This window comes from Podarcis cretensis (genome assembly GCF_951804945.1).
Source record: "Podarcis cretensis genome assembly, chromosome: 7".
NCBI lineage: Eukaryota > Metazoa > Chordata > Lepidosauria > Squamata > Lacertidae > Podarcis > Podarcis cretensis.
Window position 1 is genome coordinate 41,336,968 of NC_137176.1, and position 288,358 is coordinate 41,625,325.

General features: G+C 41.1%; 1 protein-coding gene across 4 annotated transcripts; it reads right to left on the reverse strand.

Moving 5' to 3' along the window:
- Positions 1-75,185: 75,185 nt before the first annotated feature.
- CDH7 (cadherin 7) lies at positions 75,186-193,724 on the reverse strand. 4 transcript variants are annotated; one of them, XM_079982928.1, is made up of 12 exons: positions 193,545-193,724; positions 182,218-182,442; positions 142,073-142,367; positions 117,005-117,124; positions 109,470-109,637; positions 107,197-107,384; positions 100,782-101,035; positions 94,887-95,023; positions 93,090-93,211; positions 91,893-92,010; positions 88,631-88,882; positions 75,186-76,620 (listed from the first exon to the last, which is right to left on the reverse strand). In XM_079982928.1, the coding sequence occupies exons 1-12, from the start codon at positions 193,668-193,670 to the stop codon at positions 76,127-76,129; spliced, it is 2,499 nt and encodes an 832-aa protein (XP_079839054.1). In that variant the 5' UTR covers positions 193,671-193,724; the 3' UTR covers positions 75,186-76,126. The 4 variants fall into 4 exon arrangements, with proteins under 4 accessions (XP_079839054.1, XP_079839055.1, XP_079839057.1 ...); XM_079982929.1 differs by having other exon boundaries at positions 182,218-182,631; positions 193,545-193,666; XM_079982931.1 differs by lacking the exon at positions 193,545-193,724 and adding an exon at positions 192,888-193,424 and having other exon boundaries at positions 182,218-182,631.
- Between the last annotated feature and the right edge of the window lie 94,634 nt (positions 193,725-288,358).

Sequence of the window (288,358 nt, forward strand, 5' to 3'; positions counted from 1 at the left end):
AGATCAATTCCAGCATATTGATTTTGATTTATTTATAGCATTCGAACTTCAATTTGATCACAGTTTATGTTATTTGGAAGATGAATTAGGAGAAGGAAGATCATCACTCTGTATCCTGCCCCCCCCCCCCGACTGTTGTGAGTCCCCATGAGCACCAGAAAGGTGCGGTGGAAGTATTTTAAATAACTAAAAAGTTTCATATTGGGGACAAAGGTATTTCCCACAAACTAAGAAGCTACTTGTATATAGTATAATAATTTGGTTGAACATGCTAATGATAGTATTCATCAGAGTGGAAGGAACGGAATATACAGCCTGTAAGAACATATTAAAATAAAAGGTTAATTATAGAGAAGAAAAGTATTTCTTCGGGGCTTTAGGGTAGACCACCAGTTAGCAGCTGCAACATTCAAAGACATATGGTTTTTAAAAAGTCGCTTCTGGTTTTACAGATACTGTCGGATGTATAGAAACATTATAATAAGATTTGTATAAAAATGCCCTATTGATTTCAATTTAAGATATGAGTGTGTACTATGAAGAACAACCGTATGCATGTTTTCTCAAAAATAAGTGCCCCTGAGCACAATAGGGCTTCCTTGAAGAATCTGTGAAAATTACAGTCTTAGCAAACTTGAATACAAATGAGATGGATCTACACCTCCTGGACTAACATGAAAATTGACACAGAATTATTAGGCACATGCACAGGCTCCAAGATTTGTTCTTGATCTATCTATATCTATCTATCATCTATCTACCATCTATCATTTTTATCTATCATCTATCTATCTATCATCTATCATCTATATCTATCTATCATCTATCTATCTATCTATCTATCTATCTATCTATCTATCATCATCTGTCTATCTATCATCTTATCATGTATCTAGTAAATCCGATCTGTTTCTGGGCTGTTCTGTGCTCTCTCTTTCAGTTTCTGCTTGTGGATCAGCACTGCTCTATAGTTCCCATTCACTATAGTGGGGAATTTAGAAACACCATTAAACCCCCCCACACACACACATTTTGGCCAACGTGGATGAGTGGGAGCCCCTCTAGAATGGGGTAAGTCAAAGTGATTCACTTTCCTCCATAAGCCCTCATGATGAGAAAGAGTAAGGGTCAGTCTCATGCATTTTCCTACCTTAAAATAACCAAGAACCCTGCTTGCAGACTTCTGGAGAGTTCAGGGTTATGTGTGCTTGTTAAAACAGCACTGTACATTTTTTAAAAAAAAGTAAATGAAGGGTTTAACTTAAAAACAACAACAACAACCCATCAGTGGGTATGCTTTAAAAATAAAAATCCAGAACTCTTTCACAGGTGGCAATTTGGACAGTCTCACTTCTTGCAAAGCCCATGCACCTAGAGCAGGCATCACCAAACTCTGCCTTCCAGCTATTTTGGGACTACAACTCCCATTATCCCTAGCTAACAGGACCAGTGGTCAGGGATGATGGGAAGTGTAGTCCCAAAACAGCTAGAGGGCCATGTTTGAGGGTGCCTCACCCAGAGAATCAGAGAGAGGGAGAGGGAGAGGAAGATACAGAGCTATGTGGTATGGAAAAATAGAATGGTAGAGTGACACATAGTTTTGAGAGGGCCTGATTAAACTCAGTATCATTATTGACCTTGCATTATTTGGGAGGACAGAAAGACCCCTGAATCACCCCAATTTGCATTGTTATTTGACTGCTGCATTGACACTCCAATGCCCATTATAAACCCTCAGATACACAACCCAAACTGTTATCCTTTGGTTTTTGCATTTGTCCAAGTTTTGTAATACAGTTCTTTACTGAAATGTGGTGCATATTTTAGGATATACTGTGTCTGCAAATGTGTACTTTGACAGAAGATACATATGCACATTTTTTTATATAGCAAAATGCTTTCAAAAAAAAAAATATTTTTATTTTTTAAAAATGTAGGTTTTTTAAAAGCACAAAAAACCAAAATGCAGAAATGGGACTGAACAAACAAAGGAATGCAAAAGTGACACAGGTCCAAAAAGATTAATTTGTACAATGATGTTATTAGTTACAATTTTTGCTCCTGTGAAAAACCATCCCTAGTTTGAAAATTTGAGATAAACATTTTTAGGATTGCAGTTAAATTTATTTCAAAGAAATCATTGAACCTTTAGAGTGTTCGTTGACTTGGAATTCATCAAGAAGTTCAATTTTCTCCATTTGGATCTGAACAGGAATAATGATTTCCTGTCCCATTATGGGTGTTAATTAACTCCACATTACCATGTTTATTGTTTTATCACTTCTCACTGTTGTTGCAAACAGTCAGTGTTCTTGTTTTGTATGCATCATGTTCTAATTTAATTGTCCCTGTCTGTGTCCTTTGCATTTAATTTCTCTTTGACTTCACTGCTTACACCTGTCAAGTCCCGTATATACTGGCAACTGAGAATTATACTTCATGCATCTGATAAAGTGGACTGTGGTTGATGAAAGCTTATGCTGTAGTACATCTGATAGCTTCTATGGTGCTATAGACTCTTTGATTCACTATAGTGGTGTGCCTGGACGCGGATGGCACTGTGGTCTAAACCACTGAGCTTCTTGGGCTTGTCGATCAGAAGGTTGGAGAAGGTTGGCAGGTCGAATCCCTGCAACCGAGTGAGCTCCCATTGCTCTGTCCCAGCTCCTGTCAACCTAGCAGTTCAAAAGCACGCCAGTGCAAGTAAATAAATAGGTACCGCTGTGTCACAGTCTTCTGTTGCAGCCGAAGCAGTTTAGTCATGCTGGCCACATGACCTGGAAAGCTGTCTATGGACAAACGTCGGCTCCCTCGGCCTGAAAGACAGATGAGTGCCGCAACCCCATAGTCGCCTTTGATTGGACTTAACTGTCCAGGGGACCTTTACCTTTACCTTACCTTATTTCTAAAATAAATAGCTATTTGGGAAGAAAACAATGTGCAGGGGCTTTATGATTTAAACAAAAGAGCATTTGGCTAGAAAGGAGGGTGTGGTTTAAATAGTAAAATGAACGCCCTTTTTTAGTTTTAACAATATTTCTCATAATCAGCCTATAACTGTTATCACAACCCTATTTGTTTTCTAACATTTATATCCTGGCTTTCTTCTGTCATGGAACCACAAGGTGGTATATATGCCTTAGCTTTCTGGTGGTCACACATCCAAGCACTGACCAAACCCAGACCACACATCCATGATGCAGATTTACAAAAGAAAAATATGCACGGGGAGTCATTCAGTTACAGTAAAGCTGAGTGGCTGCGTGAGGCCAATGGGTGCTGGGAAGGCCCACTGAGGCCCAAATTATATGTTTCATGGCATCCTGTCATTTCCAGGCAGCTGCATTTGAACAAAAGGGTGGCAGAAGAGGGATCTCTTCCCTAGATACCTTTTCACCCTCAGAGGAGAAAGACACAGGGAAGTTGTGAGGAGTCTATATATTTATCCCAGGTGAGATTGAGAGAGCAAGTTTTGTGATGACAAATGCCTGGAAAGAAGAGGATTAAGCATCCTCTTTCTAAGTGCTGTTCTTCTGCTCAGGCACAGCATGCCCAAGCCTGCTGTGGGGTGAAAAATGGAGGGAAGAATAATTTATAACCTGTACTTTGGTCCTGAACTGAGCCCTGAGACTGATTACTATATCTAAATTACCCTGTTCAGTGACAATAAGAAGAACCTTGTTGGATGAGACCAAAGGCCTACCTATTCCAGCATCCTGTTATCCATAGTAGCCTAGCAGATATCCATGAAAAGTCCTTAAGGAGGACCTGAGTCCAGGAGACCTATCCCAGTGTTGTTCCCCAAGCATGCCACCTCTGGTTCTGGATGTGGTTAACAGTAACCATGGCTAGTAGCATGAGTCATCATGAAAGGGGGCAACACTTACTTTCTCCTGTCACTGGTGTCATTGCACCTTGCTGGGAGAGAGAAGGGGATGGTGACTGGGAGGTCAGCATGGTGCAGGTGCACTGGCAGGAGTGCCATATTATTCAGCTGTTGTGTTTTCACCACTGTTGACTGGTTACTAGCCACAGATAGCCTTATTTTTCTTGAATTTATGTAATAGCTAGGGTGCAATACTTTCATCAAGCAGGAGGATGGAGCTATAGCAATCTCTCCAGGGATCTGTGATCCCATGAATACCAGAAACTGGCAGCGCTTAGTTATGCAGCCATTGGCTGTGATGGATGCAACATAAATCATCAGTCAGCATCCAAAACAAGAAAAGTATGGTGTGCAGTCTTGGAAGAATCATTCCTGATCAAGCTGAAACAAGAGGATTTCTTCTGAAAACAGATTTCCAATTCATTATTTCAATGTGTGTTTTCACAATACTTCTCATCATAAACCCAGGGACATTAATCCTTGAATTCTATGCCCAAATCCAGCTGTCTCATTTGGATGCTGTCAGCTATAATTCCTCCAGTTTTCTATGTTTTTCTCCCTCTCTATTTCTTGTCAAAAAGCAGCACAGTTCTACTGTGATTTTTTTAAAAGAAAAAAGATATCACAGACATTGAGAATCTTCAGAAAGAGGAGGAGTGGTGTCCCGTCCCATATGGATATCACAAATCTGGACTGAAGCTCGCTTCATGTTTGCAAAGCTCATTAAAAATTGTCAGTTAAAAGATACAAGAAAGCTGAAAGTGTCATTGTTATTAGTTGACGGATTTCAATTCCCACAAGATGAGAGGCACATTCTCATAGACTTTGCATTAGAACTTCTGATTCAGCTGAACCTTTGCTTGATGTTGAATTGCTCTTTCAGGTGGGCAATGTACCATATACAAGAAGGTAGTTATTGCATTGTAACAGGTAGGGATGGGGAGCCTCTGGTCCTCCAGGTGTTTCTGGACTAGAACTCCGAACAGTCAGCAAGGCAAATGTTCAGAGAACCTGGGAGTAGTAGCTTTAACAATATCTGAATGGCCACAGATAATAAGAGATCACTGGAATTAAAGTTCGGCTCAGTTTTTAGGGCTTTTCGCGGTTTAGGGTGTTTATCACCATTCCTAACTGCAGTCTCGTGGTATTCCTAACCCAGTAATGAGGAAGTTCATCTTCACATCAGCCCCAGGCAACCTGGCTGATGGTCAGGGATGAGGGCAACCTCTGTATGGGTTCCTCAGGTCTGCTCTACCCATTGACAATGTAGCTGTGATTATATTAGATTATTATAGCTGTTGTTGCTGCTGTTTTTTTTAATATGCTGCTTATTGCCAGGTATAAGCAGTTTGCAGGTATAAAAACCGATTACAGAAACATAAAGTATAAACCTCCATAATTAAAATACAGAATTAAAAAACACAACCCCATGAAAACATTAAAATACAAATACCCATGTTTTAAATATGCAATAAAAATATCCCATTAAATCAACACAGTCATTAAAGCAGGTGACTCAGGTCAAGAGATCAAAGGCATGCCTATGTAAACAGGTGCATGTTTAAAAGATGGTGGAGTACCAATACATATGGAACCTTTCATATTTCAGTAGGGAGCACCACATCACCACGTGTGATCCTGGTACATATTCACCCAAATGCAGTGACTGCATAGCATAGACCAAAAACAATGATATCAGAAGTGCTATTTTTCTAGAAGAAGAGATGTTGGAACTCACCCCTTTGTGAGCAGATTCAGATGTTTCAGTGCAAGAACTTCATTTGCCAGATGACACCATGTCTTGACTTTTGCATGCATGGAGTTTTGTATATCCCTTGCCTCCTGAAAAAAAGGACAATTTCACACAGTGGTAGCAGTCTAGCATAGCAGGGCAGGAGCTCAAAGAATTGGGATAGGAAAGTTACTACTGGCCTGCTGTGTCTCCTGATTAACTTCCAGTACCACATGGAAAGGTGCCAGTTCAACAGAAGGCACCTTGGCTGTTCCACTAGCAGCAGACATAGGAGGAACCAGGCCCCATGGTGAGAATTCATGAACATATGTTCCAGAATACATTTTCTATTAATAGGACATAAATATGTGTCACATTGAATCAAACCATGTCATTTTTGTTTATGTATATGAGAACCTCAAATAATTTGAAATCCCATGTTTGTAGTATAGCACAGAAAATACTAAGCTCCAGTCGAAACCCACACATTAGTAGGATTCATCAGTTCCTTGATTAGAAATGAGATTAATGACTAAGGCAGCATTCAAACAGCACTTTATTCATTTCCCCCAATATTTCCTTACCTGGAAATACTACATTTCTGAATTTTATGAGATCTTTCACTTGATACATAAGTCGCTTTTGGAAATCTAGTGGAATCTGGTGGACATTTAGCACTTGTTTCCATGTTAATTACTTCCAGGAAGGAAAAAAAGGGTTTGCAACCCCATTAACTCCTAGAAAATATTTGCAATTTTTTCATGTAGTTTAATTGGAACATGCCATGTGATAGAATTTGGGATTGTATTACAACATACAGTTCTTTCCCTATGTTTTCATGAGTCACATGATGGAATAACAGAAGCACACATGTGTACAAAGGATGGTGACATGCCTGGATATGTCTGCTGTTGTGAACACCCTCCCACTAGTGTGAATGAAATTTAGCATGGTATGGTGATATATTGATCAAAAAGTCACAGTTCCATAATGCAAAAAGTCATACAGTATAAAGGGAACCTTAGAAATGGGAGGTGCATTAAGATGTGGGAATATTGTGTTAGTTTTCCTGATTATACTGCTAGCACTTCTGCTAGATTTTCTAACATTCCTTTCATGTGGCAATGCCCGTTGTGTTATGGAACTGTGGCTGCTTGACCCATATACTTGCATGTCGCACTAAATTTCATTTGCACCAGTGTGTGTGATGTGACACAACAACAATCATCACCCTTTCTGAATGTATGTGCTTCTGTTCCCCTATGAAAAACTGCAGGAAAGAACTGTATGGTCGTATACTGCTCCAAATTTTGTCACTTTACCCCTGTGATTTTCCGGGTTAGGGGGCAGCAAATGGATTTTTTCTGGAATCAATTAACACGGAAATGAGCGCTAAGCTTGTGCTATATTCCATTAGATTTCTGGAAGTGGATTTTACATTGTGGGAAAGCTCAAATATAATTAGCAGTTAGGGAAATGTCTGGGAAATGGAATAAATTGCCATATGAAGGCAGCCTGGGACAGAAGTGCTAGCGTTGCTGTTGGCATCAATCTGACTCAAGAGACAATGGTGGAGTGTGCCTGGGGGTAAAGTCAAACTGTTGGATGGTTGCAGCACCTGCTGTGGCTGTAGAGACCAGTACAGGAAATATATGTTTTGTTGCAGCTGAGGCAGTTGCAGGCATCCAGTTGTACTGCTGTAGATGCACCATGGTGCTTTTGAAACAATATGCAAACCAAAACACAGCCATCCTTTGAGATTTACACATCTCTGAATTTTGCAAAGCCTTTCTTCAGCTAAGTAATGTGTACAGAAATGCATATAAAGGTGCATAAAAATGGTGCATAAAAGGGTGCATAAAAATACCTATGGAGACCAGGTGTCCACTGGCTGCTTCTCTGACTCACTCAAACACTTTAGCGAGGTGTACCGAAAGGATGTTTAATGAAGATCAGTCTTTTCAGATATTTAAAATTAAACATGTATTGGGAGTTCATCTGTTACTCTTTACCATATGGCTGTACTGTTGTTGTTGTGAACCATTTCAGGACAGGCTTTGACCAGTAATAGGTTGCAACCCCCCCCCCCAAATCTGCAGAGCTATTTACATTACATTACTTTTTTTTTCCTGGCTGACCCTACACAGTGATGGGTCATCTACTCCCAGTGAGATCAGTGCATTGATGCAGAAAGAGATTTATATGAATTACATCCCCCCCAAAAAACCCAGAATGCTGTGTGGTACTGGACCTATATTACACACACACACACACACACACACATTCCACCTTGAAGGTGTTTTCAGCCAGAACGATGAAGCCCTAAAATAAAAATGGCAGTGATTGTCATCTCACTTACAGAGGTATTTTTCTTCAAATGCACCAGTCAGCACAAAAATAAAGTTGCATGGCTGAATAATGAAAAAAAGCAGGAAGTGAAAATAAAGTCCAGAACAATTATATTTCTGTCTGTTCTGTAGTCCCACCTGTAATTTATCTTGGAAACTAATGCTGTTAAATCCAGTCATGAAATGAAATGGAGTCATGTTTATTAAAGATTAATAAGATCACTGTGTGTATTCCTGAAATGCTACTGAACCTTAAATATAGATTATAGGTCAGAACTCACTGACAAAGCTTCTCAGGGGGCAGCAAAATGAGCACAATATGTCTATTAACTGCTGAAGGAGTGACTGAAAGCCTGCATGCTGTCAGACTAAAGGTATCTATGATTAAAGTGGGTATATATTTGGTGATCATAGAAATATTGATGTTGAAATCATCCAGACATCTTGGAATCTCAAGGTGGTATTAAAATATGTCTTCTGCAGAGAAGACCCATAGAAATTAATTAACTTCAGTAAGTTCAGCCCATTAATTTCAGTGGGCGTACTCTGAGTGAAATGTAGTTGAGTACCACCCTAAGTTTCAGGAAACTTTCCTGGATCAACAGCTCTTTCCCCACCCCCCACCCCAATTAACATACACCCCCCACACACACCATTATGGATTAATCGCTTCACTTTCATTCTCAGAGATGTGGTTAAGACACAGTGGTTAAGAATACCATGAAGCAGCATCTCATGAGGGACTAATAGTGTCACTCGTGTCCTTCAGGTGCTGGCATTGGATTCATCAGGACAGGGATGGTGCGGGACGAGGCTGTATTGAGGTCGGGGGAGCTCTGGGTTGGCAGTGTTAGTGTGTCACAGGTACAGGGCCAACAACAACCACCTCACCTTGTCCCATCCCAGAGAACAGCGCCACCAGAAGGAAACCGCTGCCACTCCATCTCCTCATGCACCAGTGCTGAGCACCACTGCCAATGAACCAGAAGTCCTTGGTTCAGCTAAGCCATAAACTATAAGCATCACGAGCTTTTACATCTTCAGTCTTCACCTGTGAGTACCAAGAATGGAGGACTTACTTCGGCTTCCATGCCTCTATAGGTTCTGATCTCATATCACTACTCAGCAGAGACAGGTAGATTTATAAACATAAGAACTTCCTTGCAGCTAAGCAGAGCCGTTCATGCAGCCTTCCAACCATCCCAACATTCGTACAGAGACACAGAACAAATAAGAGGCCAGAATAAGAGGTGAAATAGACTGTTTCATGAATCCTATTGCATAGTTATTATGGGTTCACTTCAGTATCACACAGGGAAAAACCACCCTGGTCTACCATGAAATACTATTTTAAGGATCACTGTGATGTATGTATGGGGTCACCAATGCCTCTGGGCTCTACATGGGTGCAGATATGCTCTTCCTGGGAAAAGAAGGTGGTAAAGCAGATGGAAGTCCATTTCTGGTCTTCCAACCTCTTTCTAAAATCATTCAGAAAAGAAAAAGAACCCTGTCACTACCTGCTAGCTTTGGTAGATGGGGGAACAAAAGGGCATTTTCTTGAATTATTTGTTTTTAAATGTGTTGTCTGTTTTGGTTGGTTGGTTATGTGGTTGGTGAGGGGGTTTGCCTCTATTTTTCATTGGCCAATTAGTTGGAGTGAGGGGACTAAACCCCCATTAAGCTACATAGGCATAGCTTACATAGTATGACATGTATGCCATTCTGAGTTCCTTTAAGCATGAAAGTGATAAAAAAATGTATTAAAGATGGATATCAGGGGCCAGGGGAGGAGTAAATGTGAGCATATATATTTTTTTGCCTTTCACTCTGAAAATTCAGCTGGTGGTTCTTCCACTTGCCCTATTCACTATATCCACTGACCATACTATTGTAAATGTATGAGACTGATATTGATTATTAGCCTGAGCCACCAAAATCATGCTGGTTCTAGATTTCATTCATATTCCAAATATTCCCATTTATTTTTCTGTTATGTACCTTACATCATGCCTTTGTTTCTTGCTGCCCATAGCATTTTCTCTGCTGCTGAATACGACTTCTCTCTAACTCTTGCCCTTTGGCTTTCCATTTCCTTTCTCATATATTTCACTTTATACCACATATGTCAGTGACTAACATTTCCCTGCAGAGCAATGATGTGCAAGAATGCCTGCCTAAAAGAGACCCATAGAACTGCATATTCATTCTGTGTGTCTATGTTTCTTTTACAAAGCACCAGTGGTTGCTGAACCACCAAAAAGTGGTCATAGTCTCTTAGTTAATCAATAAATCACATTAGATTTATAAAGCATTCTTGATGTGAGTACTTCAGGACTAGCTACAGAAAGCCTAACACATATATCTTGGGGGGGAAAGGAGATTATTAATATCAGGCTGTTTTGGATACAGTTCTGAACAGAAGAGCAGGAATCTTGATACTGTGTTGGGATTTAGATTGGGCTAAATGACTTGTGGGATCCCTTCCAATCTCGTGATTACATATTTTCAAGATTGGGGACTGGAAAATAATTCTGCTAAAATGATCAAACCACCTTATTTTGTTGCATAAAAAGCCCTACCCACGTTTCTTAAGTATCTGCTTTGCAATGTAAACAAGGGACAATATGTTACCACAGGAACTGGATGTACTTTTGCCATTATGGTAGGAATAGCACAGGGGCACATTTTAGTATTTCAAATTTCAGTGGCACCTGTGCAAGGCCAAAATCTGGCACCCCTTTGCCTCTTGCCTTCCATTCTGCTCAATTCAATAGTTGAGATGCCCTGTGGTGCCCCCTAGACTCAGCACCCTGTGTGCTACCCTAAATCTGCTTCTGAATAGTGGAAGCAATGTCATTGGTGTGTGTGTGTCTCTGTGTTAAAGACAAAAATTGATTTGAAAGGTTTTTTGTGTTTTTTGAGAAACACAGAGAGATTGACTTTTATTTGCTGGAAGCTAATGAATATCCAGAGGACTCTGGCTGAGTCCTCCTAGCCATTGAACCTTGGAGTATCTGTTGATATTAAGTTGTATCTCCACCTATGCTCACATGCATATACTACCATACATCACATAATGCCACAAGTCTCCAATATTCTCATTCCAATAACCCCTAGAATTCTCAACAACTTGGAGAACCAGGGCACATGTAATAATGTATATTAAATAAATGTGTTTTCTCTCAGATCGGTTTTACGATCTGCTACCTTCACTCCAGCTGCTATATAGCACCGGAGGCAGAGTCTTCCACACACTGTTCTGTAGACACTTCCTTTCACAGGAAGGAGAGTTGAAGCAGCCTCCCACAAGTGGCAGCACCAAGAAGGAGGAGCCATTGGCCATTGAGCCACATGGCCAATACATTCAACTCTGCCCCTGGCTCTTCCCGATGTCCTGATGTCACGTGCAAAACATTGCCCCCCTCAATCGCCCCTGCAAGCTGGTGTCTCTGTTCCCAATCACGTGTTCCTGACCTGATCTCACAAACAAGGATTAATAGACACTGCTTCACAAAGGGTGATATTTGGTTTCTTCCATCTGAGCTGTTGTGGAAATAGCAGTTATTTCATAAAGAGTGTTATGTAGAATGAACAGCATTTCTGTTCCTAGTGGTCTACACAGTGCTGATATACTGAAGTCAGTACGGATGAATGACTGCACGTACCAAAGTAAATAGATCTCATTTTGGAAAATTCAGACTTCTACTGTTTGTAAATTGTTTTTGTTCTGCTTGACTACTGGTGAACTTTAAAATGTGAAATCAATTCGAGAATAAGAAAATCTCAGTGAAGTGAAAATGAAATATTATTTCCCCACCCCTTCTTAACCCCTAAAGATAGTTTGGGAAGAGAAGTTGATAACAGGCAAATTGAATGCAGAGCAAGGATTAAGCTATAATGGGAAAGAGACTTCATTCTCGATGCTTCAGCCACTGGGGTCTTAATTTTACACAGTACTTTCAGCAGTCTCTCTGTACCAACTTCAAACCACTGCAAGAAGACCTGTCTTCTTTCCTACATACTATATTATTAGGAACAGATTATTCAAGTTTCTCGGGTGGTATAAAAAGCAGCCTTTTCTATAAAAGAACTCATATGTTAGTAATCCAGGGCAAGGGTAGGAAAACTGCAACGCCATGCAGCTTGTTCTCTGGGTCCTTTTTGGATCAGTGTGTGTCAATATTTTCCAAACAAGTGTATTTTGCATCTAGCAAAACTTGTCTAGTTTTTGATCCTCCGGGGACAGAAAAAGGAGACCTTGATACTTGTGTCACAGCAGCAGTGTGGAAGCTGCAGCAGCATTGCTCATTCCCATGCCTGCAGGATAACAGGAGATGTTCTGGACCAGTCAGCTTGTTAAGACAGGGAAACAAAGGTTCAAAACATTTAGGTACAAAGTTTACTAAGTGATCTTTGGCTAGTCACTGTCACTCAGCGGAAGCCACCTCACCTGGATCATAGCGACGATCAAGGGAACTATATTATACTATCATGTACTGTCTGGAGAAAGGGTTTGGTGAGTAATTAACAGAGCATTAGCACAGTAGTTCTGTAACTCCAATATCTCTAAGGATATCAAATGTGTGTTTTATATTTCAGAGCTGCAAAAGTGTGTTTCAGGTTGTCTCATTGGATTAACAATGACATTGACTATAGTAAAGCAACATTACAGCACAACATAACAAATTACAATGTGCTTTCTCTCTCTCTCTCTCTCTCTCTGTGTGTGTGTGTGTGTGCGTGCGTGCGTGCACCCACACAAACACAAAATATGAAAGAGAAATAATTTGAAATTGGAATTTAGCTTCCCTACATGCCTTACAGATTAAGTATTCATGCCTCTGGAGTGGACATCAAACTTCAGGAATTTGGTTCATCTCTTTTGAAAAGAGCAGCTATTTAGTGCTGCTGAGATCAGCATCTGCATTATCTATCAGTCTTGTAAGTGCTGGTTGAATAAGTGAAAGTTGCCTAAGGATAACATTAACTTGTGGGTCTGCTTTTTTTTTTTAATGCCCCATTTTTTCATTCATAGCTTGCCATCCATTGCTCATTCAGGCTTGTGCTGGATCTTCCTTCATCATCTTTGGTGACTGCATATCATGCTCATTCATGCATAACGGTGATCTGGCATTGCCCTAAATATATAGATGAAAGTCAGTATTTGCCCCTATATAATCCATATAGAAATGCACTGTTTTCTTCCAATAGACAAGTTCAGAGGGCAAAACCTGAGTAATGTTCATCCAACTTTGGCTTAGTTTAAGCCCCTACATTTGAAAAGTTAACAAATTTTTAGCTGTGTTCTACCTTTATTCTTCACATTTGAACCTTGGATTTTGTTTAGCTAGCAAAGCAAATTTTCTAAAATCATTCTTCTATTATTCATAAAAGCTCTTAAAAAAAGCACTATACAGACCACTCCACTTAGAGAACACTGCTGACTTTTTCAGCTTACTTGAATTCAATAATATATTGTAGAGAATATTTGCATCTCCAACGGGGTGCATCAGTGCGATGCATTTATCCCATGCCCTGATCCTCCACCCAATGTGCTGCATTGCATTTACCATTTTTGAAAGGGTCTACATTTTCATGTGCAACTGATGGGGGAATCAGACATTTAAATGTTGCTGTGTTTAATGGTAGGACAGGTGGTTAATAGGTCCTTTTATTGATGAAAACGATGTTAGAACTGTACTTTGATTTTTAAATGCATTGTTAAGCACCCCCATGATAATTAATTAATTAATTATACATTTTAATATAATTGCATGTGAGAGTGTGTGTGCTCTTTAATTTTCTATGAATGGCAAATGATTCTGCTTCCCAGTGGAGACTTCGTTTATTCCATCTCCTTTTCTCTCATTCCACTTCAGAAATGGAAAGACACAGGGGAGAGTGGAAAACAATTGAAAAGAGCAAAATTATATATAAATATCTATTTAAAAACACAACTAGGCTAATGGTGGGAAGTATTGTTTTGTAGTTTGCCATAGTTCATATGCAACCTGCGTTCCCGTGTTTTGGTATTTTTTGACTCCAGGCTATTAAAGTTGAGACTCATGTTTTGGGGGAGTACAAGAGAGGCATGTGGAGAAAAGACCTGCATGTGGAGAAAAGACCTGCAGACTAATGGATAGCCAACATGGTGCCCTCTAGCAGGGCAGTCCAACTTTTCCTACCAAGAGTACCTTGACACACAACCTGTGGACCACACACTGCCTTGTCACACTGTAGTGGGGGGAGCAAGGACAAAACTTGACACACACACACACACAGAGAGAGAGAGAGAGAGAGAGAGAGAGAGAGAGAGAGAGAGCCCTCATGCTGCTTTCCCAAAGCCAACTAAATGAGGCAGTGACTTTGGGAAGAAGGTGCAAGGCTTTGTCAGTGCCCCAGTTTCTCCCCAAATCTGGGAAAGTACTAACTAGGCTTTGGGAAGGAGGCAGGAGGACTCTAGAACCCTGTCAGAAGCCTCACATCTCCTTCCCAAAGCCCAATACCTCCATACCCAGCTTTGGGAAGGCAGTGTGAGGGCCTGGGAGTTCATCAAATGTTGCTGAGGGTTGCCAAAAAGGCTTTGAAGGCCACATGCGGCCCTCAAATAGTGTTGAGCTACTGCTACTTGTCAGAAGTGATGGGATTTGTACAACTGCATCTAGATGGCGCCACATTAAACTATGCCTGCCATGAACAGGTCTGTTCCCTTTTAGACATGTCACAAAAACTACAACTCTCCACCCCCTTATTTTTTATTTTTTTACATCTATCCATATGAAGAAAGTTCATGTACTGGAGATTCTTCTCACTCGTTGATGGACTTTTTGGTCCTAATAAAGGCATTATAAAATCTTTGTTAGGTGGTTTTCTTTCACTCATAAGAGGATATATCCCACATGTAGGTATATTTCTCAATCGTCTAAAGTTAACTTGTCTAAAGTCTGACAAGTTTTTAAAGTCTAAAGTTCATCAGAGGAAATGAAATTCAGTTGTGTTATCTTTCCTTGCAGATTCCAAGACTTCCTTTGGTAACCCAACACAAAACACAGCATCGTGTTGTATATTTAAAGGCCTACACAATTTTTTAAACAAACTAAAAAGGAAAAGCTATTCATGATGTGGTTTTGGAGTTGTAACTGATCAGCAGTAACTTAAAGGGAATAAAAATGAGGTCAGGTTCATATTTGTAAGTACTCTAAATACCACATCATCTTCTTAAAATGTGGATCCTGCATATTACCTTCGAACAGCCTTTTTTCTTTTCTTTTTTTAATTGTGCCTTACCATCTGTCCTCAGCAATACTTCCCCACCCATTTGCTGTGCCAACTTTAGATACGAAGAAGAAAAGGTTAAATTCATTGGGAAGGATATTGGCTTGGATTTAATGTAGCACACAAATCTCCTTGGAGATGACTCATCAGTTAAAAAGAACACATTAGAACATATTCAGACATCAGAAAATGACTGATTTACTTTTCAGTACATTGGGTGATTCCCAAAATATATCACGGGATGACTAACTAGTTCCAGTTTGTGTCTCCATGATAAATGAGGATTTATCCATGTGATGTGAGCCAACTAGTTTGGGATACCCAGCTGCTATTATCCTTTAAAAGGTGATGATTCAAACACAGCTATATAGGTACCCTAAGGTGAAGAGAAATTGGCAGGAAATGGTTATGCAAATATAAACCTCAACAATATTTTGGCTAAGATGAAGTTGCAAATCCAGAAAAGAACAAAATTAAAGCCCACTTCAAGCACTGAACCTGGACATGTGATGCCGTTCAGTGACCCTGTCCCAAAAATCACTGGGCACAACCTCTTCATCTCCAACCTTCATGTGTTTAGTATGAAGTTCAGAACAGGGCATGTAAGTGCCTTTTAAGGACTCCCAATGGTGGCTTGCATGCCATCTCTAACACTGAGCGGTTTGAAATTCCAGTGGTTTCAGTCGTGCTTTAAACATACCCTTCAGCATTTCAGGGGGACACACCCACTCCACTATCCCATCTACCCACTCTTCTTCGCCCACCTGATCCACCACTTCTCTTGTGCCCTCACTCACCTGTTGCTTCTCCCCTCCTCCCGCCATGTGAAATCAGGGTGCCCCAGGATGATGGCAGAGCCTGGAGCACCTTGAGAGGGGACTGTCCTGCTTAAAACAGGGCACTTGACAGGTATGCTTTAACCCAGGGTTTGTGTTTTCCATGGGACAATAAGATACAGCAGAGACCATGATGTACAACCTGAAGCCTACAGTGGAGGAGGTTCAGCAGCATAAAACCTCTGAGTTTCTCCCGTCAGCTATTTTACACTGTTCTTCCTAAGCATTCATTGTGTGGTGTAGTGGTTAAGAGTGGGAGACTCGTAATCTGGTGAACCGGGTTCGCATCTCCGCTCCTCCACATGCAGCTGCTGGGTGACCTTGGGCTAGTCTCACTTCTCTTAAGTCTCTCAGCCCCACTCACCTCACAGAGTGTTTGTTGTGGAGGAGGAAGGGAAAGGAGAATGTTAGCCGCTTTGAGACTCCTCAAGAAGATTGATAAAGCGGGATATCAAATCCCAACTCTTCTTATCAGCCTTTTGTAACACAAGCAGCACATGAGTCTGGCTTGAATACACACTTAAATTCAAATAACTTGATCCAGAATTTAGGGTGTCTTGCACTGCCCCCTCCCTGATTCAAAGCGGTATGTTCAGGAAAACATACTTGCAATTTGCTTCAGATTTTCATCTGAGGCAGAGTGGGCTTTCCTGGTTCACACAAGGCACCATGTTCGTGACCCCTCCCTCCTTCTGCACACTTTTGTTTTCATGTGACCAGGCTGAACAGCTGAAGGGGACTAAAAGAAAAGAAAAGGGGATAAAGAAGAACCATTATTTTTTAGGATGAAACAATTAACAATATGACACCATTCTCCCCACCCCGGGCTGGATCCAGCTTTCATTCCATTGATTTCAATGGGAGTCAAGCATTACTTTCTTAGTATGAATCCAACAGATGGATTTCTGAATGAAACTACTGGCACACATGATTCTCTTACACAGGTATGGGAACAGAATATTATCAAAGTGATTGAACCCCCACTAACCCAAAATGGGATACAATTTGGGGATAAAAAGAGTTCATCCATGGCCAAATGCACGGATAATGCCTTCCAATTCATGCACAGATGGTGCCTAATCCCACTCCCAAACACACACTATGTGCAATCAGCCAAAGTAACAATCCAACTTGCTGGAGTTTCTTTGGCCTGGGCACAAAAGAGAAATGGGAAGTCCTGAGATAGGTGCAAAGAATCTTGGTCTGATTGTATGAGCAGGAAAGCATGACAGTGGAGAAAGGAAGGAGACATCCAGGTTCACAAGAAATTGAATTCTTCAGGAAAATTCTGTTGTTGTTATACCATTTTCAATCAAGTCTCTTCACGCTGTTTCAGAATGGGTAGCCTTTTGCTTTCCCCTCATTTTCTCTTACTATGGTCACCGGGAACATATATATAATTATTATTTTGGTAAACCATTTTGAGGATTGTTGTTATTGCTGAACCATCAAGCGGTGTCAAAACTGCCAGTGGAAAACTGTTCATGGAGATGTGTTGGGTCACACATCATATCCCATGCCATAGCATGGGCATGTACATCAGACACAGCACACCCAAATTCCAACCAGTATACAACAATGTGTTGCCCCAAATGTGTGAGTGGCTTTGAGTATTTTCTAATGGCCCAGTTGCACCAGTGCTATCAGAGTTCTGAAGCAGCTCTTCCTGTAGAAAGTTGTAATAACCCTACAATTTGCACAGGTACAAAAGGAAGCCATCTCACACTGTAAAATAAGCTTTTATCAAGTTTTATTACACTGTATTCTCCACTCGGCTCCATCCTGTGTATTCATTAGTGGTAAAGTACATGCCATACCTTTGGCATATTCTATTTTTAATGTAAAATTAGGAAGATAAATACTTAATTTAAACATTATTTACTAAATTAAATACAGGGTACTACAGTCATAGATATAGCCACAGGATCAGGGGAAAATGTGTTTGCAATATAATTAGCATAAGTACAGAGCTTCTGCCTCCAGAACCTTAAAAGCATACATAAAGTATTAATATACTTTACTTAAAATGGCATTAAAAATTAATGCATCTTCATTACAAGGGTTTGTTAATATCCTCAATTTATTCAAACTCTCCTACTTTTAGCCAACCTTTCAGTATTTTATTAAACCTAGCATTTCTTTCTTTTTTAAAAAAAACACATTGTGATAATTTAATGTTAATATCGGTGGAAGCTGCTTGGTAGAACAGTAGATTTGAAACTTACCCCTGTTGTTGCCTGGGCATGCTGCCTCCCTAAGATCCAGGCAGCTGCCCTCTGGAAAAGGGCATCACTGCTGCTTTCCTGGTTGGGGCTTAACAGCAATGCAGCCAAAATACCCTGCCCATATTACTGCCCAAGCAGTGATGGCTGTGTCAGGAGGGCAATTTCATCCCACCACATGCATGCACTGCTACAGGAAATTTCACTGCTGTCAGGGGCACTGCCCTGTCATGGCTTGGAAATGTCACGTCTCCATCTTTTAGATTTGATCGACCCCTCATGGTTCCTCCTACCTTTCTTCATTTGTCTCCAAAAGCTGACGACAGGTAACTTGCCATCACTTTCAGTTATATTCCCTCCTGATCTCTAGGCTTGTGGCTTTCAACTTCCTCCTCAGTCTGACACCTCTCTCTCTCTCCTGCATCTCAGTTCAGCCTCAGAGCTACCCTTGGCTTGTTGCTGCTTCGCCGATCTCCCTCTCGCTTTGCTTCCGTGACAGCCTTCACTAATGCAGCAGGGACTTTGATCTTAATACCTTCCAGAGCTTCAAACAAACAAACAAACAAAACCTGTATCTAGTCCCAAAATCTTGACTTGGTTCTCCTACTTGAAATTCACTCTGCAGACCAAAGACATAAACATGTCTCCTCAAAAGTAAGTCCTGCTGAACTCCAGAGGCCATATTCCCTAGTAACTAGAATTAGGACTGCAGCCTCAGTTACCCATACTGTGCTCCTATTTAGGGCAGGGCACTATTCCTTCTCACAAACCTTTCGCAGAGCTTTGGTTCCCACCCTCAAAGTTATCTTAAAGTCCCTGAAATTATCTCCCCAAGCCTTCAGTATGGGTTGGTGAGGAGGAGGAAGAGGAAGAGGTAGAGGAAGAGGAGGAGGAGGCAGTCACTACTCTGAGGGTATCCTTTGTTTGCTGCTGAGCATTTTGAAAATATTGCTGCAGGTTTCCCTTAAAAGTGTCACACAACAGTCCATAGCCTTGGCTTTATCAAAACAAAATTGCCAGGCAAACGAGAAACTCAGCATGTCAAAATCTCTAAGATGCTCCTGAGCAGGCTTAATGTCATTATTTGCCATTAAGTCACCCAGACCAAAGCTAGCAGCCATTGATAAAACAGAATCAAAGGGCCTGTCATGTATCTCACTGGAAATGCTGTGGAAGAATACCATCATTAGCAGGCAAATCTTAGGGCAAGGGCAAGAAAGATGAAGAGCAAGCCAATATTTGTGAAGAGGAGTGTTGTATTGTGTGGTTGGTTGGTTGTGGGAGTGAGGACAGCCACTCCTAATGGAGATAACCTTCAATTAGGCAAAGATAAGCAAATGTGGAGTCCTGAAACCCTCACCTCATAAATTTTCTTTTGCATTTGAACCACAATATAGCAATATATTCCAGCCCAAAGTTAGAAGGAAGGTTGTTTTAGCACTAATTGAAAGCCAATAGACAATAGCCTGCAGCTGTTATTAAAAACTTAATGATAATAATAATAATAATAATAATCTGCAGGTATCTGACAGGGTAAAATGAAACCATATGACAGAGAACTAGAAAAGTGTTTGAAATAGGAACCATTGCTAGCAGGTTATTCTGTTTACTACCAAAATGACTCAGTCCACCAATCGTTTCATTCTTTCCATTTCCCTTGAAGGCCCTATTTTCTACAGCTATAGCATGGAGTGCAATCATCACTGAAGCACTGTTTGGGTGTCCTTTTCCACGCATGTGTTGAAAAAATACATCTGCAGGCACAGATAGTTGTATGTGTAAAGGTTTCCCCGAAATCTGCAACTCAGAATGAACCCTGAATTATCAGGGTTGCATATGCCAAAGAGAGCTTCATACCTTGAACTATGCATACAAATACACACACACCATCTGTGTACACATATAAAATCTGTGGGAATAAGGGAAATTTCAATCCAGTTCATGTTTAAAGTGAACCCTATTGAAACACAACCATCCTTCGGAATTCAGACTTCTCTGAATTTTGCAGTACAGCCCCACAGCCAAGTAACATGCCTATACTAGGTGCATAAAGGTAAAGGTAAAGGTACCCCTGCCCGTACGGGCCAGTCTTGACAGACTCTGGGGCTGTGCGCCCATCTCACTTAAGAGGCCAGGGGCCAGCGCTGTCCGGAGACACTTCCGGGTCACGTGGCCAGCGTGACATCGCTGCTCTTGGCGAGCCAGAGCCGCACACGGAAACGCCGTTTACCTTCCCGCTGGTAAGCGGTCCCTATTTATCTACTTGCACCCGGAGGTGCTTTCGAACTGCTAGGTTGGCAGGCGCTGGGACCGAGCAGCGGGAGCGCACCCCACCGCAGGGATTCGAACTGCCAACCTTTCGATCGGCAAGTCCTAGGCGCTGAGGCTTTAACCCACAGCGCCACCTGCGTCCCTACTAGGTGCATAGAAATGCATAAATTCATGAAAATAACATGCAGAAATGCATTATATTAGGGGAGATCATTTTGCAAAATAATTGTGTACATTAGGCAAAAAAAATGCATACTAAAATTTGCATATTAGAAGACTTACACTAAAATGCTGGTGAATTGTCAGGAAAACATTCGTTTGTTTGTTTGCTTGCTTAAAATTGCAAGGTGGTTTGGAAATGTGGAGATCTGAACTTAAAATCTGAAAAATGAGAAACTGAGAGAAACCAGCATTGTCCAGGTTCAGCCATTTCTACAGATCATTGCCCTAAGCATGCAGATATCAGAGGAGGCGCATAGAGTGTCAGAACGCCATGTCCTGTGCAACACAGGAGTGAAGAGTATCCTGTTAGGACTTGAGAGGTCCTTCAATATAGACATCAACAGGAACCATAGAAATGGTGGCAGTTTCCCGTTATAATCCCAACATACTCCTCTCCCAGGTCTTCTGCTACATCAGATCTCACAGGGTTATAGGCATTTCTTCTTCTAAGGCAAATTCACTTCAATGAATCTACTCTGTGCAGTACTAGCACTGTATGAAATTCTTAGTTTTTAAAATGCTACAAGACTTTGTTGTCTTTCTTTCTACATTCTAACATTGTCCCCTTCTGGAAGTACTCCTATAGATATTTTCTTCTTCTTTTTCTTTTCTTGTCTACAATGTAGATAAATTTGTTTAAAACTCAGCCTCACTTTTACATCAGATTACCCAATCACTCATCTCATCACAGACTGCCCAGTAATCTTCCCATGCAACAAAGCAATCAGACAAGCTCTTTACCAGAGATTCAACAATCATTTCAAATTTCTTGCTCCATTGAAAATCCCAGGTGAAAATATATACATTTTGCAATGCCTACGGAGACCTGGGAAATCTTTTGGAATTTTGTAATTGAGATACTGTTGCGATGAGAGCCTGGGATGGATGGTTAGCTAAAAAACAAAAAAAATGTTATTAGTGAATTCTTTTTAGAACTTTCTTAGATGTATTTATAATCATGTTGCTTTGAAGGCCCTGTGACAGAAACATACCAATATACATTAAAGTATAAATATGAGCATTTAAATAGTGGGGTCCACATTTCACTATGCAAGAATGATGTGTGAATTTTCCCTGCCTTGTTATAGAATAGCAGCATGCCTTCCATTCATTAGTACTCCTATTTTGCTTGCAACACTCATTTGCAGCAGATTCAGTTCTGGACTTTCCCCCCAGCTTTGGATAACTTTGGTTTCATTATCCAAGTATTTTTCACATTTAGGTTTTCATCTTTTTAAGGATGGATTGCTATGGTGGAGGTGAGTTAGTAGCTCGGGGTGCGTGTATTTCTTTACCAGGTGATGTCTTTTTATTTAAAAAACACTGATCTACAATATGGGGTTTCTTGTTCCTACATTCCTTTATTGTTCAGTTACTAATCTATACCATGACAATATTTTTTTATAAAAAAATGGATTATATAAGTGGATATTTTTACAACCTTGCCACTGTTGCAGTGTTCCTGTGAGTTGAACAAAGCTATACAAATCTCTTTTCATATAGATTGCATCCAAATGCTAATCTTTACTCAATAGATTCATTTCATTTCTATTATTATTATTATTATTATTATTATTATTATTCAGTATCCTCCAAACCAAGGGATGTTTTCTCTAAAGGTAGTATGCAGTGTAGGAGACATCTAAGCATTTTCTTCCCACAAGCGTTCAAAAATAATGAAACAGCCTTCTGAAACCAAATGAAATTGGGATAAAATGATAATTTTTCAAGGACCAGAGGATCCTTTCTAACTACAGGATCTGAAATAATTTTAAACTCTGAATACCATCTAAAGGTCATTTGTTTTTCCTGTCAGAATCCCCAAGCTCAAAACAATTTCCTGCCCCTTCTGCTAGTGATTCTCCTGACAGTATGACAGCTCTATTCTAGGTGTTCCACCAAGATTCCTAGAGGCTCATCTGTTGCTGGGTTGACCTGCTGAGGAAGACAATTCGAGCAATTATTGCGTGATCTGGTGCCTTTGCTGTGTTGCGTTCCTGCAAAACATGGCTTTCAAATTGGGAGCAAACCTCCTCATGGTCCCTCCTACATCTATTTGAAGCAAAAATCCCTGCTCCCTTCCCTTCTCACCTCCATTGTCCACCCTTCACTATTCAATTTCAAGTCCTCCCTGCTTAGTTTCCAGGCTGAGTATCGTTACAGGTCTGCTGCTTCTGCCTCCTGGTTCTCACCATGTACTCATGAATTAACATCTGTTTTAGAGGTGGACCTGAAAGTCTTCACTGAGGGATATAGCCCTTAAATCAGGAATAGCTGACATGGTGTCCTCCAGATGTTGTTGGACTCCCAGCTCCTGTCAGTTCCCAGCTAGTTTGTCCAGTGGTCAAAGCTGATGGGAGTTGTACTCCAGCAACATCTGAATGGCTACTCCCTGTCTAAAGTGATTGCCATGTGTGTATGAACCAGCCTTAATCTTGTAATTCTAGATATGCATGTGGGATCATTCCTCTCCTGTTTTGCTACCTTATCTTTATTGCTCTGTATCCACATATACTGCAGCACCTCTCCATGCAAATTTCCCTGAGCCGCCCATTTGCCGATATGCATTCCCTTCCCTAGTGAAATACTTCATTTACCTTGAGCACTCTAATGATTAATTTATTTATATCAAAGTGGGAACGTTCTTTCTTCATCCTAAGAAAAGTTAATGGGGTACTTGACACCTTGACATCTTTGTCTTGAAACCCTCCCATACTCGACTACAATCGGTTTCTATTTGCATAACAGTGTTATCCATCAATTTACTGGCAGTTAAGTGACCACTCTTCTGATGTAATCACTTTCCTTTATTTAAAAAAAGATCTTTAGTTTGCAGCAGTTCTGTAATGGGAACTTGGTTAGAGCAAGGGCATATCCAAATGACCAGTGAATTGTATCCTTTAATCAAAATTCATTTTTCTTCTGTTATAGTTCTCCAAGTCCTGACTCAAGGAGAAATATGCATTATCTATAATGGGTGGACATACTGATATTTTCATTTTGGTTTTCAAAAAATAGGCTTCCACAGCTTTTCCTAAACTAAATAAAAAGGCAATTGCTTTTTAAAAGGAAGGGGGTGGGGTCTAGAACACATTATGATAGCATTTGCCATTTGGGCTTTTTATTTCTTTTCCTAAACAAAAACAAACACACAAACTGCCAAGATACCCTGCAAGCAGAAGACTAATACATAAGGAAAAACTTTCTAACTCAAGTCTCTCCTAGTTTGGGGGGGGGGTCAAGCTCATTTTAAAAAAAATAAAAAAAATAATGTTGATATATTATCAACATTCCTTCTTCCCACAGGATTTTACCACTTTGCTCAGTTACATGTATAGGCACATCTTGGGCCTGGTTCACAGATGTAACAGAATGGTAATGAGAAGAGTTCTGAGGTGGAGGGGCCACTAGGGGCGCATCGGAAGATGGCTGACAATAACATCTCTCCAACCCACACAAGGTAATTAGGAGGCTGTGATGGGAGTAAATAGCCTCCCTACCCGCCCAAGGTTGTGGGGGGGGGGGCTGCCCTTGCCTGCTGTGCCCTATACCACCCCTGAATTTGTGGGGATGGGGGCACTAGGCAGAATGCCCTCCTGTGGATCTCGGTGCTCCTGGACACTGTCTCTGATCTGCGCCTCTAGCTGCAAGAACTTCAAAAGAAACAATTAGGAGGAAGCGAATGCACATATTTCAAGGAAGGAGGGGGAGTAAAGACTGCTAACTGAAGAGATCTCTGATAAACAAGACGGGTCAGAGGAACAAGAATAAATCATGAGAAGATACGCCAAGTTTCAGTATGGCAAAGGGACTTGATGGGGGAGGGGAAAAAACTTTCCTTTCTTTCCTCTATGTGATTAAACAAGAATCCCGCCCCCCACAAGTCAGAAATGTCATTTTAATGACTTAAGCTGTGGATTTATGACTGTGTGGAGATAAATTTTCTAACCAAAGCATGTTTTAAGAAGATCGTGGAAAGTATAAGAGCTTTGGAATGGCGCAGTTAAAAATACCATAGCCATGTTGGCAAGCTCTGTTGGAAGACTTAAGTCGGGAGGAGGAATAGAGCTGTTTTTATATTGTGGGTGAGACTCCTCAGAGGGACTTAAGAGCGACAGATTGCAAGATTAATGATGGAAAGAGCGATGTTATTTATGAAAGCGATGATATATGGAAACCATCTCGATATGAGTATTGGATGAACGGAAAAATTCGCATAGGATTATAATTGGTGTTTATCTGCTTAAGGAGATTATCAGAAGAGATCATAAAGAAAAAAAGAAAATATATATACGAACAAGATGAGATGTGGAAACAGCAAGATAAGACTGGATAGAATTATGAACTTTATTTGGACTGATTTGGATATTAACGCAGTAGCAAGAAGATGATCGGAATCCCCCTTCGGAACTTGAAATATGGGTCCCCTCAACAAAAAATTAAAATTCGGCTTTGTAATTCGGAATTTATGTGATGTGATGTGATTTGATTGGTCGGTTAATAAAAATTATTTTTTTAAAAAAGAGAGAGAGAGAAGAGTTCTGAGGTAATAGAATGTGCTGCATTGTTTCAAACTGGAGTATCACTTTTAAATTATCCCCTACTTAAAGGATGTTCTGTAACCTGAAAATTAGCAGAACACAGAGAGGAGGCTAGGATCAAACCTTTCTCTCCAGTGCGTTAAATTAACAACTGTGTGTGTACAAAATCAAAACATCTGCATGCATGTGTGAGCCAGGCTTGCAATATAGCCTAGTGGGAGTCCTGCAAAGTAGACCATGCTACTTACACGTGCAGAAATGCATAATAACTGTCACAAGTAGAAGGAGGGCACAGTGGGGTGCCAGCTTAATGCCCTGGGGCAAGGCCAGTATGAAATAAGCCTTTCTGAAGAGCTGTTCACCCCTTGTGAAGGTAGCTGTAAAAAGAAAAGAAAGAAGGTAATTCTGTCATTGGTCCTATTGACTTTGACAATAAGGGACTTGGGATAATCCATGAGCTTGTAAGAATGAGCAAAATATCTCTCATTCAGCCTTGTATATGAACAGACAGACAAAAACTGTACTTTGAAAGCAAAACATTGCACTGGTCATAGGTTCAGGTTTTTATGTTCCTTTCTATTAAAAAGAGAAGTTAAGATGACAACAACAACAACAACAACAACAACAACAACAACAACAACAACAACAACAACAGATGTTCACTTTTTCAAACAAACAAACACAACTTTGAGAGTTGAATAAATAGAGGAAGGACAGCATCTTCTTAACTTCAGGTCAGCCTAAAATCCACACAGTCCTGAGAGGGGAAAATGCTTCTAGGATAAAGTAATGCAGTCTCCAAATAACAATAGTTTGTTCTCCAGGCAGAAGCCTGTCAAATGTCTGCCTAGATCAGCCTCTGCTGATTTCCTCCACTCATCCTCATCATCTGCAATCTGATTGATCTGAAATTTTGTTCTTTCACTTCTAGTGACTTCTGATGGCCGTGGGGAGGGGGTGAAGGTGAGATGTCAGGGCAGTAAACAGGAAATGACTTTAGTCTAAGGGCTGTCCCTTAAGAGGGAAAGTTCACTTCCAGCTTCAATCAATGAATCTGAAAGGTCTGCAATGCTGTAATTATGACATGGCTTCCAATCTCACCCCAATTATGACATGGTAGCACTTTGTTCTCTCATATAGTTAAGCAAGCTGTAAAAACCTCAGTTCAACAACAACAACAAAAAGTCTTTTGTTTTCTTCACCATCTATGAGGGAGGTCACACTTGTAATTTTTCCCTCCTAGTTTTAAACTCAGAGGTTAACATATGATGTTTGGAATGGTGATAGAGAGGTCTAAATGAATAAATTGGGGTCTTTGACCTCAATCTCTTTTTCCTAGTGGTGGTGGGGAATCACTCGCTGTTTATAAGTTGAATCAAAGTAACCTATGCCTGACAATGTAACCTATTAGGCTTTGAGCATTTGCACACCCACCCCAAACCCACTATATATATATAAATAAGATGCTTGTAATAAGTTACTTTACATAGACATGATTCTCATGTTGTTTGTGTGCTCATTTGAAATAGCAGTTGGGTCATACCTAATCAAATAGCCCCCATCCCCAATATCTTTGACTTTTGTCAGGGAGGTATGCTCAGGGGAAACTGCCCCTTTTACTTAATTGATGCTACCACCTTGACATTTCACTAGCTTAGAGGCTGAAGGCACACTGAGGTCCAGCTCTGAGGGCCTTCTGGCAGTTCCCTTACTGCAAGAAATGAGGTTACAGGCAACTAGGCAGAGGGCCTTCTCAGTAGTGGTGCCTGCCCTGTGGAATGCCCTCCCATCAGATGTCAAGGAAATAAACAACTATCTGACTTTTAGAAGACATCTGAAGGCAGCCCTCTTTAGGGAAGTTTTTTATGCCTGATGTTTTATTGTGTTTTTAATATTCTGTTAGGAGCCACCCAGATGGGTGGGGTACAGTGGTACCTCAGTTTATGAACTTAATCCACTCTGGAAGTCCGTTCTTAAACCAAAACCATTTTTAAACCGGGGTGCGCTTTCCCTGATGAGGCCTTCCACTGCCAGTGCCCTTCCACTGTTTGGATTCCATTCTTAGACCGAGGTAAAGTTCGCAAACCGGGACACTATTTCTGGTTTTGCGAAGTTCTTAAACCAAATCATTCATAAACAGGACTGTTCTTAAACTGAGGTACCATTGTATGTTGTTGTTGTTGTTATACCAAGTTATGGGGTTTCTCATGAGAAGGGAAATAATCTCAGCCCCACTGATCACCATCAGCTGGACTTAACCTACTGATTCCCATACGCATGCAAGTACAGTGGTACCTCTGGTTGCGTATCCCTCAAGATGTGAACGCAGCAAACCCGGAAGTATTTTTCCGGGTTTTGCCAAGCACACATGCGCAGAAGCGCTCCACTGCGCTGCACGTGTGCACAGAAGTTGTCCCTCCAGTTGCGGAAACCGGAGCGCTGGAATGGATCCCATCTGCAACTGGAGGTACCACTGCATATAATTTGGATTCAAGATGGCTAGAATGTAAGCCAAGAGCAAGCTCTTCATGAAGTTAGTCACCTTAAGACTCCTGGTTTAAAATGTTATTCAATAAATAATCCATGCAAAGGAGAAAGGAGAGAGAGAGAGAGAGAGAGAGAGAGAGAGAGAGAGAGAGAGAGAGAGAAATGAACCAGCTATTTCCTGGCTAACACTGTGTAGCACAAAGACACTGACTCACTGAAAGTCACTCAATAAGTTTTGTGTAGAAGAGGAATTTGAACCTGAGTCTTCCTGGTATCTATCCAGCACACTATTACACTACCCTGGCATAAATTTTGCTCTCTAATTTTTACCCTTCCTCTTTGAAAACATAGTCATGTCCTATTTAATTCAATAATGGAACTTTAAAATAATACATGCTAATTTTTTTTAAAAAAATTGACTGATGTCAAGTATAATTAGAAGTAAACTACAAGCAAATGTACGTACTGTGGCCTGATGTGTCATTAGTAATGTGATTCAACATTGTGGGAACTTATCTGTGAGCCTTGCAAAAAAGAAAGTCTGTGTGTAAGGTTTTTTTCTAAGTCAGGACAATGGAAAATATAAATATATGGCAATATCCACCCAAGGTTAAGCACTTGCATGTCCCATTTATTTCAGTTGGACATATTTAAGCTTGTGCTTCACTCTCCCATTGATTTGATTAGGTTCCTATTTAAAAAATAAATAAAAAATCCACACATTTAGTTTAACCAATTTGAATAGTTCACATATAATTGCTAAACCTTTGTAGTTGTTTTTTACTACTGAGCATCATAAGCAAGATACTTCCAATTGACAGTCTCCCAGGATGCATCACTGATGGATATCTGTTGTTGGCCTCGGTCTGTCTTGAGAGACAATGGAGTGTGCATCTGGAGGTGAAATCATACCACAGTGTTAACAGAAGCAAGGTGACCTCCTCAGGGTGCATGTCTGGGCAGTGTGTATGGAGGTCCTGGGCTGTCGAGATAACAAGACATACCTCTCGGTCTCCCTGCTGTGGTCCAAAGGAAAGCAGAGCAATACGTTTGGCATCAGCTTGGCTGCAGGAGTAAACCCTTTAAGGTGCCATCCAACCATCTTAGGGATGGTTTTTGGATCTGGATCATCTTTGCTATGATCCAGATTTGTATAGGGTTTACTCCTTAGGCTTTTCTGTTCCCAAAGATATCCCACAAAGCAGTGGAGGTTTGGGATCAGAGCTTTCCTTCTCCTAGTTGAGATATCTCCCAAGGTTGAATGAGCCCCATCTACCCCTCACTTCCCTCTACAGCAAGTGTAGAAATTGTCTTCTTGACGATTGGATCCACTGTTGGTCTCATCCATTCAATCCACCAGAGCCTGTTTTTCCTGCAGTGTGGCCACTGTCAGCTTCTAGGAGCCATGGGTGAGAGCTGAATGCAAGGTGGGGACCAAAGGTACACAAACTACCTCAGAAGGAGCATGACATGTCCCCCACCAGACCCCATACATCCCATTGATGGATATACAATACTAGATACACAAAGAATACACGAAGAAACCTTTCATTGCTAGCATATCCGGGTACGGCTGGCAGGGAACCCTGTTAGAAATCCCAGGGAGCTGTTCTCTGTCAGAGTAGACAATACTTAGCTTGATGGATCAATGGACTGACTCAATATACATCAGCTTCTTATGTTCCTAAATATAACAACCACAATTTGGGCATAGATCATATTATTATTTTATTTTATTTTATTTTTGCCCATTGTAAAAAAATACTTCCTCAATCTTGATACACATTCTTAAAACCTAGTGGTCCTGTTGCTAGGATATTTCATATATAAGCTGCATATTCTTGTCTTGATATGTCCAAAATCACTAGTCATTATAAATGAATGTATGAAGAATAGATGCAATTAGAATAACTTAAAAGTCCTGCCCAGGAGATATTGAAATGTGAACAAAACATAGGAAAAAAGATCTTTCTTTATTTTGCCTAATCAGTTTTAGTTAGATTCAGCAGAAACTGAGCTGCTCACATACCCTGAATATTCAATACGTCGTTCTCCTTTTGCTGAGTCCTAAGTGAAAAGAAGCCAGTGAGACAGAAAAAATATACATACACTGCACTGTGAAAACCATCTCTTTCTATTATTTCACTGATACATGCAGTTTTGACCAGGGCTTGGTCATGCTTTAGGGCTCATTGAGACAAAAGGGGAAGGGCAAGATATTATATTTCAGAAGCATCATATCTTTATCCTAGTTCTGAGCTGTTTGCCTTAGGTTATGGGTGAGCAAAAAAAGGAATACTTACAAGTGTGTGGATCTCTTTGTTTTAATCAATTTCTGGCCAGGCTCTGGATAAAAGGTGTCCTCTTGGAGACTTACCAAAATACTTATTTACATGCAAAGCATGGACACCTAGAGATTTCATGGTGGGGGAAACTTTTCTGCAAAATATAATCCCAGGACCACAAATGAACACATGGTCCCTATATTTGTTGAAACTTGATCTTATTTCACTCCCCACTGCTCCTCATGAGTGCTGGTGGCAAGGGAAAATTTAGGTATAAAAGGAGAATTCCTGGATGCCAAGATCCAAGTTTGGTGCAAGTACTTTTTGGTGAGACAACCTCAGGAAAGATTTAAAATCACAGAATATGCATCAAAGTAAAGCATTAAAATATAGGTTGTTAGCCCTTTAAAACGTGCCCTTGTGAGTTCTAAAACTTCCCTCTTCCTCTAGCACAGAAAAAGACCACACATTTGGTAAGTTAGAAATGGTTTACTTACAAACTCTGCAAAGGTCAGCTCATGTGCTTTTCCATACAGCATTCAGAAAAAGTTGCACAGGCAGCAAAACTTGGCTTAGTTATAGTGGTGAAAGTTCCTAAATTATTGGTATATGAACTCAAGAGTGGCTAGTAAGAGCAATGCATTATGAGCTGCAGCAACCAGCTCAAAGCAGAACAAAATCTTGATTACCTAGTTCCTCCCAAAGTGGGCTAAGCCTGGCAGGGCAACTTACTCTATGGTATTAACCCCTTCATGTGTTAATTAGATTTAAGCATTTTGGTTATATGAGGCTGGTTATCCCACACAGGGTACCACGGTGGACCTAAGAAAAAGCAGATATTAAGATTTAGACAGGAGAGTCTTCAGCAAGCAGAATAGAAGTGGGGTAGACTGCTACCCCATTCCCACAGCCTGATCAGTGCATAGAGGTGGATTTAGGGCAGCACAACCAGCTCGGCTGCACTGCACACCAAGCCAAGGAGATGCTGCAGAGAGTTGCATCTATGACATAGTGAAATGAGTGCAACAGAAGGTGAGTGGTACTGAATTTTGGCTGATATTAGAAAGACCAAAGTAAGCCCCTGTGTGAAAACAAAAGGCACAAGAGCAGAAGGTCATTTTATTTATTGAACACACTGAAGTTGACTCGTCAACTCAGAGTGCCCACCTTTGATTGGAGCATCCCATTTACAAATGTATAAACTTCATTTAGATGGAAGTGCCTTGGCCTGTAGGAGAAAGAAGAGCCATAGCTCAGTGGCAGAGCACCTGCACTGCATGCAGTTCAGTCATTGCCATCTTCAGGTAGGACTGGGAATAACCCCTAACCTGAAACCCTGGAGAGCCTCTGCCTGGGATCACAGACAATACTGACCTAGATGAACCAGAAACCTGACTCAGTGTAAGGCAACTTCTTCGGTTCCTAAGAATTCATGGAAGTATACTATTCTTTACCACCATGTATGAAAGCATTCACCAGTCACACTTCCCAGAATTATGCAGCTCAAGAGAACATTTTAAATACTCCTTCCAGTGTTGTTGTTTCATTTAAAAATACAGTGTGAGCACATATGTTAAGCTTTATAACCTACTGTAAATATTTTTCGTAATCAACACCCTTATGTTACTCAGTTGAAGTTTCTGATAAAATTCATTGCTCCCTCCTCCCAATTCAAGCTTGTGGGGAGTAGTTAGATCAAGGGCACTGTGTTCTTCTAACACATATCTCAATAGAATGCATATTGAATTGGGGGGAACTAAATTGAGGCGGAGGAATTAATTTGTTCCTCTCTCAGTGTGTGTGGAAAAATTAATGGATAAATTCATTGTAGTATTAATAGAATTTATGCACTTATTCCTCTGGAATACTAAGATGAGAACAGATTCCCCAGAACATTGGGAGAACAATTATATGACAGCAGCTCTAGGGGTGGTAGTAGGACTAATAGGAAAATATATGTGTCTAATCGAAAATACCCACATAGACTAAAAACTATTATCAAATTTGATCTCAGCTTTCCAAATTCCTCTGCATTTTTTATGAACCTGGCATTTCTGAGGGGATTTTTATAAGTGCTTTGCCAAAACCTGCCCTCCCCTGAATTACTCTCAGCAAGCTCTAGAAATTCTTTAGAATTTTAATAGATGTGGGACAGGGCTGGATTTAAATGAAGAGAGGCCCTAGGCTACTCCACTTGTGAGGCCCATCCCCATCTCCCACCCTCACAACTAGAAGAAAATGGAAGAGTGTTATAAACAAAACTGAGTGAAGCCAAGGATGATGATGCGTATTCAAAATTCTGTAATTCACAATTTCTCCTCTAAAGGACATAAGATATTATTGTTAAATATCGTAATGATTTTTAAAAATGCACAAAATTAACACTGAAAAACTTTTGCAATAACTGAACTTGTAAACCTTTTGTGGAATAAGCATTATTTTTTAGGAAAATGAAGTTGTAATGTTATTCCTAAAAAAACCTGTCCTGTCCAGGGTGGTTGTCCTCTTATATACCTGCTGGGATTGTAAAGGCATCTGACTCTCACCTGAATCTCATAACTCCTGACAGGTGATTTGGTCTGCAGACACAGTGTGGAAATAAAGGATGAGATTGCCCACCAGATACCAGGCACTCTACTATTCAAATTAGGCCCCAGTGTTTGTGTTACAATCCCCTTCTCAATTAAGTAATCAATTTTAATCTAGAATTTAAATTCTCAAAACTTTCTTATTTGTTAATTCAAGCAAGTAAACTACTGCTCTCACTTCATTACAAACAGTATTTCAACCTGCAACACACTTGAGCAAACCTGCTCCTCTTCCTTTCACATATATTTTGTTGCACAGTCTCATCAGGCCTGACCTTAAGGCAATTGGAGCAATTGGGCCAAATTGGGCCCGCCTGCTGCTCCTAAGGGGGCCCCCGCACCAGGGCAATCTAGATGGGGCCCTACAAAAAAATTCAAGTTGGGCACCACTGCTTCAAATTGGGCACAACTGGCTAGCCCTGAGTCTCATAGTTGCTGGGCCTGAGTTGCCCTGCCCTTGCATGAAGTCTTGGGTTTGCAATTGTGGGAGAGGGGAGACTGTGGCACTGGAGAGTGAGCTGGCTGGTGAGGCCCCCTAGATTTAAAGGCCCTAGGCTTCAGCCTATTTAGCCTATACATAAATCTGGCACTGATGTGGGATTATTATTGATCTGGTGTCACTTTCTATGGTCTTAATTTACTCTGGCTTGCTTGACACCAGCTTCTTGTGCATAGAATTGCCACCATGCCTGTGTTGCAATGGACTTCTGCTAGCATTCTGTTGTTCATAGTATCCATTGCTTATGCTGTAATTTTGTAATCAGATGCATTTAACAGTTACATGGATATGAATGCAATGCAAGTGCTATTTGTATATTTTCAGGTCTTGTTTTTGGAGATTTTTATTTACAAGGCTACTATAGGGTATGTTTGGCAGGAGAAAATCAAAGTGTTTATGTGAATGGAAGCACAGGAGGAGTCATATCTGTCCAATATGAAGCTAACAGAAAGGGTGCCCAATTGAGACACTACTTTTGTTAAAAATAAGAGTTGAGTCCATGTTTGTTCCATCTGCATTCTGACTGTACTTGCAGCCAACAGTGATTAAACAGTGATATTTGGTTTCCTTTTAACTTAACGTTTGGACTCTTTGGGGTACCTTCTTGTTCATTTGGATGTATGAATACTTACAGAAAAAAGTGTTTTTCACTACTTTTAGAAGTGTGAACTTCCCCCAGTTGTTTTGTGATCACTCTGCAGAAGTGTAAATTACTCAGGAAAGAGACACAGACATTGTACAGGGAGAACTAATTATGGGGGAGATAGAGAAATGTTTGATGTAGAGTTGGTATATTCTGCTTTAGGTTATAATAAACACAATCTCTGCTCACTGAAATAACCCCATCAATACCAATAGGGGTTGGTAGTGTTTTCTAACAAAACAAAACAAAACAAAACTGTGATTTGAGAATTGCAGCTTTATCGCCCATGTTTCCTGACCACCAAGTGTTTAACCTAACAAATAGGTAAAGGTAAAGGTACCCCTGCCCGTACGGGCCAGTCGTGTCTGACTCTAGGGTTGCATGCTCATCTCGCTCTAGAGGCCGTGAGCCGGCGCCGTCCGAAGACACTTCCGGGTCACGTGGCCAGCGTGACGAAGCTGCAGCTGGTGAGCCAGCACCAGCGCAGCACACGGAAACGCCGTTTACCTTCCCACTATAAAGCAGTACCTATTTATCTACTTGCACTTAAGAGTGCTTTCGAACTGCTAGGTGGGCAGGAGCTGGGACTGAACGATGGGAGCTCACCCCGTCGCGGGGATTCAAACCGGCGACCATATGATCGGCAAGTCCTAGGCACTGAGGTTTTACCCACAGCGCCATTGTTTCATTCAATGCATAATTAACTTATGTAAAACATTCTTAAATAAACTAGGCAAGCTGAGAACACTTCAGAAGCTATCAAAATAAATGGGAACACAATCATTAAATAAAAAGAATATTTATAACAAAACTGCAAAGTTCCAAAAAGAATATTTATAACAAAACTGCAAAGGTCCTGCTAAATGGTGTCCATATAATAGTAACATGAAATGGCACAGTAAAACGCCCAACCTTTCCTATGCTAGTAGAAAATGACACCAACTATATTTTAGTATGTATTGCATGAAGTTGGGGCCACGGAGTGCTCACATCAATTCAATGTGCCGGTAGCACACATGCAATGGAATCCTGTGTGTGCTTACTCAGAAGGAAGTCAGAAGTAAGTCTAAAGGTGTAATTCTAACCCTAGATATACCAGGATGAGTGAGTTGAGATGTGGTGGGTTTCTGGATCAGCCAGCACATTCCCTGCTCAGCCTGGCAGAAGCACCATGCCTGACTCAGCTAGAGATACACTAGTGTGATTCCCTCATACTGGCTAAAATGATTGAAGTGGGACTGGCAGAAATTTTCCTGGCAGAAGCACTGGAAAATGAATTTTCCAGGGGTGGGGGTGGGTGGGAATGACCACTTACTTTTCTCTGGGTGGGCAGAAGTTACTGCCCTCCATTCCCAGAACAGCAAAGAGTCACATCCCAGCAACTGACCATTGCAAATTCCCTGTCCAGATGCATTAAGGACAGAAAGCCCGACAAACCAAAAAGTTTAAACTGTCTTATCAGGGGCATTCAAAGGGGAGGAGCCTAGATGGCGGACCTGAGCACTGAAGTTCTCACCCTGTGCCTGGCACTTGCAGTGAAGTAGTGGGACCAGGCAGGCAGGATTAATGCTTGGATCCTAATTCATGACCTCACAATCCAGCAAAACATAGGCTGGCAAAAGGGGTGGTGTAAGTCATATTCTATTTCGAAGGCTTGTTCTCCCTTAACCTATGGACTCAGCTATACAGCTGCAAATAAAATGTTTAGATTGTGTTTTAAGTGCAATATACAACTAGAGGACGATGGTGAGCCTTATGGAAAATTCATAAAACACTTTTTTAAAAAAAGCATTTTCAAAACTTTTAAAATATGTGTGTAAATATGCTGTTGGTATCTTATGGCTTTCTGCAAACCAACTTTGTATTTCATGAATGTAGATGGCCTCATTACTCATAAGTGCCATAGGCAAGATACATCAAGAAAGTCCAAGAATGTATTTGAAGCATTCTACTAATTCTTCAAAGATCATCCGAGCATTTTAATGAGTCTTCTACTGCCACACATTGGCAGGTATTAAAATAAATCCAGGAACATAATGAACATGGGCAGAGTTTTGAAACAAATCATTCTGGAGATCTCCTTTCATATTAGAATTGAATTATGCTACATGATCCAATCTTCAGTTTTCCACATTAGCAAAATTGTCTTCCACTAATGTAACGTAGCATTTCTTTTGGAAAACGTGAACTTGGTGTTTCTAAAACAGCTCTCCTTCTGAGAAATCCACTCTTCCTTTTCTTAAAAACAGTCCCTCACCGCTGAAATCTCAAACCAGGTAGAGGGCTTAGTTTAGTACTATTCAATTCAGCTGCTGCAGTTTATAGAATATAGACTTCCATGCTCAATTTTGATTGTGAAATATCACAAAAAAAATATACCCTCCACCAACAGCTGCCATCTCTATATAGCTGTGGTTTATTGCATTCTACACCTGTGAAATGGTTTTTTATCATGTAAAAATGCATTTATAAGAACGTGTAACCACAGAAAAAGTAGGGGGAGGGGAGTCTCAGTTGCTTTGGATCCTGTTGCTTCAGTTTGCTATGCTGAAAGAGAATTCCATTTATAAAAGTGAACATCCCTTGCGATCAGTTCCATGATTTCCATGACTCAGAGCTCTTATGTCAAAGGACCTCACCACTTACTTTAGTGAATGAAGCAGCCATACCCCCACATTCCTTTGTGTACACAGAGCTGTCACTCCACTGGAGGGAATATGAAGTATTTTGCAGGAAGGAGAACCATGTTGTATATGCCCCATAGTTGTTAATACATAAAGAAACAACTGGAGTGAGGGACTACAGACAAAGGAATATGAATATTATTAACACATACTATCCATTTGGATTTCAAGTTATAGTTATAGCAACATTTAGGGTTATCACAAACAGATCTGATTTTGTAGAATGATTTTACTCACCACCACCACCCCTTAAAAGTGTGACTTAGTAAATGTAATTATTGATTTTTGTTAACATACCACTCTTGGAAAGCTTGTAGTAATTAGTAAATTTACATAACAGTCTGTTTTCATTTTGTAATCCCATTACAGAAAACATTTCCCCTTTTATATTCTCTTATCTTTCATATTCCTTCATGCATAGCACAGTACCATACTGTGCAGTGAAAGATAATTGGTAGAATTATAATTATGTTTTTAGAATTTAATTTTTACCCACAAACGCTTCTTGGAACTGCATTCTGTCATTCTATGTAAATGTATATGTGACTTGAAAAATCCTGAGAAACTTCCTTTATAATGGACTGAATTGGCCTTTTGAAAATTGCATGTGAAGAGAAATATTCTTGTGAAAACTAGAAATTAAGGACATGGTCCAGCCAGATTTAAGAATGCTGAATGCAATAGAGGAAAGCCATTGCCCATCAGCATGTAGACAATTCTGAGGCAGATAGGCCTTGTGGTCTGACTTGGTATAAGGAAGCACCCCATGTTCTTTCTGTGTTTATCAGCCTGTTACATAGATGGTACAAGCACAGACTCATATCAAGAAAAATAGGCCTAATATTGCCTGCACCCAAAAAGAAGAAGAAGAAGAAGAAGAAGAAGAAGAAGAAGAAGAAGAAGAAGAAGAAGAAGAAGAAGAAGACATGCACTGACCTTGAGTCTTAAAACTCTGACCCTTCTCGGTATTTTGAAGATCAGTTTGCTTGCACTGACTAACTCATTCAGCTTCAATTTTGGCACAATCAAGAGACTGGCATCCTGAGATCTTAGCACTCAACCAGAATGTAAAGTGAAGGCAGCTTATTAAGGTAAGAGAATCCAAGGACATGCAAGGTCTTGTGAGTCAGGACACCTATTTTAAAATCAATGTAAAAATTGGCTGGTTGTCAGTGGAAGGGTCCGAGCCCTTGGGGAGTACACCATGACATGATCTAAATAATGTAAAATATTACTTTTACTGCATTACATTGATAGATGGCTCATTATGACATTAGGTCAACCAGGAAAGAAATGTTGCTGTAATACATTTTGGCCCACATCCAGCCAAACATGTGCTTGATCTTAAGTGCTGACATTAATAGGGCTATTCATATGCTTATGTGGCATGAATGATTATGCACAACAAATTAGTTGATGCAAGGTTGGAAGGTGGAAAACTTTCTTCAGAAAAACAAGCACCAAGCACCACCTGCATCTTCCCAGAAGAATGGAGAATGCCAGTATTTTCCGCAAAACTTTAAAACAAAAAGTATGCCAGTGTATGTTACTGCTTTTATCTTCTTTGAATGTTCTATTTGAAAGATGGGCTATAACATATTATCACTACCATTATCAACAACAATATAATTGCAAGTTTGGTTTTTGTAAAGTATTTGTTAACAATGGAGCTTGCAATGATGAGACAGGTTTACATGGAAGAAAGCCTAATTGAACTCAGTGGGTCTCCATTCTGAATAAAGCTGCATGGGATTGTGCTGTGTCAATTTTATTTATGGATCGATAGTTGTTGATTTTGTTTTAGTTGGTCCTTACTCTTCTAATACTTTACTCTTCATACAAATTCATTCCCAATGGCCCTGAACCCAACATGTTACAGTGGTGTGAGGTGAATAGTTTTCCTAGGGGAACAGTTAGGGCAACAGGTACTAGCTTGTAAGGGTGATTTTTTATTAGATGTGTGTGATTTTGTGATGTCCTGACACCACAACACCATGCATAAGAGCATCACACCTCCCTCCCAAAGCTGAGCAGAAGCTTCCCGTTGGGAAGGAGTTGCCAGGGGAACATTTAGAGGACAAGCGTAGTCTCCCTAGTCCACTGACTGCATGCCACTGGTTAGCATCACAGCTTTGCCAAAGGCAATGGGTACATTCTTCACTGTCTGGGCTGCATTCACTTCAGGGCAAATCCCCAGGACTACCTGCTGGTGGTGGGCCAGAGGCAACAGTAAAGTTTACCTTTGTACGGGAGGCTAATTTCTTCACACACACATACAGTATGGCCCTAAACGAGACTACATCCTAGCAAGGGAGAATCAATATAAGAGTTTAAGGACAAAAAGCACTCCGGGCATGAAGCAGTGCCAGTGAAGAGTGTGGCCTGGGGTGAAGGGCATGGCATGGATACAGTTCTAAGGGCCAGACAGAGATATTTGGAGGGCCACATATAGTTCTGAGGCCTGAGGTTCTGCACTCCTAATTTATTGGGGAAATGAGAAAAATCAGATTTTTAAAAAATCAGAGAGATGTGCGAAGGTTTTCAGATATTTCTCAGATAACATATTTATCTATGAAAGAAAGCCACCTTTGCCTCCAAACCTTCATGGAGCTGCTGTTCACAGAAGTGTGTTTTCAAACCAGAGTATCATTCTGTTTTACTGAGCAATATATTTGCATTGTTCGAAACCACTGACAGAAACCGAGAGCACAATTACTAGAAAACACTGTGATATTTTATTTTAACATGTTTTTGTTTCAAAATAAAAATAAGGGGGAAAAGACACAATTTGAATCCCTTTGAATCTGGTATGTCTATTCCTCTTCTACTGTTCAGAGCAAGCAGATTTACAGTTGGGTTTGGACGCAGATTGGATTTGGGAAAGAAGGACTGATATGATAAATGACTATAGAACTCAATGCTGTAGAAAGAGGCAGCACAGAGAGAAGATTTTGCCACCCCTTAGGAAACTTGAGGTCACTCAGTAAAGCTGTTGTTGTTATTTCTGCAAGAAAAGCAAAGAAGAGGCCTTCTGGATCAGATCAAAGGCCAATAAGTAATATCTTGGGAAACTCAGAAGGACATGTGGGTGTAAACTTTTCCCCACTGATGTACCCCAGCAAATGGTATTCAGAGGCACGCTGTTTCTGAGCCCAGCATGTCATTCATCTATATGATGACTAGTAGCCAAGGATAGCCCTATCCTTCATGAGTTTGTCTGAAAAGCCTGAAATAACCTAACAAATCACTGCAGACATCCCAGTCTTCTTAAGAAAAGAAATGCTTTTGACTTAAGGAGCTAAGAAAAAGGGTGCTTAGGGCAAAGTAGAAAGAAAATTATTCTTATAAACTTGGCAGTCATGCATGTGTGGTTCACTGGACTATATTATTTGCATACCCCCCCCCAAAAAAAAAAGATGAATTTTTGGCTTTATTTACATCTTTCTCAGTAGCAAATGCCTTCAAGATCAATGTGTTCCCTATACAGCCTGACTTTCACCTTGCAACTTGCAATAATAAATACTATAATCCTCTTCAACCGCATTAGGCTTCCAAATGTGTCCTTTGAGACCATCCCTCAAAAGCACATTGCCAGCCTGTTATGGGCTGAACAGTTATGGCTCCATTAGCTGCCCTGAAATGGGAGAGAAGCCAGGCCCTGAAGCATAGTAAAGCCCTTGTTTCCTTCTAAGAGGATCCAAAAAGATTGCCCCACTGAGATGCCGCCTTTGATGTTCCATACAGCTTTGGTCTTAATGCCATAACATATGGAAAGTGCTGAACTCACAAGTCTGGGATGCAAATATGCTACCCCCTTGCAAGGACACAAATAGGTTAGTTATGCATATGCCTCGACGTTTCAGTAGTTTTCTGGTATACCTTTCATTGCAATGCCCAAATTGAATCTACTCCCGCATAATGCCCCTGTAGGTTTTTTAATCATATATTATTAGTCTGCCTCATTCCGATGATGTGTTGGAGTGATAAATCATCAGAGTGTGCTGCTGCTGTGATGAGATGTTGCTTCAGTATGCCATTGAAGCTGTCATTCTGCTAATGTATTGTTAAGGCATACTGATGGTGCCTTGCGCAGAAGATGGTGCAGCCAAAGGAACAAAAGGTTTAGGAGCCGATTCAATGTAATTACAAGATAAAAGTCAGCCAGCACACAGCAGGCAACAAATGGCTTTCATGGATTCACTAAATCGCATTCCTTTTCTCTGTTGTTTGTGGTTTCGAGTGTCTTGTTTTCATACCCCCTGACAGCCTTGCCACTTACTATTAGAAGAAACAGTTCCATGTTTCTTAGACTATTATGCTGAACTAAGATCCTCAGAGACACGTGAAGCAGAATCATGTGGTACATACGTTGCTGGACTGTGCCACTGCAGACTGCAGACGGGGAGCACATGTTTCAGTTTTTCCATGTGAAAACACAGCTGTTCTGCATATGGAGAGCTAGAACATAAAGAAAAGCCTTCAAAGCCATCCTTTTCCTTTGACAAACTTTTCCCACCCCCAGGTGGGCTTACAGTTTTGTGTTTTTTGGGAAGCATTCAAACATACAACTCCTCAGTTGCAATCAAAAGTTGCATAGTCTAGGAAAAGCTGCACCATTTGATACTGATATTGGTGTAGATTTGGCTTTTTGAAGCTGTTCTCCTATAGCTCAGCAGTGGGTGAAGTGGATGGTGTTGTTCACCTGGCTTCCCAATACTGAGCATCACTGCCAGTTAGCAAAAGGGAGAGGCAATGTGCAGGAAGTAAGGAAGGTACAGGCCCTACAGTGGAGAGTGCTCCTGTCACTGCACTGAGCTCCCTGTGCCTCTGTCAGTAACCAGGTGAGCAATGCCACCCTGAATATGCCAGCCTGCCAACCACTGCCACTGTAGATATAGGAGTTATCTTGGATTAACCTAGTGGGACTTGCTTCTGAGCATAAATGCAAAGGATTGTACTGTATGTTATTCTACTCATACTGATGGCAGTGGTGGAGATCAAGAGGCACATTCAAGTTTGCATTCCCTTTGTCTTGTTCTCAGAAAAGGTTATCTATCAGGCTGAACAGGCGAAACTCTGTCCCATGGTCAGATCTATCATGATAGAGTTCAACAGAGATCGAAATTCAGAGTCAAAGGTATCAGAGTCTCAAGCTATGAGACCAGGAGACACTGCTCCTGGAGACACTGAGCCTGGCTGACAGGAGCACACAGAACAATCCCCTATACCACCAATGTCTGCAGGTCCAGATCCAGGACCCTCAAGAGCACCTTCCCCTGAGCCTGAGGAACCCAGTGACTCTCACAGCACATTAGTCCAGTGGAAGAGAGCTGCCCAGGAGGGAGGCTATGGTACATAGGAGGAGTGACCAGCTCCAGACCTGAAGGTTGACCCTTTAAGATTCTGAAGTTATCCACAAGAGAAAGGAGCCTGGGTAAAGTAGCCTGTGAGACAGAAGCAAACAAAGGCTCAGGCTGTTCTCAACCTTTATTGGAGCGAGTTGTTGGAGCTATCCATGGTCCTGCACTGCCTTGCCTTGGGGTATCAGGCATCCTACCTGAACATGACAAATCTGAACCTAGATTGGGATGGGTCTACATAATCCATGCCATCCAACAATGCCTGCAGTCCCCCTGCTTCATCACCTACCTTAGGAGGAAAACATTTATGACTGTTTAGTAGTGAGCCCAAATCAATCGGTCCAGAGCCAGCTTCTGTAGGAGTGGCCTCTTTCAAAGTATGCTCTGGACACAACCAGAGCTTGCTAGATTTAATAAGCCAAAAGGGATAGCAGTCAAGAGAGCATGTTGTTGGGCATAAACTGAAACCTATCCCACGTCAATTCACAAACTGTGGCATTGGATGTTTCAACTGAAATTGCAGCAACTGCTGAGTTACCATAAAGTCAAGCTACTTTATCCTTAAAATGTGCAGCAAGTCCTTCTTCAGCAATTGAAATTTAAAAGAGCCTTTGTTTCTTCTCCCTCCCCCCACCAAGCCTATTGGGAGAGGGGTGGGTGATTTTCCTGGAGAGTTAATCTCCCCTCCCCAGCTGCATTCTCCGGGATGATCATCCCTCCCCCCACCAGCTTTTAGGCTTTGAAGAAAGCTTGCTATTGATGACAAAATGCTTATATGAAGGGAAGAGAGGGGATTCTGCAAGCACCAGAAAGGGACTCCGCTGGTGCATGTGTACTCCAGGGGCCGCATTAGTAACCCATGGCATAGGACCTATATTTCAAAGTATATTTCTAAGCAGAGGTAAATAAGAGTGCTTAAGCTTTTAAAAAAGAAAAAGGGAAAAAGAAAGAAAATGTTCACTTTCCACCCTATATTGTATTCTGACCTTTCCCTTTCAAAGGTCAGTGTTTCAAAATGAGAGTAAAAGAACCTTTATAGGTGGTGTCTCATTAGAAAGTCTAGACTATGATAGAATGACTCTTTGGAATCATTATCTTTCTGCGATAATAGCAATATGTACACCAGTTGAAGGATCTGAGTTAATGAGGCGCAAATGGTTGCTAGTGTCTTTAACACAGCCCATGGCCCACAAATGAACAGTCATAAGCATAATTTATAAATAATAAAAAACTTGACACCGACTTTTTTTTTAAAGGTGGGTAATCTGAAAAACCTTGAATGTTGTCTGCACAGGGAAAAAGAAGAGCTGACTGATTTATAAAGCAGTTTCATTCACTGATAGCCAGGGGGCTTGAACACCGCAAGGCATTGCTGTACTTTTGCACCCTATTCAGTGTTAACATTGCACACTTAGTACTATACAGCTATTTTATCTAAGTATAAATTTGCTTCCTTGATTCATGTATTCCCCACCTTTTCCCCAGTGAGGAGGAAGTTGAAGTACATGGTACACCTCCCATTTTATTCCTTCAACAACTATGTGAAATTGGTTAGGCTGACAGGATAGGAACTGTTCATGATTACCTAAGCCTTGCTCACATGTTATACTGAAAACACATGCAAGTTGGGTTCGTGTGAAAGAGTGTACACTTGTAGAGTTGCGCAACTCAGCTATTAATGTACATAGATACACAGATGTTGAATGTGATGTGTGAACACCCCTCCAGTGAACTTTACCAAGTGGCCACCTGAAGCTGAGTTTCACTATTCATTGTGAAAAACTCTAAACACTATACTGCAGTGCCTATCATGAACTAACAAACACATGGAACAGGAGAAAGGTATTGTTATGAGTTTGGGTAGGGGGTAGTCTGTAAGCCTGAGCCCACTTCTAATTCCTGGATCCAGCACAGATTCAATTCCTAGAATACCTGGGATTCCTGGTGAGGTGATGGCCCTCTAAGCATGGGCCATTAAGGTGACAAAGGAAGTGACTCTGTGCTAGATAGCAAAGGGGTAAGCCCCCTCCCTCAAGTTACTGGTAGTTTTTTGTTGTTGTTTAGTCGTGTCTGACTCTTCGTGACCCCATGGACTAGAGCACGCCAGGCATTCCTGTCTTCCACTGCCTCCCACAGTTTGGTCAAACTCATGTTGGTAGCTTCGAGAACACTTTCCAACCATCTCGTCCTCTGTCATCCCCTTCTCCTTGTGCCTTCAAAATCAGAGTTGAGCTAGAAGATAGAACCAAAGCTGTAGGCTGGGAAGCCAGAGAGAGAGCTATGTCTGATTTCTGCTTGAATCCAAGGCTGTGGCTATGTGAGAAGCAAGGCCTTCTGGGATGTTAATGCTACAAACTGCTACATCATAGGCTCAGGTTCTATATATGTGTAAATAAACCCTATGTCATAAAAGCTGTCTCTACTGTCCCTCATTCTGAAGAAACAAAGAAACAAAACCCTAGGTAAGCATCTGGAACTGCTGGAATCTCACATTGCCCAGAGATTGGGGTGGCGTGCAACAGAAATCGTACTGGGTTGTCTCTACCAACCTTACTCAACCTGAGAGAGTTATTTTAGTGTTTCTGAGCAAAACTTACATCAGGCACTTAACTGGGACTTAGGCCACAAAGCAAATATTCTGACACGCTAAGCCTTTTAGCAAAGAATCAGAGTGAATACATACACCATGTAGTAATAGAGTGCTCTCCTGAACAACAAACACGATCTCTTCATGGAATGTAAAGAAATAGTCAAACCACATTTGGCACACCATAAATAGAATATTTCTACTCTTTAAGATGATACTGAGTAGCAGCTCAATCTGGGCTGGGAGAAGATGGTCCAGCACTAATTAAAATAAATTCTATTATTAGCAGGTTTCAAAGTGACTGCACACACTTTAGCAAAAGAGCAAATGTTGCTGGCTTTTGGCGGATCTGGTGTTGTGGTAGTGGTATACGGATACCACTTTGTAACAAACATCATTTGCAACAAACATCAGGAGAATTCTCCAAATAAACAAGTATTATCTTCCTGCTAGGGGAACAGCACACACTAATTTGCCAAAAGCAGTGGGGATTATCTGTGCTCAGTGGTTTTGAACCAGTCCTTGAATGCTGAATTTTAGAGGAAGCTCTTGAGATGAATATACAGCTCTGAACTCTCAAGCATATCCCCAATCATACAAATAGAATAGTTTTAGGCTGAGCTAGGATTCCTTAGCTGTGCAATCCAAGTTGTACTCATATATTTAGACATGGTTTAACAAAGGGTTTCAGATTCAGTAAGAGAAAAAGAGATCACACCCTGAAAACTGGAGAAACTTTTGATAGCAATGGCATCTCATTGAACATGGAAGCCTTTTTGAAAATTTTTCTGGCACTCTCTTCCCAGGAAAGGCTTGCTGATATTACAAAGGCAATCAATATATGATTTTATTTAGTAAACATCAACATTATTTTAAGGATCACACATTTTCTTTTACTCAGTGTAAAAATTAATGTCTTACTCCAGATTCCTAGGATCAGGCATGATCTCTGCTTTTTCTCTCACACACAAACACACCATACTTGAAATTCCCATCTTTTTTGTATTCAGGTGCTGTTCGAGTTATTAGCATGATGCTGACAGAGATGCTGACAGGAGATGTTTGAAACAAAAGTTTTTGAATTATTAACGAAACGACAAGGGCAAAATCAGACAATGCAATGGGAGCTGAGATCTTTAAATGCCCAATAACTGATACTAAATTTTAATGAAGTCCAGAGTGACAACGAAATGCACCATTTCATTTGCCGTTAACCTTTTTGATGCATTGCTCCCGACGTCTTAAAGTTCTTAAGACAGGGTGCCTTTTTAATGACAAGGACAGGTGGGTGTTCTGTCTCAATGAATGTTCCTAACTGGAATGAAGAAGAGAAGCAACCAAAAAAAAAAAAAATCAATGGCAAAATGTGACAGGATATACATATTTCGGAGCAAATGGTTAAAGGGTTGCAGTTTGATTTGGGTTTTCAGTTTTTAAGGGAGAAGATCTGCATGGGACTGCTGAGCTTGGGACTCTATGGTGGCATAAGATTGCTCTGTTTCAGCCTTTGCCAACCTGGTGCCCTCCATAGGTTTTTGACTACAACTCCTCCCATCAGCCTCAGCTACCTGGGCTGAGGTTAGGGGATGGACAATTTTGTCAATTTTTGTGCTTTAAATTTGGTCTGGCACGTTTCTGCATCAGTTTGATTTTTTTTTAAAAAAAAAGTTCTCATGAAAATTCTTGAGAATTTTAGTGGAAATTGCTCTTAATATACTCATTTTTGTATGCAGCTGTGCCTGATATTCACATTTTAAAGCAATTTTCTGTAATGGAATGCATTTTACATGTTATTTTCACTAATACATGCATTTTAAGCACATTTCCCCCTCATATATGCATTTTTGTCACTTGGGTGGGGTGTTTTTTAGTGCTGCATCAAAATATTTGTAAAAGAGTGAATTTCAGAATATAGCAGTGTTTTGTTTCAGAATGTGTGGTGTAGATAGGTTCACATTAAAATCCTACCCAAACCGAATTTCTCTGCCAACCATAACTGAAGCCGATGCACTTATAGTCCAAAATGCCTGAAGGGCACCAGGTTGACAAAGTCTTCTCTAACTAAATATTCAAGATGTCAACAGTCACATGGGCAATCTGATCAGGCAATACCCTTTCATGCGTTGGGACTTCTTGGTGGGTTTCCATGTGCAATGCATGGTTGGTTTAGGAAAGGGAGGCAAGATATGAATATTGGAAGCTGACATATACAGAGAGCCAGGCCGTTGGTCCATCTAGCTCAGAGTTTTCCACAGTGACTGTGGTTTCACAGTGAGGCTTCTGCCTGGAGATGCTGGGAATTGTGCCTGAGACTTTCTGCATGGAAAGCAGATAATCAGCCACAGGCCTGCAGCCCTGGCCCATTGGGAAGTGTAGATAAGGTGGTGGGACCCCTTCCAAATTAAACACAGTAGTTCTTTACACATGAGCACTACCTGAACAGGGCTAAAGGAGAAACATAGGCTCAGCTGAGGTATCTTCAACAAGAATGCTCACACAACTCAGTAGCATTTTCATACTGGAGCCCTGTGTGTGCCATATGTGCTGTTTCATGCCTCAGGATCTGAGGTAGTAGCTCATGATGTCTAATTACTGACATGAAGAGGCTGCCTTGGAAACATTTTCAAATTTTCCATATGTATACAGTTTCTATATAGGGCTGCAGTCTCCATCTCCATCCAGCCAGTCCCATGTTGAGATGACTTGTACCCTTTTCCTAATCCTGTTTCTGTCATATCCTAACATAATTTCTATTGCCCTCCATTTTCTTTCCATCTCTCTTTCATTCTCCCCCCTTCCCTACTCTAATTTATACATTTTGTGATTTGCACATTTCTCTGTTATTTTGAATTGGGCAAGAAATGGCCTTGCTTATCTAAAATAATTTAGAAAATTATATTATTCTGTTCGTCTTCTTCTTTTTCTTTTCTTTTAAAAAATCCATTATTCCAAAGTATGCCCCCCCTTGAATCACCATAAAGCCTTTTTTGTGTGTCATTCTTTAGTTCTCATAACCTCCGGGCCATTTTAGATGTGCTTGATGATGTTAACTCCTCAAATAGGAAAGAAAAATTAAATCTATATGCTGTACTACAATGGACATTATGAAGACAATTTAAGGCTTTGCTTTAAAGGAAAAGAATCATTTCTATATAGAATGAATAGATCAAGTTAGAAATAGAAGTAATCCATAATAATTCCTGCTACCCAGCACTCTGAAGTTAGCTATGGTGTTTGGAAGGAAAATTAACGTACAGCAAAGCAGCTAACTCAGGAGAACTGACAGGGGCAAATCTGTTCTCCTGTTCTTCCTGTACATCTAAGTGATAATGATCACCAATTTAACCGGTTGAGAGTTCCACATCAACGAGGTCAAAACCTCTGCGCTTTATGTTACAGCATAACTGGCTTGCTTTAAAATATCTAAATTTTCCAGGCTCATTAAATATTTAACAAAAGATGTGATCTTCCATGCAAACTCGTGAAGTCATAATCAAAGGATATGCTGCTTGCAGATCCTGAGAAGCTGAGCTCAGGAAGATTAACTAAGCATCCACTTAATAACTGGTATACAGGGAGGTGGGACCAATCTAAGCACAAGAAGCTGGGGTAAAGCAAGCTGGTCGAATGTAAGCTGGCACAAAGTTACCCCAGATCCAAGCCCTGTTCAGTGACAGGGCTGCTACTGCTGCTAAGCCCAGCAGCAGGAAAAGAGCCTTTTAAAATAATGCTCTGTGCTGGCTTGTCAGGTCAGATGATTGAGCTGAGTGGGCCTAGCATCCAGTCTAAGTATCTTGGGTCCTGCCTCCAGAGCATCCTTTGGGGGGACTTACACCTCAGCCAGGTTTCACTCAGCTGGATGAGCCTCAGCTGTATCAGGATGTATCAGGATGAGTTAGTTACACCAGTAACTAACTTCAGCTGAGCTGGGGTTGGGACCTAAATGCTTGAGATGCAGCTCATCGCTGGCAGATCTCGCCATAGGATTGCCCACTCAAACTTGTTTTAGCCTTCATTTCAGGTGCTAAGGGAATGCTTCTTTCTGGGGTAGGGAGGGCAAAGTTATTTTCACTCTCCTCGAATTACAACAAGAAGACGCCCTACTCCTGGAGACGTATAGATGTTTAAAAGCTTGGCCTAATTCTGCAGCTGCCCCTTACATCACTAATGAAGCTTATAGATGGGCTTTCTCCAGAGCCCGCTTTGAGACAATGCCCTCAGCAGTGCTGTACGGCAAATTTACGCAGGTACCAATGCATGAGCGTCTCTGCCCCTGTATGTCTAATAAGGTAGAATCTGTCACTCACATCCTTCTATTTTGCGAATTTTATAGTGAAGAACGAGTTCAACTTATTTTGCCGCTTTTATCAAAATTTATACCCCTACAACATTATTTGGAATCCTCCCCCGAAACTCTACGAAACTACCTTCTGGAAGATTCCTCAAGCTTAATATCATATGAGGTGGCCAAATTTTGCACTTTAGCAATCAGGAAGCGTAAATCTCTTTTGTTGAATGGCACACTGCGAAGTTCCCTTGTGTAATTTTTTTTTTGATGTTGTTGTTGATTTCCTTTTGTTTGATCTTGTGGGGTTCTGTGTCGCTGGCTTTTGCCGCAATAAAACTAACTAAACTTTAACACAGCCTACAGAGGGCTATTTTTGCAAACTGAGATCCTATGTGTGCCTGTATATTGGGTCATTTCTCTAAGGTAGTCTATCTTAAAGTTTTTATGTGTTTATATGCCTATCACACTTTTAAACTTAAAATCCATTGTTGTATATTGTTTTAAATGTTTGTTTTGCTATTGGGATTGTAGTTCCATTTGTGTTTCACAAGCTGGTCTCTGACCGTAATAAATTTCATGTTCATGTTCATTTCCACTCTCCACCACAATCAGAATGGGGATCACACAGATAGGAGCTTGGGGAGTGGGGTTACTCCCATTGATGCTAGTGGAGTCTTTTTTCCAAGGGTCATAAGCCACCCATGGGTGCATGTGTGTGTCTCCATTCTGAATATGTTGTGTGAGGCGGTCTGTTTGTCCAGGAAGGATCCTGCCCTGTGCCTGTATTAAGTCTTTTAAATAGACAAAAGTGGTGGCCTGGTCTTTTTGCATTTATATTACTTTCATATAGATATTTGACACATTTATAAAGCACTTATTATTGTTATTATTTTTTTAAAAAAAAGATCTCTAAGTGGTGTACAGTGGTACCTTGGGTTAAGTACTTAATTCGTTCCAGAGGTCTGTTCTTAACATGAAACTGTTCTTAACCTGAAGCACCACTTTAGCTAATGGGGCCTCCCGCTGCTGCCGCGCCACCGGAGCACAATTTCTGTTCTCACCCTGAAGCAAAGTTCTTAACCCGAGGTACTATTTCTGGATTAGCAGAGTTTGTAACCTGAAGCGTATGTTACCTGAAGCGTATGTAACCCAAGGTACCACAGCACAACAAAGCCCAGTCAACAATATAATTGAAACAAACAAAAATAATTGAAACAGAAAATACAATATAAAAGCAGTAAAAAGATAGTATAAAACCGCGCGTGCGCGCGCACACACACACGAGTCTATACAGTTATATTATTAGAAAAAGAAACACAAGGCAAATAGTTCAGAAGCATCAATATGCCCTTCACAGTTAACAATGTGCATGTATATTTTGGGTGACAAGCTGCCTTCCTTTAAAGATTATAAATGATGGGAAAGAATTCACTAAAGGCTGAAGTAGGTGAGTGATTCAGGATATTCATAATCATTACCTTCCCCAGTGGTGCTGGCTGTAAGGGGTTGTCTTTTCTTACTTTTAGAACATCCATGAGGGGCTGCTAATTTGTTTAGGGAATTGGCACTAGGGAAGGGAACATTTAACTATTTCTTCCCATGTCATTTCTCTAATCTGAAGATGGGAACCCTTTTTCAGAAGGAGGCTCACCTTCCTTCCTTCCAAGGGCCTCAGGCCAGTGGTGAATGGGGTCAGAGGCAAAAGGGGTTAAGAAACAAGTGCACATTTTACCTTTATACATCAGACCAGTTTCTGCACATACTTAATGCACCCTCTTTTCCCCACAAGCAGACAAGCAAGAAGCAGTATCGCAGCTCAAGGACACACACAAGCCACACATAAATCTCAGGACCTGGGAGAGGTTGCATGGCCTGGAGGTGAGTCAGGGAAGTCTAGAGGACTTCTCCCCTGCCCTGGACCCCAGCTTTATATGTCTGCCTTAATCCAAACCATTCCCAATCCTAAAGTTAGCTTTCTTTCTTTCTTTCTTTCTTTCTTTCTTATTTATTTTGCCAGGGCTAAGCTGGCTGAGCTAAGACCGTGGAATTTTCACCAATGTAAGCCCTGAAAAATTGGCATTTTGGGTCAGTGCCAGAAGGGGGACAGGACAGGATGATGGACCCTAACCCCATTAAGTTCAATCATGTGTCCTGGCAAAAGGGTCTTGCACTGGATCTTGCACTGGATCTTGCACTGGATCTTGCACTGGCAAAAGGGTGGTGTAAGTCAAACTCTGTTTTAAAGGCTTCTGGAAGGCTCAGCCAGCAATAAGTCCATTCCTGAACAGAGTTTTGATCTGGCCCACTTTACATCAGCTTCACACCCTGGCCTTTTACACCATCTTAAATTAAGACAGCACAAATTGCTTAGCTGTTAGTGAAATATCTTATGTTAACTTTTTGAGGTTGTGAGCCACTTTGAGCATAGTTTATTATGGAAAAGCAGTGTGCAAATAAACTACGGTGGTGGCATTGAATACACATTCCTATCTGGAGTAGTTAAGGAGCTCCTTAACAAAGTTTCAGTCATAGCTCGTAACAAGGTTGCTCCTCTAAAAAGTAAGTTCTGCTTTAAAGGCCCAATTAAACCTTTAAGCTTTAGAGGCAGCCAATCATCAAGGACAAAAGTAACTTAAGAAAGTTACAGGCAGAGTGTGAGGGGGCATGGAGGGGATCCCACTAAACAAGAATTAATGGGAACATTATATACAGGAACTATATATTCTTTGAATTGCTTTCCTGGTTACAGCCAGTGTCTTTAAAGTATGAACTTCTCATGTCTGACATGGAAAGGAAGCTCAAGAAAATCAATACCTCATTAAGAAAATGGTTTGGTTGTCAGTCAACTTCCCAAAAGAAAGTTCCTTACAGAAGGTCTTATAAACAAAAGCACTCTCTGTCACCATTAACTGATGAAACGAAGGTAACTGCTTCCTGAGCAGTAATGATGCTGTGCAGACAGTGGATGAAACAGTAAGGCAAACAGGTAAGTTATCTCCCAGTGGGAAATGGAAACCCAGCAAGGTTCTGCTTTTAACTGCTCTTTCTGTGGAGATATTCCTTCATTTAGGAACACAGGAAGCTGCCATATACAGGGTCAGACTATTGGTCTATCTAGCTCAGTATTCTCAGCAGCGACTGAGAGCTGGTCTCCAAGGTATTATGTAGAGGTCATTCACAACCTTATTTGGAGATGCCATGAATTGACCTTACAACCTTTTCGCATGCCAAACATGTGCTCTTCCACTGAGCCACAGATGTTCCCACACATTTCTGAAATAGAGATAATGTCCCATGGAGACAACATGTTCAGTACTATTTTGCAAAGTATGGCTGATGTGAAAATTCATTGAAAAACATTGAAAAGGTGATACTTCTCTATGGGATTGCAAACCTTATGGAGGGATCCTCATAAGGTTTGAGGTACAGCCTTTTTTTCTCTCTTTCCTCCCTTTGGTGTGTGTGTGTGTGTGTGTGCGTGCGCGCACGCACGCACACACAAACATATATAGGCATGTGTGTAGGCATTACAACAGGTCATTATAGAGAAAGTGAAGCTTGTGTGTGCTTCCAACACTTTCCCCTTCCATTTGGTGAAATAGAATAAGTTTAAGTGGCAGGGCTGGCCTAAAGTAGTTTTCAACCTGAAGTGAAAGGCAAGATGGCAACCTGTCCCATTCCAAGTACATAACCATCCAGCTGAAGCTTATTTCAACCGTGGTGATAGGATGGCCTCCTCTACTAAACCTCGGGAGTGCTGCCTGCATCAAGACTGATCTGGGGTGTCAAATTGGGAATTGTCCACAGATGACCCTTTATGGTCTGCTGTTTATGGGCTGAGAGGAAAACAGAAAGGAGAAAACTCAATCCATCCCAATGGGGGTACTTCCATTTAGAAGGGTAAGCATCATGGCTAGTTGTATAAGGATTCCTTTTCATCCTATTTGTTGGTACACTCATCATTTACCTATGCAAATGAATTTCTATGTCTTAATTACCAACATACCTGCTTGCAACATGAACAAATTTACCTCATAAGACTTGATTCAGTGCCTAATGAAGTAAACAGGCATCCTGTTCAAGAAGAAAAGTGATCTGAAAGTCAAATCTGACTTTAATTCTACCACATTTTTGGCAAACTACTAAATCTGTGCAAGTGCAGTTATGGTAACGAACAGTTGGAAGCAGTAGTGAAGACATGAAGACACTTGCTCAACCTTTACGTGCTGTGAGTCATATCCAAATTTAGCTTCAATTAACTACTGACATAAAATGCTAAAATCTAAGCTTTGGGGACAGAACCAATGGATTTCCCTCACAAGAACCACAAGCTTCCATAATTTTCAATGAGAGCATGTTAAAGTGGGTTGTTAATTTGGTTGTTCCAATATCCTGGAACATTCCATCTCAGAGTAAAGCTGACTTAGTCAATTGGAACTTAATACATACCTGAGTTAGACCATTTGTCCATCAAGCTCCAGCTTAGTTGACACAGAACAGTCTTTTCTTAGCTAAAAATGCTAGGGATTGAATATGGAACCTTTTTCATGCAAAGCATTTACCTTACGACAGACTGTTCCAAATTTTAAGTCGTGATCTCAACCGTTATGACATATATAGAGCAGTATGAGCATATTAAATTCTTGGGAGGGCTCCTGATATACTGACTGGAACCATTACTGGTCTTGTTATCTGCTGCTCCAGTTCACCATCAGCTCCCTGATCTTGACAATCATGTTTCTTTGCAGATAAAAAAAATAGGGTGATGTGAACAGATCATCTAGAGCAGGCATGGCCAAACTTGGCCCTCCAGCTGTTTTGGGACTACAACTTCCATCATCCTTAGCTAACAGGACCAGTGGTCAGGGATGATGGGAACTGTAGTCCCAGACAGCTGGAGGGCCAAGTTTGGCCATGCCTGATCTGGAGCTTCTGATACGTCCATTTACATCTTTCTAAAACTAAAGAAAGGTATGTCCCTTTTCATGTGTAGAGCAATCATAGATGCAACAGGGAGTGGGAACCTGTCAGTGCTGCTCCCATCCTGACATTGCATCTCACATTGTTCCCCAATCTTTGCCCTCCACTCATTAAGCATAGACACCCATTTGAAGATGTCCATGCTGAACACATGCACATCAAGTGGGCAGGCTTGATGTTATGGCTGGAGCTAGCAGCCATCAAGGGCAGCTTTCATCAACTCAGTGTCCTCCAGATGCAATGTAAATTTTATTATATGGTCACTGACCTGGTAAAATTAGACTGCAACTGGTCAAATGTCAGGGGTGATTATGGGAGGAAAGGAGAAGGAGAAGACTTGTTGCTATATGGCACTTAATTTCCAAGGTGTCTTCTAAGCAGTTTATAAGTGTTAAGCCAATTACACAATACACCAATTTCCTCAAAACACCAAGTTGGGGAAGGTTGCCTAGAGCAAGGAAAGTTTGATGTATTAGAAATGCAGTGTGGCCAAATCTCTGAAACAAGTGACAACACCTTTTTTTGTCTTTCAAAAAAAGACATTAAGAATACATGCAGCGAAAACCAATGTGTATTCAATGGTACGCTGGCTAAAGCAGCTATAACCGAGTCTGTGATTAAAGTTGCCATTGTGCTTACTGAACTGGAGGAGCAGACTTAAAGATAAAGGGGGAAGATACCGATTTCAAATTAACATTCAAAAAATGAAAAGACAAGATAGAGGTTAGGAAGAGTACATTTTATATAACAAAATGGAGAATACTTGATGAAGCAGCAAGTCAAGAAAGTTTTCTTGCTGAACCATCTGAAAGATAAAGGTACAAAGGAAAAGGTATTGCTTAAGAGTGTCACAAATTCTTTTGCTAGGATAAGCTGACATTATAATAATGCCTAAGAGAAGATATCAACTGTCGAATAGATTTGGAAACCTGACATCATTTGTGGAATACATGAAAAGAATCTGGAAGCAACTGGCCTTCTCTGAAGTCCCTTGACCCTCTTTTTTCCCCTTTCATGTGATTTTATCGATGATTATATATCATATACAAATGGTGGCTGCTAATGGGAGCCCCATTTCCTCCCCTCAGGAATCCTCCTTGGAACAACACTATTTCATGTCATAATGAAGGCCGTTCATGTCATAATGAAGGGGATCTGGGAGAGAAACACAGAGAATTCTGAAGAGAAATGTCAGTCCCAAGCACTATTATGAAAAAATGTAGCAAAAATGTGTCTTGTTGTGGTACATTATCAGAAGCAGCTCACTAGGTGGGGCCTTGACACTAGCTTATGGGCAGGTGGGTTTTCAGAGGTATCCAAATCAGTGCAGTTTAGAACAGTTTGGTCTGCCCCTTGATTCAAAAGGTGATCTGATAGCATCCAAACACACACTAAAGTTTATCAGCATATGTTCAGGTAACGTAACTAATAATACAAAATAACAGGAACTCAGGAAGCTGCCTTAAATCTGATGAGACTAAGTGCTCACCACCCCTTTTGTGATAGTAGGCGCCATTTGCAGCCCCCAGTGTTTGGCACCCCCGATCCCTGCGAAGACTCACCAGGAGGTGGCAAGCCTTCCTGGTGCCGTGGAGTGTTAGGGGGTTATCACCAAACCCCCTGTTCAAATGCACCTATCCGTGGCGCTGTTGGGGGCGGCGCCAGGTAAGTGGACCACAGGGGAGAAGGCATCGCTCTGGTCTGCTTCTGGGGCTTAAATTTGAGGCAAAGCCTGTACTGAGAGTGCAGTTGGCTTTGGAGCTTCACCCACCCTATCCTCCCTTTGATCACCCGGTTTATGTTAATCTTTCTCCTTTTCAGGTTCGTGGGTGTTGCTACAGTCCTATGATGGTTGCTGTTGAAGGGCCAGGAAGGAATTAGGCAGGTTTCGCCTTCCCCATAGCAATTGTCACAACTTTGGCAGTTTTAGGCCTTGGGAGAAATCCTTTAGTCTATCATTCTTACTGGTGTGTGTGTGTGTGTGTGTGTGTGTGTGAAGTGTGTGTGACTCACCACCCCCCCTGCGGCTGCATTTTCAGGGTTCCCCATTAAAGGGGGTTTGTGAAGAGAGTCACTGGCCATACGCTGAAAGGTTGTCAGTGAACGTCCCAAAGCTGCATGGAGAGGCGGGGGCTTGCTGTGTAAACATGCATTTTGCAGTGCCCACTCTGATCTGATTAACACTGCTGTGCCTCAGTTCCCCTGGCTGGGGGGCTGAGACGGATACACGCCCAATGCCTAAGCCAAGGTTTCCTACATCTGAAATTGATAATAAAAGTTGTGGCCATTTTGAAGCCCAGTACACATTGCCATGTGAAAGTCATTGGTCTTGTTCAGTCACCAAGAGGGGAGGGGTGTCCACCTGGGCCTGCAATATATGTCTCTTTAGTCCAATACTGTGTGCTCCAGGACTGGCCAATATCATGCTCACCAGATGTTGATGGACTCCAGCTCCCACTGTCTCTGATTATTGGCCATGCTGGCTGGAGATGATGGGAATTGGAATCTAGCAACATCTGGAGGAAACATGTTTGCTACCCCTGGTGTACCCTGGGCCCAGCAATGCCTGTCCAGCTGTGGTCTTTTCTTTTTAATTGGGGTTGCCAGGTATTGACTCCTGAAACATTCTGAACACAAAAGCACATGCTCAATCACTGAACTACGGTTCCCCCCTTGGATGTTGTGATTCAAATCATGTCAAAGGCTGGTTGTAGCTGGGACTTCTCAAAGGCTTGACACAGTCCAAACTTGTCTCTATGGAGCCTCGGAATTTTGTGGGATACTCTTTGTTTCCTCAGCATATTATAAAGAGAGGGAGAAGGAGATCAGCAGCATATACTTGAATGAAGACAAACCTTAGGAAAGGAAATATCACTTCAGCATGGAAGATGCAGCTGGAACTGACAGGGAACTCTTTCTGGGTTATAATCCACTGGCAAGCAAGGAAAGAGAACTCCTTGCAGAAACAGGTATTGTGGGAAGATGGAAGGGAGAAAGGAATTTGCAAAGAACAGAAGGGAGAGCTCAGTAATGAGAGGAGGTTCAACCAACCCTACATACTAGAGAAGCCAAAAACTCACTAAGACCTCTCTGAAGAAAAGATGAGGTTCCAGGTCTCCAATGGTGCTCATACATTGGCTGTTCTTATCAGGGATGGATGAAGGAATCTAGTACAGGAAGGATGTTACCAAGACATAACTGAAATCTGACAAACAATCAGTAGCCCACTGAGTTATGAATCTGAGACTGGGTGCACAGGGCATATCTTTCTCAGATGAAGCAGCTGGAACTATTATGGTCATTGTTGGAATCACCCATACAACAATAAAACTTGGCTGACCTTAACTCAAGAAAGAGGACAATATAATGTTCTAGGCATTCGGATGATGGGGAGGCAATCAGGGATGAATGGCTTTTTAAAAAATGGTTCTAGTCCATGGAAGCAAAAAATCTGATATGAATGAGCGTTGCCTATTCTGAAATTAAAATTTTATTTTAACTCTACCAGCAATATGAGCTTAACAGTGGGTTGGGATGGATATCTCCCTATATGCATTGCAACAACAAAAATGTAATGATAAAGTACACAAAGGTGATGACCATTCTGGTAATGTTGCATTGACCATGTAAGGTTTTCAGAGTGAAGATAACATTCAGAGGGAAACCAGAGGACAAGAAAGTAGATCTAAAGTTCATGTAGCTTAAGCAAGATTGGAACCTGCATCTCTACTCCCCCAGGCCACAGCCACATATAATCTATATCAATATGTGCAGAAGGGAGCTGATGATCAGAGCAATTTAGCAACCCCCCCTCCCCAAAAAATTATACTCTATGTGAGGTCTTTTCTTCTAGCTTTCTATCTGTTTAATGGCCTGTGCCTAGAGTGACCACAATCGTAATGTTAAAATTAAATAAACACCAATAGGGAGCATGAAGGTGGGAGTTACTTAATGAGTTTTAATTAATTTTAATCGCTGACATTTCACACAGTAGCATAGCATCTTGAAATCCCCTTCCCCCCCCCCACCCTTTCCTTCCTCTCCTGATGACATTGGGACAGCTGCCAATTTTGTTATTGCTTTGGGTTCCCTCAGTGCTGTTTAAAAATGAAGAGCCTGAGCAGGTGAAAAGTTTAAAATTCACTTGACTATATGGGAACAGGCTATTATAGCCAAATATTTTCAGTCGTGAGGATGGGAAGGTGGGGGTTTGGAGAAACACACTGACAATAAAAGAGGGATAGTGCATGAGCAGGCAGCAGCAGCCTTACTTGCAGGATTTGTGTAGGCAGGGTACTAAATATAGTCACTGCAGTCACGCTGCTAACCTCGCAAGAGTGGAATACACAAAGACTTCAGACTCATTTGGATTAACAAATCAGGAGCAGAGGTTTTTTTAAAACACAAGAAAGCTAGAGGTGCAAGGATCTCTTTTGTCAAGAGACAAAGCAGAAATTCAAGCTGAATCTTCCTAGGTTAGAAAACCAAACTAGCAGCCAAGAACCAGCAGTCACAATATATAGTAGTACTAGTAGTAGTAGTAGTAGTAGTAGTACAGTAGTAAGTTATTACCTGCCTTTCACCCTAAGGTCCCTGGGTAGGTTAAAACATAAAACACAATATTTTATGTAAATATAATACATAATATTGCAATATAAATGGCAAAAGTGCAGTTGGCTTTCTTCTTTCTTTTTCTAAAAGACAGATTTTCCCCCCGAAGATGCTGCTTGCACACATGTGCAAAATTCTCTCTGCTGTCGTCAGCTGGATTCCTCCAAGTGTCTCCTTAGAGTCTGTCTGGCATTGCTGATGCTTGGCTTTTATTTTGAGTCCACTACTCATTAATTACACAGAACAGCCCCCACCCTATTGACCGGCAAAAGCCACCACTTTTAGGTGTGTGCAAGACTGACTTCAAAACAAAACTCAGGCTTCCTGTTTGTGAATATCTACAGTTTGAAAGCGGAAAATGAAACAAGATGTTCCATAGTAGCTAGGGATGGGTGAATCTGTCAATTTTTGTCTCAATTTCCCCCCTAGTATTAAGATCAGCTCTCCATATTTCCATACCAGTTATTGTTATTTTTAATCCTCATCAGCATTTCAGTGCAAATTGTTGCTAATAGAGTCATACCTTGGATCTCAAACACCTTGGCTCCTGAACAAATCAGCTCCCGAACGACTGAAACCCAGAAGTGAGTGTTCCAGTTTTTGAACAATTTTTGGAAGCCGAAGTTCCTGCAGCCAATCAGAAGTCACACTTTGGTTTCTGAAAGTTTTGGAAGTCAAACGGACTTCTGGAACGTATTCTGTTTGACTTCCAGGGTATAACTGTATACACATCTTTGCAGGCAATGTCCTTTATTATAATGCATTTTAACATTATGTTCACATTAACATGGGAAGGTATATAACCTTAACGATATGTTAAAGTTATGTACCTCCCCCTGCCCCATGCATCCATAATACCTGCAGTTTTGTACATACTGCTTGATTGGACAACTGTATTGCAAAATTCAAAGATGTATGAATTGAAAAGGATAATTGTGTTTTGTTCCATTCATTGGTTCGAAAAGTGTGAATTGGGTGGTTTCTCGTAGAAATGCAAACAATATCAAATTTCTCCTCCATCCATGGATTATACTCTCACATACTGATGCTCTGGGAACCATCTTCTTTAGAAGATCCCTGTGTGCTTTTTCAGCTTTTCGTTCTGGGTTGTATGCAGAAAACATATCAGCTCACAAATGCTCACTGCATATGCTCTTGAGAAATGATTTATAGTTTCATCAAAGAATGAATACCAAGGCAGTAGTTAATACATGACAGCATTTGCTGTGTTTTGGGGTAGTCTGTCCACTCTTGGTCCCCACCTTGCCTTCAGCTCTACCTGTGGCTCATAGAAGCTGTCAACATGTAACAGTGGCCACATCCCAGGAACAGCTTAAATGGCCAGCTAAACCAGGTGAGGGTAGCCACTGTCTCAAACCCTTGATGGGTTAGGGACTCTCCATGCATATGAAGAGAACCTCTGAGGGGACAATGGTCAAGAAAATGGTATCTACATGTGCTGCAGAGGGAAACGAGGGGCAGATGGGGCTTGTCAACCTTGGAAGGTAGCCCATCTAGGAGAAGTTCTGATCTTAAACCTCTGTGACGTTACAAAATATTTTCTGGAGAGGAACAGGCCAAGGAGTAAACCCCACACAAATCTGGAGTAGAGTCTCTAAGGCACCTTGTACGCTTCCTTCTGGCAACTCCCTCAGCCAAGCTGGTGCCAAATGCATTGTTCTGTTTTCCTTTGGACCACATTAGCGAGGCTTCTTGTTTTGGCAGCCCAGGACCTCCATATGCACTGTCCAGGCTTATGCCCCATGGAGGTCACTTTGGTGCACAGTGGTTTGACTCTGTCTCTCAAGACAGACAGATGCCAACAACAACAGAAATAATTTGTGTTCATAGCTGTGCTTTTAATAGCTTCAATCTCCTGTATAATGACACATTCAAGGACAAATTCCAGTCAGTAAAAACACCCAAGGAGGGTCTGAAAGGTGTAGCCTGGGGGGAGAGGGCATAGCTTGGAGGAAATGTGGTCTGGAGAGAGATGCATGAATGGCCGCATTTGGTACTCAAGTTTGAGGTTCCCCACCTCGGTATAAGAGAAAATGCACATATTAGTGACAATAACATACAAAATTGCATTATATCAAGCAACACTGCATACAAAAATGCACACATTAATAAAAATGTACACATTAATAAAAATGTACACTTAAATCCTGATGAATTGTCATGAGGACTTAAAAACAACAACACAACCCTGTTTCAGAAATGCAGTGAATTGAACTCAGCACTGGGGGGAAATGAGAAACAGATAAACCAGAAGTGACTACTTTGTCCATCCCTAGGGAAAGTAAAGGAAATCATGTTTTAAAATATCAGTGGAATTATGTGGCTATCCATTTCCTCTCAAGGTGGCAAAAAGGCAGCCAAGTTATGGACCTCTGTGTTTCTTCAAATGATTGACCTCTAATTTGCCATGCTGAATTACCGTACCCTGTGTATTTGAAGTTGGAAGCAGGTTGGATTTATTTCCTTGTGAAATACAATTTAACTTTCAGTCTCCAGTGCTCAGTTTTATTCTTTCCTAAACTGTCATAAATTTAATGCCTCCAAGTTAACAGCTCACCAGTGAATACATTCAGTTATAAACAACCCATCCCAGATGTTTGCTGCTAAGAGTTGAAGCTTTGTATTCTAACCTTAAGTCAGTCCTGCACATTATTCACTATTTTGTCTTCTAGATATAAATATCTCACTTCCCTTGGTCTTCTGAGATTCCATGTAATGCTTAATTGTAACTTTAAATGTCAAGGATCAGAATGACGCATTTAGGTCAGCAAAACAAAATGTGTAGGATGTTCAATGTGAGAGCATCTCAACGGCCTTCAAAACTACAAGTTAGTTGAAAGCTGAATTCAGGTGCGTATTGAGGGTCAAAGTGACTTTCACAGAGAACTATGACAAAGAAGAATGACATGATGTTTCTTTAACCCACCATGCAACCTGCCAAACTGAAACAAGTCAGGAGATGAGAAGCATGGTAAACAACTGCAGAAAATCAAAATAGTTGCTAAAAATGCTCCGGAGAAGCCAAGAAGAATTTCAACAGGATCTTAGTGTGAGTTACTTCAATAGCCACATCACGTGTGACTTCATAAAGCTCAATGACATCAGGTGAAGGATAGCTTAGTCAATAGAGCATTTGACTGCAGGTTAGGCAAAAGATTCCCGCATTGCAGGGAGTTGGGCTAAACAATCCTCATGGATCCAACTCTTCAATTCTGATTCTATGGCCATTGCCTAGCGCAAGCCAAAGCAGGTCTAAAAGGAATGCAGTGCTATCAACAAAAATGCCAGTGTCACAATGCACATGACTGGTGTACTTTCTCCAGTGAGAGCTAGGGGGAGAGCAAAGGCCCAGGGAGCTCAGCAAAACAAGTGAATGTGATACATGCCACCATAGCACCTCAGAACTGCTCCAGCAATTTCACTGTAGGAATGGTCCTGGGTGCAGCAGGTGCCAGGACTAGATCAGAGGCTTATTGGGTAAATAAATGATATACATTAAAGTACTATTGAGGAGCGTAACAGCAATCTGCAGACCCATTACTTACTCAGGAGCAAATAGACACAAGTGAAAAAGTGAGCTCTCTCCAGGCTATTCCCACCACACCATAGGAAAAGACTCTTAAGAAGATCCCAGTTTAACCATCTTGTTCAGCATCTTGTTCACCACAGTGGCCAAAAGGAGATTCTCTAAACATCAGGAATAACTTTCTGACTGTAAGAGCTGTTCAACAGTGGAATGGTCTCCCTCGGGAGGTGGTGGGCTCTCATTCCTTGACTTTTGCTACCATTGTATGAACCATGGAATCATATAATTCTATGATTCTATCCCTATGGGAAGCCCTGGAGCAGAGTATGAGGGAGATAGTCTTATCCTGCAGCTGTTCCTCAGTGACTGCCATCATGCCTCTGATCAGTCACACACATTCACATACACAGCCATTAATAGCCTTATTCTCCATCAATCTATCCAGGCTTCTTTTACAACCATCTCTGGTTCATGGCCATCTATACATCTTGCAATAGTAAATTCCATAGTTTCTAATATTCTTTTATCTGTTCTGAATCTCTCACCCTTCAGCCTCAATTGATGACTCTTGAGTGAGGGAGAAAAGTCCCTCCATCCATTTTGTCCACACCATGCACAACTTTGTACAGTTCTATCACAAAATTACAAGCTTGATAGCCTTTCCTCAAAGGACATTGGGGTTTACACTCCAACCTGATCACATTGCATGGCCTTTTCTGCATCTTTTCAGGTGCACAATGCTCTTTTTGAGGTGTGGTGATCAGTGGCATAGCTAGCTGCTTGGGTGCCGGGTGTGGCACGCGCGTCCTGCAGCCAGGGGCGGGACACCCACGGGAGCAGGGCACGCTGTGTGGAGTGCCTCTTCGCCACCTCCCCCTCAGTTGTAGGGCAGCAGAGGGAGAGGCGGAGGGCAGACGCAAGTCCCATGCTGCCGTTTCAAGGCAGCGCTGAGCCTGCAGGCACCCAAGCCGCCATGTCACTCCCAGGAGAGACGCCTGTCTTGGGCATGCTGCAGGCCCCGTGGTAAGTGCCAGTCCCCGCAGTGTGGTGCCCAGTACCAACCGTGTTTCATTACGTTTGTTGACTGAACTAAAAAGTTTCATGAGCCCATTTTTATTTTTAAAAACCCTCATATTTTTGTCATTTTGTCACTCCCCCCTCAGTGATGACACCTAGAGAGGACCACACACACTCCCGCACCCCCCCTTTCTCCGCCACTGGTGGTGATCCAAACTGGACACAGTGTTCCAGGTGTGGTTGCATTTGCTGGCTGTTATAAGACCATAATATCTAAAACTACCTCTTCTCTTGCATTCATTCCACTCTTGATTTAATCCACTAACAGGCTTCTGGTGGCAGTTTATTGAGAAATAAGTCAAGGAAATAAAGGGTGGTCACAAAATAATGTATTTCAGTCTGCAGAAGGCTCTCTCAGATCTGACTTGCTGGGTGAGAGTTAGGACATCAGAATCTAGGCCACAAGTGAACGCCTGTGGCCATGCTACTAACTGATGACTTTTATCAATATATGGGTACTGGCACCTTCCACATCCCCCCCCCTCAAAAAAAATCACTGCCCACATGTGATGCTAGGTGGATGACTTGACTGGACTTCATGGCCCAAATGAGGAAGACATTGATGTCTTTTTTCTCTGGGCAAGGAGATGTTTCTTCTCTCCTGCAACAGGAGGGTAGAACTAATGGGCTGGCCCATGGGAGCTTCTGTTTTCTATGGGTTCACAATATCTTGACTAGGGTAGCCATTAATATTGTAGGTGACCTTCTTGAAAGGGGGGTTATATTAAAACATTGGGCATCATAACCTCAATTTGCCTTAACCTCTCTGAAGGAGATAGCAAAGAACAGAAGAAGATCATTTTAAATGTTCAGTTAAATGTGAAAAATATTGACATTCCTCCAGTATTTCCAACCAACGCTACATCAGTCTTAGATATCAGGAAGAGATGGTTGCTGTAGTTTTTCTTTAAAAAAATCATCAAAGGTTTCTCTCAAACAATGCATTTTAACAAAAATTCACACCTTGTTGGTGGACGTGGTGGGGAGGGGAAATTGGCTCACAAGGCAGCACATCTGTTCATTGTATTTGGAGAAGGCTTTTAGATATTTTGAGAACTGCTGATTAAACAGGAGGAAGAGAAAATCATTGCTGACTTTGTGGATAATGACGACACAAAGATCAGTGGAATGATAAATAATAGTCAGAAGAAGGTGATCTGGCTTCATTCCATTACATGCATTAATTTGCCAGCAAATGCATCTTGTAGCAAAGGATGTTACTATTAATACCAGTTTCTTTCCTACCCTATCTAAAGCACTCACTTTGAACTAATATACTGTTATCTATCTTTATCCTTCAGGCAGGCTTGTTTTGCTGAAGATAGTGACTTGCTCAAGGCCACTCAACAAGATTCAAAATAACCAAATGTTTGAACCTGATTCTCTTGTTTTGAAATTTGGGTTTCTATCTGAAAGGCTTTTGAAAATCCATTGCATTTTTTGTGCCTGTTCCTTTAACATGGAGGTACCTGTCATAATACTACCAGTAAAGTGCTGGAACCAAAAATAATGAGTATAAGCAAGAAATCACATCTTGTGGCATCTTAAAAAGGTAAAGGACCCCGACCGTTAGGTCCAGTCAGGGACGACTCTGGGATTGTGGCGCTCATCTCACTTTATTGGCTGAGGGAGCCGATGTACAGCTTCCAGGTCATGTGGCCAGCATGACTAAGCCGCTTCTGGTGAACCAGAGCAGCACACGGAAACACTGTTTACCTTCCCGCCGGAGCAGTACCTATTTATCTACTTGCACTTGGATGTGCTTTTGCACTGCTAGGTTGGCAGGAGTTGGGACCAAACAAAGGGAGCCCTTTTCCTCCCCCCCCCCCCCGTTGCGGGGATTTGAACCGCCAACCTTCTGATCAGCAAGCCCTAGTCTCTGTGATTTAGACCACAGCACCACCCGCGCCCCTTTTGTGCCATCTTAAAGGCTAACAAATTTAATTATGACCTCAGAGACCATGTTCTGTGGCTTTTGCTACCATCAACCATGGTATCCTTCTGGACCATCTAGGGAAATATGATTCATGAATATGGGCACCAGTCCATGAAAGTTTATGCCATAAAAAAATGTATTAGTTGTTAAGTTAGGGATGGAGACTCTCTTGCTGGCCTCCAACTCCCTCCAGTCAGAATAGCCAATGATCACAGCATTATGGAAGTTGTAGTCCAGCAACAGGTTTTCCATCTCTGCTTTAAGGTTTCACAAGACTCTTTGGTGTTTTTGCTGAAACCATAGCAGCTACTGTCTGGAAATTGGTCAGGGTAAACTCATTGTTGGCAGATTCCAATCCTGGGTTCCAATCCAATCTTCTTGTGACAAGATCAACCATTCTGCTCCAGTATAATCTGCCTGCCTTACAAATACATTTAGTCTCAACACCTGCCTGGTTGGCTGGCTTTGTGCTTCTTCCTTGCATCTTTGATGTTCATCTCCTTTACAGCACTGCACATAAAGTACACTGCACTGCAGTGTAATTACCTGGCCTATGTGCCTTGATTTTCCCTGACTCTCAAAAGCTGTCTAACCTCTAGAATCACTTGGCTCTAGAACTGATTGGCTAGACCAGCTTGTGCCAAACCTTGTATTTTTCATCCTGACTCTTCAGAGTCCCTCTCATCCCAGAATCACAGTGAACCAATACAAATATGACCTAAAATTTGGTTGAATGACAAAATGAGCAGGTGTCATATTTTCTTAGCAGAGATATAAATAAACAACTGGAGTGGGGGGTTCCTAAGTAATTTATTCTATGTACTGCTGAAGCATCAGATATATAATTAATTCAAAATTTGGAAACTGGATGCTACCAGAGTCATTTAAAGTTAGATAAGCCATGCAGACAGTAACATATTGTTCAATCTTACCAGGTTGTTGAAAGGATGCCTAAATGATTAATTGATTGTTTGCTATGTCTACGTTCATGAGGATCAATTAAATAAAAAAGAAAGATGGGACAAACATGCCATATTCAACATATGCTGGAGTCATTTTTTATTATTTTAGAGCCCTTTATTAATTGTATTATTTTAAATTAATGATGTTATATGCTTGGAGCACTCTATTTAGAGTAGAAGATCTCATAATAAATAAAAGTAAAAAGATAGTAATAGAAGAAGTAATTGTGTTATGAATGCACAAATCAGGGGGGAAACCTTTAATTTATATTTTCAGGACATGACAGGGCAAAATTTTCTATCAAATGATGAACTGCAGAGTCTCACTTTAGAAACTAAGAAAAAGTTCTGTAACAATATCCTAAGCAGTTAAAAAAAAAAATCCCCAAATCCCCAGAATATGAGCACAATGGATCAATTTAGACAAGCAGGTAGGTGCAGATTGATACAAATGCTAGGCCAAATACATGGGCGGAATCTATAGGAGGAATCAGTGTTGCTAAGGCTAAAGGATATATTCGACAGATGGGTAACATGTTCTGGCTATGCAGCCTTCTCAATGTGCATTTGTCACTTGATTGCTCTATTGTGCAGCCAAATGCATTCAGTCCACAAGGAGGAGTCTAGAAACAGTAACCTCTTGACAAGCTCAGAATCACTGAAGCAGTTCAGTAGAACTATCAGATAACCACATCATATCTGACTGAACTTTCTAAACAGACAGGTCTCTCTTCCACTCCCACCCACATGCCCAGAGATAGGCTTTTAACAGGAGGTGTTCCTGGAATGACAAAAGTCACATTTAGGCATTTGGCCTGAATACATGAGCATGTAAATCTGGGAATAGCAGGAAAGGTGTGCATGCAAACACCAACCTTGTGTCCCCAGATATGGAGGCTGCTCTTCATACATTTCACACAATTAACATGAAAGTCCAAAGAGGGTTTTAATAAAGTGCATTTGATTAAATAAGCTTCTAATTTCTCCCTGTCAGCAGGAATCCTGATAAGATAGAATTTGAAGTCAGCCATGGCAATTTAGTTTTTATCAATTTAGTAAGTGCAGAAGGTCCTGTGCTGGTTTCAATAATCCGAGGATACCAAATGGAAGATAGCATGGTGAATAGCTCCGTAGGATTTCAGGATGCCACTTTCACCCATAGGATTTGCAATTTTTCTAAGTGCAATTCAGGATTCCACACAAGAGCAGAAAGCTGGTGCAGACCACTTTAGAACCTATTCCAGTTGGACTCTTCCTTCCACAGAGCCATCTGCCACCAACTTCTCCATGGAAGGGATTTCAGGAAAGAGAGTGAAGCAGGCAGTGGAGATAATGACCAGACCAGAGATGGCCTTTCTGCTCCTCTTTCTCTCTCAGGACCATCTAACACCATCTGCCCTGTGGGAAAGTTCCCAGGGGAGAAAGGAAAGGCAGACAAACAACCAAGACATCAGAATCTATTCCAGCTAGACTGAATTCTGCCCTACCTCCAGGTCATCAACTGCTCTGCGGGTAGGATTCTAATTGTTATATTGTTATTGTACTTTTATTGATGTATCTTTGTTATCTGAAAGCCACTTTGGAAGGATCTGTACCCTGAAAGGAGGCGTCTAAATAATTGTAATAGATGACTAATAACTCTCTTGGGAATGCAAATACATGATATAGGTACAGTAAAGGAGTGATTGCAGAGGATCTATCCAACTCTGAAAGAAAGGTTCCCAGAGAACTTGGTTAAGAGTCTTGAAAGACGTATTTGACAAAGAGAAGATTGAGGGAAAAGACAGAACACAGAAGTCTGAAATACATCTCAAAATAACAGATATAATAAACCCTGTGAAATAGCAAAAGTCCTGGGATGTACAGATCTATTCTGCTAAGTATTTGACCATAAGTCTCTGAAACTCCTTCCTGAGATATCAGGCTAAACATCTCTTTGCTAAGATTGTTAAGACTGCTGTTGCTTGTTTCCTAAGCCCCCTGTTTCATCATTATATTGCAAGGAAACAACCTTTTCACTGCAACACTGCTGTTTCCTCCCCTTTTGCTGCTATAACATGTACTCCCACTGCAGCCACCTGTTCTATAAACAGCATTTGCCTCCCAGCCTCAAAGCTTCTTTACAATGCTGCTCAGATAATCAGCCAGAGGAAGCAATTCTCTTAGGCCCAGTTTTTGACCTTGAAAATACCTGCTCAACTCTCAGTGAAGGCAGCTGGAGCTGTTGTGCATATAGCAGCCAGAAGCCCCTTCAAGAAGCAGCTCCTTGTCATATTACCAGTCTTTTACACTAATCGACAAACTAGTGTTAAAGGGAGACTGGCCACGAGGTAACAATGCATGTTATTTGGCCATTTTCAATGTAATGCCTGATGAGTCCGGGGGAAGTTATTACAGCTCTGGGCTTTAGGAGCTCTCCTTTTCCTTCATGGCACCAGTGCTTGGAAAGTTGGTTTTAAAAAGGAACTACTTCTAGTTCAAATTAATCATTTCCCAAATGGAACTAGTTCCAGTTAAGGTTTATTCAGATGAACTTTTTAGTTGTAAAGGTTTATCGTGAGAAATATATATTCAGCTTCCAGAATTTTCAAGCTGCAGTGCCAAAATACGGGGCCCCAAAGAGTTCATCCAAATTCCCACTTGTCCTGCGCTTTCTAGGCATGGGACTGAGAGGTTTTTCATTTGCTCTGCTACTTTTTCTGGGAAAGCTCGGAGAATTGTTTACCACTAAATAGTAATGAATGTCGAGTTTTCTGCAAATTGACATTTGTTCTGATTCACTGGTAAACTGGTTTTCCTGGAGAGAGCAGGAGGTCAATGAGGGGCAACACAAGTAATAAGATGTTTGACAAACAGGATGCCATATTTTCATACTAGAAAAAGCTTAACCAATTCCTTTCAGCAGGGAAGATATAGGAAAGGCTTCACATTCCTTCCTTCGGATGGATCACTAAGTGACCTTAGCAACATCAACAGCTCTGTAGCTGACTAATAAGCCTTAGGACATCACCTCCATGTTATTCTTCATAACTTTCTTTATAGATGTCTGATTAATTTACTTTTTAAAAAAGAAAATAAAGCTAAAAGTTCAAGGCCCCTGCTTGAGGGAAGGGAATGAGCTTGAAGATAAATTAGGAATTATTCAAGGTAAAGGTAAAGGTAAAGGTACCCCTGCCCATACGGGCCAGTCTTGACAGACTCTGGGGTTGTGCGCCCATCTCACTTAAGAGGCCAGGGGCCAGCGCTGTCCGGAGACACTTCCGGGTCACGTGGCCAGCGTGACATCGCTGCTCTGGCGAGCCAGAGCCGCACACGGAAACGCCGTTTACCTTCCCGCTGGTAAGCGGTCCCTATTTATCTACTTGCACCCGGAGGTCCTTTCGAACTGCTAGGTTGGCAGGCGCTGGGACCGAGCAGCGGGAGCGCACCCCGCCGCAGGGATTCGAACCGCTGACCTTTCGATCGGCAAGTCCTAGGTGCTGAGGCTTTAACCCACAGCGCCACCTGCGTCCCCAGGAATTATTCAAAGTTCTAGCTTAAAATGAACTTGATTCACCTGTAGTTCACTGGGTATTTTCACCTGGTAATTTGGGGAACTACTTTCCGATGTAGTTAAAATATTTTTTGAACTAACTTAGTGAACTTCATTCAGCTGGACTTGTTCATTTGGCTGGTTTACCCACATTTCAAAGGTAGTCCAAGATTAAGCTACAGTGTTTCCCTCTCTCCCCCCTTTATACTTTTTAAATGTTTTGACTAGCCTGGAGTAGACATTGCTATGTAACTGATGTAAACTGCCATGTAATTATTGCAAGTTCATACAGAAGAACTGATATTCAAATGAATATAATGGGTTATAGCACCAAAAAGTGATCCATAGGATAAGGCTTTTAAAATGCCCACCCAACACACACCTTCGGATGGAAACCAACATTAATTTACACTTCTAACATGAGAGATTTCCAGATTGGCTAAGAGAAGGGTGATATTATTCAAAGTAACATATGTTCCAGTTACATTGTGATTGGCCAGAAGGGCATGCTCACATATTTCTAATTTAAGTCAACAGCCCATCTCAGAGTTTAGGGGCTACAGAAGCACAAGGGTATGACTCCATCTGCTCACTTTATTTAGCGGGGTACTAAACCAAACTTCAGGTTGTAATAAAATAGTGTGGCACTGTACACCAAATTAAACCAGAAAATATAATAAACATTTGTTAAAACATCATCAGCCCATACTCTGTGCATGGGAAGTATTTGGCTTCCCACATCTCTTTAAAGTAACGGTTTTGAAATCTTTGACCTTCATGAAACAGGTTACATTGGTTTGCAGGTTGTGTTATTAGTGCACACTCAGTTCCCACAGACACTGCTCAGTCCTGTGAAGCAACACAATTGCCTTCTGTGAATTAAGAGTGCACCATAAAACATATCCAACACTTTTCTGTGGCTATATGTTGCAGGGGGATATCAGCAGTGGTGGGCAGGCTGCCTTTTTTGGAAGCCAAACTCTCAATACTGAGCTTCTTCATAAGAATCTGCTGCATCTGTTTTTATACTTGTACCAGTTCTGCTGCCACAGTAACAACTGACAAGCGCATATGCCACTTGCAACCATTTGCACATCCATCTCCATCCATGTACAATAGCTATTTTTGCAAGCAGCCATGGAAACCCAAGGACACAGAGTCTAAGCAAAAGGCTTAAATGTACTATACCAAAAGCAGTTCAAGTTCATAATCAAAACAGGTTTGCCTTACAGAGGTATAAAGCATGCAGGGTACTTATTCAGGGGCTGAGGCTCACCTGTGTTAGGAGGAATGAGAAAAGTAATTAAGGAAGTGATGGAGCATTCAAATTTGATTCACCAGTCTCTTTTTCTCTTAATGACTCTAATGACTGTTTCACATCCTTCCCCTTGGCTGCATTTTCTGTGATCGTTTAACAAGTAGTTTTCATGCTAACCCATCATTATGTTGCTGTTTTTCAGGGGCTGAGTGGTTTAAAAAAATACTTCAATCATTTAGGAAATACAAAGGCAGTCAGACTTAGGCTGACCATTCCAGTCAAACTTGAATGGTCTAATGGTGTCTTCAGTGTCTGGTTTGATATCACATTTAGTCCCAATTGACGAGTACTTAGTCTCAATGAGAAGATACACTATAATTATATCAGGGAGTGCTGAGGCAGAGCAAAGATGTAATAAATGTCAGTGTGTGTGGAAAATTTGGAGCTTGACCTGATTCACTTTTGCTTCTTCTACATCTTTCTCCCCTTGTTATGCACCCAGATAAAACAGACATTATAAAAGATAATGAAGACACCATATTACAAGTAATGAACCTCAAAAGGTTCTAAGGTTTGGCTTTGCTGAGCATCTATAAATTGGGGCAGAACACATGGTAGACAGCTAAAGTTTTTGATTAGGCTTGGAACATGATAAGAATAGTGGTTTATACCAATAACACGTAGGTTACTACTGATTATTATATACGTGGAAGTGCAACTCTGCCTGTCACTGCCCACACAATACCTTTTTATGGAAGGAAGCATGTGGAATCAAAATCCTCTCAGCAAACAGGTCTTAAGAACCAAACAATATATTAGCAATATAAGATACTTCCATTTGGACTGCAGCTTGAGACACCAAAGTAATGCAATGGTAGAGCACCTGCTAGTACACCACTTATTTATATTATATGCTGATAGGCCAGGTTTTTAGGATTAGGCAAGAAATTGGATTATGTACATGGAGCCTGAAGTGATTTACAGCCAAAGTTAACAGTGTAGTATATCAACAGATTAAAATATACAGCAAACTAGGTAATGTGGCATCAAATGTGAATCAATAATTGTTAGCTAAACATGTACACATTCTTTACTCAATTTACTCAATTTACTCATGCTCACATCAAAATATTCTGTTCCAATATTAATGTCTCAGCTGACTTAATCTGTGTCTCTCATTCTGTGGAATCAACAGAAATATCTAACAATAAAAAAATACCTTGAAACAAAGATCATTCACAACTCTCCTGACCAATTTAAATCATAGAAACATTTGCACCAGATTAGCTGGGGAAACTCAGCCAGATGGGCGGGGTATAAATAAATAAATTATTATTGTTATTGTTATTGTTATTGTTATTGTTATTGTTATTGTTATTGTTATTGTTATTGTTAAACATTGTGTATATAGATATTGCAGTCAAGCACCCTGGTCAAGTAATGACTTATGTGTTCCTGAACTCTCGTGTCCACATTGAGGTTCCAGAAATGCAAAGGAATACTTGGGCAGAGGGCCCCAACTGAAATGAGTGGGAGAACTATATGTGCAAGATCTGAACATACTTGGGTCTCTATACTGGACTTAAAGGATGGAATAATATTGTTTTGACCTTAACATTTGCAACCGATGAGACTTATTGTGAAGAACAATAGATGAATGGAATCGTGTTCATGGCATGGATTAGGTAACAATGCAGTTTATATCTTTGAAAAAGGATATTATACAGCTATATACATATATAGAGAGAAACATGTATGAGGACTACAGTTGTTTTGAGTGATGACAACACTTCATTATTTAAATGCAAATATAGGGGCCAGGATCTGCAGAGACACTTTAGCAGTGCAATCAGAAGCATGTCTACTTAGAAGCCCTACTTAGAAGCCAAAGTGGCCCATGTCTCTCAAAGGGCTCCGTAGCATTTCTTTACTTTATTCTATGAATATCCTATCACAAATTCTTTAGTTTAAAAAGTAATTTGGCAGGTGACATGAGGTTTGAGAAATGGAAACCAAAAGCTACAATCGCCCTTCAGAGCTAAATGCACAAGTCTTTGGATCCTGGCCTTGAACTACAGTATTTTCAAGCTGCAAGGAGAATCTTCTTCAAGAATTTTCTATGAAACCTTATTGTGCAACAAGTACAAAACTCCTGCAGCCCAACTTCTAATTGAGGTTCATGAACTTGACATTGTTTAAAACTTTTTTATTGGAAATCTTACATATGTGACTAAAAGTCAAGGACAATATTTTTGAGTTCCATTACAAAATCAGTACATTATATATTTATATATATATATATATATATATATATATACATACACACATACACTAGAAGCAAAGTCTACTGAATCATGAAACAATGATTGTCTACAAAAAAGTTACCCAAGGTAAAGAATTGTGTTGTGCATGAACAAATTTTATTCTTTTGATGAAGCTGAAGGCCACTTTCATGTAGTTCATTGACAATGCTGAGCTGCAAGAATTACAGAGCCTTAAGGAAATTCCTCCATCCATTGTGATAGTTTTTCCTTCCTACAAGAGTCCCTTTTCAAAAGGAACAAATTCAGATTGAGCACTACCTTCTATAGGATAGGTTCTCAGAATGTCCGGTGGGCCTCCCTATGGTAGTACTAGTAGTTGCTAGGGAAGGCACAAACTTCACTCCAACAGCAGCCTGTCTCAGCTATGTATGTGTTCAGTTGGCAGAGTGTGAACTTGTAAAGCACTCCAGCTAGGTAACTGGAAGACTGCGTTGGGGGCCAATGGCTTTCAGATGTGAGAAGCTGCTTACATTTTAAAGGACATCCATTCATCTGTAATGCTTCAAAGCATATTAGGAGGAGTTATGACCCTTTTCCTGGTGTAGCTTTTTACAGATCTTTTTCTGCCTAGGACAAGAGGCAGCTCATGCAGAGAATTTGTTTTGTGTAAGTTACAAAGTTTGGGAATGATCGAAAACCATTCGCATCCTGACTCAGGGAGGCTCACAGTAACAGATTCTGAGAACCCTGCCCCTATTTTCCCCCAAATTAGGCTTAGTGAGTACCACCAATAATTTCTTCTGCCCCCCTCCCCCAACTCCATCAATGAATGCGAAAAGACATTGGAATCAAAATTTATCAAAGAAGAGAGAAAAATATGTGAAATTCTTGGGGGTGGTGTGCTTACCTTATTTCCAAAGTGACCAAGAGGTATTTGTGTGTTCTTTCATTTATTCTATAAATCACCTCTTCAATGGTTTGCATTCTGCAGCCTTCCCTGAAAACCCCTCAGCTTGGCTTTCCTGTAAGCACAGGATGGTGGAGCACACCTGACAGTGGTTTTGCTGTGAAGTGTTTGGTAAAAGGAAAGATACCCTTAGAAACAAAATTAGCCATTTAGTAGCTAGCTTCCCTGGCTCTAAGGGCTCAAGGGAAGACATTGCGACACAAACTTCTTTCACAGGACTTTTTCAAGTCAGGAAGTGCAGGTAGCCAGGGAGGCGGCAGAGTACTGAGGAGAAATGTTTACTGGAAATTAAAAGAAGAAAACACACACACACACCACCTGGCCACCTCACAATAAAGTAAGCTCTGTCTCACACCCACCAATATTCTGAAAAAAATTCTGAAGCAATTTGCAAGCACAACGAGAATGAGGCAGAAAAAAACAGAACCTTTCTCACAGGGGGCTAAATCTCTTGAGGAATGGAGGACAGGTTTCAGCACATGGCTAGTCCTAGTCCTTCAAACCCTTAAGTTCCAGCACTATTCAGTTTTGGAGCAAGTCTTGAAAACCAAGAATGGAGGGGTTAATGTTTTCAGGATTGAGCCTTATTCAGGAACTCAAAAGCAATCTTCAGAAAAACAAAGGGGTAAGTGTGAGAAAGACGAAAATAGGAAAAGACTATTAAAATAAAGCGCTATTCTACTTGAATCCATGTCCTATTTGCTAGTAATAAATCAGGACAGCTAAAATATAAATATTGCCTGAATCATAAAAACTTGTCATAGTCTAATAAATTCTAGTTCAAAAAATCCAACATTATTTTAACCGACTGCAATCATCCTTCGAGTTTGGCACACCTGAACCAGCATAGAGATGATGTGTTATGAAGTTAACTCCCTGGGGGGAAAATACTTATGTGCATCAGGATCTGAAGATGGATTCTGGTGCTAATCGTATCACACTGCTTAACATATGAAAGAAATGTAAAAGAGTCTTTCGCTGCCGAGTCTTTTGCTGTGATTCCGCAGCAGCAAAAGAGGTAGCAAACTTGATGGAAGGTGCAGGTTTGTTTAAATCGTTGGAGCTCATAGAATGGATGACCTTGAAAGCTACAACTTGCATTAGAGACGCTCCCGACTGCCTCTGTAGTCTCCTTTTGAAAATGCAAAGTACAAACATTTTATTCAAATATCTTAGACATTGTAATGGCTCAGAAGAACAATGACAGTGGTGTGTCCTTGTAGCAGTGTTCCTCTCAGAGAGATGAACGAGGGACTCAATTGCTTCACTGTAATTTCTCTATTTCCATGCTTCATTTCCTTCATGTAGCTGAGACTAGAGGAAAAAACAGCATGTTCTCAAGCACCTAATACCATGATGCAGTATAATAAACCTGAATGTGATGGAGACTGGAGCTCCAAAATAAACATAACTTTACACATCAATGTTTTATTTAAAAACAAATAAAAAATGAAGAAAGGATAAGTTCTCCTGTACTAATCAGAAGAGGTAAGGATAATTAAAAAAACCCTGTAAATAGACAGCAATTCCCCCTCATACCTACATAGGCATCACAAAACTGTGGTAATCACTTTCCAGATCTCTGATTTGACATATCCTGGAAACAATTTTGATAAGGCAATGGCACATGTTGCAGATTTTCATAACAGGAATTGCAATCTATTTTTAGAGTCACCCAGATATTTACAGAGGCTTTTGGACTAAATAGCTTTTAAGACCAACATTTTAAAAAGTCATCGTGTTGGATTTGTTTCTGAGCCAGCAAACTGCATGCAACACTGTAAATAAAAGAACTTTGCATCAGTAGTAGACAATATATTGTATTAACATTGTACGTAGTAAATGATTTCCCCCTTCTCTCCACTAAGCAAAGACTCTGCAGTCTAGACCCAGCAGTACTGCGAAGGCATCTACAGGATATCATTGGCTCATTGAGGTCACAGTGCGTTACTTACTCTTAGAGGTTGGTTGCCTCTGCAGGTATACGAGGGTTGCTATCTATTTGCACATGCCCGAGCATCTTAATGTTATCAAAATAATGCCATTGGATGCTCAGAATCTGTGTGTGTTCAGTGCAGTCCCTAGGACAAAGTTCTAATGAAGATATGCTTCACCAAGGCAAAAAGAAACCCAAACGGTTAAAAATGGAGAAATATTTACAGATTTTCCTTAGTCCCAGATATTGAGTTTTTATTTTCTTTTTCTTTAGTGCATCGTCATAGAAAGGTTCAAAGGCTATGAATACAAATTTTCTGGTCCAGTTCCATACATGTCTGCAAGCCGTTTAAAACGAGGCCCCCAGTCACTGAGGTAATCGTAATTCTGATCTGAGTTTGAACTGATAGAATCTAAAGAGCTGAGTGACTCAGCCACCGAACCATTTCCCTCAAATGCGTATGTCTGCAGGGAATCATACGGTGGAGCACAAGGATCCACATCAGCCTCTTTTAGTCTTTCCCAAATAAATTCCCGAAAAATGACGTTATCCGGGATGCTTTTAAAGGATGGTCTACTCAAGAACTGGATCTCTGGTGTTACATCCCTCCTCGTTTTGGTGTCTCGAATGATGTTGAGGTTCCTCAAGGCTGCCATATCAAAGGCCTCGGTGTCTTCCTCTCCGCCTCCCTCATCATCATATCTGACTATGTTTTCCCTGATATCCCTCTCTTCATCGAAAACAAGGGGCTCCTTTTTCCGTCGTCTCATTGTAACAATGAGTAGGACAAGCACTGCAATGGAAGAGGCGATACATTTAGTGAAGGCATATACTGAACTTTATCCATTCATTAAGGTTTTACTTACCAGCAGAGCTATTTCTAAATTATGCATAAGTGAACCGCTCACACACTATGGTGGTCATACCATACAGTCAGTTTTTAAATTTGCTAACAAGTTCTAAAATGGCTTTTAGACCAAGGGCTTTCGGACATTAAACAATTTATTGCCACCCTCATCCTGATTTAACATCTTCATATGCAATTCTGTATACTACACTGGCTGCCAAAACATAAATTTCCAGAGCCAGCTCGGGCCAAATATTACAACCTCACAGCCATGCAATAAAAAGAGACCTTCTTCTGAACTCTTAATTGCTCAGGTGATAAAAGCACATTCATAAACATACCATGTGTAATTTAACTGTCAGACTTTGGGAAGTGACTCCATTATTGAAGTATATGACGACAGGCTGCCTGATGAAGTATTCGATCCTTGATTGGGAAATTCAGGGTTGTTAAATAATGTCTAACATAAGTCTCCATTTGTGCATTAAAAGCATCTCTCTAATAGATAACACTTTCCTTTAATGCAGAGTACGGCACCGTGTACCTGTGAATTATTTCTGATGAGAACTGCGAAGGCTGCTGGCATTTATTAGATCAGGCCTATGATATGATGATGTAATAATTTTGCTATTTCTGATGCTTAAGAGGATTTCTTGTTGGCTTTAGTGCCAAGATGAGCATTTGTGGAAACAGTTAAAGACTATTCAACATTTAAGTGTTGAGAGTCAGAGTGTGGAGAGGGCATTGCTTCCCAAGCAAAGGAGAGACCTTAAAAGTTCTTTTTGTGCCAGGAAAATCTGGCAGGGAAAAAAAAAGTTTTTAAGATTTCATCTTTGCTTTCATTTAACTTGTAGGATTTCAACCCGCAGCCTGCAATTGCGTATGGTTGAAATTGTGTAAGTTAAATGCACATAAGATGTGACCATACTCTAATGATGATGGGTGATCTCCAGAGTTAGCCACATGCAGAGTAGGCCCATTTAAACCAATGGAAGTTCATGGATTTCAATAGGCCTGCACTTAGCATGACTTGTATAACACATAATAATCCAGATAGATAGATAGATAGATAGATAGATAGATAGATAGATAGATAGATATAGATGATAGATAGATAATCATACTAAGCTGTACCATACATTTATCATCATTTGCAACCAATGTTGTTCATAAATCAAGCAAAGACATCATTTCAGTTCCAGATAACACATGCACATTGCTTTAAGGGTAGCTCATCTATTTGTTGTTTTACTTTAAAAACAAAGGATATAAATTGTTCTATTTGCCTTCAATAAGCAATATAACCTACTGGAAGGAACCTACAGTCCAAGTTCCGTAAGTCCTTAAACAGAGCTGGACGGTCCAGTGTGCATCACAGTAGAGATACATTAACTGTTTTCTCATAAATTGTGATGGCTTATTGGTTGTTTGCAACAACAATAGCTGCAGAACTACAAGTTGCAGAAAATACCTCTCCCCTAAAATGATGTTTTAAGTATGCAATTTAACTCAGTGGCTACATTAGCACAATAACACATAAATGAAAACGTTTTGACGTATTCTAATTTTCCAGTGTATACTACCTTTAACAGTGGTATACAGTGAAGTTGAGTAGGGCGCCTCTTCCATGTTTCTCTTCTTAGACGGCTAAATCTCTGCTCTGAGTATAGGGAAAGGTACTATGTAGGCACATTAACAAGTGGGACCTGCAACTAACATACTGCAGTCCTCCTCTTTAAGACTGCAACTAGCTAACCAGCATCAGGCACCAATTATTTGCTGTTTTGTCTACTGCTGAAAACCTACCTATTTGCTCAGGTGTTCCCAGGCAATGAGCTTTTAAACAATTCTTGGCTGCCACCACTGTACATTTTATTTTATTCTTTTATTGCATGGCTAATTGTCATTATACTGTTTGTAATGAAAGGTGGCATATAAATGTGCTGAAGAAATAAGATGTGGGGATAATATTGAAAGTGGGCTTTGGAAGACTTGTTCTGTGGTGTGGAAAAGTCTGTAGCAGAACACACTGTGAATCTAGAAGGCTGGTTTTCAAAGCTGTGAAAATCAGTCACCTTTGGCAAGTGGCAATCTTATTGTGGCCAATTTCATAGGCTGATAATGAGCACAAACGCAAGGTAAGAACTATAAAGTCATTAAACTGGAAAGATTTCAGGACTTAGCCCTACAATTTTATGAAATAAAATATTGAGGATAGTAATAAGATTCAAATGAAGAGCCCACTGATGAAGCTCGTCTCTTTTCTCTTTTAAAAGAATTACTTTTGACCACACTAGGATGGTAGTACAGCCATGTATTGAGCAGTTAATCTTTTCTTTGCTCCAGTGAAAATGTGTTTTCACACTATGACATGTTCAGCAGACTTCATCTGGGGAGTTAAATACCTGCTAATAAGTGCAAAATATATGAAACTTAGTAGATCTGCCAGCCTAGAGGTACAATAAAAATCACGATAAAATGAATGTTTTATGTGGTTATGCCTCACACAGCCCACGATTGCTTGAAGCCAAGAAAAATATGAAGTCCTTTGAAAGGTTAAACATTTTAGCATTTAAATGGCTTTAAGAGAATATTAATTTCTAATCACTCCAACTGCTCCTGAACAATAATTTTTAACCTCTGCATGAATAAATCCCACTTTAGCGACTCTGCAAGAGTCATGGCACTCGCTGCCTGCAAAACCAGTTAGTGCTGAATTCCAGTGCAAGAACAGTTGGATTTCAACGGGAACTGCTTTAGGAGAGATACTGAAGGAGAAAGGGAGGGGAATCCCAACAACTTCATGGCAATAATCAGTGTCTAGTTGAATGGCCAGAAAGGCTAATTTTCAGGATTGTTTGTTAGTCTTACTTATAACCACAACCTCCAGGCTTCAAAACTGAAAATCTACCATTGCTACAAGCATACAGCACGTCCCCACTGAGCCACATATTTTAAAATAGATGACTGAGCACTCCTAAACCTGCCTTGGATTAACCCCAAAATTTTATGACACCCCCCCCACACAAATCAGAAGACCTAAGTTAATTTTTCTGAACCAACCACAGAGGAAATCCAAAAAATTGCCTGCCTATCTTCTTGCAAGGTTTCCTTCTCTATAGCAAGTGAATAAATCCGAAGGCACTCAATTGGTTTGTATGGGGGAGCACTGCAGGTGCCCAATCAAAGGATAGATATGTTTATTGTCTACTTACCTTTGGCAGGGTACCCACCCTTGGATTGGGCCCTATGCTATGGATCAGCATTGAGTGCTGTCCCCCCACCATATATTGGGCCCCAACAATGGTGAGATTATTCCCCAAATTATCCTCAGCAGAAAATAAACCCCCTCTTCATTCCCCAGATTGGGTCCTTAAGTCATTTACTTTTCCTCTCTGGAATTGAGAGAGAATTCCTTTGCATGTTTAGAGTAGCTCAGTTGATGGAGCATGAGACTCAATCTCAGGGTCATGGAGTTTGAGCCCCACATTGGGTGAATATTCCTGCATTGTACTCTACCATTCTACAGTTCTATGTTTAATCAGAAGTAAGTCCCATTGCATCATATAGGGCTTATTCTCAGGTAGGAATGGGTGAATCTGATAATTTCAGTTGCTCTAAGTTTGTTATTTTCCCACTCTTAAGTACAGTTCTCCACATTTCAATCAATTTCAGTTCCCCATTTATTTACTCTTAAGTTCAATTATCCATATTTCCACATCAGTTTACATTTTTTTTAAAAAAGTCCTTACGAAAATTCATCAGCATTTTAGTGTCTCCTAACATACACATTTTTGTATGCAATTTTCCCCAATAGATGCATTTTGTGCACATTTTAGGATAAGCATTTTGTACACATAGTGCATGGGTAGGCAAACTAAGGCCCAGGGGCCGGATCCGGCCTGATTGCCTTCTAAATTGAGCCCATGGATGGTCTGGGAATCAGCGTGTTTTTACAGGAGTAGAATGTAAATGCATCTCTGGGTTATTTGTGGGGCCAACCTGGTGTTTTTACATGAGTAGAATGTGTGCTTTTATTTAAAATGCATCTCTGGGTTATTTGTGGGGCATAGGAATTCATTCATTTCCCCCCCAAAAAATATAGTCCGGCCCCCCACAAGGTCTGAGGGACAGGGGACCTGCTGAAAAAGTTTGCTGACCCACGGAAGGTGCAAATTAGGTAGTTTGCCTTTAAACACTAACTGAATCAAATTTCTTCCTCATCCGTACTCCCAGTAAAGTTTGTATAGGTGAAGTTGACTATTATTCTCCAGCTTGTTTCAATCCAGACTGGGGATAATTACGGAGCCAGTAGAGCTTGCATCTCCCTTGAGACTGAGCATAGCAATCTTATTAGCTTGGCTAGGAAGAAGATGGCTGCCATCTCTGCCCTGGAACAACCCATACAATCTATGAAATGAGTACAAAGTAAGAGTACACTCCAGCCAAAATGAATGTTATGAGTTTGGTTGATGAAGTGACACCAGCAGGGAGGCTAGTACACCCACCTCTGGTACCAAAAGCCAGGTTGAACATACATGGTTTCTAAAGTTCAGATTTGAGTTTGGAAAGGTTCGAGAGGAAGGCAATTAAGACTCTTAAAGTGAAATTACCAGAAATGCTACACTCTCTGTGTGATCCTCCAACACATTCCAGGTGACTGTGCTGTTTCCACCAAAAAGTAGTGGATTCATGTTTATTTTTGTTTCTTTATTTATATTAGGGGCAATGCCAGCTTCGAAGGACCACCTTATTCCACACAAACATTCCACACAAACAGGGGGAAAGAAAGGACCCAAATAATTACCGCCCAGTCAGTCTGACATCAATACCAGGGAAGATTCTGGAGCAGATCATTAAGCAAACAGTCTGTGAGCACCTAGAAAGGAATGCTGTGATCACCAATAGTCAGCATGGATTTCTGAAAAAGAAGTCATGTCAGACTAACCTGATCTCATTTTTTGACAGAATTACAAGCCTGGTAGATGAAGGGAATGCAGTGGATGTAGCCTACCTTGATTTCAGCAAGGCATTTGACAAGGTGCCCCATGATATTCTTGTAAAGAAGCTGGTAAAATGCGGTCTTGACTATGCTACCACTCAGTGGATTTGTAACTAGCTGACTGACCGAACCCAAAGGGTGCTCATCAATGGTTCCTCTTCATCCTGGAGAAGAGTGACTAGTGGGGTTCCACAGGGTTCTGTCTTGGGCCCGGTCTTATTCAACATCTATATCAATGACTTGGATGATGGACTCAAGGGCATCCTGATCAAATTTGCAGATGACACCAAACTGGGAGGGGTGGCTAACACCCCAGAGGACAGGATCACACTTCAAAACGACCTTGACAGATTAGAGAACTGGGCCAAAACAAACAAGATGAATTTTAACAGGGAGAAATGTAAAGTATTGCACTTGGGCAAAAAAAATGAGAGGCACAAATACAAGATGGGTGACACCTGGCTTGAGAGCAGTACATGTGAAAAGGATCTAGGAGTCTTGGTTGACCACAAACTTGACATGAGCCAACAGTGTGACGCGGCAGCTAAAAAAGCCAATGCAATTCTGGGCTGCATCAATAGGAGTATAGCATCTAGATCAAGGGAAGTAATAGTGCCACTGTATTCTGCTCTGGTCAGACCTCACCTGGAGTACTGTGTCCAGTTCTGGGCACCACAGTTCAAGAAGGACACTGACAAACTGGAACGTGTCCAGAGGGGGGCAACCAAAATGGTCAAAGGCCTGGAAACGATGCCTTATGAGGAACGGCTGAGGGAGCTGGGCATGTTTAGCCTGGAGAAGAGGAGGTTAAGGGGTGATATGATAGCCATGTTCAAATATATAAAAGGATGTCACATAGAGGAGGGAGAAAGGTTGTTTTCTGCTGCTCCAGAGAAGCGGACACGGAGCAATGGATCCAAACTACAAGAAAGAAGATTCCACCTAAACATTAGGAAGAACTTCCTGACAGTAAGAGCTGTTTGACAGTGGAATTTGCTGCCAAGGAGTGTGGTGGAGTCTCCTTCTTTGGAGGTCTTTAAGCAGAGGCTTGACAACCATATGTCAGGAGTGCTCTGATGGTGTTTCCTGCTTGGCAGGGGGTTAGACTCGATGACCCTTGTGGTCTCTTCCAACTCTATGATTCTATGATTCTATGCTCATTATTTGCATGCAACTTGGGAGGCCTCTTCACTGACCACGTCCAGGTAGTTAAGCCTCTTCATTCTGCACAGCTTTGAATGGTTTGAATTCTCATTTGTCTATGGATTATTTTAATGCTTTCTTGGCTTCCCCTCCAAATGCTATTTTAACATTGTCAATTGTCTTGGGGCATTTGGGAGGCTGAAAGGCAGTATATAAATGATTTTATGTGGGGGGAAATGTTATGGGGAAATGAAAATGGCTATTAGGACACTTTATTGTGGGCCATAAAGGGGACTTCCCCTGTGCATACCAGTGCTCCTATGTGCCACTGATACATCAGATGAGGAAAAAGGTTTTGGCTTATCAATAACATTCCTGTGCCTAACTGAAGCACAGGAAAAACCTTTTGAGTTTGAGAAACAGTTGTACATGTCTGAGGGGGCACAAAATGATCGTTACGATTATGTTAAACAGTTATTATAAAAGCAATTACTATTGTGTGTCTGTGATGTTAACTGGGGGGAAATTACACCGCAATTGCCATATAATTCTCAGAGGCATTGAAGATTTTCCTCACTTATTACTTTAAGGAATTATGTACAGTATAAAAATAATGACACCCAGCAAGATGATTTTCTTGTGCTTTTTATAAGCTACAATCATGTATTTTTTCGATCTTTACCCCCCTCCCCCATTTTTTTTTTTAAAAAACAGCATCACATCTGACAAGAGTTTGAATACAATATGCTTCATATGTACAGATTGCCTTAAAGGCTTCCAATAACAACAGGGCTATTTGGATCTGAGAGGTGGTGCCTGTCTAAATGAAAAAAATGAAGTAAGAGACTCAGGAAGGAGAATGATGGACAGTACCAATTCAGTCTGTGTAATTTTTTTAATTAAAAAAAATCATTTTCCCATATAAAAAGCTCCCGAAATGCAGCAGCATGGTCCCATTAGGGACAGGAATACACTAAACCACTCCTGTGCATGTTTGCTACTTGCAGGGATATTTTTTTAACATGGGGGGAAATTCACAGTGTGACACTCTATCCTTAGCCTGTAAAGGTGCAGGCTGGAATTTTACCACTTCAGTCTCTCACCTCATACTGCGTAATGTGGACAGCAGCTCCCTTTTATTTATTGTTTTACAAATAAGGAATAGAGGTTGAACAGTATTTAACAAGCAAAGGTTGCCCATTATGAGTTATGGGGTATACATCCAGATTTTTAAAAGAGTAATGGAGAGGTGCATTGTGAAATACTTCCTCTCTGTTGAAAGGGAAGAATCAGGCAATTTTGGCCTGTGACATATTTTTAGCTTTCCTTTTTCTTTTCTATTAGCTTTCCTCTTTTTACCAAAAATGGGGGGGGGGGGGGAGAGAGAGATGAAACAGGTAAACAAATCATACTCAGAACAGATCCATTTAAATCAATAAAGCCCATTATTTCAGTATGTCAGACCTGAATTAGACTTAGTTGGATATTATCCTTAGTAAATTTCTCGGATTAGGATGATTGTTTAAAATATTGAGTCCCTGACAGTAAGGTCATGTATCCATAGCAGTGACCAGAGGAGGAATGACCGCTGGGAGGAGCGCAGAGACAAGAAACTCCATGGTGTATCAGTACAGGGGGGAAAGGGTTAAGAACCTACTGCCAGTCTGGTCAACCCACAGCTATAATTTACTTAAACAGATACTGCAATTGATACTTCTGTGATTGTTAAATTAAGTTTGACTCATACTTCCTAGTAAATATGAATGGGATTGGGCTCCAAGATGTCTTTCTGAACACCGCTCTAAATCAGGCAACAGCTAGGTAGAGAATAATTCAGAAATATTTGTGGCATAAAGTTTGTTCTTCATCTAACAATTTGTATTCTGCCGAGTTGATTTAAAACTCCCAGTAATTCCGAGCAAAGTTCAGTTTGGCTTGAAATGCTCTTTTCTGTGACACTTGGCATATGGAGAGCATTGCATGTAAACTATGGAAGCTGTTTTTGCAGTTTTAACAGTCTGAAAGGTTGTCTGGAGAGCTTAGTCTTCACATGTCATTTCTTGTCATGGGCAATGTCACTTCCTGAATAAAACACTGTCGTCTTTGAATCTCATACTTTTGCTGGAAAACTCTACCTGTCTGTTCCTAAGACACCTGAACCACAGGAGGCCTAGGTTGGAAACCAGAATCCATAGATGAAGAATGTGTCAATTCTGACAAGCACAGCCAAATGCAAAATGATGGATGGATCGGTATTTTGCACTAGCAGTTACTGCACTTGGTTCCCTACTAGGTTCAAATTCTGTCACATAGACATTTCTCAATAGATGGTAAAGTTTTAAGAAACATAAATGAACAGAACTCCAATTAAATATCAAGGCATGTCAAAATTACAATATTCGCTACTGTATTCTTTTTAAGTTTTACCTATTCACCTGAAATATTATGCTGTTTGAAAAAAACAATGTTACATGAAAGAAACATGTGTATGTCAAAATTTTTACTATGTAACATTGTTTTTTCAAACAGCATAATATTTCAGGTGAGTAGGTAAAACTTAAAAAGAATACAGTAGCGAATATTGTAATTTTGACATGCCTTGATATTTAATTGGAGTTCTGTTCATTTATGTTTCTTAAAACTTTACCATCTATTGAGAAATGTCTATGTGACAGAATTTGAACCTAGTAGGGAACCAAGTGCAGTATATTGTATCTGTTTCATATGCTCTATGGTATTTTCATACTCATTAATATTTTGGGGCAAATGGAAATACATGTTGATGCTTCAGTTATATACTCAATAATCTAACATTTGCCAGCTATATTTATTAAGGGGTTTTGGACACATACACAAGTGGTAATAAGTTTATGTTCGGCTGTATTCCTATACAGTCATACCTCGGGTTACGGATGCTTCTGGTTGTGCGATTTCGGGTTGCGCATTGCGCCGAACCCGGAAGTACCGGAATGGGTTACTTCCAGGTTTCGGGGCTTGTGCATGTGCAGAAGCGCCGAATCGCGACCCGTGCGTGTGCAGATGCAGTGCTGCGGGTTGCAAACGTGCTTCCCGCATGGATCACATTCGCAACCCAAGTGTCCACTGTACTCACTTATCTGGGGTAAGCTACATTTAATCCAATGAATCTTACTTTTGAGCAGACATGTGAAGGCTTGGGCATTATAAGCCTATGACTACTAGACTATGTCCATTATTGTTCATTAATCCAGTTTTCTGCCTGCATTTCCCATGTGTAAGTTGTGCCTGATTAAAGAGACCTCACTGCTCCCAGCACTGTTTGCTACACTCCTTATCATAGCTTGACTTGAGCTATGTATATCTGAACTTTAAAAGTTAAAATAAATGCACCTACTTGACAGAGGATATAAATCATCTCCTTTACAAAAACAGGAACAATTCTAGCTTTTAAAAAAAGTTGCTTGCAAATGTAGCTCACTTATAAAGTGGCCTGGTTTGCACATCCCATTGAACCATACTTAAACTATGGTTTAATATGAATGAAAAGCATGCTGGTAATTGCTGGTGCTTTGCTCTTCCACTGCTGCCAGGAAACAAGCCATGATCTGGCGTGTTGAGTTGTCCAAAACCAGGGTTTCTCTCCACACAAACCACAAGAAGCCAAAAATTGCTTAGTGTTTGTGGTTTGTTTTCCCAAAACAAACCATGAACTCAGTTTGTACAAGCCAGACAAAGTAGTCAGGAAAGAGTGAAGTAACTGTGATTTCAGCAGCAGGCAACCATACATTGCTCATTCACATGAAAGCATAGGAATTTTTTTTACTGTGCATTAATGTGAAGTGTGAACCAGTGTGTGTCTACTACAGACAATGATCTATACACATGGTAATAATGATGAAAAACCTGCTTCAGAGAAATGTGAAGTTCTGGCAGTTCTTGCATGATCATTATTTGCCTAGAAGGTGCCAGGACTGTGCCAAGTCCTAACTGCCATATGCATGCAAGTAAGGTGCCAAGCAATGATTTAAAAAAATGCTATCGCAGTTCAGAGCTTTTTATAGATTAGGCTTTAGAAAAGGTGCTTCCCCCCCCCCAATCTCCAGTGCCATTTTTTACTTGTGAATTGGTGCTTCTAATCTGAGGTGATTGTGAGAATAGAACACAGATTGTATAAATGTATCTGTGCCTCTGAGCTTATTCCAGATAACCAGTCTGTAACCATCACAGATTCCAGGCTGCAAATGCATAATCAAGAGACTGAACACCTTCAGGAAAGGTAGAAGTAACGCTACTTTCAGTGTTCCCAAATCTATATACAATGGTACCTCGAGTTACAAATGCCTCAGGTTACAAACGCCACAGGTTACAAATTCCTCTAACCTGGAAGAGTTACCTTGAGTTGCGAACTTTGCCCCAGGATGAGAACGGAAAACGTGTGCCGGCGGCGCAGCAGCAGCAAGAGGCCCCATTAGTGAAAGCACGCCTCTAGTGAAGAACAGTTTCAGGTTAATAATGGACCTCTGGAACGAATTACCGTAAGTTTGTAACTAGAGGTACCACTGTATAAGATTTGGTATATATAAGCCTAAGGTTGCGGGTTAGGCTTTAAGGCTGCAGTTCTTATCAGGGGTCAACAAACATTTTCAACAGGGGGCCAGTCCACTGTCCCTCAGACCTTGTGGGGAGCCGGACTATATTTTTTTTTTGGGGGGGGAGAACGAATTCCTATGCCCACAAATAACCCAAAGATGCATTTTAAATAAAAGCACACATTCTACTCATGTAAAAACACGCTGGTTCTTCGACCATCTGCGGGCCGGATTTAGAAGGCAATTGGGCTGAATCTGGCCCCTGGGCCTTAGTTTGCCTACTCATGCTGTACATCTTGTGTCGGACTAAACAAATGTGTCTTAAGTGTGGCTGACATGGCAGAAACTAATTACTTTAGAGAATTGAAGATGTGTGATGCAGTTTCATCTACTGAAATTAAGTAAGTCTTGGTTGGTCAGTACCTAGATATGAGAAGCCCCAAAGGCCTTATCTGTGGTGGCACTCACTCTCTAGAAGGGTTTCCCCCCAGAAATAAGTCACATGTCAATATTAGCAAAATTTCAACACATTCTGAAAACATTTCTGTTCATGCTAGCTACTGATGTCATGATGGCTATATATCTGAATATCAGTTGCTGGAAACTGCAGGAGGTAAAAGTCCTCTTGCACTCAGGTTCTGCCTGCAAGTTTCCCACAGGGACAGTCATACCTTGGTTGTTGAATGCCTTGGTACTCAGACTTTTTGACTCCCGAATGCTGCAAACCCATAAGTGAGTGTTCCAGTTTGTGAACGTTTTTCAGAAGCCAAACGTCCGATGCGGCTTCCACATCTTCCGATTGAGTGCAGAAAGCTCCTACAGCCAATCGTAAGCCATGCCTTGGTTTTCGAACAGACTCCTGGAACAGATTAAGTTCGCCAACCAAGGTACTGCTGTATCTGGTTGAACAGTGAGAACAGGATGCTGGTCTAGATGGGAATTGGCCTGATCCACTGCCTCCCACTGTAGAACCTTTAAGGTTTCCGTTTCCTTTTCTAACTCTTGATTGTTACTTCTTGTATTTAGTGAGTTTATTTGCATTTTGGTTTCTGTATTCTATTTCATGATCTATTGTACACAACCTCGAGATGGCCACATTACAGGCAGTATACAAATATCATAATAAATAAACACATTTTATTTGATCCCCGCCCAAGCAATTGCAAACACATATAAGTAAAGGAATTGCATTTGTTCTGAAGGAAAACTGTCCCTCTCCAGGGAACAAACCTCAAAGACATACCTAGCAATGTCAGAACACAAGCCAGTATCGCTATGAGTGCCCCGGTGCTAAGTCCTGCTGGCAAGATGTAGGCCTCTGCATTGCATGTTTGGGCAATGCCATCTGCGTCACAGTCACACACCCGGATAGTGAGTGTATTGGTGCTGCTCAGTGAAGGAGAGCCACTGTCCACAATAAATACTGGCAAATAGTAAACTGACTGCTCCTGCCTCCGGAATCCATTTCTTCTGGTTAGAATAGATGCCGTGTTATCTGGACCGAGGCAAAGACAAAGAGTGAAACTGACAGGATTTCTTCAAGAAATATTCTCTGCCTTTTTAAAATACATATCAATTTATTATGCCCTTTGTTTTACCCTTACCAATAGCAACAAGCTTGCAGTCTTTACAACCTGAAACTGCAAAGAACAAGCCCTGGGAAGGGCTGAAGGTTAGCCCACCTTGGGTCCTTCATAGTTATCCCTTCATAGGTATCCCTTGTTTAATGCAGTTCCATGTCTCCTTGCCTAATTCCCTAGTCAAGCTGCGGCAAGTCTTCCACATTGCCTGATGATAGGCTTTGTAAATGCAAGGTGCAATCTTAATAGAGGGGATCAAGAAAAGACAACAGAAAGGTTAAAAGTTCATGTTCTCATGTCTACCATCATTGGCTTATCCTGGTCTAGGATCCATGTGCATGTGGAGAACAGCAGGGAGACATGTTCTGATCCACTAAGCCCATAAAGGAAAATTTATCATGAGTGCTTCATTTCATATGTTAAATTTCACTCAATTTTTTCCAATTATTTATTTTTTTGAAAAAGAGGACTACATCACTTGGCCTTCCATGAGTATCTCTAGCCACTCTATCTTTGTAGAGGGTTTTGGTGTGTGTGTGTGTGTGTGTGTGTGTGTGTGTGTGTGTGTAGGAAGGGATGTGTTCATCAAACCCTGAGAAAAGGATTTGTCATTCAGTTAAGAATTTGAATAAAGCCACTGCTAATCTAAACAAAAATGTGCAAATTCTCAGAAAACGATATCAAGATTCTAATGTCAAGGAATGTAAAGGTCTCTTAAAGGTGCTTTAAATTAATTGTTTCTCTAAAAAGTACAGCACTTCATGGTTTAAAATGGATGGAAATCTAATGTGCATGAATGGTACAAAGTAAATTGCACAAGGAAGAATATGTATACAACTGTGTACCCATGAGCACAAAATAAATATTGTATACACACACACAGAGAGAGAGACATGATCTACACTGGCACTTAAGTGTGTGTGCAAACGACAGCTCACTTGTGCTTGCAAGTAATGGCTAAGTTCTAATGAACTTTGTTTGGTCCCGTGTTTCTTATCTGTTGGCACTTAAAGAAAAACACACACACACCCTTAGCGCGTAACTTTGTGAAGCAGATCTTTCTATTTTCTCTAACCAATTAGGGGAAAATAAGGCTCTTAAGAAGACAGAATGGTCTATAAGATGGTCTACCTCAATCTTGTCTACACTGACCTGGAAAGGCCAAATTGATTGATGTGAAGTATGTGCTCTGAGTTATAGCCCTTTCTGTAGGCTTCTTACTATTATCCATAATTATATCATCAGCGTCATACATGAGGACACTAACATAGCTGAGTGTACAACACATCAGCTGGAGAAGATGAGAAAAGTATTTTTCTTTTGGTGGCTCATGGTTTAAAACATTGGATTGTTTCTTAAAATGGGGTTGTTTATTATAATAATTCAGATGGCTTTGTTAAAAAAACATAACCTTGGAACTAAGGAAGTCCAGACTGAAACTTAGGGGGCAAATCTATGTAGTCAAGAGAACATCCTCAACGAATGCATCTCTGTTAACATCTTTCAAGGAGTAAAGTGAGCAAAAATGCATTATAAATGACACATTCTGAAGATAATTCATGTATATTTGCCTTTTGCTATGTATATTAAAAGGATGTGCATTTGAGACCTAATAAAATTAGCAGCTCTTGAAATTCCTCTCAGAGGTACCATGTGAATCAACACAAATTGCTGTCACAACTGATTTCCAGTTGTTTTTCAGATGTTCACGGATGAACAGATACAACAAATAATTTACTTTTTGCTAATGGATCACACCTAAGATCTTTGAATATATGAATAACAAAGATTTCAGTGTATATACTAAAAATATACAAAAAGGTGACAACTGACTTTAAAAATTTCCTGCCAGTTCTAATATTTCAGAACCAATATATGCTTTTCTCTCTGGAGGAGGTGCAAGCTTAAACATCACTTGTGAATACGGTGAGAAATCATAATTGGCATATTTGTATTTTTTAATACAAACTGTAAAACTTGAAACAGAGGGGAGCATTTCCCAAAAATAAAACTAGTCATCAGCAAACAGCAACAAAACAATGAAAAGTTCCTAACTTCTACATGCTTATTTTGGAATGCAGAAGATTCTAGAACTTGTAAATGGGAACTTGCAAATTGCAGTGGCATTGATTGAACCATTATACGTGACACAGATTTCCTCCTTTGAAATGTCCGCTACCAGTCCTCACACCAGTTAAGGTTACCCTTCAGAAAAGGGTAATGGCTTTCTGTTGTGGAGGATCTGCTGCATTTATTTTTCATGTTTGAGATGGGGAGCTGAAGGACTTCATCTAGAATTCTTTCCAACATCCACCTTTAAGGGCAAATGAAATATACAATAAATAAATAAATAAAGAATAGTTCTTTCCAACTTTGCAAGGATCTCTACCCTTTAGCAAAATGTTGTTCCACGTAGGAGAGCTAAATCATACTAACAGCCTAGAAACATGGAACCTTTAGCTTGTGTTTCCAAAAAGTATTTTTAGCAGCAGAAGATATGGATGAAAAAGTTGTTTTCTCAAAGAGGTGGCCAATTTGCCATGTGTTTAAGGGCTCATTTCTATATTTTTTTAATCAAACATGAGATCCAGGAAATTTTTCAGCTGCTGCCCTGAGGTATAATCTAATTTAGATAAAGACCTATAAAAACAAAAAGTGAAAAAGAGTCTGTTTAAGAATGGATCTGAAGCCCATCTGTTTGGCTCATGGCTTAAAATGATTTAAGCAGCAGCTTCTTTCTCCTGACAGATAATCTATGGATAAAAATTACTTTGGGGTCTGATTGCTCTTAATTAATGTTCTTCCTGACAGTGAAGTTACTCCAGATGACAGTCGGTATTGCCTGTCTGAAGAAATAAGAGTGTTGGTGTGTCAACGCTCACAATGCCCTTGGGTTGACATTGACAATCACAGCCAGTACCTTACCTTTATTATCTTGTAATGTAAAGTTGTGGTTATTTGCAGCCTCCCCTGCCAAACTGAAGGAAAACTGATGACCACTAGGTGGATCATCTTTGTCAATGGCACTGATTCTTTGAATTGCCTAGAGAGAAAAGTGATTTGCCTTCAGGTTAGATTTTAGTTTGCATTAAATACAAGGCAATATTTTAGTCTGCATTCAATAAAAGGCAACTTCTCAGAGCTCTAAGAAGGGAGAGGAAATTTTATATAGTGGTGTGACCCACAGTCCGTTTTTGCTACATTCAGGTACTCATCAAAATTCAGGCATTCATTAGAATTTGCTTTAGAGTTTCTGTTTTGATAGCACCCCTGTTAATTTTGTGTGTGCGATTACAAGGGATGCTGAAAGAGTTAAATGGGGGAAAATGTTGCATGGGGGCACAGGAAGCCATTGTCATTTAAATGGTGTCCGTGCAGATAAAAACCTGGGGAAATATCCAACTAAATAGTTCCGCTAGAACAAGGAGTTTTAGTTGCACAATAAAACCTCCCCATCCTCCCTATACTCTTCTTGAATGCCATGTAAATCTGAATCCAGAAGGTTGTGAGAACTGCCAGAACATATTTAGGAGTTGCATAAGGAAAGGGCAGGGAAGTTCATTGCTTATCTAAAAAACCTTGTGTTGGTGGAACAATTTAATTGGGTAACGCCTCTGCTGATAATATTTTTTTAAAAATTCAAGCTGAATTGAGAACGTTGGTAGGATGTGACACAGTAGCAATTCTTAAAGAATTAATATGTTCCAGGATTTCAAGGAATTATGAGAGATTCATTATTCAACAGTTGAGGACACATGAGAAAGAAGGCCATTTATGGAATCTGAGCATAAAAGCATCTAGCTGGTACTCAGTGTAGTTTTACTCTAAAAAAGGTCTATTTTAGTGAAATTAACTGGAAGAATGGAAATTTGCTATTTTCATGGATTAGGAAGTGTAGAGGATGATCAAAATCATATGCAGTGTAGATTTCCCTGTGCAGTTTTCTCACAGACTCGTGGATGATGGTTTCATATCTAGTTAATGTTTATTTTAGCTTCAAATCAACATGTCATTTTTACTGCAATAAACTGATTATATTTTATCTTAAAAGAGGCATCAATGCAAATCAAATTACTGCTGTGCAGCAAATATCATCAAGCTGTTAGGAATATAAATCCACACCTGGCCAGGTTCTGCATTTTCACAGACAGTAGTTTCATAATCCATTGCAAACTCAGGAGCATTGTCGTTGATGTCAAGAATAGTGATGGCCACATATCCCCTCCCAATTTGTGAAGGGTTTTCTGTTTCAAAGGACAAGAACCAGTTGTTATTATTCATAATGAACCAATTCTGAAACTATGAAATATGTTCCATATTTCTGGAACCACAAAATTAAGTTGTCAGTGGGATTTTTGTCACTAAGAGTGAACCAAAACTGAAAAGAAGAAAAGAGCTGCCATGCTTGATCAGGCCAATGGTTCTTCAAGTACATTGTCCTATTTCTCCTAATGGCCTACATTGCATGTATGAGAAAAAGGTGCAGGGAAGGGAATAAAGAAGGGTAATTTCTCCAGCTCCTTCCATTTCCTTTCTTTTGCCAGCAGTTAAGAGAATTGTAATTATTTTCCCTGTATAACCATGGATGCATCTATGACAAATGATGGGTCTTAATCTAGCAGTATTAATGAACCCTTGTTATACAAATGTAAGTAAACTGTAATTCTACAGTTGCAAGTTGTTATACTGTATAATTGGTATACAACATTGTGCCATTCAGATGTTGTTGGATTACAGCTGGGGAAAACTTTATTGGCCAAAGGGCTGGATGGTTATCTCTCCAATCCTGTTGGCCAAATCTGACAGACATGCAAGCCAGCCCACTTGTAAATCACATGGCATAAATATGATGCCAGGTGATAGTTTGCTTTGAAGCCCTGGTTGTCAGGACTTCAGAGGGTTTGAAAACCCATGAAAAGTGGAGCTTAAAAATGCATGGTGGAACTGTTTGCAAAAGGGTTTTCAAACAGACTTATGCTGTGCTTTGGCTCCATGCACCTGTTCCTAGCAGGGGAATAGACACTTACAGCTAAACTCAGTAGGAATTAACCATCACTCATGAACTGATGAGCAGGGGTTACTTTCTGCTGTGTGTGCCCTAAGTCTCCTGCTAGAAACAGGTGTAAGCAGCCAGTGCAGGATTGAACCCTGACCCACCCATCCCCCATCAGAGTGACATCAGCAGATTGTAAGGTGGAAGTGGTTTTTGAGAAGTAACCTCATGGGCCAAATTTGTTCCTCAGTTTAGGCCATATGTTAAATATTTCCCACCCCTGGTCCATGTTGATGGGAGTTGCATTCCAAACTTCTGGTGGGCACCTTGTTGACTACTTCTGCATATACTGTCAATTCTAACATTATGGGTAAAATTCAAAGCCACATGCTTCCATTCATTCTATTTGCATGTACACTTCAGGTTGCCAGAGGGAACAATCCCTCTCCCCCCCCCCCATTTTGGGGGTTCATCAGATCCCTCAAGACAATTTGGAGGGGGGCAGTGGAAAGAGATAGGGCAAAACCCCATTTTGCATGCATAAATCCTTGAACAGGGCTTCTGCTGCTGGGTGAATCCTAGGTGAATCCTGCCCCATATATTTATTTAACTCTTTAATTTCTATCCTCTCTCTTTTAATCCAAGGAGATGCCCATGGAAGATTAAACAATAATATATAAATACATTAAGGGTGTTTCTGCCCTCTTTGAGACATTATAGTTCTAAGATCAGGATTCTATGATACATGATACTGCCTAAAAACCTTAGAGAATTGTCATGAAATAGCATTAACTTTTAACTAATTACAGTTAACTGTTTATGGCTTAAAGCATCTCTTCCAACACTTAAGGTTCTTCGTGAACAACTTGATTCATTTCACCAACACTTTTAAAGGCTTAAAAAATGGCTTTGCAGTGGGAACTTACGACTCTCCATAGCCAAGACAGTGATGTTATGAACAGCGTTTGTTTCTCTATCCAACGGCTTCGCAGTGGTAATCACCCCACTGTTGGCATCAATATTAAAATATCTCTCCAGGTCTGTGTTTCGATCTATGGAGTACCTGGATGAAAGATGAAAGAAAACTTTTGATGTATGTATAATTGCAATGTGTGTGCGTGTTAAGTTTCATTTATTTCACATTAAGCTCAAAGAGCTTTTCATCAAGATTCTTTTCTCCTTTGTTGTCAGCTGTCTTACAGCCCTTACAGCACACAGAGAGTTTGTTACACAGAGCCATCTGATTCTGCAAAATTCACTGTGTCGAGGAAAGATGGCTCAGTTCCTGCATTTCATGATACCTTCCTAACTGAGGTCACAGGTATTTCCTTTCCATTTCTGCTCTTTTGCTCTTAGGTCGACCACTCATTTATTTTTGGAAGACTCTACTTCTGAACCCAACCTAATGTGGAATAGATTTGGAACTGTGCCACCTGGCTGTATCAATTCCCTGTGGTTCCCAGCAGAGCTTCCACTGCGAGACACTGAACTTTTTGTCACAGGCAGAAAAGCCCATGGGGTGAATAAGAAAACTGTAGAGTAGGTCAGGGATTACGTATTACTACATTTGCTCCTGGGGCCTTATTGTCATCATACAAACACAGACTCCTGTCACTGAGCAACCTTGGCTTAAGCTCGCCTTGCCTGATCCCCCAAGCTGTTTTCAAGGAGGAGAAAAGCTCAGACAGAAAATAAGCCATGAGAAAGGGAGAAAATTCCCATTGTCGACTGTTTAATTATCCTCTTGGAAATTGGCTATGTACTTTTAGATCCATTAGAAACACACCTTTGATATAACACAATATACCAGAAGGCCAGATTGTGTTTAACTGGAATGCTGATTGACAGTGAATATATGTCAGCCTGAAGTCACCTGCTTGCCATGAAATAAGTTTGTTTGTTTGTTTTTTATTGCCTTGCTGATGATGCCCATTGGGACTGGTAGGGTAGAAGTCAGAGAACTGAACATTAGGAGGAGCCAGAGACAATGAGAGCCAGAGCTGGAGCAAGTGATTCTTGTTTTGCCCCCTATCGTCCTCCCGGCTGAATTCTAAAGGGGACAACACTGAGACATTAAGAGGAGAAAGCTAACAGGCAGTTTTAAGTCAGAAGGTCGGCAAGTGAGGGTTGGCTGAGGGTAGATTGAGGTTGGTGGGGCAGTGACTCATCCATCCAAAAGGATCACCTTCCATTGAAAGGGAGTTCTCAATCACATTAATCTCTCTACATGATGCAGGAGGCGAAGAGAAGCAAATTAATGCACATAAAGGAAAGTGTAGTTGTGATGTGGATGTAAATCAGGGATAGGGAACCTGTGGCCCTCCACATTTATTCTACTACTAATCCATGACCATTCATTGATCATGCTAATTGAGGCTGACCAAAACTGAAGTCCAATAATATCTGGTGTGTGGCAGGTTTTCCTGCCCTGGTGTAAGTAGCACTGGAAACTATTTAACTAGGATTCTTCATAAGCAAATCAAAATAGAGTAGCATCCACATTTTACTTTAAGATACCTGCAGAAGGGTTCCCAGCAAAAAGACTCTGAAAAACACACATACGAGTACTTTAGTCAATTAATGTACACTGGAGAAGAAGGGAGCTGAAAAAGCCACACAGCATTCCAAAGCTTGATTGGAAAGAAATAAGCAGGTCAGGATTTTCACCTCTTTGGCCAATCAAGGTAAAGCAAAAGTTCAGATCTTCCATAGCAACTACTGACAGCACTAGGTACAATGCTGTGGGAGTGTGCTTAAGGATGCAAATACCACTGCTTGAAAAAAGGCAAGGACAAGCTGTTGCAAATTATGTTCTCTTCACATGAAATGCTTCCACTTTCCTTGGAAGTACTTTGACAACAATAAAAAACCCTCTCTTTGTGTGTGTGTGTGTGTGTGTGTGTCTTCGTTCACTTTTAACCAAAAGGATGGATAGCTCAAACAGTGATGATTTTGATTGTAAAGATGAGACAGTTTGCACATTTGTACTTCACAGTATTATTCCCAGATGGCAAGCCTTCATCCTGTTTCTTAGTGCAGTAATCCACTACAATGGTTTCCTGAATCAACAGCGCTTTCATAGAACAGAAAAGGTGGGATTTTCCATCACATTGCTCAAAAAGGCTTTGCAAATATACAACAGGGGTCACCCACCATTTTGAGCCAGTGGGAACATTTAGAATTTTGTGAAAGTGACACGAGTGACACGAATTATTTGCAGGGTTGTTAACCAATCAAAATATTTTTGTTGATTTCACTGAGTGAGCAATTACATTTTAAACTATAACTGCATATTACAAAAATAACAATATCATTGCATTTTAGTTACTGAAGGCAATGGCCTGCATCCTAATGTATCTTCCATGAATGGAACATAATTCACAATCACAGAATGGAGTTTTCTGCCACCCCTTCTCTCTGCAACCCCTGGAAAAAAAATTGGGGGGTTTGGAGGACCCTTGCAGATGAAATTTGAAAATCTGACCCCTTGTGTGACTCTAACTAAATTGGTCCAGTTTAATGAACCCAAAGAGCATCAATTATTTTTATTGCCTACCCTTTAGGAATGTTTCTGCACTGATGACATGCTCATTTGGCTTTCATTTTAGTAACTCCCTGCTTTTGTTTTCCCCTCATGCTTGAACTGCTGTATTTGGTCTGCAATGCACAGCTCTTGAACAGCTTCATGGTTGGCATCCTTCCCCCAGAGACATCGCCTGTCACCTTTGCAATGTAGCCACTCTTGGCAGGCCTGGGCAGATGGAATTTAATCTCTGGACAGCTCCCAAGCTTCCTAGCTATTAACCCTGACACTGTTCAGCATAGCTAGTCAAAAGCCGGTTCCGAGAACATTAGTTTGCATGAAATATTTCCTTGAGAAAAATCCAGCTGATTAAAGACTTCTAATAACATTGGGTTGTATTCAAGCAGCATGAGTGTAGGCAGCTTGCACAACATTTTTCTCTCTTCCCTTCCTTTCCCACTGCAGCCCCCTGTACATCCCTCAACCCCTGCTCCAATGATTTGGGGAGACCTATAAAACAAACTGTATCCAAGCTAAATTTTGCTTTTGGGATCACACTTTTGAGTGGTTCTGTTCACTAGATGCTACCACCAGCAGAAGAGTTTCCTGTTCCTCCCATTTTCCCCTCTAGCCCCCTGAATAGCATCAAAACAGCCCTGGAGGCTGAGGGACAAGGAAGTCTAGTTGCACCAGTGGAAAAATGCACATGGAGCACTGGATACAACCCTGGGTGTTTCCTTAAACTGAAGTAGATTACTATAATTCCTGTGCTAAGGCTGAGAGAGAGATAGTAATGTTCCCAAGGCTGTTCGATGAGTCTCTGACTATACAGGTGTTTGAAATCACTTTTCCTAGACAGGCTCAATCTGCTTTTTAAGTGATGGAGCCAGTCACTTTAAAAGCTGTAGTTCAATTTTCTCAAGCAGACAACAAAATGAGGAAGACTGCAATAAAAACCTTTATGACAGAGTAATTTAGGGAACCTGTATAGAAGTACGGCCTTATATACTAAAATAATGAATAAGTGTAAGATGTCTAAAACAAATAGTGACAACAATATGTTTTATCAGATGTACTGCCCCATTTTCTCTTTCTTTCAAGCTGCCAAGCTTGGGAGAAATTCTAATCAGGACTAAACAAAGGCAGGCAGGCATATAAAAAGGCTATAAAAAGGCCTTGCACTTCATATCATTTTGAGTTTGGTAGCTGTGAATCCTCTGGAACTTTCATCCTTTCCCCCAGTCCCAGATGACAAAAGGACACACTTCATGTGTTAAAAGGTGATCTCTTCTTATTTCATCATATATTTTTCAAGGGGAGCCCCGGCACCTAAACAGGATTTCAGTCTAGCTTCAATAGCACACTGCATGGTTAGCACTGCTGCCCTATAAACAGACAGCCCCAAATACAATTGTATTTGCTCTTTTACACAAGTATTTGATAAACATTCTATGAAAATTCACAGTACTTTTGAATCACATTAAGTTATTTTGAAGAGCTCCCTTTTTGACCAAAGTAGAGTGAGATATACATATATATGAAAAACAGCAGTGTGTGTGTGTGTGTGTGAGAGAGAGAGAGAGAGAGAGAGAGAGAGATATTTGTAGGCTGAAATACATTTTCAGCACTTACATTGCAAGGAAATAGCTACAAAAATACAATTTTATAAATGAATGCACCTCCAGTAAAGAGAGGCTTGGGAACAGATTTCTGCAAAATGCACATCCGATATGCATCCAGAATACACATTGCTTCCTTTCTGTAAATAACTTGTTCTGCAAAGCATTTGGCGTAATTAATTTAATTGGAACATAAGCTATGGATTGTGGATAATAATGGCTTCTTGTCTTCTACAAAATATTTTCCTTACATAATCCAGTTATGATTTCATGTGTAGTGCTGGGAGTGGGGAGTATATTTTAAGGCGATTTAAACATGGGATACAACAAAATCACTGAAATGTAATTATATGGGCACATACTGCAGGGTAGAAAGAATATTTATGTTTTAAAATATTTGTATTATGCTGTGCCCCAAAGGATTTAAATCTGTTTACAGCTACAACGTAGTAACAAATTGGTGATATGTTGATTTGGCTGCTCAAGGGTCCTTAGCAAAGTGAAACTCCACATGAGTAAAGACTTTCACAAGCAATGAACGGCCTATGCATACATAATGGGAGTGCACAGACTATTCCACATCAAAGTGAACTTAAAAGTTCCTTTTCCCAAGCTTTGTCTTGAACCCAGAAAATACCAAGACAAGTCAATCCAAATGACAACAAAATATACTCAGCAGTATCTAACTAAGCTGTACTTAAGAATATACTCATTGAAATTAATGGGCATGTCTAACTTAGGTCTATTAGTTCCAGTGGGTTTACTCTGGGGAGGGAAGTGGTAGTACTTCTGCTGGGGACATGACATGCTCCTTCTGGAGTAGCCTGTCCACTTTTGGAGAGTTGCACTCAGCTCTTGCCTGTGGCTCAGGGAAGGGGTCAATATGTGACAGCAGCTACACCAGAAGAGTGTAGCTGATGGATCTTAAACCTTCAGTGAGTTAGAGACTTCCCCTACATGCAAAGACAGGCTTTGGTGGATTGAGAAGACGAGACCAATACTGGGCCCAATGTTCAAGAAGGCAGTTACTGCATGTGCTGTAGAGGGAAGTGAGGGGCAGATGCGACTCATCAACCTGAGAAGGTGGCCTATCTAGGAGAAGGAAAACTCAGATCCTAAACTTCCACTATATTCATTAATGAGAAAGGCTTCAGGAGTAAACCCCAAGGGAAACTCCATATCCGCTGCACTGCGTGGCATCTTTAGGAAAAGAGGGGCTAAAGAGTAAACCCTGTGCAAATCCAGAGTAGAGTCCCCAAGGCAGTTGAATGGCATCTTGTACTCCTCTTTCTGGCGACTACTGCAGCCAAGCTGGTGCAAAATGTATTGCTCTGCTTTTCTTTGGACCACATCAGTGAGACCAAGAGGGAGAAAATATTGTCATCTGGGCAGCCCAAGACTTGCACCCTGAAGAGGTCATTTCAGTGCTGTTAATGAAGCAAAAACAGTGTGAGTTACTGGTCTCTGCAGCCCCAGCAGGCACTGTGATTCTCCAGTGGTTTGGCTCCACCCCGGGAGGCATACTTCATTGTCTCTTGAGAACGCTGGAAGCCAACAACAACTCTGAAAAGAACTTAGTTTGATACAACCCAAGGTGTTTTTTCTATCTGGGAATACAGTAAATTTTTTTGATATAGGTATAAGCAGCAGCAAAAGTAGGAAATGAAATGCAAAATTACCTCACAGGACTGTTAGATGCATCTGGGTCATGAGCTGCAACAGTTCCAATGATGGTGCCTACTTTAGCTGCTTCAGACACTACCATAGTGTACAAACGTGAGGTAAATATAGGCGGTTCATCTACATCCTCCACAATGATCTTCACTGTTGTCATATCACTGAAGGGCCCAAGGCTTAAAAAACGAGGATCAACTTGCTTATTTGCCGCTTCTATTCTCAAGGTGTAGCTGGCCTTGGCTTCATAATCCAGCTCCTACAGAGAAAAGGTGATTTAGAAGTTTAAGCAGCAGAGTCAACTTCTAAATTATAATCAGCCAGCTCTTTGACTTGCAAATATGAGTGAATAATATGTAGGCTTACCATTCCTAAGTACAAAATGCTACTTGGGCCACAATGCCAGTATTTCTCACAGTCTGGGCTAATTCACATAACAGATCCCCCCCCCCCCCCAGCAACAGAGATTTTAAAAGTCAACCCACACTGAGGTCCAAATGGAATAAGGGTCTGTGAAAGAGCATCTACCACACCAATAAGAACACTAAATAATCCAGCTAATTGGGGAGCTAAATGTAGTCTAGCTAAATGGGGAGCCAAGCAGGAATACCTAGTCTACCAAACTTTAGACAGAATATGGTGACTTCAAGAGAGGATTACATCAAAGAACTCTAAGTAGGGCTCCCCTTGTGTTTGGTCCAAAAGCTAGTTAGGTAAAAAAAAAAGAGGTAAAGGTAAAGGACCCCTGGACAGTTAAGTCCAGTCAAAGACAACTATGGGGTTGCAGTGCTCATCTGGCTTTGAGGCTGAGGGAGCCGGCATTTGTCCACAGACAGCTTTCCAGGTCATGTGGCCAGCATGACTAAACTGCTTCTGGTGCAACGGGACACTGTGATGGAAACCATAGCGCACGGAAACGCCGTTTACCTTCCCGCCACAGCGGCACCTATTTATCTGCTTGCATTGCCATGCTTTAGAACTGCTAGGTTGGCAGGAGCTGGGACAGAGCAATGGGAGCTCACCCTGTTGCGGGGATTCAAACTGCCGACCTTCTGATCGGCAAGCCCGAGAGGCTCAGTGGTTTAGACCACAGCGCCACCCACATCCCAGAATGCGGCAGCATGATTGTTGACAGGAACAAGACCCTGTCAGCATAGAGCAGCCTTGCTTAGAAATCTACACTGCCTGCCAATTTGTTACTGGGCCTAATTCAAGATGTTATTATTAGCAAGTAAAGCACTCAGTAGCTGGAGATCAGATTGTGAAGGATTGCCTCACCTCCATACATGCCAGTTCAACCACTTAGAAGCGCCACAATTTGTTGATTTCACACACGCAAGAAACTGAACCTTAAGTGTGGCAGCACTTACACTTTGGATCTCCTTGTCTACTGATATATGGCAGGTTATTGTTTTTGGTGACTGCTACATACTTTTTTTTTTCCTTACTGCAATCCTACCTAGGCACATAATTTTAGTATGTGATTTTAGTAAGTAGCAGTGTTTTGAAATTACTGCCTTTTCCATTTTAATATGTTTGTGTAACTAGTTTTTAATGTTTATTTTTATTTGTGTTTTTAATGAATACTTTGAACTGTCCATTGTAAAGCATTAGATGACTTTTGTTCTAGTAAGCAGTGTATACATTTTGTTAACTAAATGAATAGAATGCAGTTCCACGGAGCTTCTACCAGGACATGGTTGCATAATGCAAGAACACTGCATAATGTTGTTTGCATTGGTAAGTAAACTGTCTCTTTGTATTGCTAATTTTTAAATTTAATGTACATAAAATTTATTATTATTTTTTATTATTATAAGGTAACAGCATATGTTCAGGAGAAGAAATGAAGAAAAGAAACCAGAATTTGCTTAGTAATTGATTGGTTTATTTGATATTTTTACACATTAACTTTCAAAATGTGGGTAATTAGAAAACAAGATAATTATTTAATGAGAGTAAATAATGGAACTCAAGCTAACAATAATAAATCATAATAATATTTTTTGAGTGTGTGAAGCTGTTTTCAAATCATATAAATCAGCCAAATGGTAAGCAGTTGAACTGCTGCTAATGTCACAATCAAACATGTAAATTAGATTGATTAAGAAGAATGGTAGGACAAATTGCAGTTAATGTTGCTATCACAACACTTCACAACGTGGGAGGTAGCAGATCAAATAAGTGCCTACAAATTACACAAGAGGTCAGGTAAGGATAAAAAATGGATTCAAACTGCTTGGTAAGCGACAGCAGGACTTGGGGAGCCACTTTTGGTACCTTAGTATGTATGAAAGCAGCATAAACGGTGAGGGGAACCCTATCCAAAAAACCTGCAAAACTTCATAAGGATAGGTCCAGAGATTAGCGAGTTATGATAAATGAAAGCAGAGGCTTTGTTTTTGTTTGCTTCTCAATTGACAGCAGCTGATCAGAGCCTTCCACATCTCTCCCAAAAGCACAATGAATGAAAATAAAATGAAACTCCCATTGAGGTCATTCTGTGGCTCGAAACTAGAGCTATCACTCACAACGGCACTTCTCCCATCTCCCAACAATCATACATAACGTTATTGTTATGTGATGCCCTGGGCTCTTTTCAGAGCAAGGGCAGGATATAAATTGAATTTTAAAAATAAACAAACCACCAAAGTAATATTGGGTGTTGGAGGTTTTCACAAACTGTCTGTGTCTTTGTGTCTCTTTGACTAAGACCCCACATTTTGGAAGGGGTCTGATTCAGTGTGGGGAGCTATGGAGAACAAGCCGTGGGTCTTTCCAAAGTGCTTTGGTTCGGGGTTTAGGATTCATACCAACTGCACTGCCCATGAAGTTGCAGATATACACACATACTTCAACCAACATATTATTATCACATTTGTTATTTTATTTAGCAATGCTGTGAATATGGTGCATTATGAATTTTCCCATTGGAATTGCTAAGTAACAGAACTGTAAGCCAACCTGGGATCATATGATGAATGTTTGGGTTAAGAATATAATAAAGAAGTAAATAATTACATTTCAACAAGTCTCAATCACTGCTGTTTTTGCAAGATTGTACCAACTGCAAAAACAAGAGTGAGAATTGCTGAAATGTATAGATACATCATGCATACAGTCTCGTAAAACCGCTTCATGGAAAATTATTACAACAAAAGCAGCCAGTTGGAAAAAGTGAATGGAGTATGAACTATTGCCAGTTTTTCAAGACATTAAGTACTTGATGTGAAAAAAACAAAAGAAATCTATTTAAAGCAGCCCTCTTGTAAGTTTCCTAATAAAAATACAGCAGACAGAAAGAGTTTGATGACCATAGCATAATGCTCACTTGACATAAAGACATACAACAATTGCTAACTAACTCTGTTCTCTCCTGAATCAGAAATAGGTAAAAAGGTAAAGGTACCCCTGCCCGTACGGGCCAGTCTTGACAGACTCTGGGGTTGTGCGCCCATCTCACTTAAGAGGCCAGGGGCCAGCGCTGTCCGGAGACACTTCCGGGTCACGTGGCCACATGCCTAATTGTTTTTACTGGGGTAAGAGGTACTCTTACTATGTTCAGACAGCATGTGGCACCATCATTTAGCATGAGAATGAGAGCTTCAAGTGTGGAGTGTCCATAGAATAATGCCAGAAAATATCAGAATGGAGAAATGTGTTCCGTGGATTTGTTAATGTTTTAATGTCTTGCATCGGAAGTGTGAACTCATAGAGGAAAGCGGATAATGTGACAAGAACACCAGTACTCTAGTGTTTTATAAATTGCAATAGTTTATTGTTGTAACAGATAATAATAGAGCAGGGGAGGAAAAATAAATTATATACTGTTTAAGAGCATGGCCAGGCAGTGTCACATTTGAGCATGGACTGATCGTGCTATAGGCCTATACTGGGTGTTTCTGACTGTTCAAGAGCCATGTGCCAGCCGCCCAGTCTCTCTGCTGCCATCAAGCAAACGCTTGCTGGTAAGTGCCTAGGGACCTCTCTCCCACAGTTGTTAATCAGTAATGGCTGCCATATACCACATTCAGCCCATCGCACAGAATTAGATCCTGCTCACCCTGAACTAACAGTCATCTTAGTTGGCTAGAGCATGGTGCTGATAATACCATGGTTGCAGGTACGATCCCTGTAAGGGACAACGACATATTCCTGCATTGCAGGAGCTTGGACTAGATGATCCTCAGGATCTCTTCAAACTCTGTGATTCTATGTAGCAATAATTAAATGGCTCCATCTGTCTGACAGGACTCTTGCTCTCAAATACTGGATCAGATAAAAAAAAAGTAATTTTATTGATTTTCTCGTGCATGAAACTATGAAAATTTGCAGTGACATAGTGGAAAGCAAAGTAGCCCTTACAATGCAGAAAGTTTTAGAGAATCTTTAATTTCTAAAGATGCTCCATCAAAAGGGTTGTTTTTGTTTTTTGTTTGTTTTGCTTCACTTTGACGCTAATGTTTATTTTATAACAACCATCATTTAGCTGGCATTCACTTTACCCCTTCCTGACCATGACTGAAATATGGGGATTGTTAGAATAGCAAACAAACATCTCACAAATCACTAGAACAGTGCTGAAGGTTAAAATGACAAAGCATACTTTGGTTCTTCCTTCAGCACAATGAATGGAGCTTGACAGCTTCATTAATATCTGTGCATTAGTGTTATCTGATTAGATCCTATGCCTCATCCATTCAACTTTTTTGAAAAAAAAAAAGTGAGCATTTTGTCTTATCTGAAGGAAATTACAAGGCAAGCCCTCTCTGTTGAAGAAGAACAAGAGAAGGAAGGAAGGGAGGGAGGGAGGGAGGGAGGACTCGATATGCAGTTATTCTTCAAAGGAAGCAGTCTGAGATTCTCCTTTTAAACAAAACTAGATGACAACTATCAAATGATATAATTTACAGTAATCTACCATTCAATGTGGGTGGTGCTGTGGGTTAAACCACAGAGGCTAGGACTTGCTGATCAGAAGGTCGGCAGTTCGAATCCCCGCGGTGGGGTGAGCTCCCATTGCTTGGTCCCTGCTCCTGCCCACCTAGCAGTTCGAAAGTACGTCAAAGTGCAAGTAGATAAATAGGTACCGCTCCAGCGGGAAGGTAAACGGCGTTTCCATGTGCTACTCTGGTTCGTCAGAAGCGGCTTAGTCATGCTGGCCACATGACTCGGAAGCTGTACGCCGGCTCCCTCGGCCAATAAAGCGAGATGAGCACCGCAACCCCAGAGTCGGTCACGACTGGACCTAATGGTCAGGGGTCCCTTTACCATTACCATTCAAAAGCCCTGTTGCTGGAGAATCATTTCCCCCCTTCTGGTTAATCTTAACACTAATCAGGCTTGTGCATCTGTCAAATGAACAAGAGTCCCAGGAACCTTGTTCCATCAGGCAATTTCACTGGGGATTATAAAACAAGCAATGCAATAAGAACAAAGAGACTAAAATCAGAAAATTACAACAATATTGAAATGCACTTACGCACGTGCACACGCATACACACAGAGAGAGAGAAAGGAAGGAAGGAAGAAGACTGCAATACTGTCTTCAAACAACAAAAGTTATGAAAACAAAACTGTTTTCTGTGGCACATACTCAGATTAAGAATCAACTAGATTTCCCTAAAGGGACCATCTATTCCTACCTTTCCCATTGAGCAGACTAAGGAAGGGGAAGGAACTCCCTCATTTACAGAATCATTCATTGTTCATGGAAAAATTTGTCTACTGCAAGGATTCCATATGTATAGAACAAAACCACAGGATGATCAAACTTTCAGAATTCGTCCTTCATTCTGTCCATTCAACCACAGAACTACAACATTTCTTTCTTGGCACTGTTGATACATTTCTTGTTAACCCTGACATAACTACTGAAGGTTACGCTATCCATTTTCAATTAATGTATGTATGTATGTTGACATCAGTTGAAATCACTCCTGATATTTACCTATTAGCCGACTAAGGCGGGGCGGGGGGAGTCCTACATAGCTGGCAATTCTTAATGTGTGTTTTATGATCAAGGCATCCTTCTCTCTATTTCCAATGTTCAGACTGTGAGTCGTTGCTTATGTAACCAAAATGGCATCACCCCACATGTGAGATGTCAGCAAGATTGGGAGAACCCCAAGGTTGAGCCTCCCCGCCAGGTGGGAACCTCAAAAACAGACCAATAGAAACTATGTCTGAGTGGCCATGGTCTGCTAGCTGATGGTTAGAGGAGGTGAGGGACAGAAAACGGGGTGAAGGGGAATGAAATGGCTGGTATCCCAAGCAGCAGTACTCTATAATACAACCTTTGGTTGCAGGTCTCACTTGTATTTATTTATCTGTCTTTTGGCTGAAGCCTCTTCCTTGCATAAACTGAAAGTGAGATGGTGTTACTTGTGTACCATGACAGAAATAATGAAGTGAGGTTACCTTCTGTATTGTAATGATTCCTTCTTGTGTCTCTTTGTCCACTAAGATTTTGAAAACAGCCAAGCCATCACCATCCACTATTTTATATTCCATTTCAGCATTCGGTCCCACATCAGCATCTGCAGCCTTTAATCTGGCGACCACTGAAGCCACGGGTAGCGATTCTGGGACATTATATTGATACGATCCTGTAAAGTTCAGAACAGTCCCTGGATTTTCATCTGTTCATGAAATCAATCAATCAATCAATCAATGACCTCACTTAGTTTATAGCGGAAGGGTTCTAAACACAATACATTTGGTATTTCTTTAAAATGCCATGAGGGAAAATGTTCTTTCAGCCTTGGCCAATCTGGTGCCCTCAAGATGCTGATGCTGATTGTGATGATGACTGAAATGCAGCTTCCACCAGTCCCAGCCAGCATAGTCATCTAAAGTGCTCCATGTTGTTGAAGACTGGGTGATTTAATATCACAACACCAGCATTCTCTCCTCTGTGCCCTCTATAGGATGGCACATCTTTCTGGTTTTCAAAAGAGGACCTGCCACTTTGTACAAGTAGACCGCTGCTACCCTTGCTTCCATCCACAATCTATTCTAAAAATTATTTTTGCCACCTTCCTTGCTTGTAGTATTTAATGTCATGTTGGAGGAGGGAAATATTCATAGGTCAGGCTTTGTTAGATCCACTCCAAAATAGTTAAATTTTGCTCACAGTCTTATTTGAATCTAGGATGGATCTGTCTATTTCCAGTCCATGTCTCTTTCAAATGCATGCATTCATATGCCTGCTCCTCTTTAACCTATGTTTTTTAAAAAAACAACCACAACAGCTGCATGGGAATTTATATATACTGGAACATATTTCCTTGCAAAATATACATTTTTAAAGGTATTTTCTCTCAAAATGTTCATTTCTAAATGTGTTTTCTCTTGAAGTATCAATTTGCAAATGCATTTTGAGCCAAAAATTGCATTGTAAAAATGCAGAGAAGTGTGAAATCCAAAGGATAACTATGTTCTGGTCTACACATTAGTTCAGGATGTGCAGATAATATCTGTTTTTATTGGAGTTTGCAAGGAACAAATTCTTTAAGCTTTGCTATTTGAGTCCATTCCTCCAACATTATTCCGCTCTCACAACTATAAATCCACATAAGCAAGTGATGCATAAGTAAACTGATGAAAATAACATCTAAGAAGGAAAAATAACACTTAACCTAACTTTCCTACCAAGGCAGACTACAGCCAATGACATTTTCTCTTGAGTATATCTCATGTCACCAAAGAAAAGAATAAATCCATTTGTAAAATAAGAGATAAGTCTTAATTGTGTCTTAAGGAGACAGTTTCCTGGCTCTGCATGTCATGTAATTGAGATAAATGCTATTCTTGCAAAGGCATCCTTCTTCTCCTGTGAAAACTCTAAACCTGCGGCTCAAGCTGAAATTGATACAGATTGCAGCTTAACAAAATGCAGGCTGAAGCCACTAACATTCTCAACTCGAGAAGCTGAATCTCTGGTGTTTTATTATTACCCAAACAATTCAAGGGGGGAAAGAATCTAATTCCCAGTCTTGCTTTGATTGGCTTGTTTCTTTTCATACCCACTTGAAAACTGACCAGATTGGGCATGCATATGTTCCTCACATTAGTCTAATTCACTCCTGCAATGACTTTACAAGAAAGATCGCAGCAAGGTGGAGAAGAGCAGCCGACTGTGTATAAACAGGCTAGCTCAAGTCTGGAAATAAGCTCGTTTCTTTTCCTTGCTTAGTTCAGTCATGAGCCACCTTGGTCAAAGCAAGTAAATTGAGGGCAGATTGTTTTCTAGTTCTTCCCAGATTGATTTTTCTATGAAACTCTCAGTGTCTTTGGGGGGTGGGGGAGAGAATTGACAGAGATAGTCAGGCAATGCGAGATGCACACAAGAACAACTATGCATCCACCTTCACAGGGTAATTTGATGCACCTTATAATTAATCACAGAAATACTGTAATCATAAAGTCAGAAAGAAATCAAACATCCTCAAGTACTGGCAACACATGTCGATGCATGAAAAAACCCCAAAGGGATCCCAAAAATGGAGAATGGACATTTGCATAACCCCTCAGAATATGTGTAGGGTGCAATGGTCAGGCATACTATGTAGTGCAGCCAACACACTTGAACAGCTGGGAACCTGAAAGGCTCACTACTGGACTTGAAACTAACGTAGATTTAGTTTTGTAAGAAATATAGTCTTCCTCATTTATCATCCACAGAAACTTACTGCGAGGAAAGCGGGGAGGGTTATCATTGACATCTGTAAGGGTGACTGTGACAGAGGTGGTCCCAGAGAGCCCTCCATTTTGACCAACCATATCCTTCGCTTGAATGACAAGTAGATACTGGTCTTTTGCTTCTCTGTCCATATTGGGAAGCGCGGTTTTGATAATACCTGGAATATGGCAAAACGCATATAAATGAAACAGTGGCAGAGCTACATTTCCAACTCAGAAGCATAGTGGGGAAAATATACACCAATCAAAAGATAAACAGAGTACAGTGAAGCAGGGGTGGCTAGCCTGTGGCCCTTCAGATGTTGCTAAACTAGAACTCCTATCAGTCCAAGCTAGCATGGTCAATGATGGTGCGAGCTGAAGTTCAGCAACATTTGGAGGATCACAGATTAGACACCCTTGCACTAATGTAAGGGATTTGAACTGATCCAACATGTCAACCAGAACAATCCAATAGACAGGCCTTATTACTAGGCATGTTGACTAGCTTTGAACATTCACTAGTGGGATATAATGTGAACTTAGCCTTCTCTAACTGTGCCCTCATGTTAATAATGTAGTTTTCAATGTTTCCAGACCTAGGACTAACTTTTAACTTCAACCTGCTGCATGGCATGCTCTAGATATAGAAGTGTGTGTGTATTTTTGCCCCTGGTTGTCTCTCCCTTTCTTCCCTTTGTCTCTTTCTCCATGCTTAACCATCTTTCTTTCCCTTTCTCTTTAAACAATAATAACAAAGAAAAAAAAAATACAGTAGTTGTGCCCCTGAAGACACCCACTGTAGCTTGGTCCACAACCCCGTTTTCAGTCCAGACCTGTGCTACACAGAATGTGAAAATATACATTGTAGTTAGACTCATGTAGCTGAAATAGAGCACCCTTAAAAAACATGGAACTCCTGTGCTTCAGCATTTACTATAGAGCAAGTCAGAACTACCTTATATACCCCATCACTCCTGTTTTAATGAATTTAGCTTACAGCCATACATATAGTCAATGTACTGTATAAAGAATGGCTGTATCCATTCATAACCCGAACACTGAAATGGAAAAGCACTATACTTCAAAGCATATGCAATCAAGAGACATGTTCCCAATATATTACAAGCTAACAATAATAAGGGGGGAAATCTATAAGTGCTATAAAGTTTAAACATGCTGGTTCATTTCCAAGACTAACATGATCCATAGTTCATGTTAAAATGTCTGCTGCACCTCTCTTGCTTATGAGCATTTAGCAAGGACTTCATTTTTTAAAAATTTTTTTTGGGGGGTAGGCTACTTTCCACCCACTTGCCATTAGTTCTAAGCTTCAAAAGACTGTTTTGCCTCCATGCTGCTGGAAGCCTCTGTCAGGAATCTTGGGCAAGCACCTAGAGCAGCATTTTCAAACCCAACTCCTCCAGAGGTTTTGCATTGCAACTCCCATCTGTCCCAGTCAGCATGGCCAATGATCAGGGATGATAGGAATTAAAGCCCAAAATATCTGGAGGGCATCCAGCTGGGGAACAGTAGCCCAGAGACAGACCATATAATGTTAATACACACAACTTGCTTATGGAAAGACATAGATGCCATGCAGAAGCAATTCCATCTTTTTCAAGGTGGTCACTGGGTTCTCATACTTCGCCTTGTAATGACCTGTCATCTTCCATATATGTCATCTAGACAGATGCAGGATTGATGTGGTCTGTGCATAGATGTCTCGAGGGTTGTGGAGATTCATTTGCAAAATGAGAGCACTCAAGATCCAAGAAAAGGCTTACTGTGGACATCCGCCCTGTCATTCTATATATTCTCTACCACAAAGAGGAGAACAAGAAAAGATATGCCATTCATCACTTGGTGGATGTCATGACCCTTGAGTTGCATTTCCCCTTTTCAGGGGATGAGGGTAAGAATTTGGAGACAAAACGACCTCAGAGTCAGCCCATTGTGTCAGTACCTCTCTGCTGCTCTTGTCTGCCTACATGGACTCCAGTTCAGAAGCCCTAGCGGAACAACAGCCTCCTCTGATCCACTGTAGTCAAGGACTTCTAAAAGAAGGGAGGGAGGCCTAGCTACTGAGATAGGACCACAGCTCCCATTTAAGGCTCAGTCTGAGAAAGACTTGCCAGTGAAACAGCATTTGAACTTTTCTCTTAGGAATCCTGAGCCTGAACAGAGCTAGCCCAAGCCCCAGTGCCGCTGAGGCCCATCAATCTAAACAGAGCAGTTTCTAAACTTCCAGGCTGCCACAATGAGTTTCCTAATGGCTCGAAATGGTAAATGGCCCCACAGATTATTGCTGTTATGAATAATCTTGTATCACACTATGCATTTCAATGAAGCTATCTTGAATTAGCTAATATCTTTAAAGCAAACAAAAAAAAAAAAAAACCAACAATAACCACTTCTAAAGCACTCACTATAATTAGGAAGCTTTGATATAGTAATTGAAACACTGTATTATCTGAACTAGTTTTAGTTTTATCCATTTGGTCATCTCTGTGCCATGTGTAATTATGGCTTGAAATGTAAAGGGAGGAGAGAGAAAAGCTAGCTTGTCATCATTCTGCTGTGCAGATAAGCATCAGATAAATAAATATTCCTCCTCAAACCAGGAAGGCTTTATGACTATTTCATGCTTGTTACACAGTCCAGCTGGTGTCTCTGATTTCCAGAGAGATGGGCTTTTACTCTACCACTGCTACATGTCAGCAGAAGGGAAACATAAAATACATGGATAACTGAGAGGTGCATTGGGGCTTCTATATCTCCTTGTAATGTTTGCAAGCTCTTTAGTTCCAGTTTTATTTATTTCCTCTTCTTTTGAATTCAGAGTAGCTCATTAATCTTCCCTGTGCTGAAAGGACAATTTTTTAAAATAAAGTAAAATAATAATAGCTTTATTTCATCCATACTAAACAGGCTGGGAAGGCTAAAAGACAACTTCACAAATGGTTCCCTTGTGTTATTTTTGTCAATCTGTCCTTCTTTAAATCATATGCTGACCCCACAAGCCTGTGGGATGTCTCCCTTCATGAAGAATGTAATTAATTGTATGACAGGCTATGGCAAAGTTGACAAAACAGATCTGAAGGAGTGCGAACAGTCAGACTCATTAACTGCTGAAGGAAGGGCAAGAAACAATAGGCTGAAAATTACAGAAATAAATGCAATTTCAAGGCTTGGCTGAGTAGGCCCAAGGCCCCTCTCCTGTCACATTGCCCATACTTTATCAGATAAAATCCCTGAAACTCTTTGCTCTAAGCAAAATGAAAGTGGCAAAAGCACCTGTATGTATGAGGACTTATGCTTGCCTGCTTGTAGCCTGCCCATCTGGTGTGTGGAAAGGGGTTTATATTGTTCTATGAATGACAAGTGCAATGTCATGTTCAGAATAGCCTTACTTTGGGGAAAATAATAATACCACACACACACACCCCACACACGTTTGTGTGTGTTTCTCAAACAGTGGTCTGGGAGTCACCAGTGGGCCTTGGGCCATGGTCAGGTAGGCCCAAGAGTCACAGCCTGCCCTGTGTCTCCTCACTTGCCCCCAGCCATCCCACAGCCTTGTGGTTTGACCAATGCATGCACCAGCAACACCTTGCATGCTGAGGAAAAGTAGCCAGAGGAGATATTGAAGGAAAGTAGAAAGAGAGAGAGAGATGGCTGAGACTTAACAAGAACAATAGTAGATTTTAGAGGTTTTGTACAATCAAGCAGTATATAAATTTTGTTAAATAAAAATATTTATCTTTTTAATATAAGCAAGCAAACTTTGAGTAGAAAGTAAGGCGAGAAGGGAGAAAAGCTGTTCTGGGGCAGAAAGTGAGTCTTAAAGCACCAGAAACTTGACCCTTGGACCAAACGATTTATGCTTCTGCTTGGAAGCCCTGGCTTCTGATCTTTTGTCTTGACCTTAGAATGTTCTGGCATGCTCTATTTCATGATTCCCACTTGCTCCTGCCTATGATACTGTCTGCTCTTTGATACAACCAATGACCCAGTATGGCAATGTGGCCCATAACCCTTTTAGCATTGACCCCCATCAATTGTTTGTGAGCCCCTTGCATACATTCATTGTGCAAAATCAATGTGGGTCAGCGGAAGGGAACAACGTGGAAGTGACAGGTTCCACCACTGATGGGTGCACATTCATTATCTTTGCAGCAAGCCCCTGTACATATAGTGGTATGCACAGAGGGCTATTTCCACATGATTGATTGTCTGTATGATCAGAGAACCCTACACTTACTCATTTTGCACAGGTGAATATTTGTAAGGAAGAGGTTCCAGAGTGCTCAAAATTGGCACAATGACTAAGGGAGATATTTTACTTAAGAGATAATCATAAACATTGCCACATTTTAATTTCATTGTTAATTTCATTGTACACAGGTTGTACATTGACAATAAAGGTAATAATAATAATAATAATAATAATAATAATAATACTGGACAGTATTCTGAATGTAGGAAATTTCCTCTGAAAACTGTACCATGCAAACTGTAGAACTCAGGCAGACTCTAACTCTGAAGTGCAAACAACTCTTCACAAAGATAAGACATAAAAAACCCAAACCCATCCTCTTAGAATATTTGGAAGATTAAAAAAAAAAAAGTCTCAGGAAACCTGCTGGAGTGCAGATAAATAAAGCTGGGGAAATGGATGAGATCACAATGGGGGGGGGGAAGGTAGAGATGAATACAAATAATTTCAAGTATTTACATGTTTCAAATATATACTTGTTATTACAAAAACCAAACACATTTCAGGGATGTGGAAATAAGAACATAAGTAAGAACATTAAAACCCCCATACTGTTTTGCAGTAACACACATCTAATAAAATCTAGACTATAAATTCCACATATCCAAATATACGGCCCATGCATGTCAATTGGGAAAGAGAGCCACAATCACAGTGAGAACTTTGATTCCCTCCCACTCTGCAACAGCTCTCATGCCAAAAGAGACAAGGTAGTTTTAAAATGACCAGTGGCTTCTTCCTCAAGATAAAGGCTACAATCTTACACACACCTGGCAGTGAGTCCCAGTAGACCCAAGGAGACTTACTTTTCAGAAGAAAAGTAGACTGCATTTTAAGCCTGAAATCCTATACACACTTAGGTAAAGGTAAAGGGACCCCTGACCATTAGGTCCAGTCGTGGCTGACTCTGGGGTTGTGGCGCTCATCTTGCTTTATTGGCCGAGGGAGCCAGTGTACAGCTTCCGGGTCGTGTGGCCAGCATGACTAAGCCGCTTCTGGCGAACCAGAGCAGCACATGGAAACACCGTTTACCTTCCCGCCGGAGCGGTACCTATTTATCTACTTGCACTTTGACGTGCTTTCGAACTGCTAGGTTGGCAGGAGCAGGGACTCAGCAACGGGAGCTCACCCCGTCGTGGGGATTTGAACTGCCGACCTTCTGATCAGCAAGTCCTAGGCTCTGTGGCTTAACCCACAGCACCACCTGTGTCCCGCTATACACATTTACCTGGGAGTAAATCCCATTGACCTCAACTGGACTTACCCACCCCAATGACTGCAGCACCCTGTATCTCCCAGCTCCACTGCTGCAATCAGGCTTAAAAGAAGCCTCCAGTTGTAGACAAATCTTTTTCAAACTTAACTGTGGCACAGTTGTTTTGACTTTGAGTGTGGGGAAGGTCACAGCTGGGGACTGGATTTTGTGTGTGTGTGTGTGTGTGTGTGTGTGTGTGTGTGTGTGTGTGGAGAGAGTGATTATGTGGTGTGTGCAGCTGCAAGGTTGCTTGCCACAGTTTCTCAGGTTTCCAAATGTATCCACAGGCAAAGCCTGCATTAGAGGATAAGAATTGTTTTACCAAATCAGCCTAATGTCTATTGAGTTCAGCACTCCATTTCCAACAATGGCCAAGAAGATAACTTTGGAAGTAAGGACACGATGATAATTCCCTGCTGTTTGACTCCTGCATCTGATATTCAAAGATGCTGGGTTTTCCCCCTTCTTATTGATTTTATGTTGCCTCATGATGGTTTCATGCTGATTTTACACTGATCCTTAGCTGATATAGTTCCTTCCTATTGATTTTTTTTTTAAAAGTTTTGATTGTATCTGACCGGTTGTGTTTTTTTAAGTAATAATAATTGTGAACCACCCAGAGACCATGTTTAATTGGGTGATATGTATTTTCCAAATAGCCATAATCAACAAATAATAAAAAATACTCTTCCATTTCGGTCCCATTTAGCCTTCACAGCCATTTATGTGTCTACTTATCCACAGACAGCTTTACTAGATGACAGCCTTTGCCTGCAATCTGGAGTTCAGTTAAGCTTTATTCGGATGTCCATGCTCAGATGATTCAAACTGCAGGATGCTGGACAGCAGGGCCCTGCATGCTTGCCCTGTTTGCCCCTATGACAGCCCTTTCCCATGGGGTTGGGGACACATCTGCAGCAAGGCAGTCTGCCAAGCACATGCAAACTCTCTCCAAGAACTGCAACCATGACCATGAATAGGCTTGTGGAGGGGACAAAGTGGGGCAGAGGGAGCACACAAGGTGAACACAAGGTAATAATAATAATAATAATAATAATAATAATAATAATAATATTTATACCCCGCCCATCTGGCTGAGTTTCTCCAGCCACTTTGGGCGGCTCCCAATCAAGTGTTAAAAACTTCCCTGAACAGGGCTGCCTTCAGATGTCTTTTAAAGATAGGATAGCTGCTTATTTCCTTCACATCTGAAGGGAGGGTTCTACAGGGTGGGCGCCACTACCAAGAAGGCCCTCTGTCTCTCCCTGCGGAGATGGTAGCCCTGAATCAGTGGCACATGCCGTCCTCACATGCACTCTTTACAAAGACCTGAGGAATGAGATTATCATGCCTCTTTTATTGACCATTTTGGGTCACCCAGCCACTGCCACAGTGTCATTTCTCCTGGCAGATCAAGAAGAGTTTAGATTTTGATATCCCACTTTATCACTACCCTAAGGAGTCTCAAAGCAGCTAACAATCTCCTTTCCCTTCCTCCCCCACAACAAACATTCTGTGAGGTGAGTGAGGTTGAGAGACTTCAGAGAAGTGTAACTAGCCCAAGGTCACCCAGCAGCTTCATCTGGAGGAGCGGGGAAGTGAACCCGGTTCACCAGATTACGAGTCCACCGCTCTTAACCACTACACCACACTGGCTTTCGTGGAGCCAGAGGAGCAGATGACTGCAAAAGTTGCAAGGTTTCTAGCTGGGGCAATCAGAATAAGGTCTACTATTTGACTAATTCAGGACCCTAAACTGTGTTTTATATCATTGACTTTTTATTTTGTTCTGTGTATATCGCAATGGTTTTTGTTGCTATCGCCGACAGCTGATGCAAATAAAGTTTCATTCATGCATTCATTCACAAGGTGAACATGGGCAGCCCTACTTTCCTGCATCATGGGATTATAGTGATAGTCAAATAGAGTGCACCTGTGTCAGAGAACTCTGGAGGTTCTTTTCAGTTTTCCCTGATAAAAGCTGTAGATATGGGAAGTGTAAGAGCATTTACCTGTCTTTGGTTCCACAGAAAAATAAGGCTGTCCTTGAAGAATGCTGTAGACCACTCTGGCACTGTTTCCATATGTAGGGTCATCGGCATCAGTAGCTGTTACTTGTACCACGGAGGTTCCTGTGAAAATGTTCAGAGGAGTAATAATTAGTGTTATTTTTATAGAAAAAGAGGTGCTGGAACTCACCATGAACATCTCCCTCATTCTCTTAGAATGGCATTCTGGCTGGGGGAGGAAAAGCCTTGGTAACAGACTTCAACTCCCAGTATGGCTAAGATTCAGGAATGTTGACAGTTTTAGTTCAGCAACAACTCAAGGGCCATAAGTTCCCCATCTCTGTAAGAAATAGTAGTGATGGGATTAGATTATTTCTTCCATTTGCTGCTATAGAAAATGTGCCTCAGCCACCTGCCAAGGCAACCCAGTGAATTCAGTCATCACTGGCAGGACTTGCATGAGGATCATTAAAAGTAAAGGGGCTTCTGATGTAAAATGGTAGCTGCAATTTAAATGACTTCTGCTACCCCCCAGAAACTGTTGATCCTCTAAAAATAAAGAGGCACTGAGCTTTTAATAAGCCTTTAAACCTATTTTCTTGCCGTTAAATTTTTTCCACCCTCTGCTAAAAGTGCTGATTTGATCGACTTTTAATGATCTTGGTGCTCCATGACTCCACAGGGAGATGAGAACAGAATGGCATGAAAAAGCTTTCCTCAAGTCACCTGTGTGTCAAGGTGACTTGCCCCAGACCGTGACTGGAGTGAGGTGGTTGTTAATTTGCTGTGAACACTTAACCTTTGGCCTCTCTGATGAGATTACAAACAAGGCAATTCTTGACTAGAAGTAATTCACTATGTAAACATTTATTCACTCAGAAATTGACTTGTGCTACCAGCTTCATTATAAAGGTACGGCTGTGAATTTTTCTAGAAGGGAACCAGAGAGTTGTCATTCTAAACACAATATTGACCTTTCACACCGTGCAGAAAAATGAGGTTTTGTTCTCTCTGAAAACCCATATGCCTAATCTGAAGCAGTAAATCGTTAATAATAATAAAAAAATGTTAAGTTTATAATAAAAATATACTTTCACTGCCCTTTGGTGAGTAATGAAATTGGAAAACATAAAAAAGCTCTTACATTTGGAAATTGTTGTATCTAGTTTTTTTGCTTAATAAGGGTTTCCTCATATATTACACTATAAACGTAATTGCATATGCCAGCACATGTACAATGTTCAATAAAAGTATTCCCATATGTGTGTAGATTTCGACAAATCACATTAACTTATGCATGCAGACTTTTCGGTAAGAATTTTCCATGGTTTTTGGTCATGTAATGCAGTAGTGTTTCCAGGTTTGGGGGGTGGGGATGGGTAAAAATGGTCTCAGTGACCAATAAAGTATTCCTCTGATTTTGATCATTAACATAGTTAAAGAAGGGGGTCTGCTTAATATTCTAGGTGGCAAGGTTACATTAAAGTAATATGTTTGAATGCTGAATGTTTAAATGGAAGTCTAGAGACAATGGATAAAACAAACACCATTAGCTGTACTACTGGATAAATATTTAATGCTTATTGTATTTGTATTTGTTTAAAAAGCAATAAAAATTGTTTGTTTTTAAAGATAAGCCTCAGGAAAATAAAGTAATCATTGCCTCCTTTAAGGTCAAGTACTGGATGGGTCAAATATCCCAAATCAGTCTACAATTGAAGAACTGCTAATCCACAGAAACCATGGTTCCCCATCTCAACACAAATTAGTACAGGCTTCATTCTGAAGCCCTTACCTTCATTCTAAATGCCTTAAAGATTCTGAAATCCAAAGAATTGTACACCTATTTAAATAGGATACTAAATAGGATATTAAAACTTCATAATGGGTGTAGCTCTAAGCCAATTTAACAAGTTTATGAAAGTCATGTCCTGGTCTGATTCTCTAATTAATGAACTGCTCACAATATAATTTAGTAAATAGCCAGGACTGCTTATGCTTTATTGTGCAAATGTGTCTAATTGTATTAACTTCACTAGCAAGGCTGTTATCACTGCCAGCAGCACAGGAAGTACATGATGCTTTTTCCTCTTTCAAAGAAAATGGGGAATGGGAATGAGGAAAGCTCAGCTCTGAAGGGAAGAACTTGCTGAATGACCTTGATCTGAGGAATATGTGTTTCTCAAGGAGAGGGTGACGCCTTATTTATTGACATCTGCTACTGCGGTGTTGTTGTTGTTGTTGTTGTTAAAATGTTCACCCTGCCTAATTTTCAAAGACATTCAAGGTGTTTTGCAATCCAAAGCACTTCCCCCTGCACATCACAAATATGGACATCAAAGCGAAGCCCCTGTAACAAGACCCAAAAAAGCCATTGAAACGGTGACATGCACCAGCAAAAATAAAGCAATCTGGTAACACTCCTCAATTGATAAGGCATGCCACAACAGAAAAGATCTGGCCCTGATTTTTGCCAGTCAAGCTCCTGCCATCAAGGGATCTGGAGCAGGGTTTCAGATGTTGACTGTAGTTTGTGGAGAGGAATCTACAGAAAGAGGTGGTCCTTGAGGTGCACAGATCCCACGTCATTGGGGTCCTAAGATTATACAGGACACCTGAAGAATTCAGAGCACATCAGAGGGAAGCACTACTGAAGTTCCAAAGAATAGCTGCAATTCCCTGGTATGACCTGTGTTCAAAACTTGTGTGCAAATTATTTTGAAATAAGTGCAAAGATTTATGACAATGTGACAAAAAACCTCTCCCAATGAGCACTGGCAAACATGCTTTTCTCCAGAGTGTGCATAATATGCAACGAGTCCCAAACTTAGCAATATCAAATGCACTCTCATGTTATTCTGGCAGTTTAAGTACCTCTGAGTACTCAAGTTTGATTTATTCTGAGCATGTCCAGAGTGTCCCTTCCCAAAGACCCTAGCCTTTAAACATGTACAAAATGTTTGTTCCTTTACAAGATGATCTAACTTCTTTAAAAAGGGGAGGGGTAAGGATATAAGGTCCTTTTTTTAGGAAATGCAGAATGTTTCTCCCCTCTGATAGAAAACACCTCTTTAAAAGGTCTAAGAGTGGGTACATCAGAGCATATCCAGAGTGTCCCCAATGAAGGTTTATATATTTATTTATTCTAAAAAGCAGTGATAGCATGTAATACTTTATTATTACTATTTTGGCTTGGAACTCTCCCATTCTGGGAACTGGACAAGGAAATGCAAATTTATCTAAGCCAGCAAAATTGTGACTTTTTAAACTGGATCTATTTATTTGCTATATTCTCTGTAGTGATCATGGTAAGGGGCTCTATACTGTGAAGCTACTAAAGCTCATTCAATTCATTCTTTTGAATACCTGTGTTGTCATGTTGAAATGTACAATCTCTCCAGGAAGTGCTAACTGAACTCTCAAGACCTGCAGTTACTGACAACAATCCTTACAAATTCCTCCCGTAGTAAGCTCTATGTTTACTGCTGATCATTCTTAAGGGAACCACAGAATCATACATAACTGCAATGACAGTTTCTGTAAGCCCACTAGGGGTGGCTTGTAAATCCTGCTGGCTTGCTAATGCCAGGTGTTTCTCTTGCAGACAATATTATGGATGAAGCCAGTACAGTTGCTAAACTCCAGGGGTCAAATAAAAAAAATGGAGTTACTAAAATATATTTTGATTGCCCAAACCTCTTTGCATGTTACGTGTGGGAAATATGGATTTTCTACACAGAAAATGTGGAAGGTGATGATTTAAATGTAAATCTAAAACAAGTGCAATGCTTGGGGTCTTGAGTGAACCTCTTCTAGACACAAGGGAACATAAGAAGAGCCTACAGGATCAGGCCAATGGCCCATCTAAGTCCAGCATCTTGTTCTAATAGTGGCCAATCAGATGCCGGTAGGAAACACGCAAGCAGGATTTGAGTACAACGGCAAGAGGGGAAAGGAAAATTGTATGGTGCTGTCCAACAGATTCAGAAGTAAGCCAGAGGAGGGTGCTGATCTGTGGAAAATATTCAAAATCAGGCCCTACCCAATGACTGGCTCATTTAAACATTGGAGTTTTTCCCCCAGCTATGTAGGAGTTGTTCATAGAAAAGTTGCTCCCACATATACAAGGGAAGCTGGAACACAAAATCTCCCCAGAAGAATGATCAAATGCGGTAGGATGGGCAGCAAGGGGGAAGGCAGGGGAAAGGAGTAAACTAGCCCAGCCTACTCCCTTCTCTGATGCTCTTCTTGAAGGATCATCAAGCTATTCTTGCTCATCAGCTTCCAATTCTTGTCATGAGTGGTGACCTGTATTTCACAGCATGCAGAATTTGAAAAGAGCCACAGACATTGCTAAAGGCCAGGGGTGGGGAACCTGTGGCCTTGTGGAAACTGTTTGATGCCAACTTCCATCACTAACAAATCTGTAGGGCCCCCAGTTCACCATTCTTGCTGTAGGAAGAAGCACCATCCTGAATTCCTATAGCACCTTCCTATATGCATTCCTATAGCACCTTTCTACCAGGGGATTTACCACATCAGAGATTATCAGATCAAAGACTACAAAGACTACAATAAGCATTAACATAACACAGACAAAAAATAAGTTATAACAAGTAAAAACAGAGTCAGAGATTCAGGCTGCAAGTCTCAGGTACATAAGTATAGGAATTCAATGGAACTTACTTCTGAGTTGATAAGTGGTTAGGAAATGAAGTTTCAATGCCTAAACAGCTCATTTGTCTCTCACCAGTGCTATTTTCCACTATCATTTTTACTATACTTTCAAGAGGCAACCTTGCAACCTTCATTTTACCTTCTCACAATAATCCAGTTGCAGTGATATTATGCCAAGGTCACACGAGCAGACCACTCCATACTGATTTGTATGTGTCTGCATATCACATGGAGGGGAAATGCTTTTGATCAGAAATCTTCCCAAATGCATTCTGAGGTGGAACAAGTATGAGAGAAGACTATAACATGGAAGTGTGTGCAGGAAGAGAAGCTATTTTAGAAAGGTGATACTTATGGATCACCCTCCACGATGAAGTGTGTAGGTCTGCACACTTGTTAGGAAGTCAAAACACACAACTCAGGGCAGGGAGACTATATTACTTTGCTTTTCCACTCTGTCTCGGAGGAGTAGAAATATGCTTGTGCACCATTGCTCACAGCATGCCAAGCAACTGTTGCAAAGTTCATCAGGTCTTGTTTTAGCCAGTGCTAAAACACTGGTTCAGTACTACTGAACCAAATTAATTTGGAATCCTAGATTAGTTGGTCCTGAACAATCAGTAAATCCAAACTATGCACACACATGCACACACACATGCACACACACAACACAAAATAAGCAGCACAAACAACTATTAATATTCCTAATATAGACAACTCTAAACAAAGCATATAGCAAAGGATATATACATACATTCGACAATAAGCCTACTACAGAAATCCCTGCACACATCAATATCCTTTCCCTAGGCTGTGACAGATTGTTTTCCACTGTGAGAAGTGAGTTTTGCACAGTGTTAATTGGCTGGCCCTTGTGTCAATCACAAAGCAATGCCCACATTTGCAATAAGCATGATACTAATTGATGGGTCGTTCTGTCATTCATTGGAAAACACACACACATTCCCCTTGTGTCATTACAACAGCAAAGTTAGGGGAAAGCTGAACCAGCTCCGCAACATAACTCTCTGCACATTCTTCTCTTCTATGTGATTCTGCACAGATGTGGGCCAGATACATCCCTCCCTCTCCTTCAGAGAAGCACCATCACTGACACATAACTTTTCCTGGAAAAGTTCCACTGATTTTTTTTAAAAAAATGTGTTGCAAAGTCACAATTTGCATAATGTGAGAATTGGCACAAACTATGCACCCTTTCTCGAAAGGGACGCGGGTGGCGCTGTGGGTTAAACCACAGAGCCTAGGACTTGCCGATCAGAAGGTCGGCGGCTCGAATCCCCGCAATGGGGTGAGCTCCTGTTGCTCAGTCCCTGCTCCTGCCAACCTAGCATTTCAAAAGCACGTCAAAGTGCAAGTAGATAAATAGGTACCGCTCTGGTGGGAAGGTAAACGGCGTTTCCGTGCGTTGCTCTGGTTCGCCAGAAGCGGCTTAGTCATGCTGGCCACATGACCCAGAAGCTGCACGCCGGCTCCCTCAGCCAATAAAGCGAGATGAGCGCCATAACCCCAGAGTCGGTCACGATTGGACCTAATGGTCAGGGGTCCCTTTACCTTTTATGGACCCTTTCTATGTCTTTAACTGAGCAGTTCATGTGAGCTTATCACGTAAAGGGCTAAGGCTGCAATCCTATAAACACTTACCACTGAATGCCACTGAACTCAATGAGGCGTATTTCTGTGTCAGTATGCATACGATTGTGCTGTCAACAACCTATTCTGCATTATTATTATTATTAATATTATTATTTTTAAAAAACCCTGGGATGTGGCTCACCATCCTTTTTGGGCATTGTAGAAAAGAAGGTAGAACCTTATATTTTTACTCCCCAGCCCTCAGTATTTTTACATGGTTCAGAAGCATGAATTTATCACATGCATGAAGTGGTTTGGTTCTATTTAAAAACTTGTAGTTGACATACCACTTCAGTGGAGCACTGAATAAGAAGTGAACTTCAGCATGTTATCCACACATACAGAAACCAACATACATATTTACTGAAGGTGAGGCAGTCATCAAACATTGTTTTTTGTACAGAAATCACTTATACACAGGGATAAACTGTCACATATGATAGTTGTACATTGGAAGTGGTAGGGTCAAAGGCAAGGAGGCCAGCAGTAGGTGGAGCCAGAGCTAGTGACAGGAAGAATAAGAGCCAATGAGAGGCAGAGCCAACTAATTCTACTTTTATCCCTATTGTCCTCCATGCTGAACTGTAAATGGGTAACAACAAGACAAAGGAAATGGAAGCTGACAGACACTTCCACCCTGCTAAACTGGCTGTTATGCAGGAAGGCAGACAGCTGGGGGTTGGCTAAGAGCAGACTTAAGTTGGTGGGAAAGTGTCTTGTTTGCCCTAATGGGCCAGCCTCCAAGTTACGTACAGTTAAGTTTGGGAAGCCGCAGTTAGTCATGGCTGTTTGTCATTTTAATAACTGAAGCGGTACTTGTTGTTTAGGCCTTTAATCGTGTCCGACTCTTTGTGACCCCATGCACCAGAGCACAACAGGCACTCCTGTCTTCCACTGCCTCCCGCAGTTTGGTCAAACTCATGCTGGTAGCTTCGAGAACACTGTCCAACCATCTCATCCTCTGACGTCCCCTTCTCCTTGTGCCCTCAATCTTTCCCAATACCAGGGTCTTTTCCAGGGAGTCTTCTCTTCTCATGAGGTGGCCAAAGTATTGGAGCCTCAGATTCAGGATCTGTCCTTCCAGTGAGCACTCAGGACTGATTTCCTTAAGAATGGATAGGTTTGATCTTCTTGCAGTCCATGGGACTCTCAAGAGTCTCCTCCAGCATCAGTTCTTCAGCAATCAGCCTTCTTTATGGTCCAGCTCTCACTTTCATACATCACTACTGGGGAAACCATAGCTTTAACTATACAGACTTTTGTTGGCAAGGTGATGTCTCTGCTTTTTAAGATGCTGTCTAGGTTTGTCATTGCTTTTCTCCCAAGAAGCAGCAGTCTTTTAATTTCGTGACTGCTGTCACCATCTGCAGTGATCATGGAGCCCAAGAAAGTAAAATCTCTCACTGCCTCCATTTCTTCCCCTTCTATTTGCCAGGAGGTGATGGGACCAGTGGCCATGATCTTAGTTTTTTTGATGTTGAGCTTCAGACCATATTTTGCACTCTCCTCTTTCACCCTCATTAAAAGGTTCTTTAATTCATCCTCACTTTCTGCCATCAAGGTTGTGTCATCTGCATATTTGAGGTTGTTGATATTTCGTCTGGCAATCTTAATTCCGGCTTGGGATTCATCCAGCCCAGCCTTTCTCATGATGAATTCTGCATATAAGTTAAATAAGCAGGGAGACAATATACAGCCTTGTTGTACTCCTTTCTCAATTTTGAACCAATCAGTTGTTCTGTATCCAGTTCTAACTGTAGCTTCTTGTCCCACATAGAGATTTCTCAGGAGACAGATAAGGTGATCAGGCACTCCCATTTCTTTAAGAACTTGCCATAGTTTGCTGTAGTCGACACAGTCAAAGGCTTTTGCATAGTCAATGAAGCAGAAGTAGATGTTTCTCTGGAACTCTCTGGCTTTCTCCATAATCCAGCGCATGTTTGCAATTTGGTCTCTGGTTCCTCTGTCCCTTCAAAATCCAGCTTGCACTTCTGGGAGTTCTTGGTCCACATACTGCTTGAGCCTTCCTTGTAGAATTTTAAGCATAACCTTGCTAGAATATGAAATGAGTGCAATTGTGCGGTAGTTAGAGCATTCTTTGGCACTGCCCTTCTTTGGGATTGGGATGTAGACTGCTCTTCTCCAATCCTCTGGCCACTGCTGAGTTTTCCAAACTTGCTGGCATATTGAGTGAAGTGGTACTTAAGCATACTTAATTTTCTCTTAGTTGTATCCAAGTGCTGACTCTTCATCATGGAAAAGTAATCTCATGGCCAATCACCATGCTTACACAAAATGTATATTTGTGATTGTAGATATTGCATATTTTATTTATCTCCTTTATGAGTGGCTTTCTGTGAAACATACCAAGGTGATTTAACAATTTAAAACATATATAAAAATAATTTCAAATCCAATGCAGACTGGGATAAGAATCCCCACTTCAAAGGCTTGCTAAAAAAAAAAGAAAACATTCAACAGGCCCCCAAAAGACAATAGAATTGGTGCTTGTCTGATATGTTATGGGAAGGAGTTCCAAAGGGTAGCTACTGCCACACTAACGGCCAAATTCTGACAATCTATGGAATGGACATTCTGGTGAGATAATGACTGTGGGAGGCTCTGTCCTGCAGAGCACAGTAATCAGGTGGGTATATAAGGGGTGAGACAATTTTTTAGGTAATCCTTTAGCTAACCCAGTGCCTTGGATTTAGCCTGGAAGCTAATTGGCAGCCAGTGAAATGCTTTCAGCAGTGGTGTAACATGGTAGCAATTTGCTGTCCCAGTGAGTTGTCAAGACTCTGGGTTTGCAGTAGCTGCAGCTTTTGGACCATCCTTAGGGCCTGTCCCATATAGTGTGAATGGCAATAATACAATATTGAGATTACAATTGCATGGATGACAGTAGTCAGTCTTTCCCAGTCCAGAAACAACCATAGCTGTTTATCATTTGAAGCTGGTCAACAGGCACTTCTAGCTACTAAGGTCACCTGGAGTTCTAGTGACAGGGATAGATCCAGGAGCACCCTAACGTACAAACCAGCTGCTTCATGGGAGTACATGGGAAGTACACCACCATCCAGAGAAGACAACTGACTCTCTCACCCACAGAACCTTCATCTTGCCTAGATTCAGACTTGACCCTCATCCAGCCTATCACCAAGTCCAGGCAGTGGCCCAAGGCTTCCAATGCCTCTCCTGATTTAGACACTACAGAGATGTGCAGATGTTACAGTATACTGATGACAGTTCACCCCAAATCTCATAATAACGAAGGCTGCAACTAGATGTTAAATAGCTACAAGAGCTACGGAGCCAAAAGATGATCTTACCTGAAACCAACTCCAGAGATAGGACTTGAACCACTGTAAAACAGTGCCCATTATCTCTTTCACTGAGTCAGTTCAGGAGGATGCTATAGTCAATGGTATCAAAAGCTGCTGAAAGATCAAGAATGACAGGTTGGCACATATACCCATACTTCTTTCTTCTGATAAAGGTCACCCTGATTCAGTCAAGGTCAAGACTCATTCAGTCACCATTCTAACCATTCCAATCTATCTTGTTGCTTATTTTACATGGGATAAAATCAAAAATTAATTCCAGAACAAACATACATGCATTTTGTCACAGCTTTCAGTTCCATCTGTTCATTTCTGTCTTTTTTGGTGTCAGGGTTACACCAGCATCTGTTTGGATTAATGAATCACAGTGCACATATATGGTGATGGAAACATACATAACATTCCATCAACATTTATTTAAAACACATTATTATATTCTAATACATCACTGCAACCTTCCTCCAAAGAGTTCAGGGCATGTATAGTGACCCCCACTTTTATTCTCACATCAACCCTGTGAGGTAGAGTTTAGGTTTAGAGAATGTGATCAATCCAAGATGACCCAGAAAGCTTTGTCTAGTATTTAATTAATTTGCAAAGATATTTAGGTACATTGAGAACTTGGAATGTGGAAGGGGGGAAGGAGAAAGAGAGAGACATGATGAAAAAGAATATCAGGCAAACTGTGCATGCACAGCAATCTTTACGGATAGAATTATTTATTTTTAAATGGAAGAATAGTGGATTGCTAATGCACTGCTGCCATGCTGCAAACAAGATCAGAAAATCTGGACCAAAAAAACTGGGGAGAATTTAGTAATCATCTCTATAAGATTGGTAGTTTTCATGCTTTCATAATTTATTTTGGCTGAAAATTATTTTTGCTATGCTTAATGGCTAATTAATAAAATCCTTGCCATGGATATAATTTTAAACAAAATAGGAGGTAGATACTTTGTTTCCCCTTAATATTTCATAAATGCTGTAGATGTTTAATTAGAAACCGTGTCTTATAAATAAACTATGAATCAATGTGACTATGTAAGATAAATGCCACACAAGCAGTTCATGGTACTAAATCCTTAATCCAATATTAATGCAGTATTAAATATTACTCCACTGGTAACCCCAAAGGCATTTAAATATACCATTCCAAGAAGCTTGAAGTAGATTTAATTTGCCGTAGTATACAAGGCCCAAGCACCACATATAATCCCACTTAAACCTTATTTTCTGGTGATTTATACACCTTTTGCTGCTCCTTTGTACAGGAATTAATTTCCCTCTGTTTTACCATCTGAACAAGAATATACACTATGAAGGAATAACTTGTATGTGCGACAGAACTAATAAAGTAGTCTGCCATATATAACCATAGTAAACTGTTAGCATCATAAATCAGGGAAAGGATGTGTCTCCAATTATCTATAAAAGTAACTTCCATCTAGCTGCACCACACAGCTTAAATGAATCTTCTCTGGAAAGCCCACTGATTTCAAGTTCTAATCATTCTCCAAAACAAAGACATCTGCTAGGATTATACAAGAAGCTACCGTACATAGGGGCTTTTGTCCAAATGGCTTAATTACCACCTACTTTCAAACATTGTTTATGAAGGCGTCAAGCTTCTTTTACTCTACACTTACTTTGAATGTGACATGTTTGGTTGTCTCCACAGGACTTCCCACCCCAGTTCCTGCATGTGTAAAATCTTCAGTCTGCACAACTGCCTTTAACACCATGGCTAGCATCATGCAAGGATTACCTGGGTGCTCGGAGAGTACATTGCCTGTGCGGTTGTTAGCCACAGGGCACAATGCCTTAAGCATTCACTGGCACAGGATCAGACATACAAGGCAGTCTCAGATATTGATTTATTTCAAAGAGCAAGAGAAAATGCAAGGAAGTGAGCCAAACACACACAAACACAAATGAAGAAGAGCTGAGCCTCAAGCAGATATGCTTAGGATATTCCTGAGTGAAATATCTGTGCTGTACTAGAATAAGAGACATGACCTTTACTGCACTAGCTTGAGGCCTGCCTCTTCCTTCATTGATTTGAAAGAGTGTCAACAACTCCCAGAAAGAGGAGAAGATCATATCTCACTGCACTTTCATCCCTCCCCTCAATGAAAATAAGAGAAGGAGAAGGAGAAGAGGAGTAGGAGGAGTTTGGATTTGATATCCCACTTTATCACTACCTGAAGGAGTCTCAAAGCAGCTAACATTCTCCTTTCCCTTCCTCCCCCACAACAAACACTCTGTGAGGTGGGTGAGGCTGAGAGACTTCAAGGAAGTGTGACTAGCCTAAGGTCACCCAGCAGCTGCATGTGGAGGATCGGAGATGCGAACCTGGTTCACCAGATTACGAGTCTACCACTCTTAACCACTACACCACACTGGCTCTGTTGGGCAAAAAGGGCCACATTTATTAATTGCATTATTAATATTATTAATATACTGCCCTATACCCAGAGGTCTCAGGGCAGTTCACAGAATAAAATCAAAATATAAAACTACAAAATACATAATAAAAAACAACAAGTCAATAACCCCCCCCCCAAAAAAAAAAAAACCCACATTTTAAAAGGGCATAGGATGCCAATCAAATCAATCAAAGGCCTGGTTAAAAAGGAACATTTTTGCCTGGTTCCTACAGGTGTATAATGAAGATGGCAGGCGAACTTCCCTGGGGAGAGCATTCCACAGAAGGGGAGCCATTACAGAGAAGGCCCATTCTCGTGTTACCACCCTCTGGACTTCTTGAGGAGGAGGCTCATGAAGAAGGGCCTCAGAAGATGATCTCAGGGTCCAGGTAGGTTCATATGGAAAGAGGCGGTCCTTGAGGTACTGCGGTCCTGAGCCGTTTAAGATTTTATAGGTCAAAATTGGGCCCAGAATCTAATTGGTAGCCAGTGCAGTTGAACCAGGATCCATGTAATATGCTCAAACTGTCGTGTTCCAGTGAGCAACCTGGAGTACCTCCAAGCTACAAATCTGCTTCTTCAGAGGAAGTGTAACCCCATCAAGAGCAGGTGATCTACCACCCACCTGGTCTAGGTAACCACCCACTAACAGCGCCTCAGTCTTATCTAGATTGAGCTTCAGTTTGTTGGCTCTCATCCAGTCCATTACCAAGGCAAGACACTGGTCCAGCACTTCCACTGCCTCACCTGCAGATGTAAAGGAGAAATAGAGCTGAGTGTCACCAGCATACTGCTGACAGCGTATTCCAAACCTCCGGATAACCCCACTTGGTGGTTTCAGGTAGATGTTAAACAACAGGGGGGATAGGATTGAGCCCTGTGGAACCCCTGTGGAAGGTTTCATGGGGCTGAAAAGCATTCCCCAAGCAACACCCTCTGGGAATGACCATCCAAGTAGGACTGAAACCACCGCAAAATGCTGCCACCAAGCCCTAGCTTGAGCAGTCGCTTCAGAAGGATACCATGGTCTATGGTACGGAAAGCCGTAAAAGGTCGAGAAGAATTAACAGGAATATGTTTTCCTTGTCTCTCTCTCGACAGAGATAATCATACAGGGTGACCAAAGCAGTTTCTGTGCCAAAACCGGGGCAAAACCTTAATTGAAATGGATCCAGAAAATCAGTTTCTTCCAAAGGCACCTGGATCTGGTCTGCAACCACTCGCTCCACAACCTTGCTTAGGAAAGGGAGATTAGCAACTGGCCAGTAGTTAGCTAGGTTTCCCAAACCCAGGGAAGGTTTCTTAAGGAGTGATCACCTCCCTGTCCCAGCCAGCTGTTCCCTCCTTGCTGGTTTTTATCAGCCAAGAGGGGTAAGGGTCTAGAGTGCAGGTGGTCGCCCTGACTGATCCAAGCACCCTGTCTACATCCTTGAGCCTTAGCAACTGAAACTCATCCAACACAACAGAACTAGACTGTGCTCTGGACACCTCATGAGATTCATCTGCTATAACAGCAGAGTCAAGATCTTGGTGGATGCAGACAATTTTATCCTCAAAATGCTTTGTAAACAAGTCACAGTGAGCTACCATTGGTTCTACCACCCCCTTTGGGCCAGCCTGTAAATGGTCCTGTACAACACAGACAATCTCTGTTCGGTTGCATTTATTCAGATATTTTCTCCACTTGTGTTCAAATACATGAGCTACAATGAGCTAACAAGCATGACTTGAGTGTGGGCACAAAATCCATCTGAAACCAGAGCAAAGCATCCCTGCTTTCCTAGGACATTTGGACAATACCACTTTGGTTCAAGGCAGCCAGATCAATGCCCCCTATCCCCCAGAAACAGTACTTCTCTCTTGTTAGGATTCAACTTCAATCAATTAGCCGCCATCCATCCTCCAACCGCCTCCAGGCACTCACACAGGACCTTCACCGCGTTCACTGGTTCTGATTTGAAAGAAAGGTAGAGCTGGGTATCATCTGCATATTGATGGACACCCAGTCCAAACCCCCTGATGATCTCTCCCAGCGGCTTCATATAGATGTTAAAAAGCATGGGGGAGAGGACGGAACCCTGAGGCAGCCCACAAGTGAGGGCCCAGGGGTCTGAACATTCATCCCCCACCACCACTTTCTGAACACGGCCCAGGAGGAAGGAGCGAAACCACTGTATAACAGTGCCCCAGCTCCCAGCCCCTCTAGACGGTCCAGAAGGATGTTATGGTCGATTGTATCAAAGGCCGCTGAGAGATCCAGCAGAACTAGGAAACAACTCTCACCTTTGTCCCTAGCTCGCCAGACATCATCAACCAGCGTGACCAAGGCAGTTTCAGTCCCATGATGAGGCCTGAATCCCGAGTGGAAGGGATCCAAATGGTCCGCATCCTCCAGGCGTGCCTGGAGTTGTTCAGCAACCACGCGCTCAATCACCTTGCCCAAGAATGGAAGATTTGAGACTGGGCGATAGTTGGCCATACTGGCCGGGTCTAAAGATGGTTTTTTAAGGTGATGGACTTTATGGGACTGGCTGAGATGACGGGCAGAATCCGCGACCAGGGGAAAGAGACAGTGGAAGAGGACTGGAAGAAATTTAAAATATATCTCAAAAACAATTGCAAAATTGAGGAATGTTAAGATGTCAGGGGGTAAGAGGTAAAGAACTGCAGCAGTAACTAAAAAAACTAAAGGAAACTTTATGAAAGGGAATTAAGACAATTGACTTAAGGGTTGCTAAAGAATCACTAAACAAGGATGCAGGGATGGGGAGGTATGGGGAAGTCAAAAGAAAGAAGGGTATGAAATGATGACTTTGAAGCTATATTGGTCTAATTGTTTTGTGTGCTTTGATTTTCTTGTTTTTCTTCTGTTTGTTTTGTTTTGTTTTTATTATCTGTCTGAAAAACGAATAAAAATTATTTTTTTAAAAAAAATAAAGATGGTTTTTTAAGAAGCGGTTTAATGACCACCTTTTTCAGCGGATCTGGGAATGTTCCCTCACAGAGGGAAGCATTCACCACCCCGCAGAGCCCATCGCCCAGCCCTTCCCGGCTTGCTTTTATTAGCCAGGATGGGCAAGGATCAAGGAGACAGGTGGTTGGTTTCACGCGTCCAAGCAGCCTGTCCACATCCTTGGGGGTAACGGATTGAAATTGATTCCATGCAACTTGACCAGACAGGGCTCTAGCACTCTCCCGCCCCAGCCTAGCTCCTTCCGAATATGAGTGATTTTATCTGTAAAAAACTTTGCAAAATCGTTGCAGGAGATCTTGGGGTCAAGGCCCCGGTGGTAAAGGTGGTTCCGTTAAATTGCGGACCACCTGAAAGAGTCTCTTGCTACTATTTTCTGCAGATGCAATAGAGATGGTGAAGAAAGTCATCTTGTTTGTTTTGGCCAGTTCTCTAATCTGTCAAGGTCGTTTTGAAGTGTGATCCTGTCCTCTGGGGTGTTAGCCACCCCTCCCAGTTTGGTGTCATCTGCAAATTTGATCAGGATGCCCTTGAGTCCATCATCCAAGTCGTTGATAAAGATGTTGAATAAGACCGGGCCCAAGACAGAACCCTGTGGCACCCCACTAGTCACTCTTCTCCAGGATGAAGAGGAACCATTGATGAGACCCTTTGGGTTCGGTCAGTCAGCCAGTTACAAATCCACTGAGTGGTAGCATAGTCAAACCACATTTTACCAGCTTCTTTACAAGAATATCATGGGGCACCTTGTCAAATGCCTTGCTGAAATCAAGGTAGGGCTACATCTACTGCGTTCCCTTCATCTACCAGGGTTGTAATTCTGTCAAAAAATGAGATCAGGTTAGTCTGACATGACTTATTTTTCAGAAATCCATGCTGACTATTGGTGATCACAGCATTCCTTTCTAGGTGCTCAAAGACTGTTTGCTTAATGATCTGCTCCAGAATCTTCCCTGGTATTGATGTCAGACTGACTGAGCGGTAATTATTTGGGTCCTCTCTTTCCCCTTTTTGAAAATAGGGACAACATTTGCCCTCCTCCAGTCTGCCGGAACTTCGCCTGTTCTCCAGGAATTCTCAAAGATGACTGCCAGTGGTTCTGAGATCATATCTGCCAGTTCTTTTAATACTCTTGGATGCAGTTCATCTGGCCCTGGAGACTTGAATACATCTAAACTAGCCAAGTATTCTTGTACTATCTCTTTAGTTATTCTGGGCTGTGTTTCCTCTGCTGAATCATTTGCTCCAAATTCTTCAGGTCGGGCATTGTTTTCTTTATCAGAGAAGACTGAGGCAAAGAAGGCATGGAGGAGTTCAGCCCTTTCTGTGTCCCCTGTTTGCATTTCACCATCTTCTCCTCTGAGTGACCCCACTGTTTCTTTGTTCTTCCTTTTGCTACGAACATACCCATAAAAGCCTTTTTTGTTGCTTTTAACCTCTCTAGCAAGCCTGAGTTCATTCTGTGCTTTAGCTTTTCTGACTCTGTGTCTACACGTGCTGGCTAGTTGTTTGAATTCCTCTTTGGTGGTTTCCCCCCCTTTTCCATTTTTTGTACACATCCTTTTTTAATCTTAACTCAGTTAAAAGTTCTTTAGATAGCCACCCTGGCTTCTTTAGGCACCTTTCATGTTTCCGTCTCATTGGTATTGCCTGAAGTTGTGCTTTTACTATCTCCCTCTTAACAAACTCCCAGCCATCATGAACTCCCTTTCCTTTTAGTATTACTGTCCATGGGATCTCACCCAGCACTTCCCTAAGTTTTATGAAGTCAGCTTTCTTAAAGTCAAGAAATTGAGTCCTAGTATGCTTGGCTGCTCCTTTCCGCTGTATAGTAAACTTCAGAAGAGCATGATCACTCGCGCCTAATGATCCTTCCACTTCTACCCCACTAACCAGGTCATCAACATTGGTTAGGACCAGATCTCAAATGGCTGTTCCTCTTGTTGCTTCTCCCACTTTCTGGACAACAAAGTTGTCTGCAAGGCCAGTGAGGAATCTGTTTGACCTTATGCTCTTGGCTGAGTTTGACATCCAACAAATATCCGGGTAATTGAAGTCCCCCATTACTACTATCTCCCTTCCTTTTGCATGCTTGGCCATCTGTTCCAGGAAGGCATCATCTATGTCCTCCGTTTGGCTTGGGGATCTATAGTGAACTCCCACAATGAGGTCACTGTTATTCTTCTCTCCCTTAATTTTGACCCAAATGCTCTCACTTTGGCTTTGAGGTTCTAAATCTTGGATCTCTTCACAGGTATACACATCCCTGACATATAACGCCACTCCTCCTCCTTTCTTGTCTGGTCTGTTTCTCTGAAATAGATTGTATCCCTCCATTATTACATTCCAATCGTGGGACTTATCCCACCAGGTTGCAGTGATGCCTATTATTAAAGAATGCTGCTTCATAAGCTATAAAAAAATATTCTAAGAACCCATGGTTGTGCAGTTTCTTAAATGTGCTAAGAGTTGCTAGGAAAGCACTATTCTCCTTACCGAACTACAATTCCCAGAGTGCTTTAACAATCCTTCCCAGTTGGGAATTGTAGCTAGTTGCCCTCCTACAGCACAGGAAACCTTAAATGATCATGGTTGGAAAAGTAGAGAATCTTAGAAAGTGTGGTGGTGCTTCCAATCATGTTGGCAACAGACAGACAGTATGGAGGGTCATGGAGTCATTAACCTCATTTTTTATTTTTTATTTTGCAAAAAAAAGGGGGTGTTTGGAACCCAATGAAACCTTTGAGGCCTCATGATATTTATTTCAGAGACGTTTCTGGGTTTCGACAAAAACACTGCTGTTGAGAATGTGGCTTGGGGATTAAAGCACTGAGTTTAAAAAGATCAGCATAGGAAAAGGGAAGAAAAATAACAAAGGTTTGAAAGCTGGAGAGCCGTCCTCTTCAGGGGGTAAGATGAAGGAGCAAGATACTTTCCTATGCTGCCCCCTGCTGAACTCGGGGAATACAAATCCACACAAAAATCTCAGAGATTTAAGAACAATATATATTTAATACAAAGGCAACCTAAAGTGTGGTGCTTCTATCAAATTTTCCTAACCCTAGGAGAGGCCACTGGAGAGACACACACACAGAGAGAGAGATCTCAGCATTGGGGTTTTCTTTGTTCAAATATATAGCCTTCGTAAAGTTGGGGAATCATTTGGTCTTAAAAGTAATGGATTATCCAAGTTTTTGCAGCTGGAAACAGCTTTAAGAATTCTGTTTCTTGCCCTCATGATTCCCCCCCTCTAGAAACACTGATCTTCATCTTTCCTTCAGAGGTTACTCTCCTTTTTCCTTCACTGACATTGTGTTAAAGGACTGTGGAAAACAGCCAGCTATCAACTCAGCAATAATATTTATGCTTACATTTTAGTAAAATCATATTGCAGTAAAAGTGATTTACTTGTCTCCCCTCTGCCCCTGACTCATGTTTCAAACCACTCTCCTTTACGTTGCTACAGGGACAAATGATTTCAAGAGCAGTGCACAGCAACTGGAGACTGTTCTGATGTGGTATTTTTATATTCTCAGTCTGCAATCTGGAAGACTTACTTGCTAACACAGTTACATGAACACAAGAGATTGTACCCAGTGTTGGTCATTCAGAGTAGACATTGAATTTAATAGACATGACTAAGTTAGGTCCATTCACTTCAATGGTTCTACTCTGTGTACGACTAATGATGGACACCAATGAAGGGAATAAATATACCCAAAGATACAGCCAAGCTATTTATGTATGGCCATTTCCAGGGGAAATAAGTCTGGATACAATCTGGATTCTCAAAAACACCAAGAGACTGTTGACTTGAGATAAACAAATGGCATCTGTGAACAAGTTTAAGTAGATAAATAAGGACCTTTCTGCTGGGAAGGCGTTTCCGTGCACTCCTCTGGTTTACCAGAAGCAGCTTAGTCATGCTGGCCACATGACCCAGAAGCTGTACACTGGCTCCCTAGGCTGGTAAAGCAAGATGAGCGCCACAACCCCAGAGTCATTCGCGACTGGACCTAACTGTCAGGCATCCCTTTACCTTTACCTAGGTCTAAAACTGCATTAAATGAAGTAGAACCTTAGCTATGAAAGCTCATGCCACAATAAACTAGTCTTTCTCTGTGTGGACGGTGTCCTTATATAGTTAGCAGAGCAATCCAAAAGACACTTGAGCTGAGTTGGGTGGGATTTGGATCGAGATGAGGTGTCCCTTTACCCAGCTCTCCTAGCCAAGATGACCTCCCACTGCAAAGAGTATAATGCAAATGTCACTCTGCCTGCCAAACATGTGAGTGAGAGTGACAGTAGTGGGATGCCAGCCATGGGGAGTCAGCAGAAGTCCCTGATATAGGAAGTGCAAAGGGCTGAGCTAATCTGGGGCTTGTTGGATCTTGAGCCAGTCTCACTGTTGCCACATGATGGCATTAAGCCTGATCCGATTGTGATTATGAAGCCAGCTCCAGGCTAGTACAGCAGTCTTACTGCCTCCCCATATTCCACCCCATATTCCACCATGGCCACAATGTGCTGCAAGACTGCAGATGTGGCAGTGGCCCCACCACTCGGCAAAGCCACATGGGTAGAGTAGGGGCTTTAGATTGTATTAATCATTTGATAGCACCAGGCATAGTTGTATCTATGTGCAGCCATGAGATTCCTGCTACTGTTCTGTTCTTCGTGGAGACTGACTGGTGTCCTGATTCTTCCATGACTTGGTGTCAGATCTCACAAATTCCAAATATAACAAACAGTGTCACCGTTATGGAGGGGATTTTTATTATTATTATTTAGTCCACACTGAAAGGCAAACTTACATAATTTGTACATTTTGAAACAACACAAAAACAGCCACCTTCCCAAATTTACACGTCTCTGTATTTTTAGTGGTATCCTCTAGACAAGCAATGTGTACAAAAATGCATATATTAGTGAACATGAGATACAGAAAGGCATTATATTAGGGGAAATTGCTTTGCAAAAATGAATAATGAACAAAACTGTAAAGAAAAATGTGTGCATTAGAATAAATTCACACTAAAATGCTGATTTTCATATAAAAATGTGGAGAACTGAACTTAGGACTGAAAAGATGAGAGATTCACCCAGCTCTAGGCACAGTTCCCAGGACCAGAAGGTTCCAGTTTAAAGAATCCTGAAGAAAAGAGTCAAATTTGTTTACCTTTGCCTGACCAAAAAAGCTCCAGAGAGAAAAGAATTGTACTCATTCCTTTATGGTACAGGTGTGGGGAGCTAACAATGTTTTTAAATCCTTTACCTTTGCTGAGGGCCATAAATATCATGAATTAACAGGATGAACACAGTGAGCTTGAAGATTCTAAAGACAAATTGGTGCTTGGAATTATAGACCAAGTGCTTTCTGAAAGTATGCAACTGTAAGAGGATGTAACTCTTTACAAAGCCATATTTATTGATTAAATGCCATTTCTAGACAACCCATTGATCAAAATTCTCTATGCAATTCACAAAAACCAATTACAAAAGTCAAGCTAGAGGAGCATAGTGCAGAAAGTGTTTGAAGACAGGACATTTTACTATCGTTATAGGCCTAGAGAACCTGTTGTATTCAGGTGGTGCAACAACTCACCACAGTGGTCTACAGGCATTTTTTCTTAAAGTTTATGTTGTGTAAGGACACTGACCCTCCTTGGAAAATAAACTTAGGTACCAGTCAAAATGCTATTAATTTCAAAATACACCTAGGAGCCTATCTTACACTTATTTCAGAGAAGGCCTATGCAAAATTCCAGAGCACTCACAAATGTGCAAAAGGCAGCAATTGTTTTACACAGCCCAGGGAATATTATACATGGTTTTGGATGCTCTACTACACTAACAAGCTACACGGATGAGCCGTTTCTGTCTGCCATACAATCCTCAGTCATGAAATAGCTGCCTGAATGGGGCTACTAAAAGTTGTGGGAGAAATAGGACTGTTTGACAAAAACTGCCTAAGAAAATGAGACATTGTGGACACTGCTTTAAGATTTGTGGGCAAACAATACTATGTACAAACAGCCACAGAATATCTATTCACCTATATCACAATGTAGAAATGGAGCTAGGAAGGATAAAAGAAAGGAGCACACTTAAGCAAATGACTGAGCTCACCTCACGGTATGAACCAATGGTCCCTGTTATCAAGAAAAATGGGGAAAAGCACACCTGTCTAGATCTTTAAAAACTTAATGAAGCTATAGTCAGAGAAAAATATGTACTCCCAATGCTAGATGACCTTTTTCCCAAAGTGACAGGAGCCAAAGTAGTTTCCAAATTGGATGCCTCAAGCAGTTTCTGGCAAACACCTTTGACAAAACTGACTGGTGAACTGACTAAATTTATCACGTCCTTTGGGATATTGTTTTCAGTGTCTGCCATTTGGAATCACAAGTGCTCCCAGGATTTTTCAGAGAAAGATGACAAGCCTCCTTAGAAACACAAAAGGAGCTGTGGTATTAGTGGACAAGATCCTAATACACATCCTAATATATCAATGGAAAAGCATGACAAAATTCTGGTCATCTTATAGAACAGTCTCCTTGAATCTGGACCAAACCAATTGTTGCAAAGTTGAAATGCAGTTCTTGGGTCAAGTAATCACACAATATGGGACAAGGACAGGCCTAGAGAAGGACATTGTCCAAAGAGTTGTAAGCACTGACTAACATTACAGAACCAAGATGCTTTCTGACACTGTTGAACATTTTCATTGTCCTGCTTAAGGCAATGGCTTAAAAAAAATAAAAAATCATCAAGCTTACCTGGACATGTTAACAAGTTACATATAGCTGTTTCTAAACATTCCTGGTTTTATTTGTAATTGCTCTAGGTTCACCACATAGGGACACTTTGACTGAGTGCTTTATAAATTCTTCTAACTAAAATAAATAAATATTCAAAAGACGTCTTCAAAGAGGCACAGCCACTAAACCTTTTACTGAAATCCACAATGACCAGGCTTGGGAGATAGTTCAGGAGGCTACCTTTACAAATATAAAGGGCACACAACTTCTGATAGCCAATCTTATACTTTCTGTGATGCCAACAAGTTCATATTATTATTATTATTGCAAGGAGTTTTGAATAAGGTGTGATGCTACCGCATCTGCCTAGTTCAGAATGCAAGCTCACTGCATTCTGTTCCAGACTGCTTACCTAACCTCTTACTGAAGCAGAAAAATGCTATGCACAAATTTGAAGGGGTTGAAAAGAGAGAATGTTTCGCTAGTGTTTGGGCACTATAAAGCTTTTATAGATGCCTATGTGATCTACTTTCTTTCAGACTCTTCACAGACTATAAACTCTTGGTGACCTTGATTTAAGAAAAATGTTTGGTTCAAGTACATTACTAGGCCAGCATCTTCTACTAACAATGATGAGATTCAATTCAGTAGACAAGTACGTTAGAAGACAAAAACAGGCATCCATAGCAGATGCATTATTATGAAGCCCACAGTGCAAACAGGGACTTGCAAGTGAAAGGAAGAAATCAGGCACATGCTATGTGTGCTTCTCAATCAGCATTCTAAAACAGGCTTGTCAGATGTAGACATCTACTCATGGATAAAGCCTACACTATATTAGATCAGGAGGACCTGAATACCTTAGCAATACCTCAGAGACTACTAGGAAGTACTCTTCAAAAAGGGGAAAGATTTATACAATCTGAAGAGAAACGATCTGAAGAGTATGCTAGGAAGTACTCTTCTGTCTGTATGCAACGGAGAGAATTGAAAGGCCTAAGAGCAAAACAAACAAACAAGTAAGCAAAAACAAAACAAAAAACCTATATTGTTGCACCATGATATACAAGAAAAAGTTCCTAGACCTTCTCAAACAAGGATATCAGGGTCTAACCAAATGTTGTAAAGGGGCCAAGAATACAGTATGGTAGACTGGAATTTGATATGACATAAATAACAAAACTCTATCCTGTGACTGCTAAAGAACTTGATCAACACAAAGCAATGAACTTTTATGCATTTGGGGCTCACAACTGACCTGTGTGCACTGGGAAGGTGATATTATCTGGTTATTGTGGGCTACTATTCTAGGGGTATCAATATTTGCCTACTCATTTGCCTACTATAGGCTTGTTGCACAGCTGAGCAATACCTTTGTTGACTTGGGCCTGCCACATGAACTCATGACTGACAATGCAACTTAATTTACAGCAAAAGAATTCCCATCATTCCAGACATTTTTAACCATATTACCAAAAGTCACCACTATCTTGAAGCAAAAAGGGAGGCAGTTAGAACAGTATAGACTGCAAAGAAAATATTGACACAGAACAGCCCACATATTGTTATTTTTAAGCTACAGTTGAACACACTGATAGCTACTGTATAGAGCAGGGGTGGTCACCCTGGTCCCTACTGCCCAATAGTGGGCATTTCAGGATTCCAGGTGGGCAGTAGGGGGTTCTACGCTACATGTTACTGCAGCACTGGTGGGTGGTAAGGAAATTTTAACATCAAGAAAAATGCATTAGTGGGTGGTAGGTATAAAAAAGGTTGACTGCCTCTGGTGTAGAGACTAGCTTAATTTGTAGAAGGTAGAATACTTTCCCAAACTCTAGAGATGAATGCCTTTCTAAAGTGACCTGATCCGGGGGGGGGGTATCTTAAGGTTATTAAGGTAAAAGAAATTATGTTTCTATAACCAGCACAGTTCAGTGAGAAAACTAACACATTTAGAACTGTGTGTGAGAGAGTGTATATCAAACTCAATGGAGAAAAGACAAGATAGACTCCAGTTACTGTACAAGGGGAAAAATGAAACACCCAGATAATAGTCTGTTGAGACTGAACATGGAATACTTATCAGAAACTGATGGTATCGTCTTCCTATTCCTGAGAAGGAACAATGGCCAAATACACAAGCAGTACCTAAAAACCCAAGCTCATCTTGACTGACAACAATGTTATTAATAATGACTAACTTTCAATATTTAGCAATCAGTGACAATACCGAATTACTACATTTCAACAGGGCTGTTTTATCTGCTTCTTTAAGGTGAAGCAGAGACGTGTGGACAATCATGGATTGGTACCTAGGGACTTCTCCTGCTGAGGACATTGAAGGACCACTTAGGGTGCAACATCAAATTAACGTTTTTTAAGCACTTCAAATGAATCTTCAAAAAAGTCCCTTAAGAACTTTTCGTACATATGGTTCAGAACTAATATCTCCCTTGCTCAGTATCCAGTTTCTCACGAAGGCCAACCAGTTGCCTATGAGTAGCCCAGATATAAAGGCAACAGCCCCCTTCTGTTATTGTTTTCCACTGACTGGTATACTGTACAAAGGAATGCTACCACTGATCCTGAAGGTGGCATATAGACATCACTACTAGTTTAGTCCTATCCCATCCTCTTTGAATTTGAATTTGCCTAATCTCCTTTGGTGGCCATCACTACATCTTATGGAGGAGAATTCCATAGTTTAAGAGGCTCTGTGTTGTGCAGCACTTCCTTTTGTCTATTCCAAATAGTTCAACATTCAGTGATTGGATGACTCCTCATTCTAGTGATATAAATGGAAGAAAAACATTTATATGTACATTTTCTACACAACATGCTTGATTTCATACACCTCCATCCTGTCCCATCCCTCACATAGCCCCAATCACTGAAACCTGTTCCAGTTCTACAAAACCATATTTTAGTTTCTTCAGTCACCTGATTATTTCGGTTGCCAATTGAATGTATGGTACCTTTTATCTGTTTCAGAAAATAGTTTCACAGATACGCTCCCTCCCTTATTCTTGAAATATTCATCTAGAAACTTTAAGTGTTGCATGTCACAAATTAGCAGATTTCAGGTGGGTTCAAGCTTGGCTTTTACTCAAGAGAAGTAAGTCACAGACAACACAGTAGTGTGATAAAGCAATAAGCAATAGGAAGAAAGAAAATATTGAAAAAGCAAATAATGAAAAGGGAAGAAAAACAAGAATTGATTTTCAACTGCAAGTACTTACCCACAGGAGACATTTCAGGCACGCCAGCAGTGTAAGGGCCATCCAGAAATTTAGGTTCATTGTCATTGATGTCCTGAATCTTAATGACGAATTCTGACTCTGGTTCCACGGGTTTACTTGTCAGTCTATCTAGTGCTTGTGCTCGGAGGGTGTAGTAGGCTTGTTCCTCCCGATCAAGCCTCTTTGTAGCATGAATATCCCCCGTGTTCTCATCAATAATGAAAATGGAACTTGCCCCTTCTCCTGACAAGATGTATTTGATGGAGCCATCTCCTTTATCAACATCAGAGTGAAGCTGGTGAAAAATTGATGAGAGATGAGATTAACTTACAGGAAAGTCGGTGGTATGAATATATGTAAAAAATAATAATAATAATTCACATGTCATGCAGCAGTATATGAAATTTTATCATTCTTGGAAAGTTAAGCCAAATGTTGATTATGCACAGCATGTAACAAATGATGGGAAGCTCTCAGCTGGCTCCCATGAGCCACAGTCCCATCTCATTCCATAAACAATCTTATTTTCAAATGCATTTCATGGCAGCTCAAAGCAAGAACATCCCATTCCTGTAGCTTTCTCTGAGTACAGCTGCTGAATTTAGGAGGCTGACAATCTTGTAGATTTACCCCAGAGTAATCCACTACTTAGAAGTTCATGGAATCATAGAATTGTAAAGTTGGGGGGACCCCAAGGGTCATCTAGTCCAACCCCCCGCAATGCAGGAATTTTTTGTCCAATGTGGGACATGAACCCACAACCCTGAGAATAAATACCTCTTTATCTACCAACTGAACTAGTAGGTTTATCTTTGTGATATTGACTTACATGGCTTGCACCTTAAGATTTTTGACTTACATGGCTTGCACCTTAAGATTTTTGAATATTTGGATCCAAATAATCATAAAGAAAAGTAATACCATGGATTTGTATGAATAGAAAAACTTTTCAATATACTTGTTGATAGCAAATGTGCTGTATTTTGTTAATTGCTTGCTAAAATAATGGAATAATAATAATCATTAATAATATGTTCTCACATACTACCTGCATGCCTAGTAAGCCAGTCTCACTGAACTTGACAGGACTTTCTCCAAAGCATGTGTGTATATAACTGAGTCCTAACTGATCTGTCTGGTCTTAAAGAAGTTCTTTTGCTTGTTTCAGTTTTAACACAATCAAAACAAATCAAATTTGGTGAAACATAAACATAATAGAGATCATGTTCAACTAGGAAGCTTTCTTCCACAATTCGATAATTCTAGATTGGTACAAATATGAAATAAACTGCACTCCTGCATTCTTTATGGCTATACCCGTGTGCTTGTTAATCTATTATCTACATTCACATAAACAGGATGGTTACTATAGCGTACAGTCGTATGTTATACTGTATTGTATTATACATATTTCTATTTGGGTTTTTTAGAGAAAAGAACTCAAAGCAACTTACAAAAAGTATTTGAAAACAAGTCGAATAACAAGCCTAAAACAACCTAAAATAAACCACTATTTTATAGAAAAAAGCAGATTAAATTCTAAAATATAAGTAGGCTATTAAGATCCCAAAGCCTTGGAGAACATGTATGTTTTTGCTTGGCACCTAAAAGCAGATAGTGATGGTGCCAGGCATGCCTCCTTGGAGAAAGTATTCCAAAGATGAGGAGCTACCACAGAGAAGGCCTCAAATACATGTTAAACACCATGCAAGATAAAATTGAACTCTACGGCACCCCACATTGAAGGATCCATGAAGCCGGGTAACACTCCTCAAGCACCACCCACTGAAGATGGTCAACTAGGAATGAAAGGAGCCACTGCTTTCTCACTCCCAAAGTGGGAAGCCACTCCAGAACAATACCATAGTATCGAAAGCCAGTCACACACTCCCCTGTTCCTTTCTCCAGACAAAGGTCATCATACAGGGGGACCAAGCCAGTTCCTGTGGCAAAACCAGTTGTAATCCCTGAATGAAGTGAGTCTAGAAAATCAGTTTTCATCCAAGAGAGCCTGGAACTAGCTCACAACTCTATCTTCAAGAACCTTGCCCAAGAAGAAAACTTTAGCAACTGGTTAATAAGTATTTAGATGTTCCAGATCCAGATCTTAAGGAGTTTCTAGACAGGAAGCATTAATCACCTTCTAGCCCAGAGAGCTGTCCCTTCCTTGATAGTTTTTATCATCCATGAGAGTAAAGAGAGCAACCAAACAGAATCAATGTCCTTGTCCATGTCCTAAAGCCTTACTAACTGAAACTCATCCAATACCACAGACATAGACAGTGCTGTGGGTGCCTTTTGAAATTCATCTGCTGTACTAATGAAGTTCTGGTGGAGGATAGCAATTTTGTCCTCAAAATGTTTTGCAAGTAAGCAAGCACTGCCACCAGTTGGATCAGAAAGACCAGCAGTCCCTTTGAGCCAAATCCCACAAGTCAGACACTCCGATATAATACCCTCTGAGCCAGAATCCTCTGAGGAATGAACCTCCTTTACACTATGGCATCCACACTCATGAATACAGACTAAGAGATAACAGAAGACAAGGCTCTCGGTCAAAGGACTACCCTTTTGAGATTCTCCATCAAGTTCTATGCTTGGAGCTGTCCAAGGTACTGCAATTCCAGCCTTACCCCTTCTCAAATACCAACCTGAAACACTCAGACATACCTCACAGGGTGCCCAACTGTGGTCAGGACAGGGCACATTCAAGGACATTCATAGGAAAGCAAATGTGCTGTTTCAGCATATCCCTTTCCACATATCTAAGATCTCTGGAAACAGTGCTACCCTCTCTGTTTATGCTCTGATTAGTGCTCACAAGCAAGCCATATACATCAGCCCACTGACTTGTTTCAGACCCTGTATGTTAAGGATGAAGCTCTGAAGGGGGTTTCTCCATGTGTCCCACTGAATATTCTCAACCCCAGTAGATTCACGGCACACTCCTTTCCTTGCACCATACTATCATTGCTCCCTTCAAGTCTATTGCATTCTCTCTTTCCGGTTAGAAATATCACAAGTGTTACAATCACACACACATAAAACTACTGTCTAACAACATAACAGGGCTGGTGTTAACTGAAGATGGACCCTAGACACTGTATTTTAAAAGGTCCATGCTAACTAAGGAGATTCCTGTTTACAGATGCGTTAGCTGATATATAGCCACCATATAAATTAAATTACTGCATTTGCTTTCCATGCACTTGCAATAGTGACATTTTAATGTATTTTTAATCTTTGTTGGAAGCCGCCCGTGGCTGGGTAAACCTAGCCAGATGGGTGGGGTACAAATGAATTATTATTTTTATCATCATCATCATCATCATCATCATCATCATCATCATCATTATCAGTGAATAACTGCTTGGTCTCTCCCCCACCTCTCCAATAAAGGTTGCTTTTTAAAAAAGAACCAGATTCTATGCACAGAAAACCTTGAGCCCACGGCGGGCTGGGGGAAGCTTTAATTACCATAGGTTGGCTTGTTACATTTGTGATGTTCCCAGTGCTGCAAAGAACACTCTGAAGAGTTTTTGTGAACATTGTTATGAGTATTTTAGTGCCAACATGAGGGAAATGAAAGAACACAGCGAGGGAACAATGCATAACCGAAATATTTTGAAAAGAGTCAGAAATACATTTCCTCAGCAATTTCCTTAGTCACAATTTAGCTCTTGGTAGAATGGTATAAATGGACTATTAGAAGAAGAAAATGAAGCACAAATTTCTACCACAGAGATGCTGCCAGCTCTGGACAGACAGTCTATGGCTGAAGAAAGTCGAACCATGGAATATTAGAAGTTGTCAGTATTAAAAATGGACAATGGAGAAGAGGGAAGGAGTTGACCTGCTTGAGCAACTAAGTGCACTTAGGACTGGATCCAGACTTCTCCTTCCACAGAGAAGTTCATTTCATGCACAGATGACCTTTCATCCAGTTAATGGATTCCCCCTCTCCTCCTGTAACCCCACACTTTTCTAGAGGACCCTCCCAACCCTCTAGAAGAATGTGAGAGATATTGCTGGGTGTTGCAGGGTGGAAGGAGGAATCAGAAAGAGGAGCCTTCCCCACTCTGCCCGTGGAAGCAAAGTCTGGATCAAACCCACAGTATCCTGTATTCATGATATGCTATGAACCCATAGAATCCATAGTATGAGGAATGAGGAATGAGCATGATGTGGGTTTTGTTTTTTTTAAAGTCCCCCATACCATTTTTCATCCTTGCCCACAGAAACAAAACATTGAGATTCAGAGCTGGCAGACAGCCCAAATTCTGAAATTCTTTTAACAGTATCTAATGCAATGGGAAGTAGGGGAAGAGGTTCTCATTCCTTTCAAAGCCCAAGAACCACTACAAGACTTCTCTTCCTGGCTGCTTTGAGCACTGAACAAGAGTACTCTGGAGAGAGGTGCATGTACACTGCAACATTTTGGTTTGAATCCAAATAAAATTGACAGATGGTTTATTCTACGTATCTGAAGAAGTGTGCATGCACACAAAAGCTCACACCAATGACAAACTTAGTTGGTCTCTAAGGTGCTACTGGAAGGAATTATTTTATTTTGGTTTATTCTTACTTCTTATTCTTTCCTCCATTTATAAACCCCTTACTATCTGAAGGATATTGAAGTGGTTTACAATAGATAAACATGTAAGCACACACACATATATACACAAAAAGGACAATAAAGCCATATCAATGACTTCCATAATAAAATAAGTAAACAATAACCATATACATAAGCACAATATAAAAATAGATAAAATCGGAGAGCACCATAAGGCAGTATAACACATGCAGGTCCTGATACCCACAGACCTTGCTATATGCTCCACAGATTCACTCATCTGAACAGCCAACTTTCTTACTTCCTTGTTTCTTTATGCTTTGCTGGTTGGTGGCAGCCATTTTCGGGCAGAAACCACGGAGAAAATGGGGGGGGGTGAGATCAGACAAATCATGGAGCAGAAAAGATCAGACAAATCCATTTTTCCTTTGTCTCTCCTTTGCTTATTGGCTGTAGTCATTTCAGGAAGAAACCATGAAGAGAGTGGGGGAAGAGAGTGGACAAATTCCACTTTAGAATTACTTCCATAGGAAATAATGGAAATTATGGACTTGTTTTGCAAATGCTCGCCTAACGAACAATTTCCAGGGAATTTATTGTGTTCAGTAAGTGAGACCTGATTGTATAACACAAAGACAACATACAATCAATCAATCAATCAATCAATCAGCCAATCTCATTCACCATCCATTTCATGTAACCATGGCAACCATTCATTACGTCAAATACTGCTTCTATCAACCTCTCATATATAAACTACTCAAATTCAACAATACAGTGGTGCCTCGCAAGACGAAAAGAATCCGTTCCGTGAGTCTCTTCATCTAGCGGGTTTTTTGTCTTGCGAAGCAAGCCCATTGATGGCTTAGCGGATTAGCGCTATTAGCGGCTTTTAGCAGCTTATCAGCTTAGTGGATAAGCAGATAAGCGGCTTAGTGGCTTAGAAAAAGGGGGGGGGGAGGAAAAAAAACCGGCAGGAACTCGCAAGACATTTTCGTCTTGCGAAGCAAGCCCATAGGAAATTCGTTTTGCGAAGCACCTCCAAAACGGAAAACCCTTTCGTCTAGCGGGTTTTCCGTCTTGCGAGGCATTCGTCTTGCGGGGCACCACTGTATTACAACCCACATACAAAGGGACACTGCAATATATTCTCCAAATCTCTGAAGCACTAATGCACCCTCCACCCCCGAACTATGTAATGCTTCTCTTCCATTTCTCACCTGAGAGGGGCCCAGATCTATCCCAGGGTAGGCGATCAGTGCTTCCATGTACTCACTCCCAACCTCATAATCATAAAATGCATGGTACTTAAATCAATGGTTTTCGATGTGTCTACTCTGATTGGTTTCTAAATAATCAAGAGTGCTCTACAAGTGTGCAGAAATAACTTAGCATGTAAATTAAAAGAAAAAGAATGGAAAAACACAAAAATGGCCCTGAGAGTGATTATAAACACCAAAAGCTTCGAGATCAGTTGAAACAATCCAAATCTTCAAACAACATGAAAAATGAGCAATAAGAGCAACTGAAAAACAGCGACAGGATAATTCCCAGGCAAACTATTTAAAACTGCAGGGCAGGCCACACATCCCTCTATCAAATCCTAAGGTCTGGGCATGCCAAAATGTCATCACTTAACACCCAAATGCTACATGCATTGATCCCAGGCATGCTTCCAGGGTGAGGGCATTCCACAAAAGGTGTGATTCTTCAGACCCTACCCCATACACTGTGAAGAACAGTGAGAACTATTACATCCCCCTTTCCATTCTGCTACACAGATTTGGGGCTAGATGAGCAGATCCTGTTCAACTAACCCCAAAATTCAAAGTCTGGAACTACTGCTCTTTAGGAGGAGGATTCCCAATTTTTACTTTTCTCCTGCCCTGAATGTTTTTTTTTAGCAACATTAAAATTGCTACCCTGTCCTATGCTGTTGACTTGTTGTGGCCAATAATACAATTCTAATATTTACAAAATAAAACCCTTTGAACAAAATGGTACCTAGTAGACACTTACAGATCTCCAGTCATCCTTGGCTTAAAGTCAGTGAACGCCATGGCCAAAACACTTAAAGTAGTCTCCATGTTCCAGATGTCTCATTCAGATAATGTAATACATAATGTACCAAACCATCTGGCCTGTTTCTGTGTTCATGGGGTAAATCACGGGGCTTTAATTCACTTTCAAAGGCTTTTGGTTAACTCGCCTTTTGCATGATCATTTGTGATATTCACTATACAGAGAACCTTATCCCAAGAGATGTTAACAGTGACCTCTGTATGACCCAAGTTAGTCAGCAAGGTTGTTTGGTGGAAATACCCTGGAATTTCTTTTCTATTTAGACAGGAATTGACATCTCGGGCAAAGAATCTCTGAGATAACATCCTCAGAATGCTTGATGGGGCAAACAAGCTCATACACTGATTCTGCATCAGTTCCCAGTTTTCAGCATAGGCAGCGCATGTCAGATCTGTGTTACTGGTCCATCAAGTTGGCACCAATATGTTGCAAACTGTCAGGGTAACTAAGGGCTTTGTCTTGCCAGGGAGCAGCAATGTGAGTTCTTGGGAAGCAAACTGTTTCTCCAGAAAAGCTGTTTTTTAAAAAACAACAACTTTTGGACGGCTGCTATTGCTATTTTGTTTGCTTTTTTTGCAAACTATTCCAAAAATTAGAAGACATTTGAATAGTATATGTCATTGCATCTCTGTGTTAAATTGCTTTATACAGTGATATGAGAATGTTGCTAAGGACATAGAAAGGCAGTTCATAGGGACAGGACACTATACTGTCTTATACTGGATACTGAGAGCTGCCTTATACTGAGTAAGAGCACAGATCCATCTAGCTCAGCATTGGCAATGGAATTCCAAGGTTCCAGGGCATTCTAAGAGCCTGGATCTATATGGATATAACTGTGAAATACTGGATTCAGTTAATCATCTAATATTCCTGCCAATATTTTACCATCACAAAGCAATTCTATGCACATTTACTTAACAGGCACATAAGTCTCTGTGCTCAATGGGGTTTGCGCCTAGGAAAATGTGCTAGGACTCTATGTTTTGACTTTAGCAGATGGGATCCTCCTAAATCGAGGGTCCTGGTTGTGCTTGGGACCCTTAAGCCACCCCTATGTTGTGTGTTGTTGCTAGGCGTGGCCCAAGCCTTGTCTGTTGGGCCCTGGGATCGCGCTTGGCTGTTTTTTGTTTTTGTTTTTTGAATATTTATTTTGGTTTTATATAATAAAACAGATATTACAATCGAACACAACAACAACAAAAAACAATAGGAAAAAAACAGCATAAAAAACACAGTACAAAAACATATAGCAAAAAAAAGAACAAAGAACAACGATTAAAGAAAAATTAGTTTTTTGATTCTCATCTTTATACCCCTCTTTCCTGACTTCCTCACATCTCCCTTTGCTGCATTCCCCTTTACTCAGTCAAATTCAGCAGCTCCTTACCCTGTTTCAAATCTTAATCAATATTATATCTTCCAACCTGTTATGTCTTCTATTTTCCCTTTCTTTTTAAATACATTCTTACACATTCTTTATAACTTAAACCCTTATATCCTTTGTTTAGTTTCGACATAATTTTACTCTGGTCTTACCCTTTCTTTTCTTGAAACATTTTTACATATTTCTTTACTATGTCACTGATGCCATATTTTCTTTATATCCAACATCACTTTAACCTTCAAACATTTTACAATTTTTTTGGAGATATTCTTTGAACTTCTTCCAATCCTCTTCCACCGACTCTTCTCCCAGGTCTCGGATTCTGCCAGTCATTTCTGCCAATTCCATATAGTCTATCACTTGCATCTGCCATTCTTCCAGAGTGGGCAAATCTTGTGTCTTCCAATACTTTGCGATGAGTATTCTTGCTGCGGTTGTTACATACATAAAGAGTGTTCTATCTTTCTTTTGCACCAATTGGCCGACAATGCCCAGAAGGAAGGCCTCTGGTTTCTTAGGAAAGGTATATTTAAATACCTTTTTTAGTTCATTATAGATCATTTCCCAGAAAGCCTTAACCTTTGGGCATGTCCACCAAAGGTGAAAGAATGTTCCCTCAGTTTCATTACATTTCCAACACTTGTTATCAGGCAGGTGATAAATTTTTGCAAGCTTGACTGGGGTCATGTACCACCTATAGATCATTTTCATAATATTTTCTCTTAAGGCATTACATGCCGTAAACTTCATATCGGTGGTCCACAACTTTTCCCAGTCAGCAAACATAATATTATGACCAATGTCCTGTGCCCATTGATCGCGCTTGGCTGTTTGGGCCAACTGGGGAGAGTGGCGTGATCCCAGGGACCTATAAATGCGGCAGCGCGATGGGGGTGGGGCACTTGCTTCGCGCTGCCGAACACCCGCCCTCCCCCCCTAATTTGGTGCTGCTGCTTTGGCCTTGCTTTGGATTGGGTCACCTGCTTTAGAGCAGGGGCTGGGTAGGAATTTTTCCATTTGGCAGATTGGCTTTAGACACTTGGTTTTGGCCCACCCCCTTAGCAATCATCACAACTTTGTAAGGTTTGGCGGTTAGGCATTGGTTTATAGAAATGTGGGGGAGTGGAGGTGTGGCTATCACCTGCCTCTCCAGGAACAGGGTATTCTGGTAAAGGAATCTGGGGGTCCTGGATCTCGTCTGAAGTCCACTTGAGGGGCTAGGGCCATGCCAGGACCACAGGAACCCCAGGGTGAGCTTCAATTGATCTTCACCGATGTTGCTCCCTCGTTTGGTGTTTTACCCTTGCAGACTGCCAGCCAGAGAGGCAGGAGGCAGTTATAGTCTCTGACCAATGCCTAGGCAAATACCACTCAATTTGTTTTTGTAATCAGTAAAGTTGTGGCCTAAATTTTGCTCAAAAACTTAAACTAAAATTATGTGTCCGTTTGAAGTTATTTACTGGGAAAGGGCTTGGGGGCCTCGGTGCGCAACCTCTTTCCCTTTTTTGTGTACTAAAATATATTTTGCTTCATACCATGACTTGGCAAAGAAATAAACAATGTCTTTTAAAGATCACAATATTTCTTTGGTTTGTAAAAACTCCCAGGAAGTGCCAGGCACTCTCCACTACTGTTTCAAAAAGTTTAAAACAGAAACATTTTGAATGATCCTTAGAGGGCCACAAAAATCCATATTAGCAGCCAGTTGTTGTTGTTGTTAACTAAAACTAAAAATTGTATTTCTAAACAAGCCACAAAAATTTAGGGAGGGAGATCTCAAGAAACGACAAAAACCATATGGCCCAGTGGTTCTCAACCTTGGGTCCCCAGATGTTTTTGGCCTACAACTCCTATGATCGCTAGCTTACAGGACCAGTGGTCAGGGATGATGGGAGTTGTAGGCCAAAAACATTTGGGGACCCAAGGTTGAGAAAGGCTGGTTTAGCCACTCCTGCCTTAATCCCTGAAAAATGCTTCAACCACTAACCACATCATTTTCCAGGATATTCTATTCCTTTCCCTCCTTCCATCCCTGATTATCTGACTCTGCCCCCCCTGCAAATATACAGCCATTCAGCATCCCAAGGTCACTGAACTAGTTCAGTTCTTTCCCCAAGCCTGTTGCTTCCTGCCTCTTGTATGAAGATGCAGTCATTCCGGCTGCATAAGGATCCATCCTTGGACAATGATTTCACTATTAGTATAGATGCTAAAAGGAATAAGAAGATGGCAACACTGTTAGAGGCTGGAGAGGGAGGAATGTGAATCATTTAATAATGACAGAAAATATTTTGTAAAAAATGAAGGAAAGATAAACATGAGAAGGAAAATGGGTTTGCGGTAGACTCTTGATTTTTGGATTGGGTATAAATAGCATGCAGATGTTCCCAAAAATGCTGTTGTTGAGCAAAACCCATCCTATATTAGCACAGGAATGCATCCCAGACACATTATATTACAATGTAAGGTGGGGGTAGTATTAGTGGTAATCGAACACATTGTCATCAATGGAAAGTGTTTACCATTTGCGTGACAGTATCCAACCATTCACCCATATTATAAAGGGAGTGTATTCCACGCATAATTGCTTCTAAACACTGGCTTGAGCTTCAGGATATTCACAGCTAAAATTGCATGATAAAATTTACATCAAAAATGTTGTCTAGAAGGAGGATAATTAAAAATGGGATTTTCTATCAAGTGGCCATATGTTTACAAAACAGACAAACAAATGTGTCTTTCTGGAAGCTGAAGTCCAGCCTCTCATCTCTCAGAGCTTAGTAGACTGAAAGGAAATATGGCTTTTAACAGCCTTTGTATTTTTTTTCCAATTACTTATAGTTTCCTCGTAGCCTCCTGAGTAATTTGAAGCAGCCTAGGGACTGTTCTACATTGAGCTGGTATGTTCTGCATCCCTTAGGGTCTGGTTCACAGGGATGAAAACAGAAAAGAGTGGCTGTAATTGCTAAAATGTTTCACTGGAAATAAAGCCGTTGTCCCTTGAGGCAAAATTTAGGATGGACATGAAGACCACTCACTTCATTTCATTCCATTTCTCAAGACTGTGCGATCATTTTGGTGGAAGAGCTTGGTGAAGCATAACTATGCTATGTTGGAAAGGGTAGATGAAAAGGATTTCAGTTTGAAACACAGTTAATAGGCTCTTTCTATTTCTTTTAAGGAAGACACTCCCAACAACTTTATAATTTGTGTAGGGCCTCTGTTATTGGGGGAGCAGAGGCAGTAGAAGTTCTCAAATCATATTAAAGGTATGGATTCCAAGCCCAAGGTTAAACTGTGTTAAGTATGCATTCCACTCTATGATCCAGCTTTCTGAAATGTTAACTTCTGTGCAGTTTCAGATTGTTTTAACTAATTTTGGACTGAATGTCCCTCTACATTTGTGGGGCTATTCCTTCTCAGTGAAAGGGGGGGGGGTGACATCAGAAACTTCTGTGCTACAAGCAATTTCATCAGGTAGTTCTGCATAACTGCTGCTTCACTCCCTTGCATCTATGCCATTGTCCTGAAGGATGTTTGTTCCCCCAGGTTTTTAAACACCTTCATTAAACCACTGAGTGGGCTCACTTACTGGTTTGGGCTGAAGTGTCATCAATATGCAGATTACACATGACACTTTTTCTCATGTGAGGTGGTGATGGTGCTAGAATAGCGCATGAATGCAGTACTGTACTGGATGTAGATCAATAAACCGAACCTCTATCCAGATAAGACAGTGGTCCTTATTTTGGTTGGCTCATCTGTCCAGTTTACCGGTGTTTGCTGGGCAGGGTTACAGTCCTCCCCAAAGGAGCAAAGTCACAGTCTGTGGATGTTCATTGATACACGTCTTTGTTACTGGAGATGAGGAATATAAAAAAACATTGTTTTATACTCTACCCCATATCAGCCACATGCAACACCATTTCCATTTCACTGCAGTTCAGGTTCTTTCTGTAAAAACTTTATTTGGTTTGCTATTTGCTGTGGTCCACCTAGTGATTATTTTTCAGCACTAGGTGAGAGTTGTTTTTATTTTCCCTGGCTTTTTTATCTTTAATTCTTTTAGTGCCACTTACAGCCTTTATATTGACTTTCTTTGTTGCTGGTCTTATTCTATTGCCATGCTTATGGTTTATTTTATATCTTACAGCTTTAATTTCTGCTTTGTTATTGGATGACACACAAACACTATGAATAAAACAAATAGAATAAAATGACATGGCAATGACAACCACATAGAGATACTTTAATTGCTCTCATCATTGCTGTAAATATGCATTATTTATTTATCTGAGCTATTTATAGACTGCTTAATCACTGGAATGTCTAAGAAGCATACATACAAATTTCAAAAAGCATGCAATGGATAAAATAAATTAAAATTAATTCTCAAACCCAACAAAGGCTTATATTTATTAAAATCAATTACAAAAACAGAGAACTTCATTAAAATGTCTCCTGGAATAGAAAAGTACACCAGGAACAGTCAGAAGATTAGCTGGGCTAGAGCTGGGTGAACTGTCATTATTCAGCAACTGTTTTCAACACTTTTTTAATACAACAGAAGTTTCTTGTCCTCTAAACTAGGATGCTGAAACTAAGAATCAAAGGACTTTCCATTCGATTACAGAAAATAAACATATTCCTGGGTTGAGCAGGTCTTCAGAAGCATCTAGTTCCTTAATGTTAATGCATGTCCTCCCTGAACTCTTTATTTTGGTGGACCACCTAGTTAAATATATAGGTCCCACACATCTGAAGTCTGCTCTCTATTCCTCAAAATATAATCATATGTCTATTGTATCAAGCATTAGACATCTTAGGGAAATAATGTCTCACAGCTCATATCTAACAGCTGTGTCTGTGCTGGATATGTCATATTTCTAAATGTCTTTGAACACTTGTAAGACAATATGCAAAACTATGTTGTGAAACAATCACAGGCACAGTCCTTATTAAATCCTAGCCAGTCTACAGGGTGAGATAAAAAATCTAAAATACACCCCTGTTACAATTTGCATGTCATGGACATTTTCAAGGCTTCAACATGAAGGATCAAATGCAGATGGTAGCTTTCCGTGGAAACATAAAATAATGTAATGAAGTGGCTATTGGGTTGACTATCTGATGGAAAGATACTGAGGTGTGTGAGAGAGGGGGAGAGGGAGCACCAGCTGGGTCATATAAATTCAATCTCAAGTACTGTCACTGTCACACATATACATAAACATGTATTTCTTTGCTAGGCCTTCTCAGTTTTCCATCTGTGTAGCTACTGCAGTAAACTACTCTATTCCTCCTTCTCAGTTTTAATAGCAGCACTGAAAGCCCTCTGGCAATGCAGAAATATGAAGCCAGTCCATTAAGAGGAGTTCAGCCACAGAAAAAGCACAGGGCAGCAGCTGTTACAGGTGGAGCAGAATCAGAGGAAAGCTAGTGTGCCATGGAGGTGCGAGAAGTTTTCGCAGGCTATAATCACTGCACGCCTCTCAACAAAATGGCCATTTGTCAATATCAAATTTTAAATGCTGCTCAGCAAGTCTGGGTGGTAAAAATCAACAGGGTGATGTACATCATTTGTTCATTATCTGATATTCTATAGATAAAGTTGCAGTCTTTGTTGCTCACATTTAAATGCTCACATTCCCAGGCTCATTAATGTAGATGAGTATCCCCATGACACTTTTAAGCCTGCACTGACTAAACAAAGCAATCTATTCTTTTAGCACCCTAGCAAGGAATACATCAGGAGGATTAAAAAGGCATTAAGAGGTAACTAATCAGTGATGTCATTATCTTAAATATTCAATCTAAGATTTAATTTGGGGAAGAAACAATTTCACATTTCAGCACCGTCAAAAAGGGGTGAAATAAATGGCAAAACCTGCATAGATGTTATTGGAACTAGACTGCAATAGGTAATGAAATGATACATTCTGAGAGGCAATTGTGGGGTCAATTTATGTTGATTTAAACAGAACAAACCTTCGACTTTTGTCATAAAACTATATGCAGTTCTTCAGCCACAAGTTTTTCCCCCAACAGTCAGTCACACACACACACACACACACACACACACACACACACTCTGCTGCAAGTTGAACTAAGGAAATTATTTTCAAATAATAATGAACTAGCTGCTTTATCCCTTTTGTTCAAATTGACCTATGCACTCTTGCATTTATTTCTCAATTCATTGGAACATTAAAATTGCTCTGCAAAGTTCAATTCCATCCAAGTAGCTACTGAAAATATTACTCACCATTTCAGTACTGAAATAAGTTTTAATAAGAACACACATGACAACACAAAACAATTAATGCAGAATAGTTTGAGACTGCCATGTGTATATTGCCATTAATGCTTTTTCTACACAACAATAAAGTTGTTTTGTGGATGGGGAGATCCAGCTTACAGACTGTTTGCCCAGGTATTCAGTGTTAACTGAACACACAAGAGGAGAGGTGTACTTATCCTGATGAGTTCATTCAAGAGTTATAACAGGTTATATAATAAATTTAAATGCCATTGTTGATACCACCATCATGTTCACAGAGAGATGCAGGCCAAATGAATAACAGCAAGGAGCTCGGACCATGAGGATCCAGATGAACTGCGAGCTCAACCATATTAAGTCTGATGATTCTTCAAATTGTCAACACTGAAAGTTCAGATATTTTAGATGCAGGAAACGGCATTCAGTTACTCAGCTAACCAAATGATGTTTTCACCTTTCTCTTTTATTCAAAGTGTCTCAAAGACACTGATAGTTTTTTAGCATGTGATGCTGATTCGTTGGGAATTCTACAGAACTGTTCCTGGATCATGTCTGATTACTGATGACAATGTGATCTTCTTTTCTTCTTCACTATTCTTGGCTACCCCACAACTGCTCTTTTCCTCTTACGCAAATTATATTCACCAATACAAATCTCTTTCCTAACTTATGTGGGAACTGTTTCCAATACTCCTGATCTGCACTTGCACATGAACTTTTATAGCAACCTTCACGTGGTAGTTACAACATATGCACTGTCCTTTAGCAGGTCCATAGCAGTGCTGGAATATAAATTCAGATCTATCAGTGTTACTCACTGGATAAATGACACTGGTGCAATGTTTAAAAATTATGACATGGTGCTGGAACCATGAATCTTATAGTTCCTCTTTGTTGTGATCTGGAATCCCCTCTCAATTCTTTCTCATTCACTTCAGTGGAAAGTGTAACTTTTGCATGTAGAGCTTTTGAACTTGCAGAGCTGCTGTCTCCATCAAAATTAATGAGGACGCATAAGGAGCTGAACACTTCAGACCACCTGTAGAGGTGCTGACAGGGTGCACTGACTGTTCTTTATTGGTGAAGTAGCCCATAATAAAGCTAGGATTTAAATGAGCAAACAAATCATAAAGAGACTCTATGGGAGCAGCAATACAAGACACAGAAACATCTCTAATGACCTTAGCAACCATCAGTGTGGCATTATGTTACAGCTTGTCATAGAATACTCTGCATAATATTACCCAATTTCCCCCCAATTTCAGCATGAGATTCTTTGTTCCTCAAACTGTTTCAAAGTAACTAATATATACTGTATGCCAACATCTGTAGGTATTGAACTATTAGCATTACATAACCTATGAATTTCTTTTGTCAAATTACTGGTGTATAGTTTAGTAGGATTATTCCATTGCAACATAAAGCCATCCAAAATAGCTTGCAGCACTATTTGGTTCATAGTGATTTTCTTACAGGAACCTGTTTCCAAAATGCATTGATATAGAGAAATAGGTTTCCAGGGGCTATTTTTTAAAAGAGAATGAGGGGGAAACAGATCCATTTACTGAAAATTGCTCAGTGGTCAAGCAAGCAAGCAAACAAATAAGCAAACAAACAAACAAACCACATATGACCTTTTAGTAATGTAATGTTGCACATTTGCTAGAAATCTTTCAACTTTATAGGACGGGTGAAAATGGTAAAGTCTGTGAATGTGAAGCATCTGAAGTAATTACTGTGACTAATTGACTCTGAGGAAGCCCATAAAGCACTGGACTACAACGCCATGCATATTCGGCACATTTTAATGATGAATGATTTACGATACAGTAAAGCTGCAATAAATTAGAATCACATTCTAACCTTTAATTCTATAAAAACAGTCAAACCATATATAAATAAAATGTGCAAAGCTGCTGAATCAAAACATGATTAAGGCCACTCATTACTCTATGTCCTCTAGCTGCTACCCCTTTGCTACTTTTAAACTACTCAATATAAACCAAAAATAAATGTTGAAACAAACCAGTTACTCCCAAAAGGAGATCCAAAGAGGCAGCAGAGATGCAGAAGCTATGACCATCCAAATGCTATGGGCCTCCAACTCCCATCAGCCCTAGCTGATTTGAAGCCCAGTAACAACTGCATAGCTGCAGGACTCCCATCCCTGAGATAATATATCTAACTGTGCCACCTTCAACAGAGGAGGGTTGGCCAAGAACAACTTGTGAAGCAGAAAGCAAGAATTGGTGATTTGAAAAGATACTGGGATTAATGAGAGAGAGTAAAACTACTGGATAATAGGTAGATTTAGAAAAAGTGTCAGTGGGAGAAAAACATTCAAACCATATAGACAGCATAAGGAGCTTAGCTTGTTAAGGTTCAGCAACTGGCACCCTCAGGGCAAATTCTAGGCACCCGATGACACTAACTTCACAACTCGTAATAGGGTGGCGAGATTCAAAAGAAGACAGTCCTCCTGCACCTTTAATAGTTGCGTTGAAGTGGGAATTTCAGTAAGCGTAGTATGTGTCAGACAAACTTTCCCCTACACAAGACTGCAGGAACCCTTTCCTCTTCAGTATCTGCTCCTGCAACACCCTACTACTCCTGCAAGTACAGTGTGTGAGGAAAGCGCTGGTGGTAGGATTTGCCAGCAACAGATGCTCTTACTTGTAAGTAAGCAAAGGATCCTTACTAAGTGTAAAGACTCAGCAGCAGGAAAACAGTGCTTCAAGTCCCAGAGCTCTTACAAAGTACAAAGTTGGCTGGGATGGGTCTAATCTAGGAAGCATGTCCAAGGTACATGGGTTTGGAGTCAGTTACAAGAAGTTCAAGACAGCTCAGGAGAAGTTGTTGCAACAAGTATTCCATACCTACCCATCTAGGTGCTGCACCTACCCATGAGAGTCTTTATTTCTGCATAAGCAGCTAGGGTGCAAGCTGTGTCTAGGTGCCTGCTTCTGTTCCCTTCTCCCAAGGGAGTGCCTGGTCCTGGGAGAGAACACCAAGCCCACTGCCCCCAGCTACTCCTGAATCATATTTTGCCAACCCAAGCTGAGATTCTACACCAGTGTTTCCCAAACTTGGGTCTCTAGCTGTTTTTGGAATACAGCTCCCATCATCCCTAGCTAGCAGGACCAATGGTCAGGGATGTTGGGAATTGCAGTCCAAAAACAGCTGAAGACTCAAGTTTGGGAAACCCTGTTCTACACTCTCCCTCCCCTCCACCCCACCGCAGAAGGAAAGGGAGCTGGAAGCCCTCTCTCCACCCTAGAGGCCAGATGAGATGAAGGAAGGGCTTCCCTCTGTTCAAGCCTTCCTTTCCCAACCCTAGTCATCCTCTGGAGGAATCCAGAGTCTGCAATCCAGGGTTCGAGCCTAATGGAAGGACACAAGTCATGGCAGCCCTTTCCTGTCCTTTTTCTGTAATTCCTAAAGTAGGCCTTAAATAAAACAAGTTGATGACCAGGATGTCTTCATTCCTAGGGAGCCAAAACAAAAGGCTGGACAGACTACAGTCTAGAATGCTGTGTCTTATAGCGCTATCCTATACCTTTTCTCTTGGATGTAAGCCCCACTTACAATGTGTTCAGGAAGGCTAACTCCCATATAAGCATGTTTAGGATTTCAGTCTTAACTGCTTCCGTTGCTCTGCAAAAGTTGGACTAAGCTGATGACAACCACATAAACATCAGGATGACAGGAAACCATCCACTTCCCACCACTTTTGGCATTGGAGCTCCAATATCAGTTGGGTCAGGACTTTTGAGGAGCCAGTGATGTCAGAGAGGTAGGCCCAACTTAATGTCAGAGCTGTGTCTCTTGACATCTTAGGGTAACCCAATCTGTCCTTTGGCCCTGAGACATCTTCAACGGGACCATGGACTTCCACCCAAAATGACTTAATAGTCTGCCCAACTTCATGAATTTTATCAACTATGCAGTTGAGCAAGATAACTTATTAATAAGAAGGAAATCATTAATAACTTATTTTTGTCTGAATATAGCTGATAATTAACTACCTTTCCATTATGTGTAATAAAGATGCATAATTCTACTGTGGCAGATCTCATCACATCATCTATTTTAAGTCTTATAGTTACTGTCAAGAAACAGATTTTCCCCCAAATCTCATTGTTCTTTTTTTAGAAGAGGGGATGGTTCTCAAATTCTTCCTTCAATATGACCAGACTCTGAAATTAACTTCTCTAATTATATAATTCTAATGAATTCTGTGAATTAGGGAAATTATTAATATAGTTCCAAAAATTAACTTCCATGAATTATTTTGCTTCCAGCACTTGCATATTTGTTTTATTTATTTTATACCAAACCATTTTGTTCTGATTGGTAGAAAAGAAAAATCTGGACATAAATTGACAGGTAAACATAATTACTACGGGGGACAACACATTGATCAAAATGCATTGGGTATAATGCAGAGAATGTGATGGCTGCCTACATTTGAACAGGAAAGTCTCACTAAACTCAATGAATGTCACTACTGAATAAACATGCTTAGCAACAAGCTGTAGGTTTTATTAAAATTTTGGAGAGTTCTGCCATTAAATTCAGTGGTTTGGGATTGCATCTTTATAACATACTCATGTGTTACTCAAAGTAAGTTCCATTGAATTCAATGAGGCTTATACCAAGGTACCGTGAGTTTAGAATTGCTGCCTCTATCAAATTCACATCAATGAGACTTGCTTGTAATTCAGTTTAATACATGTTTACTCAGAAGTAGATCCCACAAAGTTCAATCAACTTACTTCTAAGTATGTGTGTGTAAAGAACAGGCCTTAACTAAGCACTTAAGGCTGCAATCATATGTACAATGTGCATGAAAGCTCCACTGAATTTATGGCCACTAGGAGCATCAGTAGAGGCTTATGTCATGTGACAGAGCCATGGGGCCAACCTTGCATCGCCACAGCCTACCTACTGGCAGAAGTATCAGCTTGCCTCTGCTGCTGCTGCTGTTACTCCTGAACTTGCCACTGCCCTGCCTCAGCCAGGCAGGCTGCAGTGATGCTAGTGCTGGGATGCTCCATGGCTCCACCACTATGATTTATGGGACTTACATCTAAATAAATCTGCAGAGGATAGGGTTGACTTGTGTCTTTCTTGGCTTTGTGTCACAGACCAGTGGGACTTAGGAAAGACAATATAGCTCAGTGATGGATCAGGTGTTATTCAAACAGGTCCCAGCTTCATTCAGTCCTGGGGTTGGCGAAGACCACCCTACAAAACTGTGCAGAGCTGCTATCATTCAGTGTACACAATAAAGAGTGTTAGATTGACTAGTTAGATGGACTTTTTATATGCCAGATTTATTTGCCTGTTCCCTTGCAATCAGCAACCTCACATACATAATAGACAAAAGTTCAGGATTGGTGAATGTTTGAAGGCTGTCAAAGAACAATTCAGGGCTTTACCTTCTTCCATACTTTTGCATTTGTGCGTGTGTGTTTGTGTGTGTGTGTGCGCGCGCGTAGGAGTGTGTTAAGCACTCCATAGACCCTTTTTAAATTAATAGACTAAAGCCTACTCCCCTCCTAACCCCATTTGCCTTAGCAGCAAATTCATTGCGTGCTATACTGGGAGTGAGGTTATTCACATCTATGTCATACAAGACACATATTTAATAAAAGCATCTCTTCTCAGAAATGATCCTTAAACACACACTTGACTCACAATTCAGTGTGGTGAATGGGTCCTTAAGAAGATGCTCAAATGGATGGGAGGGTGAGAGTGCATGCAAGGCTCTGAGTGTTGTAATGAGCAAGAGTGTGGAGAAAAGTGGAGGAGGAATGTGCAGGTTGATTGCTAATTAATAATAATAACAACAACAACTATTCTAGTATAGCTCTTGTTCCCAACCTGTGGCACTGGTACTTTTGTGGATACTTAAGCACTTACCACGGGCAGGTTGGATGTGAGAAAAATCATGTAGCTTAAAACTTCCAGGTCCACATATTTGTGGGATGGAAAGCATTTACAAAGTTTTTATGGTGCAGATGCAAATTTTTGTATGTACTGGCTAAATAATAAAATCAAAATACTGCACACAAAAGAACTCAGAAACCAGGCACATTTGCACACCTCTACTTATTTTGCGGGACGCAGGTGGCGCTGTGGGTTAAAGCCTCAGCGCCTAGGACTTGCCGATCGAAAGGTCGGCGGTTCGAATCCCTGCGGCAGGGTGCGCTCCCGCTGCTCGGTCCCAGCGCCTGCCAACCTAGCAGTTCGAAAGCACCTCCGGGTGCAAGTAGATAAATAGGGACCGCTTACTAGTGGGAAGGTAAACGGCGTTTCCGTGTGCGGCTCTGGCTCGCCAGAGCAGCGATGTCACGCTGGCCACGTGACCCGGAAGTGTCTCCGGACAGCGCTGGCCCCTGGCCTCTTAAGTGAGATAGGCGCACAACCCCAGAGTCTGTCAAGACTGGCCCGTACGGGCAGGGGTCCCTTTACCTTTACCTTTACTTATTTTGCAAAATGAATTTGTCATCTGTTAGCCATGATGAATGACATGGAGTTGTACATGTCACTCATTCATGTTCTTCCACTTCACCACCCAGAAGACCTTTTCCTCCACCTCTAAGACTTGTTGGGACCCTTTCTTTTTTGGGGGGTGCATGATGCTGAATCCAGCAATACCAGGTTCTGCAACAGTTTCATGACAAGCTTATAGTATGCACACTGTCCTGGCTCTGTGTGCATCTCCTCTCTTGTTTTGATTTCAGCCAGCCCCTGCATATTGAATGGGATGAGAGACCCATTACACAAAACCACTGTAAAAAAGCAGCCATCATAAAACATCTAACAAACCTTTTATCAGTTCAGTGTGTGGCAACAGCTGACTGCTATAATCAGGCAACAGAGAACTTCAAGAGTAAGCCTTATTCAACCATCTTTCTTAAATTTTCCCCGTACATTAGACTTATTTACTAATTTTATCATATTAATTTACCACTTTTCTTCCATTATTGAAGTCAGAGCAAACCTTGCTTAACTACAACAACGTAGAAGTTGAGTATGTCTTCAGATCAGTTTCTTAGCTCTTGCCCTTCATTAGGATTCTTTATATTATTTTTAAATTTTCTATGCCAACTATTTCCCCAACAGGAGATAACAAAAAGTAATAAAAACAGAATAAAAGACATAATCCTTTAAAACCCCAATACGCATTTAAATTAATACATTATCCTTGTCCAACATGTTTAACAAATCACAGAAGCTCAAAAATAATTGAACTGAGCCAGCAAAGATTACACAATTTCTGTGACTTTTTTAAAGCCAGATATTCACCAATTTCCTGAGGCAATACAATGGGGCTTAGCAGAACTTGCTCAGCAAGGCATTTCAAAAAGTAAGTGCCACAACTGAAAAGGTCCTAACCGCAGTAGACATCAGTCTCATGTCCCAAGTTTGAGGGCAGCAGATGATGAGTGGAGCACAAATGATATGTGGTTCCAAAGGTACCCAGGTTAACACCCACAATTTGAATTTATCCCTGATAGTAATTTTCAGCCAGTGCAAATCATGTAGAAGCAACATGATAAAATCCAATTACCTAGCTCCTATCAGAATTCAGGGTGCAGCATAAAGTCCCCAAGCACTTTTCAAGGGCAGTTCCATGTAGAGCTAATAATAATAATAATAATAATAATAATAATAATAATAATAATAATTTATTTATACCCCGCCCATCTGGCTGAGTTTCCCCAGCCACTCTGGGCAGCTCCCAATCAAGTGTTAAAAACAGTACAGCGTTAAATATTAAAAACTTCCCTGAACAGGGCTGCCTTCAGATGTCTTTTAAAGCTAGGATAGCTGTTTATTTCCTTCACATCTGAAGGGAGGGTGTTCCACAGGGTAGGCGCCACTATCGAGAAGGCCCTCTGTCTGGTTCCCTGTAACTTGTTCCCTGGTTCCCTGTAGCTTGTTACAGTAGTCTAATTTGGGAGGTCACTCAAGCAGTAATCGCCATAGGAAAGTCTGGCTTTGTCAGGAAGGGTCAAAACTTGCACCCTTAGCTACTAAAATAAAATAAAATAAAAAATTATTATTTATACCCCACCCATCTGGCTGGGTTTCCCCAGCCACTCTGGGCAGCTCCCAACAGAATATTGTTGTTGTTGTTTAGTCGTTTAGTCGTGTCCGACCCTTCGTGACCCCATGGACCAGAGCACGCCAGGCACTCCTGTCTTCCACTGCCTCCCGCAGTTTGGTCAAACTCATGCTGGTAGTTTCGAGAACACTATCCAACCATCTCGTCCTCTGTTGTCCCCTTCTCCTTGTGCCTTCAATCTTTCCCAACATCAGGGTCTTTTCCAGGGAGTCTTCTCTTCTCATGAGGTGGCCAAAGTATTGGAGCCTCAGCTTCCATTATCTGTCCTTCCAGTGAGCACTCAGGGCTGATTTCCTTAAGAATGGATAGGTTTGATCTTCTTGCAGTCCATGGGACTCTCAAGAGTCTCAGAATATTAAAAACACAATAAAACATCAAACATTAAAAACTTCTCTAAACAGGGCTGCCTTCAGATGTCTTCTAAAAGTCAGATAGTTGTTTATTTCCTTGATATCTGATGGGAGGGCATTCCACAGAGTGGCGCCATTACTGAGAAGGCCCTCTGCCTGGTTCCCTGTAGCTTCACTTCTCGCAGTAAGGAAACTGCCAGAAGGCCCTCGGTGCTGGACCTCAATGTCCAGGCTGAGCGATGGGGGTGGAGATGCTCCTTCAGGTATACTGGGCCGAGGCCGTTTAGGGCTTTAAAGGCCAGCACCAACACTTTGAATTGTGCTCGGAAAAGTACTGGGAACCAATGTAAGTCTTTCAGGACCAGTGTTATATGGTCTCAGTGGCCACTCCCAGTCACCAGTCTAACTGCCACATTGGCACCTCCACAACAAACAGGAGGACCAGTTGAATACCCCCAAACTAAACTCCTGCTCTTTCAGTGAGTCCGCAAGCCTTCCCAGAACTGGCTGTAAATCCAGTCCTGAGTCATATTGCCCACCTGCCAAAATGAGTTCTGTTTTGCCTGGATTAAGTTAGTGGAACTATAACACATGGTGCCTGCATACTAGATGCCAACTGTAACAATATGCCAATGCCTGCTGTTGTAGCACTCTATATGCCTCTTCTGGATCCCAACCCACAGTTTACATTCATTCCAATGTGTGCTGTAACTCTCACCTGGTTTAGTCCATTTAAAATTAAGTCCTTCCAAGTAAAAAGGTTTTGTATAATTTGTACAATATTTAATAATTTTCTTAGCTATTTTATTACTTTGTTACTAGGCCTTCCAGGTACCGTGAGCATGAGCAAGACTAAATGTTCAACTCTTGAAGAGGAAGGTGGGGAGGTTGTGGCTAAGCCCATGACCTTCCACGTGAAATTATGGGTTGGGTAGGCGGGGGGAGAAACACTGTAGAATTTTAAGTGGAGAACCCGGGAAAATAAGAATCAGCAAATGCATTGACTTCAGTGTAAACCACACAACCGATACACATTTTGAAACATTTCTCTACTGCATTTTTAAAATCCTATTATTCCGCTGAATATGCATAGCACTAAATAAACATAATCTCCTCACACTCCCACACACGTAAGTGAAATTTATTCGCTTAACAAAGCACCTTGTGGCGTTTAAACTGCAAATGAAGACATTAATGGATTAGAATCGAGACAGCGGTGCATTAGCTCTTCTCTCCTAGATCAGTAAAAATGGCATGAATTTGAATCTTGCTATGCCCTACTCTTGGCGTTTCTTGTAAGTTAGCCACGACTGTTAATTGCTGGTGTTAAAGTGGATTTATGTTCCATTAACGACCCAATGGTGAGAAATTACAGAAATGACTTGTGCTGTTATATTTTGGTCCTGTGGGTTTGCTGAATCTTCATTAAGATTCAAATTGTGCAGTCTGAGCAAATCCTGAAACAGCTCAGTGTCTGCCAGAACATTTGTAGCCTTATAGAGTCTATGCGCCACCAAGAAGCTAAGATTTGCACACAGCCTTCCTTGATTAGCCACTATAACACAAGCTCAACTTATTTGATGGAAGATACATCATTTTCACACACAAAGGCTTCCAACCATTGATTAAAATTAGAGCTCTGCTCTCTATTCCCCCCACTCCTGCTGTCTTCCCCTCCAAATGAAATGAACTCTGGTTAAGCACGGTGAGCTCCACCTACACCCAGAGGCCGACTCTTTCATCTAATTGAAGGATTGTGATCATGATGACAGTAAGCGAACCAGCTATTTACATTAGTTATTCCATTAACTGCAAACTGAATCAGACTCTTCTCTTTCTCTCCTACCTATACCAAATCTGTCTTCATTAAAATGACTCCTGCTAATGTGCCTGCAATACTTTTGGACAGTGTACATCATCAGCCATCTCCTTAAGGGAGCTGTCATTATAGCTTCTAAAGCAATTTTTAAAATTAAAAAAAAAAAAACCACAATCTTTCTTCAACCTGAATTTCCCTCAAAGCTTCTGCTATTTGTATAGATTAGAGCCAAAGCTAGCATCACTTACACCCAGTGCTGATGACTGATCATTCTGAAGTTTCACTTGACACAGCATGTAAACATTTTCCCTAGATTGTCTAAGCACTCTCCAATCCTAATTGATCCAATTTGCATGTCTCATCCTGGCAGAACTATCTATCGCTTCTACCCATGTGGGCAATGTGATCGTAATGTAATCATTATAAGCACAAAGCATATGGTAGGTTTGCAGGTCTTCCGTCACCCCCTTTCATGGACCCATGTTAAAGCTTTCTATCTCATGACATCTCATCTCTCTCCATTTCTAAAGCACCACCATCTCACTGATTGGCCTTCTGTTACTAATTGTAGCTCACTTTAAATGTGCATCATTTTTATGCAGAAAGCTTCCTAACTTTGGTATTTCACTTTCTTTAGAACAGCTGCTTTAATTTCGCAACCTGCTAATCCAATTTATCTCTAAAGGGCAGTGTGCTGTCTATTGCTGCATTGTGGTCCAGTGGGGGGTGGATGATCAATGGGCTTTGCCAGGATGACTATTGCCCCATTAGCCCAATCCACAATCTTCTGTTTAAGCACTTGAATTTAAGTCAGCATGCAGTCCAATCCTAGACACAGTTACTTGGAAGTAAGTTCCGCCAAGATAAACAGAGCTTACTTTCAGGTCAGTATGCAGAGGATTTCATCCTAATTAGTCTTGCTGGTGTTAGGAGAGCTACATGCCATAAATAAAAGCACTTGGGCATAAATGAGTATTCTGAACTAAAGTTTCTCCACTCTACTGTAGTTAACCAAGTATGAATAGCCACAGTCAGCCTTTCTCTACCAACAATAGTTCACATTTGGCGCACCAGCCTTAGTATGAAAATAGCTTTGCACAATGGAAGCCAGTTCACCTTCAATTGATAATACTGACTCTACTAGTATTCCAAGCTGTGTTGTGCATGAAGAGAATTGCCCTATTCAGAACCGGTTGAATTCAACATCTGTTCATATATGAAGCACCACCAACAGCATCTCCATCTTGATGCAGGTGAGCTTCTTTAGCCCTCATCCAGTCCATTACTGAACCCCAACAGATTACCACACCATCTTATGGGGGGGGGTTATGTATAGATCAGGTGCTCTGCATTAAATTGATTGCAGTATCTTGCACTAGTACATGTTTCTGACGACACAGATATGGTTATGTTTATTACTGCAATTCATTTACACACCCTGTTCCGCCATGTCAACACAACTCCTGGATAATGCTTTGTACAGCCTAAAGCAATGCACTGGCACAGCATTTTCCATGTTTTATAAGTGCAATAGCCTGACTTGAATGTTGTCTAGGTGCAAGAGGTCTTGTATCCATAAACTTTTGCTCTGCAAAAACTGGAAACATAAGCATAGTCTCCATTTTAAATTAAAAAGTGTGTGAAACTTCAAGTTTACTTTTTGTGGGGATTGGCATTTCCACTTAGTTGATCTAGTAAAATAAATTACCTCCGCTTCTCTTAATTTGTATTCACACCAAAGGCATGAAGCTTATAAGTACAGATTTTATGGTACAGCTCTTTGTGACAGCCTCCCCAATTCCAGCCATCTTGTAAAAAAGTTATTTCTTTTCAATCATCATGTATCATAACCAGCAACAAAAATTCGGTAAACAGAATTATTACGCCTACTGCTCTGAGTTACGAGGAAAGAGAAAAAAGGGTGGTATTGCAAGGATATAGTTTCTTAAACCTTTCCTTTTACCACCCTTGGAGAAAAAGGAAAAGTAAGGACCATTCAAGGTCCAACTTGCAAGAACCCAACTTGGTTGTAAGGGGAGGGGTGAAAGCACAGCAATAGTGTACAGCCTTACATACAAAAGATTCAGGTTCATTATCTGTCATAAAGGTAAAGGGACCCCTGACCATTAGGTCCAGTTGTGGCCAACTCTGGGGTTGTGGCGCTCATCTCGCTTTATTGGCCAAGGGAGCCAGCATACAGCTTCCAGGTCATGTGGCTAGCATGACTAAGTTGCTTCTAGTGAACCAGAGCAGCGCACAGAAACGCCGTTTACCTTCCCGCCAGAGCAGTACCTATTTATCTACTTGTACTTTGTGCTTTCGAACTGCTAGATGGTCAGGAGTTGGAACCGAGAAACGAGAGCTCACCCCGTCGCGGGGATTCGAACCGCCGACCTTCTGATCAGCAAGTCCTAGGCTCTGTAGTTTAACCCACAGCGCCACCCATGTCATATTCAATTAAAAATATCAGATTCCAAGTGATGGAAAATATTATGAGACCCTAGAAAGCTGCTGCCAGTCAGAGTAACCAAAAACTGGGATTCCGTGGGTCGCAACTGTAGCTGAGCACAGAGTCCCTCTGCAATACCCATTGCAATCAGTGGGCCACAGGAGGGTGTGGTGCAAGAGAAAAAGGAAGATAGATCCTACCTGCTTTAAGGCCTTAACAGCTACTGACTCAAGATGGCTAACATAAGCAAATACTATCGTTAAACACAAGTGATTTAACTTGACTGTCACACAAAATAAACAAGCTGTAGAAGTCATAATTAGTGTATACAGTAGTGGCATTAATGTGTCATTTAAAAAGTTCATAAAAGGCTAACAAAGCTCACTGGACACATTTTATCCTCACCTCTGAAACAACTTCTGATAACTCTATAAATGTCCTAAATGCAAAGGGGGCTGAAGATTAAGTTTAGCTTATGACACCTTTCATTGCTGTTGTGGGGATAAAACGCAACATGAACCATGGACTACTTTGAAAAGTGCTATAAAAATTCTGGTAATCTAAAAACAATATATGCAAATATCTGAATTCTCCTATTTGTACTTTTTGTTTTCCAGAGAAATTTAAGTTAATATAAATTCCACTATAGATTATGAACATTTTAAACGATTCTTGGGTTACTCCCTGTGAGTGGAAGCAATGTCACTCAGTGTTATGCATAACAGGCAGGTTTCATCCCCATCACCATGTTGGCCCTAAAATCTCTTTATTTTTCCCAATAAAAGTCAGCTAAAATAGTGTATACAAGGACTCATATTATAACGAGGGCTAGATTTCCCCCTTATGATCTGTGAACCATGCTGCGGTCAGTTTAGATGGATCTATCCCATAGATCTCAAAAGGAACAGAATTGTGTTCAAAATTCTCCAAAGAGACAGGCGTTCTAAGGTTTATGTTTTCAAGTGACTATGCAAGGAGAAACCACAATATTTTTTTAACTTGTTCTTCTGCTTGATGGCTCTCAATAAATTCACTGCAAATATATTCTGTCATACTGAAGAACACCTTGCAGGTGACAGAACACAAAATTTTTTAATGCTGCTCTTCATCCTTTTTTTTTTAATTACAAACTTTATACTTCTCTTCTTAATGATCCAGCTGTGATACTTACCCCAACCTCCTTCTGTTAATCATTGTATAATTTTCCAGAGACATGAATCGCATTCTGAAGCCCATTAGTGCTTCTTACCATGACATATGGCTGTATTTTGATATCCCATTTGGTTAAAAAAAAAAAAAGATTTAGAAAAATGCACATAAAAGCTATGGTCAGAGGCCAATCCAACTAGTTAAGTTGTACTGCATCCTATTGAAATCCTCTGAGTTAGAAGCATTAATAGTTAATGAAGGACAGAGGCATGCTATTTAGTTAAGATCACTTTCCACTTTTTCTACTGTTTTCTCACTAGTCAGGCTCAATTGTGATATAGGAGCCAATCACAATTAACTTTTGCCCACACTTTCTAGGCACAGATCCATGGTTTAAAGCATCGTGTTCCACGGGCTCTTTTTTGGCCCCAGGACTTTCCCTATGAAATCCCTTCTTTAACATTAAATTGGAAAAGATGGCAAACTGGGTTTTCTGTGGGTTGACATTTGCTCCAGTTTGCAGCAGTAAAGTGTAGATTATCACTGGGAAAGTGCCAGTGGGAAAAAGTGCTCAGACACAGCACTTTAAAGTGCGGACCTGGGCCTGGAATTCAGAAAGTCTGGAGGAGCCCACAATATTATCTGGTTAAGATATGGGTATTAGAAGAAGGTGGTGTTTCCTAGTGAAATTTTCAGCAGTTCTGTTGGTAAACTTGATGTGTGTGTGTGTACACACACACACACACTATCCCTGTGTATTTATGTGAATAACTATTTTAATACTGAGCCCATTCACCAGAGACCTATACTGGTAATACACAGAAGCAGTAAACGTACTAATCTAACACTCTTATCCAAAATACATAAACTAAGCCCTACTGAAGTCAGTCAGACTTTGTGTAGGATGAGGATAGAATAATAACCTACTCACTCCACACTGTATTTCATTAATGTCTAATTACTATTAAGTGTATCCCAAGCGTCCCTATATTTAAGCATACATAACTCATTTTAAATGTACAAATTGCTTATAGCCATGAGCACTCATTTCCTTACAGTTCAGTAAGGTCAGTACTGCAATGGCATTAATTCATATTGCCATGCTACAGAAGCCACCTAAAAAATGATCTGTGTATTCAGAAAACAATCATGTGTACAGACAAATCAATTTGTTTTTTTTAAATAACAGTGTAGCATTTTTCACTGCCAAATGATACTTCTTTTAAAACTGAAGAACAGCTTGGATCTTTGGCAGTGGGAAAACAAGAAACAAAGCACTTTCTCCAATGTGAGCATACCAGTTTTTGGATTACAAACCAAGCCCTGTGGCTGTGAAAATGTCACTTGTACAAAGCCAACTAAACTCTCAACTCAAGTAATACATTATGGGTCCAACAAAATCATATCACAGTAGGCCCACTAAAATCAATGGACCTAAGTTCATGATGTCCATTGATTTCAAGTGGTTTACTCTAAACATGACTTAGGTGGATTCAACTTTCTGTCTATATTGCAAAGGCTACATCACAATGTCTATCCAAAAAGGTGCACCAATTCATTCAAAGGAAAAAAATAATAATATATAAAACATAGTATGGAATCAGAGAGAATGTCATTCCATTAAAGTATGGTATACATTTGTAAAACTACCAAACATACCAGATATATATGAAAATGCTTCATGTAATATAATAACACTGAAGATATCCTCATACATCATATGCTATAGACTATCAATATAATTACCTCTCGGGGAGGGGGGTGTATCAGTCTTTCTCCTCACATGACACACATTTTTATAATTGCACTTTAATTACAAGTTCCAGATGTGTGAACTCACTTGAAACATCCTTAGACTGATACTACAACAAAAAGCATATTAATTTCTATCATTCCCTCTAATAACAGACTCGGGTGGTTGAGTGCCAATCAGTTTGGAAGGAAAATGGAGCGATCCAAAAATAATGTATAGTTCTTGCATAGTCAGGGGACTCCCTAGGTATATATGTGTTTTTAGAAGAAGAAAAATGCTTAAATCCCCCAAACCCTGTCTAGTAAAGACTGGTCAGCTACTTGGATATGTGTAAAAAGCTGAAGTGTCAGTAAGAGTGGAGGAAGAACGTGAGTGTTTAGCAGGGTGCTTAGAGGAAACTATACTCAAGCTCCTAAGAGCTTATTCTAAAGTATTCATGAGGAGGGAGCACTAGGTTTGGGGGTGCATATCATGCAGTCAAAAAAGTCTTCCTTAACTATACAGAGATGGAGGCTCATCGCGAAGTATTGGAAGACACAAGATTTACCCACTCTGGAAGAATGGCAGATGAAGGTGATAGATTATATGGGACTAGCAGAAATGACCGGCAGAATCCGAGACCAGGGAAAAGAGACGGCGGAAGAAGACTGGAAGAAATTTAAAGACTATTTGCAGTGGCATTGCAAAATCAATGGACATTAGAGGGATGTTGGACAGAAATTAAGTGGTTACCAGCTGTAATGTAAAGGTTGAGTAATAAGTTATAATAAGTTATAATAAGTTATAATAAGTTATAATAAGGATTTGCTGAGTTAAGAATTTGAACTGGAATACAAAAGGGGGAGGTGAGAGGAGGTCTGGGAAACAAGTTAATGGAAATAAGTAATGAAAATTATATTTGTTTTAACTGTTTTTTAATTTTGTATCTTTGTATTTTTGTCATTTTTTGTGTATTTTTGTGTGTTGTTTTCTGTTTTTTGTATTAATTTGGAAACTCTAATAAATATTTATTAATATATATATATATATATATACAGAGATGGAGGAAGGCAAGGAAAAGGTAGACATTTTCCATCCTGAATTTCCAGAATCTACCCCTCCCAGCCACACTATATAGCTATGAAACACACAAGTATTATAACTGACAGCTAGAACCAAACTTGAGCCATCTAGCACTATGTATCTCAGCAGGGGAAAGTGGGAGGAAAGAGAGAAAAGGATTGTTTTCCCACTCCTGAAACTCCCCTCTTCATCTGAAGCCTGAACTGGTTCCTGTCCCAGGCTGGATGAAGCTCGGAGCGAAAGCACTTCTCTAAGGAGGTGAGAATGAACTGAAACATTTTGTCATAGGTTTCATTTGTTCTCGCAAACATGTAATGAATTCCCCAAGCGTGACAATAACCCTCTTCAGGCTTTCCGGCATCTGTGTACACTAACACACCAGCGGCATGTGAAGGAATCAGCATGCTAGCACCACTTTGGAGGGCAGCTGTGTGAAGTCATGGTGCAGATCCCTGCAAAATGAACAGAAGCAAACTCCCTGCTTCAGACTGTTGCTGTCACTTATTGGAGGGGAATGGGGAAAAGGAGAGGCAAGCATGCTCATACACACAAACACACACTTTAGTGTACAACACACCGAAGCTGGAATACAAAAAGTGGGTGCAAGTCCTCTACAGATTCAAAGGATCCCAAATTCATCCTTCTTCCCTCGCCAGGAAAACTGACACTTCATCCAATCTCAAAATGAGCTCAAGTTGACTCCATACCAACAATCTGTGGTGTTTCCTAGGAACGTGGTTTTTGTTTGTTTGTTTTTAAGGCTGTGGTGCTGATAGTATTAACAATCACATGAATCATGCACCACCTTGTCTTCATACATGGACAGCTAGAGATGGTCACAACCAATTCAGTTGCAGAAGGAAGCATCTTGCGTGAAGTGGCCATGATGAGGTTGCAATAGGATTTTGTCTTGGCAGCTTCCCACTCCCAGCTAAACAGCAGATCGACAGAACTGTAGCTTTATTAAAGCAGCACTGAGTGGCTGCTCAGAATACCTTCTACTGAACCGGTCATGGACTTTTTAGAAATCAGATCCTCCTAATTGAGGGTCCACATTGCGCCCACGCCCAAGGCACCCCGTCCCCAATCCATGGAGGGGGTGGGGGATGACTTTGAGCCACATGGTGGCCCCATGATCACGCCACAGCCTATTGGCCAATCAGAGAGTGCTGGTGTGACTGTGGGGGCCTTTAAAAGGCAGCGGCATGTCCTTAGGGCTTTACCTGGCTTCACGCCACCAAATACCCGCTCACCCGCCCTAGTGTTTCAGATGTCTGCTTTGGCCTTGATCTGGACTTCGGTTGGTCGTCTATTTTGCAACAGGGGCCAGGTAGGAATTGTTTTCCACTTGGCAGATTGGCACTGGCCATTTGGTTTTTGCCTACCTCTTAGCAATCATAACAACTTTGTAAGGTTGGGTGGTTAGGCACTGGCTTAGTGAGTTGTGGGGGAGGGGAAGTGCAACCATACCTGTTCCTCCAGGTAAAAGAGTATTCCGGTAAAGGAATCCACAGGTCTGGATTTCGTCCGAAGTCCGCTTGGGGACTAGGGCCATGCCAGGACCCAGCGGGAACCCCAGGATGAGCTTCAGTTGGCTGTTATTGACGCAGCTCCCTGTTCTGGTGGTTTACCCTTCTAGACTTCCTGTAAGGTGGACAGGAGTCAGATATAGTTATTGCCAATGCCTAAGCCAATACCAGAGGGATGCGGGTGGTGCTGTGGTCTAAAACACAGACCCTAGGGATGCCAATCAGAAGGTCAGCAGTTCAAATCCCCGCGACGGGTTAAGCTCCTGTTGCTCGGTCCCTGCTCCTGCCAACCTAGCAGTTTGAAAGCACATCAAAGTGCAAGTAAATAAACAGGTACCACTCCAGCGAGAAGGTTAACAGTGTTTCTGTGCGCTGCTCTGGTTCACCAGAAGCTGCTTTGTCATGCTGGCCACATGACCTGGAAGCTGTACGCCGGCTCCCTCGGCCAATAAAGCGAGATGAGCACCGCAACCCCAGAGTCATCCGTGACTGGACCTAATGGTCAGGGGTACCTTTACCTTTTTAAGCCAATACCACTCAAATTTATGTAATCAATAAAGTTTTGGCCTAAATTTTGCCCATTAATGTTTAAACTAAAATTCTGCGTCAATGTGTTTTTATTATCCTTAGGGGTGTGCCAGGGCCTTGGCGTGCAACAAATTCCACCAGTATTGTTCTCAGAAGTAAATCAAATGTCTTTTCCATGGGTACACTGAGTAGTCCCAAACCCTAAAGACAGTACAAAATAAAGATTAAGCAACTGTTACATTAAGCAAGTAGTAGTATCTGCTTTTTCCCCACCTGGAAAAAAAGTTAAGCTTTCTAGGCAAAACAGATGTTTTCTACGTGAGCAAAAATTATGAATACATTTAACTGAATGTTTATAGCAATAGCATCTGATTCTATGTAAAAGCGCACCCTGGGTCTTTAATATTATAATTAGAATGCAAGACAGGTGGGTTATTTGTACTGGTTTGCATTTTTTATTTTAAAAATGACTCCAATACAAGAAAACCCATAAATAATTAGGGTCAGAGTCTTAGTGCTTTCATTTATCATCCTTTCATCGGAGCAAACTAAATATTAATGGTAAAGAATCTTAACAGAAACAGGTTTCATCCATAATGGAAAAGTTTGTGGAAAAACGGGTTTGTGGGGAGAGGGATGCAGACACCAAACTGATTATATATAAAATGATATAAGTTTATTGAAGTGAATGCTAACAATCACTCAGAAAAAAGACATTTATTTCTTAATATCGGAGATGAAGACGATGATGTAAACCACTTCTATTACTCAGTCACAGTTATGATTTTTTTTTCCTTTTATTGATTTGTTCATCTTGATATTTTGCAGTTGTATTTTTAAAAATTAATAAATATTTTTTAAATAAAAAAAAAAGGGAGAGAGAAGCAAACTAGCAATTGGAGCTCTGTCATGCTTTTTTCTTGCTCAGTGGAATAAAACCCTCAGCTAAAATCTCCTATGAATCAGCAGAAAGTGCACTGGATTTCCTATCAGAGAATGTTAAATCCCACCGCAGCTATGGGCTCAGCAACGTTGCTTTAGGGATTTACCTCTCAGCTTCAACCCCACATATGAAAAATGGAAAAATTAAATTCCTCCAACACACAACTGATATGAAGGCCAAGCAAATCAATATCATTAGAGACACATTAGTACATTACTGCTTGATACACGCGTATAAAAATGGTAAAAGTCAACTAAGCTTTGTAATTTTTCATCTAAATATGTTGTTGATTGATTAATTAATACATCTTTTTCTAGCAAAACAGAATGATGAAGCAGGTTATTGCTGTTCTGCTTAAGGTAAATCATTCTTTAAAATAAATATAATATAACTAAAGGTAACAGCTTGTTAGTTCAAAAGAGTATGTAAAATTCACATGCACAGCTAGGTATGCACCAATCTGTCCATTTTTGTTCTCTCTATTTCTAACTTTTCCTGTCTTAAATTCAGTTCTCTATATTCTCAGCAACTTGCGAATTTTGTTGAAAAACTCGTGAAAAATTTTGTTTCAGCTTGAGAACTGCATCACAACATTCTAACTGGGAAGATAAGATATCAACGAGACCACAAGTTCATCGAGGACTGGGAAAAATTTGCAGAATATCTGAAAAGTATATGTGATGAACAAATAAAGCTAGTGGGATTTAAAGAGGCTTTGTGAAGTGAGAGGAGTATTGTTAAACAGAAACAGGACAGTAAAGGTAAAGGTAAAGGTACCCCTGCCCGTACGGGCCAGTCTTGACAGACTCTGGGGTTGTGCGCCCATCTCTCTCAAGAGGCCAGGGGCCAGCGCTGTCCGGAGACACTTCCGGGTCACGTGGCCAGCGTGACATCGCTGCTCTGGCGAGCCAGAGCCGCACACGGAAACGCCGTTTACCTTCCCGCTGGTAAGCGGTCCCTATTTATCTACTTGCACCCGGAGGTGCTTTTGAACTGCTAGGTTGGCAGGCGCTGGGACCGAGCAGTGGGAGCGCACCCCGCCGCAGGGATTTGAACCGCCGACCTTTCGATCGGCAAGTCCTAGGCGCTGAGGCTTTAACCCACAGCGCCACCTGCGTCCCTTTAAACAGGACAGTAAGGTTAATCTAAAAATGCAATATTCAATTTAGAAAATGTATAAAAAGGGGAAAATATGGATGATTGGCAGAGAAGCTGAGGGAAGTCCAAAAAGTTGAAAATTGTGAAAATTGTTTGATATGGCAAATTTGTATAATGGAAAATTCAATCAATCCTATCTCTGCGATTGGTTTCAGAATATAACATTGGATGATTGTCTTTTGGCCCCCTAGCAGTTGTGCTGAGGGCTGCTAAAGGGTACCATCTTCTCCCCAGTGCCGTTTAACACCCATACGAAGCCACTGAGATCAGTTATTAGGAGATTTGTGTTGTCAATAATCTCCTCTACTTTTCTATAACTGATATGATGGACCAATGCCTGGACTCGGTGGTGAGCTGGATGATGACCCATAAACTGACTTTGATTCCTGGCAATAGCAAGGAACTATGGGTGAATAGTTCCTGAATCCTGGATATTGGTCCACTGGATATTGGTTTTGTATGGGGTTGTACACCTGCTGAAAGAGAAGGTTTGTAATCTGGGGGTGCTTCAGCATCCATCTTTGTTGCTAGAGGCCCAGGTGACCTCAGTGACTAGCAGTGCCTTTTTCAGCTCTGGTTGGTTCACCAGCCACAGTTCTTTTAGACAGAGATGACATGGCCACTGTACTCCATGCTATGGTAACTTGCAGTTTGGAATAATGCAATGTACTCTACATGAGGTTGCCTTTGAAGACAACTCAAAAACTTCAACTGTTCCAAAATGCAGCAGCCAGATTCCCCACCCCCATGTCCCCTGGACATAACACCTGGTTTAAAACAGCTGCAACTGGTTGCCAGGTCATGTCACGTTAGTGCTCACAATAGTATTTAAGATCCTATGCAATACAGGCCCCAAATATCTGAAAGACCAGATCCTCCTGTATTGATCCTAATGGGTGCTGAGATTAACAGCGGGGCCCTTTGGTAGTTCCTCTGCCCTGAGGTTCAGGGGGTGGCAGCCCAAGAGAGGGCATTTTCTGTGGCAGCCCGTAAGTTGTGAGACTCCCACCCCACAGAGATGTGTCTTGCATCTTCATTATACAGCTTCCAGCAAATGCTGAAGACGCACCTCTTTACCCCGGCTTTTGACACCTGAGGATATATTAGGGACCCACTTTAATTTTGGTGATTGTAAGTTGTTTAAAACTGTTTTTACCATCATGTGTCAATGCTGAAAGCTGCCCTGGGACCTTAGGGTGATGCGCCAGTAACTAATAATAACAATAATAATTATAAGAGGCCTGGTGCTTTAATTCTGATTTCACCCATTGATTTATTTAGTTCTGACTTTCATTCACTACTGACAGCTAAAGTCCTTCTTTGTAAAGTGTATCTCAATCTGGCTACATAAATGATATTCTTTTAAAGAGGCATTTCTTCAAAACTTGGTGGAGTCAGCGGTGTTCTAACAATAACCACAATGGGATCTTGTACAACACAACTCCTTCCTGGGTTCCTTGTACAATCTCATCAGAAACATCTTGTTAGGATGATGCACCTGTCAGTGATCTGAAAAGCAGTAATAGAGATTCAGTGTATCCGGGGATGGGGAAAAGGGTTTCTTTTTTTAAGATGAATCCTTTCTTCTAGTGAGAGAGAGAGATTCGTAATAAGAAGACCAGGGAATAGCTGTTTGTTTTCATCTATAATCATCTCATTATAGGCAATTTTAATCACTTGCACTTAACAATCAGTTGCACTTAATAATGATCAGTCATTTTAAATGCTATTTTTATCAATTTCCCTTGATCAAATAAATAGAGATTTGCAGGGGGTTGGGGGGGGGTCTATACACATGCACACACATGCTATCCAAACTTCATCTCCATATCTCTCCTATTCCTTCCCCACTGTCTTTTGTCAGTCTGTCACTAAAGGACTACAGAACAAAGATATGACAGCAAATCAGGGATAGTATATTCAATCACAATCAAAGTCTTTGGAAAAGGCACAGCATAAGCCTTACGGAGAAAGTGATGGCCTAGAGCACAGTGTATTGTCAGAGGCCTGGAAGCACTTTAGAGCTGTGAAAGGTGTGGCAGGGGCAGCGGGGGAAATAAGTATCTGAACTGCTGTCTTGATGAGAACTCTGCCTGGCGCTGGTTACCTTGGGAAGAAAAGATGCTTAAAACCAAAGTAAAGAGAAACAGTGCTTGCCACATGTGTTTCGTTATGATGATGCTTTGGATGGAACACTACATTTTGATCAAGAGGGAGAACTAACAAAATCCTAGGTATCTGGATCTACCCTATGTGCAAAGATAGGATTTCACAGTTGCTGGACTCCAAAAACCAGTTTGGACAGCTGAAGTTAGCATAAGCATAATCAATGTGCAGAGATTATTTTACGTCCTTCACCACTATTAAAACTTTGCTAAGCAAGGTGCTGAACATAAGAGAATGGCCTTTCTATGTGGACCAAGCCCAGCATTCTGGACTTATATTTACTTACAGATTATATAATGATAGAACTGTAGGGTTGAAAGGGACCACAAGGCTCCTCTAGCCAACTTCCTGTGATGCCAGAATATTTTGCCCAACATTGGGCTCATACCCATGACGGACAGAGCTACCCAAGCATATGATAACTATATAATCCAGATCTGGAAGTAAATCTGATATTTGCAGCTTGGGCACATCACACCATTGTGAACTGACTTATTACCCTGCCACTGATCTGAATATGGGAACTTTGGATTCAAAGGGAGGCAGGTAAGAAGGTAATCTGTCCGTTTTAGGTTCCAAGTTTTACTTTAGAAATTCTGGATGAAACTGGGAGCTATTGAAATGCCGAGCTCATTGCTTCAGGAGAATTCTTATCAGTATTCTGTCCAAAGCAAATAAATTAAAGAACATTAGGGTTGCATGGTTAAGCAGTCAAACAAAATATGGAAATTCCCATAATATGGTTGCATGCACATCTTTAGCTCTGCCTGCCTGTGTACATGGATTTCCATACAGACTTTAATTACAGTATTTCTCAAATAATATAACAGTGTGTGATATTTCTCCTTCAGCTTCAGACACACATGCACAGAATCCAAGAGTGCCATTCGCTATTATTTGTATGCCAAACAATCCCCACTGAAAAACAAAAAAGCACAAAGTAATCCATTTTCACCCAGCATACTCTACAATAACAACAAACATTTGCAGCTCGTCTGCTTCCAAGTCACCTACCCCTTCCTAAATATTGCCAATGTGCGTGCAATCAGCCAAATGAGCTCAGCAATTAAATGCTTCATTCCCTACTCAAGCTAAAAGCTGGTTCATAATGCAGTATACCTGCCACAGTTTCACCTTTTTTTTTTAGCTACTGTGATTGCAGGAACAACTCAGGCTGCCAAGAAGTTGTGTGTGTGCATTCATGGAGAGCTCAGCTCATGCATTACGTTTGCCTTCGCCAACATGGTGCCCCCTCAAATGCTGATGGACTCCAAGACCCACCTGCACTAGCCAACATGGCCAGTGGTCAAGGATGATGGGAGTTCAACATCTGGAGGGCTGAACATTGGAGAAAGCTTTCTTATGTTAAGGTTTGGTATGGGAGAACTAAATGGATCCTCAGGTAATGTGTGAACTGTGGAAATGGAATAAGTATCCCAGAAAAAGCAAGAGGTTTGTGGACAACATCACAGATCCATGGGGGCGGGAAGAAAGTGGTGCTGTGCAAATGTGACGTGAAGCAATTAACTGGAAGCTACTGAAATACCAAGCTCATTTCCTCAGAAGAATTCTTACCAATATTCAGTTCAAAGCAAACAAATTAAATGATGTTATTCAATTGCACAGCATGGGGGAAAGACATGAGGATGCAACTCTGGTCTTTGCATCTATTACTTTATCCAGTGATGCTCCTTAAAGTGCTATCCAAAAAGGTCAATATCATAAGAAAAGGCAAATGCTCGAAAATCTAATAGCTGTAAAACAGCCATTTAAACAATCTGTTATTCCCTAAATATAAGAACATAAGAAGAAGCCTGCCTATTTAGTCCAGTATCCTGGCTCCCTCAGGAGCTAGCTAGATGCATCTGGGAAGCCCATAAGAAGGGTCTGCCTTATTATTCTTCCCTAACCACTGGTACTGCTTCTTATCCTGGAGGAATCATACAGCCATTGTGTCTAGTAACTCTATCCTCCATTAATATAAGTAACCTCCTGCAAACAGCCTCATTTCTGGAAATAAAGAATTCTTATTACAAAACTGAATCTATATATTTATGTACTAAGAAATCTAACTTCTGATGTCTTTCCTCTCTGATTCTTTCATATTACATTGTTTAAGACTGGGGTCCTTAATTCAAGATTAATTCAGTGACACCTCTGTATATGATTGCACTGTACATCCCTTTAAATTGGTGGTCATCACCACATCGTCTGGAAGTGAATTCCACAGTTTAACTATGGTTCAATTCCTCCCAAGGGGAGGTTTCAGAAAGCTTAGAGGCAGATTAGTATAGAACCCCAGAGGTAACCAAGCAAATGTAATTTTATCTTCCAAGTCAGGCTTTGAAAGTGGCACTTCGGGAAACGTAAGACCTTTTGAGACAGTTTCTGCTCAAGCCAAACACATTTATTTTCCATTAAGGCCCACAAACCCTTGCAATTGCTTTCCTGATCCCACTGGCCAAGGGGCCGAGGATGTTTCACAAAAGGTTCAGTGTCACTGTCATGGATACTAACAGTAGTGCCAGAGGTACTAATGGGGCTGAAGACTTTACACATGTCTACCAGTGTGAGGGAAAATGGAAAGGTAGCAACAAACAAGAATCACACTTGAGGGATTTGTAGCATAAGGCCCAAGTCTTCTGAAATAAATGAATCTTACTTCCAAGTAGATGTCTCTTTACCACAACTTACTCTACAATAATTCATGATCACAGTTTTAGTGGCTTCTGACAGACAGGTATCTCTGCCATAGGACATTTGATCAAATCTCCTACCTTTCCAACATAGAGGGGATCATTTCCCATGTATTCCTCCAGCACGAAGAACTGATTCCACACCCAGCTGCGTTTGGTTCGTGATCTCCCAGATTGGAAATAGGGCTTTGACCTGGATCTAGGGAGTTCTGTTTGACTCATCCCAGAAAGACAGAGGAAAAGCGCTATTATCTGCAAAAAATGGCAGAACTCCACCTTGCCAAACTTCATTTTTTCTTCTTCTCCCTGTGTGAGGAAAATAAAAAATAAAAAACCTTGACAAGAGAGAGTGGGCACAGTTCCAGTTGGCTTAGTAGCTGTAGCCTCCAGCAGGATGTCAGCTGGGAGTCCAGAGATAATAATTTGTGGAGTGTTCGATTAAAAAAGGTCTCCACTACTGAATAGCCTTCACAAGAGAAATGGTGTAAGAGTCACCTATAAAGGAAAAACAGAAAAGAACTGTTGTCAGAATTATTTCTTGGTAAATTACATTTCTTTCAGCTTTCATTTGCTACAACTTGTACTTTACATTTCGCCCATCAAAAGGAAGCGAGATGCAATATTTTGGCATTCTGGGTGCTTTTTCCTTTGATTACTGTTATTGAGCAATGGCTAAGTGTATCTATGTTTGAGAAAGAGAAAAACTGAGAGTATTTCTTTTTACTAGCAGAGAGCCTGTCAGGATTATGTCCTGAATTTATGAATGGCCTCCACTGCCCCTTGGCAGTTCTAGCTAACACTTTGCAGGTGAAATGAAGAAGGGCCTCTGAAGAGGCATGAACATGATAGGTAGGTTCATATGGCAGGATATCTGCAGTTTCTAAGATATCCTGGTCCAAAGCCATTTAGAGCTTTAATGGTCAAAACCAGCACCTGCACTATGAGACTTGGAAGAAGGTAAATTTGGGTGGGTAGTTGACTCTTTGGCCTGCAATCCTCTGCCATCAGGCAAGAGTATTTCATCCCAGAGACATATACTTTCTAGGCTGGACACATTGGTAGCGACACCCTCTCAACTATTTCTAAGCACACGCTGCTCCTGCAATGTTACAGTAATGTTATACCAATGTCACAGGCAGATGCTCTGCCACTAATATTTAGCATCAGGGTGCTAATCCTATTGTTTTACAACAAGAGCTGTAAACCTAAACATTATCACAAGGAAATCTATTTCAGTGGACTGGAGCTGATATCTGAGTAAACATATTTAAAATTTAAAATAAAGTATGTGGTTAGTTGCCATTGTGCTGTATTCTTAAAGAACACAGTACAATGTTGGACCTTGGTTGAAGTAACATACAAAGCACAGGGCAACCTTGAGACTGTCATTATATCACAGCCTATATTACTACCCTGGACTGTTGATAAAATAAAATAGAGCTGGATTGGGGGTGATACATACAACACTGTGAACCACTGAGCGAAAGAGTGGCATGAAAATATAATACAGAAATGAAGCACTTGCTTTTTCTTGGAACAGCTCCATCAACTTTAGTACCAATTAGTCAACCAACACATGCCTCCTTTGTGCAATGTTTGCGATATGTCTGTAATATACAAATAGTCTGTAATGCAATATGGTGGCCTCAGGTGGATGGAACATGGTAACCTAAGTAACCATTTGTCTTATCAAATGTGCCCCCTCTCTCTGCATATGCTTCTCAAACCTAGCTCAAAGCAGGTATCATATTCCTTTCAATGATCTCTTTATTTTCCTATTTTTCTTTTTCTTTTTATAGCATTGTTATGCTATATGGCAAGTTGAATGTTTAGAACTTCTCTCAAGAGGAATGATTATATTGTAGGGTTTTGTTTGTTTGCTTGTTTGTTTTTGGCGGGGCAGCCAAAGTGAGGTAGCCAAAGTAATGCTCTCCGGATGCTGTTTAACTCCAATTCCCATCAGTCCCAGCAAGCAACAGTCAGGGATGATGAGAACTGTAGTCCAACAATGTTAAGAGGACAACAGGTTGTCTATTCCTGCCTTAAATAGTAAGTGGTAGTTGGCAAGCCAGACCAGGCCCAGAAAGTATCAAAAAGCAAAAGCCTAACCAGGGTGCTGTTGATTTAATTTTAGCACGTTTGGATGTCTTAGGGGCAGGGACCAGTTCTGCTCCTCTAGCTGTGGAAGTCACACAGGAAGCAGGTGTGGCTGCCCCAGCAACAGGTGAAGCATTTGCTTCCCAACAATGGAATTGCCCAGTGTGGCATCCACAATCTTTCAGTTCTTTCAGCTGTGATGCTCCTTTGCAATACTCTTCAAAAGGTACACCAGAACCATAATACAAATAAAAGCACTTCTGATTACAGAATCCATTTAATGCCTTTTTATAGTACTTCCTTGTAGCAGAAGATCTCTGCTTAAGAGGCTCGTGTGATAAACCACAACCCGACTGTGTATGCTAACTAAGCAGTAGCAATTTATAAGTCTTCCTACTTAAAACATCAGTGCTTCATTCTATAAGGCAGAGAGAGAGAGAATATATTTGGTTAATGATCCCAATAACCTTAAAATACCAGGGTGGGCAGGAAGAAATGCTGGGAGAAGATTTTGCTTCTACTGAATCACCAAAATATTAAACCGCCATCAGCCAATCAGTCAGCACAAATGTGTGGATGGTTATACATATACTTATACCAGTTATGGAGATCAACATGAAAATGATATCAAAAGTTATATTACTGATATGATAACTGCAGCGATTGTTGGCAACTTGAAGCTGAGAAACAACTAACATCACAATCACCAAATGATGAGTCATGTTGGATCCCTCTCTGCCCCCCCCCCCCCCGCCACCCCACTACTAAACACCTCAGGCAATTATTCAGCAACAGAGAGGCAAGTTGGCAGTTGTTAAGCCTATCATGGATTGCCAATAGTCTGGCCTTTCACTTGCAGTGTCTATCTTTTAAACAGAATGATGAAATCAACCTGGAGTTTCTAATTAAACCACAGCTTTAAATAAGATTTAACAATTCAACACAAAAGAGATGTCACTTTGTTTCTTTCCAACTAAATTCATGGGGATACACTGAGATGGCTTTAAAAAGTGCAAGAATGAGGGTGACTCGATTCAGACATCATAACAAACTGTGGACTGCATTAATAAAGGTTATTAAGCTATGGTTAAGTGTCCGAGCATACAGGGAAATTGTGATTTTTGATTTACAGTTGCGTCTCTGCTTTTATGACTTTCGCCTTTTGTTTTCCATTTGCTCAGTGCTTCTTTTTCTATAAGGTACCTTGCCCCACAGCCATAACTATAGTTGCAATTATAGTTTGTCAATTCAGGTACAATAACAAACCATAGTAAACACAATATACAAACCATGTTGTTGTTTTTATTATACTTATTTCTACCCCGTGTTTTTCCTGATGGGCCTCAAGATGCTTTTGCAAATCTATTTCAAATCATGTTTGGTTTGCTGGCTGATAGAAGCCATGGTTTGTCCAGACATCCTACCAAACTATGTTTCAGTTTCCCTAACCTTGACGTGGTTTAATGGCTGAACAGTGCCTGTTTCTGTATCCTTCCATTACCGTTCTAACCACACAGATCCAGCTTAGTTGTAGTAGCCATCTGATATTGATAAACTGTCAGCTTCCTTCAGAGAGGCAACAGATTGTTATTTAACAGGGATAAAAATACCAGCTCAATTTTCATAAGAAATGTCAGTAAAACATTTGCAATATGTTAGGGCCTCTTTTCAAAGCACTTTGAAATGTCTTGCTCCCAGGAAACATTTATACTCCAGGATTGCTGTAACCTTTATTGTGACAAAAAAAAAAAAAAGCTGCTATCCTTTCCTCTAAACCTGAAGAAGAGCGTGAAAATTGCCATGTGGAGAGCCACTATAATCCAAAGGCACAGTCATAAGCAGCAAACAGTCAAGAGCTTACCCACAGCGACCACTGTGGAGCTATCAGAAACAAAGGGCTGCTGAAGGAAATGGCAGTCTCGTGTTGTTGTTTCCCCTTTCATCGGATGTGTTTTCCAGTTACATCATACCCTGACATAATTTTGCTAAGCATTAGCACTGCTTCACTTTACTGGCGGCGGCTAACATGCAGTGTAAAGAAATCAGGCTCTGATGTAAATTGAACTATATATTGCAAAGGACATGGGGACAAATATTGCAACATTTTGGCTGGCAGCCCTGGGTTTATTATCATGGCTGCATAAACACTATATATTTAAACCACGTATTGAAACCCCCAAAGAGTCCTGGAAACTCTAGTCAGTGTTAGAAATTCATATACAATCTAATTACCAAATGACGCCTTAAACCTGGGTTACGGTCGCCACCATGGAAAGTCTGAGTGCTGTTTTTGTTTGTTCTTTTGCAGTGGACTTTATTGTTGTTGTTGTTGTTGTTGTTGCTGCTGCTGCTGTTATTTTCATTTCTACAGCGCTTTATGTTTTAAAGAACGAATCTCAAAGTGGTTTACAACACATGAAAACATCAAATAAAACAATCTGGAATAAAACAAATTCAAGTTTCAATGAAAATATTCCAGGTCCTTCTCTAAGTGACACTTTGTTTTCCCCAATCATCACGCTTGCATCTAGAGATCGCCACGTGGTTGCAATTGGACCCGTGTTATTTGCAAAATGCGTCTAGTGACTGGCTAATTTTTAAGGGTGCTGGTTCCCAGGATCCGGGGGGCGGGGGGAGTCATGTGTTTAGACGTGCTTTAAATATATGGTGTGTACACATTACATATATACTATCACCATGGCATAGTAAGAAACCTTGCAGACCTTTTCATGGTAACAGAGGTCATCAATAACTCCTCTTAGCACAATGCTAAATATCTGAAATATCTGAAAGAAGAGTTATATAAAACCACAGAACCTTGAGCCAGATGCAGTCTTGGGAAGGGGGCATCTATGCAGTTCTGTTGTCAGATCCACAGGGAGTGACTTTTGGGGGGGATACCTGAAGTAAGTAAACAAGTGACTAACCCTGGCCTACAAAACACTGGCATAGTTTGCAGGAAGCCCTCATTATTTACCCATTTTCAAATGGGTTGAGCAGGATGTTTCATTGTTCTAATTATTTTTGTTCAGTTAAGTGGCAACACATTTTTCCAACTGGATAGTTTACTTGCTTTCGTCTTAATGGCTGTTATTTTATCTGCACAAATTCTTTACTTTTATTTCTTTGCCTTTCCAGTCTGTTTAACACTGCGGTGTAGTAAACTTCTAAAAAAAAAAAAAGCGAAAGCAATATCGAGTTTATAATATCCTTCCATTCTTGCAGAACAGTCAATTATTTATTAAATATACTTTATCCCCTGTTTCATATAGAAGTATGTACTAAAGCTATAAACACACAAATACACATTACTGAGCTATATGTATGTGTCGGAATAAGCATCGTTTCAGGATCATTTACTGTACAAAGTCGTTAAATATCATCACAGCTTTCATATTACTGAAAGGCCTTTTAACTGCCAAGGCATACATTCAAGGCTTGTGTTTGTCAGCTTCAGCAACTAATATTACTACCACTGAAAGCAATAAAGAGACTGCACCTTCCTCCTACGATTTAGGTGTCATTTGTGTCATCTCTGCTTCAAGGAGTAAAGTACTAAGTGAAGGAGAAAGTGACTCAAAGATTTTGTTTTAAAATGCACTTGTCTCAACCTTGAATGTCTTCGGAATGCACAATTGATGAACGGGCAAAAAGAGCTGGAGGAAAAATTATTTGCAGTTGCAATTAGCGTATATGTTAAACATCTAATTATAACTGAAGATCAAACAGTTCAAAAGGTTTTTTTTAAAAAAAACCTCAAGTTCTATTAAAAACTCTATTTTTAACTCTAATTTGAAATATTTTCATTTTTTATCACTGCAGCCCATATACTGTGAAAGAACTCATCATTTTAATTCAATAATCTCTATACAAAAGCACAGAGAAGCATATTCTCTGGTTCTTGGTTTTATATTGGGATAGGATACTGTAATCATGTATATTTTACAGAAAGGGTTTTTTAAAAATATTAGTAATGAATGACTACTAAAAATCAACTCCAATATGTTTTAACACACATATTTAGTTCACTAGCCTATAAAACTATTGAGGTTGTTTTTTAATTAACAGTTCTTGCTACCTGCATGTAACGTTAAGTGTCCCATTGGGAAAGAAATTGTATTCTAAAATATAGTGACAAATAAAGTTTCACTTAATTTTTTTTGCACCTGATCTCAAGTACATTTGCTTGGAAATAAGCCCCACTGACTCTATGAAACCTATTTCCAAGTAAACTGATTTTTAAGGTTCCAACCGTTATATATGGAACACAATGCCCATACACCGTGACTGCAAACACAGTTACATGAAAGTTACAAGGACTTACTTCCAAGAAACTGCCTTTATCATTGAGCTGTGCTTCACAGTGTTCATATACGAGCAGTCATTATAAACAGTTAACTATAGCGTGCGGCCACAGATTTAGATAGGATGCATAAGATTTTTCTCACCTCTAAAAATACTAATTATTATATTTGACTACAAGTACGATCAGCACCATGATAGCAATAATTGCAATTCTGATCCAGTTAGCTGAGATGTCATGAATGAGTGATCTTAACAGTGTTTATTAACTTATATAGCAATTAAACTTTTGGGAAGTGGCATGTTCTTTTCCTTCCCTTACCTGACCTTTAGGCACAAATCCATCCTTTCCATTTACATCCCAAAGCCCACTTCACCCCAACTCTCAATCTGCCATTTTGGGGGAAGACTGATCTTCTGCACGAGGCTTTGCCCCATCAGTATTTTTCTCTTCTATTCCTGACCTCCACACGACACGACCGCCAATGTATTCCTGTTATAACTTACAGACCCATAGAAAGGCAGCTTGCTCTAAGAACTTTCCATATCTTATCCATGTCATCCACAGGGCAAGAGTTCTCCATTGCAAGGTCATGTGCAGCCTTTTCATGCCCTCAATGCTTCTTTCACATCTATTTCCCATTTTCTTAATGGCTTTGGCTTCTCAGCATTATCGCACCGCCCAGTTGTTAACCCTGATTCTTACTTTCCTTGGAAACAACCCCGATATGGAGCGCAGACAATGGCAACTGGAAAATTATACCCCATCTAGGTCAACAGTGCAAGATCTATCCCTTCATCTTCACACTACTCCTCAGTCTTTCAATCAAGTAATGCTCTGTGTGTTGTGATAATTCCACCATTGACTGCTATCCCCAGAGTCTGAACTACGACCCCTTGAATACTTGCGGAAGCAGCAGGTCTGCCCCATGATAGCTGATCAGCTATAGCTACAGCATTTACAATTTGTCATTCTCTTTCACAAACCCACAGGGAAAACCAAATTGCTTTTGGTACAACATCTAAGTCCGCCTCCTGTGGGCTTTCAAGCATAACTGCACACCCCTCTCCAACCTTAAAAGAGAAATGTTCAATTTTTCAGGCATGTTCAATGCACCTTTGCTTCATGGACCCTAAACAGTGTGGAGGGAGTGGAATCTAGGTAGTTACAGCATACACCACAATTATAACTAGATTGTGATCCATATTACAACTGCTGACCCAGATGTTCTCAAAGACAGAAGCTGTCTTATTGGGAGAAGTATAAGAGGGTTCCCTTAAGACAACAGTTCTCTGAAGCTAAAGCTGGCTTGATTATATGCATTCAGTTCCCTGTATTAACTATTAAACTTGACTAAATAGTCATAAAGGAGTGAAAACATATATGGCATGCTTCCTGGTATCTACATCCAAGGAGCATGAACTGGTCCAAATATACGGCCCTGCTACATCGAACTAAGTCCCGGTTCTTCAAACTCACAAGAAAGGATTTGACAAGTTTGCAAAACAAAGAAAAGGCATATTTCTGGGTATGGCACAGTTTTCTGTAAGGACTATATACAAAAAAAAAAAGTGACCATGATTCTTTACACAACACTCAAGAAACAGGACTAAAGTACACAAAGTTTTTACAACTTTTTAAGATGTGTGTTTAAATTTTACAACATGAAGTTGAGTAACCCAACCCATTTTCCTAAGGTTTTCTCAAATGAGCCTATGGTATTAAAATGAGCACATTATTCCAGTCAAATGCCCCTAATTCTCTTTCTTTCTTATTCTAAAGATAAGTGGAGAGGGAAATCATTTTGAAGGTGAAAAAGAAAAAGCCATTCCATCATTTGGAGCACTTTATCCAATGATTGCCTACTAAAGTGCTGCTTCCCCTGCCTGCCTCAACACACACACACACACACACATGAAGTTTGAGCTCTTCTATCTTGCTTCCATTTGTGAGGACAACATTTCAAAAAATCCCCCAAATGTCCATTTGGGAAAAGAGAGGACAGACTGTTTTTCTATGCTATTTCTATAGCTAAAGCAGAGGTGCAGGAATCAAATCCAGCACTCAACTCTGCCTTTGTTTTCATTAAGACATCTCCATATACAGAAGGGATTACTTTGTAGCAGCTCCCTCCCTGCAAAGCCACTATGTTCCCAGAGGAGGCACTCCTGTATTGCTGCTTATAGCTCCACATTCACACCACCTATCTTTATGCACCCCTTCTCAGCAAGGCTCATCTGATGCCTTACTGTCATGAGAAAGCAGAAGATAAGTCTAGCGAGAAAGCACACATGAACAAATGGTACCTCATCAGCTAAAGAAGACAGTTGAAAAGAAAATGTTACTGTGATATCTGGTTGTGAGATAGACAGTGGAATCTTACTTCATCCCAGGCTGTGCTAAGAGTTTCTCAACTCCAGATCACTTAAAAGTTGAAAATAAGCAACTTCCATTAACTACTTACATTTTTTAACACTTTGGGATAAAAAAAAAATCTTCTTCACTCTAAGGATGTTGACTCAGGATGAAGTAAACATGGTTTTCTATAGGAATAGCAGATATGCCCAGCCCAGCGGCTGACTTTTCTAAAGGTTAAACACATGCATGCACCAAAGACCTAGGGTGCAGGTTTAAGGCATTGAAAACAAGACGTCAAAATGAGGACCATACTTCTTAGGCAAAAATGGTCATACTCTAGGATACAGTATATTGCAGTTCTACAGATGCTCTGCAGTTACTCTCTTACACACAAGGAAAGCAGAGCACTGTGGTTCTATCAGCACAGGGAGACTTAAAGAGTGTCATTGTTAACACCATCCCCCTGACCTATAAGCGGTACTTAATTAGTTATAATCCTTCACTTTTTAAAGGTACAATGTCCTCCAATTAACCCTGAAGACCTTAAAAGTTTTTTCAGAAAGATGATCACTATTAAACACTGGATGGTGCTGTGTCCCTCGCCCCCTTATCTTAACCAGCTTAAGCCTTCCATGTGTAGCTCTAGCAAAACCTGAAAACTTTTGGTATTCACATAGGAATATCCTTACTGGTTCAGATCATCATCCATCCATCTCTAAGTCCTGCTTCTGTGTCTAATCTCAAGTATTTTCTGTTCATAGGAAACCTTTATCAGCTTATTTTAATGCCAAACAAAACATTGATCAATTAAGCTCCATTTCTGTCAGCTGATTTTATTTACTTATTTGAAATGTTGCTACTCTTTATGAACAGCACAGGCCATACACATTGTACTCCCTCAGGTACTCACACCTTGTGGTGCTTTAAAAGTTAGACTTGGGAGGTTTTGAACTGAAGACAAAGCTCATCTTCAGTCACAGATTTCAAAGGTAAATCATGGCAGCACAGCAGGGAAATACTTTTAAAGAAACCTATAGTTATTTTTTTGCTAAACACTCTGAGTACTGCCATGCCAGTTATTATCAATCGTTGCTGGTATTTATGTATCTGCAGCTTTACAATTTATATTCTGACTGCCAGAAAACAACCAGACCCCTCAATACCATTTCCTACCACTGACCCGTCAGGATATCTGGCTACCTGACATATTAGCACTCACACAAAATCCCAGAATCCAAATGTCAACAGAAAAGCCAGGTTGTTGTCTTTTGCAAAAGATGGACATATCTGACTTTCACAAAAAGGCATAAATGGAAAGGACACATAAATTCATCTGCCGTCAAAATTAGCACAATATAGTCAGGGGTGCCTACAGTAGCCTATATATCATTACCAAGAGGGGTTTTGGTTGTAATTGATGGTGGTTGGCTCCTTGTGTCATCCTAGCAAGGTATAATTATATCCAACAAAGCCTTAATATTTTTATTTTCCAAAAAGAAAGAAGGGAGGGGGAGAGAAAGGACAATATGTCCTGTTAGATGAAACAATGAAGTCAAGAGTGTCATTTCAGGTCTGCTTTGACTCCAAGTACTTTCTATCAAACGGGGCTATTCTTCCCAACAACTGAAAAGGATTAAAGTATCAACGATTCCATTTGTGGAATCAAAAAAGCTTCACCCAGCACAGTCCCCCCCTTCCCTTAAACCCATACCTAACAAAAGTCATCCTGAAGGCAACAGGGACTCACCTGACATCACAAAAGGAAGACCTGAGCATTAGACAAAATGTCCATTTTACTTTATCGATCAGCAGGACGTTTGATCAGCTAGGCAAGCAGGGCAAAAAGCCAAATCTAATTTACAAAAAAAAGGAAAAAAGAATCGAGGGTACACGCACGCACATGCACACGATGGAGGTCAGCAGGAGCCAGTCACACACCGCAGAGGGAACCTCACTAAGTGCATGCTAATTAAAAACACGCTCTCACTTCCACCTTTGCAAAAACTGCGAAACAACCCGGCTTCCAAAGGATGGAGACGGCAGAGGCACGCGCGGAGATCTGCCTGCATCACTAGCCTTCCAGTCCACAGCATCAGTACCAGCAGCAGGCAGTAGGACAAGCGCAAGGTGGTAGCAGTTTAGCTCTCCAGCAAATTGCATGGGGCGGCGGGGAGGGGGGATGAGAAGCTTTGCCCCCTCCCTTGCTTCCTTTTGCAAGAGTAGCTGGCTTCGTCCCAGCTGCCTACGTGATCTACCTCCTGAGCCATTCTCGAGCCGCTTTCTTTCTAAGGGTCCTTATGGGGAGTTTGTTCCCCGCGATCATATCTTGCTATCTATGGCATCGACTGGTGGGAGGGCGAGGGGAAGAGGCTCCGGGTGCCTTTTGCAAGCTCGGCGAAATCGAGCATTTCTCCCGGGGAAGCCTCTTTGCCCAGGCAGCGTCTTTGCCGCCAGCGAGAGACGCGATCGGCGAGGCAAACTTCGGGACGCGATCCCCTCGCCCGCCCGTCTAGCTGCAGAGCGGCAGCTGACTTTGCCCCGGGACTCGGGAGAAAGGCTTGCGAAGGAGGAAAATGCGAAGAGGGAGGGCAAGGTGGGGGGAAATTAACCCGCCGCTTTCCCTGCAATTGCTCTCACGATGCAGCCCTACCTGCTTATTCCGCGCTGCTTCCTTCCCCGCGCGTCTCTCTCGCCTCGCAGCCGCCGAGCCAGAAGCCTTTAATCCAAGCGGGCCGGCGCCGGAGCGGCGAAGTCCTGGCCGCCTCTTCTCGACCATGTGCCCGGGCTCCGCTCGAGAACTTGCTTCGCCTAGGCGAGCGGCTTAGCTTCGGGCGGACGCCGACACAGGGGGTTCCCTCCCTGCCAATCGGAGCCTGCCGAGAGGCCGCGAGAGCCAATGAGCGGCGAGGGGGGTGCTCCTGCGGCGCCGGGCCCCGCCCAGTCCTGCCCAATCGGCGCCGTCAGCCCGAGCGCGGCGGTTCAGCGGCGAGGAGAGCCCCGTTTCCCCGGCCGATCGCGAGCGCCGCGCGCCTTGCCTTCGCCCGATCGCTCGCTTGGAGAGAAGAGGCGGCCGCGCTTCCTGCGCCTCGACTGGCGATGGAGAGAGGAAAGAGATCCAAGGAGAGAGTCCCCGGGATGCGAGGGGCGGGCGGCTGCAGCGCAAGTCGACCCCGGGATCCGTTTTAGGGAGCCCATCCGGAAGGAAAGAGATCCAAGGAGACGGCTCTAGACCGGGAAGCGAGCTCCCGGGACCAGCCTTCTTCATTAGGCAGAGGGAGGCCTCAGGCGGCCCATTTGAGGTCTCGGGAAGAAGTCGCAGGGAAGTGCGCCTTCCTTAGTTTGTTATCATGGCATCCTTGCATTTGTATTGCTGCTCAGTGGGATGAAAGGTGGTACTGTATATCAATTTAATTAATAAAATACTTTCAGGGACGGGGAAATGATTTGGCTAGCCTGGGGTACTATATGCATTTACTTTTTCAGGGGACAGAGGCCCGAGGGGCAGCTGTCCCCACTCTCCAAATCAAGTAAATAAATTTTAAAAAAAACTTAACTAAAAGCAGAACTTGCAGAAAGATTTTAGCAGATTTTTCTGAGCACTTGGGGTCAATAGAAAATAATTTAAAGCAACTGTTGTGGAGACATTTCATTCCAAATCTGCTAGACAGAGCCAGACAGAGGATGGTGACAGGTGAGTGTCCTTGCCCTGCCCCTCCACACATAAATCCTGGCTGTATCCATGGACAGAGGTGTGCGATGATGTTGATGATATTGATATCCCACCGTTCCTCTCAAGGAGCTCATGGTTCTCCCTCTCCATATGGTATCCTCACAACAAACCTGTGAGGTAAGTAACTGGCCACAGGTCAAGCAGGGAGCTTCATAACCAAATGGGGAGGCCCAATGCACTAACCACCGCATGGCACTTACCCTGCCTTGGGCAGCAGAGCATCTCAAGCTGACCTTGAACACCCATCCTCCTCACCAAAAGACAGGGCGAACAAGGAAGCTAGGGCTAATTGCAGAGTTTGGTGTTGTGGGGCAAGTGCCCTCAACCCAGCCATGTACACAATAATGGCAACAGGGCCTGCTGTTCAGGCTCAGCTGCTGTTCCCATGCCTAGGAAGCCAGGCGAGTGTGTAGGGTTTTCACTTGTGGAGGTACATCAGCCATAAGGCCTGAGTCTCCATACTGTGCTCAGACGAGGCTCCTGCTGTGTTCCATTTGCTCGTCCTCTCTCTAGAGTGTCCACACAGGCCTCATATCCACTCCCACAGCACCCAAAGGGAAAGAGGAGATTTACCAGGAAGGAGAGCTCGTTTCACTCAGATATTCTGCTTGTTTTGCGGGTAGCTGTAGTCAGGATTGGACCTGTGCCTCGCTACTGTGCCATACGGAGAAAAAGATAAATGAGGCAGTCTGGCATCACATATTTAATTCACTTTCAATGCACATTAACAGCACATGACTTCCTCCAAAGAATGGTGAGACTAGCTCTGTGAAGGGGGAAACCTACAGTTCCCAGGATTCTTTGCTGGAATTCACGTGCTTTGAAGGTGCATGGGATATTCTTTGAATGGATGGAATGGATCTCTGGCCAGCCCCACTGGGCCCACTCCCACCAGCTGTGCCACCATCACTTGTCTAATCCTACCATGTGCTAAGAGAAAGGTGTTGGAGACACTATATTTCTAAATGCCCCTTTTGGGGAATCCCAGGTGGGGATAGAGTGCTGCTATGCCCAGGTTCTGTTTGCCGCTACCCAAGAAGCATCTGACTGGTGTTGGGGAACAAAATTATGGGCTAGATGAACCCATCCAGCTGATCCAGCTGCACTATTGTGGGACCAATTGCCCAGGAATAGGCACCCATCTTGCAAGCCACCTCTTGCTTGCCTGTACTCTCTCTGTAGGCAGTGCAGCAAAAGGGTCAGGCCCAGCCCAGCCCTCAGAGCTGCACTGCTGCATCACCAAGAAAGAAAGCCTAGGTGAGGGCTTGCTTCTCGCTTCCACACCTTCACTCTCTTTAGGTGCCCTGTTGATGGATAAATTGACACATGGCCCAACTGCATTGCCTATAGGGAAAAGGCAGAGGCAGAAGCAGCTACTTCCTCTAGCTTACATTCTCACCTGAAATCCCGGGGCATAGCGGGGCAGCCCCGGTCCTTTCCATCGCACCTCTAGAAGTAAGGTGTGACATGATAAGTGATGGGAGGCAGCTGCAACTACCACTCACTTGCTCCCTTTTGTGGGCAGGGGAGCAGAAGCTGCCTTATGCCACCTGCCCTCCAAACAAACACACAGAGGCCCCTAACCTTTCTGGAGGCTCTTGGGCCTCAGCAGGAGCTGGTCAGCACCAGTGGGCTTTCCTGAGATGCTGGGGTGGAAACAGCTGCTCCACAGTACGGAATTGCCAGGAGGTTTTCTGGATCTTTTTTATGTAGAATTTATTTTTTAAAGCAATCACCCTTTCCTTTTTCTCCTTTACCTACCACTGTCATCTAGTCCTCCCTTCAAAAGAGTGAATCCAGATGGATCCAAAGCAATAGCAGAGAGTGGGTTTCCTCTGACAGAGAGGGAAAGGGACTGCATTTAATCTGCCTCCTGGTGCTTGAAAGTGTGTTTAGACCAGAGGGTGAGAAAAGGTGCAAATCTCTTTGATATATATATACACAAACATACATATATGTATATGTATATGTATATGTATATGTATATGTATATGTATATGTATATATATATATATATATATATATATATATATGTAGAAGCAACACTCCTTTGAGCTGACACAGAATGGCAAAGTCATGCAGCTAATCAGAATTTAAGGCTGATCCTTTCTGCCTCTGCTTCTATTTTCCTTTGCAAAGGGTCTGTGTGCCTTCCCTTAACATTAACACCCAACCCCCCAATTCCACTCTTGACATCCACATTCTCCTTTATGGTGGTGGAAGAAGGACAAACGGATTGGCACCTGGGAGGGGAACCACATTCTACTGTGGACAAACTTGGGGGGGGGGGGCACATGCTAGTGGTGGGTAGCCCAGGAGCAAAAGTGAGTGGAGTGGTGGATCTGGCTCTTACAATTCATTCAGTAGGCTACATTTCAGCCACTCGGAAGTCAGAAGTCTTGCAAACGCATCATTCCATCCTTCATCCAAGCAAGCAAGAGGCATTATCACAGCTGGAGAAAGCAACCCAGCCAAGGCAAAAGTGCTCAGGGAGGGTCAGAACAATTCTGGTAGGGAGCGTAGCTTGGGGAGAACCAGTGTGGTCTTTGAAGAAGGTGTGGCCAGGGCTGGATGTAGAGGCTTGGAGGGCTACATTTGGACCCTGGACTTATTGTTCCCCACCCCGGTTTAGCAGCTAGTAAAAAGTAGAGATGATGGCATCAGGTTTGGGCCATCAGCCTATGAGAATCTGTGTGCCCTTTGTTTTATGTAGATGTTGAATCTGCAAAAAAGAAAAAAAGTGGTGAACTTAGATTTTACTATGGCTGGTGCCAAGATTAAATTTTCCTCAAAGATTACTATTATTTGTTTATTCTTAATATCTCCTGTCCTTAAGAAACAAGCATCACAACCACAAAAATCTCATCAAAATAAACCTGGGCCTGCACTGCCTTTTGATTTGCCTTTTAGGCGCATTAGCCTTTTCTTCAAAGCTTTTGCATACTTTCAAAGAGCAAAGCTGTTATGTAGATTTCTAATTAAATGTAGTTCTTTAATTCAAAGCACATTGTGAACTGTGGCAACAGTGATAACAAAATATCTCAAGAATAAAGCAATTTCCTTCTTTTAAGAATGAAAAAAGGGTAGGGCAGTGTGTGTGTGTGTGTGTGTGTGTGCGTGCATGCTTCCTAATCACTCAGAAAATCAAATATCATGTCAGTCTCAAATTGTGTAGCTTTTGAAACATGAAATACAAACACTGGTATTTCTGTAAGGGTAAAAATCAAAGAGCAGCTTTATCACAATCTCTACCATATGTCCTAACCCTTTTTTGAGGTTTTGCATCTTTGATTAGGGGTTATGAGCAAAGACCAAAAGCACAACATTCTAGCACCATGAATTCAAGGACAGGTTTTTTGTGGGTTTTTTGAAGAGGCAAGTAGAAGAAATCTCCCATCTCAAACCTGTGCATCCAAGGCCACGGATGCAATATAATAGAATGCATTCAACCACAAAAAGCCTGTGATATTCTTGTGCGTGCCTATGTAATTAACCACGGGAGCTGATTCTGTTCTTCATGTGTTTGTGTGTGTGTGTTAAGAAAAGTGGAATCTTAGGCTAGCCATTAAAAAGCAAGGCTAAGACTAAGATGTTTTCTGAGCAAAGGAAGGGCATCGTTCGTGATGACCTCAGACTTGCTTTATTTATTAACTAAAGGCATTCCTGTGCCATCTTTTAGGGCAGCTTGCAAGCATGACTGAAACAATGCAAGGTTCAGGAGAGAGTCTCTGTGATATGAGGTCACCACCAAAATGACTTGGTCTCTGGGGCTTGTCTGTCTTAGAGACCGATTGATATGGGTGCAGGTGGTCCTTCAGATCATCTGATCCCAAACCATTTATGAGTTTACTGGTAAACAACAACAACAACAACCCTCAGCACTTTAAAGGAAACCCCAAAACAAATAGGCAGACCATGTGATTAGGACAGCATTGGTTCCATTGAATATCTAGCCCCCTTGAGCATTTGTGGCTGCATTCTGTGTCAGCAGAAGTTTCCAAACTATCTTTACACTGGGCTTATCCACTCTTCCGCTTGTCCTGTGCCTGGAAAGCACGGGTCTGAGTGGTTTTGTGTTTGTCCCACAGCTTCCCCTGAGAAACATGCACTCTACCGCTGAATCAGAGCAAACAGCCATGGAAAACCTGGTTGCCATTTGGTCCGATTTAGTAGTGAGGCAAATGGAAAACCCAAACAGTGTGATGCAGAGCATATTGCAGTAGTCTAGTCTGAATGGAACAGATGCAACCAAGGAATCTTCTCTTACTCATATTTGGATAATGGTACATAACATTAAGAGTACTTTCCATTGTCCAAAACTCTTCAGATACGCTTTGCCAGTAATCCTTACAGCATTCATATTAATCAGTACCTTTTCTGCACACATTTAGCCACTGCCATACACCTGCTCTAATGGTGTAGTCTCAGCCTCTATATCTTGCACTTTAGCTCACAAAGGAGCATGTAGGATTCAGGGGGCAGGCTTTTCATCCCTCAGACAGCCTTACGCCAATACTACTGAGCTGTTTCTGCTCATGCAATCTGTCACATTTCCTGTGTGACTAAGCAGAGGAATAACATAAGGCAAAGATTGTTAACACATAGATTGCGGTGATCAAATGCTCTGAACAGACATGGCTAGCCACTAAAAATAAGCATTGAGTGAACATTCCCTGGGAGGTAGCAACTGTCATAATTTTGATGGACACCCTAGGGAAGTAGCTTTTGCAATTTGATTTGTGCATTTACATATTAGATACAGTATCAAAAAGAGAGAGGCAACATTGTAAGTAGTAGAAGCATTTCCCAGTGCAATCTTCTTAAAATTACGCAGGAAATTGTCTTGGTAAATATTTGGTATGGCCACTAGCGCCAGATAAAATTGCTTGGTGCCAGATCAAGACTACAGGCCATCAGATGGTCAAAGGTAAAAGGTAAAGGTACCCCTGCCCGTACGGGCCAGTCGTGACCGACTCTAGGGTTGTGCGCTCATCTCGCTCAAGAGGCCGGGAGCCGGTGCCATCCGAAGACGCTTCCGGGTCACGTGGCCAGCCTGACGAAGCTGCAATTGGCGAGCCAGCACCAGTGCCGCACACGGAAATGCCGTTTACCTTCCCGCTATAAAGTGGTACCTATTTATCTACTTGCACTTAGGGGTGCTTTCGAACTGCTAGGTGGGCAGGAGCTGGGACCGAACGACGGGAGCTCACCCCGCCGTGGGGATTCGAACCGCCAACCTTACGATCAGCAAGTCCTAGGCACTGAGGTTTTACCCACAGCGCCACCCGTGTCCCTGATCAGATGGTCAACCAGAGTTTAAATGTTTATGAAGTATAATGCTAAGCTCAGAAATAACAAAATGTGTACTTTTTTTAAAAAATGTACATTTGGCACTTTCTGAAATACCCAGCAACTTTTTACATACGTTGTCCCACACAGGGAGAATGGGCAAGGTTTGCCTAAATGGGCCTGGTGGACGTCTGAGTCTCAGTGGGCCTACTTAGGCCCATGGGCAGAAAACTCCCCACTACTGCTCTAGATATTGTGGACTACAACTCTCATCTTCCCTGACCATTGGCTTTGCTGAATGAGGCTGAGGGGAGTTAGAATCCAACAACATATGGAGGGCCACAATCCCTTGTGAATGGGGTATTATTACAATCAAAGCCACAACATTACCTTTCTGGAAGGATATGTTCTCAGGAAGGCTGGCAACTTCAAGCCCGCTCTGTGTGGTGCATCTGCCTGCATCAGCACAACCTTCCTCTGCCCCAGCTACAACAAAACATGTCTCTCCCATATTTGTCTTTAGAGCTTTCAACAGTTTCAACAGTTTGACTTTGCCCCCAAAGGCACACTCCTCCATTTTGTCTTTAGACGAATGCCAACAACAGAGCCCCAGTCCCTCGTGAATAGGATATTATTACAATCTAAGCCATCACGTTGCTTTTCTGGAATAGGAAGGATACATTCTCAGGAAGTTTATCTTTCCATCTGCCAGATACTCCATCAGAAGGATAGCAGGCATAGTGTTCCATGCTCTGCATAAGCATGACAGAAATATAACTAGCTCTAAGTGTGCGCACACAAACCCCACTCCCTTACTACGGCATTATGTGGAAGCCAAACTCTAAGTGTGCGACTTGAATATATGACCTTCCGTCTGAGAAAGGAGAATGCTTTCTATTTCCATAAGCATCCTGATATAACTATAAATCAAACACAGATCCACATGCTCTGACTTTCTTCAATCTACGCTTATTTCTTTCATTCACATTCCTCAAAAGAGCAGAAAACACCTGTCAAAAAAAGACGGAAAACTTTCTAGCAACAAAGAACTCAACCTGATTGCCATTCACAGTCTATTATATAGTTCTGTAGTGGAATTCACTTTACTGTTTCCTTGTCCCACTTCTCCATTAATTCATTAAACCTTGGATATTCCACTGCAGCTACAACAAAATGTTTTATCATTGATTTATTAATAGGGAGATGACTCCATGAACGTCTCTCACACATGCTCTCTCTCTCTCTTGCTGTATATCATGCAATCTTTAATCATATAGATGTTGTTGGACTACAGCTATCAGCCCCATAGTCAAAGGTCTGGGATGATGGAAGTTGTAGTCCAACAATATGTCGAGGCACCACATTTGCTGTCCTTAGTCTAACACAATATTATAAGTGCAGCCTTTTGAGCATTCATAGCTGCCCGGTGAAGTGAATGAAGAAGCGCCCTCTGCTCAGCATGAAGAAGACAGGGTTGTGCAAACTATACATGTATAAATGGTTAGTGCAAGCATATGCAAATTCAGAAGATACATGTTAGTTGTGTTGTAGACTAAGCTAGATTATTCTGACTGTCATTGCCAGGTAGAATACGTATATGCCATTGTGGTATTTGACATATCACAATCTGTTGTTTATATTACCTGTTGGTTTCCACATTATAGCCACATTCATATCATACATATAAAGCGCTAGGATACCACTTTAAACAGTCATGGCTTCCCCCAGAGAATTATGGGAGCTGTAGCTTGTTAAGGATGCTGAGAGTTGTTAGGAGACCCCTATACCTCTCCCGGAGGTAAAATTCCAAGAGTTCCACATTCAGTGAGATTGATTATTAAACCACTCTGGGAATGTAGCCTGGGTGTGTCCCCAAACATCAACACATCTGTAGAACAAATCCATCCCTATATATGTTATGCTGTTATCATTCTATTTCACCTGAAAATGCACAACTGTCCTTTTTTCAAATTTGTAGGAGTAAAGAAAAACAAAGGTCAAATAAAGGAACAGAAAGTGCTAACTGGACCTTGCCTGAGGCATTGAGATGCTGTACGGAGAAACTGGCATATGTTCTGTGATATATAAGTCTCATAGTCTCACTGTAGGAGCAAGACGAGGTAATTCCATCTTACTGTGGGGTAGCAGATCTCTTGTAGACAAAATGCTAAAGGTCACCTGTGTATGGAGAACCTTTAAGAAAGTACTGACTTTGATTCATTGTCTAAGAAATAGTAAAGACTACTTCTTGTACTTTAGGGCTAAATGTGGGTAGCAATGCATAACTGGGTCACTGCCTAGAGAAGCTTCTTGTCAGTCATGAGGACAGTGGCCATTTATGAAAGTTCCCTACTAGTTGTGGTAGGAAATGAGGAGCACAGATGAACTCCAGGGGCTGGTGGAGGGATAATGCTGGCAAATAAAACATCCATGGAATGTGCCCACCAAATAAACAAGCTTCTTTCATTATGCTGATATACTTTCCCTCAGAGGAAATATTTACTTGTGTACCCTCCATCTCATTTACAGCTCTTCTTGTGTTCAGGCACCACTGCTTCTGTCCATCTCATAAAAAACCACCTGACCACATCCTTTAGGGAGCAATCCTATACCTGTATATGTATGTGTAAATGTGTATATCTGTGTATATTGTGTGTGTGTATATACATATATATATATATATAGCTGTTGTAAAGCAAGTATGTTAAGCAGGTACAAAATCACACCAGAGCCAAACTCCGTTCAGCAGGGCTACCGCTAGCTGAACCAGCCTTAGTCTGGAAAGTAGAAAACAAGCCTTAAAAATAGTGTTTGAGTTGCAGTGCTTCTTTTGCTGGCTTAATTTACACCAGGTTGCCAGGTCCCATGACCATGCTCAACAGGTTTAGTCCCACCCAACAGGCTTAGAACCCCCTCTCTAGTCCCACCCTAATCAGCTTAGAACCCTTTCTCTAGTCCCACCCAACAGGCTTAGAACCCCTTCTCTAGGTCCACCCCACCAGAACCCCAGTTTCACATGCATACATTTGTTATTGGCTGCTATTCATGATGAGCCAACAAGATTCTGCCCTTCCAGCTCTACACTGTTTTGTAAATAGTTAAAACAAATGTTCTTTATGCCTCCAGTGGCTTTTCACTCCCTTAATGCCTACCACAAAAGTAGAATTCACCACTAGTAGAGAACAAGCTGTTCCTGTTGCTGTGTGGATAGCTTCTACTTGGTGTTCCAGCCCGCCAGCCATGCCCATCTCCAGGTTACTCCATTCCATTCTCCCTTCCACCCAGCTTTCCTTTCTTCTTCCCAACAGTCAGTGTTCCATGACTACTGAACGTGTTCAATCCACAGTAATCTATTTCTGGTGTTCTCCTCTCTCTCCCCTTAGTTTTTATTTATTTGTTTGTACGTTTGCAGACTTTGGTGTTTCCCTGAACATGATAATACTTTTTTTTCTTGTGCATGGATGGTGCTGTTTTGGCTACATAAACATCAGCACTTGCAGACAAAAATACACATGACCTGTATGATACTATTATTCTAAAGACCATGGCACAAAAGGTGAATAACGTGTGTGAAATCTTCAATATCTGCACATTTATACTTGTATAGGATGACAATATCCTCCTGTTTATTTAAAATTGTATCTTGCCTTGTCCCCACCCCATCTTTGCCGCTAATCTGTGTCAGCCCATTTCCTTGTTATTTTTCTCTCTTTTTTGAGAGGGGTGGTCACATTTAATTTATCTACAAAATGGTGGGATGGATGTAAGAATGGTTTTGTGTACAATATAGAATTTACTTCTCAGTCCTAAGGCCAACAATAGAATAGGTGCTTTTCTGAGCTGCAGATGCCTGCAGGAGGATAATATACCCACCAGTTACTCAGTTGCTTCATCTGTCATTTTTATGAAGGCATGTCATGGATGGACTGAGCAAAATTGCCTGTGAAAAGTGATGCAGGGAAGGGAGCAGCTAACCCCCTTCTCTCTCTGAGTTAGATAAAATTAGTGCTCATTTCATTTTCTTGTTTTGGAAAGTGTGAGATGGAATGGTGCGGGGGGGGGGGAGTGGGATAGTTATCAAGGAATTGGAGAAGGAACTTGTCTAAACAGCAAGCACAAATAATAATAAAACAATAAGTCGTAAAACTCACAGTACAAGTGTTACAACAGTGCTGCCACTCCTGAGCTATGATTAGCCAACTCAAATTAATGAGAAAATTAAAAAGTAACAGATGTGAGCCCATGTTAAGCATAAATTTCTTCACACTTATTATTAAGTGTGTTTCAGATTAGGGCTGTCAAGCATCCTTTCACTGAGAGAATAAAAGCAAAAGGAGGCAGATTTAACAGTTTCTGCAGTGTTATAGAGGCCACTTGGACCTTGTAATTGGCTAAAGATTTCTTTCTGGACAATTTTGCCGCAAACAGGAGGGAAATGGCAAAGGAAGGGGGACTCCCGTCCCCACCCTCTTATTTTCCTCATCGAAAGAATTCTGATAGACCCTCCATAAAAAAGAACCAACTGTGTGTGTTGGGAAACATGTCTTAACACTTCTCTCTTGAAGCCTTTCCCCCCACCCCTTTTCTCATGCGTGTCAGTGCTTTCTGAAAAGATATTGTCCTCTGCCAAGGCACAACTGAAAGGCAACAGATGTTGCTAAGATTGTCTTCTGTCCTGTTTCATTCCTAAAAAAAGAAAACGAGAGAAAGAGAGGCGAAAACCTTGCTTTAAATCACTGGAGCATTTTGTACCTCGGCAAATCTGTTTGCACATGCTCCAGTGGCCTAGTAGAAAAGGCTGAGTCTTTTCACATTCAGCCCGAGGTCAGTCTTAATGCTCTGCTCACTGGTCCACGCTCCTTTCACATGGAGCAGCTGCCTCTGATTGCTAGAACAAATTGAGGTGATTCAGGCCACCAGCGGTGCCGGCGTGCAACTTCTGTTCCTCCAAAAAGAAGGGAAAGCCTTAGAACAGGACCAACTGGGGTTACCCACAATAAACCGTAGGATTAGATTTGATACACTCAAAATTAAGACATTCTCCTGTTGAAAAGTAGGCCATAATGACTTAAACTACAAGACAGTTACATGGAAGGGAGTGGTGCTTAAACATTTATTAAGTTACACCAAATTATTTCATGTGTGAATATATTTAATTAAAAGGAGGTAAGGAGGGGAGAGCTTGAGAATATGCTGAGCTGCAAATGGCAAAACATACTGCAGAGTTTCTTGTTGGCACACGTTAAATGTGTGTCTGGTTGCTGCTGCTTTCTCCTTTTACAGCATCTTTAGATTACTTGTTTCTTTGTTATTCCTCTTTTGTGACTCCTCATTTCTGGTTCCCAATTTTATTTTTCAAAAAAGTGACAAACCACCAGCTCACATTGTTTTATCAGCTTGCTTAGTGCTTGGAAGAAACACATCACCAAATTGCTATATAAAGGATATGTAGCATTTGACAAAGGTTGGAAATTTGATGTGTTGACTTCCTTTTCAAACTTTTTTTAATTTACAGTTTAACATTCAGTCAGAGCTAAAATTGCATAGTGCACTTCAGGAGGCCGAAATGTAAGCCCTTGCAATTGAACTGGTGTGTAGCAAAGCTTCCGCAGATGATTGTAGTCAGACAGCATTCCTCAAATCCTGCCATTTCTGTCCCTGCTACAAATCAGCCCAGCAAATCTGTGAAGTGAGACCAGACATAACAGATTAATTAACACATCAATGGGCCACTGCTCCTCTCTAAAATGGCAACAGGGTATAGGAGGCCCTGGAGTCTGAACAGATACACAACAAAAAGAACTGTTCTCCTCCCTATTTTTGGCACTGAAGCAAGTGTGCTCCTATAAGCTCCACAACAGCAGAAAGCAGCCACTGGAGTCATAAGCATTAACACAAACTCAAACACATCTTCTATTGTTCCACCGGTACAGCCAGGGCTAGAATTTATGGCCACAGTCCATGCACAGGGCAGCAGATGATGGGGCCCCACATCTTAACTCTGGTTATGATCTGCCACATCTTAACTTGCTCATCCCAGTGGATGTAGGCTTAGGATTGTGTTGTTAGTTTCATACTACCCAATGAAATGGGGCTTGGCAAATATCTTGAGAATTCTGTGATGAATTTAAAAGGAGTTTGCCTTATTATAATATTGAAATAAGTTGGTTTCACCCACATGGTGAAACTCCACCTTGGCTGAATTCAGTCAGAAATTTGACCTTGATTATACCACTTCATCCCTAGCTTTTTTATGTTTCAGGTGTGGAGGGGGGAATATTAGAAAACTGATGACTCAAGACTGTTCTTTGCGTAAACAGCAGTTGACCTATCCTTCTGAAATTGAATCAGGAATTTTGTAAGTGAATTCAAGAGATGATTTTTTTTGGGGGGAGGGAAATTGTCAGATTTATTCCAGTAGCATTTTACAAGTTAAATCAATGAGGCCACACCACTTTGCAGTGCAATAGATACTGAATCAATACAACTACACTACTTAGTAGCAAATTAGAAGGTCAAAACTACAATACACAGCACAGATAACGAATACAAAACCTGCATAGAGTATATAAAGTGCCTAAAACGATTGTAACAGAGGAGTATCTATTGCATATGCTAGAAATTAGTTTCCAAAATAAATACCTCAATTATTTTAAAACTGGCAAAGACTTGTATCTGAATAATGATATGTTGCTTTTTTTAGAACTGTGTTACATTGTCCGATTCCTGGCTTATAAATAGTTATTCTAAACAGAGACAAATTTCCCAGAAGTTGCTAAGTACAATTGCTGGGAAAAAGGCTGGTGTGAACCTTTGTTTCTCCGAACCACATGCCCCTCAACACAGAGTTTTGTGTGCATTCTGGTGCTTATGTGTGAATCATAAGATGAGCCTCCTGGAGCAGGACCATCTAGTCCAGCAATCTGTTCTCAAAGTAAGCAACTAGATGCCTGTGGGAAGCCTGCTATCTGGACCTGAACACAACAGCTTAAAGTTACACCACATCTAAAATCTGCTGCTGCTGCTCTGCCTATGCCTGGCAGAGGGGAAACAAGGCTTTAAAATAGTGTATGCCAGCTTGACAGATCATGTGACAGAGCTGACTGGGCTTAGGATCCAGCCTGAATCCCCACTCTCTGGTCCTGGCCCACCCTAACAACGCCCCTATCTGAGGTCTTACAATGGCCTCAGCTCTGCCAGCTGAGCCCCAACTATGCTGGGATGAGCAAACTATGCTGCCATGTCTTTGGCTGAGCTAGGGTTTGAGACTTAACACCAGCTGAACCAGAGATCCACTGCATCATAAGGTGCCCATCCTGGCAGATCTTGCCATAGAATTGCCTCCCTCAAGTGTATTCATAGCATTATGAAGCAACCCGGACAGTCACTTTTATGCTTTCTGCCTTTCGTAGGCAAGAAAGTCTTATTTTTTTCAGCTTTCTTAATTAAATTTATGTTTCTAGTCCCCCCCCCCAGTTTCTTTTTGGGTGTCCCATGATTCTCCTGGACTTGCTTTTTGATGCATACCTCCTTTTTGTTGCCCTGCAAGGAATGGATAAGCCTTAATATGTAGGACCAGAACACAGCGTGAATTGTGTGGCACGGCAATGCTTTGACAGCTGTCACAAGGGAATAAAGGTTCACCACACTGTGGGCTTTTGAGAGTTATTGACACATGAGGAAAAATGAGGGATTCTCAAGAGCAAGAGACAGGCAGCCTTGTAAGGCTCACCAGAAGGACTATAATGAGACAACAATGCCTAACACAATAATGTGAAAATGTTAAGCTAGTTTAATGACTGTCAAGAGTTTTAGCCTCTTTACTTTTGTAGTCCTGAAGCTTTAATCAGCACCCCTGTATTTTAATATACAATTGAGAAATAAAAAATCAGCAGCAGCAGCAGCAGCGGCAACACATTGCACTGGTGCTTTCATATTAGTTTAGTACTAGCGGTAAAGTGAAACATAAAACATAATGGGTTTATTCTAAATTCAGACATTAAATATCTGACCCCTCTTTTTTGCATCAACAGTACACAGTGCCTCCAGTTTACAGGTTCCTTGTGATCACAGTTAACTCCTGAATAGATCATTTTAGATAGATGTGAAGAGAACCCTAAAAGTAGAACCCCGGCAATTGACATCACAGTAGTTCAGCCAATGGCTAGTACAGTCTCACAGATGGATAAATGAACATACTCAACAGATGGAATACATGAGTACCACATTTTCATTTGGGTTAAGTGTTATAGTTGGCTGAAACAACTTGGATGAAGTAGCTTTGTGTTTGCTTTATAGAATGATCAAAAATGCTAAAACGACTGCATTCTTTTTATCAATGTGTGTAAGATTTACAATAATGTACTGGTGTATATCTACATCTACATCTATGCATTGTGTTCAGCTAAAACTGCAATCCTAATCGCATTTATTTGGGAGTACGTCCCTTTGAATTCAATAGGATTTACTTATGAGTAGACCTGTTTGGGATTGTGCTGTAAGTCATATTTAGAGCAGACCCAGTGAAATCAAGTAGCTTATTTTTATTTGTTTATTCATCCGTTTATTTTATTGCATTGATATTCAGCCTTTTCCTCCCAGGAGCTCAAGGTGGCATGCATGAGTCTCCTTTCCTTATTTAATCCCCAAAACAAATCTGTGAGATAGGTTAGCCTGAAAGGCAGTGAATGGCCCAAGATGAACTTTGAGACCAAATGGGGATTTGAACCCTGGTCTCCCAGGTCTGAATCCAACATTCAAAACAGTAGTCATAGCCACTGTTTTCAATAGGACTCCTCTAGTTTGAATCAGTTGTTACTTACAGCTTTGCTTGTCTAGCTACTTTTTTTTTTGCTTGTTACTGCCACTACAGGTTGTATACATATGTACAGTGTTGTCTTTTTTGGGGAGAGGGTACGCAGGAGTACTCATATCCCTAAACATTTTGTGAATCTTTGTACTTTTGTCCATTTATTGTATGTATTTTTCCCAATTTGAACTATAAAATGGAGATTTTCTTGAGTCAAAATGAGAGTACCCCGAAACATTTTTTTAAGAAAAAAAGCACTGCATATGCATGTTTTTCTAAGTGATATAAATCACAGACACTAGACTAGATACACACAAATGTAAGGAGAGAGAGAAAGAGAATGCAATTTACAAACCGCTTAGCTAGAGAGGTGCTTCCACATAAACTACATTTCATTTATTTAAATAGAAATAACACGTATTTTGATATAAAACACACACACAAGTTTTCTTACATAAGTGATTTGTGCATCACACCCATAATTACTGAATGCAGAGAGTTAAATTTACATATCGCTGAAGTAATTTGCGATATTATGTTGTAGACAGTCACTGTGCTTAAGACTAGCAAGGTTATTGAGTAAGTTCTTTTCCTACTAAATCTTGAACTTCATTTTAATTCCCCCCCCCTCATTTTACTTTCAGCTGTTTTAATGCCAGTACTTATGAATATTTTATTATGCTTACTTTACACCCTGAATTAATACTTGGTTTACTTTTGACAACAAGCTTGTTAAATATTTGAACACGGATGCAATGCTGTAATGAAAGCTACTGGCGTGGATCCCAAAGGCTGTGCCGCAAGGTTCATGGGCACAGTGGGGATTCTACCCCCTTTCCTTTTAGAAGTCGCCTCTCTCACAATATGACAAACCAGCAGAGCTTCAGAAATTACTGTTGCCTGTTTTTCATACCTCTTGGTAACTGGCGCAATATCAATGTTGGGACCATCTTCCTAGGTTGATATTGCACACAATTAAGATCACATGAGGAGAAACAGCTCTTCTGGGCATGCTTACCCAGCCCTTCTGCTGCACCCCATGCTGCCCCCACCCATAGGTGTCAAGGGAAAGCCTAAAACTTGCCTTTGGATCCAAATTGGCCACTTGTAATATATGCAGAGATGTAAAGGTGCTGTAAAGGAAGCCGTACTTTACCCCTCACAGAGCTACAATTTCCAGCACTCTTAAACTACATTTCCCAGAATTCTTCAGGGGAATCCCCATGCCTTAATTTTATCCAGCCCTGTGTGTTTCAGTTTCCAGATTATACAGACAGTCTAGGCACATTCAGCAGGCTGACTCTTTCCCTGGCGTCACTGTTGTACATTCATTTCCCCTTATTCCTCTACGCCCAATCTGAGTATCCGCCAAAGGGGTGAACTGGGGAAAGGGAGCTGCTCTCCCTTCTACCTGACTTAGAGGGTAGTGAAAAGGCAGTGGCAACAACAAAGAAGAGTAGCTACCTTGTGGGGCTTCCACAGTTCTCACTGGGCCCTTTGCTGGAATGGGATCATCAGCAAATACCCCCAAATGCCAACCCTAATGCTGATTTAGCTTTTCTTCTGGGATTAACTTTGATCCTATGCATGGGAAATGAGCCTGCCTCATGTGGCTCTATCCTTCAAATGAAATCCATTGCTATGTGGTTCACGGAAATGTATCTCCATCACAGATTTGTCCATGTCTGAGATGCACCAGAGTATCTGCAGTTCTCACTTGGTTTCTATGAACGTATTTGCTGGTGCAGGAATATCCCTTCTGCATTTTTTAAAAAGGCACATTTTGCAGTAAGATCACAGGAACACATCAATTTGCCATGCATAGCTAGTTCTTAGAGCCATTAATTGTTTTAAGGAATAATTTCACTGTACAGAGCAAGTTAGCTTGCCAGAGATATAGTTACTGATTTAGTGTACTTACACAATGCCACAAGCACAAGGGTTAGAAGGGCGATTGCCCATCCAGCCATCTTGCAATGGTATTTTTGCCAATTGTGGGGTTTCTTGGGCACTAGGAATTGGAGCAAGAGTAGCAATTTGTCTCCCATTATTGTACACTGCTGTCCCCTTTTTAAAAAGGGCCTCCATTTTACTTCTTGTGCTGTTGATTTGTATGTAGTTTCGAGGCACATGAGGCCAAGGAAGTTGATAAAGACAGGAATTGCCTCAGCATGAGGAAAATTGGATGTTGGAACTGTTAGGGAACAGATAGATCACTTGCTGTCAGGCAAAACCTTTATTGGTGTTTATGTGAGGGTTTATTTCCCTTCCTTTCCCCACCAGAGAGAGATAAATACCTTTTAGTTTTCTGTCATGACTGATGTGGAGCAAACCCAGCTCTTTAGTTTCCATGACAGGCAGCAAACAACTATTGGCCCTTTATCTTGCTTGGATCTCAAGCAGCTGACTTGAAATCAGATTTGGTAACCAAAAGGAAAATATCCCCTTCCTTTCCATTTAATGTTACCATTTATATTTATTCACTTTGAGCTCCTTCTTTTATCCTGCGCATGGAAATGTAACTATCAGAACTCTTAACTTCTCCATTTCTTCACATTTCTTTTAACCTCCAGTTTTGTTTTGTTTTATTTATTTTATTGCACTTTGTACATGTTCTAGGGCTAGGCTGTTGGAAAAAACAATCCAGTGAGACTTATGGAAAGATAGTTAGGCCTGACAACTATCCTTATCACATAATTAACAATACATATTAAAACCAGAATCAAATGGCAGGAACATTTTCAATAATAATAATAAAATTTATTATTTATAGCCCACCCTTCTGGTTGGGTTTCCTCAGTCACTCTGGCCGGCTCCCGACAGAATTAATTATGATAATAATAATTAAAAAATGATAAAACTTCAAACATTAAAAACTTCCCTAAATAAGGCTGCCTTTATACGTCTTCTAAAAGTCAGATAGTTGTTTATTTCCTTGACATCTGGTGGGAGGGGGTTCCACAAAGAAGACCCTCTGCCTGGTACCTGGTATCTTCACTTCTCGCAGTGTGGGAACCGCCATAAGGTCCTCGGAGCTGGACCTCAGTGTCTGGGCTGAACGATGGGGCTGGATATGTTCCTTCAGGTATACTGAGCCGAGGCCGTTTAGGGCTTTCAGTGGGTGCATTTCCTGGTAGCATAAATGAGGATAGTCATATGTGGGTAAGAACAATATGAGTAATAAAGAATTTAGTTATGGCAAAGGAGCAAACGGAAAAGGGCTTCAGGGCCAACGCCTCTGGAACTGCCTCCAGTGATATATAGCTGTTCCCCACACCATAAATCATACATTGGCATGGAAGTCTACCAGGCTGGGAAGACTTTGAATGGAGACCTTTCTGGGACCCAGGGAAACCTCCACAATATCGAGATCTATACATGAAGGTTTATTGCCTTTGATGTCCATGCCATGTCTATTTTGGTTTCCCTTGGTTTCTCATGTTTTCAATGTCCGGTTCAGTTCTTCACGTTTCCTCATCAGGTTGTTGTTGTTTTTGAAGTTGCCATGAAAATTCATCAGTGAATTTCTCCTAGGATACATATATTTGTATGCAATTTTGAATAAAATAAACACATTTTGCAAAGCAAAGCATTTTTAGTGTTATTTTCATGACTATTTTTTTAAAATGCACACTTCAGAATATGCATTCTTGCAGACATTAAAGGTAAAGGTAAAGGTACCCCTGCCCATACGGGCCAGTCTTGACAGACTCTGGGGTTGTGCGCCCATCTCACTTTAGAGGCCAGGGGCCAGCGCTGTCCGGAGACACTTCCGGGTCACGTGGCCAGCGTGACAAAGCTGCATCTGGCGAGCCAGAGCCGCACACGGAAAAGCCGTTTACCTTCCCGCTGGTAAGCGGTCCCTATTTATCTACTTGCACCCGGAGGTGCTTTCGAACTGCTAGGTTGGCAGGCGCTGGGACCGAGCAGCGGGAGCGCACCCCGCCGCAGGGATTCGAACCGCCGACCTTTCGATCGGCAAGCCCTAGGCGCTGAGGCTTTAACCCACCGCGCCACCTGCGTCCCCTTGCAGACATTACTTGGCTGTAAAATTGCATTGTAAAATTCGGAGAATTTCTACTTTTGAAGCATGGCTGGCGCTGTGGGTTAAAGCCTCAGCGCCTAGGGCTTGCCGATCGAAAGGTCGGCGGTTCGAATCCCTGCGGCGGGGTGCGCTCCCGCTGCTCGGTCCCAGCGCCTGCCAACCTAGCAGTTCGAAAGCACCTCCGGGTGCAAGTAGATAAATAGGGACCGCTTACCAGCGGGAAGGTAAACGGCGTTTCCGTGTGCGGCTCTGGCTCGCCAGAGCAGCGATGTCACGCTGGCCACGTGACCCGGAAGTGTCTCCGGACAGCGCTGGCCCCTGGCCTCTTAAGTGAGATGGGCGCACAACCCCAGAGTCTGTCAAGACTGGCCCGTACGGGCAGGGGTACCTTTACCTTTTACCTTTATTGTTTCAGAAACTTAGAATTAGGTAGGTTTGCCTCTGAATGCAAACTGAATCATATCTCTGCCCCATCTCCAGCAGGAAAAGAAGGAAAGATGCAACCCCATATCTCTTTTCTGTATGTTTTGCCACTTCATACATACAGTGCATGGAAAGAGCTATAGCTGCCTGTAATTTGCATGTATTAGAGCAAACCTGATGCTTTACAGGCAGAGTAGGGACAGCAGTATTCTTGCATTCATAATGCATAAAGCAGTTATAGTTGTGCACCCTTTGTTTAAGTATGGTGGCGCTGTGGGTTAAACCGCAGAGCCTAGGACTTGTTGATCAGGTTGGCGGTTCGAATCAACGTGATGGGGTGAGCTCCCGTTGCTCGGTCCCTGCTCCTGCCAACCTAGCAGTTCGAAAGCACATCAAAAGTACAAGTAGATAAATAGGTACCGCTCCGGCGGGAAGGTAAACAGCATTTCCGTGCGCTACTCTGGTTCACCAGAAGTGGCTTAGTCATCCTGGCCACATGACTCCGAAGCTGTATGCCGGCTCCCTCGGCCAATAAAGCGAGATGAGCGCCGCAACCCCAGAGTCGGCTACGACTGGACCTAATGGTCAGGGGTCCCTTTACCTTTACCTTAACCTTGCTTCTAAATGATAGTCACAATTTATAAAAGTAACAGGCCATGGGCAGTACAAAAGTCATCAATTAATGTCAGGTTTTGAAGGGGGACAAAAGGAATATTTCCCTAACAAAAAAGTCCACTTTCCTTGTTTTATTGTTGTTGTTTTTTAAAAGCAAACAAACAAACAAGCTTGGACACATATTTCCAGTAGTGCTAACCAAGATTAGTAGCCTTTCATATTATTGTTGAAATTGTGAAGTTTCACGGAACATTTTAGGACAGTAGCATTCATCAAAGATTCCCATTCAAAAAAATTTCCTTTATGCTGTTGAGAAAATAGGGGTGGCTTGCTCCCCTCAGGCAGACATATGCCTTGCTGTTCACTAAAATTAGATTCCATAAACCCACAGGAGGTCAGGGTCACCCATTGGCTTTTTAATTCCTTGTGGGCTGGAGTAGAGGATGACTCATATTTCGGGATTCTTCTGCTGAACTGCCTATACGTTAGTATAAAAATATTCTTGGTAAAACTTTTTAAAACTCCCAAACAATAGTTTTCAGAAACCAGAGGTACCTAGGATTTAATCTAATCCTGGATTGAGCCACAGCAACAACTCTGACAAATATTTGACAATATTGGTTTTAACTTAAGAGAACATTGACCATGGATTGATTTCAGAATGTACACAATGTGAGGAATAGGAAGGCAGATGCACAAATGGATTAAAAAGGGAAATACTTAGATAAAGGAAGGCAGATCAATTATTGTAGACAAGCTATATTGCAGTTTTCCTAAAATGTGGCTTTGTTTTTTAAAAAAGTAAGAGGGGAAGAAAAATGTCACATGAACATTTTAAAGCCAATTTTCTCACTATGCTATAAATCAATGATATTTTTCTTAATTATCATTACATCATTTACTCTGTTAGATTCTCCTGAATTCTCCTGCAGAGTGCAACAGCACACTTTTCTATATAAACATGCACTATTGCCCCACCCAGTGGCCACCTTGTAAATCATCAGCTTTGCTAATCTTACAAATTGCAACACCCCTCCCCCCCAGCTAAATTTGTAGGTACTCTCTACTGAAATTTAAACAATGGCAGAAGAAGGCTTGGCTTGCTAGCATCATTGTCATCAGTGCTGCTGTTGTACTTGAGAGCACAATCAGACAAAGTCACCATCTCTGGACCACCAGTAGGACTGTGATAATTGTTCTCTTTATAGAAGCCACTGTTCGGATTCCATCTCACTGAAGAAATCCACTAGTGTGATCTAGAGAGAGAACAAAGTGTTGTACTGTACAAATGAAGAAATCAGGCTATTCTGACGGGAACTGGCTCAGTTCTCAGTGGCTCTGTGGAGCAAAGTAAAGGATCTGTAGTTTGAGATAAAGCTGTGAACACAGGATGAAAACAAAAGATGCACCATAGTAGAAGAATGTAGGTTTAATAACCTTTCATCTTAATGCACTTCTTTACTTTCCCCCATGTGGCTGTAAGGGACGAGGCAGTGATCTCTCATATAAAAAGTGGCACATGGGGATGTGCATTGCACTCCCATAAATCAATATCCAGACCTTCCAACACACACCTGCTGCCCATGATACTGAGGTTATGATATATATAATATACAATACACATAGATCCAGACTCTCAAGGGGAGATGAGAGAAGCAGACCACAAAGCCATATTTCCCCATACGCCAAGCTTAAACCGTGTGTGACAGTGCTGTGGAAACACTTGAATGGTCGCTATAAAAGATGAAGGAGGAATGTGGTCTACAGTACTTGGATGTTTAAGTATTGGGTACTTTATCATTAAGTTGCACAATCAACTATTTTTTCCCCTCTCAGTTGTCTTTCTAGCCTCAATTTTTTTCTTGGTGTTGCTTATTTCCCCCATTCCATTTTCAAGGCCACCCTAAAAAAATACCCCCCACACACACATATACTATCTAATTATGAGATGCTTTCATTTTGAGAAGACCAAGCTGCTCAAAATCTTCCTTTATCCCAATAGTGTGTTATTCTGATTCTTTTGGAAGTATTCTCCAACATGCATCCACTCTGGTAGAGTGAACTGTGCCTTGTTATGGGTGTTTCATGGCTAGAATTCTCACTCACTGGGTTCTCTGCAGTGTATCTCTTATCAGTTGGGTTCTTTCTTTGACGGAGCATCAATTATTGTTCAGTAGTAAAGACTGGAAACCATACACAGCATGGAGCTGCAAACATGTAATAAGATATGCCATTTTTGAGCTCAGGGTTGGGGAACAATTTTGGCCTAGCAGGCCAGATCTTTACCTCCTCCCACCTCCATAGGCCAACTTTGACAGGTGGGCAGGGTCATCTACCTGTCCATCATCTGATGCCAAAGGTTTCAACTTTGGCCAGAGGGTTTGGGAGAAAATAGTGGAAAACAGGAGTATTTGGTGTGCTCTGGTCCATGGGGTCATGAAGAGCCAGACACGACTAAACAACTAAACAACAACAAAGTGACCAAAGAAGATTGACCAAGTTGATGGTGGTACAATCCTGCTTTCCATCTGCGCATTATCGGTTCCCTGTGGGCAACTGGAATCCACAGCCAAACTAAGCAGATGTGTGGGAGTTCAATTCTGTTTCCTGCAGAGATTGACTATGCGTACCACTTCCCTGCAAGAAGTTAGCTAATATATACCACATTACCTAATAGAAGCTACATTTTCCATCCCATGAGTTTGTAAGAAAAATTGTAAGAAAAATCATACTTTAAAGCAGGAGATTATTTTTGCCTTTTTCCTATCCAGAACTGTAAAACAAAATAAAATCCTGGGTATGGAATATTGGACATGCAGCTGACATATAGCAGTGCTATCACTTACACATTATGTGAACCATCACTTTTTATTTTCAGTGACATTTCAAAAGAATTTCAAATCCATCATAGAAGCTTCCATCTTCCTTTTTAGAAGTGTCCAAACATTATAAAACAAACATGTTCCCAAAGAGTTAAATTAATTTGAGTTACTTTAAAGCCAGCGCATTTGTCCAGGGCAAGTTTCAGGGGGTTTGTCAATTTTAATTAGAAATGGCACAATGACTGTGCACAATGTAGCAGATTATCAGGGCTACTTGTTAAATTATTAAAGGCTGGCTAAGCTTCGGAATGGCGTTAGTGTCCAAATTAGTAAATTTGATAGTACATGCTTGCAAAAGAAAATTGCTTTTCCTTCCCTTACTCTCATTTTGCAGATTGTGTTTTGAGCCTTCAGAACTTCCAAGCTGTAAATCTCCTGATAATTTTGGAGAATTAAATCTGGCTTTATAAACAATACAACTGAGTGAAATGCCATGCCCTTTTATATCTCTCTTTATCTACTTTTGATGCTTCCTACTTTTGTTTTAGAGTCATAATATTCCCTTTGCTGCAATATACCACATTTTCAGTGCAAGGTTATATATCACGGTAGACTAAAAAGGAATGCTAAACTAAAAGAGATAACTCACTCGTTGAAAGCATAGCACACCAAAGAGATTATATAGGATCCAACTGCTACTGGTTGACATAGAGTGGATACAGAAAACCACAGAAGTGAGATAATATGATATTAAGATTGATTCTTGGTAAGCCAATTGTCTTCATTATCCCGACACACTGTCAGTCTTTCACACCCAAGTCCTATTATTGGAGGCAGGAAAAGAGTCGGCGCATAGGCTAAGGGTGTTCAATAGGCATTGTGTATGGTCTCTTAGTTGTGGAGCCCAGCTAGCAAGCCTGATCCATGAGCCTTTGTAAGGGTCAGGAAGTACCACTTGACCTCCATCAACCTATTAGGTGGCTTCCTCACTGGTATGGCTGGTGCAGTTGTAGCCATTGTGTATAACTCAGTGGTAGCTCACAGGCTGAAATTCTACTTGATATCCCTCACGCTGCCCTTTCAACAACTGGAATGTGCTTTACATGTGGCAAAGATGGGTCATAAAATGATCATCGCTATTCACTGCTATGTTCTTCAGATTGTAGTCCTTTTTATTGATGGGCTCCCCAAAGGATGAACCAAGTTTCCTTATGGAGATGACCACTTTTCTCAGTCCTTTACCCTTCAAGGACAAGGTGTGGCACTTTCTTGCACTTCAGACTCAACATTCATACATCACTCAAGAGGATTAGGAGATGAATATGGACCAGCTCGCTCCCCCCCCCCATCTTCTCATCCTAATAATTCAGAAACAATAAACTGTGTTCCTCAAACAGCTCAAGGTGAAAAGACAAAGAGAATGGAGCATGAGAGAGAAAGGAGACTATCTCATCCTTCTTTCTCTGCTTCTCTATTCCCTGTATATTTCATGAAGCATGGAGAAGGGGAAGCGAGGTTGCTGGTAAATCCTGGTTTACAGCTACTTTGCATCAGTGGAGCATCTCAGAACAGCCAAAATGAATCACTAAATATAATTGAGATCTAAAGCATCACTATATATAATGCATTTCAGAAATGATTGTGTTCAGTGATCTCAGTGATTTACAATGTAAGTCTTGGCTGTTTCCTTCAGATTTGTATCTTAGAAACAAATGTCTTATGCCTTATTTGCCAACACTATATGCACAAGTAAATATTTGTTTTGATGCATAAAGAAGCTACTTTTTCCTCTCCCTTTTTTGCTATCTGCACAACATCCATTTAAAGCACGTTATTTCCCAGGGTGTGGGAATTGTTCTCTGAGGGGTAAGCTACACAGGATTCTTTGGGGGAAGTCATGTGCTTTAAGTGTGCTTTTAAACGTATGGTGTCTATACAGCCACAACAACCATTTCCAAAAATGGTTTGGTCCTTAATTCAGGTCCTTAATTCCAGCAGTGTTTCATAATTTACATTATACTGACAAAAAAGTACATCAAAACCATAATTCAGAGAGGTTTAATTTGAAAAATAATTAAACTACTTTCTTTGAAAGGAAATGCAAAGGTAAACATTGGACAATGTATGACTTTTCTTTTCCATTGTGTTAACTAAAGAGTCATTTATAAATAGACCACATTCTCAATAATTGAAGAGCACTTAATATTTTCTTGTGACTGATACAGTGGTACCTTGGGTTACAGACACTTCAGGTTACAGACGCTTCAGGTTACAGACTCTGCTAACCCAGAAATAGTACCTTGGGTTAAGAACTTTGCTTCAGGATGAGAACAGAAATCGTGCGGCGGTGGCACAGCAGCAGCGGGAGGCCCCATTAGCTAAAGTGGTACCTCAGGTTTCAGGTTAAGAACGGACCACCAGAACGAATTAAGTTCTTAACCTGAGGTATCAATGTATTTAGATTTTTGCCTAAATACAACTTACATCCCAAATAACTGAAAGACCTCATCCTTCACTAAAGATACTCTTCAATGTCAAGCTTGACAAAGGGGGCCTTATTGGCAGTTTCACTGCCCTCAGCTTTTTTTGTGGGGAGATGGAATAGCAGCCCAGGAGAGGGCATTTTCTGTGGTTGCCTATAATATGTGGGATTCCCTCTCCACAAAGGCTCATCTGGCACCTTCATTATGCATTTTTCATAAGATGCTGAAAACATCTCTTTAGGCTTTTGCAAACTGATGTGCACACTCTTTCTTACATACACATGAAAACAGTTATAGGCTGTTTACACATCACTCTCCCCTAACAGGAACTGATGCTTATTGAGTAGGGGAGAAAGGGAGAGGAAGGCATAGTAAAGCTCCAGCACCTCTCAGGTGGGTGCCATTGCTATTCTAAGAGAACAAGGGAGAAGTTCATGGTGAGTGTTGACACCTCTTTTTCTAGAAAAATAGTACTAGTTAGAGGGATGCAGGGATCTGAACTTCCAGTAACATGTTGAAATGTTGTACTGAAGGGAAGGGCCCTTGGTAATTCGGGACTCTCTGTGACGTATTGAGAATCTGCAATGGCTAGAGATTTTGGGATGGTCTTCTTATTTTCAGGGCACTTAGGGACTATGCCCTTACACACACATTCTCTTGAATCAGAAACATTAGTCAGAGAAAGCACACAAAAAAGCTAGTATGAATTCAATAGGGCTCACTTCTGAGTAGACATGTATAAACTTGCAGTTAGCTTCTTGTAATTAACTCATTTATAGCTAGGAATGCAGATTCATCAGGAAAGAACATGACTGGCAGTAAAACAGGAAGTCTGCATGACGTTTTTACAACTCCATTTAGTGTTGTTCTTTTAATTTTAAAAAAGGCAGTAGCCTTTTACGCACATCTATTTATTTCTTTGCTTTTATTATAATAGCAAATAACACAATAAATTTCTGTCTTAGATAATGTAAGAGGAAAGAGGAAACAGATCAGACAAAGGAACAAAGAAAGAAAGAACAAAAGAGGAACAAAATCAGATTGGCAATTATTTCCGTACATAATTATTAAAGAATAAATAGAGCCATTTTATGTTAGGTTGTCTGCCTTTCCTTACACTCACAAAGTTACTTGGCTTAACCATGTGAACTAATTCCCAAATCCTTAAGATCTAATCATCTAATGTAGGATTGTTTTCCCCTCCAGTTGTGACATATCATTTTGTGGGCAGCTGTTAACAAATAAGTTATGATTTCCACATCTTCCAGTAAAACCAAATCTCTTACATAAAAAAGAAAAACACTAGTGGATCTACTAGTAATGTACAGTGCATTATAATTTAAATTTCATGTCCAGAAACTCCTTATTTTAAGGCAAGCCCACAATATCTGAAGCACACCAGTGCTTAAAATGTCTTTTGCCCACATTTGTATTTCAGTGTGCTGGATTTGTAGCTATCAGTATGCAATTTGCAGCCTGCATCAGCACATAGGAGTGCTCAAAGTATTAATTTCCACATATATCCCTACCACACACATTCAAAAACCAACAGCAATCAGAAATATATAATAAAGGAAGTGAGAGTGATTCTACTTAGTAAATGTAAAATGGCTTAGGATGAATAAACCTAACAAAGTCTGTCTTCCAAAATTATGAAATTGAAGTTCTATTGTTGTCAAACCATCCACATTTGTAATCCATGTTTCTTGGCTTTGCTCTGCATACTCACATTTGGGCATTATACAGTTTGGGACGTTTGAGCAGCTGTATTTGTATGGATCTTTCCTCTGGAAGAAAGAAATGCAAAGCTTATAAATTAGCAGCTGTGAATGGCTCATAAAATAGGATGGAGTTGCAGTTATTATACAAGGATTTTATTTCCCCCTCTCTCTAAGTGGGACAATGTCTCTCTGTGCCCCAGAGGCAAAACCATAATGCTTTATTCTCCTGATAGCGTCTAGGAAAAAGGCAGAAAGAGAAAATGCTTTTCAAATGTTGAAATTAGACATAGCAGGCTTTATGCAAAAACCAGGGGCGGAAAACACAGAATTAACAGATGTGTCACAAGACAATTGCCTTTTACACAAGCCCTTCATAGAAACCATTATGGAAAAATTATATGTCTCAATCCAGATCAAATACTTTCTTCTTTTTCTTTATGTGCATCTTGATTTCTGAGTTTATTGCTATCTGAAATAAACATATGGCTTATATACATTGACACTTTAGCTTACTATTTAAGTAGATTGAACCTTGGGGAACTTGTAGAGACTGTAATCAAAGGACTACATAGAAAGATGGAAGAAAAAATAAAGATGAAGTGGGAGACTCTTTCCTACAAGACAATAAGTTGCTTACTAATATTTAGACTTGGGGAGGTGGGGGCATAATTTTAATGAAAGCCTACCTCCCGAACCAATATGCAAACCAAAACAGCTATTCTTTGAGAATCACGCTTCTTCAGATTTTGCGAAGTTCTCCAAGCAAAAATTGTGTACAAAATATGCACACGTTAGTGGAAAATAATGTATATAAAAGCATTAGATTAGGAGAAATTGTTTGCAAAACAACACATCATCCCAAATTGATGCAGAAATAGAACAAAATGAATTGAAGATCAGAAAATGAGAAACAGAAACTGAGCTTCATTCCTTCCTACTAAGATATGTTGCAAAACTGAATCAATAAACAAGACCAGAACATCTAAGTTTCCCTTTCAAACATCAAACCTTAACACCACTGCCTTAAGCACACTCAATCCAATCCATAATTCCACAGGCACTTTCATGAATGAACACAGAGAGCTCTAGCTACACCATTCAGGGCAATGTCAGGGCTGGCTTAAAGCACACAGTGGGAGGTGTATGGGCAGTACTGTCCCTGACACTGAAAGAATGCAAATGTTCCATATGAACATTCAGGGTTTTTATTTCTGTGTGTAGGGAGACTCTAGTTCAAGGGTACTGAGACAGAAGTAAATCCCATTGGTTTTGACAGAGTTAAACAAAAACATGTTCAGAATCAGATTGTTTTAAGGATTAATGGAAACAAAGTTTTAACACATCCCCCCCCCCCCACTCTGCTGAACTCGAGTGGACCTCAGAAGCTGGGATGTTCAAAAATTCATTCTTGGCAGTGGCATGTGCAAAGAGGGCTTAGGTGATTCATTTACATGTGCCTAGTTTGGAACATGCTTGCAAGACATGGACCTATAATGGCCAAGTGTGCCTAGGTTATATTACGATGCTGGCTCATATGTCCCAGCTGAATCTGATACAATGACTCTGCAATATTTTCAACAGAGACAATCAGTGCAAGATCGTCTTGATTGGCAAGAGCATTTAGAAATTGCTTGGTGTGCTCTGAGTTTCTGTCAGAGTTGTGTGCCATCAGACCATGCTAGGCAGGGCAAAAAACAGACTATTCCTGGGCATGGAAGGATGCCATTATGGGTGCTACAAGCCTCTGGCTTCTAGGTGGTGCATTCAGAGCAGGATGGAATTCAATGTAACATAGCAGCTCCCATTCTGAAAATGTTGTTAACCCCATCTTGCAGGTGGGATGAAATTTGGGAGCACAACATATGGTGATGGCAAACAACTTGGATGGCTCTGAAAAGGAGTTAATGAATAATGGCTGCCCGTGTGACCCCTCTAGGATCAGAGCAGCATGCCTCTGGATACCAGGGGCTGGGGGACATGAGCAAAAAAGGACTATTTTGCTTGTGGTTTGGGCTACCACAACATATTGTGTCACTTGAGATGGCTGGCATCTCTGCTACTGCCCCCTACTCCTCCTACTCTTCTTTCCCTCCTACTGTTACAGTCCCCCTTCTTTCTTCCATTATCCATCCTCTTACACTTTTGTTTTGTTTCTGTGTAAGTGATGGGACGCAGGTGGCACTGTGGGTTAAACCCTAGGACTTGCTGATCAGAAGCTCAGCGGTTCGAATCCCTGCAACGGGGTGAGCTCCTGTTGCTCGGTCCCTGCTGCTGCCAACCTAGCAGTTCAAAAGCATGTCAAAGTGCAAGTAGATAAATAGGTACCACTCCAGCGGGAAGGTAAACGGCGTTTCCGTGCGCTGCTCTGGTTCGCCGGAAGCGGCTTAGTCATGCTGGCCGCATGACCTGGAAGCTGTACGCCGGCTCCCTCGGCCAATAAAGCGAGATGAGCGCCGCAACCCCAGAGTCACTCACGACTGGACCTAATGGTCAGGGGTCCCTTTACCTTTAAGTGATGGCAGCACCAGCAAACTCACAGTCTACCCCTCCTCTTTGCCTTACTTTGAAGAAGGAGCAATGGATGAGGTAACTTTGAAGAGCAGCTGTGCTGCCACTGCTTTGCCATGGTGGCTAGAAATTATGTTTAGAATTAGGTAAAAGTGTACAGTATATTGCAACCTTTTGCTTCACCTTAAACAGGATTTTTGGCCAATGAGGTAAAGCGAAAGTGGCCTGGGCCTACAATGTCTCATCCTTAGGAAGGACCTCCTTAGCCCTTCCTCAGAATGAGGCACTAAAGAAGGAGCAACAGCTCTGAAGGACCATCACCAGGTGGATGGGCAGTTGAAGCAGTAGCCGGCAGGTGATGAGACAAGCAATGTTCTGTCCCTGCACCTGATACTTGAGATAGCCATCTCATTGCAGTTAAGTGCCAGGGTCTTCAGCTAGCCCCTTTCCAATACCAAAGAAACATTTTATTTAAAAAAAATGAATGGGTTTCTGCAGGTGCCAGTTATGAGTGAGAAAACCACATTTTGATCACACATGAGTTGGTTGATGGTTGTAAACAGCTTGAATGAAATGACCAGTGTTTGGCTTGAGGCAGAACCTACATACTGAACTGTCTATCACCCAACTGTAGCAAATGGCTGCTATCAAATTTTGCACGAATGTTTTGCAGAGTTTAGGGTCCAGTGGAACTGAATGAAATCAGTTTTATTCTCCTGGCCTAAAGTCACTCCTGCAATTTAGCAGGGTGGATTTGCCACACACCTTTTTCTTGGGAGAAGACACAAGTTGGTCTTGGGAATCACATGGCAGGAATGCCAATAGGAGGGCATCTATCAGGCTGCAACTGAAGTCTCCTCTGCCCTTTCTACCTGTTCCTTATCTTATGCAGCGTCCTACCTCCTTCTATAGTGTGGGGTCTTTTTTTGGCTAGTCACCCTTTCTGAGGGCTGAGTAGAACTTTTGAGGGGAGCCCCTGATTGGCCTACTGGCATCCTCTGTTTTCCCCTACACCACACTGTAGGGTTTATTATTATTACTACTACTACTACTTGCTTTTGATGTTTGTTCTTATTTTGGGCTATTTGGCATTCAATGTGGACAGGTAACAGGATTTAAGAACTTAACTGAGGGCTCATCAACACTTCCACTTGTTCCATGCCTACAAAGCACAGGTCTGAGAGGTTTTCTGCTTGTTTTCTAGGCTCAAGTCCAAGCAGTTTCTTTTTGTTTGTCCTGCCACATTCTCTAGGAGTTTCTACTGTTTACTGCTGAATCAGAAGAAGGGTCAATCTGCAGAAAAACCTGATTGACATTTGTTTCAATTCAGCAGTAAACAGTGAGTTTTCCCAGGGGAAAGGCACCAGGACGAGCAGAAGTGTGAAAGAGCATTAACCGGTACCCTGAAACATTATGGGGTTTCAGGGCACTTTTGTGTCCTCTTCTACAGCCTTTGGCTTGGGATGGAGGTCCCTGGGGCTGCCCTTTAGGCCTGACATGGACACCTTGGTGAATGCTGGACAGCGATACCTGGATACATGTATTAGGTTCACATATGCAAAGCTCACTTAGAAGGAAGAGAGAAGTTTCTCTCAATCCCTGTCTGGGGAGACATGAAATGTGGCTATTTACATGCCCTGGGGAGGGAGGGATCCTTCCCTCATATGTCAATTAAAATCTACGTTCCCGTAGTTTAGTTATTGTTTGGTACTGCTTCTATTTGTTAAATTTGAATAAATATTACCATTCCACCACAACTCTGCCTCTCAAGTTTTCTTCCATGGTGTGCTGGCAATGTTAGAATGTTCATATCAGACCCTAAAGTTAATTAATTACTGCTTTATCAACCCATCATTTTTATTGAAGGGGTGGGGGAAACTGTTCTAAGATTATTCTAGTATTATTTTTTAATCCCCTGTAAACAATTAGTTGTTGAGTACAATTAAGCAGGAAGGAAGAGATGCAACATCTTTTGAGGCAATTTTGCAGGGAGGGTGAAATATATGTTGGTAATCCTTCATTTTCTGCCAGAATTAATCTAGATACTTTTGAAACACCTCTAATCACCAGCAAAGTGGAAAAAAGAATAAAGTAATCCAAATAGAGGGGACAAATAAGCATCCCTTCATCAATCAGTGTCAGACCTCAAGCAATTATTTTACTGAAGTCTTTCCTGGCCTAAAGTGAAACTTGTTTATTATTTGTCTGCAAAAGTCCCCTCATATTGGTGATAAGATTGGGGAGGGGGCTGCTGCTGGTGTAGCTTTAGCTGATCCCAGCATTAAATTACAACATGATGTCATTGCACAGACTTTGAAAGGATAAACTCAACTCATTTATCAATTACAGCCAGCTCGGCAGATCTAATATAATTCCACTGTGGGGATCATATCCTTTATCATTTATCTCCACTTGGCATGTTGTTGTTGTTTTTTTACATATGACCTCCCATATTTTGGCTTGCTTTTCAAATGTTGCATGATATCATTTTATGTCATGCCTTCATAGTTGCTTTCTATGTTGCCTAGTGCACAGCAAGAATTGTAGGAAAGGTCCTTTGACAAGGTTGGTACATTTGTTCCCCCGTGAGTGTGGGTTGAAACAGGTCACAGAAAGATGACTGCAGAATCTGGTGCAGCAAAACCTACACTGTCTTCATGCTGAGCCTTGTGGAAATAGCTTGGTGGTGGCAGCAGCAGTAGCACATCTTTGCTCTGGGGTCTGAATGCAGTTGGAAAACGAGAAATGCTAAAGGTAATTTCCTACCAGGTTATTATGCATTTCAATGGAGCACATTTCCCACCTGTCCTTGTGCCCTTGGCCCAGAGCATGGGTGGCATGGTGCTTCTCCTAATTCACTTTTGCTTTAGGCTGAGCACAGATCATCTGGTAGGGCACTGTCGTTCTACCCACTCACATCTTGGAAATACATCGATAAGAACAATTGGAAATCAACTCATTCACTATTAGTTATGAGAAGTTAGTGCCCAAATAGTGGTTATGCTTCTGAACTATGTATGCATGAAGTTCCAACATGTACAAGTTTTGTACTGATTTTTCTATTGTTTACAACAGCTTTCTGCAGATGTTTTAGACTACAACTTCCATCTCCTCACACCAGCTGGTGCAGATGGGTTATGTAGTCCAAAACATATGAAGGTCCCCAGGTTGGGTGAAAAAGGCTGGTTTAATTGAATGAGACAGATTGTTGCAGACACCACAATGCCATTATACTAAAGTATAGATGAAAATAGAACAAAGCAATGTTAGAAATAATTTTTTGTTCGTATATAAATTAAACATAGCAGTGAGCACTGATCTGACAATATCAGTTTGCACCAAAGTTCTGCTAAGATTTTCTTGGCTCCAAGCCAAGAAAACAGCTTATGTATTCACACAAATTGAATTAAAGAGGTACAATATTAAGGGCAGAAGACCAGCCCCTATGCCAACCCAACCATTAGAAAGACAGTATATTCGAAAGCAAGATGGGAAGCCATACTGACCTGAAGAATGGGAGAGAGCCACACAAGTTTATTGGGTCCTGCAATTACACACTGATCATCCTGGGTCCAGCAACTTGGGGAATATAACCTTCTATCAATGACACTTTCTGTTAGCCAATTACCTCCCCAGTTTGGTATTCTAGATATATTCCAAGGCATGAGTGTTGTTATCTTTAAGTGTTATCAAATAGGAGTACTCATATTTATGCAATAGGATTCTATTTGCTTGTTGTGATCTGAATCTAGGATTCCATATACGTAGTAGATGATGCATTCACCAGAGGCAAGTCAATGCCGGTATATGTCCTAGCGTTCAGATATTTTTTCAAGATTCATTGCAACTTCACTCCTTCTAAGGCTACCAACTCACACCACACAATATTTGAAACATCCAGAAAACTCTTCCAATAATTACCACAACTTCTTTGCTTTCTGAAAATTAGAACTAAGCAGTTTGCATAACATCTGCACAGCTTGGAGGGCTAGAACATTAAAACAATTAGCTCTGTATTCTACAACAGTTGCAATGGAAACAATTGGTGAAGTTAAGTTGGTTTAATATTTACTCAGAAGAGATATACTCTAGTTTGCCCTTTGCTATTAATGCTTTATTAAGAATATCTTAGGATCAATAAGTTAGTCATATTTGCTGTTGAGAAATACTTTCCCATGCCTCTTCTCATAAATAAGAAGTCATCAAATGCTGCACCATTATTTAAATGTGTGCCTGTTTATATCTACGATGTGGGTGCAAATTCAGCCGATGTTACCCAGCTGTCATTCTATAGATGGTAATCTGCATGCATAGTATATAGACATAACAATTTGCCTAATAAAATGTTCTTGTGGCATCATGTGCCAAAAAATGTGCAATCAGATACCCACCACCCCCAACCCTCCAGTATTCAGCTATGTTGCAGTTCTATCATGCAGTCATAATTGGGGAGTGGGTTATATTTGCCTAGTAAAATTATTCTTTATTGGCAACCTGACACATCACTGTTTCCGTTTGAGGCAATTTCATGTGCATGATTTTAAGATGATTAAGCAGCCATGACATCATGTATATCCTATTTCTGAACTTGCCACGATGTTTCTGAACATGATGTTGGCAATACAACCCTAGACATGCATATGCAGAAGGTTGTCTGATTGGGTTCATTGGGGCTAAATCCAAGGAAAGTGGGTGTAAGAAATGAAATCAACCATTCTGACTTCCACTGTGTGCATGAGTATTCCTGAATTCTCAGTATGCCTCATCGAAACAGACCTGAACATTTCCATATACAATCTGGGAATGGCAATTGAAATGTTTAATGGGAAAGGGAAATTAGCCGTATTTATGAGTTCACCTAAACACAAGAAGGTTCAAAGACTGGTTGGGCAGGGGTGCAAATGCAAGCCTTGCCCCTAATGCATGGGTATTCCTCTTCAGAACTTCACGTTTTCCACTCATAGATTATCAGGGAGCTATTACTACCTGCATTAGCAGGGAGCTATTTCTACACATAGGCAGTTCAAATCCCCGCAATGGGGTGAGTTCCTGTTGTTCGCTCCCAGCTCCTTCCCACATAGCAGTTCCAAAGCACGTCAAGTGCAAGTAGATAAATAGGTACCGCTCTGGTGGGAAGGTGAACAGTATTTCTGTGCGATGCTCTGGTTTGCCAGAAGCGGCTTAGTCATGCTGGCCACATGACCCGGAAGCTGTCTGCAGACAAACACAGGCTCCCTCGGCCTATAGAGCGAGATGAGCGTGCAACCCCAGAGTCATCCGCAACTGGACCTAACAGTCAGGGGTACCTATTACTACACAGGTTGTTGGAAGAAGAAAGAAAATATATATGAATGATCCTCACTCAACCATCATGGATCCAGCTGAATCTTAGAAGTATGAAGGCCAGAACAAAGAAGAGTAGTATGTATTTCAGGGCCCATTATTGTTGATTAACTAAGTTAAGAATCATGACAACTGAACCTTTGTATGATAGATTAGTTAATTTCTATATTGGTGGTGGGGAGGAAGACTGCATACCTTGTTTGCGTTTTCAAAATTTTATTTGAATCATTGAAACTTGGCATTTTACCAACAAAGCAACATTTCTTATAAATTAATAAACTTGATCATGAAATCAGAACATACAAATTATGTACTGCAATAGAAAGTTGCAGTTTTTTTTTTAAATGATATTTATTAAGATTTTCCAATTACAACAAAAGAAAAGGAAAAAAAAACAAAACATCCAATTTTAAAATCTTTTTCCCAATAACATCTTTCCGGAACTTCCCCACCCCTCCCCCTCTTGTATTCCAATTCTTACAAATAAACAAATAAATTCAACAAGTTCTTATCCCAAATTTAAACTTATTATCATTGACCCAATTTTAAAAATATTTTCCCATCCCCTAAAATCGACCTGTTCCCTTCCGCGAGTTCCCCCCTTTAATATGCAATACAGATTAAAATAAAAAAAGGCAAAAAGATAATTTTACACCCTTTGGATTCCAAATTTCCCTCCCCCCTTTCCCGGTTGCGTTCCCAATGTTCCTCAACATCTGATGTCTTCCTGGAGTTCCCACATCTCTCTAAGCCATAGTCCTTTACCAGTCATCTTTAATTTCGAATGTCCAATCTTGGAAGGAATCTGTCTCAAAAAAGGCCCATTTCTTCCATCCAGATTTTTATATCTAGGAGTAAAAACTCCAATTTTATTTCTTTAAGCCTGTCAAATCTGGATGTCCCAAATGTTCCCACTTCCAGCTTTGTCCAGTTCTTATTATTTTTGTTGTTCTTGTTGATCTCACTCCTCCTTTTTTTTCTTTTTTCCTGCTCTCCTGCACAAATGTTCTAATTCCAAAAGCTTCTAATTCCTCTGCAGAGGCTTGTTATTCAGGAACAAAACATTACGTCAAGTCCCTTTCATTCTTCAATAGATAAATCTATTGTCTCCTTTAGTGTGTAGACCAGTTTGGAGTGCTTCTATTTAGGATTGCGGCCACTCCAGTTCATTCACACACAGAGAGAATTTTCCATTGTCTCCAGAAGTCAGTCAGCATTCCATAATGGCCAAGTATGCTCAGTTCTTACTGAGCTTTTTAAGGTGCTCTAGCTCCAGTTGGCTTCCCTCCCACAATTCCGCATTTGGCAGGGACCGCTATATTGACATCTTGGATTTCTCCATTGCTTTCTCTGGGTAGTGCTCGTTTCTGGGAACACCTAAAAATAACTTCTCAGTGTGAACAAGAAAGTGACTTGCCCAAACAGTCATTCATTCTGCTAATAGTGGGCAATGTGGTGGGGCCTCACTGCTCAACTGACCTCTGGTCAGCTGTATCACTACTGGGAGGTAGTGGGAGAGTGGCAAGGCAACAGAAAGTTCAGTGAACCAATTTGAACCATTTGAACCAATTCAGAACGTCTGCTGGTGTATTTACACCACACAGACCTCACTGGTGTCTCACCCCTTCCTCGCTATCTCCAGGTAAATGGCCTCAACATGATTGCCCAGAGATTAGATGAGTGATGATGCCTCTCACCAGGCTGCTGGCTATTTTCCCCCCTTCTACATCTGTATATGTGTGTGCATGTTCATGCCTATGTTCATATACACACAGATATATGGCAGAGATGCAAACACACACACACACACACACACGCAATCCATCTCAAGCTACTCCATTCTATTTCCTCTCTTACTCAGCTGCCAGGATTTCACTCCCTGCTTCGCCTACTTCAAGAGTGCCAATACTTCCCTCATGTGTTGCAGTTTGACTGCTGATGAAACCATATGAGGGCTTGAATAGGAAATATATGGAGTGATTTCTGACTACCCTGGAACTAACTACATACTTCCATGCATACCTAACAATTTATTCCAACTGATAGACTGCCACCTATCCTGCCATTAACTTTGTTATCAGCGTTCCTTATCATGGTGCCCTGACACAATAATTGCTGGTTAGGTCTTCAAATCTATTTACCTTTTGTTAGAATGTTTCAATAGTTTTCAGGTTCTGGTAATGCTGGAGTTCTTATTAGTTTGTAAGAAATGTTATGATCTATCTTCCTACCATCCACCCTACACAAGCACTAGGGTCTTTTTAAATAAGAAAAAGAATAAATACAAGCAACAAAACTAACTTAATGCAAAAGCTCATGTTTTAATCTGTTTTAGTTAATTGTTGATTGTGATTTTCTTTTGAATGTCTTAAATTATTGTTAATTGCTCTTATTGATTATTTTATTGTTTTATCTTTTTCATAAACCAGGTTTTTTACAATCAAGAGGTGTATACATTTTATGAAATAAATAAAATATGTGTTTTTTACACACATTACTTGGCTGTAGAATCGTATTGCAAAATGTGAAATGTGTGAATTTTGTGGGATGACTGTGACAGTTCGCATTGTGTTTCGCAAAGTGCAAATTCAGTAGATCCACCTTAAGTGTAAACGACCTTTTTCCTCCTCCCTAACTCACACACATGCAAAGTGATGTGTAGGTTATTGAGGGAGACAGAGGTGGCTCCAGATATGAGCAGTTTTTCCATCACTGTGTCCACAAAATGCTAAAAGTAAATTTGAAAACTACGCCATTGTTTATATGAAGCGAATGTCTTAGAGCAATGTATTAGCAGCTTTATTATCACATTAACATTTATGTTGTTAGAAATAGAAGTGTTATGCACAATAGACTCTTCTCTTTTTAAAAGCTCCTTGTTTATAGCAGAATCGTTTAAGCTCTGGATTTACCAGCTTGTTTAAATCAAAGTTAGGGTTATCTTTTATATTCCAATAAAATAGCCCTGCACCTCTAATGAATTAATAAGGAACATAACTTCTTTGTGAGTCTTGACCTCGGAAATTAAACTGCTTGTAAATACCGATTCATGGCTGTTCATTACCCAGATATGGTTTGCCCTGTGTGATATTGCACTGCCCCTTCTTGCAAAGATCTGCATACTTATTAAACACAAGACACCATAATTCAAATATAACAATCCAGCTGAGATTGTAATGCAACACGAAGTTCAGAATTGCTTTGCCGCTCTTCCATTGTTGACCTGTGGAAGAAGGAGGGGGTGGTACAGGCACACAATTCTCTTCTTCCCTACCTGCCTCCCACGACCCTTTCCTTATAATAAGTGTATCTCACCCTGTTCTTCTGTTCGTAAACAGAGTGGTGCCAAATGCTTCAAAGGTGGACTGTCAATAGATTTGTTTGGTCCAGAGACAAACTGTCAAATCTGTCTGCTTTTATCTACTTGTAAACGCTGCATGTGTTTCTGATTTCTTTGTCTCTCCTTCCCAGCTTAATGCTGAGGGATTTGGGAAGCAGATTTATTTTGCTGAGCTTCTGGCTACATTCAAGTACCAAACACCATCAGAAATACTGTGGATCATCTTGCAGCAAGGGCTTAATTCATGACTCTTGGTCTCATTATTTGTGCCTAGGTTTTCTCCATTGTTGACTCAGACGTACTCCTCATGGGTTTCAACTTTGGATAAACCTTAAATGATTTATTGCTGAGGGTAGAACAAAAGAGACAGGATTGTTTGGGCCACAATTTTATTGAAGGAGCTTTAAAATACTTGGCCAAGACCAGTATGCCTATAAGATGCTCAGAGAAAGTCCACCATGATGTTTGCCTAGTACCACAATGTCCAAGCCTGAACTAAACCTAAGGAAGGCAATACAGTCCCCTTGTCAGTAGAGGTATAAAACACGTCACTCATTTTAGCCACCTACAACTACAAAAGATTTAAAGGAGAATCCCTCAACACTGATAAGGGCTCTCCAAACTGGTTTGACCTCCATTCCCTAAATTTATTAATTAAAAAATGGCCACCTGCCAATTGGGGTGGTGGTGCTTGAATGCGACAGCAATTGCAGGTCAGTCCACACACTCAGAGGTAGCCTTGATGCAAAGTGCATCATGAATAAGCTTTGACAAGCATGAAGGTCTGTCTGCGAAAGTGATTTACTCACAGGAGCAACAAATCACCAGAAATGCTCACGCCCAGAACAAAGTGACAGCATGCCCCACTCAAGGAAGCTGCTATTTCAACTTCTGAAAGTGTCTCCTGTGTTAGCACTGTAACACATCTAGACTGCGTGAATCAGAATTAACAGAAATGACAGCCAATTTATAATGTACGCTATGAACTGGATTTTGCCACTATTGCTTTGTATCATGTTCCTCAGATACTCCCTACAATCAGATATGTCAGCCAACTAAAGAGACAGCTTCTTGAAACTTATTTACAGATGCAAGAGAGGTTGTTCAAGTGACTTTCCTGGGTGTTGAAAGAAGGGACACATGAACTAAAATTGTGCCCAGAGGCCATATCCTGAACCATCTACGCTGTCATCTAGTGTAAGAAGGGGGTCTTCAAGGTTATTAAAATGCCTGGTATTTCTGTGTTTTCAAAAACCGGATGTCAGGGACTCAGCGGGAGCGCAGGGAGGAGAGGAGATGGAAAGCGAGGGGGAGCAATCCGAGGGCAGCGTAGGAGAATATGACAGCAGCCCGATAGATTCCATGAGCCTCTCCAGCGAATCGGAAGATTCACAGAAGGGGGCGCTGATGGGCAGGGCAAGGGGTGACCCAAGGGGGACACCCCAGAAGCAAGGGGCCAGCGGGGACTCCCAGAGCAGCAGTTGCAAATCAGGACCAGCTTCCCCACCAGAGCGTAGTGGGGGGGAGGAGTCCCAGGTGTCAGAGCCCACATATGCACCACCAGCGAGAGAAGATGAGTCAGGGTGGACCACGCCTCCATCGGAGAGCGAGTTAACGGTTAAGAGGAAAGTTGCAGGCTGGGCGCGCGCGCCAAGTTCAAAGGTACAGGCGAGCGGCACAGAAGGTAGCCCGGATAGGGAACCAGGTCCTAAAGCCCGCCGGAAGGAGGGGCAAGAATCGTCAGGGTCAGCGTCAGAGGAGTCCAGGAAGGATGAGACCCTAGCGGGCAGGAGGGCCCAGAGGAGAAAGGAATTTAGGAAGAGGTGGAGCAAAGCGAGAGTCTTAAACTGGTGTGGAGGGGGAGGAGACTCAGACAGGACTTCGCCGGTCTAAGGTCGGGACGTAGAGCTGCACGCTGCGGCTTTGAAATGGAGACTGAATCTCAATAAAGACTTTTGTACATAACTACAGCCTAGCGTTGGTCCTCTGTGAGCTGGGACCTGGAGGCAGCTCTGACACCACTTATATGGAAATTGTGGAGAGTTTCCCACAGGCAACTGGTTGGCCACTTTGAGTACAGGATACTCAACTATATGGGCCATTGGCTTGATCCAGCAATGCTCTTCTTATGCTCATTGTATCACCTGGGCAACAAAGCATGGTTTTACTTCTAGCTTTATAATGACTGGTTTAATTTATCCAGGCTTAATTAAAGGTTTTAAGATTTTATTTTGAATTGACCTTCATTAGCCTATAAAGGCAAACCTCGTATTGTACATTTTTCTGAAAATGTCCTGAGGGGGAGAAAGTATTCAAGGTTGCCTGTTTTCCTGCATTCAAGCATGGCATTTGTAGTGTTAGTTTTACTGATTATAATAGTAGCACTTCTGACCAATTTCTAATGTTCCTTTTGCACTGCAGTGCCTACATACCACCATGCCAGGCTAAATTTCCTTCACACCAGAAGGTACCTGTGGTGTGAGAGGAATGTTAGAAATTGGAATTGCCCCTTCCTCTCAATAGGGGCAATCTCAGCTGTTGAGTGGCGGGGGTGATCTGTGTGTGAGAGAGATGCACTACAAGTGCTTTCCTCAGGCCATATCACTTCCTTATGCTCTGCTTCTCACTGGCCCTGCTCTGAACTCTCCTCAAGTTCTTTTGCTTGACTAGTGTATCTGAACTGTGGCAATGCCTTACACTTGTCTGGATGGAGAGATGCGACTGGCGCAAAGCTAAGAGTCACATCTTTTGCCTTTTTGTCTCTCGCCATTCCCACCACTTATATGCAGCCCTGAGAAAGTTGTCCAAAAAGGAAGGAGGCCCTTGGGCAGGGGAAGTTCCTGCACCCATGACTTAAAGGATTAAAAATTATGAGACTTTGTCATCTAGCTTTTTTCGACTGTCACATAGCTTGCTATGTTGCAACTGCAGCAGAAGAGGACAACAATACTGTAACATACAACAACACACTACAAAACAGAATTTTGTGTGTGTGTGTGTATTTGACTAAAGTTTATATATGGGAAGACGTGCTTAGCTTAATAAACATCCAACGCTCCTTAACATTGCACTGAATAGTTAGCGTTGTATTTCTGTGGACTCCACAGTATGGCCTCATTTAAAATGTGCTTTGAAGCCGTTTCGAGCATGTCTCCAGCTAATTATCAAGAAACAACACCTAACCAGAACTGACAACACTTAAACTGTTTTTAGTAAAGTCAGTATCTTCCTTCCCTTTTCTCATCCTCCAGTCCTCTCCCATCTTCTGGTTGAGAAACTAAATCTGATCTAAACACTTCTGGCAAACTCCCCCCTGTGATTGGTTATTCTGAACTGTTTTACTGAAAGGAACCTGGCCATAGATCATCATCATGCTTGATAATATATCTAGTGAAAAGTTTCCAGTGAAATATATCTTCAGCATAAAGAAGCAAAATGCAAGGGACTGCAGTGGGGAATAAGGATTGCCTTAGAACACATGTAGCACTTTACATCTCAAGAGCAGCAGTATTGATTTCAAGGGGAGCAGTGTGGTGTGTGAGATAATTCAGTAATAATAAGGATACAATTAGAAACAGCAGCTCAAGCAATCATACAAAGAAACCAGTACTGTGCCAAAACTTTCTCAAATGTTGTATTCCTTTGCAAAAGAAGATTCCATTTTTCTCATTAGGACATTTGAGGGTGGATTTTTTAATTAGAATTTTGGAGAATGGGGTTTTTTGAGCTTAGCTGAGGCTCCAATACTTTGGCCACCTCATGAGAAGAGAAGACTCCTGAAATATACTCAGAGTCGAGAGTGGATTTCATGCTCTTTATTCACTTCATACTGGTGAGGAGGAATGGAAGTTCCCCCAGAATGTCTGCTTTATATATATATTTACACAATGGGCCCAATATGATTGGCTAATTCCAGGATACTCCTGTAGGCCAATCAGGTTGTGGATTCACTTCCACCTGGAGCTGGATTGCGTGGCTCCTGTGGAACAATCAGACTGCTGCATTCTGAATCCTATTGTTCTAGGACCAATCAGACTGCTGCATTTTGGATCCTATTCAACTCAGTACATAACACATCCCTGCAAAAGACCTTGATGTTGGGAAGGATTGAGGGCACAAGAAGAAGGGGGTGACAGGGGACGAGATGGCTGGACAGTGTTCTCGAAACTACTAGCATGAGTTTGACCAAACTGCGGGAGGCAGTGGAAGACAGGAGTGCCTGGCGTGCTCTGGTCCATGGTGTCATGAAGAGTCGGACACGACTAAACGACTAAACAGCATAGCATCAGTATTAGGAAGGGCAGGGTGAGGCTGTACTGCTTACCTTGTCCTTCTCCTGCTTGGAAATCTGCAGTAAGCCTGGCATTTGGTTTTCAACTGACTGCTACTGCTTATCATTGCAAGTTTGCATCTTTCTTGGCTGTCCACACTTCCTGATACTCATGGGATGAGCTTCTTATGGGACTTACTTGAAGTGTGGGCACATGGGAAGGCAGAGTGCAGCCCAGTGGCTGGATGATTTGTAGAATGAAAGGAAGGACACCCAGAAGCACTCCTCTATCACCTCAAAAGTAGAGTAAGCTTCCATCATCTAGTCAAAACATATCTCTACACCCATGGAGTAAGCCCACTCTAGCTCATGGTACAGTATGAAACTATAGTATTCTTGTCATGTTGATTTTATGATATTTTATTAGCGCTTCTGCTTCAATGTTATAATATTACAAATGAGTGCTTTTACTGACTGCATTGGAAAATGCATCGTGGCCTCTTTGTGCCTATAAGCACTATATAAATATTGAAAATTAATCAATCCAATAATGAATTGATTTCCAGTTGGTCAGCAGAGAGCACTTCAGAGTTAGGGGAATACCAGTAGGTCCTGCAGGATCTTTTCTAAATTCTTCAAGCTTACACAGATAAGAAAAAGAGAAGCTGACCTTCAGGTATTCAGAGCGATTAATTGTACTTTAGTTGTAATTCCAAAGCTGTGCATTTCCCCTTGGCTGGCAGGGAGGGGAAAGGTGATTTTAATTTTTTCCCTAATTAATGCAAACCTTTGAAGTTCACCTTTTAGGAAGCTGAATTAGCTGTGCCTGATGGCTGTATGGTAATGCAACACACCCTGCCTCATGGGAGACCATAGATCAAGACTAACCTAATAAATCTCTCACTTCAGGACTACACAGCTTGTCAGGAAGCAGATGTTGCTTTTCATCTCCTGGGGATGGTACAAAGTATAGTGCATTACTCTGCAGCACAAGCTAGCTGGTGACCTCTGAGCAGCATAGACATTGCTCTTAGCAGGTTAAATACTGTGTGCATTTGGTGGCTAGTCAGCAGACATAGGGTTAAGGAAAGGGACAGGAAGCCCTGATGTGTTCACTCAGTGAAAAAGAAAATATTGTGACAGTGTATATTAGACTCGAACCATGAAATCCCCACAGAGCTTGACCCAATCCTTGAAAGAACAATGAATGCAGCGCTCCTCTTGTCATGAAAGTAGCAGTACTGTCACCCCTGTGAAAAAGCATCAAACACAATAGCTAGGAAGCTAAAGGGAAACAAATGTGAGAAGTTTCTACACACATTAGTGGTGACCGTGACTGTTAGCTCCACGCAGCAAGCCATTCACAAGAACCAGCTTGCTGTGCAGATCTGGCAATTTTCTGCACACAGCAAACATTCAGAAATAGGAAAACTATATTTTTTTAAAAAATAAATCTGGAGAAGTCCTACAGTTTGGGTCTTTTTCTGAAAGCATTGTAAACAATCTATTCCAACATGCATTGTTGGTTTGGAACTGGGCCATCACTTTGGGCCCAGCAGTTTCTGGACACTCACAGGATGAGGGGCAAAAATATATCACCCCTGGGAATTGGAAAAGGGTCGGAGAAAAGTTTTGGCATTGATAATAATTATGGATGTAGTTGTCCTGGTCCCGGGCACCCGGAACAATTGATATTTCATTCATATTGATACTTCCTTGGGAAGATGGTGGTGCTTTTTCATCAGCAGGAAATCCTTGTTTAGCAACAATCTTATTGAGCAGCCATTGGCAAGTCACAATTCCCATGTTGGTCCATAAGGAAACCCCAAATCTACAATATAGTAATCCCTTTTATTCAAACCAATCAAGATGTCAAAAAACAAGTACGCTTTTGAGTTCTCCAGAACTCTTAATCAGACTGGAGGCTGAGAGAAATCTGGGAGTGGTGGAAAAAAAGTGGAGCATTAAAGTCTTCAACAAGTTTCAGCTGTAAATCTATAAAAATCAATTTGTGCTCTATAGTACAAAGAATACTATAGCAACACAAAGAAGGTAGAAATTCCCCTGTTCCCTGTTGTAGCTTGTCAGCAAATGCTTGTCACTTCTGCCACAGGATCCTTCAGGAGTTTAATTTCTGTGCATTCTGAAGAACTTTAATGGTTTACATGCTGTGAAGACTCAATTAAGCTGACAGAAAAGCTGAAATAGAAATCAGGTAAGAGAAAAGCCAAACATATTTTAAGAGAGCTATACTTAGTGTGCATGTTGACATGATTTCAATGAAAGCAATGTTTGTGGGACCACTAGGCCGTGCTTGCAGCCCAAATTCCATATATGTACAATTTAATATTTTTAAAATCAGAATAAGTCACACTTAATTGATATTCTTTATTTTGATTGTACATCACTTTGAACAGTGATTTTATTCTTTTGCACAGTTTTTTTTTTGCATATCTGGTTGGCATATTAAGTAAATGATCATCGTTGTATTTCTGCATACAGTATTACGACTAAGTTAACAAAATGCTGTTTCTCTAAGATATGCAGTGCAGGGAAGGAAATCGCTGAATGCTTACTGGTTTGCAGATGGAGGGGATGAAGTTTTGGAAGACAGCATCTGATCTCTTCAATTTCATGTTAGAAGGGGGTCTTAAATAGAGATGTGCATTGGATTTGGGTGAATCCTGAAATGAACTGGGCCACTCTGGACAGATCTGGGACTTTTTGAGTATGAAGTGGGATGTTTCTGAAGCACCCTGAACCAAGGCAAAGACCACTGAGATGGATATTTGGACATTAAAAAATAAAATGGTGCAGATAAAACATCTGCAAAATGCTGTGCATTCAAATCCTTCTGCCACAGTGTCACATGCCCACACAGTTGCACTGGGTTTTGGTGTCAATTGAGCAGAAAACAAGCCTGAAGCTGTTTTGTTCATTCATCATAACTCTCGAGATATCAAGGTATTGGAAGAATATATCCCCTCAGGAGGTGCTAACCTGCCAGCAATTTTCATCAAATTTTACTCCCCCAAAAGAGAAAAAAGGCAGAGTAGGTAGGTAGGTAGGCAGGCAGATGTCCAAACAAAAACCCCAAGTTCATTTGTATGTAATTTGTCCAGCTTCATCCATTCAGAAAGGGCTGCCATGCCCACAAATTTTGTTCTGCTCTGTTACAAGGAAAATAAGCTGTAGTCATTTTTCACTTTCCCCATAATAGTGATTAGGGAAGATATGAAATTTCATTTCTCCTAATCAGGTTTTGGATTAAAACCTGAACTGGATAGCCTCTGAAGCACTTCACATGAAAATGGTTTGTTTTCCAAAGCACTGAATAAAGGTCTGAACCAAATCTTGTACAACTTCCAAGTCTTTAACGTGCAGTAATTATTACATCTACCCTGGTAATTAGCAGACAGAGTGGAATTCAACTAAGTTTGACTCATAGTAGACCCACTGAAATTAATGAAAATAGCTATGTTAGGGTGATGCATTTCAAGGGGTCCTTTTTAAGTCAAACTTGAATACTACCCACAATAATTATGTTGTTGTTGTTTAGTCGTTTAGTCGTGTCCGACTCTTCGTGACCCCATGGACCAGAGCACGCTAGGCACTCCTGTCTTCCATTGCCTCCCACAGTTTGGTCAAACTCATGCTGGTAGTTTTGAGAACACTGTCCAACCATCTCGTCGTCTGTCGTCCCCTTCTCCTTGTGCCCTCAATCTTTCCCAACATCAGGGTCTTTTCCAGGGAGTCTTCTCTTCTCATGAGGTGGCCAAAGTATTGGAGCCTCAGCTTCAGGATCTGTCCTTCCAGTGAGCATTCAGATTCAGGATCTGTCCTTCCAGTAAGCACTAATTATATCTACAGGCAACTGTTGTTTACCAGGATTGAGATGTGAAGGGGCGAAGTAGCAAGGAGGTTGGTGTGGGGCAAATGCATCAACTCATAAGACTGATGCTGACTTCTCAGTCCCCTTCCCCTCCCAGTAAGCAACAGTGACCTACCTGCTGGGAAGCTTGCCTACTGGCTCTGCCCCACTTGTGAGACACTTCTGTTGAGGACAGCAGTTGTGTCCTCATGCCATGCTAGGCTGCTTATACCTCATTTTATGAGTGGCACGCTCACATTTCAGGCTGTAGGTCATACTGCACTTAACTGGAGTCCACAATCCACCCAACTTCAGAAATGTTCTGGTTTTGTCATGAGGCAATGAACCACTTACATTATAGTAAGCTTTAATAAGTCTGATTAAAATGTATTGTTACAAAAATAGTAGTCGTTTGGGTCCTGAAGCTCACAAGAGCAGCCCAGTTGTAGGAGTCAATGAGATTTAACTTTATTTTGCTCTGCGAATATTTCTTTGCAATCATTCATAACTTCACAGGTTTATGTTGCAGCTATTAGGCAAATTAAAATTGTTTGAAAAGGAAAATTCATGTGTTCATAAAATAAAAAAAATCTTCCGCGTTCAAGTTGATATGTTACTGCTGTGGAGTCTTCAGGAATTAACTTCTTTTAGAGGAGTGCTTTTCTGAAGTCCCGGATTCTATTTTATTTATTTTTAGTTAATGAGATGGCCAGGGCTCTTGATGCCCTTCAGAAAACCTTGTACTCCCTTCCCTCATAGGTTATGTGGAGCCCCATCTGAAGAGCAAACAAAATAGGAGATGCTAACAAGTGTCAGCATGATGGAAAAGCTTTATCAGAGGAGGAGGTCCTGAAGTATGACCTCAGAGGTGGCCAGACTCTGAATTATTCTAATCTGTTCTTGAAGTTAATTCCGTAGCCAGATACCCATGACCAAAATAGTCTTATCTGCAGCTCTGTTCTGGTCCACTTGATCTGTATCGTTAAATAGGAGTTGAAGTGAGTTGTCAATTCACCACCTGTCAGCATATAGCAAGGACCTGATTTCCTAACCATTCCTTGAAGTTTAATACCAAGAACTTTATCAGCAGAGGAAGGTAACTGGGAGCAGGGTTTAACTTGAGCCAAGGTGAGCTAGGAGTCCAGTCCGGAGCCTCTTTAAAGGCAGATTTAAGAGGGTCATATTAGCTACTGAAGGCAGGAGTTGGTTGATTTTACATTCGTTTGCTCTTAAGCATCTAATTTCCCCACAATTATGTATTTACATTTCAATCAACAATATTTACAAATGCAGTTTTCATTTATGGTTTAAATGTTCCAGCTTTAAATGGTCCACACAGGCCAAAAGTATCTCAAGGACCATCTGATCCTTATGTGCCACATCAATCACTGAGGACTTCTTGTGGAACACTTTTGGTGGTCCCACATGCCCCTGAGGGCTTAGCTGGCCTTTATCAAGGACCAAGCTTTAAATTGAGCAGGCCCTGCTCTGTGGAATGTCTTTCCAATGTCCCTTTCAGACACTGACCAAAAATTGCTGACCAGTTTTTACTGAAGAGTTGAATATTTTTATTGTAGTATTGTGTTGTTTTTTTTGAGGGGACGCAGGTGGCGCTGTGGGTTAAAGCCTCAGCGCCTAGGGCTTGCCGATCGAAAGGTCGGTGTTTCGAATCCCTGCGGCGGGGTGCGCTCCCGCTGCTCGGTCCCAGCGCCTGCCAACCTAGCAGTTCGAAAGCACCTCCGGGTGCAAGTAGATAAATAGGGACCGCTTACCAGCGGGAAGGTAAACGGCGTTTCCGTGTGCGGCTCTGGCTCTGGCTCTGGCTCTGGCCAGAGCAGCGATGTCACGCTGGCCACGTGACCCGGAAGTGTCTCCGGACAGCGCTGGCCCCTGGCCTCTTAAGTGAGATGGGCGCACAACCCCAGAGTCTGTCAAGACTGGCCCGTACGGGCAGGGGTACCTTTACCTTTACTTTATTGTGTTTTTAAGGTATATGTCCCCTTGCAATGTTTTATATGAACGTGTGGTTTTAAAAGATGCAGTAATAAAATAAATGCAACGATAATAGAACTATCCTTCAATGCATCCCCTTCAATCTTTACCTAACTAGTTATTCTGCTTAGGCTGTTGATTGCTCTAAAAATGTCAGGCAGGGAATTATCAGAAGAACTTAGAACTGTCTTCCTGATAATTAGCTATTCAACAGCAGCTATCAAACAATGTAGCGATGAACAGAAAGTATGAAGTGCATATATAATTCTTATGGAATATAACTTATTATGTAACTCAAATCACCATTGCTAACAATGCAAAATGGTGGCTGTATTGTGTGGCAATATCAGTAAGACCTTTAACACCAGGAATTAGTATAATCTTGTACTGAGTAACTTACTTTCTTTAAGGAGAAAGCTAGTAAATCCTACTGTTTAGCATTCACGGGATCATGTGTCTGTCCAATGCTTTTTTCTGGGGGTACACAGGGGGACGCATTCCCCTAAACATTTTTTTGAATCTAATGGGAGAAGAAACTATTTTTTTTAAAAAAAAAAGTTTATTCTCTAGCATGGTGAATTGCCAGTTCCGTTGATACCCCTAATGGCGGCCTCACTTCCTGCCACAGTGTATCCTGAGTCTCAGACAGAAGCGAGCATTTATGGTGATTTTCTTGAGTCAAAATGAGAGTACCCCTAAACATTTTTTAAGAAAAAAAGCACTGTGTATGTCCAATATATATGATACAGTTCTGTTTTTTTAAACACACACACACACACACACGAAAACATTTGAGTAAAATCAGAAAACAATACTGCAGGGAATATTAAAAAATAATAATTAGGATTATTATCAGAATCCAACTATGGCTTTATGAGAAATTCCCACCCACCCCAAAACCTCCCAAACTGTATGGGAGTACTACACACACACACACACACACACACACACACACACCACAGATTCAAATTCCCACTTGACCCTGGAGCTCCCTGGGGGACCTTGGACTTTCCACCGCCTCTTAGCTATCATACCTCACAAGGTTGTTGTGAAGATTAAATGAGGAGGGGGAGAACCATGTACACTTCAGCTCTTTGGGGGGGGGGGGAAGATGCGATGCCAATATGATTATTAAATAAATAATAAAACAACCAAACATGTCCTTTATTTTCTGTAAAAAAAATTGACTTGGTGGGAACTGATCTGTGCAGCAGTGGTGCAAGAGTGAAGGAATTATTGGCATAAGCGAAGAAACTGAATACACATAGGAACTAATGTTTCAATAATATGTTGTTGTTGTTGTTTAAAAAGAAATATTTATTTCATTTCCTTCCATTTCATTTATTTCATTCATTTCTGCCAAGTCTGAAATGTGCCAAGGAAGGAATTGCTTCTTGGAAATTGCAAATGAGTGTATGAGCTATAAGGGAATGATGTATGTAATAAATCTCCAGATTAGACAGGGAATACTAATGAGTTTAAATAATATCAGATTAGGGCACTTGGATTCAGCAGAATCACTGAGCCACAGCAGGCAAGTTTGCTTTGCGTTCTCCCTTTCCCCATCTCTCTCTCTCTCTCCTTTACAGCTTGAATGGATTAATTACTGGTTCAGCGCAAGGTTAATAATCACTATCAACTGTCAGATTCACTTAAGAGTTTACTGTAGAGATATTAACAACACACTGACATTGCAAAGCTTTGGACATTTTGTAGTCAGCTCTGCCAGGGAAGAGAAGGGTAGGGGAGACTCATGGAATGCATTAGCCATACAAACACTGATCTGTGACCAAAGTACCTTAGCTGGTAGAAAAAAGAACAAACAAACAAAAAGAGAGGGGAGATCCTCATGAAATAGTTTCATTATCCAAGGCATTCTTCTTTCTAGTGATGCTTCTGCAGGGCAAAAGAAGTCTTCTGTGGAAAACATCAGCACTTGGGTGCAGAAAAAATAGGTGCTCTTGTCCAAAGCATCACATAACCAACAATTATGCCCAAAGGAAAAGCTTCTTTTGTGGGCCAGTTAGGCTTAATCAAAAGGTTAAGATAATAAATTCATAGCAGATTCAGGTTTTTATGCGCAACCGAGTCTTGGGCTAGGCAAAAAAAGTGGTGCAAATAAATATCACCAGCATATTCTATCACCTCCTGTCCTATTGGACCCCTTTCTCCTTAAACTGGTGGAGGAAAGAGTCTCTCCTATCTGTGGCTTTCCCTGCTGGATCTAAGCAGCCTTACCTTACATTGTTAAATCTCATTAGTATTTCCTGTCTAATCAGAAGAATTATTGCATACATCATTTCCCTGAAGCTCACATGGAAGTGCGTCCTCTGGTGTATTGTGCCATCCCTCCCAGCTGTTATCTCCACCCACCCCTGCCCACCACCATCTGCAAGAGAGGCAGCGCTCTTTCCTCAAGGGCACTGCACGATGTCCTTGACACCTTGGAAGAGGTAAAATGTTGGATGAGTCAGCATTTCCCTTGGTCCTGTATTGTTGTTCTTTTCTTTTCTTTCCCCCAGCCATGCTAATAGGGGTCAAACATAATGTTGGCACAGCAACCCAGTAATTAAGCCACAGCTTTTTTCTCATGGGTGCAAGCTCAAAAAATATTCATGGGCTCTACTTGTTTGACTTCTGTGCAAGACCACCAATAGCTGCTAATAGGAAGGTGCTGACAATAGTTTTCCAAGCATGAGAATGGGAACAATCATTTTTTGATCACACTGACCAGGACAGAAAGCATCATGTAAGTGTATGAGAGAGAGAGCTGATTCGAAACAGCACAGTGAAACGGACATGTTATTGCCTGCCTGAAATCAAATTTCTAGAGGGAAATGGATTTACCGAGTGGCTCTCATGATCCCTTCTCAGCCTTCATTTTCTCCTCTGTAAAATGGGAAGGACAAGATTATAAAAAACCATACTTTTTGCAATATTATACATATATTACATTTTTGGCAATATTACAAATGCTATGTAAATTAGTGTTTACATAAACAACAAAACATAAACTCTTCCACCTCCTGGGAACACTAAATCTATTTCTATACTTGTCACACTTCTGCACAGTTCTAGCTAAAGTTCTCATTTTGTTGGAGACACAAAGGATTTTTTTGCTGTGCAATTATAGATGTCTACTCAGGAACAATGAGGCTTATTCCAGAGTTCGTGTGTATAGAATTACACCCTTAATGTTTCAGTCAATAGGGAAAAAATAACTTGAATAGCTTAAAAATAAAGGACGTTCACAGTAGTTTTTTTCCTGTTAGTCATTGTGTCTGTGTGTGTGTACACACACCTCCATACAATTTTATACATCTCAGCCTCCTTTGAATGGCAAACTCCTTATTGAATTTAGTTATGCCAATCCTGCATTCAGCAGCAGCTGAAATCTAGGCTGCTCTCGGCAGTGTCTACAGAATTGCCAGATGAATGCATGTGGTGGTCAGTGATGATGTAGGAAGCAGCAGCTTTCATTGAAAAAATACATCCAGACATGCAGATTAAGTGGGATGGTTCATCCCCCCATCCCCAAACAGGGTGGAACTTCTATATTCTACGTCATGAAGATTAAAAACCAGCCTTGATAGGGAAAGGTGCAGTTGAGCAGTCTCTAGCAAAATGATTTAAAAATAAATAAAAATAAATGACAAAATCTATTTTCTTTTAGCAATCCAGACATGAATTGATAAAACTGGTGGTGTCTTCTTCTACAAATTGGAAGTGGTGCTCCCTAGAGGACAGGACTTTGGGGCAAACATCTGGGGGTCTACTCAGCAGGGCTGGCTTACCACATGTGTGATCATGAGGTATCCACATCCTGAAGAATTTCCCATGCAGAGACCAACTTGGGCAAACTGGAAGGAGCAGAAGAGTAGACAGAAGTGAATGGTAAGCAGTGTACTTAATATTTGTATCACTCATGACATCATTATTAATCACATCTTTCCTTTTAAAGGAACAATAGGCATCAGCAGAAGAGCACATGCTGAAAGATGGTTTAAGCTTTCCCACCATAGCCAAAATCTCAGTAAAATGAACTGTCCCATTGCCGACAGCCCCTGACACAGGAATTAGTATGAGAGAGGAAAAAATCCAACTGGGGGAAGTTGCCTCAGCAAACCCATTGACCCCAATGTGAGTCCACATCACTCTGAAAGCCACATTAGGATATGATTTTTATTAGTAATGTAGCTTCCCCTCCCAGCATGTTGTGCTGCTGATGGCAATCCCTAGTGCCTGATATTCTGTTGTTGTTGTTGTTGTTGTTTGTTGTTGTAAATGACTGCTAATCATGATGTTAGTTTCAAGTGTAGCTACGCCCTTGAGTGAGCAAATCATGTTGCAATTATTTCATGATAAGATGACTAATAGATTCTGCAGTGCAACCCTGCTATCTACCCTTATCAATTCAATTTATTCGAATAGTGTAAAACTACCTCAGATTTTCTTCGGATGTTTTGCCAAAGCAGGTCAGACACATTACGCCTCTCTGAATACCAGTTGCTGGAAATCACAGGTGGGCAGAGTGCTGTGGGCATTTGTGTCCATCTTGCATCCCTAAACGGCCTCAGTCCTGTATACCTGAAGGAGCGTCTCCACCCCCATTGTTCACCCCGGACACTGAGATTCAGCACCGAGGGCCTTCTGATGGTTCCCTCACTGCGGGAAGTGAGATTACAGGGAACCAGACAGAGGGCCTTCTTAGTAGTGGCACCCACCCTGTGGAACGCCCTCCTTTCAGATGTGAAGGAAATAAGCAGCTATCTTATCTTTAAAAGACATCTGAAGGCAGGCCTGTTTAGGGAAGTTTTTAATATTTAATGCTTAACACTTGATTGGGACCGCCTAATAATAATAATAATAATAATAATAATAATAATAACTACTACTACTACTACTACTACTACAGGCTTCCCACAGGAATCTGGCTGAGCACTGTGAGAACAGGATGGGTATTAGATGGGTCATTGGCCTGATCCAACAGATTAACAATATGTTCTTATTTGCCTTGATTATTCCCTCAGCTGAAATCCTATGCCAATGCTAAAAAGCAGACTTAATAATGATTCTCAAGCAGATTCTCAAATGAATTCACAAATTCCTTTCTGCGTTGTTTTTGTTTTTTAAAAAAGCCTCTTCCTAGCACTACAAGTAGGGAGAGAAGACAGAGGTGGGACCAGAGGGGAAATGTGCATTTTTCTCTTAAGATAGTCCTGGATCCTATCCAAACTGTCAAACAAAAGATCCAGTCATCTACTTCGTGCTTGAGTGTTACTTGAAACTATCTCGGCTGTCTGTCACTGCAGTTAAATACACTCCTAAGTGTCTGGACCAGCATCTGTCAGGGAGGAAGGCCAAGCGGCCATCATCAGAGGTTAGTTTCCGGCAGGCCAACAGAGATGCCAGCACTTTGTCTCTACAAATCAGAGCTGAACGCCTGTAGGGGAGAACCATGCTATATGGCAGACACGCTGTTACTATACATAAAGGGAGGGCAAGAGTGCTCTGCAGGTAGCTTTGATTGATGTTCATTGCCCTTGGTAAACATGCTCCTTAGGCAGCATGTTTGCTCCAACAAATGTGCTCTGGAAACAACACCCCTGCGAAGCGACACACGGTTTCCTTAAATAAAGAATAAATCAATATCTCAAGCATCTTTCTACTGTAAACTGTTAACTGTTTTGGTCCTACTATGTTGGGAAAAGACATGTAGCCCATTAAATAGGCTGCTTCTACATAGTATCTAGTTCTAATTTTGCGTGGGATGATGCTGTCCCACACTACATTGGCATGGCTGTCAGGGACTAACACTGATGATGGAGATACACAGTATGCCTATTCTACATTACTGCCAGGGAGTGTCATTGTTGCTGTTTTTTTGGAACAACATGGTTCACGTTTTAGAGAAAGCATGACAACTGTGTGATATACAGTGGTACCTTGGGTTAAGTACTTAATTCGTTCCGGAGGTCTGTTCTTAACCTGAAACTGTTCTTAACCTGAAGCACCACTTTAGCTAATGGGGTCTCCTGCCGCTGCCACGCTGACGGAGCACGATTTCTGTTCTCATCCTGAAGCAAAGTTCTTACCCAAGGTACTATTTCTGGGTTGGCGGGGTCTGTAACCTGAAGCATAGGTAACCTGAAGCGTATGTAACCCGAGGTATCAGGAGACAATCAGATCTGAAGAAAACAAATGCTTCTTATTTATTTATTATTATGATTTATTAAATTTCTATATTGCCATTCATCTGATGATCAAAGGGTGGTTTACAATATAAAAACACAGAAATACATAGCATAATAAAACAAAAACAAAAATAATACCAACCCTCCAGTTTACAAGGCTATAGATAAAGGCCTGGGAGAAGAGGAATGCTTTTGCCTGGCACCTAAATATATGTAATGAAAGTACCAGGCAAACCTAGTGTTGCCATACGTCCGGAATAATGCAGTTGGAAGCAACAACTTTTGTGTCCGGATTTTCACTATGGCAACCCTATGCAAACCTCCCTGGGAAGGGCATCCCACAATCAGGGAGCCACCACAGAAAAGGCCTGTTCTTGACTTGCTGTCTTCCTGACCTCTTGTGGAGGGGGCACATGAAGAAGGGCCTCAGATGATGATCACAGGGTCCTGGTTGGTTCTTATGGGGAGAGGTGGTCCTGAGTCAAAACCAGCAATTTGAATTGGGCTCAGAAACAAATTGGCAGCCAGTGCAATTAGGTCAGGAGTGGCATTATATGGCCAAACCCTCTTGCTCTGGTGATTGATTTGATTTATTATACTTCCATGTCACAGGTGGGCGAATGTCGCATTGGGAAGAGGCCTGGTCAGCCTCTCCTGATGCGACAGTCATCATGCATGCAATGCAGGATCCAGTGCTGGGGTGGCACTGTGGGCTGGGGGTTTGGGACAAAGCCTTGAAATCAGGACACACCAATTTCAAGTCAGAAATCATGATGGCTTTACCAATTCTGGGACCATCCCGGCAAAATTGGGGCACAATTGTGATCGGGAGCCAATGTAGGTCTTTCAAGACTGGTGTTATGTGGTCTCAGCAGCCACTCCCAGTCACCAGTCTAGCTGCCACATTCTGGATTAGTTGTAGTTTCCGGGTCACCTTTAAAGGTAGCCCCACGTAGAACGCATTGCAGTAGTTCAAGTGAAAGATAACTAGAGCATACACCACTCTGGCAAGACAGTCCCTGGGCAGATAGGGTCTCAGCCCGTGTACCAGATGGAGCTGATAAACAGCTGCCCTGGACACAGAATTGACCTGTGCCTCCATGGACAGCTGTGAGTCCCAAATGACTCCCAGGGTGCGCACCTGGTCCTTCAGCGGCACAGTTACCCCATTCAGGACAAGGGAGTCCTCCACACCTGTCCCCCAAGAACAGTCCTTCTGTTTTGTCAGGATTCAGCCTCAATTTGTTAGCCGCCATCCATCCTCCAACCACCTCAAGACACTCACACAGGACCTTCACCACCTTCACTGGTTCTGATTTGAAAGAGACGTAGAGCTGGGTATCATCTGCATACTGATGAACACCCAGCCCAAACCCCCTGATGATCTCTCCCAGCGGCTGCATGTAGATGTTGAAAAGCATGGGGGAGAGGACAGAACCCTGAGGCACCCCACAAGTGAGAGCCCAGGGGTTTGAACACTCATCCCCCACAACCACTTTTTGAACACGGTCCAGGAGGAAGGAGCAGACGCACTGTATAACAGTGCTCCCAGCCCCTCTAGACGGTCCAGAAGTATGTTATGGTCGATGGTGTCAAAAGCCACTGAGAAATCCAGCAGAAGTAGGAAACAGCTCTCACCTGTGTCCCTTGCCCGTTGGAGAACCTTGACCAGTGTGACCAAGGCAGTTTCAGTCCCATGATGAGGCCTGAATCATGCCTGGAAGGGATCCAAGTGGTACACTTCTTCCAGGTGTGCCTGGAGTTGTTCAGCAACCACTCGCTCACTCTCCTTGCCCAAGAATAGAAGATTTGAGACTGGGTGATAGTTGGTCATATTGGCTGCATCTAAAGATGGTTTTTTAAGAAGCAGTTTGATAACCGCCTCTTTCAGTGGGTCTGGGAAGGCTCCCGCACAGAGAAAAGCATTCACCACCCCACGAAGCCCATTGCCCAGCCCTTCCTGGCTAGCTTTTATAAGCCAGGATAGGCAAGGATCAAGGAGACAGTAGGCACAGCCAAAGTCAATGAGCGGCAAAGCCAGCTAATCCTAGTTTTGCCCCTGTCCTCCTCCTTGCTGAACTCAGTAAGGGCAGCACTGATAAGCAGTGCTAACCACTGACTGATTGTTAAGTAGGAAGACAGACAGGTGTGGGTTACCTTGGGGAGAATGAGGTGGGTGGGGCAGTGCCCCAGCCTCCATTAGTCACAAACACAGGTGTGAAGGTAACTGCCTTATACCAAGGCAGACTATTTTTCCATTGAGCTCAGTACTGTCTGCACTAACTAAAAGAGGTTCTCCAGGAGTTCAGGCAGGGGGCATTCCCAGCCTACCTGACAGGGTTGTTGTACAGACATAATGGTCAGCAGGGAACCATGTCAGCCACCTTGAGCTCCTTAGAGAAAGGGTGAGCTATAAATGTAACAAATAAACAAATATCCTTCATTTAAAACCAGGTACAAAAGGTTGCAGTGGTTTCATTTTGGATCTAGACTCTGTTGCTGCTGGTGAAGGTTATTCCCCTCAGGTTAACTTTTGCTTCCCCCATCAGAGATGGATTTAGGGCAGCGTGGCTGGTTCTGCTGCACTAGGTGCCACAGGGCACTACAGCTATGATGTAGTGAATGTGAGAGGCTGAGGGGCACTGAATTCTGGCCTCACACAGGGCAGCGCTGAAATTTGAAAGTCTGCCCTGATCCCATACAGTTCTGCTGATTTAAAACTGTGAACAACCATTGAAGGAGAGTAACTGTTGAAGCAACTGAGGGAAGAGAGCACATTGTTTTTCTTTTCTTGTTGCTCTGTCTCAGTCAAATGCTTACTGGTGCCATCCCATCAAAGCTGGGGGTTCGGGGATTGGTCATGGCTTAATGTAGCTTCAGTTTCTTACAGCTGGATCATCTGCATGTTTACACAGAAGTAAGGTCCACTAAACTCAGTGGGGCCAGCTTCCAAGTAAGCCTACCTAGGACTGCAGCGTGAGTGTAAACTGAATAAACAGATTAGGAGTCAGCTTGGTTGTTTTCTCTCTCCCTGCAGTAGCCATGCAAATCCCTTTATTTGGATGGAGATTTGAGCAAAGAAAAAAACCTTCATTTCTAAAGGAAGGAAGCAGGCCGTGACAATATTTTCTCTCGAAGCAGGAGATGTTGGATGACTGTGTTAATATTTTTCTTTGTAAACACATGCATTCCCCCTGTTCTTTGCCCAGTTAGATCTTGTTCTTCTGTTTTCTCAGCTTATGTCTATCCTTTCCCATTCATCTTTCTTTGAGTCTCTTGCCCTTGCATCTTCCTCACAGCTATTTGCCTGAGAAATATTCACATCTACCTCTTTCTCTCTCCAGTCACATTCTGGGGCCTCCAGTCCACTCCCTGCACTTGTGCCATATATTGATTCTTCAGATTTGCACAAGATCAGAAAACCGTACAAGCAAATTACTTGATTGTGTGCTTTTGCACATTTCTTGGGCGGGGATTTCTCTCTCCATAAAACATGGTCATACAACTATCTATCTACCCACATGCCTGGTTGGTACTTAATTGGCATACTATGATCAAATTTTAGAAGGTGGAGACACACGAAAAGCGGTAAATAAATTCAAATACATGTATGTGTGGATTACTCCAGTTTAATTTGAATGTGGATGAAATGGATTAACTCAGGACCAGATTTAGGTTTGATGAGGCCTTAAGCTACTGAAGGTAATCCAGCTGTCTTTTGTCAACAACAAACTGTTGCTGTTTTGTTATTGCTGTTGTTTAATATATGCTATATGGTAATTTATAAGCAAACCAGTGATATTTTAGGGAGCAGGATAGCAGGCGGGGCCCATTACTTACATCATAGGAGCCTACACAACACAAAACACTGTTGCTATATGTAGGTTGGTTTTTTTTTGTTTGTTTTTATCTTATATTTTGGAAATGTACATCCAGGTTTTTTTCCTTTAATTTTTTTGGGGGCCCTAAACTATAGCTTGTTTAGCTTATACGTAAATCCAGCACTGGATTAATTACTAAATAATGCCCCAAAGCCCCTATTTTTCTTGGATTCTGTTTACATTCCTTGTAAGTCTCCCTTTTCTTTTCCTCTTGTCTGTGCATCATTCTAGGATTTTCAAACATTCAATGCATGTGCAGTCTGTGTACAAAAATAGCTGAGCTGTACATATCAATAAGTGTAGACTCTTTTACACAGACACTTGTGCATTTGCACCTATGCTCACTGTAACATGCAAACAAGCTCTTGACACTCCCCTTTCCTTTTCCTTTTCCCAAGCCTACCGTATACATCTTTCCTATTCACGAGCAGAGTTTAATAGGTAGCAGGCTTATCCCTTGAACCTGAATTCAATGCCAAAGTATTATAGCTGGATACTTTCAAGTGTGTTTAAGTGTGCATTTATAATAGAAAGGTTGGAGAGATTCTGCATACATTTTAATATGTGGCTTTCATATGTTTTTGAGGGTTTGGAAAGCTTTAGAGTGCAAATGATCCTACAGTGAGGGTTTGAAGGGTTTTAAAACTGTAGAAAGAATGGTGAAAGCAATCATATAAATGTATTCTTGTTATTGTTTCCAGCTATAATAAATGATTCCACTTTTAATAATTTTGTTCCCATGTTGCATATTATATGAGGCTGCCAAAATAAACAAACAAGCAAATAAATTGGTGCTTTTCTTCTTCTTTCCTGTTAAATAGAGTGGGGCTTTAGAGCTAATGTTTGATCATAATTTGGAAGTTAATGGATCACAAGGATGAATAGGGTGAACTTTGGACGAGGATGCCACACTTAGTGTGCCATCATTCCCACGAATCCAGAAGGTCCTCTTCAGAAGAACACTATGGCTCAGTCTCCAGACCCCATCCTCCCAAGTTTAGAATATGGGGATAACAATGACAAACTGCTTTGCAGCATTGTTGTAACACATTGTGTGACACTGTGACACACTTATTTACATCTACTAAATGAGTCTTTTGTCAAATGTAGAAGCAGAGGCTTCAAACTAAGGAAGAGAGCCAGGATACAGTGGTATGGATAGGATTCCCAATCCTTCCCCGACCCCAAACTGGTCCCTCCCCCAACCTGAAGTGTAGGAGGTCTTCTCTGCAGGAGAGAATCTGCCATCATGGCTCCATTGTCAAGCAAAGGGTCTCAAAAGACAAACTTCATAGAACTGAGCAACATGTGCCATTTGAAGCTTTTCAGGTTTTTCTGGTTTGTATGTAGGCATGGATGGGTGAATGTGTCTGCTTTGGTTTGTTTTTTCTAATCTTTAGTTCAGTTCTACACACACACACACACACACACACACACACCCCTGCATTTTAGTGGGATTTATACTAACATAGTGTGTTCTCCCTCATGGAGAGCACAGGTTGCGGGTGGGGCTAACAAGACACCTCACTGTTACTAGGCAATTGGTTTGGCCATCCTTTAAGCAGGGGCGGGCTGTTACTGGGGAAATCTAGATGTTGCCATTTGCTGATTGACAGCCCTATTTGTTAAATACAGTGCTCGCAGCGAATAACTTCCTCTTTTCGCTGCTTACTTCGGATCACCCGCCCTCCCTTCCCTAATTTTAGGCTGTTTGTTTGACCTTGCTATGCCTGTCATGGGGTCGTCTGCTTTGGGGCAGGGGCCCGGTAGGAATTTTGTCCATTTGGCTGCTTAGTGTGTGCTACTTGGTTTTTGCCTACTGCGTAGCAAATCATCACAACTTGTAAGGTTTGCGGTTAGGCATTGGTCTTGGAATTGGTTGGTGGAGGGGTATGGATTCGGCTGTGCCTGCCCCTCCAAAATGCTAATGCTGCTGCTGCTGCTTCAAGGGTTTTCCGTTAAAGGAACCCAGGGGCTCCCCATGCTTTTGTCCGAAACCCCCTGGCAAGGGGCTAGGGCCACGCAAGCCCCTGGGAGCATTCTGGGGAGAGGTGAGGCATGGTTCCCAGTCCCGTCTCTCTCCCCAGGTGACTTACCCTTGCTGACTTCGCGAATGTTAGAGCTGTCCCCATGCGGGGTCAGTTAGTGCTACCAATGCCTAAGCAACCACTCACATTGCTGTAATTTGAATAAAGTTGTGGCCAAAATTATGCCAAAAACCTTAAACAAAAATTAAGTGTCAATTGTGTTTTTCTTTTGGGGGGGGGTGTCTTGGGGACCTCAACGCGCAAACACTTTTTTTTTGGTAATTGCTTTTGCCTAATGTACACATTTTCCCAAATCCATTTTCCTAATACAATTCATTTTTTCATATGTTATCTTCTTCAATATAAGCATTTTTGTGCACACTTTACCCTAGTATTTGCATTTTTGTACACATTGCTTGGCTGGAGAATGTCAGTTTTGAAGGATGCTTATGTTTTGGTCTGTGCATGGTTTCAAAGAGTGTGAATTAGATCGGTGCACCTTTAAACACGAAATGAATTAAATTTCTCAATCTTGGGGTGTATTAGATATTTAAGTATGCAAAGGTTCCACTTTCTCCGTGCTGCCCATTTTTTCTCACTTATGGATTGAATTTGTAATTGCTCACATCACAATGTCTCCCAGACAAAATACAAGAAGGCAAGAAAAAGGCAGATGGATAGATGAACTCTACTGACTTATTTTATTGACTTCCTTGCCATTAAATGTGTACTTGGCAAGAAATACAATCTATAATGCAAGGGTCACATTAGTTATAGTTATAGTTGCATGCTAGAAAGCTGACAAACTTTTGGCCAAAACTAGCCTTTAGACTTGGATTTCATATTTTCTGTTTCAAACAAAACAATTGTATCTAAATTAGAAATATACAGCTAATATAGCTTCAATAATAAACACAATGGTTTTTATCCATTGAAATACAGAGAATGAGGTTCTTAGAACATGAAAACATACAAAGAGCCCTGCTGGATCAGATCAAAGCCCCATTCATCTTGCATTCTGTTCTCACAGTGACCAACCAGATGTTCATGGGAAGCTTGCAAGCAGGATATGAACACAGCAGCACTCTCACCTTCTGTGTTTAATTGACAATGAAATGGGGAATGCCTAAATGTGTATTACTGAAGACTTTAATGTGGGGATATTCCACTGGAGTATACTAAGTGGTTTCTGAATGCCTTGATGGGCTGATAATTAACTATTGTTGTTTTCTGCTAGCTAACACATGAGTGTTTAACCTTAGATCAGGTGACAAAGGTATTTAGTTGCAAGTCTCCATTTTGAAAGGGAGTTGCCTTTAGCCTTTGTTCTCAGGCTCTGTAGGAGTTAAGATGTGTCAAAGAAATGTAAAGGGGGAGAATACAGTTCCAGTTAAAGTGGAGGCTATAGTAAGAGAGAGACCTCTGCTCACAGGTCTGTTTGGAATTATCTGTTATTTCCAAGAAGATGCTGAGCCTGTGCTAGACAGCACAAGATATTGTAATTATTTGGATGTATCTTTGATGTTTTTGTTCTGTTTTGAAGAAAGTTCTGCAAGTAAAGTTTTGAACAATGTTTGTTTGATCCCAAAAAGGAGTCTGCTTTTATGCATCCAGTCACTTCAAGCTGCACACTATTAATATCTGCAATAGGAGGTACAACATGGCCATTATGCCTAGTATATAGTGACACTATGCTCCATGATTTGCCTGTACCCACTTTAAAGCCATCCAAGCTGGTGGCTATTACTACATACAGGCAGCAAATTCCCGAGTTTAACTGCGCTTGGTGTGGAGAAGTACTTACTTTTATCTGTTTTGAACCTTCCAACAATCAACTTTATTGGATGGCTCCAGATTCTAGTATTACAAGAAAGGGATAACAACATCCTCTCTATCCACTTTCTCTACGCAATGTGTAATTGTATACACCACTGTCATGCCCTCATTTACTAAACTAAAAAGCCCCAAATGTTGCCAGCTTTTTTCCAGGGGAAGTTGTTCCCATCCACTGATTATTTTGGTTTCTTTTTTCTAAAGCTTTCTGAGAGGTCTTTTTGAGGTAACCCACTCTCTACACAGGATTCTATGTAGAGCTGCCCCATAGCTTTGAATAGTGGCATTACAATAGGGAAATGTTTTATTTTCAGCTCGTTTTCAGTCTTTTTAAAAATCCCAACCCTCACTATGCAGCCCTTACAGGCTCTTCCTTCACTGCTAGATAGAGAATCTGACAAATGCATCCTCTTAGACTTTTATAATGGCTTCATTTTTTTCTGCTCATCTTCTAGCAAACTAGCTGAACCCACTTTACTTTGACAGGGTCTAATTTCAAATGAAGGTGTTAAGCCCTGGGATATCCATCCACCAACACAAAATTACAGGACAGGATACATTTACATTGCACTCAGAGAAATGTGTTGTTTCTTCTATAAAGAAGGAGTTGCTTGTGTTTCAAGCTTGTCTTACATATTTAGAACCTTTGCAGTTACTGTTAACAGCTGTTGCTGTTATTAAAACATCTCTGCAGGTGGGAATATCTTGCAGAATTTTACCTGATGACAGGAATTATATATGAAATGTCAATTAAGAGTGCAAACATATGTATGCCTCCTCCGTGATTTCATTGGGAGTTACTCCCAGGAATGTGTGCTTAGGACTGCAGCCATGAAATAATTATCCTTCTTAGATACAAAAAAAAAACAAAAACAAAAACAGAGCAAACGGTTGTATCCAGGCTGCAATCCTAATCATTTCTGCTCAGAAGTAAGTCCCACTGTTTCAATGGGTCTCACTCCCAGCTAAGTGGAGCCAAGATTCCAGCCTAAATTAGTTGCAGCTAAATCTAACCAATTTCAACTGAAACCTAGGCTGCATCATATATTGAAAGCCCATGACCTCCTCCCAAATAATCCTAGGAGTTGTAATTTGTTAAGGGTGCTGGGAATTGTAGCTTTGTGAGGGGTAAACAACTGTTCCCAGAATGTTGATGGAGAAGCAGTATGGCTTAAACGTATGTTGTGCAGCCTAAGTAACAACAAACTTTTCAGGCCAATTTCAATGTGATCTAACTAAAACAAACTGGAATTTGACCCAACCCACATCTCCTTGACATACTAACCATTAGGAATTAGTATAAAATTCTCTAGTCTTTCTATTGACTTTGAAATTAATGTACTCACTCCAGCTAACAAAATTTTGGCTGGGTGGGGAAATATGTATAATGGAACATTTGCATTATTTTGATACTATTCTGCACCTTTTTGTTCCCCAATCAGAGCCATTCTTTTCCTTTCCTTTCTTCCTATTATTTGCTGTCTCTGTCTTTCCCCACCATTAAATTTGATTAATTGCGGCAACTCACACATTGTTGTTCATGAAAGCCTATGACATCATCATATTAGGCATAGTGATGTGGTGTCATCAACAAAAGCATGACAATAACCATGTGGACAGAATGCTGGGAGCATAAACTGCTCCATATAAGCAGGTCCCATGTGGTCCAACAGGATATTAATCATATTGGCACCATCATCTCCTGAAAAATATGCTTTCTTCTTCCTCTGAAATCAAGGCTCTCGCAGGAAAGACTTAACCATTTCACTTAGTGGTACGGTTCCCCTTTGTAGCTGCTATCTGTTTTGCTCCACTAATGCTTGAATTAGGATAACAGTGTGGAAAGATTCAGGTGGAAAGGTCATATGAAGGTGATCACTTCTATGCCAGCCTCATTTCATAGCAAGGAAGAATAGGACGGGTACAGAAAACATATTGCCCATCCCTCCCATTACAAGAATGATGTAGCAAGTGACCAGAAAGGTTCTGAAGCCATATCACTTAAACCACATAATAAAACACTCTCTGTATCATCTATCTGTGTGACCTTTGGTTCCATCCTATGCATATCTATTCAGAAGAAATACCTATTTATAATTTATTTATCTTGAAAGTTTATACCTCTCCTTTCAACCAAATGATTCTCAAAGTGACTTACAAGTAACAGATTATTAAACAATCTCCTCCATCACCAACCACCCCCCCTCTCTCTCTTACACACACACACACACACACACACACACACACAATCCAGCAGCCCTGTTGAGACCTACTGAGACGCTGGAAAGTGTATAGGGAAAGGGGTGTGGTTTGGTGGTTGAGCATCTGCTTTACATGCAGAAGATCTGAGACCCAATGTCTGACATGTCCAGGTAAGGCTGGGAGACAGCTCCTTGTCTGAAATCCTGGAGAGCAGCTGTCAGTCAGTGTAGACAATACTGAGCTAGATGGACCAATGGTTTGACTCAGTATGAGGATGCTCCCTATGTTTCTATGATTACAACCTCAATGTAGGAAGAAAGCTTTATACTGGAACTAGGATGGGAAACCTCTGGCCACCTAGAGGTTCCTGTGACCATCCTGTCCACCAGCCATTACGGCTGGAGATGATGGGAGTTGGCATCTAACAACACCTGGGACCGCAAACTTACTATTTCCTGAATCAGACAGAACATTGCGCTAAAGATGTGCATGCAAGGGTGAATGTTTTGCATTATTTTTGTTTCATCTTTCATATCTGGAAACCAGTATTGTTTATGAACCGACAGCAGCTGTTAATCACTGTACCTTACAGTGTGCAGATAAGATAAATTCATTGGGCTTGTGCTTCTTGCTATGGAAATTTCTGTGCTATAATATTGCCCTTCATCATACCATAGTACTACCTGACAAGGCTGCAAAGGAAATGCAGGGTATACACCTAGTCCCAGGCGATGGACCCACACGAGGCCAGGTGCTGTGGTCAGAATAATTTACGAAGGTGAAACCAAGTCAAGGTTGAAAGAATGGTGTTTTGTAGTAATAATTTGTTTTACGTGTAAAAATCCACTGCCACTTAGAATGTGGGGCTCAATATAGGACAACGACGCCTGAACATTCATTTTACATGTACTTGAAAAGAAGGGAAAGTATATGTCTCAGGAGGAAAACTTGTGGGATGCCACTGTCCCTCCAGCATTTGCCACCTAAGGCAAGCATCCCACTTCGCCTAACGGCAGGGCAGAAACTGCATATTGCTGCTTTCACACTGCTTTTTAAAGGTGATTATGTAGCTAGGAACTGTTCACAGTAAAATGTGACAGAAAATTCATATGAATACCTGTCCTAAGGGAGCATCTAGAGCATCTGGGATATTATTACTTTTACACTCCCCCCTCCATCTGCAGTACTTTAAAGCAGTACCATGCTGCTTTAAACAGTCATGACTTCCCCCCAAATAAACCTGGGAAGTGTTCACCTCAGAAATCTCAGAGTTGCTTGTGAAGAAGGATTGATTGTTAAATCACTTTGAGAATTATTATTTGATTGGAGAAGGGAATCTTTCCACTAACCAAAAGCAAAATGCATAAGTCGTGAAGGAGTTTGCTCATCCCGCCCCCGTCCCCCATACATTTCCCTTTTGAATTTTAAGTTTCGCTTCTGGAAATCTCCATCTTGCCCTGACATTTCACTTACCATTGCTTTTCTCTGGCAAGGCACCATATTATATGCACTTTATGCAGTTTTGCTTTTAAAATCCAAGCCCAGAAGCACCATGAGGCTTGTTACATCTTGTGGGAGCTCCACTTTGTTGAGGCGTACATTCCCCAAAGACCCCTTCTGCTTCTGACTGCGATTTGGGGTTTGTACAGAGTAGATGCACACCCCTAGTCTATTTATTTCACTGTCAGTGAAGCTCTCTCTTGTGCTGAAGTTAATAGGTCAGCTTGCTCTGAGGCACAACGGCACATGCACATTGAAGCCTGACAGAAGTTTAAACCAGAGTGTTACATATTTATACAGTAACAATATGTTCTATTTTCTGTATGAACAGTTGGCTCAAATGTGTTGACAGTCATTGGTAACCTAGGATAGCCTGGCCTTGTAAGCAAAACAAGAAAGAGCATCTGTTTTATCTGCAGAAGGTTCCAGGTTCAGTTCCTGGTACCTCCAGGAAGAATGAGGAAAAACTCCCTTCTGAGAATCCCAGAAAGCTGCTTCTAGTCAGTGTTGACTGACTGACTGACTTGGTTAGATGGAAAGTTCCTATGATGTGCAGAACACCTTCAAGTTCTAGGGCCATAGGAAGCTACCTCAGAATAGTGGACAGAAGTAATTTGCTTATTGACTGTGACAGAAATAGAGGTTCTTGCGCAGGTTTCCCATCTACCCCACAGTTCCAGACTGATAAACAAAATTGGAAAAGCTGGAGTGATGGTTTAATGTAAGGTCTGCATATTTTATCTCTGTGGGAAATACTGTGAAATATGTATGGCAATTGCCTTTCATGAGGAAAAGTGGATGATAGAGGAGAGAAATGAAGCACAAGAAAATAAATAAATTGCTTCACACTTTTTTGGGGGGTGGGGGAATTATGCTAGAATCAGGAGCTTTATGTGCCCAACAAGATTGTGGCCATGTTTATTATTATTATAAACTTACACTTGGGGCTGTCATTCATAATGTACCATTTTAAGCCATGGTAATTTGCTACATTTGTAAATTGTGCATGATTTTCCAGTCCTAATGTACGAAGCATTTCAAACCTTCTTCCATCTGGACTTTTGTTATTTGACAGCACATTTGAGAAACATTTTGGGATTTTGTTCTGCCACTGCATGATATTTCATATGAATTACAAGAAGAGATTTTTTCACTCTGAAGAACCCTTGATTAATCTTTTTGTTTGCCTAATCCTTCTGCTGGCTCTTAATTTTACACATTAACATTTTAAATGAATTTACAGCCAAAGTCTACTAAAAATATAAATCCATAATTCCAAGTGTAGGACTTGCTTGAGGTAAAGTTTCCCTAATCCTCTGAAATTGCTCAATTCCCAAGATTCCTGTCAGACTGCAGGATTTAGGTCTATTTCCTGAGGAGAAATTAGAATTTTACCAAACAACCCTGCCTGGCAGAAATTTGTGAACAACAAAACAACAAACAGCAACAACAGCAATTAAATAGCTGAGTATAGGTTCAAAGCACCATACACCACCAGTATTTAATTAGAATAGGCAAGATGTTCTGGCTTTTAATAATGCTTGTGAAGACTGCTTCTCCTAGCATTATTACATAAAATGTTTACTGCTGTTCAGCTAAGAAAACATTTGCCATTTGTTGGGATACATAATTCTGTACAAAGAACGTGACCTGATGGACAAATTTGTAAATAGAGTCTCAATTTAGCACCATCCCAGCAAATATAGGCTCAGACGTCTGCTCTTCCTGACTATATAGCATGTGGCCAGACATGTGCCACTGCCTGGAATCTTTCATACCTTGAGATGAAAAGATGTGCCACAAAGGAGACGTCTTAGATAATCAACGCCAGCATGTACATAGCTTGGTTTGGGACATGGAGAGGAGGACCATCTCAAGGTTTTGATCTCCTTCAGTATCATAGAGGATTTTGGGGAAAACTCAGTTCCCATGGGAGCCAGCCATGCTGGAGGCAGTGTTTGGAGGTCAGATTCATATGTTGCTTCCAGGTTTCCAGGCAGATATTGATTGGTGCCATTCCTTTGCTTCTTAATAAGGGGGCTCATGGGGGCAAACACGAAGTGCTGAAGAGTACAGGTGACTCTCCAAAGTGGGGAGCACCCTCTAAACACCTTTTAAAAGCCCTCTCTGCCGCTCTCTTTTCAATCTTTGCCACAAATACTGTGTTAAAAAATATCCACAAATAGAATTGAAGCTCTGGGGCCGGCAAGAGGCTGAAGGACACATAGGAAAGCAGCAGCTGCTGTTCTGCTACCCTGAACATCAGTTGTTAGGTGGGGAGGCTGAGCAGCATAAATAAAGCCCTGTTGCACCTCTGGTCTCTTCAGGGCTTCCTCTGCCCTCACTGACATCCTCTTCGGGCTTTGGAGAAGACCTCATTGCAAGCCACAAGGACACCCCAACTCTGTTCCACCATTTCCTGATATGAATTGAATTGCTGAATTATTTCCTGGCACATGAATATGCAGTCACACACGAGAGTAGAGGTGGAGCACTGGAATAAGATAGGGTTGCCATAGTTCCCTCATCAAAACGTGCTCTATTTTAAGGGCTGTTGGTCCTAGTACAGTTAAAGATAAATAACCATAGGAAGGAAATGCAGGGCCCATGAACAGATACCACTGACTGCTGTCTTTCCCGCTACTGTAAGGTGTATCATGTTTCTGTTTAAATTATTGTAATTGTTTCTAAGGGAGGAGTTCAATGTAGCACACCTTAGTGGGGTGTAATAGTTATGCTAGTAGAATGGTTTGCACAAGAGAAGGCACATGAGTCTCGTGGCTGGTTGTGCCAAGCCTGCTGATTCTTCTCTCTTGTGCATGAGTGATGTCATTTTGGCTGCATAAACAATGGCACTAAGCCATTCAACATCACAGAATGGAATAAATTACTCTTAAATGTTCTTAATAGGGTTGGGAAAATCCCTGCTGCTTTGGTTTAATAAAAAAAAAGTTCAGACTCACTAATGCTTTGCTCCTCAGGAATCTGTGTTTCCCCAGCCCCCCACCAGGCCTTTGCATGCACCAGTGTCATCATCAGTGAGAATCAGAGCATAGATCTCTACACACCTGCTGTGACTTTAAGGTTCTCTCGGTCAAATCTGTACTCTGGAACAAATGTGAGTCCTGTCTGAACCACATAGCCTGCCACAAGCACAATGTGGCCTACATTAAGTTATACATATTTCCATCCACTTAACTCTGTGGAGATTAGTTTGTATGATGCTCAACAGAGTCATGAAGTCCATAACTTTCTATGTGTGCAAGGTAGGTAACTGGCACTTGTTTTATTGGATCAGGCAGAAGTTCTCCAATAGCATGTTACCTGGTGGGTTAACCCATCCATAACCTGTTTTCCAGTCATGTTTACAACTTTCAGCTGCAGTATTCCCCCAACTAATTTAAATGCAGCTAAGCAGAAGAAAGGCATTAGTTCCTAAATGATTTAATAACCACTGCCTGATTTTCAAGACATTAAAATGCATGATTTTCAAATAATTTTATTTTGATATATTTTCAGGTTTCTTCAGCATAGAAATATTACAGACTTTCAAAGTGAAATCCATACCTCTACTCTCGCAAAACAGATATAGATGTTGCAGACTGTTTATTTATGCTTTTTAAAAAGACAATTGACAGAATTGGGTTTTATGCATGCCAAATTGTTATAAAGACCATTCCAAATGCACTATATTTACATAGTTTTTACTCCCGATTAAAGGGTGACATGAACCCTCTTCAAACATATTAATCATATGAAGGAAGAAATTAGAAGAGGGAGAGGGGTGGGTGGGTGTCCGCCCACATAGAAAAATTCTGCCTAAGTCAGGGAAACGTAATCTAGAGTAGAATTAAGGCATGGGCCTTAAATTTGTCCCAGAGGCTTCACAGCGCTGCAGCCCCTTCTACTTACTTGAGTAGTGCACAAAGTGGGCTATCACTGAAAGAAATGGTTGGTTTGTTCTGGGTGCTTTTAGGGTTTGGATGCCTAATTTGATACTGCTTTGCAACAGCCTACATTTGCTTCTTGTAACCTTTTTCTCCATCTTTGCCTGGGTATTTGTAAATTCACAGAATGTTCTAGAAATATTTTTAGCCAGAACCTCCAGTGGTTTGCCTAGCCTGCAAACATTATCCTGACCTCTCCCTCATTCAAAGAAGGGTAGGTGGTAATGAAAATGGTGTAAACTAAATCAGGTATATGAACAGAGCCACATTTAAAGCCACAAATTAATCATCAACACCATCATTTCATTAATTGCCTTCTCCACAATCTTCACCAGGTGATGTACAATAAAGAAGAAAGGAGCAGTTAAAAACAGACAGAGGGACAGAAACAGCTATTCATTTTGAACAAAACTAAAACAATACAAAATAGATAATCATGCAAAAGACCTTTTTATCCAACTGGGAAAGCCTTTTGGAACAAACATGTTTTCAATTGTTTCTGGAAAGTCCAGACTGTGGGCACCTGTCATATCTCAACAGGAATGTATTTGATTCTAAGAGTTGGCTTTTGAGTACTCACTGTAGGTATGTCAGGGCACAGTTCGCCTTGTCAGTGCTCAGCCGGGATAAAACAGACTTTTAAAGGTGAGCTTCCCTTGTTCTCTTAATTTATACTCTAAGAACTCAGCAGCCACCTGTCTAAGACTGAAGCAGTCATCCAATTTTTATTGGTCCCACTGCACCATTGCTACCAGTCTAGTTAGACCTCCCATACCAACCAGCCTCCAGCTACAACTCCCTGCTGTAATATTTCACCTGCTTTTGATCTCCATGTGTTCTGCTCTTTAACCTAAATTCAGTGCATAAAATATCAAGACTATGCAACATCCGGCTGCAGATCAGACAGAAAACCCCCTGCACTGCAAGCCCAAAGTGAGTAAGATCATTCTACAGAGGCTAAGCTTCCCTGCAGATTTTTTAAATTTTTTTTGCAAGGTTACTATGTAGAAAGGATTTGCTACCACCTTTTATCCTGCAATAAGAGCTGAGCTCTGTAAGTATGCACAACAGTTATGTTTAGGGGCCAAATAATGAGGTGAATTAGGGTGAATTTGAGATCTTTTCCCAGTCCAGAGTCAAAGTGTGGTGTCAATAACATCATACATACACCCCCACCCCCTCCACATGAATCCCCACAAAGCCTCACTCTATTGTTCTATGTTTTCTAAACCACATAGCTTGATGTTTCCCCGTACATCTCCACATTTCTCTAGGTCTATGGGCTGTACAAGAAATGAGGCTGTCTAAAATGTTACCTGTGGGGCATTGAAGAGCTCTGCATTGTTTTGTCTTAAAGTATAGCAGTGGGAGATTTTTTCCCCAAGCCTATGTTGCTCTGTTTTAAATCATCATCACCATCATCGAAACAATGCAGGCAGCGTTCCAGCAGTGGTGTAGTGTGGGTTGTCAGTGCCCAGGGATGCGCTGGGGGGGGGGCACTGATGGAGAGCGCATGCACATTCAATTGCAAACGACTTCCACATGACCCAGCAGAGATAAGAAGAGTTGTTCTGTTGCCTGGAGAGCTCACTTCCTGGTTCACGTGGAGAAGCCATTTTCAACTAAGCCCGGTGATGGAAGCACGCAGCTGAATTGAGGCAGCATCAGGTGTTGGCATTTTGTACCCCTAACAATTCTGCACATGGGCCAGCCGCCCCTGTGTTCCCTCCATGTTATGCCACTGCATTCCAGTCAGCCTCACACTGTACAGCTTATTGGAGGCTTGTAAGACTTTTAAGAGGGCACAAAGAATGACCAGGGAAAAAAGACCAGTGTGAAGCTGCAAAGTTCTTTAATATACAAGGAATAATATATAACAGTCCCTTCTTAAGCATTTAAGGCAAGGAAGAACAAGAGAGAACCTCTTGTTCACCATCCCTAAGGGATTATGGAGAAAAGTGAATTCCTTTTACTTATCACACAAAAAGCTCCTGGACCTATTTGTCTGCAATTTGGCAGTCTTAATACACTTTGGAGAGGCTTCTGTGTTTTTAAATATCATTCACTTTGGCCCAAAAGAGAAAAGGGTATAATTAGTTTTATATTCCTCATTACCATGAATGGGAAATACGGAGCTTCATTTCATTCAGAGTGGTATGGAACCCAAATGATGGGGGTGGGGTGGGGTGGAGAGAGCCCAGGGTGATTCAGAAACACATCAGAATGCTTAAAAGATACAAATATGAGGCAAATCTAGGACCCCGTACACATCCCTAGAATGATGCAATCTGAAAATTTTGGTCAGGTTTGTTGTAAGCTTGGGATGTTTTTCAGTGCTGTTGACTATAACAAATCAGCTTTAGATTTGCACAGTTTATTGTTACTGTTTAGTCAGTTCCTAGAGTGGCTTAGTAGTCAATCCCTCTTCCCATGGAACCCTGGAATTGTTGCTGTGTTGGATGGAAGGCTCTCCTAACAACTCTTGAGTACCTCTAACAAACTACAGTTCTCAGGATGCTTTGGTGAAGCCATGCCTGTTTATATTGTCTTTTCCCTTGATGTGGTGGACACCAGCTACAATTCTGACTGAAGTTTCCAGGCAGGACAGAAATTAAAATCTGAAGCTCCTTTTAGTTAGCGTAAAGACAAAGTCCCAACGCTGGCATAAAGCAGAATATTAAACAGAAGAGGTTGCCAAGGCCGTTTGAAACATAATTTGTTTTGTGACAATAGCAGCTACTTTGTGGTAGATTAGATCCCAGATTAAACTAGACTAAAGTACCATTGTCCATTACTGAATCAAAGGTGCCCACCCACTCTCGCATTTCCTTGAAAATGGTATTTCTGGCATGTTTGGGAGGCCATGGATTGTACTCAGCGAACTCATTGTGTGAGTGGAACAGTTTCTACACACACACCAGAGCTTCCCCTCACAACAGAGAGGCAGGGTGAAGTTCCATTGCACAAGTGGAAGTTGTTCCACTCACGCAATGACTTCACTGGATTCAACCTCAGCTTTGTTTTTCGTTTTTTGTTTCTGTATTTGTAAAGTGCTTGCTATAATTGTAAAGTGCAGGTGCTGTCCAGGTGACAAGAACAATTAACAAAGAGGGTGAGGTTTCTTAGTTTGCAGATTCAAAAACAGCAAAGAGGCTTGTGACACCTGTCAGACTAACAAACATTTCCCAACGACTTATGCAAAGTTCCTTTTACGCTGCCATAGCTATGAAATAGCACATAAAGGGGGGGATTATGTTTATTATGATACGAGTAGCTGACAAGGTAAATAAATAAGGTGAATCAACCTGTGAAATGGTTTCTTAAATACACAGAGCTAGTAGCATGCATATTCCTAAACGCAATGGATCATTGCATGAGACTATTTCTGCATGCAGCACGTTGATTCTGATTTGCATTCATATCCCTTTTGAGAGAAAGATAGCCATTTGCAGCTGAAAATGAAAGCGGGTAGCCATTTATATCCAGATGGAGAGATGGAGAGACTTTTACTGCAAGGCTGCCATGCATGCATAGGGTGGATGGTATAGGTATAAAATAAAAGGCATAGAGGCAAACATCCAGGTGCAGGAGGAAGTGTAAAGACCACAGGGGAAGAAGATAATGTTTTCCAAGCTTTTCTGAAATAACAGCAACAGAACCCACAAAGATGGGGTTGATACACTCCAAATAACCACCCCACATTGCATGGTGACTTTATATATGTGTGGAAACTGAAATCTTCAGTTGCTTTACTAGTGAGCTGCGAGTGGTACAGAACAAAATTTCACCTCTTGTAGAATACCATTAGGCCACATGGATTCATTTTTTGCAGGTGTGGTGGATGGGAGTTTCTTCCCATTTCCAGTTTCCCTGGGGCTAACCTTTCAAAGGATGGGTAAGCACCAAGGTTTTCTCTAGTTTAGAGTTTAATCTCTGAAAATAATGCTCAATATTCAAATGCTGAACTTTATTTCCAGGCCAGACTCCAGTGACCCACCAGTGCAGATCTATGAATGTCAGTTTTCCATTCCCTCAGTTTCTCATTCTTCCATTCTCTTGTTTGCCACATTTATACCTCAGATTGTGATTTATTTATTTTTTAAAAAAGTTTTCAGAAAACATCACCATCATTTAAATGTAAATATCTCCAAAATATATACATTTTTGAAAGCAGTTTATCTAATGTAATGCATTTCTACATGTTATTTTCATGAACATATCATTTTCTTATAATACACACTTTCCCCTAACATACATCCTTTCTCTACACATTATTTGTTTGGAGAACTACATCACAAAATTCACAAAAGTGCAAATTTCAATAGATAGTAGTGTTTCAGTTTACATATTGTTTTAGGAAAGTACAAATAAGGTGGGGTCATATTAAAATCCCAACCAAAGCTAATTTCTTCTACCTCCCCACCCACCAGCTTTTCTAAACACAAAATTGGACATTTTTCTATATACACAACTCAGTGTGATTTTGTGTCCTAGAGGCAGGTGTTTTGTATATGTAAATCTCATAACCTCACAGTACAATCACTGGTTTGGGATGAGTATTTTGAGAACAAAGATTTAATCCATCAATTGCCATAAGATACAGCTTGTTAAACAAGGATTATGAAAAGACTAACTGCAGAGCTCAGCTAATCACAGATCTATTTGAAGGTGTGGAAAAAATATTTGTATATATCCAGATGATACACTGACATGCTTTTTAATGCATCTTAATGTAAGATACATTGCTGTTGGGGGGCAAAGTATGGCTGGTGATTTCTAAACATGCATAATCATGCCTTGCACTTCAAGCTCGCAAAATTATCTACATGTTCCAATAGGGTAACTGTTAAAAAAGTGTTTTACAAACTGTAATTGCAAGAATATGCATTATACCACCTGATACAAGGAATTACCTGCTGTTTTGGAAATGTTTGTGTTCAGCTTGATACAGAAATAGCAGGCTTACCCTCACAGGGTTACATTAACATTTGATTTATACACATTCATCTGGGTTATTTGAATTCAATGATTGAATCAGCCACTGAAATGTTTTATGAAAGCAAATACGCTTTTGGCTTTTTAAGGCAACTTTGCAGTCACTAAAACTGATGGGGAGAAACAGCTCTCCAGAGATGAGCTATGTTATTAATGTTACATATTCCCAAGATTAAAACTATCACAGACCTTAAGAGTAAAAGAGCTTCTGCTTCATAGACAGTCATCACATAATCAGAGAGCTGTTAAATAGCTTCCAGCTCTCAGCAACGTGTTCGCTTGTACAATGGGAAATATGTGGTGGCAGTTGTGGCCCCATGTTCTCTAATGGAAAATCAACAACAGAAGCAATTGATGTAGTGTGAAAAGAACGTCAGTGTCACTCCAGCAAGACTCTTTATAGGCACACCAAATGTTCTCAGTGTTGTTGAGCCTCTACACTCATAGGCCATAAAGCAGAACTGCAGAGACTTATGGAAGAGTTACTGCAGCCTTCCCCTAATTGATGCCCCTGAGATGTGGGACTCAATCTCACAGCCCCAGAAGCATGGTCAGGGATGATGGCAGTTATTGAACTACAAGTTTACTGATGCACAGTAAAAAGCTCCATCTGGTACGTGGGCTGAGACCCTACCTGCCTGCAGACTGTCTCGCCAGAGTGGTGCATGCTCTACTTATCTCTCGCTTGGACTATTGCTATGCACTCTATGTGGGGCTACCTTTGAAGGTGACCTGGAAACTACAACTAATCCAGAATGTGGCAGCTAGACTGGTGACTGGAAGTGGCCACCGAGACCTTATAACACCGGTCTTGAAAGACATACATTGGCTCCCAGTACGTTTCCGAGCACAAGTGTTGGTGCTGACCTTTAAAGCCCTAAACGCCCTCAGTCCTGTGTACCTGAAGGAGTATCTGCACCCCCATTGTTCAGCCCAGACACTGAGGTCCAGCGCTGAAGGCCTTCTAGCAGTTCCCTTACTGCAAGAAGCATTACAGGGAACTAGGCAGAGGGCCTTCTCGGTAGTGGCGCCTACCCTGTGAAACACCCTCCCATCAGATGTCTTCTGTTTGAAATTTAAGCATTGGATAGCACAGTCCAAAAGGAGAATAAGAATTTCATTAAGGTTGCCCCACTAATGAGGTTTCCTCCTCCTCAAGTAGCCTGTACTAAACATTCATAGAATAATTCTGGGGAATCTAAGTTGAGTCTTAGATTCCCTATAAATGTTTACCAAAAAAATCATTACCAGGACTAGCTTCTAAAGAACAACCTTCCTTATTATGAAACACATATAGGGTATTGGAGCTTACAAATGTTATGTGTTAACATTGTTTCAGCTTTTTATTTTATGTTTTTCTGCATGCCACAGGCGTATAATTCCTAGGCATGGAAGGATCTGTCAAATTTTGTTCTCTCAGTTTCTACTTCTTCCAGTTTTAAATCAATTCTCCACATTTCTTCAGCAATTTGAGAGTTTTCTTTTTTAAAATCTTCGTGAAAACCCTTCAGCATTTTAGTGCAAATTTCTTCTAATAAGCTCACTTTTGTTTGTGGTGTACACATTTGTGCAAACAATTTGTCCTAATATACTGCATTTTTGTGTGTTATAGTCATAAAATTATTATATTCACAATGAATATATTATATTATATTCATTGTTTATAAACCTGCATCACAAAATGTGGATAAATGCAGATTTCAAAGGGTGCCTGTGTTTTGGTTCTCATGTTGTTTCAGAAAGCGTGAATTAGATAAACCCAGCATTAAATGTGAACTGAATTGAATTTCTTTCCCACCCCTAATCATTCCCTAAACTGAGTTGCATATTATCTTTCATTGGAAGATGGGTGTCCTGGAAAAAATATATTTCCTGTATTTAAATACATAATTAAAGGTGCATTTTAGTGCTGCTTTGCAGGGCGAATGACCTTTTACAGACAAATGGGATACAACATGGAACTCACTTATGAGTGAATACATCTAGAAGTGTCACAGACCAAAAATTGATTGATTCATGCACCCCCTACTTCAAGCCACAGATTCCATCTAGGTTTGTTGTGGGTGTGATAGGAAACTAGCAGCTTGTCTCTCATTTTGTCACCATCTTGGCTCAACACCTTTCAGTCATATAAGATGTGTTGCCATTCCAGTTCCATATGTCTAAAAGCTTCTTTGAGAATTAAAAAACAGCAACAGGCAGAAGTAGTCATACCATAGCTTTGGGGATTAATGGTGACCCACTGATACTGTGGAAATTTAGCAAGAGGGGAACACAATTTACTTGCACTCCAACTCTACTTTTGTGCCAGGCTAGTACTGTGTGTCCTGTTAACCTCCACTGCCCTCTTCCTAATTCTACTGATGTGCCCCTGAGGTTTGGTTGGCCTTAGATAAGGACTGAGTCTCTAGTGTGACAAGCCCTGTCCTTGTCAACTCCCTATCACTAAAGGTTTGGCAGGAACTGTATCTGCCTTCTTTTATATGTCTCCTAAAACCTAGATTATTTAGACAGGCCTTCACAACCAGCATTTTGCTTTTTCACCAACCAGTACCAACTGATATTTTATTGAAGAATTTGTAGGTGCTTTTAATCATTTTATAATATGCTGTATATTGTGTACCATCTTGATATGTCTTATGAAAAAGCAATCTATTAATATTTCATTTCAATATTTCAACAAATCAATTATGTGATGACATAAGGCCTGTCCTGGTGGGTGGGGAGGAGGAAGAAATTAGCTTTCAGTGAGGTTTTAATATGAACCCACCAAATTTTCACTTTTCCAAAGCAATTTGTAAACTTAAACACAGCTATCTATGGAAATTCACACTTCTCTGAATTTTGTGATGCAGTTCGCCAAACAAATAATGTGTAGAGAAAATATGTAGGTTAGGGGGAAATGTGTATTATAGAAATGATATACTGTATTCTAGCCATCTCACCCCTTGCTTTTTCCTGTAAGACCAATTGCAGTCATTAACAGTCCTCAACAGGTTTACCACACCCATTCCCACCACCCTTCTGAGTAATACCCCTCAACACCCACTCACTATATATAAGGGTCTGGTGACTTCTGTTTCAGTGTGTCTGAAGAAGTGTGCATGCACACGAAAGCTCATACCAATAACTAAACTAACGTAGTTGGTCTCTAAGGTGCTACTGGAAGGAATTTATTTATTTTATTTCGAATACGGCACACCAACACGGCTACCTACCTATAACGTAAAAATGCATAACATATGGCGAAATTGCTTGCAAAAATGGTCTTCCATAATTTCTGCTCCATCCAGTATCTGCAGCAGGACAGCTGCACTGCTGCATTAAGCCTTGCCACGCAGAAGCATACTGCACCCTTAGTATTCATTTAAAAACAAAACTTTGCAAAACGTCATTATCAGCAACATCAGCCTAGCAACGTCGTGTGTTCATGATAAGGTACACTGAAGTCCCTCTGCCCCCTCAAAGGTTAGTGTGCAGTTCAGCTCATTTTTTAGGTAAACAAGGTTTCACTCACTCCTAGCACCACACTGCACAACTTTAAAACCTCGTAACACAAAGTATAATATTAACCACAGTGAGCAAAGCAGTTAGAATGTTGAGAAATAAGTTAAATAAATATAAAGCCCCCAAATGAAAATGAGATCATGTCTGAAGTAAGTTTATGCAAGATGTTAGGAATGAAATGACATTTGACATGAGTAAAATGGAACTACCACAGGGGAGTACATGAGAGTTGAAAAAGGTTCAGAAGATGTCAAAAAGTGAAGGTGACAGAGAGCAACAGGTGTCTGCCTCTGGCATACTGATAAAATACAGTAGCAGTACGAAGTTTTTCAGAACAAATAAATTTTGACACCTCTATGGGACTAATAATTGTTTAGAAGAGGGATCAAAGGCAGAAACTGAACAATTACGTCCATATAATATCGAGAAATTTTATTTTAAATATTTATAAATCACTCTCAGGATTCATATTGCAATCATATAGACATAAAAGGTAAAAACATAATGTTAACAAGAAATATTAACAACTCATTAGAACACTGATTCAAATGTTGTTGCTGTGGATTAAGCATCCCAGGATCAAACTACAAAATGATATAACATGAAGCAGAAATTCTTTGTATTCAATATTCCTTAATTTTTATTTTGTATATTGATGTGTCTTTTAATATGTAAACCAACTATAAGCTGATGGCTGTAATTATCATTAATTTGATTTAATATTCAGTTCATATTTGTTTAGGTCCCTGAGACTTCTGTTTCTGAAGGGTAGTTTATAAGCTGACAATCTGTCAATAAATATAAATTCTGAGTAGGGGTTTTTTTGGATTAATTATATTAGAAATGGGTTCTATGCATACTTTCTTGGTAGATGATCTATACTGTACTGGAAGTTTTCTTGATTCTGTTGGACCTCTTATTGATGCTATTGACCTTCAGGGTTGCATGGTTAGAATGGGGCTTGGAATAGGGATGAGGAAGAAAAGTATATTATACATATTATAGTAAGCTTAACTGCTTTAAAATTACTGATTTCATCTTATCTTTATTTTTTATGTAATTTGTTTCTAACATTTGCTTTTATCGGTATTTTAAAATAATATATTTTAATTGCCTTTTGGAACCACTTAGAGGTATTTAGTTTGAGTAAGCAGTATTTAAGTTTTGTTAAATATGAAGAAATTTGTAAAAAAAAGAATTAAGTCTTGTGCAGTATTCTGCAGCACAATTTTATAATTACTAATGTGCAAGTAAGTCTGCAAAGTGGAAAAAATGTCACTTGAATTGGATTCTTTTTTTCTTTTGCCAAATCACCTGATACCAGAAGGGAGGATAAAACAAGCAGGTGGCATTTTTACTATGAATGAAACAATGTTAAGTATGGCAGATCCTGCTCAGAAACCACTCATACTCAATACACAAGAAATATTTACTTTTGCAGCCCATTAAAATAATTAAACAGGTATAAAGTGAGCATGATTAGTTATTCATATCATTAAAAGCTCATTAAAATGCCAAAGGGACTCAAATTAATTACTATGATTTGTGAGGTCATTAGAAATGTGCCAAAGAAATGGAAAAATATATAGAGGAAATTAGCTAGAGTGTTAATTTGTCAATCCATGTTTTAATTGGGCAAATACGTCTGTGTAGCTCAATAAAGCAAACCTCGATGAATGGTACTATGCATCTCATCTAGGGCACAGGCCAGCCTCTTCCTCAAGTACTCCAAAGTATACACAGTTTTCCATGAGCAGAGATTTCCTCATTGCTTTTGGACTTTGAGAATGCATCTGATCACAGTGGAGGCCAGAGGCCTTGAATTATAAGGGAGCCATTATGATATACCTTTTCCAGCTTCTAGCTACTGATTTTAGTAGACTGGGGGCATGCAGCACTTATGAATTTCATTAAAGGGCTCCACTACATTTGTACCTATTATCTAAGCACTGGCAGACATATTTCTCAACGTAGGGAGGAAAATGGACTACACAAACTCATTCAGTGTACCAGTATACTTGAAGGAGCATCTCCGCCCCCATCGTTCTGCCCAGATGCTGAGGTCCATCGCCGAGGCCTTCTGGCGGTTCCCTCACTGTGAGAAGCAAAGCTACAGGGAACCAGGCAGAGGGCCTTTTCGGTAGTGGTTCCCGCCCTGTGGAACGCCCTCCTATCAGATGTCAAAGAGATAAAGAACTACCTGACATTTAGAAGACATCTGAAGGGAAGTTTTTAATGTGTGACATTTTAATGTATTTTTAATCTTTGTTGGAAGCTGCCCAGAGTGGCTGGGGAAACCCAGCCAGATGAGCGGGGTACAAATAAAAATTATTATTATTATTATTATTATTATTATTATTCAGGAAAAGCTGTTACAACTACCTCCTTTAAGCAGGTAGGGACTACCCCCTTTCTCAAGGAGGCATTAATCACCCTTCTGGCACAGCCATTCATCCTCTCCATGCTTTATCAGCCATGAGGGGCAAGGGTAAGACCAAAGGTAGTCAGCTGAACTGAACCAATCACCTTGTCCACGACTTCAAGCCTTACTCATTCAACACAACAGGACTACACGGTGCTGAGGTAGAGGTGGCTCTGGGGGACTGCGACCAGTGTAGTGGCACCAGGCATGAAGCTTCTGGTATGCCACAGCAGGTGCCACAACCAATGGAAGATGAGAGGTGAAGGGGTTGCCAGATTTTGGCTCCACACAGGGTGCCACTTAAATTTGATGATAAGGTCCGCCACTGGCTCAGTAGAGCTTTTGAGATTCATCTGCTATAACGGTGGATCCCAGCAGATTCAAGCAAATTTGTCCTTGTTTGCTTTGCAAACAAGTCACAAGAAGCTACCATTGGTTCTACCATCTCCTTCTGGCCAGATGGTAAAAGGCCCCGTGCTACCTGGAAATGTTTTGCTAGGTGGCACAATGAGAATGCAATGGAGGCAGCAAAATAAGTCGTCTTTGCTACCATCACTGCTACTGAGTAGATTCTATAATCTACAATTGCATTTGTCTGGAATTTTTATCCACTTGCTCTCAGCTATCTCTCAACTTGCCTCATTGCTGTAAGCTCTGGTGAATTCATTTAAGTTGGGGTGGAGCCTGTTGCCATGGTGCTTCTAGCCCCCCTCGCATGTGTATGTTTATTGTATCTAATTCAACATCTGTAAGGAGTCCAGGTATACATTATTCAAATCTATAGAAATCATCCATGCATGTGTGAACTAGGCTACAATTTATTCAACAGTCCTCCACATCCATAGGTTTTAATGTGTTGCCCACCTTTGCCCACCTCATTCTCACAACTACTCCTAACGTTAGGTTTCAGATTTAAGGCACATGTATTGAGAGATGTGCCAAGTCTATAGTGAGTAGACTTACGTCTGTTTGATGGCAAGGGTCCTATGCATATAACTGTTTCTCACACCCATGTGAATGGCATCAAACCTACTCACACCAAGCTATGAATCCATATTGGAGGTCCTCTGAGATTTGAGGAAATGACAGATCCATTGCAATTGTATTTCCTTGGTTCAAATGTTAAGCTTAGAATTGAGCCACTGTTGGTTTCTGCCAATGACCGACCATTTCTCAGTATCTCAGTGCTTCTGTTCTTTGTCACTCCCTCCTCCTTCCTAATTGCTCAAATTCCTCACAGCAGGAAGCTCTCCTTTACACCATTAAGGCCAGATCCTATCCCTGTTGACATGCTCTCATTCTCACTTATTCCAGTTTTTCTTTTGCCAAGTGCCTTCAGTCTCCTGTAATACCACCCATTAAATTATCTCATCAACTTCATATGTTTGCTCTTTTCCTGACTCATTATTAGTCTATCACCACAAAAATACACTTGGAAGTTAGCTGTGTGTTCCACCCCCCTCCCATCTCCAGACATACTCACACTTTCAAATATACAGCTGGCACATTTCCTTCAGAAGACCATGAGTTCCCTCTTGTTACCTCAGCAGTTCATTCCCTAGTATTTTTTGGCATGAGTCACATACATATTTGCAAGCTCTCTACTGGGCCCGCTTGATGTCTTACCACTCAAAATGGATCAACTCAGCAGGAGTGGAGTGTTAGCTTCAGAGGATGACGATTCTGCTTTTTTGTAGCTCCTACTGTGAAATATGCCCTCATGCTGTTAAACCCAGTTGACTTTCTGGAAGACATAAATTTGTGAAGATCTGATAGACTAAGATCATCCAAGCTTTTGATGCTCACTGCCTGCATTCCAGAAGGCACTGTGTCTAATGTGACTGTTTGCCTCTTTTATTTGTCTTTCTAGTGATATGCTGTTGCTTCTTATCAGAATGCTTACATAATACAAAAAGTGAACACGTCAAAGATTTCACATGGTGATTGAAATAAACATGCAGGGTGTGTGTGATTCCATATATAATATGGGAATGCTTTCCTTCATTTCAGTTAGTGCTCTGTGGTAATTAGTGAAATGGAGAAACTTTGGGATTTTCCACCCTAGGTGCCAAAATGCCTTGAGTTTTTCATGTCTTCAAGTAAAATTGACTCACTTGAAAACTCTGTAGTGCATTAAACAAATGAAAGGTTACACCAGCAGAGTAAGAATCATAATGCCCTAGATTTGCATAGCTCTGGTATGTGCCGTCAGCACTGTGGCCAGTGGGAAGAAGAAGATTGAAGTGAATCCAATAACTGATCACTATCCTACTGTTCATCAGTCTACCTAGTACCATTTATTGTAGTCTCTCTTCCAGATTAGAGTAACTGCCAACATTTTCCTTTTTATTACACTTGTGTTCTACCCTTCTGTCAAGGAGCTCTGAGTCATAGCTGTCAACATTTCCCTTTTTTAAAGGGAAATTCCCTTATTCCAAATAGGATTCCTCGCAAGAAAAGGGAAAAGTTGACAGCTATGCTCTGAGTACTATCAATGTTTCTCCCTCTTCTCCATTTTATCCTCACCACAACCCTGTATGATTGAGCTATTGTTCACCAAGCCTAAAACTGAACTAATGAAAGCCTTTATCAGGTGCACGAATGGGTAAAGTGAGGCTTCAAAAACACACGTTTAGCTCTGAATTTCCCAGCTGCATAGTTAAATAATATTTAAAAAAACCAACCACCTATTCAGGGACATATATCTATCTGTGGAAGCTCCATACGCAATTGAGATTTCCCGGTGTTTTCAACTGCACAGGGAACCTTCACAGATAAAAAGACTCTGCACTGCAGAAGTACATTTTTATCGCACAAAGGGCGGGAAATATGAGTGACATTATGGGAGGGGCAAAACATGCATCCCCAGAGCCTCTCTCTACTGATATGCACTTCTGAAGAGGGTTTTAATCAGTAACAGTTCAGTTTTAGGCTCTGTGAAAAATATGGCATTACTTGATGTTGGACACATCACCTGCCTGATTCAGGAAAGCTTCTAGCTCATGGCCATATCTAAAGAAGATACAGATTTCTAATACTGGTTATAATACATCATAAGGTTAACCTAGTTCAGCTACCAAAATGGGTGAACAGAAATCTTTTTGGGATTCATTTATTCCAGTCCTCCCCAACAAAGAATGTGAATTTCTCTGCTAATCTGAAACTTGTACATTTGTTAAATGCCACATTAGTCCTTAATAAAATATGAGTCTACCATGATTTTATCATGAATGAAGGCTTGAACAATTGTCAACTAAGGGATTGGCTCTTCTGGATAGAATCCAAAAGGAACCTGGAACTAATTAGAAACACCAATTTCCCCCCATTTTTGAGAACAGAGCATTTCAGAGCTAGTTATCTGACCAAAGTATCACCAGTTTCCTTAAGAAATACCTGTATTGAGCTGTGTTTCCAAGTGATGCCTATTGCAGGCTTAGATGGTGACTGCAACAAGATCCCATACACAGGCATGTATTTGTGGTCAACCCAAGGTGGAAGACATCACTCATTATCTGTTAGCCTGACCCTTATATAGAGCCCCAAGAGATCATTTTCTGAAACCTATGTTCACACAAGCAAGCAAGCAAGTACACCCCACCAGAAATGGTTTGGTTTCTTTCAGTGACAATAATAGCTTTGTAACACAGAGAGTGGTCCTCTATGCACTGTTTGCAAGAAAAACCAGGAAAAATGAGCTAGATAAAATTCCTATGAATTGTTGTAGTAATTCGGAGGTTTAATCTGAAAACAAGCTGTATTTGAGTTTGTTGGTGTCTCTAGTAACTTCTCTCTGACATCAAGGATGGTGGATTATATTGTGGATATATGTTCCGTATTATTTTATTAAAAATATTGCCAAAAGCTTCTCATGGCCTTTGGCTGGAACAATAAACATGAACAAAGTCTAGGATGACTTCTTACCAAAAAAAAGTTTCTAAATGTTTCTTTTTTCTGCTTGAACCTGGCACAGTTAGAAATGTTTACTTTTTATTTAAAGGGAAGAATGAAACACTGGGACATAACAAGGAGTGTATCAGCAGGCATGGTACCTAGCTGACAACTGTTAGGAACTGCAGAGGCGTCTAGGTTTATTTCCTATAATTCTTCAAATTACTACCTCTACTTGCTATAATGATGCCCCAGCATGGTGTGCTTTGCATTTCCAACTGCAGTGATACTTCTACTAAAGGCACCATGTTGTGTTGACATCCAAGGAGACTCTGACAAGTTAAGAGTTTGGATAAACAGCCTTTCTCCTATACTTTTCAGTATCTCCTTCCTAGAATTGCCACTGAATTTGGGGGAGTTACTCAGGTGAAGCATCTTTGAAGAGAAGCCAAAATGCTTTGGTATAACAAGTGAAGAGGATGTCGTATATTCCTTAGATTTTGCCTAAAGCAAAAGACTGGATGAATTTGGAAATTCCTTCCTTAGGCAAAGCATCTTACAAAGATTACAGTAAGTCAAAAGATTTCGATAAGCCTAGTGATATTTCTTAGGGGGCTTTAACACACCCCTAATCCTGACCCACTCATGTTTAAAACCTAACACTTTTTATACCCAAGCATACCATACCAAGCTCACAATCAAACTTTTAAAATACATCCTCAGCAATGACTGTCCCTATTCCAAACTAGTAAACTCAGGACCCTTTATCCTATTTGCAACTACTCTCCTTAGGAGGCAAAAGGTCATAACCAACTAAGTTTTATTCAGACCCAGTCAATTTCAGTCATTTAACTGGGTCTATTATGAGTGGAACTAATATTGGAGAAAATCCATGCTCTGAGATGAGTTCCCCAAATTTAGTTAGTATGCCACAGATTATAGCTATGAGGATGCAAGAGGGTTTATATGGCAGTCTGCTCTGTTGGTGTCTGCTTGGAAATGTTCCCAACCTTGCCGAAGAACATAAATACTGGCGCTGACATGTGAATTTCTTTCCGTTACTTTAATCTCCTCATGCTAAGCCCTAAAGAGTCTGGAGGGAGCCTCTATTGGAACCAAACTAATTACACATAGTTCTTCTCTACCTGGAAACAGGCATCAAATGCTCACTTAGAGTAAGTGGCTCTTGATACTAACCTCAGCTGCACTTCACAGAAATGTGGGGGCAAGCTTTTCTTGGCTTCCAGTTTTGCTACCACTTAAGGAAGAGGTATCAAATAAACTAGGACTCGGCATCATTTATCCCTTACAAGGATTCTCTGGAAGAGTGTAAAAGGTTTTTTTGCAAGTACAGGTGCCCATAACATATAGGCAGCAGTTGCAAAGTAGGCATCAATGAAAGTGTCAGAAAAGAAAAAGTTGGAGTGGGAACTGAAGGATCCTTGGAGTGGACCTTCCAGTACAAAGCCAAATAATAGAAATGGATTATTAGTTTGTAGCGGGGTTCCCAAGTGCCATCTACCACTATTCACATGTAACTACCTGCTGTTTATGTCTTACTAGTTCTGAGAGAGAGAAAAGGACTTTACCCTTCAGGGCAATCATCTTGTAAACCAAGGCTGCCAAAAATAATTGATTTCTATTTTCTAATCCATTAGTCTTCAACTGGTGGGTTAGGACTAGGTCACGTGGGTCAAGCTGGTGGGTCAAGCCAGGGGTGTGCTGGACATTTCCCCCTCCCCCGTCTTTTAAAAAAAAAATAGGAGAAAGGGAGAAAATGGCTAAAGTGAATAAACAGGAGCCCATAGGAGAGTGATAACGAGAAAGTAGAGGGCTAGGAGAAAAAAGCAGAAAGATGGATGTATATGCTAAAAATTAGGCACTTCCTGAGGTCCAAGGCAAGTAATTCATCAGTTGATGACATTGTTAAGGAACAGAGATTTGCAGACCCAAAATTTAAAAAGGAGACACACAAGATGGGTTGAACAAGGGCCACATTTTATTAATGAAGTTGAATTGGGAAATGAGAAGTGTGGAAAGCCAAACATAAATTTGAGGTGAGCCAAAGCCATTCTTGTCAAGGGGCATAGCAAGACAAATCCTCAAAGCTTTTGATTGAGTACAGTATATGAACTTTCTATCCCAAACCCTATACTAATTTATAGAAAAGCACATGAACCTAACCTTTCAAAAGTTTGTAAGTAAACCAATTTTAACTTTCAAAATATGTGGTCTTTTTGTATGCTAGAGGAAGAGAGAAACTTTGGAACAGCATATTTTAAAGGTCTAACAGACTACATTTCCATGCTTTACTTTGCTGCATATTTTGTGATTTTAAATCTCTGGTAGGATTCTCTCACCAAAGAGTACTCGCCTCCAAACCTGGCATCCTGGAAATTATCTTTTGATAACTATTTTTTTCCCTGTGACCTACACAAATGACACTCCTGGATTTCAGTGTTGCATGGTTGGAGGCTGTGGAATTGTGAATGGACTGTGCTTCTGAAAAATCCCCAGATCTGCTAGCAGTATATGGCATCAGATTAGCTTCTTCTGTCTAATTAGAATTCCCAGCATCTCCTACTGAAGAAAAATATCATCAGTATAGAAAAATGTCCAGAACAAGGCAACTGAGCATTGAGAGGGCTGCAAAAGCAAGTCTGCTGTTTTGCTCTCTCTTTCTCTCTCTTTGGAAGTAGAGAAGCTAGGTGTATGTGTCTCTGTGTTATATGAAGCAAGAAGGAGACATCAAGGCTTCCCCCTCTTTAAAGTACTTGAGCTGATCCACAGTTTCTTTGAAAAGCAAAGGTAGAAAGGGAAAATGCTAGGCCCTTTCTGTGAAGAAACAAGCAAGGATAGCACCTAGCTTTTTCTTTGCTGCTCCTCTTTTTTCTATCCTTTTTGATATGTGTTTTGTCTCTGTTCCCTGCCTCCTTCCCTTTCTTTTGCCCAGTAGACCAAAGATGCTGCCTGCTTTGCAAATTTGGAGTCCAAACTGATTATTATTGGCAACCCTGCCAGTGCCTAACTCAAGCCTAGCTAAGCTAAGTGGCCCATGCGCTCCCTCATTGTTTTCTTCTCTGATCACCATGGGGCCTAATGCAACAGCAATGGAGCTATTACTGCCATGTGACAATAATATAGGCATTCTATTCTGAGAGAGATGATTTGTATAGAAGGAAAGAATAAAAGACAATCATAAGGAGCAACTGAATGTCCAAAGAATATTCCAAGAGAACTATCAATTAATTGTACAATGTGCTCTTTTGTGGCTGCAGTGATAATGGAAGTATTTTCCCAGAGTATTTGAATGTCATTTCAAATGTGAAAGGGGGGGGGGGGAATGGTATTGCAAAGTCTGCAAATAGATTTAGTACATTGCTGAAGAACCCAGTCTATTTCAAGGCAACCTTCTCAAGGAAATAACCGTGATCCTTCTCCTTTCATGTTTCAAAACACTGATCTAGTGTGACTTGCAGAGAAAGATGTAGACTAATAGGAGAGCATAAGAGAACATTATTGATTTATCTCCTCCAGCCCCCTCCCCCGAAATGAATAACGCCTACAAGCAAAATGACTTCAAAGGGAACCATTGATTGCGAGACAATTGAAACACTAAGGGAACAGCACTCATTCACACTAAGTAAGCTACGTGCAAGCTATAAAATCCAATACATTAAAGAGAGATTACAGAAATTACTGGGAGATAATGTGTGAGTGTTTAGTAGCACTGTGGGAGCAAAAGAATTTTCCAAGAAAAGTGGTCCTAACCCTGTTTTGGCGAACTGCTTCTTGTGCCCGAAAGAACTAAATATTTTCTAAGGAATGCTAAATTCCACTTTTCTTAGATAGTGCAGTTGAGATCAAATATGGTATTTTGGTGAACAGATGGTGAATTGCATTCATATAAGGGGGTCCATGAGCAATGGCATTGTGACCTACACAGTACTTAATCCTGATCCTACAGATATATTTAGCTGCCACAGCACACAAAGGGCTCTTTCGAATTAGGAATGTGTGCGTAAGCCCACTGATTTCAATGTGCTCGATGTCTAGGTCTATGCTAGTTTAAATTAATGCAGCTCCAAGAAGCATTTGCAGCTTGGGCCTTAGCAAATAGAGCAAGAATATAGCTAAGGGGTGGGCACCTTTTTCTTAACATGAGACCTACTTTCACCTTTGGCCTGCATGCCACCAGTGGGAATGGCCAAAAGTGCCATCTGCACTGGCTTCCCTTACGCTACTAGGCCAGTGAACCAGGTTCACAGTTCTTATGATGATATGCAAAGACCTGAAAAACTTGAATCCAGGATACCTTAAGGACCACACAGACCCTTATATCCCAGCTTGTTGACTGAGATCATCTGGAAAAGCACTGTCAGTTGTCTCCCATTTTCCAGAGGAAAAACTGGCCTCCACTAGAAGTTGGACTTTTAGTGTTGCTTGCCCCATGCTGTGGAACACACTCTCAGAAGAGATTTAGCAGGTACCTTTGCTTTTGATCTTCAGGCATATATTGAAGACATTTTTATCATGACATGCATATGTAGCTTAGGGTTGCCATATGTCCAGAATTTCCTGGACATATCCAAAATACTGCAGCTACAAGCAGTGTCTGGGCAGAAATTGGCAAAAAATAGAATAAAATATTTCCGAGAAAATCTGGTTGTATGGCAGCCCATGTCAGCAGTGTTGTTTTTCCAATTTTCCTCAGAAATAGCTTGAAAACGTCGGGAAAAAAGCTCAACAACTTTTTGTAATATGGCAACCCTAATGCAGCTGTTTGAAGCATTTTTGAATGGCAGTCATTTCAGTGATTGTTTTCTACTTTAAAAAGAATAAAAACCGTTTTATTGCTGTACATCACCCTGATGTTGCAGTACGTAAATGGTGTTATATAAATAAACTTTAAAAAGACAATCTTAAAAATCTTTTTAAAATGCATAATCCTATACATGTCTGCTCAGAAGTAAGTCCCAGTGACTTCAATGCTTTCTCCCAGGTAAATGGACACAGAATTAGAGTCTTAGCCATAGAGGGCTTCATTTTGTACTGAAGAATTCTAAAATGGCTTTCAGTAAAGGCCTTTGTGGTCTTGTGAACAGAGAACAGTTGCTTTTGAACTTGTGTGATTTTTAATACACTTTCTTTCTCTGTGGTGCTTGTCCTCAGTAAAATGGTGCCCTTGTCAGCACCTCTAGAATAAATCAATACAACAAAGCTCAGAAGAATGCATTCACCACTCTTGCGCACCATGAATGAGGGTATCAGAGTCTGTCTAATTTCAGCAGCTATTCAGTAACTTATCTGCCACTCATACATACTGAAGGAATACACAAAACGTTCTTATGACACAAGACACTACACACACAAATCAAAATGAAACAAAGATGGTGGAGCTTTATCATTCCTTACTTCCCATACTCTCATTTTGGGCAAGCAAACTCAATTCACTTTCAAAAAATTTCAAACTCCTTTTCAAATTTATATTTGGTATTTCAGGCTCTAAGCTGCAATCCCAACCATCTCTATTCAGAAGTATGTCCCATTGAATTTGATGCAGTTTATTACTACATAAATGGGGTTAGGATTGCAGCCTCGATGCTTTATTTAGTTGTCTGCAGCCACTTTAAAATGGATGTTAACAATCAAAGAGTCTATTTTCATGATGTATGTAGTCTGTTAAAAGACTGAAGGTTATTGCTCTCCAGTTGCTAACAGGTTTCTTGAAATCTGAAATATAGAGACTGATGTACTCCCCCTCCCCCCGACAGCCAGTTCACCTAATCTATTGCAGAACTGTCACTGAGTCTTTCTGAGATACATTGAGCTTCAGAAGTGATGTCTGAAAGGTGTGCTGATGCAAGGCCAGCTTGAGGTTGGATGCAACCCCCAGTGGCACCTTCAGTGTTGTTGGGCAAAGTACTTTGGAGTGGGAGCCCCCATGCCAATGCCCCTTCCACTCAGCTCTCAAGCTCTTATGCCTCCTGCATACCCAGCCCACCCAGTGGTGGAGCTTCATGCTCTGGCACCGGGGGACGGACAGAAAGTAGGGGTGTGGCTGGTGCAAGTCCCGGGGGCATGGCACATGTCCCAGGGGCGTGGCACGCCACCTGCAGGGGTGTGGCATGCATCCCAGGGGCGTGACGCGCTGCCTGCGGGGGCGTGGTGCCCAGCGTGGGGCAGGGAGCAGCCGAGATGACACCCCACCAGGATCGTGATGCCAGGCGCCATGTGCTCCCCCACCCCCCTCTTCCTTTCCAGTGAGCCCACCCAGCCATAGCCTTACCTGGAGACAGCAGCAAAGTCTTAGGAAGCTGCTTGCTACTTAAATTTCCTTAAGTGCTCCATAGCAATTCTACACTTTAGGCCATTGCCACAATAGGTCCAGCACCAAAGGGCCATGTGTGCAGGTTGACCACAGGAAACATGACTGAGCCCTCCCAAGGCACTGGTACTGCCACTAGGCTAAAAAAACAAACCAAACCAAAGCATTTTGCTGCTGCAAGTAAGTGAGCACTCCAATGAGTTGGCTGAATATGTGAAGTTTGTTTGTGCCATTGTCTCCATGCCCTTAGTGATGGAGGTGGAGACAAGGGCAGCTCACTCTCAAATTTATCTTTCTGTACCTCCCCTGAAGGCTTTATGCTGACAGAGACATCTTGACTGGCACGGATGCTACACCTGGGGTATCTGAAGACATTGCCACCTCTCACCTTCCATTCTGCTCAATTCACTATGCCAATTCACTACATTGTGACACCCTGCAGCGTCCCTTAGGCTTGGCACCCAGTGCAGTTGTGCTACACTAAATCGACTTCTGGTGACTGCCCACACCTACACTGGCCTCAGGCTTCCTGTGACAGAATGAGCTGAAAAAGATTCTCCATCCTCTTGTAACAAGCCTATAAAGTAACTCAGATTGTCTACCTTTTCAGTGGGGAGGCTGGTGCCCTCCCGATTTTGTTGGACTCCAACTTAGTGGGAACATGTTTATAGGCACTGAAGTAAAACCACAATTGCAATTGCATTGCTTGAGTTACTGGGGACTCAGGTATCAGCTCTGGCTGCAGCTGCCAAATATCTTTCTCCAGACTACTCTCCTGATTCTGATTACTTTGGGTCTTCTCCTGAGAATGTGACTTAATGATTGCAACTTGATTCTTACTTGCATGGATTGGCGTTCTCTGCAAATAAAGAGATCCAGCCCTGTCTTGGTACCCATCAAGAACATAATGCAGCTACAGCTAAAGCAAAGTAACTGGGTCTTGAATTGGGATCATCAAGTCTCCTGGGTGGTTGTTATCTTCTTAGCAAACAGAAAAGGAATGTTGTGTCTGGAATTATAACTGCTTCCACACATATATTCCGAGGTTCTCAGAGGACCACTCCCTGCCAAGTATCTTTGAAAAGTGTATGTTCAAAGAAAGATATTGTTATTCTTATTTCTTTGGGATTTTCCCCTTCATTGTCTTGTCTGCTGAAAGTCTATTTCTTTTCTTTTTAAGAAGTGTTTAACATCATTTCCCAAAAGATAAAAATGTCAAAGCAGCCAAAGAGTAAGTTAAAGAATAACATTTACATAGTGCTATAGGTAAGCTTTGATATGATTGTTTATATTATCTGTTATGAAGTACCATGGTAGGATGAGGTGAACAAATTTGAATAACCTTCTGAATTCTAAAATAAATGTTTATTTACTAGGGAAGGAAAGTCCCATCTAGATGACTTATTTCACTTTTCACTGTAGGATTTAGAAAGCTGGATTGGGAACTGAGAAACCAGTGATCGAATCCCCACTTAGACATGAAGCTCACTAGGTAACTTTGGGCCAGTCACTGTCTTTTAGCCTAACTTACCTCACAGGATTGTTGTGAGAATAAAATAGGGAAAGGTGAACCTTGTACACTTCCTTGAGCTTCTTGGAGGAAAGGTAAGATGTTAATGTAATGGTGACAACAACAGCAACAATAACAACAACAGCAGTCATTCTAAAAAATACAAGCACTCCATTTTCATTCCAATTTCTCAATGCATATTTCCTGCAGGATACTTTTACTTCCTGTTTGGCTGCAGTTACTGTGGATTCCATGCATGACTGAACCACGTGAAACTTGTGCAATATATTTTTCATTTGTATTAAAGCTGGATTCTTTGAATTCTAAGAATTTTCAGAAAGAGTTGCCATGTTGGTTTGCAAGCTTTTCTTCTTGTTGCAAAGACAAAGGAAGAATGAAAGAGAGTTTCTTCCATTTGTCCCATGATTTCTAGTCCTGGATCCAAGATTGTCTTTGACCCACAGCTTTTCCCAGGAAAACCCACTGCTGAATTGGAAACATCAACCCAACTGACATTTGTTCTGATTCAGCCTTAAAGAGCAGGTTTTCCTGGGGAAAGTGGTCGGACAAAAAAGCAAACCCTCTTGGACTTGTGACTCAAAATCATGGGAGAAACAGAAATCTGGATGAGACTCAGCCACTTGAGTCTTTAAAGATCCACCTATCAAAAAATAATTCTTAAAATTTTCTCACTCTTTGCAGATTAATCCAATCCTTCTGAGTCATCTTTATTTATTTATACCAAAACTTACAAAAATTACTGGTATGCACACTTTGACCCAGTACTGCATTACATACATACAGATGTGTAAATTAGAACAAGAAATGAAGGAGTGCATGCACTGGTGGGATCGATCCAGTGCACCTTTGGACTAGATCACTAATTACCTGGCCCTGTTCTCCCCTTTCAGCATGTATATATGTTAAAGAGGACATTAAGTTAAGTGGTTAATGTGCATAACAATGAACGACTGTGCACATTCACCAGGCCTCATGTAGACATAATCCTCCCATGAAGGTAGAATTGTTCACATTTCCCGGTCAACAGATATAATTCCCAAAAGACCTTGGAGAATGTGCACATATCAGCTGAATTTTATGCATTCTTGCATCGTTATGCATAATCCTCTATGGGAAATGTGTGCACAGTAACTGAATTTTGTACGTTATCCATGAGGTCTAGTGAATGTGCACACTGACTGGTTATTATTCTCATTAACTGCTCAACTTACAATGCTGTGTGTGTGTGTGTGCGCGCGCGCGTGTGTGTTTGTAGCAACTTCAAATGAATAATCAATTATGAGCTGAAGCAGAGGAAAGCAAAAGGAAGATGCTAGGGTGTGGGATGAGGCAGAGCAAATGCCAGGGTGCAGCAGGGAAGAGAGAGTGCTCCATTGTGATTGACAGGTTAAGTTTGTGACCAGAGGGGATTATTTTACCTGGATTCTCCAATCCTAATATTTTGGGGCAGGAAAGCTAATCCTGTTATGTTCTCCTGCAAAACAAAACAGCAGCCCAAAATCAATTCCTTAAGCACCAGCCATTCTAAACCAGCCATTCCTGAAAAGCCAGGTGTGATCTGGTCTGGTCTGGAAAGCCTAGCAATGAAACAAAAGTGTAGTGTCCAGATCAAGGAAAGTAATAGTACCACTTTATTCTGCCTTAGTCAGACCACACTTGGAATACTGTGTCCAATTCTGGGCACCAAGATTTAAGAAAGATGTTGACAAGCTGGAACATGTGCAGAGGAGGGCAACCAAGATGATCAAGGGTCTGGAAATGAAGCCTTATGAGGAGCACTTGAAGGAGTTGGGTATGTTTAGCCTGGAAAAAAGGAGACTTGAAGGAAATATGATAGCCATCTTCAAATATCTTAAGGGCTGTCACATGGAGCAAGCTTGTTTTCTCCTGCTCTGGAGGGTAGGACTTGAACCAATGGCTTCAGGTTACAAGAAAGGAGATTCTGACT

Coding starts and splice junctions, on each gene's coding strand:
- CDH7 (XM_079982928.1), bottom strand. CDS start 193,670: ATGGTCGAGAAGAGGCGGCCAGGACTTCGCCGCTCCGGCGCCGGCCCG. Junction 117,125..142,072: donor GCCTGAAATGTCTCCTGTGG/GTAAGTACTTGC, acceptor ACATTTTCACAG/GAACCTCCGTGGTACAAGTA. Junction 101,036..107,196: donor GAATCATTACAATACAGAAG/GTAACCTCACTT, acceptor TTTTCTCTGTAG/GAGCTGGATTATGAAGCCAA.